Raw genomic sequence first — 288,358 nt, 5'->3', positions numbered from 1 at the left:
GTCACACTATGCAATATACAGATGATATATCATAGAATTGTACACTTGTAACCTATATAATTTATTAACCAATGTCATCCCAGTAAAGTTAATTTTTTTTAAAAAAAAGTTACTGCCATGGATTTAGGTTTGGGGTTTGGATTTTGAGGGGTAAGGGGGACAAAAGGATTTATAGGTCATTACAGGACTTTTCTTCCTCTGTTCCCCTCTGCTTTTAGCAGCATTTAGATCTTATGCTAACTCTCAAGATAAAAGTTATTCTACTGGAGGAAATAATAAAAAGAATGCTGGCTTACATGTGCATTTGAGTGACCAAGATCCTTTCATAACTCTTTTGTTCAATCCTCATGACACACCTATGGAATAGACAGGAAAAGGATTAAAATTCCTATTATATAGACGAGAAAAATGAGGTTCAAGAATGTGGTAAATATTACTCAAAACAGTATTGTTTGTCATCAAGAAATAAAAGCATCCCCCGTTTGTATTATTTTTATTTATTTATTTAGGTGCCTTAAATAAGACACACTTGGAGACTTTGCCTGGGGTGGAGTGTGCATGATGCAGTTTGCAGATATTTTATTAAGTTGTACACTTGAAACCTGTATGGTTCTGTGAACAAATGTCATCCCAATAAATTCAATTAATAAAAAATGGCAAAAATAAAATACATTTGAAGTCAAATGGGGAAATTTGAATATGTACTAGGAAGAGAAGGGAGAACTTCAGGCCTCTGCTGCGCCTAAAACCTCGGTACAATCAGTAGTTCTATATTAACAACACAGAGTTGGTGAAATCATGGTAAATGGTGATAACCTCCACTATCTGAGGGATTTTTAATCTCTATAGGAGGTGTTGGGTCTCCTTTAAAATCCAGAAAAGTGTGGCCCTGGCCGGTTGGCTCAGTGGTAGAGCGTCGGCCTGGCGTGCAGAAGTCCCAGGTTCAATTCCCGGCCAGGGCACACAGGAGAGGTGTCCATCTGCTTCTCCACCCCTCTCCCTCTCCTTCCTCTCTTTCTCTTCCCCTCCCACAGCGAGGCTCCATTGGAGCAAAGATGGCCCGGGCGCTGGGGATGGCTCCTTGGCCTCTGCCCCAGGCGCTAGAGTGGCTCTGGTCGCAACAGAGCGACGCCCCGGAGGGGCAGAGCATCGCCTCCTGATGGGCAGAGCGTCACCCCCTGGTGGGTGTGCCGGGTGGATCCTGGTCGGGCGCATGCGGGAGTCTGTCTGACTGTCTCTCCCCGTTTCCAGCTTCAGAAAAATACAAAAAAAAAAAAAATCCAGAAAAGTGTACACACAATTCCAGGTGGGGCAGTTGATAGAGCGTTGGACTGGGACACAGAGGACCCTGGTTTGAACCCGTAGGTTGCTGGCTTGAGCACGGGCTCACCAGCTTGAGCACAGGGTCACTGGCTTGAGCATAGGATCATAGACATGACCCTATGGTCACTGGCTTGAGCCCAAAGGTCTCCGGTTTGAAGTCCAAGGTTGCTGACTTGAGCAAGGGGTCACTCGGTCTGGTGGAACCCCCCTCCCCTGGTCAAGGCACATATGAGAAAGCAATCAGTGAACAACTAAAGTGCCTCAATGAAGAATTGATGCTTCTCATCTCTCTCCGTTGCTGCCTATCTGTCCCTCTCTCTGTCTCACTCTAAAAAAAAAAAAAAAAAAAGGATTCTTAGCCACCTTGAATGTAACTGAAGCAACTGGACACTAAAAATTAGGGGAAAAAAAGATGGAAGTTAAATATTTCTGGTTAATACTTAGAGTTAAAACAATGCCTTTCACAATAAATTATTCATCATAGTCTCAAGTGGTAAATTAAGGACAAGAGTCCATGATTCTTTACAAAGAAAAAGAAAGAAAACTAAGGATGCATTTATTTATTCAACAAACCTATACTGAGTCCCACTACACACTAGGCCTTGTTCCAGGAGCTGGAGACATACAAAGGACAAAACAGGCAAAGCGCCTGCCACATGGAACTTGCTTTCTTGTCTCGGTGGGGGAGGGAAACAATAAACAAGTAAACAACCAATTATACGATATAATGTTACATGGTAATAAACACCATAAAGAAAAATACTACAGGCCTGACCTGTGGAGGCACAGTGGATAAAGCGTCAACCTGGAAAAGCTGAGGTTGCTGGTTCAAAACCCTGGGCTTACCTGGTCAAGGCACATATGGGAGTTGATGCTTCCTGCTCCTCCCCCCCTTCTCTCTCTCTCTCTCTCTCTCTCTCTCTCTCTCTCTTCTCTATAATGAATAAATAAAATCTTAAAAAAAAAAAGAAAAGAAAAATACCACAGGAGAGAGAACAAGAGCGAGAACAATGGGGTGGGGGGGGGTTGTATGACAGAGGGCAGTTAGGAAGGCCATTCTGAGAAAGAGACCCTTGAACAGAGGCCAGAATGGAGTGAAGGAGCGAGCCATGCTAGAGTCTGGGGAAAGCATTTTTCAGGAAAACAGAAGAGAAACTGCTGAGGCCCAGAAGAGAGAATGTACCTTATGTGTTTGAGAAACAGCTAGGAATCCTCTGTGGCTCAAGGGAGGTGAAAAAGGGAGAAAGTGGTGGGAAGTCTGGGAAGTAACCTGGAGTCAAACCATCCATGTAAAGGCTCAGAGGCTCCAGGAGGGACTTTGAATTGTGCTCTCAGAGCAGTGGGAAGCTGCTGGAAGGTTTTCAGGAGGGCAGTAGGAGGATCTGACATTTTATAACAGTTCACTCTAGCTGCTTTATGAAAGAGACAGTAGAGCCGTGGGGGGATTCAAATAATTTAACAACCGGTTCTGTCCCCTAATGACCATTTTAAGTATAAAAAGAGTATACAGGCCCTGGTCGGTTGGCTCAGCGGTAGAGCGTTGGCCTGGCATGCAGGAGTCCCGGGTTCGATTCCTGGCCAGGGCACACAGGAGAAGCGCCCATCTGCTTCTCCATTCCTCCCCCTCTCCTTCCTCTCTGTCTCTCTCTTCCCCTCCTGCAGCCAAGGCTCCATTGGAGCAAAGATGGCCCGGGCGCTGAGGATGGCTCTGTGGCCTCTGCCTCAGGTGCTAGAATGGCTCTGGATGCAACAGAGCGACGTCCCAGAAGGGCAGAGCATCACTCCCTGGTGGGCATGCCGGGTGGATCCCGGTCGGGCGCATGCAGGAGTCTGTCTGACTGCCTCCCTGTTTCCAGCTTCGGAAAAATGCAAAAAAAAAAAAAAGAGTATACCAAAAGGTAGTTTATTATGTCATGCATTTAATAGTTAAATAAGAACAATAAAAGAAGTGCACAACACTAGATTATGTTATAAGAGTTTTAAACTATTAATGAAAAAATATTAAATAATACCTGACAAAAAATAATAAAACTATTATTTAAGATATTCTATATTGCTTCTTGATTGGTGTCCTTACTTGCAATTTTCCTCACCTGTGGACTGAATGAACATTACTGTGGGCTCTTAGAATATGCTTTGCACAGATGAACATTAAAAAAGAGTAAGGAATGTAAATTTGTGATTTCCACATTGGGCGGCTGCCCAGGCACCCACCTTAGAGAGAACCCTGAATACAAGTGCCATTTTAACAACCAGTTCACTGAACTCAATGCAAAAAAAAAAAATTAGGTTTCAGTTCAGCCGAACCAGTGCGAACTGGCTGAATCCCACCACTGCAGTAGAGTGTGAATGTAAAAGCAGAAAAGAGGAAAGAGAATGATTTTTTTCCATTTTCACATGGTAACCAGAGAATTTTGGTGGCCCCAGTGAAAAGAACAGAAATACAAAGATTATCAGGATCAAAATGCATCCTTCAGAACAGTTCATTCTGTCCAGTATGTCACCAACATCCAGCTGGTGGGTCCTAGAAACAAGATAGCAATCCCCCAACTAACGTTAGCTGTGATATTGTGATTTGCAATAAGAAACCTATATTTGGTCTTTGTTTCTGTTTCTGGTATACAGCTCCTTAGAACCATGGACTTTCCTAAGTGATGAGAGTGGCAACGGCGTCTTTTGTTATGTTAATGCAGTGACTTTTGGACTGCACCTAAGAAGAGGGGCTAGTTGCCAGGAGAACCAACCTTGTGATCAGAGGATTGGGACATTCAGTCTCACCCCCTGAGCTCTGGAGAGAAGAAAGAGCCAGGAGGTTGAATCAACCACTAATGCCAATGATTTAATCAGTCTAGCCTATATAATGAAGCCTCTATAAAAACCCAAAGGTCAGGGTTCAAAGAGCTTCCACATCGGTGATCACGTGGAGACTCAGGGAGGTGGCAAGCTCTGGGGACAACTTGGGAGCTTCACACACTTTCCCCAGACCGGGCCCTGTGCGTCAGTTCCATCTGGCTGTTCCTGAGTGATATCCTTTTACAATAAACTGGTAAGTAAAATGTTTCTTTGAGTTCTATGAGCCCCTGTTGAAAATTAATTGAATCTAAGGAGGGGGTCATAGGAACCTCTGATCTATAGCTGGTCTATCAAAAACCCAGGTAACAAACGGGACTTGTGTTTGGCATCTGAAGTGAGAGGGGTGGGGTGGCCAGTTCTTATAAGGCTGAGCCCTTAGCCTGTGTAACATGATGTTATCTCCAGGTAGATAGTGTTAGAATTGAGTTGAATTGTAGGATACCTAGCTAGTGTCTGAAAATTACTTGGTGGTGTGGAGAAACTGCCCCCTTCCCACTGGTTTTTAGAATTGGTACCAGAATAGTATTAGCTCTTTTCTTCTTTAATGCAAATACTTGCTTGTCTTGCCCTCAGTCTTCCCATTATAAGGTAGACACAGTAGCCAGGACACAGCAGTCTTAGACTTGGGATCAGAAAACCTGAATCCAGTCCTGGGTCTGACACTTAGCGGTATCTGAATAGATTAGAGAAAGCTACAGAGAGCCACCTCATCCAGGGTGGCTCTCAGGGTAGTTTGTATCTGCTGACTGATAGAAGAGGGATAAAAAGGCCTAGCTATTTTGGTCCAATATGCACCACTATGACAGGCAAACTCATTGCAACGCTGCCCACCCCCTCCCCACCCCAGGTTGCCGAAAACTTTGTCAGGCCTACACCATACTTCTTCCTGTGCTTTCCTTTCCTTAAAAAAGTGTTGACTCCCAACAAATTTCTTGCAGCCCAGTCTCTGTCTCAGCATCTGCTTCTGGAGAACCTGGACTGCACCAGGAGCGGTCTGACAGAGCAGGTTGTAAGACGGGGCTTGGAGCTGGATCACTCACTGCCCAGACTGGCAATAAGGACTCCATCATTGAAGCACAGATGATCACTGTCATTAACTTTCACCGGTGGTGAATCGAGATGGACCTGTGAAAGGGAATGCACCAGCAGGCCTAATAGAACAGACATTTGAAACGTACAAAAGCAATAGTAGCTATAAGGATAACAGTATTGAAGGGTGACTAAGCATCATTGATGTGTGAGAAAGATAGAGAATAGCCGCCTTAGAGTAAGAAGTAGGAAATTGAAAGCCATGTGTTAAAGACAGAGGGCCTCTTTGGTTGCATTCAAAGACGTTCTTGTCTCCTGCAGCTGGAGGGTAGAGAAAGACAAGGTCCAAGCCCACGTGTTATAAGAATGGCTAAACTTCAAAGATGATTAAAAGCCTAGCCAAGGAAACTCTGTTATGCTATGGTCAGTCTCTGTTTGGGAAACTAGGGACTCTGACTCATGGGATGGATGGAACATCTTGGCAGGCACCCCCAAAGATTTTGATTCCTAGATTTTTTCTGACCTTTTGAGGCTGCAGGTGTGGTCCATACCTCCATTAAGAAACAAACAATATTGTATCCTAGGACCTAAAGGACTTATGGATTGTTGTCCCCTATTATATCTTCATTAATTCACCAGTCTGGCACCTGCAGATTGAATCTATTAGAATGATTGTAGACTACTGCAAACTTAATCAAGCCATAGCCTAATCACAGCTGCCAGGACGGATGTGGTATCTTTGACAGAGGAGATTTAATATGGCCTCAGGAATAGAGACTAAAGAGGACCTGTCAATAGACATTGGTAGACATAGTGCTTCTCGTGGATACCCGTACCCAGCAATATCGGTAGTAAGCACAGAGGATGATGCAGTATAACTTCTGAGACAAGTCTTCACGTTTAAAGTGTAAACCAATAATATCCCACTTGGAATGGTAACCAAGCCAGCAGCTGAAGTCTGTTTCTTTCTCCAGTCTAGAAGATATCTTTGCATGGATCCAGCTTTACGCTTGACCTTTTTTTTTTTTTTTTTCTAGAAAGGCAGGGAGAGAGAGAGAGACGGGAACATCGAGCTGTCCCTGTAGGTGCCCTAACTGGGGAATCAAACTGGCAACCTTACACTTGGCCATTTTTAATATTATTTTCGTAAATATTCCTCTCTATATTCTACTTCTATTTGAATGTTGGTTGCCAAGTATGTCACCCTTGAATTTCTAGATAGCATTGCCGTGTCTGGCCAAATATGTACTTTCCCTGGAAAGCCATAATTCAGCAATGAAACTTGTGTGTATCACCTGCACAAACATTGTGTGGGTCATCTATATTTCAGAGAACAATCACTTTTTTAAATTACTATTCTTAAGCACTTTGAAAATATTGCTATGTGACCTGACCAGGTGGTGGCGCAGTGGATAGAACATCAAACTGGGATGCAGAAGACCCAGGTTCGAGACCCTGAGGTTTCCAGCTTGAGCCCAACTCATCTGGTTTGAGCAAAAGCTCACCAGCTTGGACCCAAAGTCGCTGGCTAGAGCAAGGGTTTACTCGGTCTGCTGAAGGCCCGCGGTCAAGGCACATTTGAGAAAGCAATCAATGAACAACTGAGGTGTTGCAACGCGCAACGAAAAATAACAATTGATGCTTCTCATCTCTCCGTTCCTGTCTGTCCCTGTCTATCCCTCTCTCTGACTCTCTCTCTGTCTCTGTAAAAAAAAAAAAAAGAAAGAAAGAAAAAGGAAAAAAAATATTGCTATGTGAATTATTATGAACCTCTTCAATGGTTGGGACAATGGCAATACAGAAATTTATTTTGATTTTTAAAATGTGTCTTTTTTATTCCAATTGATTTTGCCATTAACTTTGCAAATGTATTCTTTTCTATCTGAATCAGCAAAGGACCAGCAATAGTTTGAATTCACATGTAATTGATAACAATATATATTTGCAATTGCTCCCCAAGGTTATATCAACTCTCCCTCTTTTTGTGACAATATAGTCCAAAGAGATCTGAACCTTCTGAACATCCCACAGGACATTACATTGATCCATTTCACTGGTGATATTGTGTTGATTAAACTGAATGAGCAAGAAATAGCTAGTGCATCAGAGGTCTAGGTAAGATATATGTGCTCCAGAGGGTGAGAGAGACACCCTGTGAAAATTCAGGGCTGCCCAGAGCGACGCAATTTCAAGGGCTCCAATAGTAAGGAGTATGTCAGGGTATCTCTACAAAGGAAGACATTAATTATTGCATCTTGCATCTCCTACCATGAAGAAGGAAGCACAATGCCTGCTGGGCCTTTTTGGGTTCTAAAGACAGCACATTTAACACCTAAAGGTATTGCTTTTGCCCCTATACTGAGTGACACAAAAGGCTGCCAGCCTTGCATGAGGCCAAAGCAGAAAGAAGCTTTCATCAAATCCAAGTTATGGTGGAACCACCCTGCCACTGGGTTGAGATCTGCTCAGCCCTGTGGTGTCAGAGATACAGTATTAAGTTTACAGCAAGCCCCAGGGGAGAATCCCAGCATTGCCTCTGAGTTGGTCCTCCAATTGTGCCTTCAGGAGGCTGTTCAACACTCCCTCAGTGTGGCAGCTTCCGGCTGGCATGGTATATGTTGGAACAATGGTCTTGGATGCACTTCTACATCTTCTTTGCTACAGAGTCCTTGGACAATGCAAAAATTACATGGGAATTGAATAGTGTGCAAATCTCCCTGGAGTGATTCTGGCTGATGGTCAGAATGCAGGAAAAGGCACACTGAAACCCAGACTATGTGGTTATTTCTGGGAGAGAAGTGCAGGCCCTTCCAGGATAAAAGGGACTTTATATAGCCAACTTCTTCTCTAGTTTCTGCTGCCGGCAGTTGGACATTCATCAGTGGCAGTCTTGGCCTGTGGGAGTCAATAACACTTGTTCCTGGCATAGCCTACTCCCCTCTACCACGGCCATTTGATTCCTGTGTCTGTCATGCCAGCTGGGTTGACTGATGACAGGGGCTGGCTGTCAGTCAACTGGACAAGTCATTTTGTCTATCTGACAGTTTAGAGCCTATTTAGTAGACGTTCTCGGATAGAAGTTAACATCTGACGCAGTTCGTGCCCACTCCCTCATGAATATCTGCTTGCCCCTTCCCCAGACCTCTCTGTCAGCAACCTACCAATCTTTTTTTCCTACCGAGCCCCTGGCCAACTGACTGGGCCATTTGCCACTGCCCATGAGTTTGTATATATTCTAACATCAGGCTACTTCTCTTTCTACACAAAATGAATGTCCAAATGCACCATTCAAAGTTCTACCCACTGGGAGTGTTGGCGGTGGAGGAAACGAAATGGCACCAGGTGTCAGATCAGTGGAGGCAGACCGACCTTGATTCAACAAGCTGGGTACTTGACTTCTGGCTGGGAAAGAATTCAGATCCAGACTTAAACTATTAAAGACAGTTTATTCAGAAGGTCACAGAGGTAGAAGAAATGGGCTTTAGGAAACAAATCACAGCGGCAAAAGAAGAGGAGTTTAGGAGAGCGAAAGGCGCGGGGGTGGGGGTAAGGGACAGGAGTGCTCCCAGGAGGGAGAGTGCACTGAGTTCCCTATCCTGCAGACTTTAGAGGATGATGGTTTTAGGGAGGTCCCAGGGGAGGATCTCAGTAGCATAATCATTAGGTCTCCAGGTTTGTGTTTTCAGGGTCATGGACTCTACTAATTGGTCAGCACCAGGGCAGAGTTCCTTAATCAATGCAGCTGGTCCTGAGGTCAGCTGTGGCATCACTTGCCCGATTTTGCTGCTTTTTGGGGCCTGGAAATGAAACATAACTGAGGTCTAGCCTATCATCCCTGCTCTGCTCATGTCTGTCTAACCGTAGACCACAGGAGCACTTTGCCTTGCCATTGTTTTTCAAGGCTGCGTCTGAGGGGACTATAGAGAAGCTGTTTTGCATTTCCAGCTTGTGATTACATACAGGGTGAACCCACCTGCAAAGGAAACTCAAGCTTTTTTCTTCTTCTTTAGTTGCTCATACAGAATCCCCCAAACAGCCATGGGTATGAGTTGAGAAGGGGCACTGGGCACAGAGCTATGTACCATGAGGGCTCTGGGCTGCTGGTCATGCAGCTGACTTCTGTCTTCTGGTCCTGCTCATGCTCGGTCCTGGATGTAGCACCTTCATTTTATGACTGGGTTAATCTGCCTCAGTCTATAATGACAGATTTCACTGCATGGTCATTTGGTGACCACTGACAGTCAGAAGCTAGTCTAATATTTTAAAATTGATTTTTAGAGAGAGAGAGAAATATCAATTTGTTGTTCCACTTATTTATGCATTCATTGGTTGATTCTTTTTTCTTTTTTTCTTTTTTTCTTTTTTTTGTATTTTCTGAAGTTGGAAATGGGGAAGCAGTCAGACTCCTGCATGCGCCCAACCAGGATCCACCCGGCATGCCTACCAGGGGGTGATGCTCTACCCATCTGGGTCATTGCTTTGTTGCAACCAGAGCCATTCTAGCGCCTGAGGCAGAGGCCATGGAGCCATCCTCAGCACCCGGGCCAACTTTGCTCCAATGGAGCCTTGGCTGCGGGAGGGGAAGAGAGAGACAGACAGGAAGGAGAGGGGGAGGGGTGGAGAAGCAGATGGGCGCCTCTCCTGTGTGCCCTGGCCGGAATCAAACCCGAGACTCCTGCACGCCAGGCGACGCTCTACAACTGAGCCAACCGGCCAGGGCCCATTGATCGATTCTTTTATGTGCCCTGACTGGAGATCAAACGTACCACCTTGAAATATTGTGACGACACTCTAACCAACTGAACTACCTAGCCAGTGTGGCAGAAGTAGTTTTTAAAGGCATATAATTCTCTTCTGCAGATAGTATGGCCTTGCTCCCAATTCCCGAGGCCCTGAATTGTGAGTCTCCCCCTGGGGCTTCCACAATCCATCCAGCATTTTTCCCACTATTGATACCTCTAATACCATGGAGTCTGCAGGATCATGTGGCTCAAATGACAGGACTACTCATACCTCAGCCTGGACCGGCTGTGGAGGGTTTACTTGTACAAGGCCCCACACCAACCTGGCAGTCTTTCGTGTTACTCAGTATTATGAGTTGGAGCAGCTACCAAAACATTCATATCATTTCGATTTTTAATCCATTTTTTATAAACATGACAATAAAGGTGGTTGAAAGGTGAAGGATCCAGCAGAAGTACTCCGATTTGCATGTAGGGACCCAGTCAAAATAAGTAAAAACTAGAGAAAACAACCCCAAACCTTTTTTTCTGGAGGCATGCAAAAATCACACTTTCTAATTGATCAGCCAGGCATGAGAGTCCTACCTTGACAAGGTCAAAAGTGCATTCTGTTGTCCTCATGTCTTGATTTCAAATAGGCTCTTGTCAGATGTTAATACATTACATTTCTTAAACAGAGGAAGTGGCTAGGGAAAATTATTTTCTCAAAGGTTCAGAATAGTACAATGCTTCGCCATCCCCAACACACACACACACACACACACACACACGCACGCACACACACACACTATCTGAGTGTGTATCTGGCTGGTATGTATAAAGTTTTCATTGACTCCAGTCTAGCACAAGGGGCTAAGCAGTTAGATAGCATCCTCATTGTTCTACTATAAATAAAAGCCCTATACTTATTCATGATTATTTTAAGAGAATCCACTTTAGAAAGTGTTCAGAAATGTTTAAGCTTGGCTAGTACCATTTTTCTGTCCCATGTCCTTTAGTATAAGGCTCAAATTCATCAGATTATCACAAGATAAATAATTCTTCTGGCTATCATTTATCTCGGAACTCCAACATCGGCCCCAGATGGGGTTGCTGGGTTGGTCCCAGTTGAGGTGCATGTGGGAGTCTGCTTCACTATCTCCCCTCTTCTCACATAAATAAATAAGTGAATAAATAATTATGTGTCAAAAAATAAATAACATTATTAGTGTCTATATTAAGATTTAATTATTTTCATTGTTTTTTCATTTAAAAAGACTTTAAAAAAATACATTGTATTTTGCAAGTTTTGCAACTACATTTTAAAGGGAATTCGCCTCTAAGCATAGTCTTTTTTCTTCTTAATTGCACAATAAATGGAACTATGCAGAAGGAGGCATTGGTTTAAAAATACATGGCAATATAAAAGGCTTTTGTTTTCCCTTGCTTAGAGGAAACTCAATATAGTGTTTTCGCAAGGTTGGCAGGGGTGGCAAGGCAGAGAAAAGGAGGCCTCTTGCCCCAGTTTCAAGTCTTTGAAACTGAACTTGCATTCTAGGCCATCTACTATGTTTGGTGGTTAAGCCCTTGACTTAGAACATTTTACATAAATAGAGTGCCTTTTCAAAAAATATGCTTTTAATTTTTTTAAAAGGACTATTTTGTTATATGTATGAAAAATGAAAACAAGATGGAAGCAACTATTATCACAATGTGACATTAGGCTTGTGCCAAATTCTTCAAAGCCCATAACACAGTAGTCCTCAGCAATTGGCTGTGAGATCATTTTAAACCTGTCATTGCCAATGATACCATGAAAGAAAAATACAAAGTGAGTATTGTTATTTTGCTGCAGTCTCTATTAATAAATAGCATGCCAGTTGCCTCTTCAAATCTGGTTCATTGTCAAAGAACTCATCATCACCGGCAATTATGCCAATACACATTTATATATACAAGCACAAAAAAGCTAGGAAATCATAATAGTTAGGAAGAGCAAAATAGTTTAACTTTTTATAGATGATTTTTATTATAAACATTAAAATATATGTTATGTTTCAATAACAAACCTTTCATTTTAAAGCATCTCTAACATGATTTGCTTTAATACTAATTATGAAGCAAAGAAAAAAGTTTAAGAACCTCACACTGGAAACAATACAACACCCACAAACTCTAGTGATCAAAGATATTCTCTTTAAATATAAAACAAACACAACTTATTATTGCAGAGACAATGTCTTAGCTGTGGGTGTTATGGGACAAGCTTACTTTCTAGACCAAAATACACTCCCTAGTAAGAATGAAACAAACTGAACCAAACCAGCCAAGCAGGGCTGGTTCCCAGAAAACAATGGTTACCTACTTACTGTTCAGCTTCTGAAGCCCAGGGACAAACGAAACACCAAGCAAAAAAAAACAATTCCATTCTCTTTAAACTTACTACTCACACCACATGAACTGGCTACCCTCATCATTGCATTGGGTAGCTGTGTGGAAGAAAGTCCAGTTCTAGTACGAAGCCGTCATCCCCCTATGGAAAGTTGCCACAAGGATGATCCAGATTATATTTTCCTTTTTTTTTTTTTTTTTTTTTTTACAGGGACAGAGAGAGAGTCAGAGAGAGGGATAGATAGGGACAGATAGGAATGGAGAGAGAAGAGAAGCATCAATCATCAGTTTTTTGTTGCGACATCTTAGTTGTTTATTGATTGCTTTCTCATATGTGCCTTGACCGCGGGCCTTCAGCAGACTGAGTAACCCCTTGCTCAAGCCAGCGACCTTGGGTCCAAGCTGGTGAGCTTTTTGCTCAAGCCAGATGAGCCCACGCTCAAGCTGGCGACCTCGGGGTCTCAAACCTGGGTCCTCTGCATCCCAGTTCAACGCTCTATCTACTGTGCCACCGCCTGTTCAGGCCAGACTGTATTTTTCTTGAGAGCCACCTCCCACACATCATGCAGTGACCATGACCGTATTCTCCCAGACTGCTTCCTGTCTAGGTCCCATTGAAGATGGACGCTTATAGTGGCCATCTTTACAAGACCAAATATAATTTTCCTTGGTTGACTCCTGAGTCCCCTTGACAAGAAAGAGGACCCCGAGCACCTGTACTGCTGGGCTTGTCTACACCGTGAGGAGTGTGCAGGAATGAGGCTGCCCCAGAACCGCTGAGCCCACTGCAGCGTGGTGCCGGGCTAAGCAGCCCGATCCTTGGGCACTGATATTTTCCTCCCTGTTTTGGGGTTTAAAACTGTCTGTTCATTTTCTTAAATGGCAGGTATCCTACCCCACCCTCAATAAAATAAAATAAAAACATACTATGCATTGGGGAGATCAATAGGGCAACACTTTTACAAGAAAAAGAGGCTTGATGCGAGTAGCACTGTGAATGCTGGCATGACCAATTTCACTGAGTGTGCTCAGGGGTAAAATTTTAGCAGCAATTTTTTGCTATTTTTAACCTTCATAAATTAAACACCACTTTTAACAGAACAGTTGAACAGTAATGAGTGTAGCCCTATGTATGAATAACTGGTGTACAAATTGAAGGTGCTGGTTTAGTCCCAAGCTGACCATTCTGACATCAGCTCATGGCACATAAAAGTAACTGTCGTCACATTTGTAACCAGACATTTATTATTCTAAGCAGCGGGGTATTAGGAAACTATCCTTTCATCTTCGATCGCATTTTCAGGAACTCTGCAAGGGAAAAGCGGCAGGATGTGAGACTGCATCCCAGCCAGTGCATCCTGATGTCGGCCCATTTCCCCTGCACATTCCATATCCTCATGAACAGAGGGTGATGCCAAGTACATCTGCTCACCATTATTCGCCTTTTCCAGGAAACAAGACAGCAATGCCCAGCAGCATGTGTCAATTCTTGAGACTGTTTGCCTGCCCCATCCTCAGTTCCCAACAGGAGAAAACTCAAACGATCTTTTGACTTGACTATTTACCCATTCTGGAAAGGCACACCATCACTACATAAACTTTTACAAATAAATTAAATTAGGCCCTAGCTGGGTAGCTCAGTTGGTTAGAATGTCGTCCTGATATACCAAGGTTGCCGGTTCAATCCCCTGTCTGGTTACATACAATAATCAACCAATGAATGTATAAATAAATGGCACAACAAATCAATGTTTCTCTCTCTCTCTCTTTTACCTTTCTTTCTAATCAGATAAAAATAAAGTAAGATAAATTGACAAAAAAATAGAATAAATCAAAATATTGTGTCCACCAAATTGACATCCAATCCACTTTAAGAATTCTCTAAGCATGTTGTTGAAAACCAGTTCATTACCCTTAGGGTCTTTTCTTCCAACTGGCTACTTCTTCCTGTGAATACTTTTTGTGGTGCCTTTGTCATAAAGTTTCCAAAGCATCTTCTACATCCTCAACTTCTATAAACGTTACCACCACATGAGTGAAGAACAGCCAGTAGGGAAGAGAAACTTGCTGAAAGCTACTTAGAGTCAGTAACAATGGGCAAGGGAAATATGCCACATGAAAAACTGAATGACCTAGAATAAAATGAGCTATGTGGAACTTTGCCCTGGTGGGGTGAAAATTCTCAGCATATTAGGCAAGATAACAACAATTCCTCTTCTTTATTAGACAGCTTTGTTCTAAAATCCTATAAAGGATTGAATTACAAACCATCTAATTTCTACAGGCAAACTAGAAAAATGAACTCTTCCACTGTTAAATCTCTTAAAGATGTTTGCCTGAGGAAAAAAAAATTTGGAGACCCTGGATTCTCTCCTGTGACAGTGTGTTTTTCTAAAGCCCAACCCAGGTGCTTGCTTGAACATCTATGTCTTCTGTGTACCTAGATCTTAGACCCAGCTGTAACCACTGCTGCCAGTAGAGGAGTGAGGTAGCAGGATGGTAAGGAAGAAGTCTCCCCTTGGACACTGCATGCAGGAAAAGATGTCCAGCCCTCCTGCAAGCATCCCAGTTCATTCCTCAGGTTCCACCACAGAGCTCTCTGTTCAATACCAGGAGACTCGATGCAAGAAGAGTACCAGAAAAGCCATCTGCCAATAGGGTAAAAATTCAAAACTTTGAGGTTGATCGAGCAATGAGACTGTCACACCATCCAAAGGGCTTTTGATCTTGATGTGGGTCTCAGTCCAAGAGCCTCAAAGGATTCTTGGTGCCCATGTTCAAAACTGACATGGCATCCACTTGTGTAGCATGGAGGTTGTAACCAACTGTAGGTACACAATAAACTAGGAGTTTAAAAAAAGGAACTTAACCTAAATATGTGTCTTGTTGGTTTCCATTGCCCAGACTTCTGGGGCAGTACACCTACTTGATCTGGGGAAGCTAGAAGAGTGCATGTGGGGTAAGCCTTCAGGAAGCAATTCCAGATTCCACTGTGTGGCCAACACAAAGAGGGCCACGTACATGCCAAGGATCTTCTGAACCCATACAGAAATTCTCACTAGCTATGGAGGAGCCCCAATCCAATGGAACCACATAATGAAGAAAGGCTGAGATAAGGTTTGGGCTCCTCAAGTTCTGTTTCACTCAATATAAACCAGCCCCATCCCCCCACTCCCCAGTCAGCAGACTTGACAATGGGAAACTGGAAGCATAAAATGGTACAGTAATAGAAGTAACGACCAGGAAGAGGAGGCATCTGCTCCAATGATGTCACAGCTTTTGGCGGCCACGGCGGAATGGGACTGGTCAGGCAGTGGTGTGTCAGGAGTAATTATTGTAGAGGGTCAGGTATGAAGAGTGCCTTTCCGGAAACAGCACTATTCATAAGCAATATTCTGCAAAACTGATTGTCACCTTCTCACTTTGGTTTCTGGTAAGCTTGATTGTTTTTCTGAATTCTCTGGTAACCGGAGCCTTAAAACCACCTTTCCTGAGTAAGGAGTCTATTGTCTAGATCTTATACCAGTCACGTTCCTTAGCAACCTCAGATAAATACGTAGCTGCATGTTTGATGCCTTTTTCATTGTTGAATTCAATGTCAATCCCATGGACCCCTACCTCCCAGTCCAGGTGTTCACTGGCATCCTCAAAGTTAGTTAAGGAGGGAGACAGAGCAGGAAGTTTAGGCAGCTCCTCTCTGATGAGGGTTGGGTGGGGGTCGAGGCAGATCTGCTGTCTTTAAGTGCACTCCCTGGTTAACATGTATGCCTTGTGTCCTGAATAAAGATTTATGTCAGAGAAGGTCCCAATGCAGCCAGGAAACCAGTTGTCCTGCCTTGTCTTCCATGTCACAAGGCGTGGCTGGGGGTCATTGGTGAATCAAGCAAATTGTGGCTGAGGAAGCTATAGAGGTGACAGTAGAGAATGTCAAAGCAGTAGTAGCACATCTCTGTGGTCACCATCAGATTCTTGGTAGTGTTGGCAGTTCCACTGGGTTGTGGAAGAGGGCTCCGTGCTCCCAATATGGAATTCATTCATGTAATAGGAGAGTTTCCAGGTCCCAGAGTTAAATCCAACTACTTCTCCTGACCACTCCTGCCATCCACATGCCAACAGTTTTAAGAGGTCCTGAACTAGAACCAGGGGCATTTGTGGATGGTTCCCTTGAGTGTGCATTCCACTTCCAGATAACTTGGGCTCCTTAACCCCACACCAGCCTGTTGCCAGTTTGAGCTCAAGTGTAGCAACACAATGTTATTTTTCTATCCTGATTCAGTGCTCGAGGTCGGAAATGCTACAGAACCTTCTCTCCTGTTCCCTTTCATGCTCTGTCTTCTCCTGCTTCATAGAGCTATGTGCCTGGGTGGGGGCTCCCAGAGAAGCAAGCTGCAAGTGGCTGGACCCAGTGTCGTACACAGGGGAGGGCAGGGCAAGAAGTCCAGTTGCCTGCAGAAAGAATTGGAGGTATTTCTGGGGCAGCTGGAGAACTCAGTTGTGTCAGGACCAGTCTCTATTATCCCAGTAGCCCCTGGAGGCAGTGATATCATGGAAGAGGATTGGATGAAAGGAGTTCTGCAGTGGACTGCCAAAATGGTTTAATGAAAGTGAAAGGCAGAAGCCATGGGCAGAACTGAAAACACAAGGCTGGTGTGCTCACAAAGGAAAGTTTATTATAAAAATACCTGGGTGCAAGTGGGTTGAGACCAGCAAAGGGTGTCAGCCCCGAAGGACAGATAGGGTAGAGTTTATATAGATTAGTTAAGGGGCCTTGGGCAAAAGTGGCTGATGTTGCTGCATCTGCAGGTGCAAGATAGCTTACTCAGTTGGTGGCTGAGAGTGGCGCCACAGTTCCTCAAAATTGTTTGCACCTGACTCACTGTCCCTTATCAGCATCCAGCTGCAAGTGAGGTCTGAGCTGGGTTACTGACTAAGCAAGTCCTTCTTCCTCCTTCAGGCCTGCATTGTTCTTAAGATGGTGACTAAGTAGCTATTTTATCTATCAGGAAGAAAGAGAGAGAGAGAGAGAGAGAGAGAGAGAGAGAAGGAAGGGAGGGAGGGAGGGAGGGAGGGAGGGAGGGAGGGAGGGAGGGAGGGAGGGAGGAAAGAAAGAGAGAGAGAACAAGAGAGAAAGATAAAAAGGCACCTATTTCTTTGTATAGAACTAAATTTAGGTCATTGCACCTAAAGTTGTAGCATCACCCAAGTTATTCTGTAAAGTAACTGCACGTTCAGAAGCTAGTGCTGTGTCATTCACAGCTCTCTTTCCAAGGGAGGAGAATGAAAACATCATAGTTGAGAATTTAGTGATGCAAGATAAAACAGGTGACTTTTCTCTCACCTGACAAAGCTTTCGGGGGGCTCCTGCTCTCCAGCATCAGACAAGTCAGTGGGTCCACTGAGTGTCCCAACACACAACATTAGTATCTTATTAAAAACCTAGTAGAATTCACATGAATGGAGACCTTTCTTTTAAATGTGTGAAGACATTTAACATGGATGAATATGTAGGATTTCCTAGCAATCATCCTGAAAGCCACCATTCTTATGTGTATAATAATTTTTTAAAGCATATTGATATGGATCCTTAGAATGTTCACATCTTTTAATGGGAATGCTGCAGATTTGCAAACAGAATGTGAAGCACTTGAAAAGGAAATGAAAGAAGCTGGAGGAATAGATCAGTTTGTTGGAGGTAATGATCCTCGGAATAGGCACACAGGCATTCAGCCTGTACAGCGCAATGGTGGGAGTTGGTTAGTACGAACTGTTTCACTTTCCAGCAGCAGCCCTGAACTATTTTTGTGTATAATGAAGGAAACACTCTAGGACTAAGAGTTAAAACTGTGAACTCCTTAAAGATTTAATGTGTAGGCACCATAAACTTGTGGATCCTCTATACAGTATGATGGAAGGAAATTGAAGGAGATTGGAGCAAGATTCTGTTTAAATAAACAGAAAAATTTTATAAAAAGTAGATGAATTTTAGGGATTCATATGATGAAACATGGGGAATTTTTATGATTCATTTTTAAAGTTCCAAAATCTATATGTTAAGCACTCAATTTTTAGAATGTGTCTATTTTAATGTAGGGCTTAGGAGAAGTAGTAGGCTTTCACAACTGATCAGCTGGTTATAAATAAACATGTTATTTACAGATAAACTTTTATATATATCTAGCTTATAAAACAGCACAGAAATGATATTTGTCTGTGTAAAAAATTTAAAAAGTCACTTTAAAGGTGAAGATTCTGCACATCAAGTACCTTTCAAAACCTGACTCCAGTGGCATAATATACAAAGATTTATATTTTTAAATTATATGAAGACACTCCAAGCCTTTCAGGTATCAATCAACTATGCTGTGGACCTTAATTCTGGAATGATATCTTTATCTTTTCTCTACATTGTTTATAAGCTTTACTGCACGTAATTGCCTTAGTCATTTTTCTGCAGTAGCATCTGGACATCAAAAGCCTCAGTGTCTAGGCCTGACCTGGGGTGGCGCAGTGGATAAAGCATCGACCTGGTAATGCTGAGATCGCCGGTTCGAAACCCTGGGCTTGCCTGGTCAAGGCACATATGGGAGTTGATGCTTCCAGCTCCTCCCCCTTCTCTCTCTCTGTCTCTCTCTCTCTCTCTTCTCTAAAAATGAATAAATAAAATAAAAATAAACTTAAAAAAAAAGATGCTTAGACCTTTAAAAAAAAAGCCTCAGTGTCTATTGTTAGTAAAGAACTTTGAAGACTATAGTACCTAAAAGTATAGTTTATGTTCTTTTAAATTGTAAACATAATGCACTTTTTTGGTGTACCTTCTTCTTTAGCACTTTTTAAAGAAATGTGCTTTTATTTTTATTGAATGACTTGGATCCCTGCCATATATATATATCTAGCTATTATGAGCTTTATACTAATAGCACACTAAGAAATTCCTTTTGAAGAAAAATTTTATTATTAAGCTTTATAAATGATTAACCTTATTTCATATATATATATAAACATGTGTAAAAGGATATGATGTACTTAGAAAATAAATTACTGTAAACTATTTTGGGTTGTCATAGCAACTTGCATCTTAAATTGTAAATAGAAGTATATTTTTTTCTACCTTTAACTTAAATAAAGCTCATAATAAACAAATTGCTGGCTGGAAGATTTTTGTATGCTATATAGGATGATGTCGCTGAATGCCCAAAGCCATCCGCGTTCTTCATTGCTCTCTGGAAATGCTCCGCTCGGCCAGTAGAGGACACCATATGCATACTGGGCAGAGAGAGCCAGGACTTGTTATTAAGTACAAGGTTTCCTGCTCTAGGTTTCCTTTTCTTTGAAGGAATAATCCAGACAGTGTGGGGGTGAGTGATCAGGGTTGGGGATTGGTTGCCACATCACTTTCGTCAAACTCCAGCCTTTTTAATGATGCCCCTTATCATTTTGGCACCCAGAAGAGCCTGAGTTCAGCCTTGACCCAGTTGGAAATATACTATAATTATAATTGAGTGATGGTTTTTAGAGGCAAAATGGACAAAGAGTGAGAGTTGAGGAGAGCCTTTTGTGTTTGAGACAGTCCATGCAATAAAAATCAGACCAAGCCCGGGGATCAGGAGGCAATTTGGGGGGCTATAAATGTATTAATACTTTTTATTCTACCTTCTAAGCTCTTCCAGGCTGGGCTAATAAACAAATTAACAGAGACAGATTAACAGGAGAAAAGCAAAGTTTTAATGCATGCACATGGGAAATTCATATAGTCATGAACATTTTAAAGGCAGTGAGGCAACACTAGGTATATAAGACATTTTTGAACAAAAGAGAAAAGGGGGTGGATGGGTGCCTTAGACCAGTGGTCCCCAAACCCCGGGCCGTGGACTGGTACCGGTCCGTGGGCCAATTGATACTGGTCCACAGAGAAAGAATAAATAACTTACATTATTTCTGTTTTATTTATATTTAAGTCTGAACGATGTTTTATTTTTTTTAAATGACCAGATTCCCTCTGTTATATTCATCTAAGACTCACTCTTGACGCTTGTCTCGGTCACGTGATACATTTATCCGTCCCACCCTAAAGGCCGGTCCGTGAAAATATTTTCTGACATTAAACCGGTCTGTGGCCCAAAAAAGGTTGGGGACCACAGCCTTAGACTGCAGAAGTGAGAATGGGCGATTAGCAGGTGGTTGAAGGAGAGGGAAACAAAGGGGGCGGAAAATTCTTGCGGGACAACTCAGGAACAATAGGACACCTGGTATCTAATTAACAGGCTTGGAGTCTTCCTGCTTAAAGCCCTCTATTTTTTATACATGATTTAAATTAGACTAAGCAAACATCCTAAAGTTTCTTTTCTGAAGCAGGTATCTCTTTCTGAATCTGTTGGGCAGGAAAGGGGGAAGAGTCCAAGTTCCTTTCTGAGCCTTTTGTTTCTTATAAACAGCTTAACATCAATATCCCAAAAAACAGCAGCCAGAAGACAAAGCTTCGGTCCCTTCATCTAATTCTATCTCAGCTGTACCCAATTCCTCAGTAATTTTGTACAAACTAAGAGGGGGAACCAAGTTCCACATACATTTAGAAGCTTTGCTTTAGCTTTTGTTCTGCATGTTCAATTTAAGAATGATTCGTATTTCTTTCACTTTAATGTATAGTTATGAAAATGTATATTATTATTTAAATACTCATTAAAGATTTGGTTTGGAGAATACATTCATACTTTTATGCATAGTGTATTTAAAGATTTAACTTTTTTTTTTTTTTTTTTTTTTTTTTTTTTTTTTTTTTTGCATTTTTCTGAAGCTGGAAACAGGGAGAGACAGTCAGACAGACTCCCGCATGCGCCCGACCGGGATCCACCCGGCACGCCCACCATGGGGCGACACTCTGCCCACCAGGGGGCGATGCTCTGCCCCTCCTGGGCGTCGCCATGTTGCGACCAGAGCCACTCTAGCGCCTGAGGCAGAGGCCACAGAGCCATCCCCAGCGCCCGGGCCATCTTTGCTCCAATGGAGCCTTGGCTGCGGGAGGGGAAGAGAGAGACAGAGAGGAAGGCGCGGCGGAGGGGTGGAGAAGCAAATAGGCGCTTCTCCTGTGTGCCCTGGCCGGGAATCGAACCCGGGTCCTCCGCACGCTAGGCCGACGCTCTACTGCTGAGCCAACCGGCCAGGGCTAAAGATTTAACTTTTTAGTATTTAACAACGCAATGTTAACATATTTCAGATTCACCTAATTTTTAATGTAGCAAAGAACAGCAATGGCTGAGTTTATTGTAGAAATTTGCAAAATTTTGCGTATTTGATTCAATATTTCTTTGAGGCTCCCCTAAAAGCAGGCATTCAATGTCTCAAGATAAAAATGCCAAGCTTTCCAGAGGGAGAATTTTATATGGGAAAATTGAAATAACCCACATTGTTGAATTGTTTAAAATAGCAGGGGAAATTTACATGAATGGACAGACACATAATAAATGAACTTGTTTTGTAATAACAATATTTTATGATTGATGGCTGCAGTTGAAGTAGCTTTCTCTAGATCCTTAGTATAACCTGGAAATAAGAGAACCCTCTCATGTCCAGGTCCATCCCATTATCATGTCTCATAGGAAGACAAATCCTGCTCCAAAAAGTAGCTTAGTTGCATAGATCTTAACTCTGGGTTTTCTACAGAGGCAGCAAAAAAGGAACTGCATTGCATGACACAGAGCAAACCTTCTTTTTAAATTTTATTTACTGATTTCAGCCAGAGAAGAGAGGAAAGAGAGGCAGACAGACAGACAGACAGGGACATCAAGCCATTCCTGTATGTGCCCTGACTGGGGACCGAACTGGCAACCTCTGTTCTTTGGGCCAGTGCTCTAACCCAGCGGTTCTCAACCTGTGGGTCGCGACCCCGGCGGGGGTCGAATGACCAGAACACAGGGGTCGCCTAAAGCCATCGGAAATACCCCTGTGTTTTGGTCATTTGACCCCCGCCGGGGTCGCGACCCACAGGTTGAGAACGGCTGCTCTAACCAATCGAGCTGTTTGGCAAGGGCATGAGAGCAAACCTTCTTAAGCATCTTCCTTAGTGAACATCTACCTTCCCTTTCTCCGATGTCACCTGCTCTTCTTCAGTCATTTTCTTAAACCACCCATATTTCCAGTCTTCCTTCTCTGTTCTCTTGCTCATTTTCTTACTGTAAAGCTGGTTCCGAGGCCACACAGCTGCCCCACATTTCACCCTTTAGGGTTGCTCGCCTCACAACAGGTACATTACATACATTCCAAAAATGACAATTACAAAGGTGCCCTTCACAATGTCTCCCTGAGCACTCTGCCCAGGGAGTTAACTGGAGGCCCACCCCACAGTGCCAACAAGGCCACCCATCCTAGATGGGGGCCTATACAGTCCAGGGCCATGTCCATTGAAACCAAAAATGTCCTTGGTGCATCTCTACAACTGGGTAAGAGCAGCTTCCCAGAGCAGGAGGGCCTCCACAGGTGCCACCTCCACCCCCCACACCCCGTCAGGGTCTCTCATACTGTCCAAAGGCGGCATATCCATCCAAGAAGGGAGTCTGGTTGCAGTCCACAATAGACAGCCCAGATGTCTGTGCAAATCACCAAGGTAAAGGTCCATTACAGGCAACTAGGATCACAAAGTGCCTCAGGCCTTCCCCCTCGTCCCTGCTGTCATGGCAGCCCTGAAGACACTGCCCCAAGGAGGAGCGTGTGGCAACAGTGGCCAACCTCTCCACCTCTGCTCCAGAGAGTATGATGCCATCCATCCGTATGGCCCACAATTGCAGCAACCCTACCAGGGGCTCAGTAGGTACTCTTTGCTGCTGGGTTTTTACCTTCTGGATGACCTCTGGCCAAGCTCTGAGTGTGCGGACGGCATCTTCAGCCTGAGCCCCCTCATCCTCAGTAGAGGAGCTGGATATGCCTGCTCCTGCCAACTCACAGCCACTCCACCAGCATAGCTCCATCTTCAGCTCCTGTGGCTGCTGGCTGTCAGCCTGAAGTTGAACCCACAGTTATTTCTCCAACAACTGCCACTGCCAATGTTTAACCTCCAGGGCAAACTGCAACTCGCGAACCCATTCAGCCGCCATCTTTACCACTCACTCCAGTTCAAGCTGTTGCTGCTGCTGGGTTTGCAACTCATTCTGGAGCTCTCAACCTCAGGCCGCCTCTTGCACAGAGCTCCTGGTTTCCTCTTGTAGGGTTGCAAAAAATACCCAGCCCCTGGTCCCCAACAGGAGAGCCACTGGGAACAGCCACTCCTCCATTCTACCCTTCAAAGGTGTCGGTGGCTCCATACCAATCTGCTCCGAACCCTGCCCACTACACCAGATGTAATACTGGTAGCCAAGGCCAGGCAGGTTCACATTGGATTTGGGCAAATGGTAGAAAAACTGCAACACTGGAAAAGAGTTGGGCCATTATATTTAATAAAGTCTCACAATGGTAGACAAGCACAGAGGCAGGAGAAAACCTCTTCTCCTGAAGCAAGAATGGCCCCTCACAGGGGTGGCAGGCAACCCACTATCCACAATCCTCCATCTCTCTAGTGCAAGCACCCATAGCCTTATACAATGGTACCTTGACACAAGAGCACTTTAAGTTGCAAGTAATTTGAGAGACAGGCAGTCACTCGCAGGATTTTTTGCTTTAAATCACAGGTGGATATTTGAATCATGAGCTTCCGCCACCCTCCACTAGAGAGCCTACCGAACGTTCTGAAAGAGAGGAAGAAACAAATTTCCATAGAGAGGTTTTTGTTGAAATGGTCTCTAAGTCAAAGTGAGGAAAGTGTGGTGAAAAAGCCAAAAATCAGTGAAGAAAATGATGATGATTAAACAAAGTAAAAAAATAGCAATTAAGTTAAATTTTGCAATTAAATGTAGCATTAAGCATGCATTAGAGAGTAAGTTATGTTTAGCAATAGGGCACGAAATGAAAACCTCCTCCACCAGTCTCCTCCCCATCTGCCAGAAACTTCACTTGACCTTCAAGGTAAATACACTTCATAAACCAGTTTATTTCTTTATATTCACTCTTATTATGTGTTTGTGTGTGAATATATATATATATGTATTCATTATTTATAAAGTACATTTTCTTATTTAAAAGCATATAAAACAAAAAATTCATGTGGTTTTTGGGGGCCTTAATGGATTAATTGCATTCCCATTAATAAAATGGGGAAATTCGATTTGATACACCAGCAAATTGAGTCACAAGCTCAGCCATGAAACGAATTAAACTCGCATGTCAAGGTACCACTGTATAGGCCATACACATGTGGCGCTGCCACACACTCATGCACCAGTCAGGCAAAGTGCTTGCAGCTGGTAACCCCGCAAGCAAGCCTAACACAGCTGTCCCACACTCTTCTTGGGGAGTTCTCTGAGGTCACTGAAATTTGCTCTCTGACACTCCATTATGAAAATGTAAATTACTAAAAGGCAATTTGGCAGTGGATATTAAAACAACTAGACACTAGTCATGACTTTGACTCAACAATTTACTTTTAAGAACTTGCGTATAAAAACAATCAGAGTTAAGCCGAGGGGGGTTTATCATCCCGTTATTTAAAATAACAAAAAGTTAAGAGCACTTAAATACCCAACAACACAATAGGGCTATAAACAAGAAAATGGTATAGCACAGAATGGAATACTATGCAGCTGCTTAAAATATTGTTAAATAAGGTTTAATACTATGCAAAAAAAAGTTTATAATGTAGTTTAAGAAAAAAACACACATGTAGAATCAATATACATATGTTTTATAAGCTGTAAAGAATATATAACAAATCCTGGCCAAACAGCTTGGTTGGTTAGAGCATCGTCCCGAAGCACAGAGGTTGCCGGTTTGATCCCCGGTCAGGGCACATACAGGCACAGATTGATGTTCAGTCTCTCTTCCTCTCTCGCTAAAATCAATAAAAAAAAAAGACTATATAACAAAACTTCCTGGTGATTCCTCCAGAATGGCAATCTAATCAATAACATTTATTTTCTTCTCTGCATTTTTCTGTACGTTCTAAATTTTCTATAATAAACATTTAGTACTTTTGCTTGCTTTATTTATTTATTTATTTATTTATTTATTTATTTATTTGAAGCCAGGCCTTTCTTAGTTGACTGTCCAAATATGATAAGAATATGTATTTAAGAGAAAGTTTGCTGCATAATGAAGTTTTTGAAGAGAAAATTTGCAACAATATTGCACTTGCGTTCAGATCACACTTGCTGCTGCAGATGTGTACACGCCATTCGTCACCCTTGGCTCTGGAGCTCAGTTGTTTCTTTTCCTTCAGCAGCTTGCAATCCAAGGAGGAGTTCCTCAGTGGGCTGGCCCTGAGCCACCAAGCTGTCTAAAACCCTGTTAGAGGAGCAGAAAGGGCAATTCCCCACTAACAGGCAGATGGTGAAACATCCTCTTGGCTCTTGTAAATCAAGCCATATTGGTGCAGACACAGCTGAAAAAAAGGCAAGCAAGTTCTCCAGAGTCAGGCAAAAGGAGTCCTCTTTCAAGACACTGTTGTGCCATGCCAGCTGGCATTTCCTGCAATGCCCTCAGCCTGTTCAAGGGCAGATAATGGGCAACAAAGTAGAGGCCTTAAACTGGAGGCCTGGAGATGGGCTCTGAGCCCTGTACATGCACTGTCAGAAAGCAAAGCGTCCCATGTGACAACAAAGCGGAAAGAGATCTGGCTTGTGAATCAGGGGCCCTAGCTGCTAGTCATGTCTCTCTTTCTCCTCCTTGAATTTCAGTTCCTTCTTCTATAAAATAGTGGGGGACAGGGTAGATAGATTTAATGAGCTATAAAGTTGCTTCTAGCCTCCAAAACCTTTATGATGATTTATAGTGAAATTATACAATAAATATTCCATTCAATAAAAAAATATATTTAATTCCTAGTATACGTGGCAAGCAGGAGCCAAGGTATCAATAAAAACAAAAACAAAAAACACTTGCCTACTCTTGGATTCACAGTCCAAAGCACTGGCAAATTTCCCAGTTCTGATATGTATAATAGTTCACTATTCCATTTACTTAAGAGAATGTTTCTCACCGAGATTGAGTTTTCCCTGTTGCCAATAAAGCTTCTTATCCCATTGTCAGTAATCAGAGTTGTTTACTATGTCCTGGGAAGCACTTTAGATTTGGGGTAAAAACATGAGATGGTGTCAGTAATCAGAGTGTTTACTATGTCCTGGGAAGCACTTTAGATTTGGGGTAAAAACATAAGATGGAATCAGAAAGTTCCATCTGAGCTTCACCATTCGCTAATTAGATGATGTTGGAAAAATTACTTAAATTCTCTCAGTTTTGGTTTCCTCGTCGATAAAATGAGACTAAATACAGTACCTGCTTCCTAGAATAATTAAAGGAAGTAAATGGCCCAAAGTAAATCATTGTTCATTGTTGTTATTATAAAAAACATAAAAAATAATTTTAATATCAGTTTAAACAAAGCACAAAAAAATCTTAGAATTTTAAAGTAAAAGGGACCTTAGAAATAATCTATTTCATTTAGATCCTCTCATTTAACAGAAGGAAACCATGACTCAAAAAGGTTGAATATGGCCCTGGTACCTCAGAGCTATTTTATTTTCTTTATACATCCCAGGAATTGATTAGAAAATCAAATGTGCTTTTCTGAAAAGCTAAAAACTAACCTTCCTAATTTTATGTAGAAATTATTTCTATGGTTTCTATTATTTTGAATCTTCTGTTTGTTACTTTCTTAAATTTGACTGCTATTTCAGAAAGCCTTTCCAAAAAGAATCTGACATCTGGCTAAATAGCCCACTTGATCTCGCCCTAGCTCCTTTGCAAAATCCACTTGTGATTGTTCCAAGCAGACTCACATTTCCCTCACTGTGTGCACATGTCATGCAGCCTGCTTTCTCTCTCAGTTTTTCTAGCCACTTCTAACTAGTTAGGAAGAGTAATTTCAAGTTCAGACAAGCCAATTGTGTTTCATGGACTCCAATCAGACAAAATAAAAACCTTCCCTGGCCATGCAGCTGTGCCTTCCAAGCAGCAGGATGGAAGGAAAGGGAACTCACAGAGAGTGGAGAGTAACCAAGCACACTCACATTTATCCTGTGCTTTCCATGTGCCCGGGGACTCAATTAATCTTTATAATCACCCTATGAATTAGATGTTATGATCCCCATTACAGATGAAAAAGCAGAGGCTTCAGGAGCAAGTTGCCTGAAGTCACACAGCCAGAAAATGATGGAGTTGGAATTTGAACCTAGACCAGTATGTTTCCAAACTCTTTCCAGTAAATCAGCCATGCTTTCTCTCAACCATGATCTACATGACATTCAATTGATAGAGTACCTCCTAATGCAAATAAAATACAATAAAAAAGTAAAAGTAAGTTATTCTGCTCTGGCCAGATAGCTCAGTTGGTTAGGGCATCATCTTGATATGCCAAGAGTACAGGTTCAATCTCCAATGAGGACACATGCAAGAATCAACCAATGATTGATAAGTGGAACATAATAAATAAGCATAAATAAGTGGAACAACAAATCAATATCTATCTATCTATCTCTCCTTCTTTCTCTAAAATCAACAAATAAATTAACAAAAATAAAAGTAAAGATATTTTTAAAAATAAAATAAATTATTCCTACAAGATAGTGTATTCACGTTTGTAGAAAGAGATCCATTATGGAATTTATTAAAAGTGCATTGAATGTTTAGAAGTTGTTATCAAGTATTGCATTTCAACCATGAAGATTCATCCCAAGTACAGTAAGTAAGTGATGCTTCAGTCCTGACTAATAAGATTTTCCTGTATTGTGTATTACGATTCTTGTATCATAAGAAAAGAGAGAGAAATTTTACTTAACCAGTGAAGACGAAGAAAGTTCATACTGAGGATGTACATAGTACGTCACATTTTGACAATTATATAGAGTACATCTTAGGCCACCCTCTCGCTCACTATCCCAATATACATTTTATTGTGTAAAACTTTTCTCTAAATCCAATCTCCTTATAATTGATTGAGTCATTTTTCATGGCCTTTGTGAGGGTTCTTGTTCTTCACCTCCCTCCTCTGGCTTTTTTTTTCAAAGCATTTTTCCAGTCCACTTACAGTTTAGAACAGATGTAGATGCTGGCCTGCTCCCAAAATCTCACTGCTAAATCATGACTCCTCCATTCCCCTTGGACTGATGAATGCCAAAGTAGAAAATGACTTCAACCCACAGCAGAATCTGTGTCGCTGCCAATCCAATTTAAGCCCAAAGGAATCAATTCTATTTGCAGTACTCTTTTTTTTTTTCATGTTCAGTTCATGCCGAGAATGTATAACACATCACATTTGGACGATTTATAGAGTACATCTTAAGGCCTCTCTCCTGCCCACTGCCCAGACTTTGTCATTTGTCAATTCCCCAGCCTGGAAGAGCAGCAAAAAGAGCAAAGTCTTCAGAAATATCCGAGACAAGCAGATTAACAGGAACTCAATGAGAAAATAAAATGGGTCTTTAGGAAAGTAACTGCAAATCATATAAAATGTGAATAAACTTAGAGTATATGACCTAGAAGATTAATACAACATAACTCTGGGTTGCTCAAGTGCCCTAATGTCAGCTGAATCATTTTCCCATCAGTGATGAACACAGGAAACGATATTGTGTTGATAAAGAGCAGATGAGCAGGGGCAGGGCTGTCAGTAACTCAGCTCTTTATTACAACAGAAGTAGCCCAGAAAAACCCAGACTGGAAACCTGTAGCATTAAACTAAGAGCAGGAACACAAAGGAACCAAAACATACTGCTACAACCTTCAATTCCTGGAACGCCTGGGGAATATACACTATGGAAAGGCGTTGGTGAGGTGCAGTTGAACATTACTAGACTGAGGAAAGACTCCAAGTAGTATCCTGAGGGCAAATTTGGGGCATCAAAGAGCTTGTTTCTTTAGCTTATTTTTTTTCACTTGCTTCAATATGTTTAGACTCTTTGAATACAGACATTTCCCTCACACAGGCTTGTTTACCTCATTCATTCAAGTGTTCACCAAATATTTGTTGAGCTTCTACTAGGGACAGACACTGTCCTAGACACTGGAATCGAGTATTGAATAAGAAAGACAAGGTCCCTGATAACATGAAGCATTCAAGCCAGAGTTATATTTATGTCTCCAATAGGCATAATTTTAGGCATGCAATCTATTTCATCAGTGAAGAAAATATATTTCAAAGTGAATATGTTTTACTGCCAATGTCAAGATTTTTGTCCTCCAGTGTATCCCTTCTTCTTCTTCTTCTTTTTTAAGCCACAAAATATATTCTTTTGAATGGTAGTAAAAGCAAGCAATGAAAACTTGGAACTTTTAGAAAGGTCATTTATTGCTCTCAACTGTGCTCAGCTTGCCGTACCCTGAAAATCTCCATAGAATAAAAATGTAAGAATTCAAAGGGGACACACAATCACCAGTGGGGCTGACTTATATACTGCTCAAAAAATAACTTGATTGTGCCTAATCTGTGGTGGTCCAGTGGATAGAATAGAACATCAACCTGGAAAGCTGAGGTCATCAGTTTGAAACCCTGAAACTTGCCAGGTCGAGGTACGTGTGAGAAGCAACTACTGCAAGCTGATGCTTCCCACTCCTCCCCCCACCTTTCTCTCCATCTTTTCTCTAAAATCAATAAATGAAATCTTTAAAAAATAATTTTAAGCCTGACCAGGCAGTGGCGCAGTGGATAGAGCGTCGGACTGGGATGCAGAAGATCCAGGTTCAAGACCCCGAGGTTGGCCTGACCTGTGGTGGCGTAGTGGATAAAGCGTCAATCTGGAAACACTGAGGTTGCCGGTTCAAAACCCTGGCTTGCCTGGTCAAGGCACATATGGGAGTTAATGCTTCCAGCTCCTCCCCCTTCTCTCTCTCTCTCCGCCCCTCCTCTCTAAAAAGAATAAAAATAAAAAAAATAAAAAAAGACCCCGAGGTTGCCAGCTTAAGTGCGGTCTCATCTGGTTTGAGCAAAAGGTCACAGGCTTGAGCCCAAGGTCGCTGGCTCGAGCAAGGGTTTACTTGGTCTGCTGAAGGCTCGCAGTCAAGGCACATATGAGAAAGCAATCAATGAACAACTAAGGTGTTGCAAGGCGCAACGAAAAACTAATGATTGATGCTTCTCATCTCTCCATTCCTTTCTGTCTGTCTGTCTGTCCCAGTCTATCCCTCTCTCTGACTCTCTCTCTCTGTCTCTAAAAAAATAAAAATAAAAATAAATAAATAAATAAATAAATAAATAAATAAATAAATAATTTTAAAAAATTAAGTTGGGCCCATTAGAGTGTACAGATGATTGGTCTCCATATGCAAGAATTGTGTGCAATCATCTGTATAGTGTATAGATGATGAACCATCTTAACATGCAAAAATTGTGTGGCCCTGACTAGTTGGCTCAGTGGTAGAGCATCAGCCTGCGTGTGAAAGTTCCAGGTTCGATTCCTGGCCAGGGCACACAGGAGAAGTGCCCCTCTTCTTCTCCACCTCTCCCCCCTCTCCTTTCTCTCCATCTCTCTCTTCCCCTCCCGCAGCCAAGGCTCCACTGGAACAAAATTGGCCCAGGCGCTGAGGATGGCTCCATGGCTTCCACCTCAGGTGCTAGAATGGCTCTAGTTACAGTGGAGCAATGACCCAGATGGGCAGAGCATCACCCCCTGGTGGGCTTGCTGGGTGGATCCCAGTTGGGCACATGCGGGAGTCTGTCTCTCTGCCTCCCTGCTTCTCACTTCATAAAGATACAAAAAAAAAAAAGCAAAAATTATGTGTTCGATCCCCTGTCAGGACACATACAAGAAATAATCAATTTTTCTGTTCGTCTGTTTCTCTTCCTCTTTTTCTCAAATTAATAACTAAAATTTAAAAATATAATAATTTGCCTGACCAGGTGGTGGCACAGTAGATAGAGCATCGGACTGGGATGCGGAGGACCCAGGTTTGAGACCCAAAGGTCGCCAGCTTGAGAGCGGGCTCATCTGGTTTGAGCAGAGCTCACCAGCTTGGACCCAAGGTCGCTGGCTTGAGCAAGGGGTTACTCAGTCTGCTGTAGCCCCACGGTCAAGACACATATGAGAAAGCAATTAATGAACAACTAAGGTGTTGCAACGAAAAACTGATGATTGATGCTTCTCATCTCTCTCTGTTCCTGTCTGTCTGTCCCTATCTATCTCTATCTCTGACTCTCTCTCTGCCTCAAAAAAATATATATGTACATATTATATATATATAATAATTTATGAGTTTTGGAATATGAGCATGAAAAATTAAATGAAATGACAGGAGACCTAAGCAAATGGAGCAGGAAATAAAATGTAACTAAAGCAGAGCAGAATTTGCCCTCTCAAAATATGCTTCTTTGGCATAAGAATTATGTTGGGCTGATTATTTTTGAGAAGTTGCAGACATGGGAAAAGCTCAGAAAATGAAGTAGAAGCTGCTGTTTAGTGAGGGAATTTCCAAGGGAAATCTCCCTTTGTAAGGGCATCACCCTCTCTTTATCAGGAAAAAAAGAGTTAGTCTCTAAATCTCCAGAAATCATCATTTTGGAGAAGGCCCTTAAGTCTGCATCACAGCCTGACTCTTGCTTACCCTGATTTTTCTTGCAGCCTCCCGTAACTGCCCCCACCCCCTAAATATCTTTCTTTTGTCATTAGCTAACCATGGCATTGAAGGTGCTGGCTTGGACCATTTCAGGAAGGTACTCGGTTTTTCTGGGTATCTACCATGAATATAGGAGGTATACCTGTTACTCAAGTTCTTGAATTTTTATTTTCTTGTTAATCTGTCTTTTATTATGGGGGGGGTATAAAGGAAGAAAAGTAATTTTTCTTTGACCATTCTAGGTTCTTGCTTGAGACCTCCACCATAAATACCATCTTTAGCTAATGACAAAAAAAAAAAGAAAGAAAAAAAAAGATAGGGTGGTCATTATGGGAGGTTACCAGGAAACACATGGTAAATAAGGGCAAGGTTGCAATTCAGATTTAAATCACACCTTCTCCAATAATAAAGAACTTTTGGAGATTTAGAGCGTCACTCTCAAAAAATGGCCCTGGCCAGTTGGTTCATTGGATAGAGCCTCTGCCCGGTATGTGGACATCCCGGATTTGATACCCAGTCAGGGCACACATGAGAAGCGATCATTTGCTTCTCTTCCCCTCCCTCTCCACCTTCTCTCTCCCTTTTGCAGATAGTGGCTCAGTTGGTCCAAGTGTAGGCTTCAGGCTCTGAGGATAGCTCAGTTTTTTTGAGCATTGGCTCCAGACAGGGTTGCCAGGTGGATCTCGATCAAGGTGCATGCAGTAGTCTGTTTTACTATCTCCCTTCCTCTCACTTAAATTAAAAAAAAAAAAAAAATGGAACTTTCCCTGGTAATGGAAGGAGACAACTTGGGGGGAGACGACTTGGGATGGTGAATGGTGCAGTGTACAGATGATATATTATAATATGTTGTACCCTAAACCCATGTAAAGTTATTAACCAATGTCACTCCAATAAATTCACTTAAAAAAGTAAAGGATAAGCAAGGGAGATGTTGCACACAGTACTGGGGTCACTCCAGACTGAAAATCTGCCATCTTCCTTTGTAAAGCTTTCTACGCACCCAAGTCAGAACCTATGGCAGGCAGCACTTAGCTTGTTAAGGTAGGTTTAGGGACCACCTGAATCAGAATAACCTGGAACACTATTAAAATGCAGATGTCAGCCCTGGCTGGTTGGCTCAGTGGTAGAGCAGCGGCCCAGTGTGTGGAAATCCCAGGTTTGATTCCTGGTCAGGGCACACAAGAGAAGTGCCCATCTGCTTCTCCACCCTTCCCCCTCTCCTTTCTCTCTGTCTCTCTCTTCCCCTCCCACAGCCAAGGCTCCATTGGAGCTGAGAATAGCTCCATGGCCCCCAGCTAAGGTGCTAAGAAGAGCTTGGTTGCTGAGCAACAGAGCAACGCCCCAAGTGGGCAAGGCATTCTCCTTGGTGGGCCTGCTGGTTAGATCCTGCTCAGGGAGTATGAAGGAGTCTGTTTCTCTGCCTCCCATCCTCTCACTGAATATAACTAACTAACTAAATAAATAAATAAACGCAGACATCCAGGCCCTGCCCCCAGACATTTGATTCAGCATATTTAGAGTGAAACCCCAGAACCTGAATTTGGAAAGCACATCTCAGGTGGTTCTGGTGCAAGAGGTTCACAGACCACATTCAAAGAGTCAGGAGGCTGTCAGTGCACAAGACCCCTTGAACAGCATACAGGGTTTTGATGTATATATGCATTTTCCTGATAGTACTCATAGCTTATATTGGATAGTCAAAAGGCTCAGGACTTAAACAAAGTTTAAAAACCCAATTACAGGAAGATCCAATGTCAGAAAGAAGAGAAAGAGCAAGGTGGTCTGAGATCCAGCATGGTCATTAACTGGATCTCCATCCCCATCTCCAGACTGCCCTCCACTAGCACCCACACTTAGACTGAGATGCCTGTGTGTTCTTGCAGAAGCTCCAGGAGTAAAGGTGGAGGTTACTTCTGCCCAGGGACCCCTAATGGGAAGGGGGGCCTCATTTGAGATGGTGATAGTCATGAAATTCAGGTGAAAGCAGGAAGGGTAGGTAGTGGCCACAGTGGGAGATAGTGGTGACAATGAAGGCCAACGAAGATCACGTGATGACAGAGGAGAAGTGGGAGCCCATTACTATGGGTCCCACCATCACCCACAGTATGCTGGAGTGCTGCAAGGGGAAGGCTGTTTGAAGGGGGTCCCCAAGGGAGATATAGGGGACCCAAGTTGGTGTGCCCTTTGCCCCAGGGGGTTACCAGGAAAGCTTCCTTGACTCAGATTTGATTTGCTGGACTCACTCAACTTTGTTCTTTGGGATAAGTTATTAATAGTTTGAGCCTCATTACTGAAATGAGGATTAAAAGCATTCTTTTTTTTTTTTTAGAGGGAGAGAGAGAAAAGGAGAGAGGGACAGAGACAGACAGACAAAAAGGAAGAGAGATGTGAAGCATCAAATCATAGTTGCAGCACCTTAGTTGTTCATTGATTACTTTCTCATATGTGCTTTGATGGGGGGGGGGACTACAGCAGAGCAAGTAACCCCTTGCTCAAGCCAGTAATCCTGGGCTTCATGCTAGTGACCTTGGGGTAATGTCTATGATCCCAGGCTCAAGCCAGCAAACCCGTGCTCAAGCTGGTGAGCTGCGCTCAAGCTTGCAACCTCAGGGTTTCGAACCTGTGTCCTCTGAGTCCCAGACTGACATTTTATCCACTGTGCCACCACCTGACCAGGTTAAAAGCATTCTTGGAAAGATTTTAAAAAATGAAAATTTCCCTTATAAATGTAAATGCCTCTTACACAATAGTAACTTCTACTTGGTTTTCAGAGTTTCTCCTGTGTTTATTGTTTCATAAAAATAACCAGCTCAAGCTAATCCTCATTCCAAAGGCATGTTTTGTGGTGGCAAATTCTGCTCCAGAAGTCTTAGCGGAAGACATAGAAGAGTAGAGGGGAAATTATTTTTCCTCCCCTACTTAACTCTCTTATAAGGAATTTCCTATTACAGTGTACCCTTTTTATAGACGAGGAAACAGAGACTTCCAAGAGGTAAAGCGACTGGCTCTACCACACGGACTTAAAAGGAGGTCACTGGGTTGAAGGGAGCCAGATTTCAGCCCTTTATCAGTAAAGGCTACTTCCTCTTCATGGGGAAACAGTTTTAAAAAAATTAAGAAGAGTGGCCAGGAGCCAAACTTCAGCTGGGAACAACAGGAAGCAGCAGCAAATAGAGTGTCATTGTGGCCACTTCAAATGGCAAAAGATGACAAACCAGTATGGCCTGGAAAATAAAAATATCTATGAGCACAAGCATACAGAAATCGAGATTTCAGGCTTTGGGATGCAACAATGAATAAGAAATGGGGTGCTCGATTCTCCAAAAACTTTGAATTTCTTAAAGGAAACAAAGAACATTACATGAGAAAAGGGCACAGGAGTCAAAGTGAGAAACACAGTCAGCTCAAGGGAGTCAGCTGATTAATTTTGTCAAATAACACAGGCATTATCCAGGAAGGATTATATCCTGGGTATTGAAGTATAAATAGTTTCCCAGCTATACCAGTGGGTGAAGACCACAGCATTCCAATTTAGAAAAGAGCAGCTGCAAAGGTAATGAACTAAAATCATGGACTGTGGCTGAAACTTAAACATCAAGAAGGCAAAGCAGTAGGAGATGTGTCTGAAGAAGTAGATAACGGTTTTAGACAGTATTCTGAGGAAATCAGTGAAGTGTTTCTGTAGCCATGCAGAAACTCTATTTCTTTAACATAACCCTTTCTCCTTTCTGTCTGTCGGCTCCCTTTCTTAATCATTAAGCTCTTAAGACATCAGATTCTGGTTAGTATCAAACTTTCACAAGAACAAAGCCTCAAGTTTGTTGACCACAACCACAGAGTTTCAGGCAAGCTAAAGATAACATTTTTTAAAGTTAAATTTATTGGGATGACACAGGTTAACATAATTATACAGGTTTCAGGTGCCCAATTCCACAATAATCTTGTACATTGTAGTATATGTTCACCCCCAAGTCAAGTCTTTGTCCATCACCATTTATCTCCCCTACACCCTGTCCCTCCTCTTCCCTTCCCCCAGCAATCACCACACTGTTATCCACATCCATGAGTTTTGGGGGGTTTTGGTCCCTTTTTGCTCAATCCCTCTATCCCTCACCCAGCCCCACCCTGGGCAGCTGTCAGTCTGCTTTCTATGTATGAGTCTGTCTCTATTTTGCTTGTTAGTTCATTAGTTTTGTTCATTAGATTCCACATATGAGTGAAGTTAGATGAATAACATCTTAACTTCTGTTGTGTTTCAGCCCTTGTACAACCTGACCCTATGAACTACAAGCTCACAAAGCGAGACAGAACAACCCCTTGGCTGATATCTGTGATACAGTGATCAACCACTTTCTACCCTGGCCCTAACCAGTCAGTAGAGCCCATGACCCCAGCTCCTAAATTTAGCCACCACTATTAATGATATTTCCCTCTATGTAACCCATCCCCTGGGTGCCTTCAGGGAGCCAGGTCTTTGAGCACAAACTCACCTGTAACTCTAATCTTGGCACCATTTCCTCAACTAATAAAACCTACTTTCTTGGCTGCAAACTCCTGTTCATGTTTGATTGTGCTTTAATTCACTCAAGCAAATGCACCCCTTAATCTGGTAACATTTTCGTTTTGCTTAACTTCATTTTGACAATCATATATTTTTTTTAAAAATTATTTGTTGATTTTAGAGAGAGAGAGAGGAAGAGAGAGAGAGAGAAAGACGGAAACACTGATGTTTCTGTATGTGCCCTGACCATGGATCAAACCAGCAACCCCTGCATATTGAAATGATGCTCCACCCAACTGAGATATCTGACCAGGTGACAATCATTTCAAAGTTACAAAAAAGTTGCAACAATAAAAAGGAGTACAAAGAACACTTGAATATCATTCACCCATATTTACCTGTTAACATCTTATCTCATTTTCTTTATCATTTTCTCTCTCTCTGAAGAACAGGGAAGAAAAGTGGAATCTAGGTTTTGGGTCAGGGTGAATGAATGCTAGAGGCCTTGCTAACACAGAGTAATGGTAACAGCACAACAAAAATATGAATAATTTACATATATTTTATGCTCATTATGTGCTAGGCATTGTTCCAAATGCTTTTAGAGGCATTAACTCATTTAATCCTCACAACAACCCTATGAGGTTTGTCCTCTTATTTACATCATTTTACCTTCATCTTTACTTGAGGATAAAGATGAAGAAATTGGTTTCTGAGGTAGTAAAGAGAGTAGTCTTTCTAGAAGATTCCAAGTAAAAGAGAAAAGAAATGTCAGGACCATGGGTCAAAAACTTGTCTTCGAAATTTTGGAACATTTATCCATCATTCATTTTAGGAGATGGCTTGCTACTCTCTAAACCTTCAACCTTAGTTTAAATGCTGAAGATTACATTGATTTTATATTATGTGTGTAATGCCAGAAATTATACACATATTATATTAATATATGATGTTCACAAAAATTAGGGGATATTTTGTTACTTCATATTCATTTTGAAATAACCCCTACTTTTTGTGAGTAGTATAGTTTTAGCTCACAGAGAAAAAAATTAAACTAAAAATACTAAAAAGGAAGAGGTGCTTTTAACCAAGAATTTATTTCAAATTATATGAAGATTAGATATGAAAACAGCAAATCAACTTTATTTTTATATTAATATTCAAAATGGGTTTGAATCACAGAGATGGAAATCAGTATCTCCCAGGCTCCCCCTTGTGGTGTGATTTAGTGATTCCCAAATTTATCCAATAGACAACTTGCCTGGAGAACTTTTCAATACTGCTTCAGCAAATGATTAGAACAGGGTTGAAGATCTGTAATTTTATTTATTTGTTTGTTTATTTATTTATTTATTTAGTATTTTTCTGAGGTGAGAAGCAGGGAGGCAGACAGACTCCTGCATGCGCCTGACCGGGATCCACCCAGCATGCCCACCAGGGGGCAGTGCTCTGCCCACCTGGGCCGTTGCTCCAGTGCAACTGAAGCCATTCTGGCACCTGAGATGGAGGCCATGGAGCCATCCTCAGCCCCCAGGCTAACTTTGCTCCAATGGAGCCTTGGCTGTGGGAGGGGAAGAGAGAGACAGAGAGGAAGGAGAGGGTGAAGGGTGGAGAAGCAGATGGGTGCTTCTCCTGTGCGCCCTGGCTGAGACTCGAACCCAGGACTTCCACACGCCGGGCCTATGCTCTACTGCTGACCCAACCAGCCAGGGCCTGTATTTTTATTTTTTATTTTATTTTTTTCTTTTTATTGAATTTATTGGGGTAACACTGACTAACAAAATTATATAGGTTCCAGGTGCACAATTTTACAACACATCATTTGTACACTGTATTGTGTGTTCATCACAAGTCAGGAGTTCTGTATATTTAAAAGGCTCTCCAAAGTGATTCTGATGAGAGCCATCATAAATATCAACAACTTAACATTTCTTTAAAAAAATTAATTTTGTTGTTTACCTGAAACAATTTTCAAAACAAAATTTTTAGAACCAGAAACTTAAAAATGATTTTGTCCTGTTGTTTAATTGTAAAACAATTAAAGACTGTGAAGAAGCTAACACCAAAGATGTAAAATGGCTTGCTCAAGGCCCTGGCCAGTTGGCTCAGTGGTAGAGCGTCGGCCTGGCGTACAGAAGTCCCGGGTTCGATTCCCGGTCAGGGCACACAGGAGAAGTGCTGCTTCACCACCCCTCCCCCTCTCCTTCCTCTCTGTCTCTCTCTTCCCCTCCCGTAGCCAAGGCTCCATTGGAGCAAAGTTGGCCAGGGCACTGGGGATGGCTCTATGGCCTCTGCCTCAGGTGCTAGAATGGCTCTGGTTGCAACAGAGCAACGGCCCAGATGGGGGAACATCGCCCCCTGGTGGGCATGCCGGGTGGATTCCTGTTGGGCGCATGCAGAAATATGTCTGACTGCCGCCCCATTTCCAACTTCAGAAAAATACAAAAAAAAAAAAAAAAAGCCTTGCTCAAGAGAATGTAAATGGCATAACCCAGAACAGAACCTAACATCTTGTGGCTCTAAATTCAGCATGATTAATTGGAGCAATTCTGTCTAATTCAATCCATTTCCACATGTTTATCCTTCAATTTACCAACAATTCTGCATCATCGCCTCAATCCACACCACTTCTAAGGACAGCACACACAGGCAGAGTTGCTGACAGATATTCTTCAGAGAGACTTTTTCCTTTTTAACATTTGGTGTATCTTCAAGACTGACTATTTAGGAAAGCACCGGGAATTAAACAAGGTGAAATATTTCCTACAGGACAAGCCACTTGAACTAGAAGAGTCTCTTCTCTTCTCTAGGATTTGTCTGTGTCTGATATTGTTGGTGTGCTATAAGCAGGGAGCCCTCCTCACAAATATCAAAGTCTCACCTGTCATTCCACATTGAACTTTTACTTCTTTGGGGGTTGAAATTTGAAAGTGCAGCTGAAAATTCAGCTTCCTGGGAAAGGTAACAAGAAAAACTGCCTTCCAGTCTGCCCCAAGGGAAGGATTAGTTAGTTAATCTGCAGAGACAGAGACTGGGCTGTAGACAGAAGTGCTGAACAAGGACAGGAATTTGGAAAGTGGGAGAACCGACCTGACAGTTTGTCTGCCTTGCTATTTTGCAAGGTTTGATTCTGTGTATTCCCCAATATAATTACATTTCTGGAATTCCTAGGGTCTGTTCCCTCTGATCTCTCTCAGTGCCCACATCTACTTTTCCAAGTTCTGAGCTCATCTAAAACCTGACTCTTTCAAAAGTCAGACCAGCAGCCTGGGCATCCCCAGGGAACTAGTTAAAAATGCAGAACCTTGGGCCGCACCCCAGACCTACTGAAAAGGAATTGGCATTTTAATGAAATCCCCAAGTGATTCACACGCACATTAAGGTTTGAGAAAAACTGCTCTCAAAGAGAAATTGCAGAATCCTGTGGCTCTGAGAGAAACAAAAGGTGACCTAGGCCAGCTCAGTTTTCTTGACTGTATTAAAATTTAGGTTTTATGGAAAGTTTCCATGGTTCCCAGAAGCATAATTATGTTTTGCTAACATTGTAGAATATATAAATATTTTAAGCTTGGGACTACATTAGAACTCAGTGTCTCTCTTGCTTTATATTATACATTAACTTCACCTATGGTATGGCATTTTGTTTCTAAATGCAAACAAAGAGAATTAGTTAAAGCATTGTTTTTGTTTATTTTGATTTTTAAAAGATTTTTTTTACTGATTATTATTTTAAAGAAAGAAGAGAGAGAGAGAAAAGGAGTGAGGAGGAACAGGAAACATCAACTCATAGTAGTTCCTTCTCATAAGTGCTTTGACCAGTGTTGGGCAAGTGAGTTGTAAAATTTGTATTTTTTGAGTTTGCTCACTTTTATTGTTAAGAAATGGTGCTGGGCCGCCAAGTGTGTGCTTGCCCTCAGAGCAGGACGGTTGATTGCAAATTGCGGATTGCATTCCTGCTTGGAAGGGGCCATTGTTTTGCTAACGTTTGCTGGAGGACGGGTCTTTGAGGGCCCAGCCAGTTTCGCAGGGAAGCAAAGAAAATGCAGAGTGCTGAAGAAGAAGCCAGCTGGGCGGAGGAGTGTATGGGGAACCAGAGCTGAAGGGCTTTGCATGCTCTGCTGAGACTGGTGGGGCCTTTGATTCTAGGAAGAACCGGTGAAGAGTCTCCTGGTTGTGGAACCAGAGAATGTGTTAGGGCTTTGGGAGCCCCGAATGAAGGAAGTATTTTCCCTGTGTGTTTGCTCATAGGCCGGTGCGAGACTTTAATAAACGAAATGTTCCACCATTTCTTGGCTCCACTGTTTCTTTACCATTTGCCTGAATCCCGTGTGAACCTGCATGGCCATGACAGTGGTGGCCACTGGCCCTACAAGTAGGGAAACCCAGGGTTTCAAACTAGCAACCTCAGCATTTCAGGTCAATGCTTTATCCATTGTACCACCACAGGTCAGGCTGGGTTATTTTTTTGGTGTTTTTTTTTTTGTTTTGTTTTTGTTTTTTTTTTGATTGCTTTGAAAGAGAGAGGGAAGGGGGAGAGAGAGAAAGCATTTATTTGCTGTTCCACTTAGTTGTGCACTCATTGGTTGCTTCCCATATGTGCCCTGACCAGGGATTGAACCCATGATCTTGGTGCTTCCAATCTTGATGCTCTAACCAACTGAACCAACCAGGGCCCAAGCATTGTTCTTTGAAGTAGAAAACGTAAGACACCAACTGCTCTTAGCCTGTAATGACATATGTGGACTGCTGTGAATTACTTGGTTTTTTTGAATGCTAGTCACTATATCAGTAACATGTAGACACTATTCTTTGCCCTGTATGTCTCCCAACAGTAGCAAAAGAGTAGAAGAATTCCAGGTCTCTGAAAATAGCACTACTAATCGATGACTTAGTGGATCCAAACAAAATTATTGGAGCCACCATTTACTTTCAGGCTTATTTCAAAACCTTCCATTTCTTTTATCCTCACTGACCCCAATCTGGATCAAACCTCCTAACCTCATGACCCCTAGCTCTCCTATCCTTCAAATTATCCTTTACCTTGAAACTAGAGGGTTTTTTTTTTAATTTTTATTTATTATTTTATTTTTTTTCTTTTATTAATTTTTAGAGAGGAGAGATAGAGAGAGAGAGAAGGGGGAGGGAGGAGCAGGAAGCATCAACTCCCATATGTGCCTTGACCAGACAAGCCCAGGGTTTTGAACCTGCGACCTCAGCATTCCAGGTCGACATTTTATCCACTGTGCCACCACAGGTCAGGCAAGTTTTGTTTTTTTTTAAGGCACAATTTTGATCATAAAATTCCCCTTCCTAGAACTCTTTAATGGCTTTCAAGAGCCTCTAGGGAAAAGTTCTAAATACATGATTCATTCTGCCTTCAGATCTGGCCCCTGCCACCTCAACAACCTCTTCTCTTGCCACTCTCTAGCTATATCAGTTTTGTGGGGATTTTTTAAATAAAGAGGCGGGGGGGGGGGGACAGACAGGTAGGGAAAGAGATGAGAAGCATCAACTCATAGTTGTGGCACCTTAGTTGTTCATTGATTGCTTTCGCATATGTGCCTTTGACTGGGGGGTTGGGGGGCTACAGATGAGCCAGTGACCCCTTACTCAAGCCAGCAACCTTGTGCTTCAAGCCAGTGACCTTTGGGTTCAAGCCAGTGACCTTGGGTTTCAAGCCAGCAACCATGACATGATCCCACACTCATGCCAGTGGCCCCACACTGAAGCTGGGAAGCCTGTGCTCAAGCTGATGAGCCTGCACTCAAGCAGGCGACCTCGGGGTTTCGAACTTGGATCTTCAGAGCCTCAAGATAATGTTCTATCCACTGTGCTACCACCTGATCAGGCTAGTTATATCAGTTTTAAAAATCATTACTCACAGAACTTCATCAGGGAACACCTTAATATCTATCTCCCACTGTCCTTTTAACCTTTCATGTGACTGTCTCTTCTCTCATTCTTGGATGAAAATGCCAACAGTTTTAATGACTTTTGGGCTCCCCCTTTGGTAACAGAAAGTATTGTGGTCACTGTCAGTGTCCAGCATATTTACAATTCAAAATTTCAAAATATCTAGTCCCATATAACACCAAACTTGAAATAAAATTAAATTGTGCCCTCCCCATGCTAGAGCCTAATGTGTGCTAGACACATATGGAGGAAGGGGTATAATCTTTCTTTTCTTTTTCTACCCACATGGTAGCAGTGTAAACTTGTCCAATTTCTTTAGAAAACAACCTGTCATTATCAAGATGAACGTGTACAGGTGCATGCACCACGACTATTTACTTCTAGGTGGCATTTACCTCAAGCCCGTGCATTATGGGAGTCAACTCATTATTTCATTCAATAGACATTTGTTGAATGGTCACTATGCACCAGACATTTTGATGATAGACCTGTAGTTTCAACCGTACAAGTGAAAAATGACATCTTTTCTAACCTCAGGGGTAAGCCTAATAAAGAGATTCCTGACCCAAGCAGTGCATAACATAAGGATGGAGTTACAGGAACTTAGGCTGTGGGCATGTAAAATGTTTAATAAATAATGAAAATCTGACCCTTGGCGCCAGTATGGTACTTAAGACCATTCATACTCCCTGCCATCTGCTGAGTCATTGCTAAGCTGGGGAAACCTGAGTTCCTGAAGCTACCTGGAAGGCTGGTTATGTCATCTCTGGTTGAAATGGATCCCGAAATATATGTCATCTCCTGGGATGGTGGGAGTGGGGAGGCGAGAGGTTTTAACTCCTGGGGAAGTGAGATATTACTTTGTTCCAGTTTGCAAAAAAGACCTATTAGACTCCATTCCCAGAAACTGTCTCTTAAGTGACTTAAAGCAGGGTTAAGGAAACAATGCACATTTTCAATTGATTCTGTCTTTCTTTGAGAGGAGCTTCAAGTAGCCTAATAAATTTTTAAGTTCCCAAAGAGCTAGTTGCATTCAGAGTGACTCCAAAAAACACATTCTAATCTGGGATGTCACAGGCATCACTGCCATAAATCATCACAAACAAAATTGCTGCTTCGACTAATTGGGGACTGGATGAAAGGCTGTCCTCTTTGTCCTCTTCATCAGCCTCCTGCTTCTTCACCTTATTGTGTATCAGTTCCCAAAATTAGGGATATGAATCTGATCTATCCTTCTATTAATAATTCAGATGTTAGGTCATAGAAGTACCACAGGATTTCAGAGCTGGCAACTGGAGCTCAGAGTTCTTGCATGCATGTCAAGGTCACAATCTTAGTGGAGGGCTTGTGAAATGGCAGGATGCTGGCTTCCATTGTCAGCATTTTTGATTAAGTATGTAAGGGGCAGGCCTGAGAATTTGCATTTCTGGCAAGTTTTTAGATGTTATTAATGCTTTTGGTCTAAGGACTACAGTATGAAAACCACTTTCTTGCTTAATTGAAAGATAAGGTAAAGAGACCAACCTTCAAGCAGTCTAGTATTTTCTTCAAGGAAGATTTTCTATAAGATATAAATTTTATGCTGAAGTTATAGAATCCACAGTTTCCTCGTGAAAGGGGAGAATTTGCATTAGAGGTAGAGCTAAAATCATGAGCTTTGAGCCCTGGCAGGTTGGCTCAGTGGTAGAGCGTCGGCCTGGCGTGCAGAAGTCCCGGGTTCGATTTCCGGCCAGGGCACACAGGAGAAGCGCCCATCTGCTTCTCCACCCCTCCCCCTCTCCTTCTTCTCTGTCTCTCTCCTCCCCTCCCGCAGCTGAGGCTCCATTAGAGCGAAGATGGCCCGGGCACTGGGGATGGCTCCTTGGCCTCTGCCCCAGGCGCTAGAGTGGCTCTGGTTGTGGCAGAGCGACACCCCGGAGGGGCAGAGCATTGCCCCTGGTGGGCCTGCCGGGTGGATCCCGGTCGGGCGCATGCGGGAGTCTGTCTGGCTGTCTCTCCCCATTTCCAGCTTCAGAAAAATACAAAAAGAAAAAAAAAATCATGAGCTTTGAAATCAGACAGACCTGGGTAAGGGATCAGCTGGTCCAGTTTAGCGTTGTAACTTTGAACACATTACTTAGCTTATTTGAATCTCAGTTTCTTCATCTGTAAATTAAGAATTATTAGTTCAGGCCTGACCTGTGGTGGTGCAGTGGGATAAAGCGTCGACCTGGAATGCTGAGGTTGCCGGTTCGAAACCTTAGGCTTCCCTGGTCAAGGCACATATGGGAGTTGATGCTTCCTGCTCCTCCCCCTTCTCTCTCTCTCACTCCTCTCTCTCTAAAAAATCAATCAATAAAGAATTATTAGTTCTTCTAATAATTTGAGACTTCTGAAGAATAATCCAAGAACTATTTGACAGAGTTTTAGGACCATAAGCCATGAATAGGCATCTAATTTAATTTCTTCACTTTTCAGATGTGGAAAAAAATATATGGATGGAAAATGTTGTATACAAAATCTCATAGCACATGGCAGAAACAGGAACAGAATCCTGGTCTTTTCATGACTTTTGTTTTGCTTTTATTTTTTATTTTTATTCATTTTAATGGGGTGACATTAATCAATCAGGGTACATAGGTTCAGAGAACACATCTCCAGGTTATTTTGACATTTGATTATGTTGTATACCCATCACCCAAGGTCATATAGTCTTCCGTCACCTTCTATCTGGTTTTCTTTGTGCCCCTTCTCTCCCTCACACCCTTCCTTCCCTTAATTCTTCACATTGGATGACTATTTCCAAACCACACACCTCAAAACACTTTAATAGTGGAAGTCCATTCCTATGGCAAGATGAAGACTTATGATATGTATTTTAGAGAGCCATAGTAGCCAGATTCTGTCATTTAACCTACTTCTCAAAATACCATTTCTTATACAACATTACACATTACACTTGTACAGTGGAACACATAATATGGGAATAAAGAATTTATTCTGCTTACCCTTAACTACTGAAAGAAAACAAATAGCAAATCTCCCAAATTGATTTTCATTTTTCCTTACAGTGGATTTTCAAAAAGAGCCTTCCTGTGGCTTAATAGTGTTTTGCAAAAGTTGTGACTATTTATAGAATTCTTGTCTTTGCTGTTAAAAATAAGTTCTTTTGAAAAAGGAGAGTTTAGTAGATGAGAAATCAATTTCCAAATGAAGGAGGTAAAAATTTTAAAAGTATTAAGAAAATTATACTAAGCATTTAGAAGGGAAAAAAATGCAATCCAAAGGACACGACTCACTCAAGCTGTACTTGTTTGGGGCATATAGATAGTAGAGAGTTTTAGAGCTAGCTAAAATTCCTCATCTGATAGGCATGGACTCTGGGGGCAGTGATGCTGAGAGATTTGCTGAACTGAGCCAATGGCATTGGCAAAGCCCAGTTCAGTATTTTTGGCAGTGATCAGCTCATAATCATTTTCATTTTTGAAAATATTAATACTTTTCAAAATATTAATTAATATTTTAGTAAAACAGAAAAAAATAGGTCAGTGTTGTCGATTAAGAAACCAGCACACTGTCTGCCAGGTAGCTCAGTTGCTGACAGTGTCTTCCTGACACACCAAGGTTGTGGGTTTGATCTGGGTCAGGGCACATACAGGCATCAACCAATGAATACATAACTAAGTGGAACTACAAATTGATGTTTCTCCATCTCTCTCTCTCTCTTACTTTTTTCTCTTTCTCAAATCAATCAATTAAAAAATATTTTTTAATTGCAATGTGACCTACCTCAGATGATTTGGAGTTCATTTTAATAGACCTGAATCTCTGAAAATAAATTATTTGGAAGTACTGATATAAATGATGTATGAGTATCAATTGAATATTCAAGGATAATGGGTTTATGGAATACAAGAGAGTATTTCTTTTGAGATGCTGCAATACTGCTATTGTTAGGTTCAGAGCCCAGCTGATTGCTCATAGGGAGCCTTTGTGCACATTTGAAAGAGGCACTCCCTCTGAGTGATGCGGCTCTGTGGGTACATGGCTTGGCAGGCAGAGCCTGGGCTGGAGCTTAGCACCCTTCTGCCCCATTAGCTGGGTGCCTTTGTGAAATGCACAAACCACACTTCCTTAAGTGGCAGCCCCAATCGCTATTTGACATGTGTGCCAGCAGAAAGGATTTCAAGGCTTGAAGTGTTTGTGTTGGTTATTAGAGAGTGCATCTGAAATATATAAACATGGTAGTTCCTTCTCTTATCTCAATTCAGAAGTTATCCTTCAGGTATAGTTAGTTAAGCCCTAAATTGCCCTAAAAGCAGATGGAGCGCTCATGATAGAGAACAGAGGTCTTGTCTTAGCAGGTATGTTTCCTGAAGAAGCATTTCTGGTGTGGCCATATTTCCCAGACCAAGAGCAAACACCCCAACACGTGGGAAATTTAGATTTCTAACACCAGATCTGTCATATTTACCACCTGCTGCACTGATACCGGAAGTAGAGAACTGTGTTGTGTTTGGTGTGGAGTTAAAACCCTTTATATCCCCCTGGATGGACTGGAACTCAGGGGTGGTGGGTGTTACCAGTATAAAGTATATGGTCTTGAATGTCCGTTTTTCTTCCTGGAGCTGTTGCCTTATGGTACCATTGTAGTGAGAGCAGAAACACAGAAATTCAATACTGAGTTCCTGGTTGCAGGACAAAATGGAGTAGACATACATCTTCCTGTTTCTTGGCTAAGTATAGGTAAAGGCTTCGGACATTGTACAAGGGTGGGCAAAAGTAGGTTAATAATAATAATGTTAAATAATACAATATTTAATATATATATAATAATACAAAAATAAACTCTGTGTTTCATACACTTACAACTGTAAACTTACTTTTCCAATCCCTGTATATAGTACACACATAAAAACACTCTAAAAGGTAGAAAGAAGAGAGGCCTGCTAGTGATCTCAGGACCCAGGGAACAACATGGTGACATGGGCCTTCTTCTTGCCTTGTATGGCCCAGACTAGAAAGCCAACAGGCACAGACAAAGGGAGCCCCAAGAAAAGTCAGCTCACTCTAGCCATAGGACAAAGAAAGGAGTAATCTAGCAAAACAGATAACTTTTACAGAATGACTGCTCTACTCCAACCAAACAGAAAAGAATATGAATGGAGAACATAGATTAATTTTTTATTTTTTATTTTTTGCTCAGCTCTACCAAGGCAATCTTTTTTCCATCCCTCCTGGATGGTGTTAAGAAGCCTGAGTATGCCCTGGCTGGATAGTTCAGTTGATTAGAGCATTGTCCCAAAGTGCAGAGGTTACTGGTTCAATCTCAGGTCAGGACACATACAGATCAATGTTCCTGTCTCTCTCTTGCTCTCTATCCCCCTTACTCACTCTAAAAAAAAGGAAAATTAAAAAAAAAAAAAAAAGAGTATCTTAAAAAAAAAAAAAACCTGAGTAGTGATGGTTGGGACTTTTATTCCCACCTGGCAATAATTAGAGCACCTATCCTCTGGTTATCAGTAAAGACCACACTGGGAGACAGCACTTCCACCCCCACCCAGTGGTAATAAGGCCCCCTTTCCTGCCCAGTGGGTATCAAAGGGAGCTGAGTGGGAGGCTCAGACCTTGACCACATTCCAGCAATAACTAGGCTTCCCAGCCCTTGTAGTGTCCGCAGAGGTCTAGTGGGGAGCCTGAACTCCCACCCCCACCCAGCAATAATGAGATGTTCTTCTGCTTCTCAAAGTTCAATGGAGGCCAAATGGGGAACCTGGGTGTCCACAACATGTGACAGTAATACACCAGACATCACCAGCTTTCTTCCTCCACTGAGACAGTGCTAAAATAGATTTAATGTGACTCGGAATCTCATAACAGAATAGCAAAGATGTCCAAGACACAGCTGAAAATCCCTCATATCCAGAACCAGGAAAATCTCAACTTAAATGAGAAAAGATTACCAACAGATACTAAAACCAAGATTAGAAGCTGGAATTCTCAAACAGTGATTTTAAAGAAGTCATCATTAAAAACAAAATGCTTCAGCAAGGAATTTCAAATACACTTGAAACAAATTAAAAACCTCAACAAATAAGTAGAAAATATAAAGAACTAAATGAAAATTTTAGAGCTGAAAAAATGCAATAATGAAGATAAAAACTCAACTGGATTTATAGAATGGAGAAACCAGAGGAATAGATCACTGTTCACCAGAGTAACTAGTAACACAAGTGACACAAATCTGATATTCTTTTCACTACCCATTTAATTGCTCATCGAGCAACAGATGCCATCTCATTTTGAGTTCTTCACTGCTAATTAATGGGGGAAATATCACTTGATTTTATTTTAATCAAACTAACTTCTTTTGTTAAGTGACTTTTGATAAAGTCTTTCTCCAAATTCTGTTCAATATTTAATAGCTTTAGAGCCCTGGCGTGATAGTTCAGTTGGTTAAAGCATTGTCCCCAAGTACAGAAGTCACCGGTTTGATCCCGGGTCAGCACATATACAGGAATAGACTGATGCTCCTATCTTTCTCTGTCCCTCCCTTTCTCTCTCTAAAATGAATACAATAAATATTTAAAAATAATAGCTTTAGAGGCTGTACTTCTTGATTGCTTTTCCTTTTAACAAATATTTGTGTCTACTATGTGCCAGGTGCATAAATGATCCCTGCCCCTGAGGAGACTCAAAATTTTGGGAGAATATGGACATGCCATTTGTTGTATTTCTGGGCATATTGAATCTATTATAAATTTTAATCTTATATTCTTAGTAACCAGAGCTTTGGATATTTCTGATTGTTTGAACAATGCTCTTTGATTTTTTCCTCCCAAACCATTAGAAATCACTACTCATTTTGTAATCTGTTTATTTTTATTTTATTTTATTTTATTTTTTTGTATTTTTTCTGAAGCTGGAAATGGGGAGAGACAGTCAGACTCCCGCATGCGCCCGACCGGGATCCACCCGGCACGCCCACCAGGGGTGACGCTCTGCCCACCAGGGGGCGATGCTTTGCCCCTCTGGGGCATCACTCCGCCGTGACCAGAGCCACTCTAGCGCCTGGGGCAGAAGCCAAGGAGCCATCCCCAGCGCCTGGGCCATCTTTGCTCCAATGGCGCTTTGGCTGCGGGAGGGGAAGAGAGGGACAGAGAGGAAGGAGGGGGGGGGGGTGGAGAAGCAAATGGGCACTTCTCCTATGTGCCCTGGCCGGGAATCGAACCCGGGTCCCCCACACGCCAGGCCAACGCTCTACCGCTGAGCCAACTGGCCAGGGCCTGTAATCTGTTTAGTATCCAGAACACTTCTAAATGGTTTCAACCAGCTTGATAAAAAATTAAAAATGCCAAATAAATCCCTGACCTGTGGTGGCACAGTAGATACAGTGTTGACCTGGAATGCTGAGGTCGCAGGTTCAAAACCTTGGGCTTGCCTGGCCAAGGCACATATGGGAGTTGGTGCTTCCTGCTCTTCCCCCTGTTCTATCTCTTTCCTCTTTCTCTCTCTCTCTCTCTCTCCTCTCTCTCTAAAAGTGAATAAATAAAATCTAAAAAAAAAATCCAAAAAAATAAAAATAAAAATGCCAAATAAATCTTTGTACATATGGCCCTGGCCAGTTGGCTCAGTGGTAGAGTATTGGCCCAGTGTATAGAGGTCCCGGTTTTGATTCCCGATCAGGGCACACAAGAGAAGCACCCATCTGCTTCTCCACCCTTCCCTGTCTCCTTCCTCTCTATTTCTCTCTTCCCCTCCCGCAGCCAGGGCTCCATTGGAGCAAAGTTGGCCTGGGCGCTGAGGACAGCTCCATGGCATCTGTCTCCGGTGCTAAAATGGCTTCGACTGCAGTGGAGCGATGCCCCAGAGGAGCCGAGCATCGCCTCCTGGTGGGCACGCTGGGTGGATCTTGGTTGTGTGGATATGGGAGTCTGTCTGACTGCCTCCTCGCTTCTAACTTTGGGGGGGGGGTGGAGGCGGAAATCTTTGTACACATGTTGTAAAACCTCACTTCTTTAAGCCAGTCATAATGGCCCAACTAGAAACTGTCTGAGCAAGAACCTATCAATCTGCCTGACCTGTGGATAAAGCTTTGACCCAGAATGCTGAGGTTGCCAGTTTGAATCCCTGGGCTTGCCCAGTCAACGCACATACAGAAAGCAACTACAAATAGAAGCTTCCCACTTCTCACTCCACTTTCTCTTTCTTACTCTCTCCCTCCCCTCTCTCCAAAAATCAATAAAGAAAATCTAAAAGAAAAAAGAATCTATCAATCAGTTTTCCTTTCCTCCTCAATAGAGAATCAAAACTATGTTCTCTACTACATGTCTGTTTCTTCTCCTTTCCCTTATCCTCCTTCTGTCTTTTCTCTTCTCTCCTCGCTCTTGTCTAATCTAAATGAGTTTTGTTATTAGTATTCTCCAATGACTACCTCTTCCTATTCTTTTTTTTTTTTAACTTTAAAAAATTGATTGAGGCCCTTGGCTCAGTGGTGTGTGAATTGACCTGGTGTGTGAATGTTCTGAGTTAGATTCCAGTTAAGGGCACACAGGAGAAGCATTGTTCATCTGCTTCTCCACACCTCTCCCCCACTTTTCCTCTCCTACAGTCATGGTTCCATTGGAGCGAGTTGGCCTTGGGCCCTAAGGATGGCTCTGTGGCCTCGGCCTCAGGTGCTAAAAAATCGCTCTAGTTGCCAAGCAATGGAGCAACAGCCCCAGATGGGTGGAACATTGCCCTTTAGTGGGCTTGCAGGGTGGATCCCAGTCGGGCACATGTGGGAGTTTGTATCTGCCTCCACTCCTCTCATTACAATTAAAAAAAAAAAAAAAAAAAAAGGTTGATTGATTGACTTTAGAGAAAGAAGAAGGGGGAGAGAGAGAAACATTAATTTATTTTCCACTTATTTATGCATTCATTGGTTGATTCTTTAATGTGCCCTGACTGGGGATCAAACCCATAATTGTGGCATATTTGGAATGACACTAACCAACTGAGCTACCCAGCCATGGCCCTCTCCCCTTCCTGTCCCAAGAATTAAAAAAAAAAATTTTTTTAAACAATAATTTGATCACAAGAATTTCAAGAACAGGCTGTAATTCTCAGGGTGTATGCAAAAGTCTACTTTCCCCCCACAGATTTCACTACATTTTAAAGAGGACAACAAAATCTCAACACTCAACGATATGTTTATAATATCCATCCAATCCCAAAACAACTTTTAGTGCTGTTGGTTCAGTTGGTTTCTCGTCTTGTTCACAAGCGGTTAATCTGGGAGGGCTTTTTGTCCCATTCACAGGGTGACCTGAATCTGCTAAGGTTTGTGGCAAACACTTTGATTTGAATTTGATTTTGTTTTTGGCATCTTCTTCAGAATCTTTTCACTCTTTGAAGTTGTGTTTTAAAATGCTACGGCTTGGACATGGGTGTGTTTGAATTAAAAATAGGATGTAATCTAATGTCATATTTACCAGCAGAATTAAAGTTTGGCAATAGAAGAAAATGCATTCTCTCAGCACTGTGCCTACCACATGCTTCTCAGAACCACATTTTTGCCCCAGTAATTTAAATAAACACCTGGCTAGCCCCTCCCCACCATCACAGCTGTCTCAAAGCAGGCTGGACCTTGTTTAACCTCATAATGAATCAACAAATTTGCCAGTTATTTCCTGGTAGAAGAGATTGTTTTTCACAGTGAGATAATAAGCATGGATTATTTGGTGGTTACTTCCTATTTTTAATTTTCAAATTAAAATGATATAACAGCCTGGTAAAATGATCTATGGTTGACTTAAAAGAGAAAATTTTGAATGGGATTCAAATGAAGGTAAAGAGAGGGGAAGGAAAGGAAGAAAAGAAGAGATAAGGGGTAAAATTGAGAGGTTCAAGATGAAACACATGGCTTTTTATGTGTTTAAAGGAGAATGTGGAAAGAAAACAGCTATAGAGAGTAACATAGAAGCTAAGCCAAAATGTTATAGATACAAATTAAGTGTTGTAGGCCACAAAAATATGTTTTCTTAAATTCCGATTAAAAAGCATCAACAAATCCTACTTAACATGCGTTTGAAATAGCTAAATAATCCAAATCCAAACCAACACACTTGCAGGTGACATTTAGAAGCCCACCTGTGTGTTGGGCTCCTAACCCACCATTTTTTAGCACCTGAGGCCGAGGCCATGGAGCCATCCTCAGGGCCCAGGGCCAACTCGCTCCAATGGAACCATGGCTGTAGGAGGGGAAGTGGGGGGGGGGGGAGGTGTGGAGAAGCAGATGAACGCTTCTGTGTGCCCTTAGCTGAAATCTAACCTCCCATACTGTGTGTGAGCCTCATTCCTTTCGGCCTCCCCTGTAATCATGATCTAAACTAGGTTCTGCAGCTGCTTATCTTCATCATTAAAGGTGAGGAAATAATTTTGGGCAAAAGCTTATTTTTCAGATCTGCATTTTCTATGATGTCCTGTAGCATATGATGAACCAGACTGTTTTTTTGATACCTTCATGTGTGCCATTAGATGGTATGCACACATGTCACACATGGCAGCCTCCAGAGAAGTGAAGCATTAGGAAGGGAAATGGACAATCTGAGTTATATCTTTGTAGTTTTGATTTTCTTCACATTTTATTTCTTTTTTGTTAAACTCCTTGAACATAGTTACAAAAACAAAAATGCTTCAAACTCCTTATTAAGTAATTCTATCACTTCAGCCATTTGGAATCTGTCTATAATTTATCTCCTGGTTATAGGCCAGAATTTACTACTTTTTTGCATGTCTAGTCATTTTGGGATTGGATGGGTATTATAAACATATTGTCCAACGTTGAGATTTTGTTGTCCTCTTTAAAATGTAGTGAACTTTGTTGAGGAAAAAGTAGTGAAATTTGTTTTGGTGGGCAACTAACAGACTTGTAGATCACCTTGATTCCTCTGAGGCTTGGTTTAAAGCTTTGTTACAGTGGGTCTAGTTTTGCCTTTATTCTAGAGCCAACAAAGCACTACTGCTCACATGTGACCCTTCTCAGATCTCCTCTGATGGTCCCAAGTAGTCATATGGTCAAAGATATTTCTCTGACATGGGTGGATGGAATTTAAATGTCTCCAAGTCATGTGTGAACTCTTGAGTCTTTATTCTGTGCCCGGCCTGTGTAATTTCACCCTACTTAGCCAAAGAACTAAGGGGGCCTTTGTGCAAATTTCAGAAGTTCTTTCCCAGTACATGTTGCTTCTCTACAGTATTCTGCCCTGCAAATTCTAGCCACCCCAGCTTCACCACATTAGAAATGTCTATCTCTTCATCCTAGTAAAAGTAGCTAGCATAGGGCACTTGAGTTTCCTCTCCTGTTGTTGCAGTATAAAAAATGCATCCACGTAGGGTTGCTGGATTTAACAAATAAAAATCCCAATACAGCATTTTTATACATAATTCTAATAAAAATATTTACTATGTATCTGAATTTCAAATTTAACTACACATCCTGTATTTAACCTGGCAACCTTACTTCCAGGCTGAAAGCCAGGGAGATTGTGGGGCTCACTTCAACTGTTTCTTTCTCTTGGGAATCACAATCTTAAACATACTATGGTCCCAAAAGTATCTGAAAACAGTTGTTTCATATCTGTTGATGAGTTTTCTAGTTGTTGACAATGGGAGGGCAATTCTGTACCAGTGACTCTGCGGCCTAAAATGGAATGCCACAGTGCATCTTTGAAGCAAGCAGGTAGCCTGGCCAGTGGTGGTGCAGTGGGTAAAGCATTGACCTGGAATGCTGAGGTTGCCGGTTCAAAACCCCAGGCTTAAAAAACAAAACAAACAAACAAAAAAACCCCAGGCTTGCCTGGTCAAGGCACATATGAGAAGCAACCTCTATGATCTGATACTTTCCTCTCCCCCTCTACCTCTTTTCTCTCTCTTTCTCTTTCTCTCTCTCTTTAAAGTCAATAAATAAAATCTTTAAAAAAAAATAAAGCAAGCAGGCAAAGAAACAAATAGGACAGCTGATCTATATGGAATTGTTTGAGGGAATTATTAAGAAACAGTAAATAACTGTGCCATTTCCACTCATTTTGGAATATGTTACATAGAGATACCCATGTGAGAATGAGCTCAGTCATAGTTCAAGTCATCTGCCTTTCAAAGTTCATATTTGAAATCACCATTTCTTTTCTGTTTTATGGTCTCCACAGGCTTGAAATTTACCTCTGTTTTATCTGTTCTAGACAATGTCAGCCTATCTCTTTGGGAAGTCACAAGGATTCTGCAAGGTGAATTCCTGTCACTTCACACATCCTGCATTATAGAAAGAACATTCCAAGTATGCCCTATGCAGCCATCTTCATGCAAGAAGAGTTCATTTTGTTTATATAGATTATTACAATGATCCATGTTTCTTGGGAAGTTCAGAGAAAGTGTTCTTCAAACAATAGTTACGTAGCATAGTGGAAAGAACCTGTGCCTTGTGAGGATTAGAGAGCAACTAATATTTATTGAGTATTTACTATACGCCAAGTATTTCCATTCTGTGGTGTGCTAGAGCCAGCCTGTGCCAGCTCATACGGGTTTGTGAGAGGCAATTGTTAAATTTTTAGGAATCTTGCCAGACATTTTTTAAACTGCTGGAAGCTTAAAATTGACAGCAGGAGAAATAGTTGTACCATGGAAATCATTAAATGCTGCAAATCATGGCTTTTCCATCAGTTCCAAGAGCTGATTAACCAATTACTAGCACATCACTACAATCATATTTTAAATTTTATTTTATCTTCCAAACCACCCTGCATGGTATTTATTAGAAGGAAATGTCTGAAGATGGAAAAGAGCCCTGGAGGGATAGTTAGGTTGATTACAGCATTGTCCCAAAGCACAGAGGTTGTGGGTTCAAGCCCTGGTCAGGGCACATGCAGGAACAGATCAATGTTCCTGTCTCTCTTTCCCTTCCTCTCTTGCTAAAATCAATAAATACAAATTTAAAAAATAATAAGGATGGAAAACAGACTCATATTACATAAATGACATGTTCAGATTTTCCCACAGAACAAGATACAGAAAGCCAACTCTGTAACTCCATGTTCTTTCTACTTACATTGCCACACCTTTAAGCCAGGAGATGTTAGAGTTGTTGCCTTAACATTAACTGACTGTAACCTGGATCAATACCTTCCCATTCTGAATCACCATTTCTTTATCTGTAAAGTTAGAAGCACTGACTTGCTTAATATCCAAGGTCTTTTTAGGATGTAATTGCCTCTGTTGTCCACTAATTCTACCTCTGCCCTGCAATGGCAAAAACACTAATAATATGCTCCTACCAAGAGGTTGTTAGAACAATGAATTTGTACCACTATAGGCTTCTTGGGACATAAAGTTATGATACTTCCAGAGTTTCTTTGCTCAAATATCCACCATCTGGGAAATGTAATTTAAAAAATGAGTATAGCAGGTTTATTTATTGAAAAATTGACAAGACAAAAGTAATCCACTGTAAAATTAGCTATTTTGTTTTGCTCAGCCTTTGGTCCCAGAAGGACTAGCATCCTCTGGTCCCAGAAAGATAGCCAGATCTTTGTGTCTTTGATGGGTTCATCCCATCTACAATAAGGTAGATTTTTGTTTTCAAAGGATTCAGTTAAGAGATTAAAAATAAAGAATACTTCAAAGGTAGAAGAAAATAATTCAATTTTAAAAGCTGGACATATTCTGCCCTGGCCAGTTGGCTCAGTGGTAGTGTCAGACCGGTTTGTGGAAGCCCCAGGTTTGATTCCTGGTCAGGGCACCCAGGAGAAGTGCCCATCTGCTTCTCCACCCTTCTTCTTCTCCTTCCTGTCTATTTCTCTCTTCCCCTCCTGGTGCAGCTAAAGCTCCATTGGAGCAAAGTTGGCCCAGGGGGTGAGGATGGCTCCATGGCCTCCGCCTCAGGTGCTACAATGGCTCCAGCCCTAACGGAGCAACCCCCCCAGATAAGCAGAGTATCATTCCCTGGTGGGCATGCTGGGTGGATCCTGGTTGGGCGCATGCAGGAGTCTGTCTGACTGCCTCCCCACTTTTAACTTCAGAAAAAATACAAAAAAAAAAATATGGACATATTTTTAAACACCAGTGGAAATTGCAGTTTTGTAAGGTTCAGACCATTTATGGGTTGTTTATGGGGAACATTTGCCAATATGGACTAGGCACTAAGTGCCTTGACCTTAAGTCTCCAGCAAAGTTACTAATAATGGAGTACCAATAGAGTAGAACTTCTAGAACAACCACTAATCTTTTGTCTTTGTTTCAGTTTTTTTTTTGTTTGTTTTGTTTTGATGAGAGAGAGACACACACACACAGATATAGACAGGGACAGACAGGAAAAGAGAGCAATGAGAAGCATTAACTCATAGTTGCAACACCTTTGTTATTCACTGATTGCTTTATCATATATGCCTTGACTGGGGGGCTCCAGCTGAGCCAGTGACCCCTTGTTCAAGTCAGCGACCTTGGGCACAAGCTAGCGATCCACACTCAAGCCAGTAACCCTGCACTCAAGCTGGTGAGCCCGTGCTCAGGCTGGATGAGCCTGCACTCAAGCTGGTGACCTTGGAGTTTCGAAGCTGGGACCTCAGTATCCCAGGTCGATGCTCTATCCACTGTGCCACCACTTTGTCAGGCTGTTTTTAAATGTATTTATTGATTTTAGAGAGAGAGAAAGGGAGAGACACACAAACATCTACAGTGGTACCTTGAGATACGAACAGACCAACATATGAATTTTTTAAGATATGAGCTGCAACTTGGTCCATATTTTTGTTCAAGATCTGAGCGAAATTCCAAGATATGAGTCGTAATTCAGGAAGCTGCTGCTAGTTGGGGCGTTGGCGCACGGATCCAGTATTGGCAGTTTCATATACGAGTTGACTGACTTACGAGCTCAGTTACAGAACGAATTAAATTCGTATCTCAAGGTACCACTGTATCTGTTTCTGTGTGTTCCCTGACAGGTATCGAAACCACAACATTAGCACACCAGGACGACGCTCTCACCAATCTCTATCTGGCCAGTGCTAGAACAACCGCTTGTCTTTGAATGGATTCAGAAGTAATTTCTGAAGCCACCATCGATTGAGAACCGAGACCTCTTTATTTAGTTAAGAAAGAAGAGTTCTGAGATCAGCTGTTTTAGACCTCAGACCAGTGGTTTTCAAAGTGTGTGCCAGGGCGCAATGGTGCACCCTAGATTTCCAGGTGTGCCCTATGGTATTCCAGAGAAATATGTGCCTGCCTGTTGGGGACCAAAACACCAACAGGGTTTTTAGAGTTTAGATTTTTGGGGGACAGAGGTGTGGGGAATTGGCTGTAAACTGACAGTCTGCCCAACCCCCTACCTCACTTGCCTGATTAGGTTGCAAAAGGCTGTTAAGCTGTGGTGCTGGATTGTTTACACTATCCTCCATGTTCCCTGGAAAGACTGGAGGCAAGTTTCTTCTATCCTTTGTTTGGTATAAAGTTAAGATTTGCTAATGGACTCACTTTGTCTTATAAATAAAGCAAGATGTGGTTTTTGGGCACATTTTGTTCTTGTCAGCAGCAATTATAAGTCCCTCCCAACCCTGTCTTTTCTTAATTCCACACTGTTCCCACTTGGGACTTGGAATTACTAGCTGCGCTGGTTCACAGCATGTGTCCAGATATAAAAATAAACATAGTTACTCTGTTATACCATTTCATTATGGAAATACCTCTTTTTATTAACACATTATTATTATATTTATTATTAACACATCATTATTTTTAGATAAATACACCCAAATAAAATAGATAGATTTCTCAAAAAGAAGAATGATATTGAAGAATCTGATTCTAGAAATGAGCAAAAGTTAAGTGTAAATAGAATAGGACTTGAAGGCTTACAGACAGAATTTAATTTATAGCATTTTCCATCACTTTACACTGAACAATATGATTGGATTAGAAACCCATTCATGGAAGCTTAAGTGATTTTGGTTTAATATTAACAGAAGAAGAAGAACTGGCAGCTATATCCACTGATTGTGGATTGATGATTAAACATAGGGAATTGTCTCTTGAAGCCTTTTGGATTTCTATTAAAAAATATGGCAATATCTTTAAAAGTTTTGAACATTTTACTACAATTTTCAACATCCTATTTCTGTGAATTAGGATTTTCTACCCTCAACACAATTAAGAGTAAAAAGAGAGGAATTCTTCAATGATTGAGGAGGAAATGAGAGTTTATCTTTCAAATATATGCCCAAACATTGAAGAAATCACTAAGACATATCAGGCTTATGTTTCTCATAAACACAAGAATAAAAAAAACTTAACACATTCATGCCGGGACCTACCTGCCGAATTTACTAAATCTTACTAAAAATGTATCTATCTATATGAAAAGATAACTTTTTTGTCTTTTTAAATTTTTAACCCTTTTTTTATAAATTCTAAAAAACATAAAAAAATGTAACATAAAAATGTTTTTTAATGTCAGAATAAATTTAATTTTGTCATATTTATTTTAATTAACAAAAAAGCACACCTGGACTTTATATATTTTTCTTTAATATTTGACTTAATTATTATAACATATTTCTCAGAAATTTGTATATAGTGCACCTACAATTATTTGTAGGATTTTAAATGCGTCCCGACTTCAAAAAGTTTGAGAACCACTGCCTTAGACCAAGTTTAATCTGGTTGTCACGGAAAAATGTATATCTGTTATCTACAAATAGATATAATCTATGATATGCAAACATCATTGACAAAAAGATTCCATGATTATATCTGTATAGCAGAGAGGGGAAAAATTATCTTAAAGGCTGGCATCATAATATTTCTGAGGGAGTATTTCAGCTCACGTCTTCCAAGAAGCAGATAGAATTATACATTCAATAGATTTACTGGGGAGAAAGATGTGAACGATAAAGAGGGGTGAATGGGGATAGGACTAGGCAAGGAGAGTCTTCAGCTTATGAAAGGAGACCAGAGGAAAGAAAGAATTTGTAGACTGAGCCTCCAACTGTAGGACAGTTCTATGAAAGTCTGGCCAGGTCAGTAGGGAGTTACTGAGCAAAGTTCCATGTTAGGCAAGAATACTGGCCACCCTGGGAGTCTCACGGTGTCCAGTCGTTGCCTGCGACAGTGGAGACAAAGTTTGGCAGCTGGAGGCTGTTAGTTACCTATAATCCTGTAGCAGGTTCCCTTGAAGGCAGATTGAAGGGGTGCCCTTTCATTTCCACCATTTATTTATTTATTTACTTACTTACTTAAGAAAGGAAGGGAGAGAGAGAGACAGAAATATCAATTTGTTGTTCCACTTATTTATGTATTCATTGGTTGATTCTTATATGTGCCCGGTCCGGGAATTGAACCTGAAACCTTGGTATATTCAGGACAATGTTCTAACCAGCTGAGCTACTAAGCTAGGATCTTATGGACACTATTCTTTTAAAAATTAGGTATTTAGAAATATACCCTGACATCCTGCTTTGGGGTAGAAAGTTAAACCCTGAGACATGAGTCACTAGAAAAAAGAAGGCATGTAGCAGTGTGTTGGGAAAGAGGGGATGTAATCAAGGCAAAAAGGCAAGTTATGGCTGTGAGTAAACAAGATGCAAAATAAGGACCTCGTGCGTAGTAAAGAAAGACAATCATAGTTAATTAATTCTGTGGGAATAGGAGTTCAGAGCCAGGATTGTCACTAGAGAGCTTAATCTCCCAGGAATTCACAGAAACCTTGGGGAGAGCACTGGAAATTCCAGATTGTTGATGAGAGCATTGGATCAGTCTTGTCTAGCTCTGCTGGGGTCCATGAAGCTTGACAGCAGCTGCAAGGTCTTCATGTTTATAGCCACTGCCAACCCACATAAGTGTATGGAGATGTGGTAAGAATACAGAAGAGAAATTCCATTGTTTGCCAGGGTTTCTCTACTTTTTTGGTCCCTCTCGCTGTCTTCTAGGTAATTTCTGGTGTAATCTTGATAATCTTTCTTTGTTCCTTCTGTGTACCTTTGCTACAGCATATCATAGCTTCCATGGTCTATCACATAGAATCCTACTCTTTAGACTGAGTAGGAAAAAAATGCATAATCTATAACTGCTCTGTTTCTGTCTGTGCCCTGCTCAGAGATCAAATTGGTAACCTCAGCATATCAGGACAACATTCTAACCAACTGAGCTATCCAGCTAGGGCTACAAACAATTTTTTTGTTTTAAATCTAACTGATCTATTAATACTGCTCACATAACCAATCACCTGCCTCAGAACTGAAGTGCTTTCTTTCTTCACTTACTCAAATTTCAACTAGCGTCTTGAAGCTTTCCTCAATATATATATTTTTTAATTCAGTGAGAGGAGGGGAGGCAGACACAGACTCCTGCATGTGCCCCAACGAGGATCCACCCAGCAAGCCCACTAGGGGGTGATGCTCCACCCATCTGGGGCATTGCTCTATTGTTCAGCAACTGAGCTCTTCTTAGTGCCTGAGGTGGAGGCCATGGAGCCATCCTCAGCGCCTGGGGCCAACTCGCTCCCATTGAGCCATGGCTGCAGGATGGGGAGAGAGAGAGGTGGAGGGAGGGATGGAGAAGCAGGTGAATATTTCTCCTGTGTTCCCTGACTGGGAATTAAACCTAGGACCACATGCTGGGCCTACACTCTACCACTGGGCCAACTGGCCATAGCCTTTCCTCAATAATTACAACAATAATTTTGTATGATTTTCTATCTATCTATCAATCTATCTATCTATCTATCTATCTATCATCTTTCTAATTCCTCCATATTTATTATTTATTAGATCTTTGAGAAGACACAGTACAGTAGGCTGAACAGGTATTATGTTGCAACCACTTACAGGTGAGGACAATGAAGGTTAAACAAGATGGCATAAGTTATACAGTTAGTAAGATTTTTTTCTTTTTTTAGAATTTTAAGGATTGGGCCTGTGTGCACTCCAGTAGTCGAAGTGAGGGAATGTAAGTGAGGCGATAACAGCATTGGATTGGAAGCATCAATGGAAGATTTTAACACAGTTATCATACCAACTTCTCCTTAATAGTAATAACAATCATTAGAATTAAATATAGTATTGCAATTTTAAGAGCTCTTTCACATATACCATCTCATAGGATTATCAAATAGTCCTTTGATATAAGCTGTTTTGTGCAGATGGAAAGCCAGACAGATATAATAAGTAACTTGATCGATTATATTATATTGAACACTTAAGGATGAATAAATACTATCTTCTCCATGAATAGTTTTCATAAATTTAAATATACTTCTTTACTTATTCTGAGTTGATTATTCTAAATTCCAGTTCTTATTTTGGAAATTTACAGAGTTTTTTTTTCTTCTAATTTTTATTTATTGATTTTAGTGAGAGAAGAAAGGAGAGAGAAAGACAGACAGGAACAATAACCTGTTTCTGTACGTGCCCTGACCAAGGATCAACCGGCAACCTGTGCGCTTCGAGACGACACTCCAACTGAGCTATCTGGCCAGGGCTGCAGAGCTTCTCTGATGGGGCAGTCGTGGAAGTAGGAAAATTTAAGAAGAGTGGGTGATGGAGAACATTTTTGCATCCCAAAATAAAAGCTAAAACAGCATATTAGAACCTCATTAATAAAATATAAAAATAAACAAAAACAGATATCAGTTGATAAAATCCGAAAACATGAACCATGTACAGATAAAGTTTAAATCAAACATGTTAATATGCACATTTTGTCACATTAGGTAGCAAAAGAAATATTTTCGTCATTAAATATCTTCAATCAAAATGTTCTTTCTTCCCCTTTTCCCAAGTCCTGATGAGATGAGCTTATTTCAAATAAGTCACTAGGGAGAAGTATTGGGAGAGCTCCAGGGCAGCTGGCAGTGGGTTTTGTGCTTATCAGCTTGTGTTTCAGGGTAACCAAATAAAGGGTCACACTGCCTGGACAATCTTTTTAATGAGATTGTCCTTTCTAGGTTGAACTGCTGGGTTTTTTGTGTTTTTTTTTACAGAGACAGAGAGAAATTCAGAGAGAGGGACAGATAGGGACAGACAGACAGGAACAGAGAGAGATGAGAAGAATCAATCATTAGTTTTTCGTTTTGACACCTTAGTTGTTCATTGATTGCTTTCTCATATGTGCCTTGACCATGGGCCTTAGGCAGACCAAGTAACCCCTTGCTCGAGCCGAGCCAGCGACCTTGGATCCAAGCTGGTAAGCTTTGCTCAAACTAGATGAGCCCGCACTCAAGCTGGCGACCTTGGGGGTCTCAAACCTGGGTCCTTTGCATCCCAGTCTGACACTCTATCCACTGCGCCACCGCCTGGTCAGGCTGAACTGCTGTTTTAAAAAATACTTTCAAATGAAATAAAATGCTTTCATCTAAATCTGTTGATTCTTGAATAAAGGAAATGAGTGACCCTGTGGTCAACACCAGTGGTCCCCAACCTTTTTTGGGCCACGGACCAGTTTAATGTCAGAAAATATTTTCACGGACCAGCCTTTAGGGTGGGACGGATAAATGTATCATGTGACTGAGACAAGCATCAAGAGTGAGTCTTAGACGGATGTAACAGAGGAAATCTGGTCATTTAAAAAAATAAAACATTGTTCAGACTTAAATATAAATAAAATGGAAATAATGTAAGTTATTTATTCTTTCTCTGTGGACCGGTACTAAATGGCCCACAGACTGGTACCGGTCCACAGCCCGGGAGTTGGGGACCACTGGTCAACACAGTATAATAAAGTATAAAATACAGATTATGATAAGAACTTGGTCAAGGTATAGAGTATTTTGTGGGTCACTTATTCTTGTATCATTATAAGGGGAAATATAGTAAGAAATTAAAAGGTTTACTTTTTTTTTTTTTTTTTAATTTTTATTTTTTCATTTTTCTGAAGCTGGAAACAGGGAGAGACAGTCAGACAGACTCCCGCATGCGCCCGACCGGGATCCACCCGGCACGCCCACCAGGGGCGATGCTCTGCCCACCAGGGGGCGATGCTCTGCCCATCCTGGGCGTCGCCATGTTGCGACCAGAGCCACTCTAGCGCCTGAGGCAGAGGCCACAGAGCCATCCCCAGCGCCCGGGCCATCTTTGCTCCAGTGGAGCCTTGGCTGCGGGAGGGGAAGAGAGAGACAAAGTGCAGCGGAGGGGTGGAGAAGCAAATGGGCGCTTCTCCTGTGTGCCCTGGCCAGGAATCGAACCCGGGTCCTCCGCACGCTAGGCCGACGCTCTACCGCTGAGCCAACCGGCCAGGGCAAGGTTTACTTTTTTTTTAAGCAAGGGAGGGAGAAAGACAGAGAGAGGGACAGACAAGAAGGGAGAGAAATGAGAAGCATCAATACTTTGTCACGGCACTTTAGTTGTTCATTGATTGTTTTCTCATATGTGTCTTGACTGGGGGCCTACAGCAGAGTGAGTGACCCCTTGCTCAAGCCAGCGACCATGGATTATGTCTATGATCCCACATTCAAGCCAGTGACCCCACACTCAAGCTGGCGACCTCAGGGTTTTGAGCCTGAGTTCTCAGTATGGCAGGTCATCATCACTCTATCCACTGTGCCACCACCGCCTGGTTAGGCAAGGGTTTACATTTTTAAGTCTCTGTAAAAGATTGAATAAATCTTATTACCATGTTAGCAATTTATTAAGATTTAAAAGTTAAACATCAAACTTCTAACAAATTAAATTTGAATAATTAATTCTTACACACATATTTTTTACAGATATTTAAAATTTTATAGACTTTTTTTTTACAGATTTTTAAAATTTTACAGATTGTTTTTTTTTAATTTTTTAAAATTTTTATTTATTTATTTATTTATTTTATTTATTTATTCATTTTAGAGAGGAGAGAGAGGGGGAGAGAGAGAGAGAGAGCGACAGAGAGAGAGGAGAGAGAGACAGGGGGGAAGAGCTGGAAGCATCAACTCCCATGTGCCTTGACCAGGCAAGCCCAGGGTTTCGAACCGGCGACCTCAGCATTTCCAGGTTGACGCTTTATCCACTGCACCACCACAGGTCAGGCCTACAGATTGTTTTTAACAGGTTTTATTGTTGTTTAATTTACAGATTAAATCTTTCTAAACCATGGGATTTTCATTTTAGCTGTCCCAGGGTTGTCTGTCTTACCTTCAGCATTTCTAGTGTAACTCTCAAAACTGAGAGCACAAAAACAGTGTGTTTGGGGACAATAGTACACATTTGGAGCCAAACAAGAATGGGGCAGGAATGGACAGGACAAAAGGTTCATTTGCTATAGCTCCACTGGCTGTTGCCACCTTCCTGGTAGGCCCATCATTTTAAGGCTTAACACACAAGAATTTTTTGTTGCTTTAGATTCTACAAGTCATATGAAGATGGCTAAAGTAAGAAATAGGATATCTTTCACCACAGACTGAGAGTGTTCTCAGCAAATTTGTTAGTAAATTAACAGATTACCAAGAATAAAAGCTCCCTGAAAACGATCTAAAAGTAATTCAGCCCTGGTTGGATAGCTCAGTTGGTTAGATCATTGTCCCAAAGTGCAGAGGTTGCTAGTGCCATCCCCAGTCAGGGTCCACACAGGAACAGATCAATGTTCCTATCACTTTCTCCCTTCTTCTCTTGCTAAAATCTATCTATCTATCTATCTATCTATCTATCTATCTATCATCTATCTATCTTAGTAATTGATGGCCTGATCCTCTTAATTGCTAGACTTCGATCCATTGTTAGAACATAAACCACCCTTTACATTTTTATATTCCTTTAAGCACTGAATTTCCATTTGTATCTTTTTAATGGAACAGAGGGTCAGCATTCATACTCCCTCACCTTTTGTTCAAGGATTAACTGTGTAAGAGAAGAACATTTTTTTAAATTAAAAAAATTTAAATTTATTGATTTGAGAGACATTAATGTGTTGTTCTATTTATTTGTGCATTCATGTTATTACATCTTAATAAATTACTCGCACGATAAATTTTTTTTCTTAAATTTTGTTTATTCATTTTAGAGAGGTGGGGGGAGAGAGAAGGGCTGGGAGAGGAGCCAGAAGCATCAACTCCTGTATGTGTCTTGACCAGGCAAGCCCAAGGTTTCAAATCCATGACCTCAGTGTTCTAAGTCGACACTTTATCCACTGTGCCACCACAGGTCAGGAGATAGTAAGATTTATTTAATCTCTTATGGAGGACTTAAAAATGTAAACCCTTGCCTGAGGATTTCATTTAGGATTATCATTTAATCTTCCTAGTATACCTCCAAGGTCAACAGAATGAATATTATCCTTCTTTGGTAATAAAACAGTGGCTCCAAGAGATCAACTAGTATGTTTAAGTTTTCAAAAGCTACCTTCCTTCCATTCTGTCCTGTACTGTTTATTTTGCTATTTTCTTCTCTAATATAATACTTTAAAAAGGTAAAAGGAAAATATAGTCACAGCTTTGAATTCTAAAGCTATCCTATTGACTTAAAACTTGGAAATGAACAAAAATGAAATCTTACCTCTTTTGAACATTTTCTTCTCACACTGTATGAAGTCAGCTGTCAGCAAGGTTTCCGTTATCAAGGCAAGGGAGGATATGCAGACCACCCTTGAACAACAGAGACTTGAACTGCCCAGGCCTACTTAAACGCAATTTTTTTTTTCAATAAAGACAGCCGGCTCTTCATATCCCAAGTTTCGCATCTGCAGGTTCAACCAATCGCGGATAGAAGACAGAATCTTCGCATTCCCAACTATAAATTACAAACTGTGGTTAAATCTGTGCATGTGAAGGGGCAACTGTAGTTAAGTTTGGGGGAATCAAAATATATAAGAATTTTTAATGGAACAGAGGGTCAACACTCATACTCCCCTCACCTTTGGTTTAAAGGTCAACTGTGTAAGAGAAAATCATATTTGCTTGACCAGATGGTGGTGCAGTGGATAGAGCATTGGCCTGGGACGCACAGGACCCAGGTTTGAAACCCCAAGGTTGCCAGCTTGAGCAAGGAGTCAGTGGCTCTGCTGGAGCCCTCCAGTGGCATATGAGAAAGCAATCAGTGAGTAACTAAGGTGCCACAACAAAGAACTGATGCTTCTCATCTCTCCCTTCCTGTCTGTCTGTTCCTATCTGTCCCTCTCTTTGTCTCTGTCTCGCTAAAAAATAAAAGAGGTCCTGGCCGGTTGGCTCAGCGGTAGAGCGTCGGCCTGGCGTGCGGGGGACCCGGGTTTGATTCCCGGCCAGGGCACATAGGAGAAGCGCCCATTTGCTTCTCCCTCCCCCATCCCCTCCTTCCTCTTTGTCTCTCTCTTCCCCTCCCGCAGCCAAGGCTCCATTGGAGCAAAGATGGCCCGGGCACTGGGGATGGCTCCTTGGCCTCTGCCCCAGGCGCTAGAGTGGCTCTGGTCGCGGCAGAGCGACGCTCCGGAGGGGCAGAGCATCGCTCCCTGGTGGGCGTGCCGGGTGGATCCTGGTCGGGCGCATGCGGGAGTCTGTCTGACTGTCTCTCCCCATTTCCAGCTTCAGAAAAATACAAAAAAAAAAAAAAAAAAAGAGAAAAACACATTTTTTAATTTTAGTTAAAAAATTTAAAATTTATTTGAGAAAAACATCAATTTGTTTTTTGTTTTTAATTGTTACTCATTTTAGAGAGGAGAGAGAGAGAGAGAGAGAGAGTGAGAGAGAGAGAGAGAAAGGGGAGAGGGGCAGGAAGCATCAACTCCCATATGTGTCTTGACCAGACAAGTGCAGGGTTTCGAACTAGTGACCTCAGCATTCCAGGTCGATGCCTCATCCACTGCGCCATCACAGGTCAGGTGACATTAATTTGTTGTTCCACTATTTATGCATTCATTTGTTGATTCCTGTATGTACCCTGACTGGGAATTGAATTTGCAACCTTGGCATATCAGGACAGTACTCGTTTGCCCTTTAGAGATGTGTAATCTAACAGTACAGGGTAGCAGATGCCTTCTTTGAGGGCAGATCTGTAATGTGGAGGGCCTGTGTCTCTGGAGCTCTTACACTCTGCATGACAGTCTGTTTAGAGAATTACCTGGAACTGGCAGGATTAAAAGGGATAAAATCCTCTCTCCTTGTCTACATGTACACGCATAGTTAAGGCCATCTATGTGCCTCACCAAAAAATGAACCTGTCAGCCCTCTGATCTGGGTCTTAAAGGGTCCAGAACAATTACTGTGGAACTTAACAATCCTTGAGAAACCTATATGAAATTCCTTTTCAGAAGCAGGAGCCTGAGATATAGGAGTGAGCAAAGTAGATTTAAAGCTGTGTGTACACAAAACATGGTGTTTATTCTTGTATATTTTTCCATATAAACAACAGTAAACCTATTTTTGCCCACCACATATATGAGAAACTCGGTGTATGTATGATCAAGGCAGTACAAAACTAAGTCAGCAACGTGGGATAAACTAATTTTTGCAGCATAGACTTCAGAAAATCACACTGGGCCTCTTCACGAGTGCAAACAACAGTAGCAGTCAGATGACCAGGGGAGAATGATTGGACATGAGGGCGGGTGCCTTAGCAGACATCCTGGAGCTGGCAGTTGAGTTACACTTTAAGGATAAAAAAAAAAAATAAAGCTTGGGTCCCTGATCATAACCAGTTTCTGAATATCCTACCACCAGACTTCTTTTAGCTGAGGAAGAAAAAAATTCTTAAAAATAAATAAATAAAAAGATGGGAGGGGGACAGTACAGTCCAATAGGCTTTGAATAGATGACCTCTGGGGAACAATGGGGAGGATCCAAAGGACCGGTGCCGCCAATCTCAATTAGTTGATAGCTTTCTTTACGTGCCCATTTGTATTCTTTCTCATTACTTTTGTTTATTTCTTTTAGGCTCTGAAGTACAAAAATGCAAAGACCAATATGACCACAGTAAAGGCCTAAGTGGTGCTAAAGAGGTAATAAGACTAATTCTTAGTCATACTCCCACCATTGTAGCCATTTCCAGCTTTTCAAAACAGTTCCACTCTATTTACTCATATTCAAATAAACTATTAACCCAATCTTTTAAAAATGTTGTGCTCCAGGTATCTTGTGAATTGCAAATTATTCCTTAAGTGACAGGGTGTTCGCGTTGTTACCTTCACCTACTCAGTCTTTCTCCGGAATATGCATTTGTTTGGAAGAATGTATTAGTCCCAAAGCATATTGCATTCTTTCTCTTATTGAACCTGTTCCTTCATTTTCATGACCAATATAAATCCAATTCCATATTCCCTAATGTTTGCTGCTCAACTTTTTGTCTTCATGATTCTAAAAAGGACAATTTCGGATCCATCCTTTTGGTCAATGAGGGCTATGAAACAGGGCTAAGCTCAAGGACAACTAATGCCTACTCCAACTTCATGTGTTGTTTCTCAGATTGGTGATGTCACTTAGAAGCCACTATTTCAAAAGCAGCAAAAGTTGGAGGTATCATAGTGCTGTTTCTTGGAAATTCGTGATGTTTTTAAAAAAAGAAATATAGAAGCTAGCCAACTTATCTTACAAGAAATAGCAAATGAAGTTCTTCAGGGTAAAAGCAGGTGATCCCAGACAGTAATAGGAATCCATAAGAACAAAAGTGAAGGTAACTATAAATGAGTATTTTTTCTTAAACAGATTTAAAGAGCATTTTTAGGCCCTGGCCCATTGGCTCAGCGGTAGAGTATTGACCCAGCGTGTGGAAGTCCGGGGTTAGATTCCCAGTCAGGGCACACAGGAAAAGCGCCCATATGCTTCTCCACCCTTTCCGTCTCTCTCTTCCCTTCCCACAGCCAAGGCTCCATTGGAGCGCTGGGGATGGCTCCATGGCCTCTGCCTCAGGCGCTAGAATGGCTCCAGCCACAACGAAGCACTGCCCATATGGGTGGAGCATTGCCCCCTGGAGGGCATGCCAGTGGATCCTGGTGGGGCGCATGCAGGAGTCTGTCTGACTGCCTCCTCACTTCTAACTTTGGAAAAATAAAAAAAATAAAAAATAAAAAAGCATTTTTATAAAGTATGTTTGTCATATATTATTGGACATATATATATATATATAAAATATATAGAAATGTAATATATGTGTAATTGTTGGTCAAATAAGTGGGTAAAATACTATATATTTTTATGTTTGCTTGCTTATAGTTTGCATTGGGGGCTGGGCAGCACCGAGTATATGTTGTCTGTGAAATTGCAAATTACCTTCCTGCTTGGGAAGGGCCATTGTTTTGCTAATATTTGCTGAAGGAGAGGTTTTTCACAACAGAAAGTTTTTAAGAAAGAAGAGTGCTGAGGAAGAAGCCATGATAGCAGGGAAAGAGAAGTGTGCAGATGGAAAGCCAAAGGTGAGGGGCTTTGTGAGTTCGCTAAGACTGGTAAGGCCTTTGATTCTAGGAGAAACCCAAGAAGATTCTCCTGGCTGTGAAACCAGAGAATGTGCCAGTGGCTTTGGGAGCCTTGAATGGAAAGGGAAGTGTTCTCCCTGTGTGTTTGCTTGTTGGCCAGTGTGAGACTTTAATAAAGGAATGGCCCACCATATTTTGGCTCCTCTGTTTCTTTACCGAATCTAATGAAAACCTGCATGTGCATGGCCGCAACGGAGCAGCCACTGGCCTTACAGTAAAGTGTTTGCCAACAGCAGCATAAATGATGTGATTGTGAGCAAAGCTGTACTGGGCTGAGGAAATGACTCCAGACGGTAACCTGACAGTTATAACAATGCATTGTTGAGTTTTTAACACTAATAGTTGTAAAATGTAGGCCCTGCCTAGAAAATACCTTCATTAGATTAGGTACTCAATGAAACTAAGTTTTAGATAGTATATAATTCATTATACTCCTTGCCAAAACAAAAGAGAAGCCCCCCCGAAAAAACAAAACAAAACAAAACAACTCATCACCCAACTGTAAGAAATCTCCTTTTGGCTACTTCTATTTGCTGCTGACAGCCAGGCTAAAAATATGTTTGTTACTTCTTGGTCTATATTGGAATCCTATGATTTCAGGGGCCGGTATTAAAAAAAAACAGGTTTTTCCGTTCTTTTAAATAATTATAAAAAATAACAGCAACGTAGAAGATAACTTTTTATGTAAAAAGCTCAGTCCATAATTATACTACTTCAACAAAATAATTTTTCATTGTCCTTATTCCCTTCTGGCTTTATTCCATAAGCACTTACATTTTATTTTGTGGAAGTTTAACTATTATGTATTTTCATTTGGTATTACATTGGAAACTTTAGCAAGTTTTATTATCATTCTTTCATAGCATCACATGTATTCAGAGGTTTTCTTGTCTTTCCCACCTGCCCCTTCTATTTTTTTAAAGAGAATTTAATCTTCATATTTTAATGTTCTTTTTTAAAAATTGATTTTAGAGAGAGAAGAAGGTGGGGAGGGAGAGACAGAAACACCATGTTTCTGTACATGCCCTGACTGGGTATGTTATTGGCAACTTTTGCTTACAAGCAGCGCTCTAACCAACTGAGTTAACAGGCCAGGGCTGCCCACTCTATTTTGTAGGGGTGGACCTAGGAGGCTTGGAGCTCAGACTTCCAGACTCAAACCAAAACAAAAACCTAGAAAGAAAAAACCCACCAAAATCTTGAACTTTGGTGAAGTGATATAAAATGGTCTCTGGCTTTGACCAAAGTTTTAAACTTGTACAGTATTTACATAATTTGAAATTAAGTGTTTAAATACAAACACAAGTACCATCTAAAGATTTATAATGTAAAATGCTTATTAAAATTTTTGATTTAAGGTTTATAAATCCACCATAGTTTGCAGGTAATTTGGAAAATAGTATATTTAATATGCCGCCTTAAGCAGTAATTTTAGAGAAAAAAATTCAACTCTGTATGAATAGCTGAAAATTTTATTTTATCAGCAGATATAAAATAGCAGATTTTAAATACTATAGCACTCCCCATTTTTCTAATACAAGGATCTCATTTCTTAAAGCTAAAACCTTTTAATAGATGTTATTGTACTTTTCAAGTTCAGTACATGGCCTATAAGAGGAAATGGAGTAAAATAATTTCAAGTCTACCTGGCTTCTAGTGAAAAAACCAGTTTAATAGCTTTTAGCTCACTGACATAATAACTATACTTTACTTCCTGTTCTTTTTTTTTTTTTTTTTTTAACTGTAATGTCAAGTGGGTCATTTCCAGGCTAGAAGTATTTGGTTCCTTTCTTAGCATTACTCAGTTAACTACTCAGAGGCACAATCCATTTAGATACAGTCGACAAATGACTTCTCACTTCATTCTGCAAATTTAACTCCAAACAATTCCAAGTATCATATGAATAGTTCCCTTTTTGGTCACAGGACATTTGGGTGTACATTAATTACAGTGCAATATTGTACCACAGTATTTGAATATATTGCCTGTTTTAAACCAAAGCAATTAACTAAAAGCTTCATCCATTACCAATTAGAAGTAACTTCTCTGATAATTTATTCAATGTAATTGGTCATTCTTGGTATATTATATAATTTATAGTAATGTGATGTTGAAATAAACACCTGATTATTTGACTAGTTACCATCTTCAGTAGGTTTAATCCAACCAAATAGTTGTTACTCAGACTAGGAAAATGAATTAGTGTTATATATACAATTCATTAATTTTGTGAGAAATGTGCAAGGTACAATCTACCAATCTACTCTTCAATGAATAACCAGCTGTAAGGAGGAATCTAAGAGCCATTTAAATAAAATATGATGAACAAGATGGCAAAAAAGTTTATGCTGTATTATAGTTTAAAAGGATCATTGTTATATCAGTTCAGATAATTTTGATGAGGATAAGATAGTATAACCATTAAAAAATCACATTGTAAGATCTTTGAAGTCACTTTTGGGTTGGTTTCCTCACCTGTATAATGGATTAGGCTATATCATATTTAAAGTTTTAAGATTTGAGTTTACCTTTCCTGTTCTTCAAAAGTTGTTCAAGTTTTTGTCATATGGAATATCTAAATGTACTAGCATCCTATTCATATGACAATTGATGTCAGTCTACAATTTTAAAAATTCATTTTCATGTATCAATTTTATTTATTTATTAGGTTTCGAGGTAAAAACATCAATCTGTTTCTATATGTTCTGGGACCAAAGATGGAACCAGCAACCTCTGTGTCTCAGGATTATGCTAGTCTAACCAACTGAACTATCGAAGCAGGACTATCCAGCTTTTTTTAAATTTTTTTAATTTTATTTAGCAAGCTAACTTTAACACAATGACATTGATTAATAAGAGTAAATAGGTTTCAGGTAAACATTTCTACAGCATTTGAACTGTTGTGTTGTATACCCATCACCCAAAGTCAAATATTTTCTTTCATCTTTTATTTGCAAGCTTTCTTAAAAGTAAAGAACACCTGGCCCTGGCCGGTTGGCTCAGTGGTAGAGCATCGGCCTGGCATGCGGGGGACCTGGGTTCGATTCCCAGCCAGGGCACATAGGATAAGCGCCCATTTGCTTCTCCACCCCCCCCCCCCCTTCCTCTCTGTCTCTCTCTTCCCCTCCCGAAGCCAAGGCTCCATTGGAGCAAAGATGGCCCGGGCGCTGGGGATGGCTTCTTGGCCTCTGCCCCAGGCACTAGAGTGGCTCTGGTCGCCGCAGAGCATCGCCCCCTGGTGGGCGTGCCGGGTGGATCCCGGTCGGGCGCATGCGGGAGTCTGTCTGTCTCTCCCGTTTCCAGCTTCAGAAAAATACAAAAAAAAAAAAAAAGTAAAGAACACCTATATATGTATAAAAGTCATGAAGAGAAAAAAAATTACATTCTTAGGAGGGATATAGACTTAGTAAATTTGAGTAAGTTATAAGTCTGAGAAACTTTAAAGTTGATAAAATCAGTTTATTGGTCTTATTTTGCTTTTGTACGTGTAAGATACGGCAGGACTTACTTATATTTATTGACCATTTTTACAGGACTAGTGTGAAATCCAAATTATACTATGTTGATATGCACAAGAGCCAAATATCAAAATAAGCTTTCTGGGCCTACTCTAGCTAAGGTTAAAAAATAGTGTACGTCATTATATATGAGTGGGGTTGAGAGATTTTCCTATCACATTAGAGACTTAAGGTTATTAATCAATCATTTCCTTCTCTTCATTTCTAGTGGTCCAGGGATGTAACTTGCCAAGGTCACAGAGCTAATTAATGTCAGTAGAGGAATAAGCCCAGATCTTACTGCCAATTCTTCTATGTCATATTGTCGTCTAGATGTCACAGCGCAATCGAAGTTCTGAGTAGGTAGAAGATATCTGCCATTTTGCTTTTTTCTACTCAAAGTGTCTAAAAGAATTGTACATGCCTCTCAAATATTTGAAGACAGCTTTCTTTCCTTAGTCATATAATCCTTTAGTTACTTTTTGTGCTTGTTTATGGGACTCTTTCTATCTTGGTAAAACAGTCAAGGATTTTTTCTAATTTGTGAATATCCTTTCACTGAATACTGAGATGAAATCAATATCGCAGATGTGATAAAATTTTCAGCACCCTACGATCACATCAGTTTCTAAACAGTTGTCTTTCATGTGATTTCTAGTTAAACTAAAATATCCAGGTTTTGCCTGAAAACTCTTGACAGATGCAGTTTTATATTTCTATCAATGGCTTTCTTTTGTTTCTAGGACAGCAGTCAGGGTACATGATCATACATAATTGTGCCGCTAACTAGCTTGCCAGCCTCACACCATTCTTTCCATTTAATCTCTGGCCAATCTTATTTCAAATGCACCATCATTCTAGGCTTCCACTTGCTATTACCCTCAGCCAGGACTGTATAGCCTGAGCCACCTAAGTTTAGTCATTTCTTAGTCATCTTTCAAAGCTCAGTTCAAAACCTACTTCATGGGACTCTTCCTTGCCCTTCTCCAAACCCTCCCACTCTGAGGTGTACCTTTTACACCCTAAAAATCTCCTCCAGTCCTTGTCTATGAGGATTTGGCATAGGGTTATGTATAATTTAAACAAGCAATAAATATTTGTTAAATGAATACAGAATTAGTATGATCAAAATTGTTATTTTCCCAAGTAATCAAAGAAAACACTCAGCTAAACTCTGAGGTTTATGCTGTACAAAGAAGGAACTGTATAGGCTCCATGACAATCTTGAGAAGGAAAAACCTCTCCATAGGAAAGAAGTGATAAAATTTAGAAAATTATAGAACTGTTTTATTAAGATTAATAGTAACTTTTTTTCACTCTTTATAGAAGGTAGAGAGCATGGAAGAAGGCAAAACAAGCACAGCTGAGTGGTGTATTTGTTGTTTTACTGTTAATTTGACACATCTGAACCAAAGCATTCACAATACTTGATAAACTTTGAAGAGAATCATACACTATAGTCTTAGACATAACCACAGAACAAGCAGAACAATTAAAACTACATAAGGCCTTAAAATATATCCACAGTGTATATTATTTCAATATTCATTCATTTACAAATTAGACTACATACCATTTATTTAATTTTTATTTTTCTTTCATTTTTTAATTCAGGCATGATTCATTCAAGGAAAGGCAACTTTTTTTGTGTGTGAGCTTTCTTTTTTACTGCATTGGTTAATATAAAAGTTATGAATTAAATGTTTTCTTATTTCCTGCATTAGGAGTGAATCCATGAAATTCTCAGATAGTAATCTAAAACAACAGGTCCTATTCTTAAAAATAGCCAAAGTAAAAAAGGACCAAAGCCAGTCTGTTGTGGTCTGAAGAACATCCAATGGTCTTTCAGGCTGTCTTATAATGAAGAGTACTGAAATCTTAGGAGATTAGTCAAAATTTAAAACAACATTGCATACAAAAATCATTCTTGAAGATCTAAATGCCTTTTAAATAATGAAAATAAAAAATTTAAGCAGTTGCCTTACAGTACCAAACTTAAGAAATCAAAACTAGTTAAAATTCAGTGCTATTATGACTTTTAATTTACAAAGTAACTAGTTGGTAAATTAACAGATGGCATAAAAATTAAGACTTGCATCTTTTTTTTAACCCTTTAAAGGAGAAAATGTATGATAACCAGGGAATACAGAAAATTCAATGTATTTTACAATCAAATAACTGTGTATACCTCTATCCCTGTACAACAGGGTTTAGGTCATCTCTAGTGAACATGTATGTTTTCTTAGTATTCTACTGAGTACTTGAATTGTTTTAGATATACAGCTTTTTATTGAAAGAATATTACATTTGTATATCAGGATAAGATTTAGTACATTAAGATGTTTTAAAAATATTTATAAATTTGTTTCTCATATGCAAAAGCATTTGGCAATACTTTTACAGCATTTGATTTTATAGAATTAAAATTTCATACAGTACTCATCTTGAGGTTTAAAAAAAAAATTCACAGAAAAAATATAAATTACATAGCCTGACTGCATGATATTATTATTTCCAGTTATAGTTCTGGTAATTAAAACCTTCATTAAGTCTGTTAACAAATCATTACCTGTACATTTATGAAGGCAACTGACATGATTTGCAAACAAAACTTTCAGGTTTTGTTATTTACCAAAGAGTGCAGTTCAGCAAAAGAAAATCCGGTATGCAAATTTACAGAATATTTTACAAATTTACCAGTTCCTGTGACACAAACTGTTTCAACCTTTCAAGGTACTGTCCATAAAGTTCCACATCATTGTGACCTGCCCCTTCAACCCACAGAGGCTCCACAGGTCTTTGGCAACGCTCAAATAATGCGAGGCCATGTGAAAAATCAATGACTTCATCTTCAGTCCCATGAATTATTAATACTGGAGAAGTTATCTTAGAGATTTTGTCAATGCTGTAGGGAAAAGGAGGGGGTAAAGTCAATGAGTTAACTATGAATAGAAATGTAAAACAGTTTTTCTTGTGCTCTATCAGAGAGATAAGTTAAACATCAGAGTCTATCCAGAAGGCATGGTTGCCTTTTGGATTTCAAATACAATTCAAAAGTCACCTTTACATACTCTCTACCTTAAGATTATTTGAGAAAGTTAATTTCATGTACTTCTCTGTTTTGAAAATTTCTACAATGTTGATACTTAGCACAGAGAAACTTAGGTTGCAAGGAAAGCAGGAAACAAGGACCCTTTCAAGTATGTGCTAACTTCCTAACTCTGCATGCATATATGGAAGCATGCTTTTTTTGTTTCTTTTAGGGTATTAATTCATAAAAATAGAGCAAATATAAAAAACCAAAATTTTGGGGGGCTGAAAAGAAGATAGGAGAAAACACGGTTTTTAAGAGGATAGAAGGTAAAGTGAAGAACCAACCCAATTTATACCATGGAATACTGAGAAGGCTAGGAAATGATACAGGGATGAAAGTGAAGGTGGGTGATTAAAGTGATTGAAATCTTTAGAATTTGTTTGAAGAAACAGGTTAGGTTTATCTCCCCCACCATCCTTCCCTACTTTTTTTTGCATCAGGGTAACTGTTTTCCACCCAAAACTGAAGGGCTTATGGGCTAGAGATTTGCCAGGCAGTTTAGGACTGAGGTACCAGAGATGAAGCGAGCATGTACATACTGGCTGCTCTGAATCCCCTTTCTCTACTGGGCTTTCAAAATGCTGGTGCACAGGCCTTCATCCACCAAGGAGAGTTTTAGAAAGTCTTCTTTGGAGACTATCCACTTTAAAAGGAAAGATACTGCATATAAATACTGACATAGGTGAAGGGTTGGGGTAGGAATCCCCAACTCATTAGTTGACTAGGTGATTCTATAGTGAAGTTCATAGTCAACAACACCTATTAATCACCAATTCAGATCAGCACTTTAGTCCCTCTGTCTTACTAGGAACAGCAAACCAAGAAGTATCAGACATCAGAGGACAACACTTTACAGTAGCGATCAAAATCATCAGAATTAAAAAGGCAACTCAAAGGAGACAAACTACACAGAGAAGAAATCTTACAAATAACAGCTCTTAAAAAATTCTTAGAGAAGGCACTAATCATAAAATGAGGTTAGAATCATGAAAACTCTGAACATCATCAATGAAATTAATTATTCAAAGCTGCATTTGGTAAGTTAAGAGTGTTTGGGCATATTATTTGCTTCAGATGTTCAACAGTAAAGAAATTAGAACAATTTAATAAAAAGACATGTATAGTTTTTTTCTAAGTTAACTGTTAGTTCTATCCTCTGTGCTGGTGCAATAATGAAAAAGGGAGCTAGAAAGATAAGTTTCATGGCAATAATATTACCTCAAATACCTTCCTATCATCTGTGTCATTCAGTTAGAAGAAATATAATGCACATACCCTCCAATTTAGCATTATCTAAAACAAAACCAAAAACAAACCCAAATAAAAGTAAAAACCAAAATCTCCCTCTCACAGCCTGCTCTGGTGATAAGCTCACATGTTCTCATAAGTTTCCTTACAAAAGTGATCTCTTACTAGGTTAAAGATGAGAAAAATGTTTTTGAAATGACCCTTGCTGTTCTTCTAAAGAACTAAGTGATGACTTGGCCTTTGGCCCATCTGTCATTTGCAAGAAATATCTTTTGCATTGTTGCCAATGAGACAAAGAAAATAAAACTTACATTTGCCAGAGTCTCAATGCTTGAGCTGGTGGAACTACTGTACTGTCTTAAGAAGCACTAGAAGTTGCTCTCTTTTCAAATTTGTCTAACACCTCATGTTTGCAGACTTTGTGGCAATTCACTTTTGTTAATTAGATATCATTAGACATCATCCATCCATTTTTATGCACTGTCTCATTTTCCCTCTACAGTACTTGTTCCTTTCCTCCATATTGTTTCTCACTGAATGTCATCACCATCCATTAGCAGTTTAAGTCAGACACCTGGGAATCGTATTAAAGATTTTTTGTTTAGCATCTATCTGCCTGATAGTCTTATCAATTTGATTTCTTAAATCCATTGTTTTGTCTCTAATACTAGCGCCACTGTCTGGGTAAAAGGCCCTCAGCATGTTGTACCTGGATTACGATGTCTCAGTATTTCAGCTTCCTGACTGGTGACCTGCTATCACCTGCTTCACAAGTTAATTTTTCACAATTTCTATAAATATATCTAAAATAGAAGCTCACAGCTGAGTGAGTTCTATCAGGAATACCACAAGTGCTGAAATTCCCTAAAAAGTTTCTACAAATTCAAAAATTCTGAATATTGATACTTACTTTGGGAATGCATCAAAACAGTAGGTCTTCTTGGTGTCAGGAAAAGCAACTCGCATTCCCGAGGTCAAAGGAGAATGAAGAATAACAGCAGCACTCTCGTATCGAGCAGCAAGATCCACAGATGGTACTGTACCTATACTTTGGCCATATATAATCACATTTTCAGGGCGAATGCCATATCTACAAAATTCAGAAGTTAAAAAAAAATGAGTTAGACTAGGATGAAATGTTCAATCATTTCTAAGACCTTAATCTTAAATATTATTATCACTAATATACTAATGAATGATGTTTAATAGAAGTGTTTATCTTCCATTCAATGTAAGAAAAATTTTATTTCCCTAGACATCAAAAGTGGATCATTTTATTTTCTAAAGTTGGTCATAGTGATGAAAATGTGACATATAGCTTGAATATATGTATTGTTTTAGCCAAGAGCAAATTAATGTATTTCTTGAAATCAACTTGTACTTACCATAGAAATGGTGATTAAAAAGGTAAAGAGATGAATGACAATTCTAATGACATGATTTAATTATGAATAGACTTCATGCTAAAATCTCAAGAGTATTGCTTTACTTGCTTTAAAAATGCTTTAAGGCCCTGGCCGGTTGGCTCAGTGGTAGAGTGTAGGCCTGGCGTGCAGAAGTCCCGGGTTCGATTCCCGACCAGAGCACACAGGAGAAGTGTCCATCTGCTTCTCCACCCCTCCCCCTCTCCTTCCTCTCTGTCTCTCTCTTCCCCTCCTGCAGCCGAGGCTCCATTGGAGCAAAGATGGCCTGGGCGCTGGGGATGGCTCCTTGGCCTCTGCCCCAGGCGCTAGAGTGGCTCTGGTCGCAACAGAGCAACGCCCCGGAGGGGCAGAGCATTGCCCCCTGGTGGGCAGGCGCATGCGGGAGTCTGTCTGACTGTCTCTCCCTGTTTCTAGCTTCAGAAAAATACAAAAACAAAAAACAACCCCCCCCCCCACAAAAAATGCTTTAAATTCATAAACCATTACATAGTAATATTGGGTAAATACTATGTTCCAGTCATTGTTACTTGTCTATAGTATAATTGTCCCAATTTATAAACCACTGTAAGTATAAGTGACATGCTACAGGAGTTAATGAATGTGGGGTTAGTGGGTAGAGTGATACCAAATAAGCCTTTCTACTTTTAGAAGTCTCACAGTAGTCAAATGGCCCTTAGCCATTTGAATAGGTAATAAAAAGGTAATAGAGCTTTCCCAATTATCTAAGCATTTCAGGAAAGAACAAGACAAACTCTATGTGCTCCCTCTCCGGGCACAAGCTTATGTGAACTACCTAGACATGACATACTTTCCCATAGTTCCTTCCCCTCAGTCCTACTCAAGCATTTGGTTATGTCCCAGAGATTAGGCTCCATCTACTCCAGACTGATTCTAAAAGTAAACAAACTCAGAATAGTTTTCTTTACAACAGCCCTAGCTGTATATACTTTATAGAAATAAAAAATTTAGGAAAATGAACATCTGCAGCATTAGCATAACCCTTAAGGCTGCACAGTTGCTGTTAGCTGAGTAGCAGCATTGTTGGTGGCAACTATGGGTTTTAGGTTAAAGCTAGTAATGGGCAATGCTCCAGAGCAGCAGAGACAGCTGCCAATTTCACATCAGAGGACTCAGAGCAGTAACAATTTCAGAAGACAAGTTAGAAAGGACTTTAGAGACCATCTAATCTGGTTCAGCTGCTTACTGAGCAGATGTTCAAAGTCAGAATAAGTTAATGACAGAGACCTATAATTAGAACCTAGGTATCCTGACCCTCAGTCCAGTGTTTTTCCTATTACAACACAAAGATAATGATTTCAAAATTTGTGAGCGAAGGCTACATAGTGAATATTAGTTCCTTATTGTCTCTTGATAATCAGAAGTTCAGAAACTTGAGGTTAATATCAATTAAAATCCTAAAATAAAGACCATTCAAGAAATAATTACTTAAGCTCATTATTTATTTTTCCCCTACTGGTTACTTATGAAGCACTAGCAATGAAGACTACGTAATTTAACTTAGCATCCTTAAAAACCATACTAGTCCACCTGGCCTGTGGTGGAGCAGTAGATAAATCATCAATCTGAAATGTAGATGTTGCCAGTTCGAAACTCTGGCTTGCCTGGTCAAGGCACATACAATAAGCAACCAATGAACAACTAAAGTGAAGTAATAATCAGTTGATACTTTCTCGCTCCCCCTCTTCTGTAAACTCAATTAATAAAATCTTAAAAAAAAAATACTAGTCCACTGAAGTTATATTTTAAGAGAGTGAATTATGGTATGTAAATTATATCTCAATATATTTCTTATTAAAAAGTATATATTGCCTGACCAGGTGGTGGTGCAGTGGATAGAGCATCGGACTGGGATGCAGAAGACCCAGGTTCGAGACCCCGAGGTCGCTAGCTTGAACGTGGGCTCATCTGGTGTGAGCAAAAAAGAAAAAAGAAAAAAAAAAAGCTCATCAACTTGAGCAAGGGGTTACTCAGTCTGCTGAAGGCCCATGGTCAAGGCACATATGAGAAAGCAATCAATGAACAACTAAGGTGTTGCAACGAAAAACTGATGATTGATGCTTCTCATCTCTCTCCGTTCCTGTCTGTCCCTATTTATCCCTCTCTATGATCTCACTATGTCTCTGTTTTAAAAAAAAAAGTATATATTATGACACACTCAACCGGCTGACTCTGAAAGAGGGCACTCATTTTTGTTTGTTTGTTTGTAGGCTGAGGGGAATGACGTCAGTATACCAGAGGCAGATTTTGGTCATTAAAAGTGGTTTATAACTTTATGTATTTTTAACATTCTGCTCCTCCACTCAACCCTGACCTCCTTCCCTCTACTTACACTATTTACCATCTATTTTTTCTTATTCACCAGATAGATATCTTTTCATATTATTTCAATTGATATAAGGATCCCCTTTACAAAGAATTTTGCTATGAGATTTGAGTTTTATTACATTTCTTAGAGGGATAAATGATTCTAAAGACATTTCCCAAAAAAAGTTATGCCCACTAAGAATACTGAGGTAGTGCTTAACTGAAATTGTTCCTATTTAAACAATAAAATAGAAACAGTAAACTTTATGTTCTTTAGCTTCTATATAAAATACTGTGGAAGTCAAGCAGCTTGTCAATGTATAATATGAAGAATAAATATTATTAAGATACATACTTATTGTATACTAAATGGTGATAAAATACACAAAATAATATTATTTTTCAAGAAAATCTGTAAGTAACCTGGTGACTAGAAAAGATTAATACAATTTCTAGTTAAGAAATTACTTAAATAATTTATTATGTTACTTTTTTCCCCACTTGAGAGCCTCCCCAAATTTTGAATCCAGAATGAAAGTAAAATCTCAGTTTTATAGAATGAATACTTTAAAAATAGTTCCATTAAGATAGCTTTATATTATACTGTCTAGGAGATAGCAATATAAAACAATATAAACCTTGGATTAGGATTCTGACAAAAAGTAATCCAGCCTCCTTATACTGTTAATGATAGATCAGGTTCAATAAGTAATTAGCTAAATCACCATTTTCTCTCATTTTCGTGAAATGTCAGACCTCTGAATAAACATTTTTTTTTAATAATTTTTTTTTTAAAGATTTTATTTATTCATTATAGAGAGGGGAGAGAGAGAGAGAGAGAAGGGGGGAGGAGCTGGAAGCATCAACTCCCATATGTGCCTTGACCAGGCAAGCCCAGGATTTCGAACCGGTGACCTCAGCATTTCCAGGTCGACGCTTTATCCACTGCGCCACCACAGGTCAGGCTGAATAAACATTTTTAAAATATACTCTAATAAGCTCAATTGCAATTTTAACTCTTCTCAGGTATTTATTGGTAGATATAATCTTTATTTAGTACTTTAAGAGATGTGCTCTAAAAAAAAGCTTTTATTCTATTCTACTACTAGACAATTTTAGTTAATCAGACTAAGTGTGGAAAATAATTCCCAGTCACCATTTACCTTGTCCTAAGAGCAAGCCAAGCAGCTTCTATGTCTGCATAGAGGTTCTTCTCCGTTGGTTTTCCAGAACTTGCACCATATCCAGAATAATCATATGAGAATATATTACAGTTAATCCGTGATCCCAGTCCTATGTAAAAACTGCTCATCTGACCAAGATCGACAGCATTTCCATGTGAGAAGAGTAAGGTGTATTTGGCATTGGGTGAGCAACGCACAAACATACAGGCAATTCTGTTGCCTTTACTGGTTCTAGTCATGAAACACTCAATAGCATCTTTTTCTCTAGAAGAGTACTGCCAGTCAGCTCGCTCTGATAGGTGTAAAGTCCAGCGGCTCCCACTTTCATCACACATTAGTGTGTAAGTTGGATCAGGTGGCAAAAATGCTAATTTTGAAGCAATTTTCCCTGGACAAGGTGGACAGCAAAAGAGGCAACATAGCTCACTAAATGAAAGGTTATTCATCTTCTGAAAAAGAAAAGGAAAAACAAATATTTTAATTACTGAATGTGAATTCTGCATTCTCATACAATAGAAGGTTAAAACAAAGATACCAGTGATCATTATCTACTACTATTAGTCCAAGTATCTCCAAATACAACAGATTTTTAGGATATTTTTGGAAAAACTGTAAATCCTGGGACGAGGCAAATATTCCTGATAAGGAGAGCAATTCAAATACTATATGATATATTTCAGATAGTAGTGATTGTATCTTAAAATGTTTACCCAAAATATGAAAAATAACACAAAAGTAGAGGCAATCTACAAATAACACAGGAGGTATGAAACATCTTTAGTATAGTTTGTAATTTCTGTGAGTCTGAAAATTCTCAGAATCTCATGGAGAAGCTAGGGATTTAACATGATATAGTAAATATATTATATAATAGTGCTTATGAAGTATTTACTATTTGTCAGGTATTGTGCTAAGTGTTCTATGCATATTTCCATGATTAACCCTCAAAACAACCTCCAGTATGTTTGTATTTCACAATGTGGCCTCAGTGGTAGAGTCAGGATTTGACACCCAGCTTCACCACTGCCATCACTGAGCTACATTGTCAAAGGCTCAGAACACTATACCAGAACCTTATCATTTTAGCCATAGTGCCAGAAGTCCAAATAACCTATAAAACATTAAAATGTATGTACATATGTAATCACTACTCAGACTTGAAAAGGCTATATAATGAAGTACATTGTGGAAAAAGTAAAACTCGGTAAAGGTAAAATTTCCTAAATGGTTAGATGAGAAGAAACATAAAGGTTCATAGACAAAAAGAGGGATATGGAATCCCAGTTCCTAGCTGTGTGTCCTTGGGCAAAGTATTTATCTTTTGACTCTCATTGTCTTCCTAAGGGAGGCCAGGCCAATGCCTACACTGAACACAGGTTGTGAAGAACAAGTAGAATAATACAGTTTAGGTGTATAATACAGTAATGACCAGAGAGTTGGCTCAGAAATGGTCTACTTCCTCCTATGTCTTTTCATTAGTATTATAAAAATATCCACCTCATATTAACTCAGAAACAAAAATAAAGACTTGTTTGTCCTATCAGCATTTCCTTCTGTCTTGTCCTTTCTCAAATTCCTCTCTTCTGTTAGTAGTAACAGACCTTTGCTTAGTTCCAGGAAGATGGCATTCAAAACAAACACCTTCCAGAATGCTTATGGCACCTAATTTTCATCAAAAAGTCTAAATACAAGGATAGGAAAAAAATGCACATTATATCAAAAATAAGAAAGCATTTCAGGAGTGACTAAACAGGCGAGAATTATTTGGACAGAAAAGAATGCCCTTTTCACTTACTACTGAATCAAAATTTAGTCTGTATTGCTCAATACAAGTGTTTACTCCCTACTCTGAACTAAATAGGTAGAAAAAAGCAGAAATAGAACAGATAGAGAGAAACAAGGGCTAGAGTGACATAAAAGACTTTAAAAGATGAATAGAGGAAGGAGAAAAAAGTGTCTCTTGGACACTGGGGAACGATTTTACTTGTTATTTTATCTTTATGCCTTTTTAGCCTGAATATGTAAATCTTAGTCTCATTGAAACAAATTTATTATTCTGGTCAGGAAATAAAGGGCCTGGTGAAGAAAATAGAAGGGAAGGGAGTTCAAAAGATTAGTTCTAGAGAATGGGATGATCTGGAAACAAGTTGGGGTAGAAGATACATTGTAGCAATGCTACCTGTTTAGTAATCTGCCTACACTATTTCTTGCCCCCAATATTTTACATGCAATCAACTGCATATTAAAAGCCTGATTAATAAGTAAACTGTATATACATAACTAGACTATGTTCCTGTAATTTACCTCTTGAACATAAGGAATTTTATATACTATAAGAAAGTAACTTTTAAACAAACCTGGTAGTCTGAAATATATAATGCTTCAGAGATGCTTCTGGGATAAACACCAAAGATGAGAGAGCCTATGGGAGAAAAACTGCAGTGCTAGGGTCTAGTTTAATGAAAAGACAATGTAACCCACTACCACTGCCTCAAACCCAGATAACTGGTGTCCAGTTAGTAACAAAAACTTGCAAATTAGTGCCTTCCTACTAAAAGGCCTGGTACAGAAGAGCAGCAACATGGACTCACTTAAAAAGTTATTTTCTCCTTTCTATGTGAAAAATTTCACAAGAAAACTGTTAAGTAAAACAAATAATCAGAGCTGAGCAAGTTACTGAAAAAGTATTTTATTCTTTTTTTTTTTTTAAAGATTTGATTTATTTCAGAAAAAAACAAGAACTACATGATTCCATACATTGGTGGAACATAAAAACGAGACTAAGAGACATGGACAAGAGTGTGGTGGTTACCAGGGGTGGGGGGAGGGAGGACATGGGAGGGAGGGAGGAAGAGAGTTAGGGGGAGGGGGAGGGGCACAGAGAACTAGATAGAGGGTGGGGGAGGACAATCTGACTTTGGGCGAGGGGTATGCAACATAATTTAATGACAAAATAACCTAGACATGTTTTCTTTGAATATATGTACCCTGATTTATTAATGTCATCCCATTACCATTAATAAAAATTTATTAAAAAAAAAAAGATTTGATTTATTGATTTTTAGAGAGGACAGAGAGAAAGGTAGGGGGAGAAGCAGAAAGAACCAATTTGTACTAGCAAGTATTTTTTTCTTGTTAAAATATTTAAGAATCATTAAAATACCTTGTTAAATTTAGATCATTTTAAGTCCAATTTGTTTTATATAAAACTCATCTGAATAAAAATGTCATTTCTTGGCAACAAAATCTTAAAGAGACAAAGGTTTGAAAGGCTTCCACTACTAATAGCTAGCATTCACCGAGCACTTACTATCAGGCAGTATTTTAAATACTTTTCATATATTAGCTTATTTAATCCTTTCAACAACCCTCTGTCATAGGAACTATCATTTGAAGAAGCAGGAGCAGAGTACTTATGTAGCCTGTCAAAGGTCACATAGCTGGTCAGTCATGAAACTGGTATGTGGTAGACGTCAAATTTTTTGTGGAAAGAGCACTTAGACAAGACTGATTAAAAGAAAAGCAAAACACAAAATACTAAATGAAAAAGACCTACAGATAGTTAAAGAGTGACAAATTAAATAAGTGATGACGTGCACAAACTTATTTTTTAGCAAGAGAGAGAGAGAGAGAGAGAGAGAGGAAAAAATGAGAAGCATAGACTCATAGTTGTGACACCTTAGTTGTTCACTGATTCTTTCTCATATGTGCCTTGACCAGGGTGCTCTAGCTGAGCCAGCAACACCTTGCTCAAGCCAGAGACCTTGGGCTTCAAGCCAGTGACCATGGGATTATATCTATGATCTGATATTCAAGCCGGCAACCCTGTGCCCAAGCTGGCGACCCAGGGTTACGAACCTGGGACCTCTGTGTCCCAGTTCAACGCTCCATCGACTGTGTCAACACTGGTCAGGCCAAACTTCTTGAGTAATTAAAAGAAACCACAAACTCAACTAAAAATGGACAAAGGATCTGAATAGACATTTCTCCAAAGATATAAAAATGGCCAGTAAACACATGGAAAGATGTTCAACATGTTTAGGCATCAGAAAAACACAAATTAAAACTACAATATCACTTCTTACCCACTGGCATGGTATAATCAAAAAGATAGTATCAAGGGTTGACAATAATCTGAAGAAATTGTAACCTTTATACACTGTTGTGGGGAAGTAAAATGGGGCAATTTGGAAAACAGTCTGGCATTTCCTTAAAAACTTTAACACAGTTACCATTTGACCAAACAATTCCACTCCTAGGTATACATCTAAGAGAAATGAACACATATATCCAACAGAAAAACTTGTACATAAATGTTCAGAGTGCCATAATTCATAAGTCAAAATAATCACCAAATGTCCATCAATATGAATAAGTAAAGTATGTAATGCTCATACAATGAAATATCATTCAGCCATAAAAAGAACAAGCATTGATGCAAACTGTATGAATCCTAAAAACATTATGCCAAATGAAAGAAGTCAGTCACAAAAGACCATTTATTTTATGATTCTAGTCATATGCAAGGTCCAGAATAGGCAAATCTATACAGACAGACACAGATTAGGGGCTCTATGGCTATGGCAACTAAGATGGTTAGGGAACAATGGCTAAAGAGTATGGGGTTTCTTTTAGGGGTAAGGAAAACAATCTAAATTAATTTGGGTGGTGGTTGTACAATCTTGTTAACAATATACACATTAAAAACCACCAAAATGTGATTTTAAATGAATAGATTGTATGTGTCTCTATCTTAATAAAGCTGTTAGGGAAAAAAAAGATCTTTGGAAAGCTAAGGTTAACTTTGTAAGAGCAAAAGTAGCTGGGAATATTCCCTTTCAGGTTATTAAAGTCTACACAAAGACAAATTGGTGCTGGCACAGAAATTAATAGACCTAGTAACAAAAGACCTTACAAATAGACCTATGCATAAATGAGTATCTATGACATAACTAGTTTCTCAAAGCAGTAGGAAAGGATGGATCCTTGAGAAGATGGTTTGGGGAAAATTTACCAGATAGGCAAAAGTAGTTGGATCCTTACCTCTCAGTACGTAGAACATAAACTCCAGAGATATTATAGACCTATAAGGCAAAAGTAATACAACTAAAAAAAAAGAATCCACAAAAGATAAAACATCGGTAGATTAAGCTTCATTTAAATAGTGATCACTATGTGGTAAAAAATACTTTGGGGAAGATGATTTCTTCATCCCAAACTGTCAGAGGGTTAAAATTAGAATATAGGGAACTTCTGCAAAACCAAAAAAACCCCCAGGTAACTCAAAGAGAACAAATGGGCAAAAGATATGAATGGTCAATTTACAGAGCGATAAACAAGGCTAATAAGTATATGAAGAAAGTCACTCTCACCAACTGTCAAAGAAATGTTAAGAAATATCACTTCAACATTATAAGAAAAATAAAAACTCGAAAACTAAGTAGTATAAGTAGTGGTGACAATAGGGGAAAAGAAAAAAGAAGAACCTCTGTGAACTGCTGGGTAAGCCTTTTTTTTTTTTTTTAACTTACCACCCAAAATCCTACTCTTGGGTTATGTACTCCAAAGAAACACTTGAACACATGTTAAGGCAGTGGTTCTCAAACTTGTTGAAGTCTGGACACATTTAAAATCCCATAAATAATTGCAGGCACACTATATACAAATTTCTGAGAAATGTTATAGTTTCTGAGAAGTATGTTATAATAATTAAGTCATATATTAAAGAAAAAAATATAAAGTCCAAGTGTGCTTTTATATAGTAATTAAATGAAATACAACAAAATTAAATTTATTCTGACATTAAAAAACATTTTTATGTTACATTTTTTGAGTTATGCTTTTTAGAATTCATAAAAAAGAGGGGTTAAAAAAATAAAAAAACAACAAAAAAGTTATCTTTACACACACACACACATTCTTAGTAAGATTTGGTAAGTTTGGCAGGGCCAGTGTTAAGTTTTTTCATTCTTGTGTTTATGAGAGACATGAGCCTGATGTCTCCTAGTGATTTCTTCAATGTCTGGGCATATATTTGAAAGGCAAACTCTCATTTCCTTGTCAATACATTGAAGAATTCCTCTCTTTTTACTTTTAATTGTGTTGAGGGTAGAAAATCCTAATTCAGCCTGACCAGGTAGTGGCACAGTAGATAGAGCGTCGGACTGGGAGGCGGAGGACCCACGTTCGAGACCCCGAGGTCGCCAGCTTGAGCACCTACCAGCTTGAACCCAAGGTCACTGGCTCTAGCAGGGTTAAGGCCCACGGTTAAGGCACATATGAAAAATCAATCAATGAACAACTAAGGTGTTGTAACGCACAACGAAAACCTAATGATTGATGCTTCTCATCTCTCTCCGTTCTTATCTGTCTGTCCCTCTCTCTGACTCACTCCCTGTAAAAAATAAATAAATAAATAAATAAAATAAAAAAAAAAAAGAAAATCCTAATTCACAGAAATAGGATGTTGAAAACTGTAGTAAAATGTTCAAAGCTTTTTTGGATAATGCCACATATTCTTCTTTTATAGAAATCCAAAAGGCTTCAAGAGACAATTCCTTATGTTTAATCATCAATCCACAATCAGTGGATATAACTGCCAGTTCTTCTTCTTCTGTTAATGTTAAACCAAAATCACCTGAAGCTTCCATGAATGGGTTTCTAATCCAATCGGTATTGTTCAGTGTTAAGTGATGGAAAATGCTGTGAATTAAATTCTGCCCATTAGCCTTCAAAAGTCCTATTTTATTTACACATAACTTTTGCTCACTTCCAGAATCAGATTCTTCAATATCATGCTTCTTTTTGAGAAATCTATCCATTTTATTTGGGTGTATTTATCTAAAAATAACACAATGATGTGTTAATAATAAATATAATAATGATGTGTTAACAAAAAGAGAGGTATTTCCATAATGAAATGGTATAACAGAGTAACTATATTTATTTTTATATCTGGGCACATGCTGTGAACCAGCGCAGCTAGTAATTCTAGGTCCTGAGTGAGAACAGTGCAGAATTAAGAAAATACTGAGTCGTCGGGAGGGCCCTGTAATTGCTGCTTGCAAGAACAAAGTGCACTCAAAAACCACATCTTTCTTTATTTATAGGGAAAAGTGAGTCCATTAGCAAATCTTAACTTCATACCAAACAAAGGATAGGAGAAACTTGCCTCCTGTCTTTCCGGGGGAACACCGCAACTTAACAGCCTTTTGCAATCTAATCAGGCAAGTGAAGTGGTAGGTTGGGCAGACTGTCAGCTAACAGCCAATTCCCCACAACTCTGTCCCCCCAAAATCTAAACTCCAAAAACTCTGTTGGTGTTTTGGTCCCCAACAGGCACTTATTTCTCTGGAATACCATAGGGCGCACACTTGGAGAACCACTGCCTTAAGGTAACATGTACAAGGGGGCTACTCACTGCAGTATTATTTGTATCAGGTGTAGGAAGCAACATGAATTCCATCTTTTGGGAAATGAATGTAAATATGTTGGACGAAGATAATGGAATATTTTGCAGAGAAGTAGTGCTTTGATGGCTAAAACTTAAATATAACACTAGGTGAAAAAAAGCATAAAAAGATGTTACCATTAATGTAAATTAAAAACACATATAAATGTTATATATCTTCAGAACAAATATCTAAAGACATGCATATCTGAATGGATGTTTATAGAGGGGGAAAAGAAAAAGGAGGTTGCAGGGAAAAAAATTAAAATTAAGTACATATAAAATAGAAGGGCTCATATTCATCGATGATGACAATATGCCACAAATTAGTAGTTCCAGGTTCAAAATCCTATCTGCTTGCTTACCACTGGTCCCCTACTGCCAGAGTACCTGACACATACCAGGGTTTCTAATATTTTTTGAATGAGTTAATAAATTAATAAAATCAACATACCCTCCACATCTAAAAAGCTTCCTCAAAAGAAGAAAAAGTTTACCAAATCACATGTTAACAACAAAAAGGATTGCTAGGTACTAAAATCATTCAGTGCAGCAGAACAGGTTAGTCTTCCAGGGAGGAGGAGGAAATCTTGCCTCTTAAAAATCAGTTCACAAAATGAAAGGTCAACTCAATGTTAAACAGATGGCCCATTGTGAAAATTAAGGTTTTCCTTTTGGCAGAGGACTCAGAATTACTTCACTTATAGCAGGAGAATTTCCTAAAACTGTATGATATAATTTAAGAAACTGCTTCTCCTGGTAACTTTTCCTGCTCAATGACAAAGAAAAAAAGATGAACATCTGAGTTCTTTCTCAGCAAAACAGGAAGACTAGTGTTAAAAATGTCCCTAAATAGAATGACCTACTATATCTCCTTCCTCTCTTCTAGCAGAAAAAATTACCGAAATGACTCCTGTCAATTCCTGATGTAATAACAATTAACTGAAAAAAATCTCCCTTCAATCTCTTAATAGTTTCTTCGTAATGCAGATCGATTCATATTACTATCATATATTATTAGTACATCTACAAAGAACAACTAATTCTATTAGGGTTCAAAATTTTGTTGTAATAAATAGAACTAGTACTCAACAGTCTTTTAAAGTTTCAGAGAAAACATTTTAAAATACTTATCTTTTTTCTTTGTTTTGTGAGATATTTTGAACAACCATGCTATTTCAATTTAGAATATATTGATAGGTAGAATATGATAAGCCACTTACATTGTGATACATTAGATTTCTTGTTAAGAACTATATTCTAAAATCCAGATACATTATTTTCAACTTGATTTTATTCATAAATAAATCTTGAGAAATAATTTATATATTCTTTTCTGTAAAATGTATCATGTCACCCAGAGAATCTGTAACTACTTCCAGTTGGCTATAGGTCCATTTATTTAGAAATTAGGGTTCTAGAGTCCCAAATGATTCAGGAACACTTCCCACAGATTTTTTTTAAAGTTATAAAATAAGTATCTGATCACTTAAGGATAAAAAAGTAACTGAAAATAGGAGGAGTGCACAAAATGTAAAAATTGATCCATTTGCTACCATTAAAAAAAACCCCACACAAATCTAATTTTAATGCTTATTTTTGGTTATAAAAGCTTAAAGCCTGATGTTCTTAAGGTAAACTGACAGAAGAAACCAGAAAAAACAATTTAGAGCAGAGCCTCATACCAGAAATAGAAAAATGAGGTGGATGTTTAATTATTAACAGCAGGAAATACTAAAGATCAGAATGGACTAAAATCAGAAGCAACAGCAGAGAAGATACTCAATTATAAAAAAAGCACAAAAAGAAATCAGGTTTTGGGTCAGTTCTGTACAAGGGGCCAGGAGCCCAACACAGCCCAACAGACTGACCCAAAAGAAATCACCATACTACTACTATACAAAAGAGGTCAATTATATTAACAGCTCAGTAGCTTACGGAGTCTGTCAATACAAAATCAAGGAAAATAAACTCACTTCAGTATCCTTTGAGTGCCAAGCCAGTTAGGCACTGCTACATTAAGATCTAACATGTAATTTGTAGCAGCATTTACCAAAGTACATTGAGAAATAGGAACCGAATCTTGACTTGTGGTGGAGCAGTAGGTAGCACGCTGACCTGGAATGCTGAGCGTTCAAATCCCTAGACTTGCCCAGTTCAAATCCCTGGACTTGCCCAGTCAAGGCACATAGGGGAAGCAACTACTAAGAGTTGATGCTTTCTGTTCATCACCCACCCCGCCCTTCTCCCTCTGAAAATCAATAAAAAATATTTTAAAAAAAGTAGGAAGCATGAAAGCTATGATCTTTAGAAAGCCATATACATTAGATTTTTTAGTTCATACAGAGAAGCTGAATATTACACAGAAAAAAAGTTTGGTAATATACTTTTAAATCAAGATGGAGCATCCAAAACATTTAAAATAATCAAGATTTCTGGTAACACATTTTCTATCTTATTTGTGTTTGCATTATACAGAAATATAGCTTGTGAAACTCTTGTGTGTCTGAAGTAGTTGTATTTCTTTCCTCTTTCAGACCATTATAGGAATCGGCAGCAGAGGCACTCCATTGTCAGAGAGATCACAGGATATGACTGAGTGATTCTGCTAGGAAAATTCAGCTTGGAAGACACAGACTGCATTATCTGTGTTACATGGGAATGGAAATTTAAAAACTTACAGAAATTATGTCAGTTATATTTTTAGGCAGAGTACAATTTTTAAATACCACTGAGATTCTAGAGATATTAAGCAATCATTTACTAGAGATATCAAAATAATCTCAAACCCTAATGTTAGTTATAAATTTTCTTTTTTAGTTTTAAAAACATTATACAGGAAGGTTCATGTTAGGAAACTGGATCTAATACAATATTACAGAAGAGAAAATTAATGCTCACGAACCTGTAAGCTATACCAAGCAAACCAATTTGGATAAGAAGTCCTACATAGCCTAAGCTGTAGTGGTGCAGTGGAGAAGGTGTTAATCTGGAACACTGAGGTTACTGGTTTGAAACACCAGGCTTGATCAGTCAAGACACATATGAAAAGCAACTACTACAATGCTTCCTGTTTCTCCCTACCCACCACTTTCTCTCTTTACTCTCTCTAAAATCAGTAAATAAAATCTTAAAAGACAAAGAAGTCCTACATTGATCAATGTAGCCATTTCTATACTTATGTTTTCCCTCAGTTCTTTAATACTCACTGTACTAATACAGGAGCCATAACTACCGTATTTCCCCATGTGTAAGACACATCTTAATTTGGGGGCCCGAAATCTGAAAAAAAGACAAGTGTGAAAGTGGGAAATGCAAGTAGAAAACAACCACTGTATAAGATGCACCCAATTTTTAGACCCCAAATTTTTCGGAAAAAGTGTGTCTTATATATACATGGGGAAATACGGTACACATGACTTTTTAAATTTAAATTAGTATTACACATTCAGTTTCTCAGTCACTTAGTCACATATGACTAGTGGCTACCAAACTGCACAGTGCAGAATGAACATAGTGCTGAACTAGAACCTTTCAGCCTTGCAATCCAAGATCAGAGCTTCCATGCTTCATATCCATACTACCTTGAAATGTTGGAGCCTCACTGGCTTTCCCATCAAAGTACATACAGGCAATTTTTATGAATCTTCCTGTTAAACACTGTAAACCATATATAACTAAGTGAGATTACCTACACTATACTGTTTTAGAAAGATGTTATCTTGAAAAAAATATTTCAACAGCTAACCCAATTATAATGTAAAAGGTGTTTTATTAAAAATGAGCAATTCAAATCAATTAGGCTAGCTATACATTTTCATGCATGGTCAAAGGGATTCCTGTCCTTGAAAAGTTCCCTGAAGCTACAGTTGTAAGTAAACCATAAAAAATACAAAAACAATTGTGACTAATTAGTTAACTAATTTCTGAACTTAGCACATATAGTATTCCAAATACTTAACAATTCTGATGATCCACTTAATGCACTCACAAGTGAATCATGTCTTCCAAATTAAGCAGAAGGACAGGTTGTCAATTTTTGCATATGCTAATACAATAGATTCCTATCACAGTTTTTAGTGACTGGAAAGTGCTATTAGCTCAACATTCAGTCACACCTCTCTACATGTTGCTGAGCATAAACTAAAACATGGACACACATTTCCTCCTACCCCACCCAATCAGTTCTTGGCACTTCTATGGCAGTGTTTCCCAACCTTTTTTGTGCCATGCCCCACCTTAACCTTTCTAAAATTTTTATGTCCCCCCTATGTAACATACATAATTTTTAACATTAAAAAATTGATTTGTTCACTTAATAAACATAAGTGATAGGTTCTAGGAAGAAATCACTATGAAATTGTTAATAAAACACAGTAAAGTAAAATTTCAAAACATATAATGAAAAACATTTAAATTCCAAATAATTTTAATACAGATTTTTCTATATTAATTTATTATTTTAATTTAGTGTGATCCTTGCGCTTGATGCTTGCTGCACAGAGATTTTATATTAGGTTCCAATTTGGTTAGCTTTAGTCTCAAGTCTCCACGTTGTGTTATATCCAGCCGATTTCTTTTTTTTACCAGTAAATCATTTACAGCACTAAATCCACATTCAGTTAAAAATGAAGATGGAAATGGTAGCAATAGTTTTCTTGCACATTTGGTTGAATTTGGGTATTTGATTTCTGTTTCCTCACAAAGCCATGCTATCGCTCCTTTGATATTAAATAAAGCTTTAACTGACTCATCATTTGCAATTCTGCGAGTTCTTGATACTGCATATTTGATATATCAGACAAATCCACTAACATTGGCTGCATCATCCATGTTGGGAAATCAATTTGTTTTAAATCAGAAAATCTTTCTTTTAAATCAGCCGATAGAATATTCAAATGATTGACAACAAGTAAAGCGGTATCAGTTACTTCACATTTTTAGAGCCAATGAAACTGTTTAAAGTTTTCATTGTTAATATGTTTCTGACATAACTCAATATTGGTAATGAAACCAAATATCTTTGCTTTTGCATCGACAAGAGTTTTATTTGTTCCTTGAAGTTGCTTATTTAATATATTTAGTTTTTCAAAGATATCGGCTAAATAACTCACAAATGCTTTACCATCTATTGTTAAGATACTTCATTTTAGGTTTGTCGCCTAAAAAATCACTAAGAGTATCAAACAGTTCCATAAATCTTTTCAGTTTCCTTTAGATAGCTATCTTACTTCAGTATGAAGTAAAAGTTTCACATGGTCTTCATTTTGTTGTTCACAAAATAGCTTGAAAAGACGCTCACATTTGGCACTAGCTTTAATAGCATTAACACACTTTATTACTGTATGTAATACTTCATTCAGAACAGGCGAGATATTTTTAGTTACCAAGTTTTCCCTATGAATAACACAATGCACAAGAATCATTTCTGGATTTGCATCTTTCCTCAATTTTAAGCAGCCATTTTTCTTGCCCATCATATTGGGAGCACCATCTGCAGCACAAGATGTTATATTTTTCATTGGTATATCATTGACATCTAAGTAGTTTTTTAGCTTATTATATATACCCTTGGAGGTAGTGGTGTTTTCTAATCTTTTACAGAACATTTCTTCAGCAAAATGTCCTTTATCAATATATCTTACGTAAGTTATCAATACTGCCTCACTGTCTCTCAAAGTTGATTCATCCATTCGCAAGGAGAATTTTCTTGTTTTCAGCTTTTCAATAAGTTGTTTTTCAATATCCTCACTCATTTCGTCTATTCTTCTGCTAACAGAATTGTTACTGAGTGGCATAGCTTTTACATCTTTGTCATCTTTTTCAAGAACCGTTTTAAGAAATGCTGATATTGACGGTTTTATTAAATTCTCTCCCATAGTGTGATTTTCTCCAGTTTTAGTGATGAATAAAGAAATTTGATAACTAGCCTCAAGAACACGATTAGTTGAAGTATGAGCAGTAAATAGAGACTTTAATGTTCTTTTTTCAAAATTTTTCTTTAAAGTTTTAAAGTAACTCGAATCTGAATTAATATGAGCACTATGTTTCACCTTCAAATGTGCCTCAAGATGACCTCGTTTCATTGATTCGTTGGTCAAGCATTGCTGGCATAAAAGACAAAAAGGAATCTGCTCATCATGAACAGCAGCTTTGAACCCAAACTTTAAATATTCCTCCGAATATTGACGAGTTTTTTTCTTGCTTGCACCACTCATTTTACTATGGGCTATAATAAAAATAAGATCAATTAAAAACTAATATTAAAATATGTGTTAAAATATATTCAATGTGACAAAGTAAACGTATACTAAAAATTCATATTTATTTAAATGTATATAACACATTTACTACACTACCACCGCAAATCAAAAGGTATCTATATTTTTTCCACTTGACAAAATTTTCTGGAAAGTTATGCTTCTAAAATTAAAATTGTTGTGCATGCACTATTATAGCCCCAATAATATTTATAAAATATTATTGCTTTCTAGCCCCAATGCAAGAAGTACTTAACAAAGAGATTAATATTGATAAAAATAAAATCAAATACTTACCAATTATATCTATACAATATATATATGTATATTTATTAAGTCAACGAGCTTTTACAACAGTTTTGACTGACACTTATTTCAAATTAACACCAACTGAATGATGTGAAACACTACAGAAGTTGCGATGGGCCAATTAGGTGAGAATAACTGCGTTGTTTAGCGAGTTTTTAAAATGTCCGGGGTTCCCCGCGGCAGACGGCACACTCCGCGGTGAACCCAGGACGAAGTTTACTTGACGACGCCAATCACCCAGCTGATATTTTGGTCTCGTCAAACGAAATTATACTTAATAATTATTTACCGCAATTATTTAAGAATTGCATTTTTTGTTAAATTTGGCACTGATATCTAGCATTCCATTTAAATGGCCCGGGGCGAAAGAGTTAAAGTCGTGTTGAGTCCATTTTCAAATTGCCCCCTTGCCTGACCTGTGGTGGCGCAGTGGCTAAAGAGTCAACCTGGAAATGCTGAGGTTGCTGGTTCAAAACCCTGGGCTTGCCTGGTCAAGGCACATATGGGAGTTGATGCTTCCAGCTCCTCCCTCCTGTCTCTCTCTCTCTGTCTCTCCTCTCTAAAATGAATAAATAAAATAAGCATCAAATTGCCCTCTTAACTATCGAATTGCCCCCCTGTGGGGCGTGGGCCCCACGTTGGGAAACACCGTTCTATGGACTTTACAATACATGTTTATCCTCAAAGTTCACAGAAAAGTGTCATATTTTATTGGGAGAGACATTCCACAAATACACATTATTCCCTCCTTACTTTTAAGTATATCTGTTTCTGAGAAGCTTTTCAGTTGAACACTTGATCAATACATTTCACACCACATACAGTCATCCCTTTGTATATGAGGAGGACTGGTCTGAGGATCCTCAAGGATACCAAAATACGCAGATGTTTGTCTCATATAAAATAGCACATTTGCATATACCTTATGCATATCCTCCAACATACTTTAACTCTTCACTAGATTACCTCTAATACTTAATACAATATGAATGCCATGTAAATAGTTGTATTGTTTAGGAAATAATGATGAGGGGAAAAAGTCTGTTTGTATTCAGTACAGATGCAACTATCATTGGGTCTAACTGCCCTGTGCACATTAGCAATAACATCATTTTTTCAAATAATTTCAATCTCTGGTTAGTTGAATCCATGAATGCAGAACCCGTCCATAGCACAATATAATCTACTGGTTTTCAACCAGTGTGCAGAGGCATACTGGTGTGCCACAAGTTTTTTTTGGTTATTTTTTTTTTTCATTTTAGAGAGGAGGGAGGGAGGGAGGGAGAGAGAGAGAGAGAAAGAGAGAGAGAAAGAGAGGAAAGAGGAGCAGGAAGCATCATCTCCCATATATGCCTTGACCAGACAAGTGCAGGGCTCTGAACTGGCGACCTCAGTGTTCCCAGGTCAACGCTTTATCCACTGCGCCACCACAGGTCAGGCCACAAGTATTTTTAAAACATGTAATAACTATTTAGTCAGGGGCACTGACCTCTTTTCCCTTATAAAAAAAAAAAAAAAAATGACAACACCTGACCTATGGTGGCGCAGTGGATAAAGTGTCGACCTGGAATGCTGAGATTACCAGTTTGAAACCCTGGGCTTGCCTGGGCAAGGCAAATATAGAAACAACATACTAGAAACCGATGCTTCCTGTCTTTCTCCCATTCTCTCTCTCTCTTAAAAAAAAAATTAAAAATCAATAAATAAAATCTAAAAAAAAATAATGACAACAGCCAGTACAACAACAAACAGCTGGTATGAATAAATCAAAATTATACCTATTCTTTCTGTCTGATTGGTAAAATTAGGTTATGTGTACCATAACATAAAAATGTTGAAAATCACTGATATGATCTAATCAAAGTAGCCATAAATTTTGGAAAATTTACGGATTACTGATGATCATAAATGATATTTTTTCCCAAAAAGAGAGTTCTCACGTTACTGGTATCCTGGTATGACATTCTAAGAGTTATAAACAAGATTATAAAACCATTTATAGTCAACACTGTGTATAACCAATTATCCACTCAGCCATTCCTTATCAAGTAGCAAATAAAATAAGCTGGGTTATTTTTTAGATTTTTTTTTTTTTTTCATTTTTCTGAAGCTGGAAACAGGGAGAGACAGTCTGACAGACTCCCGCATGCGCCCGACCGGGATCCACCCGGCATGCCCACCAGGGGCGAAGCTCTGCCCACCAGGGGGCGATGCTCTGCCCACCCTGGGCGTCGCCATGTTGCGACCAGAGCCACTCTAGCGCCTGAGGCAGAGGCCACAGAGCCATCCCCAGCGCCCGGGCCATCTTTGCTCCAATGGAGCCTTGGCTGCGGGAGGGGAAGAGAGAGACAGAGAAGAAAGCGCGGCGGAGGGGTGGAGAAGCAAAATGGGCGCTTCTCCTGTGTGCCCTGGCCGGGAATCGAACCCGGGTCCTCCGCATGCTAGGCCGACGCTCTACCGCTGAGCCAATTAGCCAGGGCTATTTTTTAGATTTTATATATTCATTTTTAGAGAGACGAGAGAGAGAGAGAGAGAGAGAGAGAGAGAGAGAGAGAGAGAGAGAGAGAAAAGAAGCGGGGAGAAGCAGGAAACATCAACTCCCATATGTGTCTTGACCAGGCAAGCCCAGGGCTTTGAACTGGTGACCTCAGCATTCCAGGTCACAGCTTTATCCACTGCGCCACCACAGGTCAGGCAAAATAACCTGTTCTAATAGAATGAAAACTACCAAACAACAGCAAAGTTTTTCAGGCAATTGAAATTGCTATATAATAAATTGAAGCCAGTCAAAAGACAAATGTAAATAGCAATAACACTACTACATTCAAATAATTATTAAACAAGCTGCATTTTAAAGATTTGATATATTAGAAAAAATAACATTGAAATTACAAAAGTATTATTATACAAGACATGGTTTAAAAAGTTCCAGACCACAGAGGAAGTTCTAAAATAAAAAACAAGACTCCCCACTAGGATAAAATAAGGACTGGTCAGAAGTCAATTTTAGAATTCAACTCCCTAGATATTCTTTCTAACTCAGAAGGCTAGAGGTTTACATTGGAAGAACCTTGTCTGAGGAATCAGACTAATCTGAAAGAAAGATCCAAAGATACTACTGATATGAGAGGTTACATGGGAAGTTGGAGTAAAAGTATCATTGGGGAGCTATATCCTCTTTTATTTTTTATTTTATTTTTTTTACAGAAAGAGAGAGAAGGATAGATAAGGACAGACAAGAATGGAGATGAGAAGCATCAATCATTAGTTTTTCATTGCAACACCTTAGATCAGTGGTTCTCAACCTTTCTAATGCTGTGACCCCGCAATACAGTTCCTCATGTTGGGGTGACCCCAAACCAAAAAATAATTTTGGTGGCTACTTCATAACTGTAATATATGCATTATGTATTTTCCGATGGCTTTAGGCGACCCCTGTGTTTTGGTAGTTCGACCCCTGCCGGGGTCGCGACCAACAGGTTGAGAACCGCTGTTTTAGATGCTCATTGATTGCTTTCTCATATGTGACTTGAGCGTGGGGCTACAGTAGACTGAGTAACCCCTTGCTTGAGCCAGTGACCTTGGGTCCAAGCTGGTGAGCTTTGCTCAAACCAGATGAGCCTGTGCTCAAGCTGGCGACCTCGGGGTCTTGAACCTGGGTCCTCCGCATCCCAGTCCTACGCTCTATCCACTGTGCAACCGGCTGGTCAGGCACTATATCCTTTTAAAAGTGGGATGTCAACATGTAAGAAGTAGAAACAGAATATTATCTAAAGATATGGACGTAAACATCCAAAAAATCCTTCAAAATAGGATAATCAAGGAGATGGGCGCCTAGGCTTGTCAATTTTCATAACAAAGTTTGTAGAATCATTTGGCATATTTGTATGAATTTCATAAAAACAAAAATTAAAAAGTCTCTTCCTTAACCCTAACCCCAACCCAGTTCACTCTCAGAAGTTACAATTTTAGATCATTTGTTATTAGTTCTGGTGTTTAATATTGTATATATATTTATCTTCTGTTACCATAAGATTCCTCAATATAAAATATTTAGGTAATTTATCTTATGTTCTCTCTTTTCCGCTCATTCTACTTATTCTTTTAACTTTAAATATTACACTTGAATCTTCATTTCTCTGGCCATCAACTTAAGGAAGTTTCTACTGGTTCCCCATGTAACCATATATTGTTATTGTCAGTTGTACAATTATTTTCACATTTTTATTTCACTTACAGTTTGCGTTTTACTTATAGGTGGACCTATGAAATTTGGCAACAATAAAAAGCATTTACAATATCGTTCATTGCCATTCAAGCAGTGTGATAAAACCTAGAGAATTAGTTAAAATTTTATGTCACTGAATTCCAAGTTTTAAAAGTCTTAATGCTCAGATAACTGTTCAAATATAAGGCATATTTCAGTTTGCTATATTTTTGATTTCCTGAAGTCTTTAATTTTCTGGGTTTGTCTTTTTTTAATTTTCAGAAAATTCATAGGCTTTTATTATATTTAACATATTCCAATTTCTTATCCCTATAATTTGTGCAGAAGAATCGATGATGCTTTTGAAGATATTATCTCAGTGAGTTGTTTTGGTCTGAAATAATTATGCTTTAGGCCACGTCACAGTCCATCTGTCTGTTACCTAGGAATTCTTTTAATCACACACTTTTGTTTCTCAATCTCACATCTTAACCTTTTTGTGGGATTCTTGTTTGGCTCCAAGCACTTTGCCATGCCTCCTTTCTATGGGTTGGGGGAAATAAACCTCATTCATTCATTCATTTTTTGTGACAGAGACAGAGAGAGGGACATATAGGGACAGAGAGACAGGGAGAGATGAGAAGCCATTAGTTCTTCGTTGTGGCACTTTAGTTGTTCAATGACTGCTTTCTCATATGTGCCTTGATGGGGGAAGGGGGCTACACCAGAGTGAGTGACCCCTTGCTCAGGTCAGCGACCTTGGGCTTCAAGCCAGTGACCCTGTGCTCAAGCCAGTGAGCCCACATTCAAGTCGGTGACCTCGGGGTTTTGAACTTGGGTCCTCTGCATCTCAGTCCTATGCTCTATCTACTGTGCCACCACTTGGTCAGGCATATTTATTTTTATATTCACTTTCAGAAAGTTCATTTTTTTATTATATATTTTTAATAGGTTTTATTTATTGATTTTACAGAGAAAGAGGTGGGGGAACCAGAAGTTTCAACTCATAGTTGCTTCACTTTAGGTGTTTATTGATTGCTTGTCATCTGTGCCTTGACTGCACAAGCCCAGGGTTTCAAACAGGCGATCTCAGCAGTCCAAGTCAATGCTCTATCTGCTGTGCTGCCACAGGCCATGCTACCCCCCCCCCCTTTTTAAGCAAAAAATTCTTATTTGGATTTCACACCTATGGCAAACTAGACATGCTTCAGAATTATAAATTGTTTTTTAAAATTTCCTTCTCTAGCATCCAATGTTGATATCTAATGCCAATCTGATTGTTTAAGAGATAATCTCTCTCCCACAAAAAATTTACATAATTTTTCTTTATCATTAGCTCTGAAATTTTATGGAACTATATAGAAATGTTATTTGTATTGTTTTATATTACAGGACCTCTTGATCTAAAAATCCCCAGCACTTTTTTTAGCTCAGAATTTTCTTCTACTTGATTATTTCCTCTCTACCTTCTTTCCTGTTCTACCAGCAATTTCTATCATCTTTATACAGATAAACTTTTGTCTCCTTTCCCCTCAACTCTTTCAGCTGTATGTTGTATAGGGAATTTCTTCTAGTTTATCTTACAATCACTGCTTTAGTATTTTAGAGTGTAAAATCAATATTAACATTAAAATTGTTTGTTTTATGGGTATAATACCCTATCAAATCTCTCTTAGAATACCAATACCAATTTTTGTTGTTCCGCCTATATTAGATTTTCATGCTGTTGGATTACTTCTTCACTGACTGTTCATATTTATAGATAAAGAATGAAACTGAGTTCCCTTTATACTTCTGTAAGCTGAATAGGACTAAAGGAGGATTTCTAAGTATAGAGTACTTTAGTTGACAGGCAGTTTCAAGTCTCTCCGTCTCTCTTGAACACCTCTCTGCCTATGGAACAAACTAGTGTGTTCTTTCAATCTTCAATCGGAACAGAAGAAAGTTTACAAATATTAAAGAAAATGGCACAGTTTTAACTACTTGGTCCAGTGATACAATTAGGGATTATATCCAGTAAATTACTACAAGAGTAGAGTCCAGAAAACACAAAGCTAAAAATCAGAGACCTGACTTTTAGTTCTAGTTTTATAACTAAAAAGTTGGTGACATTAGCAAAGTCAATCCCTTTAAGCCTAGTTTTTCTGTTTTGTAAAATGAGAAGTTTGAATTAGATATAAAAGTTTCTTCTAGTTCTACAACTTTATGACTGATTGTTTTTGTTCTCATAAGCTTCAGCTTCAATCTTCCATAGCATGTAAAGGAATGAATTTACAATTTGAAAATTTTCAGATATTTTCAAAGTTCCCATCACTAAAAACAAAGCACCTAAACACATTAATTTATGTTTAGCAAGTTACAGTTAATGAGTTGTAATTATTTTTGGGGGGTTCGCAGGTGATGAGGTTGGGAAGGGGAGAGCAGGTGTTCCTGAAGATGTGAGAGATCACCATTTTTCACAGCTCTGCTTTCCAAAATGAGTGATTTCTCTATCTTCTGGCTACCGTGGGGAAAGAATGTTGTTTTAATTGTGGTAAAAGATATACAACATAAATTTATCACGGTAAGCATTTTTAAGTGTACAGTTCTGTGGCAAAGTACATTTACATTGTTGTGCAATCATCATCACCAGTATTCTCCAGAACATTTCAATCTCCTAAAGATGGAACTCTGTATTCATTAAGCAACCACTCCATGACTTCTTCTTCCCTTCTTTCCCCAGCCTCTAGCAACCATCATTCTCCTTTTCGTCTCTATAAATTTGACTATTCTAGACATCTCATGTAAGTGGAATCATACATTATTTGTTCTTTTGTGACTGGCTAATTTCACTTGGCATAATATTTTCAAGGTTCATAATGTTGTAGCATGTGTCAGAATTTTCTTCCTTTTAAAGGTAGCATAAGCCCTGGCCGGTGGCTCAGTGGATAGAGTGTTGGCCTAGTATACGAATGTCCTGGGTTCGATTCCCGGTCAGGGCATATAGGAGGAGCGACAATCTGCTTCTCCCCTTTCTCTCTTTTTCCCCTCCCACACCCAGTGGCACAATTGGTTCAATCATGGCCCAAGGTGCTAAGGATAGCTCCATTGGAGTATATCAGCCTCAGGCACTAAAAATAGCTTGGTACTTCAACATCAGCCTATGATGGGGTTGTCAGGTGGATCTTGGTTGGGTGCATATAGGAGTCTGCCTCACTATTCCCCCTCCTCTCACCTAAATAATAATAATAATAAGTGGCATAATATTTCAATGTGTATATATATGTGTGTGTGTGTGTATATATATATATATACACACACACACATATACATATACATATACTGTATTGTTTATCCATTAATCTATCGATGGAAATTTTCTGGCTCCTGTCAATAATGCTTCTATGAATAAATAAAGGGTGAACAAACTATCTGTTTGAGTTCCTGTTTTAATTTCTTTTTTATTTTTCTTGGAGGGGGGAAGATAACAGTGTTTTGAAAAGGCATAAAAATATTTTTAGTTTTATTGTAATATAGATTCACTTTGTTTGAATTGCATTTTACATCCCATTAATTAGAAACAAAATAAAGAGATGCTATTATCTAGCAACTTGTATATTTAAATAAAAAAACCCTGTTGACTAGTGGTGGCACAGTGCATCAAGTGTCAACTTGAAACAGTGAGGTCATGGGTTCAAAATCCTGAGTTAACAGCTTGAGCATGGGTTCACTGACAAGATCCCAAAGATCACAAGCTTGAGCAATGGGTCATTGGCTTGGCTTGAGTCCAAGGTCCTATCCCACTCCCTGCTCAAGGCACATAGGAGACCAATCAATCACAACTAAAGTGAAGCAGCTATAGAGTTGATGCTACTTACTCTCTCTCCCTTCCTGACTTTCTATCCCTCTTTCAAATTAATTAATTAGTTAATTAATTAATACTTCAAAGTAAATCTTATAACCCAAATTAAATACTTTAAGTTTAATGTGCTGAACAGGAAAACTATATGGCCAGTCAAGTACTCAGCATATTTAATTCCTAAAGTTAATTTCCAGTATGTACAAATTATTAAAAGGTATCTTCTAAAAGTGTTAAAAAATATATGAAGGGCCTAGGAAGTCCAGTTTTAAAAAAAGCTAGAGTGCTTGGGCTTCAAAAAATGTTTCCTCTTGCCCTGGCCAGTGGCTCAGTGGATAAAGCATCATCCTCGAACACATACAAGAAGCAACCAATGATTGTACAACTAAGTGGAACAATGAGTTAATGCTTCTCTATCTCTCTCCTCCCACCCCATTCCCCTCTCTCTCTCTCTCTCTCATCAATAGAAAAATAATTTTCTTAAAGTTCCCTCTTTAATGTATAGCACAGAGAAAAAAGTCAATAATGTAATGCTTTTGTATGGTGACAGATGGTCACCATGGTCACATTGTAAGGTATATAAATGTCAAATCACTATGTTGTACACTTAAAACTAATGTAAAATTGTATGTCAACTACACTTTAATAAAAGCAAATCTAAAAAGTTTCCTCTCTATTGCAGGAATCATCAACTGAACCACTTTGTAAATTATGAACTATTTACTAACCACAAGGATGTGTCTGTCCTTACTGTTTTGAACTATCTTTCACACACAGACATATCCTTCACTGGATATACTTAACATTCAAGCCAATGTTAGCTGATCTGAAGTTTGTAAAACAAACCAAACCAAACAGTATTAGCACTAACTTTAACTTTTGTCATTGAAGTCTCTAAATTTTCAGGTTTGAAATTTTGCTAAGTTATGAAAGCCAGGCTACTGTTTATCAAAATATACTTTTGTCACTAGCCTTATAGTAAAAACTTCATAAATATTAACCTTATTTCTTATAACCCTAATTAAATATCATTACCCCTCCCGATCCAATTTATGGTGAGAAAACATCCTAAATTTCTTAAGATCACAATGCTAGTCAATAGTGGAGTCAGACCTAATATTCAGCAGTTTGGGTCCAGAGCCCATGCTTTATTCAATGAGTTAGATAGTGGGGGCAATAAGAAAAAAATGTTTTGCTACAGTGTGAACATGAAGAGAGTATTATGAGTGCAGTGAGGAAAAAAAAATAAGGATAAAAGAACTTCCTATTTCATATACCAAAACAAATAAAAATATTTTAAAAATCAAAGATTGGATGAAAAAATAAAAATAAAGGTAGATGCTCAGAATGTGAGAAAAATTTATCTTTAGAAAGAGGAAGGAAATGGAGTCTTGGCTACCAGATGCCAAAAAAAAAAAAAAGGTAAAACCTGGACTGGCATCTATAAATTCTCAGCTTTGTTCTTTCCTCCTGAGATTCTTATGTCAATTTAAAAAGGCAACTTGTACTTGTTACATGGAAGAAAGTTGTATAATGGCCTTTAAATGTATAAAGATTCTAGGAAGTCCTTTAGATATAAGCTTTAATACAGTATTGTCAAATTCTATTTCATAAAACCTACCTGAAATAAGACTACCAAACTGCTCTCAAAAGTAGCATCAGTATGCAGCAACACCTATATAACCACCTCATGGGAATGTGTCATTTGGATCAACTATGATATCTTAATAATTTTAAGTGATACTCTTTTGTGATGTTGATGAGTAGCACTGGATCTAGAAATCAATTTTGGCAGAACTGAAATCTTATGAGTGTTAGTATTCCTGTGCAGTGAATGTATTTCTATTTATATCTTTTTAAAAATGCCATTTTCTAATTATTTGCTGATGCATAAAAATGCAATACATTTTCATGTACTGATTTAATATATAAAAATTTTGTAAATTCTTATCCTCTTAATACTGTCTTTTGCTTTACTGCAATGGCTGGAATTCCATATAATGAATAAGCTTCTGGTCCTTCAACGGTGAAACAATGACAGTATTCTTTTTAAGTATAACTTTTCTATAAGAATTTTTATGGAGCCTGACCTGTGGTGGCGCAGTGGATAAAGCGTCGGCCTGAAAATGCTGAGGTCGCCAGTTCGAAACCCTGGGCTTGCCTGGTCAAGGCACATATGGGAGTTGATGCTTCCAGCTTCTGTCTCTCCTCTCTCTCTCCCTCTCCTCTCTAAAATGAATAAATAAAAAAATAAAAAAAAAAAAATTTTTTTTTTAAAAAAAGAATTTTTATGGATATCTGTTTGAAATTAAGAAAGTTTCCTTTTTTCTAAGAGTTTTAATGGGATAAATTCCACAAAATCCACTTGGTATCCCCTTGGGATAATCTTAACTTGTTGATATGTATACTTTTTCACACATTGCTAGGCTCATTTTGCTAGTACTGTATTTTACACAGGATTTTTTATGTTCATGAGTGAGAATGGTCTTTAAATGTCCTCTTTCATACTTTTCCTGTCAGGTATTTATACTAAGTTATACTAACCTGATAAAATTAGTTGGGGAGCATTCTCTCTCTATGCTAAAGAAAAAATTAGTTATGTTTTCTTATAGCCAATAATTAGATTTACTACGATATACCCCTCCCCCTGCTATTCCAGATTCTGTGTTCTCTGTATTTTCTTGCCATTTTCCCCCTTAATTTTAACTTTTTAAAAAACCACTTCCCTAGTTTAACTGTTCCAATGAGGACAGAGAAATGAATGATACCTCACAAAACAACAGTGCCTACTGTACAGAAACTAATATAATGAGTCTTTAACTGATCAATGAGTGATATACAATAGACTTTTAGACTTTATCGATTTAGCATTCAGTATCAACTACTAAAGGACAAATGAAGAGGTCTGTCCCTGCAGAGTAATAATGGCACTACTACCCATCTCTGAGGACTGCTTTGAAAATTTAGTGAAATAAGACCTAAAACAAATCTGAAATTCAAGCTGAGAGGTTGTTTGTTCCAAGAATGAGTTAGACTCCAGCAAGCTACCATTACTGATAGGTAGTTGGTGGCTAAGTGCACAAGGATGATACATAGGAAATCTACCCTAGAGGTCTGAGAGGCACTTTGAGGAGCATCATGTTTTTGTGCTGCCTCCTTACTATCTTTTAGTGATGGGGTGCAGTAGAAATAATCAATTCCATTCTTTGGAAGTCCTATCCTCTATTTCCCCACCATGTCAACAGTGCATTTATTTTTAAGTTTCAGTGGTTGCCTTCAGTGAGATGTTCTTAGATCTGGAAGCCAAGAAGTTATAACCTCTCAAGAACTGACTAGACTAGTACAGTGGTTGACAAACTTATTGGTCAACAGAGCCAAATATCAACAGTACAACGACTGAAATTTCTTTTGAGAGCCAAATTTTTTAAACTTAAAGTATACAGGTAGGTATATTCCTTATCAAGGTAGCGACTGCACGTGGTATTTTGTGGAAGAGCCACACTCAAGGGGCCAAAGAGCCGAATGTGGTATGTGAGCTGCATTTTGCTGACCACTGGACTAGTACATAATGTCTAAGGCCTATACTCTCCTCAAACAGGTATACATAATGTCTCTCTGAGTAAAATGATCTGTTTTTACATCTTTCTTAAGATTCTTTTGCACTGGCAGTGTAGCTCAGTTGGTTAGAGCACGGTTACAATATACCAAGGTTGCAAGTCTGTCTCTGGTCAGGGCACATACAAGATAAAACCAATGAATGCATAAACATGTGGAACAGATCAATGTTTCTCTCTTTAAAACAAATTCAATAAGTAAATTTTTTAAAAATTTAAAAGATACTTCTGACTTGTGTGGAGTAACTCAGCTCTGCCAACCTTAATCAGTGACATTTTAGGAATTGTTTTGTTGCTGCTCCTTCTATCCTCTTACTAACTTTGACTAAATCTAAGGATGAGTGAAGGTTATAAGCCAATAAAGATCTGAGAGATAGAAGTACTACATTAGCTTTCTTTGTAAAGTCTGAGCAATTTGAAGAATATATCATGCCCTTTAGCTTCTATTATGCCACCTTGTCCATGTTCTAATGCTTAATGAGTTGTTTCTTACAAACAAACTCTACCCCAAAACAGTAATGTATCAGGATAACATGATGCAGCATTTATCGCTCTCAGCTCTGAAAACAGACAAATTCTTATCTGGATGGTTCTGAGCTAGGTACTATTTAATCAGATTCATGTAAAATCAATTATGCTATTAGCTTGGAATCAAATCTGAAATTTATCTTAGAAAGCAACAGCAGTTCTAAGGGGATGTATGGTTCTCTGACCCTTGAAACCACACGCAAAGTTTTTAGAAAAAAGGGTCCAAAATAGTTAATATTAGCGACAAATAAATAAAGGAGGTTCTTGAGTTAACATTTCTGTTCATATTCATTTTACGCTTCTCAAGTCTTACCGTATACCCAATCTAAAACAGTTGCAGTATCTTAATTTCTACAGAGGTATTTAGAAAACAAAAAGAATGCTTCCATTTTGTACCTATCTGATTTGTGGTCAAGATTTATATCTCCAATCAGCACTGAAGCATCTCGGTCACAAAAGGACTCAATCTGGATCTTAATTTACCTACATCCGATTCTGTAAATGCTCATTTTGTTTCAAACTTCACTTCTATTTAATTAATATTACACTCCTAATTTCTTTTTCCCTTCTGGCATTTTACAGAATCCAGATCACAATTCTGGTAGCAAACTTCTTATTCCTGGCCTGGGCTTATACCTTGACCGGGAGTAAGGATTATCCCTAACACTGTCCAACTACCCAGAGAAGGTTCCAGAAAACTTGGTCAAGACATCATATGTTTAAAAGAAAAATACCTTGAATCCTTATTGAAGGAAGACTTACAGATACTGGGGAATTTTTATCTGTGAATATAATGAGATGCTGGATTTTTGGTAAGGCTGCCAGCTTTTCTTGGTAGGAGATCTATAAAAAAGGTAGTAAGGTTATCATAATAATTTCAACTGAAGAAACAGGAGACACACATATTTCTCTTTTCCCAAAGCACACACTCACACACACCCTTTCCTTGGGGCATGGGGACTATCCTTCTTCCCAATCAATGTTTTTTAAAGGCAAATGTCAGGAAAATAAAAAGAGAGAGATAATAAATATACAGAAAATTGACCAACTCTATGTATGTTTCTGTTGGCAGAAAAAGGATCCATTTTCTGAGTTGAAGAACCTGAATTAGGATAGAAAATATCATGTATATCTCTTCTACCAGCCTTGGGGCCAATTATATAGAAAACTTTTCAGACAAAGGCTTATTAGGATGTTCACTGGTAGATTTCCAGGAAGTATAAAAAAATAAAAACCCTTTCAGCATCTCATAGGAAACACAAAATTGATAACCTAAAAAAAATTTTAGGTGCCAATTAATGCCAATAGACTAATAGGCCTTCTAACCTATAAGATTAACCCAAGAAAAACTACTGAACTCACCATTCCTTTAAGCTGCAGCTCCATGAATAAACTATAAAATTAATAACAGGTGGCTTAGAGGGGCTTCAACCACTCTATTTTAATTATTATCTTCTTGTAACTCTGTTCTACATGAGATATAGTTACCCAGCAATGAAGAAATTATTTCCTAAGTTATAAAACCAAGGCTGTAACAATATCAAGGGCTAGAGAAAAACATGTGCCCCTTGTCACAAGTGAGGAAAAAATGTCAACTATCATTTATTTAAAAAATCAGAAAAAAATATATAAAAGTTAAATCAATGACTACTGTCTAAATTTAGCAATGTAAAGGTCTGGTTCTCCCGGTTGTCCTCCAACCGCCTGCCAATTTCAATAACTAGCCTATGGTACAGTATGAAGAACCGCAGTCCATGAATTAGGAAGGCTGGATTCCAGTCCCTACTCCAATGCTAACTAGCTCCAAGCATTAGAGAAGCCACTTTTCCTTCCTGAACCTGTTTCCTTATCTCTAATACAACATTTGGGTTCAACAGCACTTGATTTACATTTTAGCATGTAAACACCTTAATTTTTAATATAAAGTAGCTAAAAACTAAAAATGTATCTAAATAGAATGGAAATAAAAAGTAATTTATTCCTTCCAAAATGTTCTTTGGATTCTTAGGTTTTCATTTCATTGAATGTATCCAGGCTCTAACCTTTCCCCTGCCATCTATATAATTTTTTCCTTGGTTCCTTTATATGTTACCTTGTACTTTGTCCTTTAGTTCAGAGATTCCTTTTTGAAAGAAAAGAAATTTCAACTGCCTCCTTTGTTATGAGGACATTCTGCCCAGCTGGAGAACACACTGAAAAGGGAAGTGGTTCAAATTTGCATACAAACACTAAATGTTAATTCTCAACAGGCTCTTCCACTAGAGCAGTTCTGAAAATTTAACCTCTTAAACATGTTTATTTAGTGAAGGTATACAATTCAAGTTATTTAAATTAAGACAGTTTTAGCCTATAGCTTATTTCAGGGGTCCCCAAACTTTTTACACAGGGAGCCAGTTCACTGTCCCTCAGACCATTAGAGGGCTGGACTATAAAAACAACTACGAACAAATCCTTATGCACACTGCACATACTTATTTTAAAGTAAAAAAACAAAACAAAACGAGAACAAATACAATATTTAAAATAAAGAACAAGTAAATTTAAGTCAACAAACTGACTGGTATTTCAATGGGAACTATGGGCCTGCTTTTGGCTAATGAGATGGTCAATGTGCTCCTCTCACTGACCACCAATGAAAGAGGTGCCCCTTTTGGAAGTGCGGTGAGGGCCGGATAAACGGCCTCAGGGGGCCACATGCAGCCCACGGGCCGTAGTTTGGGGACCCCTGGCTTATTTAATAAAGCAGTACAAACAAGTGGAACAGATACAAATTTGTTTAAGCATATAAGAAAAAAAACAAAGAAACAGCCATGACTGGTTGGCTCAGTGATAGAGTTAGGCCCTGAGTGTGGATGTCCTGGGTTTGATTCCAGGTCAGGGCACACAGGAAAAGTGCCTATCTGCTTCACCATCCTTCTCCCTCTCACTTCTCTTTCTCTCTCTTCCTGCAGCCAAGGCTAGATTACAGTGAGTTGGCCCCAGGCTCTGAGAATGGCTCCATGACCTCCACCTCAGGTGCTAAAAAATGGCTCTGGTTGCTACGGAGAAAGGGCCCTAGATGGGCAGAACATCACCCCCTAGTGGCCCTGCTGGGTGGGTCCTAGTCGGGGCACATGCAGGGATCTGTCTCTGCCTTCTCTCCATTTACTAAATTAAAAACAAACAAACAAATAAAACTATCAAAGATATTCAGAACAGATCAGACTGCAATTTCAACTGTTTCTATATATATTTTGCAAATAGTATTTTATTAATTATTGGGACAACAGACTTGCATAATCAGCAGCATATAAATGTAGTCCTCATATCTATCAATCTCTTCTTCACATACACATATATAAAACATTTTAGTAGGAATACGGAGGGAATTATGCATAATATAAGACTAATTTTCCTTAACAAGGATCATTACCTCTCTTGAAATAGATTGTGTAACAAGCTAGTCATTCTTAGCTAATATGGCTAGTTTGTCTATCAACAGTTTGACTATCTACACAAACTGCCATTTCCACCACTTCCTTTTTCTCTGGTTGCCAGCTTCCTCTCTCCTTGTTATACTCATCTGCAAGTCAAGGTTTGAAGAAATAACACAATAACAGACACTGTCAGTTGTACTCATTCCTAGACTCAATAAACCAACATTTTGCCAAGGTTTCTTAAAACACTGAAACTTTACCATTTGCGTAAGTACATGACAAGGACTAGAATAATTATTTCAAAGAAAGATGTAAATGCCTACAAAAATTAAAAACAAAACCAAACCATATTTAACAGATTAGGAGTCAGCTTTAATTCTTTAATATCTTGGGTAAATCACCTATTTAACTGCCGAGCCTGTTTCTTCATTTGAAAATGTAAGAGTGACTGACCTAAGTGTTTGGTAAAGTATTTTTTAATTCTAAATTTATGAGCTTTTTATAAAAAAAGAATGGTACTCAGTAATGTATAATAAGTGTATAATTTATTATCATTAAAATTAATGCTCTAGAGGATCTTTTCATCTTATGAAAAATTAAGTGTTAAATGTAATGGGGGATAGATTTGGAGTGTCAGAAATCGGAAAAAAAGTAGGTATGAATAATTAGGAAAGACTTTGCGAAGGAGTTAGAATTTTAGGGGTAGATATGATTTCCAAAGCAGAAGGAAAACCCTCCAGGCTAGGAGAGTATGTATGTAAAAGTATACAGTGAGCCCTGGCTGGCTCAGTGGTAGAGCATTGGCCTAGCATGTGGAAGTCCCAGGTTCAATTCCTGGCCAGATCACACAGGAGAAGCACCCATCTGTTTCTCTACCTTTCCCCCCTCCTTTCTCTCTCTCTCTCTCTCTCTCTCTTCCCCTCCAGTAGCCAAGGCTCCATTGGAGTGAAGTTGGCCCAGGCGCTGAGGACGGCTCCATGGCCTCCATCTCAGGCGCTAGAATGGCTCCAGTTGCAATTGAGCAACACCCCAGATGGGCAGAGCATCGCCCCCCTGGTGGGATTTCCCGGTGAATCCCAGTTGGAGGCATGTGGGAGTCTGTCTCTCTGCCTCCCTGCTTCTCACTTCAGAAAAATACACACCAAAAAAGTATACAGTGAGAAAGAACAAAAGGAAACAGTGCATGGTATAAAAGGGAAAATATTTGGAAAAGGGAAGAATTAGATAAATGAGAAATTTAAAAACAAAACTCCTTAAAGTATAGAAAACAACTGCTGTTCTTTATACATCGGTAGATAGAATGGTGCAGACATTTAGGGAATTGCATAAACCTCTGATGACTTGGATTTACATTAGACTTTGATAGTACTGATGATTTAAGTAGAGCACAGGAATTCAGCAACTCATGTGGCTTCTGAAATAACATTATGACTTGCTGGATGTGCAGTTATGTTTAAAACACTATTAAGAAAGTAGAAAATTAACAAATAAATGATGATCATTTTACATTGCAAAATGTATAAACCACATCCTTCACTTAAATATCAATACTTGACTACACTTAAAAGTGATTTTTTCCAATTTGGTAATATGTAACTTTATCTTTTAATTTTTATTAATTTTTAATTTATTGTGTTTACATGGATTCAAGTGTCCCACTGAATATAACTCCCTCACCTCCCACCCCTGTATCCCTTTTTACACCCTTTACCCATCTCTCCCTAACTCCCTCCCCCCTTCCTTCTAGGATCTGCTGTCCTGTTATCTGTATCTGGTATCTATATACAGTTTCACTAATCTCTTTACCTTCTCTGATCCCATCCCCTCTTCCCCCTTCCCTCTGACTGCTGTCTCACTTGTTCCTGTGACCCCACCTCTGATTCCATTCCTCAGTTCACTTTGTTCATTAGATTCCACATATATGTGAGATCATATGATATTTTTCTTTCTCTGCCTGGCTTATTTCACTTAGCATAATACTCTCCAGGCCCATCTATGCTGTCAAAAAAGGTAAGATTTCCTTCTTTTTTATAGCCATGTAGTATTCCATTATGTATATGTAGCACAGCCTTTTAAAGCACTCGTCCACTGACAGACACTTGGGCTGTTTCCAGATCTTGGCTATTGTAAACAAGGCTGCAATAAACATTGTGGTGCATATCTTCTTTTGAATCTGTGATTTGGTATTCTTAGGATATATTCCTAAAAGTGAGCTAGCTGGGTCAAAAGGCAGTTCAGTTCCATTTTTAATTTTGGAGGAGACCCCATACAGTTCTCCACAGTGGCTGCACCAGTCTGCATTCCCACCAGCAGTGCAGAAGGGTTCCCTTTTCTCCACATCCTCACCAGCACTTATTGTGTGTTGTTTTGTTAATGATCGCCATTCTGACAGGTGAGAAATGGTATCTCATTGTGGTTTTAATTTGCATTTTTCTGATGATTAGTGATGTTGAACATTTTTTCATATGTCTATTGGCCATTTGAATGTCCTCTTTGGAAAAGTGTCTATTCAGTTCTTTTTCCCATTTTTTAATTGGATTGTTTACCTTCTGGTATTGAATTTTAGAAATTCTTTATAAATTTTGGTTATTAATCCCTTACCAGATGTATTGGCGAATATGTTCTCCCATTGTGTGGGTTGTCTTTTTATTTTGTTCATGGTGTCTTTTGCTGTGCAAAAGCTGTTTACTGAGATACAGTCCCATTTGTTCATCTTGTCCTTTATTTCACTTGCCCGTGAAGATAAATCAGCAAAAATATTGTTATGAGAGATATCGGAGAGTTTACTGCCTATGTTTTCTTCCAAGATGTTTATGGTTTCATGACTTACATTTAAGTCTTTTATCCATTTTGAGTTTATTTTTGTGAATGGTGTAAGTTGGTGGTCGTTTCATTTTTTTGCATATACTTGTCCAATTTTCCCCAACATCATTTACTAAAGAGACTGTCTTTACTCCATTGTATGCTCTTACCTCCTTTGTCAAATATCATAGTGGAAAATTTCCCTAAATTGATGTTACTTTATTTAAAAACTGAATTTATTGGGGTGACATTGGTTAACAAAATTATACAGGTTTCAGGTGCCAAATTCTATACCACATCTTGATTTAGTGTAATATTTCAGTTACTAAAATTTTGTCTTATAGTCTTTTAAAGACACAAGCAATAAACAAGTAAATACTGTATGTAGACTCTTTTGTTGTCTTTTACAGACAAGTTCTAGAGTTGGTCTGAAAAGTATTTGGGTGAACCTGACAGAACAATACACTGACCCTGTATGCCAAGTAATACAACTGGAGAAGAGAAGGATGGAGGAAAGGCAAATCCTTGATACCTGATTTGAGAAGAATCTGAAAACTAGTTCTTGGTAGTCTACATGTCTAGTATATCTCTGATGTAAATATTTGTCTGGGATGAAGAAGAAAGCAAACACTAAAGATCATCCTTCCAAATGCCATCAATTGCATTACTAAATATTATCTTACATACCTACCACCTTAGGCATGAAATATTAAACTCATCTAAAACTTTTTGGCACTGCATACAATTTTCAACTTTTGAAAGTCTTGTATCACATTATACGTCTCCTTTTAATAAAATAAAAAAATAATAGAAACAACACCAACCAGCCTGGGAAACTGAGGTTCTGGCTATAACTCTATTTCAAATGAATTTTTAAGCCCTTCCTTATCTGCCTCGATTTTAATGTGAGAAGACTGAACTATAACATCTAGAGCTTTCTCCCAGCAAGAGTATTTTATTATATTAAATCTTCCCTCTACTCTATAATCTGCCTTGATTTTTGGGCACCTTATCCTACAGGGTGAGGTAAAAGTAGGTTTACAGTTTACAGTTATGAGTATGTGAAACAGTTTACAGTATTCCTGTATTATTTATTTGCATTACAACTGTAAACCTACTTACTACACCTGGTATATTCACATTATCTTTCTTTATACAACTAGATATGGCTCTCTAGCTCTCCTTGGCTTGACAGAAAGTAAAATCTTATTGTACATTCTATTAAAAATGGAGTCTAAAAAGACTCTTCTAAAGAAAAAATAAAATCCTGTGGGAGCATGACTTAGAACAAGTGAAAATAGTTTAGTAGGTAGTGTTCATTGACCAACTTCTATTAAGTCTAAATCCAAAAAAAAGTGCAATTGTGAAGTCATTCAATTTCTGTCATCTTTAATTATAACCAACATATGCAATTTTTTTTGATTTACTAATGTTACATTTTTCTACCCTTTTATAGTAGTCCCAGCTTTTACAAACAAAACGGACAACAGAAGGAACAACTCAAAATGTGTGAGTAAACAAAAAACAAAATTATTTTTGATAGCGTTAATTTCTTTCATACATATATTCTGATCTACAATTTCTTTTCTATGTAGCCTACAAGGAAGGTGATCTATTTAAAAACTCCTTGATGGCTTCTTTCTGTACTTGTAATAAAATCAAACTTCTCCAAATGTCCTTAAAGGCTTTGCATGATCTGGTCATTGCTTACCTCCAAACTTATTCCAACTCCCCGCCCCTCTTCCATCACCATAGTTGCAGTTGCCCTCACCATCGTTCAGTTTCTTGAAAGCATGAAAGCTGTTTCTACATCAGGGTCTGCACACTTGCTTTGCTCTTTCTCTACTATTCTCACTATTCCAGTCTCAAATACTACTTTTTCAGAAAGATCTTGTGAATTCCAAACCTGAACTAGATTATCCCTTTCCATAGTACCCAGTTATTTTCCTTTAATATACAGTAGTTGCACATTGTGATCCCTGCCACGTATTCACCTACCGGTTGTCTTCACCATTAGGTCAGTGACCATGAGTTTTCTTCAGCAGTCTATAGCAGCAACTGATCTAAAATAACCTAACTAAATGAAAGAGAAAAGAATGAAGAAAAACAGAACCTACATCTATACCTAAAGACTGGAGAGCCTATAAACTGAGATAATGCTAACTATAATCAAAATAGGTTTTGTTTTGTTGTTTTTAACCGAATTAACACTAATGTATACAATTTAAGTCTTGAGTCTTTCTGGAAACCATGCTAATTAACAAATTGTGGTTCTATTTACATTGTACTCTTCATTAAAATAACACCTTCTGATATACTCATAAAGTGGGTAAAAGTAGGTTTACAGTTTCTGTATGGGAAATAACCCAGTAATAAATAACAGTACAAGAATAAACTCTGGCCTGACCTGTGGTGGTGCAGTGGATAAAGCACTGATCTGGAACACTGAGGTTGCTGGATCAAAACCCTGGGCTTGCCTGGTCCAAGCATATATGGGAGTTGATGATTCCTGCTCCTCTCCCCTTCTCTCTCTCTCTTTGAAAAATGAATAAAATCTTAAACAAACAAACAAATTCTGTTTCACATTCTCAAAAATGTAAACCTATTTTTGCCCACTCTGTATAATCCCTGAGAGGCGATAAACAGACCACTAAGTTGAGGATAACTACAATTTACTAACTGGAAATATGTTTTATCTGGTTAATGCCAATTAACTGCAAACAGCAAATCAATTTCCCGACTAAAAAGTTGTAACACTATATTTTTTATATATTGTTATATCATGAGCATCCCTTGACAAGGCAAAAAAAATTTCCTCCCCCCCTCAAGCCAGATGAAGCCCGTGCTCAAGCTGGCGACCTCGGGGTCTCGAACCTGGGTCCTTCCGCATCCCAGTCCGACGCTCTATCCACTGCACCACCGCCTGGTCAGGCAAAAAATACATTTTTTAAGAGCTATTTAGAAGATGGGGAAAAAAAGGTTAATTAATTTGGGAGGCCATCTTAGAAAGCCTAACATATTGAAGAAATAATTTAGGTTTTGCACTGGCAAAACTGAACATTCTCTTACGTTTGAGAGTTTCTATTGGAATGAAATATGTATCCTTGAAGCATTTATTTTTTAAATTATTTGGGCATTTAAAATAAATGAGTGATTTGTTCCTTTAGTGCCAAGTGCACCATACTGCCCTAAAGTGATAAGTGATAAGGCACTAACAACACCACAGAAGCAACTGTTTTAAAAAGTACCTTGCTGCCCTGGCCTGACAGTTGGTTTGAAAAATCATTGCAATGCACAGTGGTTGCAGATTCGATCCTTAGTCAGGGCACATATAGGAACAGATTGGTGTTTCTCTCACTCTCTCTCAATCCCTTCCTCTCTAAAATCAATAAAAATAAAAAGTGCCTTGTTTTGCATTTAGTTGGGTTGACTAACTGTAACTGTTGAAGACCTCAAATGATGGAGCCGTATCCTAATTGAAACCTAAAATTAGACCACCCAGTGACTAGAATGGTCAGATGGCAAGAAACTAACTTCTTTCCACCTTTGCTGTTAGTTAGCATCAACTTTAGGGGATATTGTGAATACCATGCTAACCATTTCCATCGCCTTCAGGACTTAGGAAAGGACGATGTTGGCAACAATGGTGGCAGTAAGCAGTATTCCTTTCATTACTTTCCAATGCCATAACAGGCAGAAGCAGAACCTCAGATTTAAAGAAAAGAATAATATGGACCCAACCTCAGTTTTTCACCCTGGTAGAAACTCATGTGTTGATTGATGCACCACTATTATAGTTGACTGAACAATATTTACATTTCTATAAGCAAATAAGTTTCTGCATACAGGGTAATTATCCCCAACAGGGACAAGGTAGGGTAGTAAACAATGTTAGAAAACACTGTTAAAGCAACTTGATTGTTTTAATTAAGTGAGAGGCAGCGAGGCAGAGGCAGACTTCTACATGGGCCCAGACCAAATTGATGGATCCACTCAACAAGCCCCCTACCAGGCAATGCTCTGCCAATCTGGGCTGCTGCTCCCTGCTCTGCAAGTGCCTAATGTGAGTTTTCTTGAATCATTATTACAGCCATGGCTGAGGTAGGAGGAGGAGGGGATGGGGTGGAGAGAGGCAGATGATTGCTTCTCACTGTGTACCCTGACCAGAATCGAACCTGGGACTTCAACATGCTGGGCCTGACCTGTGGTGGCCCAGTGGATAAAATGTTGACCTGGAATGGAGGGGTCGCAGGTTTGAAACCCCAGGCTTACCGTATGGGAGTTGATGCTTCCTGATTCTTCCTCCTTCTCTCTCTACAAAATAAATAAATAATCTAAAAAAAAATACAGTTGATGTGCAATAGTATATTAGTTTGTTCTTTTACTTGGAACAGGCCAGTATGCATTTGATATTCTCTTTCCGGAGCTTATAAATCAATTAATATTAATCAAATCTTGATTGCCTTTTCATTCCCAAAAAGTGTCACGCCCTCCACACATAGTCTGGAGGGTTCCAAAGACTCTTCAGAGACCATGCCTAATCAGTTATTTTCTCTGTTGTTTCCTGCATCTTCAGCCTCTCCTGTTCTAGCTGGTTCGTCTCCTCTGTTCATAAACATATTCAAGATTCAAAAAATGGTGTGTGTATCTACATTCTAACTCTCTCTCCTGTTCTCCAGATTCGAACCTGCCATGATTCCCAATGAGCCCCAAATGAATTATGTTCTAACATCATCAAATTGTTAATACATTTAGGATTACTGATGAATGAATGACCTCTTATAATTTTTAGGTGCACTGAGTATGTTCCAGTCTTCAATTTACAAGATCACTTTATGACATTAAACACTATTGTCCCTTTTCTTCCTTCTTGAAACTAACCTCCAATATTTTCTATTGACTTCTTCAAAGGTTTTATTTACTTATTTACTTTTTGTCTTATCTCTCTTTTTAAAATACAGCAGTTATTTTTTTTTTTTCTTTTAAAGGTTACAAAGGATAAATGATTGCAATAACATTTTACCACCTGACTAACTGGTAAATCCTGATATTGATTTTAAAAGCTGCAAATCTTTTTTTTTTTGGACAAAGACAGAGTCAGAGAGAAGGACAGACAGGGACAGACTGACAGGAAGGAAGAAAGATGAGAAGAACCAATTCTTTGCTGCGGCATCTTAGTTGTTCATTGATTGCTTTTTCATATGTGCCTTAACTGGGGGCTACAGCAGAGCACATGACCCCTTCTCAAGCCAGTGACCCTGGGTTCAAGCCAGTGACCCCTCTATGCTCAAGATGGCAACCTCAGGGTTTCAAACCTGGGTTCTCTGTGTCCCAGTCTGACGCTCTACCCACTGCACCACCGCCTGGTCAGGCAAAGCTGCAAATCTATTATTCAAATATTTCTGATCATTTTTTAACTCACTCAAACCCAAAGCTTTAACTACCACTTTAGTAATCTTTGTCTTCTGTCTTTTCATCTCAATCACACCCATGGTTTTAACTACTATTCATACAATAATGATACCTAAATCTAAAAACTTTTAATCTTTAGCATAGACCTTTATGCTACAGACCTAAAAATCTGTTATTATTTCCCTACTTCCTCTCTTCATTCCTCTCATTTAAACAAGGCCTGTCTCCTATGTACCTCTGCATCCCCTCAGCCACCTCTTAGCTCAGCACTTTTCTCTTAATGTTATTAAATCTCTCACTGAATCCATCTCATTCGCCTCTGATCCACACACCACTGCTGCCAGGTGATGTCACTTTCCCATTTAAAATCTTTCAATGAACCGTATAAGGGCCTCTTGAATAAATCTAAATTCTTTACCATGCCACATGATTCCGTCACCCTCTCTGTTTCCTGGTCTCTACCATTTTTCTGAGCACTTCCCTATTCATTCATTCTATTGAATGTACTCAATAAGAAACCTTTTTTCTTGCTTCTATGCCTTTACACACAGTTCATATTTCTTTGCTAAGAATAACCCCCCCCACAATTTACCACTCTCCTACAAATAAATGAACACCTTTAATTTTTTTTTAAAGTTTCTGTTTAAGTTGTACTTCTTCCTCCAGAGTGGGAAAATCTAAACCACATTCACGCTGACCATATAAATAAATTCTTCAGCAAAACTTTTTTTGTATGTGCATATGCATGTATTTGCTCATGAACCAAATGTTTTCTTATGGAGACTAACAAAAAAATTGAAAGCCATTTTACCTTTGAGGATTGTATCAGAATGCTCTTAATGTATAATTTTTAAAAGTCCTCGCTGCTATTAACTTTATTGCTCTAAATTTTAATAAAAGTTACATTGTGGTCTGTTAAAAAAAAAATTGAACAAAATGTAACCTGCATTGTTTCAGAAACTAGCTTGCGAAACCAAGTTACTGATCAGTATTTTCTTGCTGATAATTGATTTGTAGAGAAAAATTTTTACATTTGGGGGAGGATGGCAAAGCAAGGGAGTGAAAAATTACCAGTACACCAAGCAGGGTATAAAAAGCAGAAACAGCCCTGGCCAGTTGGCTCAGTAGAGCGTCGGCCCAGCGTGTGGAAGTCCCAGGTTTGATTCTAGGCCAAGGCAAACAGGAAAGGCACCCATCTGCTTCTCCAACCTTCCCTCTCTCCTTTCTCTCTGTCTCTCTCTTCCTCTCATGCAGCCAGGGATCCACTGGAGCAAAGCTGGCCTGGGTGCTGAGGATGGCTCCATGGCTTCAGCCTCAGGCCCTAGAATGGCTCAGGCTGAGCATCATACCCTGGTGGGCATGCCAGGTGGATCCTGGTCAGGGGCATGCAGGAGTCTGTCTGACTGCCTCCCCACTTCTAACTTCAGAAAAATACAAAAAGAAAAAAAAAAAAAGGAAAAATAAAGCAGAAACAAAATAATCTAAGTTATGATCCGTGGATGGCATCTTTGGGAAAAGTATTATAGGAATTATTTAAGTTGATTTTAATTTTCAAAACACATTTAAGATCAATTTTCTAAATTCAGAAACCAAGTAAGTTTACTGAAATGGATAAACTAGTGATGTCTCTACTCCTGTTCCTGGAGACATTGGCTTTATTTCAGGTTGGCTGGGGGTAGAATGGAGAACTGCCTACAAAGTTAATGAAGTTATTCAACTCCTTTTTTATTCATCCTGACCTACAGCAAGCTTGTATTTATTTCCTTTACCCTATTTCTTTAACCCTGTGTGACTACATCCTAAAAATAAATCATATTTAAATACTCCAGGACAGCCATATGAAAAGAATTTTTTTAGCTCTATGTGTATTACCAATCCTAATATTACCTTCTTAGACACTGAGAAACTTCAGGAGGGAAACTGAAAATAAAGTCATTAACTAAAATATCATTTGTGTCTTAATTATTTTCCAATGGCCATGATCTAACAATACAACATAAGCCATATAATTTTGCTTTTATAATTTAGTGTTAGTTTTAGCAATATCGCAGGAAAATAAAAGGGGGAACAGAGTGAAAATATAGTCAAATGTAATCAGATTTAATACAAATTCTCCTTGACTTTATCACCTTATACTATTTAAAAGCTTTGATTCATTTATGCAATACGATACATATTCACTTACTCCATCACAGATGATGTGTGATTAGCGAGCTAATGCCAATAATAATTTGATATGGAGCTCTAACATAAAGACAGTCTATAAATACAAAACATTTTCTCAACACAAATCTGCAGATGATTTTCAAATAAAAACAGGTGTGAAGGTAGTTTACAAATGACTGTGTTAATGAATACATTACTACACTGGTTCTTCTCATTAATATTTCTGAATGAGCGGGATAAAAATTTATCAACCTAAGACACAGATTATTATACATTGTGATAAATGCTATGAAAATGTAGACTGCTACTTGAGAACTAGGTGGGGGTAGGAGGTAGATGCTTTCACTTATTATCTCCTTCACCTTAATGATAATTTTCTTAGCTTATCAACCTTTTACACAGGAGGAAATCAAAGCTTCAGGCTGTTAAGTCAATTAACTTGTCCAAGTTCACACAACTTATGTGGGAGAACCAGGAACACAGGTTTAACTTAAAGACTACATTCTGTTCAGTCTTCCATGATTTTACTAATGTTCTCTTCATGCATCGCTAATGCCCTCCCTGTACATCTCAGCTCCTTCTCCCCTTCCCAAAGAGACCTACCCTAACCACCCTATTTAGTTATTCCCCCTTTTCTCTACTTTTTCTTTAGAAGTATTTATCACTTTCTAACATGTTTTATTTATCTGTTGTGCCTACTGCCTATAGTCCTCTGCTAGACAGTAAGCTCTAGGAAGTTAGGGGTCTTTGCTTCCTTTTTTATGGATGTACTGCCCACTAAACCTAGAACAATGACTTATTCACAGTAGATAGGTCCATTTTTCCTCTCCCACTTTTCATCTTTATCTGTATTCAAGAACTTAGTAACCGTTCTTGCTTTTAATTCTTGGAAAAACAAAACAGGGCCCATATCTGAGCCAAGTTAACATTAAAATAATATTTAAATTTATTCTGAAGTTATTTTTTAAAAATATCAGGGTCATTAGTATCATTTTAAAAAATTCTAGCCAGAATAAAAAGTGATGAAAAGACATGTAAAATAAACTGTGTAATGTAGAAGATTCAAATGATGGATAGAAGATCAGTACTTAAGAATGCCTGCTCACTTTCTATGTTTTAGAGGCTGAATGTGAAGCAAAGATGAAACATGAAAATGAGAGTACTTTGAAGCAGTGTTTTTCAAACCTTAGGGATTTCAAAAGTCAGTTAAATTAAAAAGTTGGGATGACAGAGTTGCAAAATTTTTGCAACAAAAGGATATTACAGCTGAAATACAACCTACTACTATAATTTCATCAGAATAAATTAATATAAAAAACAATTTCAGTATAAGGGTTAGTCATTTTTATTGAGCAAATTTGGAATCACAAAAACCTCATTACATAAAAACAGTTCTATATAAATTTAAGATCTAAATATGGAAAAGTAAAACTTTTAAAAAGAAGCTGTAACAGAATCCATAACCTCAGAAGACTGCCTTTATAGAGAAAAACTACAATCATAAAAAAATTAATTTGACATTAAAATTAAGAACATTTACTCATCAAGAGGCAGCATATTTAATATGAAAAGGCAAGCTAAAGAATAGAAAGATATTTGTAAAGGCTACCAAGTATTGTTACCAGAATACAAAAAAAGCAGTTAGTAATCAGCAAGGTAAGCATTTCATTCATCATCAGCATCAAAACAAGTAAGCAATTCACTGACAAGGAACATGAATGGCTAAAAATAAATAAAGTATTCTCAATTGCAGGGCAAACTGGGGATATCCAAAGAAAAATACAATGAGGCATAATTTCATATTCCTCAGAATGAGGAAACTTAGTAAGTTTAAAGTATTTGGATGGTGGGAAAATAGACCTTCTCATTCAGTACTGAGACATACACAGTGGAGAGAAAACTGGTAGTTAAATATGATAATAAAGTTGAAGAAGCAGCACCTTCTTCAACCAGCAGTGTACTACTAGACTTATATCCCAGGGCAATCTTCCTTAATGTTGGCTTTTAGTTGATATAATGAAGAGGGAGCACTACTGAAAAGATGCCAAGGGTGCCAAGCACTCTTGCACATAGAAAGATAATGCTGCCCCATGTCCCATGTTTTGAACGTTCTGCTGGATACTCATTTAAGGTAACGGGGAGAAATAACAAGGTCAGATATTTATAAACAAGACTTAACACAAAATACATTTGTATTGTTTTAATATACATGAAGGTTTTAAAGAATCAATGCTGTTTAAATACCTCAATTTTGTTTTTGTTCAAACATTCAAACTTTACAGAAAATAGTTTATTTGAGAAATTCATTTATCATCAACAACAGTGACCACTACAGGTGTCTGAATAGCCAATCCAACACAACTGTTTTAACCTGCATTATTAGTAGCTGTTCTACTCATGGTGATACCACCCATTGGTGCAAAGTAGCTAACTACAATATTTCTTCTAGCAGTGCTTCTTAGACTTTAATATGCATACAAATCACCTAGGAATCTTGTTAAAATTCATATCTGAGTGAGTTAGTAGGTTAGGGCCTGAGCTCTGATTTCTAACAAGTTCCCAGAATTCTGATGTTCTTATCACACTTGGTAGCAAGATTTAGAGTGTGGTTGAGACCCAGCAATTACACAGCAAAATATATTACTTTGTTATAAATTACTTCTTATATTTTGGTAAGGGCATTTCTTTAAAATATGAATGTAGCCTGATCTATGCTGGCACAGTGGATAAAGCTGATGCTGCCGGTTCTAAACCACAGCTTGCCCAGTCAGGGCACTTACAAGAGACAACTGCTAGGAGTTGATGCTACCTGCTCCTTCCCCATCACCCCCCCCCCCAATCAATAAATAAATTGGTTGTTTTTTTTTTTAAGTAAAAAAAATAAATGAATGTGAGTTTATTATTATGAATTTCATTTAGGACACTACTGGGAAAGCTGCAAAATATTTCCATAAAAATGGGATATAGGGTCAAGAACCACTGCCCTTAGGGAAACACGTGCCTAAGTAAACAGAGAAGAATATTCCCTACAGTATTATTTAATAAGCAAACAATTGTAAACAACTAAAATGACCAACGGAAACTCAATATAGTCACAGAATGGAACACATACCATTTTGCAGTAAAAATAAAGAAACTAGAACTATTTGAAGAAATACAGATAAATCTTGGCAAATGGAGTGAAGAATGTAAACTACAAATATAAGCATACTTAAATAGTCTCAAAACAAAGAAAAACAATGTAGTGTTCATGGATATAAAGGTAGGTAGTAAAGTATAAATATGGATAGGAAGGATGCACATCAATTTTGGGTCAGTGACAGGGAACGGAGAAAAGGGCGCAGGATTTAAGAGGGGTATGTAAAATACCATGAAGAAGCTTCATTTTGTTCTGCAGTTTTTTGTTCCTTCAAATTGGTAATGGGTGCATAAATTTCCTTACATTGTATGTTGCCATACATTTCTATATTATTTCTAATTTCACATGAATAGTCAAAAACTGTTGGGTCTAGAAAGATGTTTGGAAAACAGTGCTCCAGAGCAAAGGATTTAGGACCAGATGTCAGAAAACTCAGCCTCAAGCCTCAACTCTGTGTCTTAAAAGTTGTGTAGCGTTAGGCAATTCAAATAATTAAGTTCTACATGCTTTATTTCATTTGTAAAAAAAAGTAACTGATTCTAAAGATACATCAACCTTAATATGAATGAAGAAACTACGAGTCTATCAATTCAATGGCATATAGATAGGTATTCTTGTTAATTGTTTCTTTTATGCTAATTCTTCACCAAAAAAAATTGAAATTCATAATACCAAAACAAGAGAACTAAAAAGTACTCTGATTAATTAAACAATCAATGTCACAATACCAGTGTAACTGCTGATTCTCATTAACCTTTCTGTAAAGTGAAAGCAGGCGGCCCAGTTTATTAGCCCTATATTACAGATGAAGAAACTTAACTCAGATATGGAATAGCTGGCTTGGAATTGCAGACCAATTCAGTGACAAAACTTGGAACAGACACATTGCCTAGTTCTTCCGCGTTCACTAAGCTACCAAAAACATTATTTTGTCATGATGCTTTCCAGTAATTTTGTCACAGAGATACCGAAAATTCTCTCAGATGACATCTGAGCAATGACATTTGAGCAAAAATCCTCAAGAAAACAAACCACTTATCTACTATATAGCATGCACAGCAAGGGACAAAATTAAAACTGCCTAGCCTGCTAAAAATCTAATCTCATCCTTGCCACTTAACCTTATTAACAGTAGAGTAGGAGAAAAAGAGAGGTCAAATATGGGAGAGGGTGCTATTCATTTCCTCCTGGATCACAAATAAAATAGCAATTGCTACACAACACAACAGGTATTTTATATGTCTTATTAGTGGAAACATGGCTATCTCCACTGTTCAAGTAACCCACCACCCTGCTCCCAAAATAAAATTTACCAATAAGCCAAGAGTTAGGCAGTCCAAAATTAGAACGCTGCAATTATGATAATTATCAAAACATTGGTAATTACTAGATATTAGACACCCAAGTGAGTTAACACTATAAACACATGAAGAGACAAACTATGGAGAAAAGTTCGCTTTAAGTCTCCTTGTTCATGTAAACAGAGGAATATCAGCACAACCTGTAACTGACTTTTTACTCAGACTCATTAGGTAATTTCAAATGGTGGCACAAGATCCAAAATTCAATTAATTAACTGAAGCCTTAAATAAAAAAATCAATGAATCATCTTCCGGAGCAAGTATTATACATTACAAAATGTATTAGACAAGAATATCTTTTCATAAACATCTAAAATTTAAAGGTCACCCTCTATGCATTCCGTTATTCATCCTTTTGCTTACCAAACCCACCACGTACTCATCGTTTTATAAAAAATTATGCCCTGGCACCGGCAGAAATTTCACCATGATCATCATGAACATCTTTTTTTTTTAAAGAAGCCGGGTTAAACTAAACCCTTCACAATACAATCCAACTTGACAAAAGTTTCGTTAGGAATTAAAAAAAAAATCCAAACATAAATTCCAAATTTCCAATTCAAAATCCTTGAGTTTGAAAATAGATAAGATTCGGGTTCACCCATCTAGAGAAAAAGAACCCTACGGCGCGACCGGAACAGGCAAATCACTAAGCACCCGGCAGATTCGATCTCAAATCGAGGCTGACACACGAGGACATTCAGGAGAAAGCTTTCGGAGCCGCCAATCTCAGTGAACCCGACCTCATCTCTCGGTCCACAGGGAGAGGAGCAAAGGAAGTGAAATGAGACCTTTCTCGGCAAGGAGGACCCAAGACCTTTTCCCCAGTCCGTCAGTCTGTCCTTCCCCTGCCCCCAGATTCTCGCAGCCTCGCCGACCACAGGGACCCTACTCTACCTTTCCCTGTTAGGGACCCAGTGAAAAATCCCCTCCAAAACGCAGACCCGATCGGGAGGGGCGTCCCCGCCTTCCCCCGGTGTCCAGAGGGATCCCGGTCTCCAACAACAAAGACGCCTCCCGGTCCCCTCCCCCTGCCCGGCCGCGTCCGCTCCCTCCCGCGCTGCGGCTCCCGGCCCAGCGCCCCCTCCCCACCGCGGCCGCAGCGCCCCAGCGCCCCCGGCCTCGCGCACCTGCACCTGAGGGGCCGCAGTCAAGGTGTCTGCCAGAAAGCGCTGGGCAAGGAGCCTCTGCCGACCCGCCGTCCGCCGCCAGCCGCGATACGAGATGCCGCCGCCGCCGCCGCCACGGGACTCTCCCGGCCTGCGGGCGGGCCGGCCAAGGAGGGACGAGGGCTGCTGTCCCGGGGGACGGGACGAGGAAAGACGGTAGCGCCCGAGAGGGCCCACTCGAGCTCCCCAGTCCCGCCTCCTCGCTCCGGCCCTGCTCCTCCACACCGGCTCGCGTTCTGCTGACTAACGGCCCCGGCGCGAGGCGCTGGAGCTGTCGCTGCCGCCGCCGGCTGCTCTCGGGCCTCAGGTCCCGAGTGGCCGTGGTCGCAACTGCCGCCGCCGCGCCGCCGCCACCACCACCGCCGCCCTTTCTGGCACTGGCACTGCAGACACCACCCAGACCCAGCCAGGTCTTTCTTCTCTTGAATCCTCCTTTCTGTGCTCCTTTTCAGCCTGCCAGCCGCTGGGCTCACCCTCGTGGCGGGAGGGAGGCTGGAAGGGAACTGAGGAGAACCCGCAGAGGACTTGCTAAGCTAGGAGTTTGGTCACTGACTGGATGAAGATGCCAAAGCTGACCCGGGCTCCAGCCTGCGAGCAGCCCGGGGGAGGGACGGAGCCCAGTTTAGCCACACTCCCACCAATCACAAGCCGCTCAGCGGAGTCGGGCTCCAGGAGAGGCTGAACTGAGACGGCAGGAGGCGGGGATTGCGGAAAAGAAGGGCCAATAGAATTAAAGTTTCCCCGCCCCTCCGCCTTGATGAACTGCCACGTTCGGACCAATGGGGGAATTCTCGCTTCGAAGAAAGCGGGATGGCTATGCAGGGTTTGAGAGACTGGTTGAAGAGGGAGGTAGAGTCTTGCCTGCGTGAGAGAGTCTTGAATAACTGTGGGACCGAGGGTGTACTTTGACCTCCGCGCGGGGTCACGTGGGTTGAGGGGGCGGGGCGGAAAAAGTAAAGTTTCTTCCGGGTCAGTGACAAAGGCGTATGCTTCTTGAGGTAGTTCCTGGCGTCTTGATATCTTCCTTGTCCAAGTTCATGGTGGTGGTGATTTCGGCGATGAGCTCCCAGAAAGGGAACGTGGCCCGTTCCAGGCCTCAGAGGCATCAGAATACGTTTAGCTTCAAAAATGACAAGTTTGATAAGAGTGTTCAGACCAAGGTAGGAACCTGCCTCTTGCACTAAATCTGACTCCAGGAAGGAATGGTTCAGTGGAGGGAAAAGAGATAATGAGAGGAGTTGGCGAGGGCAAGTGTGGACCGTAGTTTTGGCTGCAGTGCAACCCTTTCTAAAATGATGTTCCCACACCCTTTTTGTTGACCTGGATGTGTTGTCTCCTCATAAATGTATTTGGCAGTCAACATGTAACTAATTGCACAAAGAATGAATGGAACCTTCATCAAACTAAAAAGGCAAATAGGTAAATTGAGTTGTTGAATGCTACCATTTGGATCACATACTTGCAATAGGAAAACAAGGATTATGACATGGGAATCACTAAAATTTTGTATGAAGTTTATGCAGCAGTTATGTCTTTTTGAAAAACCCCAACCCCATGTGCTTATAGGGAGAATGTGAAGGACTAAGAGCTCATAGCCCTCCCAAAGCAACATAATGGGTGTATGTCTCTTTTGTAAAGGTTGTTTTGAGGATTAAATTGCTTAATTAATGTAAAGATGCTTGTTTTGCTTTTTATAAGTCATTTAATTTCTCTGAGCTTTACATTAATTTAAAATGAGAAAACTGGCGGGACTGTTGTGAAGCCAAACTAAATGATATATATAAAAGGTCTAGCTCATAATAAGTGTCCAACAACTGACTAATGCCACAACATTGAGAAATTAATGTTGAAAGCAAACTGTTTATGATAGCGTTTGGCATCATTTTGGGTAAGTTTGGGATTTAGAGAGGTGGGATGGAGGTAGAAATAAGATTAAATCTCTTCTAGTCATTTGGTACTAAAATAGTAAATATTACCTGTGGACCTGACTGGTGGTGGTGCAGTGGAGAAAGCTTTTTCTTTCCTCTTTCTGTCTTCACTACCTCTACAAATATTTAATGAGCACATTCCATGTACAAGGACCTGTGCTCAAGTGCATACAATGTTAAAAAGAGTTGAATTTGCCTTGAAGGAGCTTATAGTTTCTTGGTTCATTGGACAATAAGCAAGCAGAAAGACATATGGTTATAAATTATAATAAATTCTGATGAGAAAGACAAGAAGAGTAAAGAGGGATATTTTCAATCAGGTGCTCAGGGGACTTCTATCCCTTAGGTTCAGATTCAGAAAAAAAACTGAAGCAACATTTAGGAAGACTTTCCCAAATTTGTGTCTACTGTCAATAGATAAACCTGAGTGAAAGGCTGTGCTATTCCCAGTAGATGTCTGTCTGGTCCTGTATGCTTACTGTAAGTTTTGGCACAAGCATTTAATTCTGATTGTTTTTCATCAAATGATAAAAAGCAGATTTAATCTGTATTTAGCTACAGTGTACTTTACTGTACGTCTTGTGCTTATAAGTACAAGACTTCTTGAACTTGTACTTCTTGTGCTCACAGTTCTTCACAGACTTCTTATACTTTTCATGGTCCATTTTCTTGGTGTTATGTGACAGCTGTGTCATTGTGGTCTTAAATATTTTCATGAGTCTCAAGTTTAGTTACTAAGTTTTATTTTGTTTATCACTTTTATCATAAATTCCTATGCTTTCTTTAAATTGTGAGGAAGCCTCATTTGTTCATTGGTAGAAACACCAGGTGTTTTGATATTGGAGGTATGGACAAAAATAGCAAGAAATAGCTTGACCTGTGGTGGCACAGTGGATAAAGCATCAATCTGGAAATGCTGAGGTTGCTGGTTCAAAACCCTGGGCTTGCCTAGGTCAAGGCACATATGGGAGTTGATGCTTTCTGCTCCTACTCTCTTCTCTTCTCTCTCTCTCTCTCTCTCTCTCTCTCTCCCCACTCTTTAAAAAATGAATAAAGTCTTAAAAAATTAAAAAAAAACCCAAGAAATATTTTATTGAGGAAAGATCTTTAGATTGATTGTTCACCTGTCTAAGGGAGGACTAATAATGGGTTATATCTAGAGCTAATTTTTGAGCCAGCTAGATGCCACTATTTAAAGCCAGAAGCATCTGACCCTGTCTTCATTCCTATGCTTTGTATCAGAAAGCTATTTGATTCAGTGACATCTAACAGAAGAGTGATAAGAAATGCATGAGTCTCTGTAACTCCTTAAAGCAGTGGTCCCCAACCTTTTTTGGGCCACGGACCGGTTTAATGTCAGAAAATATTTTCACGGACTGACCTTTAGGGTGGGATGGATAAATGTATCACGTGACCGAGACAAGCATCAAGAGTGAGTCTTAGATGGATGTAACAGAGGGAATCTGGTCATTTTTTTAAAATAAAGCCGTTCAGTCTTAAATATAAATAAAACGGAAATAATGTAAATTATTATTCTTTTTCTGTGGACCGGTACCAAATGGCCCATGGACCGGTACTGGTCCGCGGCCCAGGGTTTGGGGACCACTGCCTTAAAGGATTGTAGTAACAGTTGACTACTTGTGCCGCTTCATTATTTTGTAGTTGTTCTGTTTGATAGTTACCCTTCACCTTCTCTGCCAAGCAGTTTGTCAGGACTTCACTGAAATTAGATGATGGATAATGACAGATGCTTTATTAGGAAATTTATATAGGTAAAGCACCTATTCCTAAACAGACAGAAATGGTAGCTGTTTTCATATACTTGAGTATTTTCTAGAAGATAGAAGCTTATTTTGTGCCATTCCAAGTGGTCAAACTTGGACCAAAGGGTTAAACTAACAGGTAGGTTTTAGTTTAATATAAGGGCGTTGTCTAATAGTGAGGAGTGTGCACCAGGATTTTTAAACTTCCCCTTCACTGCGGTTATTTGAAAGAGGCCTCTGTTACCTCTTGGGATTTAGAGAGGTTGGGTGGAGGTAGAACTAGGATTAAATCTCTTCTAGTCATTTGGTACTAAAATAGTAAATATTACCTTGTGGACCTGACTGGTGGTCCACAACTGGTGCAGTGGATAAAGCATCAACCCGAATGCTTAGGCCTCTGGCTTGAGACCCCAACGTCCCTGCTCTGAGCTTGGGCTCGTCAGTGTGGGGTTGCTGGCTTGAGCAAGGGGACACTGGCCGGTCAAGGCACATAGGAGAAGCTCAATGTACAACTAAAGTGGAAGCAACTACAAGTTGATGCTTTTCATCCTCACTATCCATTTCTCTCTCTCTCTCTCTCTCTCTCTCTCTCAAAACAAAAGACAGCTTTGTGGATCTCATTGAAAAGGCAGTGCTGTGTAATGAGAACACTGGACTAAGAAAAAAAGAGCCCCAGTTCTGTTACTTGTTTTGCTGTGTGATGTTAGGTAGTTTACCTGTAGCTTTCCATCTACAATACGGGATTAATACTATCTCTTGCCTTACTTTTCTCTCAAGATTGCTATGAGGATCATTACAAAAATATTTTTAAGAAATAGTCATATCAATATGAACTAAGCATAAAGCAAGTAATATAATTTATGTGGGCTAGCAGTTACTTAAAACCTAAAAAATTAATTTAAAAAAATGCATACTTGTTGAAGAATATTGAAATAATAGAGAAATGAATAAAGCATAAAGTGTAAGTACCGTTTCCCAGCTCTATTACTACTCTTCAGTATGGTGACTGTTAATTTGATATGTATGTTTTTTTTACATCTGTGCATGATATAGTACATATAGGGGTGGGCAAAGTAGGTTTACAGTTATTTGTATGGAAAATAATACAATAATTAATAATATAGGAGTAAACTTGTTTTGCGTACTCACAACTGTAAGCCTACTTTACCCACCCCTGTGTGTAATAAAATTTTTTTCTTTCTCATTTGGTAAAGTGGGTATGTCAAAACATAGAAATTAAGCTCATTTTTCTTAATGGCTATATAATATTCTACAAGTGTGGAGTAACTTATTTACTTTTCTGTTAATAAAGATTTTCACTATAACAAATAAAGCTGCAGTGAAATTCTTGTATTAACTGCATATTTGTTCCATATCTCTTATCAAACATTGTGCATCTACTTAGAGACATAGGATTGAAATAATATACAGTTGTGGCTTTAATTGAAGCTTACAGTTTGGTGGGCAAAATAATAGGCATTAATCAAATAATCTTTCAAGTATGTTAATACCAATGGTAGAAAGGGCTGTGAAGGGAAAGTATAGGGAACCTTGAGAGTATTTAACAGGAACACTTGGTTAAGTGTGGAGGGTTAAAAAGGCCTTCCTGAGATCTGAAGGATGGAGAGCATTTAACTAAATGGAATGGGAAGAGCATATGTCATCTCTGAAGGACCATCTCTAAAGGACACTGTTTATTCGTTATGTGTAATCAGCATTGCTTTTACTAGCAGTCCTAAAATGTTAGAACCCCAAGGATCGCATGATCTTGATAGAGCAGGAGTCAATTTTTTGGTCAAATTACTTTGGAAATACTATATACTAGATTTCATATTTATTTATTAAGGATTTGATTTATTGATTTTTAGATAGAGGAGAGAGAGAGAAAGAGGAGTAGGAAACATTTACTCGTAGTTGGAACTAATTTTGGGGCACATGCAGTTTTGGAAAACTCTTGTCTTTACGTTGAAATGGAAAAGGAAAAGGAAAGTCTGAGGCTTCACACTCTAGTTTTGGAACTAAAGGTTTGTTAATAATAGCTAATATTGGGAAATTAGAACTTAGAGGTAAATGATGTCCCCAAAGTTATGTAACTAGTACTTGGCTATCCACTGCTTAGGTGAGATCTGTGCTAGGAGACCTCAAATGACAAGTCAAAAAAGTCTTCTTTTCTATACGTGTTTAGTTGTCTTTTTTTTAAATATAATGTTTATTTATTGAGTTTAGAGAGAGGAAGGGAGAGAGGGAGAGACAGCAATCAATCTGCTCCTGTGTGTGCCCTGACCAGGATCGAACTGGCAACCTCTGCGCTTCTGGATGATATTCCAGCCAACTGAGCTATCCAATAAAGGCAGTTGTCATTTTTTGTGTGTTTGACAGAGACAAAGAGAGACAGAAAGAGGGACAAATAGGGACAGACAGGCAGGAAGGAGAGAGATGAGAACCATCAATTCTTTGTTGCAGCACCTTAGTTGTTCATTGATTGCTTTCTCATATGTGCGTTGACCAGGGGGCTACAGCAGAGCAAGTGATCCCTTGCTCATGCCAGCATCCTTGGGCTTCAAGCCAGTGCCCTTTGGCCTTAAGCCAGTGATCCTGGGGTCATGTCTATGATCCCATGCTTAAGCCAGTAACCCCATGCTCAAGCTGGTGAGCTCATGCTCAAGCTGGATGAACCCGTGCTCAGGTCGGCAACCTCGGGGTTTTGAACCTGGGTCCTCTGCATCCCAGGCTGACACTCTATCCCAGCGGTTCTCAACCTGTGGGTCGCGACCCCGGCGGGGTCTAACAACCAAAACATCGTTCGACCCCGCCGGGGTGCCGGGGTCGTAACCCACAGGTTGAGAACCACTGCTCTATCCACTGTGCCACCACCTGGTCAGGCTCATTTTTTTTTTAATACTTTATTTCTGTGCATAATAGAAGCAATGTGACACCAATTGGATTTATGTTAAATGTACGCTGTCCCCAATTGCCTTATTTAATTCAACATACTTTTCCCAATTGAAAGAGGGACTTAATTTCTGATGTACTGGGCCTTATGATATACATAAGAGTATTACTCCCAATAAAAGTCACTGTTGTGAATATTATGAAGTATTGCATTCACTATTATTTACCTCTTAGGTTCTTTCTTCCCTTTCACCCAAAATAATTGCATCCATGCTTGGTGTATTCCATATACAGTATCTACATTTTCAGAGTGCTTTCACTTGAAGCCAGTAAATCAGTTTTGCATGCTTCTTAATGTTAAGGCCTACTACAATATCATTGTTTTTTCTACTTCAATTATATATTTTAGACATGTAATATACAGTGAATGACAACTGAAATTAATTTATCTTGATTTGCTCTGTGTTGAGGAATAGTACTATACTCACTGTTGGGTTATGAAATTTTATAATTAACATTTATTTCTACATAAAGTTAAATACTACACTGTTAGAAATGGAGTATTCTCAGAATTTTTTATCTAGATAAGTGAGTTCACCAGAGAGCGAGAAAGTCATAATTTATATTAATTCTCTCCAGAATGGTTTATTTTCCATTTAGAGAAACAGTTGTAGGGTGTGGTGCAGTTGGACGAAGAACCACAGGGCTGAGAGTTGCCAGCTGCTGTGGCATTTGTTTTTTACGCCCTAGGACTCTTTCACACCTGCATAAGTGTTATTGTGAGGTCACCAGCAAGTGTATAGAGAATCCTACTGTCCTCAGAACAACCCTGCTGCCAACTAACTTGATCCTCAATTGTCCTTGCTCTTTTTCTCACCATTGGTTTTTGTGGAAGGAAGAAATGAAATAAAGGGGATAAAGGAAGAGCTAACATGCCTAAGATTCCTTTCTGCGATTTTCCTTATCTCTCCAGGCCAACAAGCACTTAATGTATTAAATAAATTAAGTAAACATTTCTTTTCTGAACTTGTCTGATGTGTGCACGGCCTTCTATGTGAAAGTGATTATCACTAGGATTTCTTAGTTGCTAACTAAAGCGGAAAAGGAGTTACTGGAAAAATACTGAACTGCTCTTATGAAGCTTATAAAAGGTGTTTGTTTATTTTGGTTTGGTTATTTTTCTTTAGTGTCCAAGATTCCCAGCTTGGCCATTACTACTTGGAAATTTTATTCTCATTTTTCTTTGCGCATATCCAACTTGATGTACTCTTCCAACCTTTCAGTGCCTCCACCCTATTTCTTTCTTCCCCTTTATAGAAAATCTCCTACTTCTTTACCTCCCATTTTTTTCTGTTGCTATCCAAATAATTTTTTTTTTAATACTTGATTTTAGAGAGAGAGAGAGAAGGGGAGAGACAGAAACATCATTCCTGTATGTGCCCTGACCGGAGACGGAACCTGCAACCTCTGCATTTCGGAATGACGCTTTGACCAAACAAGCTATCCAGGCAGGGCACCAAGTAGTAGTTGTACCTCTCATTTCATCAAAACCACTCTTGTCAAGGTTATTGATCTCTGTTTCCAAATCCTTGGTTAATAATGCTCAGTCTTCATCCCACTCTGTTTGCTCAGCAGCATTTGTCTCTCAGCCGTCCTTCTGAAATCATTTCTTTCAGCTCAGTCCTTGGTTTTAAGTACCATCTTTACACTAATACCTTTGAGCAGTGGTGGGGTTCAAATAATTTAACAACCGGTTCTCTGCCCTACTGACCGTTTTAAGTATTAAAAAATATACTGAAAGGTGGTTTTTTATTTCATGCGCTTAATACTTAAATAGGAACAATAAAAGAGGTACGCAAAACTAGATTTTTTTATGAGTTTTAAAATATTAATGAAAAGACATTAAATAATACCTGACAAAAAAATAAAAGTTATTTAACATATTTCCATATTGCTTCTTTTATTTATTTATTTGTTTAATTTTTTATTATTTATTTATTTTTTACAGAGACAGTGAGTCAGAGAGAGGGACAGACAGACAGGAACGGAGAGAGATGAGAAGCATCAATCATTAGTTTTTCACTGCGCATTGCAACGCCTTAGTTGTTCATTGATTGCTTTCTCAGATGTGCCTTGACCACGGGCCTTCAGCAGACTGAGTAACCCCTTGCTGGAGCCAGCAATTTTGGGTTCAAGCTGGTGGGCTTTTTGCTGAAACCAGATGAGCCTGCGCTCAAGCCGGCGACCTCGGGGTCTCGAACCCGGGTCCTCTGCATCCTGGTCCGACGCTCTATCCACTGCGCCACCGCCTGGTCAGGCCATATTGCTTCTTGATTGGCATCCTCACCTGTAGTTTTCTGTGCTTTTATCTGAGCATCATGGGCTGTGTGATTTATCCTTTACCATCCTTTCACTGTAGGAATTGGATCACATCCCTTAGAGGTAGGCTGATTAGACTGCTAGTCTCTGTGTTTGATATATTAGAAACAGTTAGGTGATTTCTCTTCTCTGAACATATTATGTTAATCTTTGAGAAACCTCTTTCCACTTCTGCTGAACTTAGAGCAATTGTTCTGACAGTATTTTTAGCTCTTTAAACACTTTCAGGAATTGCACAGTTTGTTTTCCATGAAATCTCAATAATAATATCAATTTGGTAATTAAAAACGTCATTAAATACGAGCAATTGTTCTTCAGCTGCTTTCCATGGAACTAGTACTTCTTCAGTATTCTAGTAATCTGACTCTAAAAAAATCGAGAAATTATAATTTATATCTATCTTAAAATTGGCTACAGCTTGCTTTTATATGTTCACAGTCCATTAGTTGCTTTTTCAAATTTCTTACGATGTTTTCTTAGTCTTTCCCGAGAAAGCCCGACAAATCAATGATTTTCTACAAATTTTATATTTTTGAAGGTTTCTGAAGTACTTAATTCACCAACTTCTTTTTAATATGAACCCTTTTCCTTTCCAAGCATTTGAAATACTTTACTAGATCTTATCATGAATTTGTTTAGTCTTTATTATATCTATATATATCTCTTGCTTGCAATGCATTTGAAAGAAGAGAAATTTTATTTAAAATATCATCATTGCCAAATCAGTTAAAAAAGATACAATTTCAAGATGGGCAGCTGTGCCTAAGTACTTTTTATTATTATTATTAAATGAGAGGAGGGGAGGTAGAGACAAAACTCCTGCATGTGCCCTGACTGGGATTGACCCGCCTACCAGGTGATACTCTGCCCATCTGAAGCTTTGCTCTATTGCTCAGCAATAGATATTTTTTGTGCCAGAGGCTGAAGCGATGGAGCCATCCACAGCACCTGGGGCCAACTCACTTCAATTGAGCCATGGTTGAGGGATAGAGAGAGAAGCAGATGGTCGCTTCTCCTATGTGCCCTGACTGGAAATTGAAGCAGGGACATCCACATGCTGAACTGACACTCTCCCACTGAGCCAATTGGCCAGAACCTCAGTACTTTTTCTGTGTCTGTGTGTGTGTACACATTTAGTTTTATTGTAACAAAGGAACTTATACACTTTGAACGTTTAAAACTGAGCATCTTGCCTTACCAGGTGGTGGCGCAGTGGATAGAGCATCGGACTGGGATGCAGAGGACCCAGGTTCGAGACCCCAAGGTCGCCAGCTTGAGTGTGGGTTCATCTGGTTTGAGCAGGAGCTTACCAGCTTGGACCCAAAGTTGCTGGCTCAAGCAAGGGGTTGCTCGGTCTGCTGAAGGCCTGTGGTCAAGGCACATATGAGAAAGCAATCACTGAACAACTAAGGTGTCACAACGAAAAATTGATGATTGATGCTTCTCATCTCTCTCCATTCCTGTCTGTCTATCCCTTTCTCTGACTCACTCTCTGTCTCTGTAAAAAATAAAAAAAAATTAAAAATTAAAAAAAAAAAAAAAGAAACTAGCCTGACCTGTGGTGGCGCAGTGGATAAAGCGTCGACCTGGACTGCTGAGGTCGCCGTTTGAAACCCTGGGCTTGCCCGGTCAAGGCACATATGGGAGTTGATGCTTTCTGCTCCTCCCCCACTTCTCTCTCTCTCTCCCTCTCTCCCTCTCTCTCTCTCCCCCCCATCTAAACTGAATAAATAAATAATTAAAAACAAACAAACAAACAAAAAAACTGATCATCTTTCCTTTCCAGTGAAACAAAACGAAAATTTAAAAATAAACAGGAACAAATTTACAATAGAGCAATGTCAATTCTGAATAAGATCCACAGGTTCTGCTGATTCTCAGGGCCTAAGTACTTTTTCCTTGAATAAAAATAATGATGTGGCACTGGATAAGCATGTCACACAGCTAGTGTTGAGCTTAAACTACAGGCAGCTCATCTTGGTCCCAAAACTCTACTAATCTTTATAATTTCAATTCCAAGTGTTTACGATATATTGGTAAGTTCAATTTGGTTCTTATTAAATTGATGAAAAATAGTATATATCTTATCAATAACTATTTTTAAATGATTTACTTGCTTTATTTCCTTTATCAAATCATCTAAAACAAGAGGAGGTGATGGTTTAAACAGTGCCATGTTATTATGTTTGGAAACTCTTTTGCTATCCTAGTACTCACTCCAGATTTTCTCCCAAGCACAACACTGGCACAATCAGAGAAAGATCCTATTAAATTTTTTTCTAGGTAGTTCTTAGTAAGCCCAACATTATTTAAATTTTCCATAACTGAAGAACATATTGTCTCTATCTTGTTTTTCCATTTCAACTAGCTCAATGAAAATTGTTGGTATGTAACTGAATCCTCAACTTTTAAGAAAAGTGTAATAACTGGTTTGCAAGATATCGTTGAAGCTTTGTCAATAAGACACTTTCAGATTATTTTCAATAATTTTAGTAAATATATTTTTAAATTTCCTTTGCAATGAAATCAATTACTTTCACAATTTTACTTGAATGTAGTCATATTCCCATATCTAGTCAATTTTTAATTTGCACTTCTAGCCTATCTTCTACATCTAAAAATGGTTTACATTCCTTTGCCAGGTTGTAAACTGTATTAAATACTCTACAATTAGTACTTAAATATGATATTTTTTATTCATTGTATCTGTTACTTTTGCTATTGAATCCTGCTCATATTTTTAAAGTTCTCTTTACAAATATTATGAGCTTTTGATGAAAAATTTTCTTTCATTTCTTTCCTTAGAGAAGCTTGTTGTACCTCTCCATTTTGCCCTGATGCCTCAATCTGAAAACATTTCCATTCTTTTGACACATGAACACTTTTCCCTTTTATGAAGTTATATTTTGCATAATACTCCCAACCTAACTTTTTGTTAGAAATTACCAGTCCTTCATATATTTCTTTAAAATTGTTATATTGTTGCACTGTCTAGCATTCAGGAAGACCATACAGTATTCAATTTTGGAGTTGTTTCTGTTTTTTGTCTCCCTCCCTCCCTCCCTCCCTTCCTTCTTTCTTTCTATTTTATTCAGTGAGAGGAGAGAAGGCAGAGAGACTCCCACATGAGCCCCCATTAGGATCCACCCTGAAAGCCCATTAGGGGGTGATGCTCTGCCCATCTGGGGCCCTTGCTCTGTTGCAATGGGAGCTATTTTTTTTAGCACCTCAGATGGAGACTATGGAGCCATCCTCATTGCCCAGGGGCCAACTTGCTTTAATCAAACCTTGGCTGCAGGAAGGGAAGAGAAGAGAGTGAGAGAGTGAGTGAGTGAGAGAGAGAGAGAGAAGTGAGGGGTGGGGTGGAGAAGCAGATGGGCACTTCTCCTGTGTGTCCTGACTGGGAGTCGAACCTGAGATATCCACGCTCTGCCACTGAGTCAACAGGCCAGGGCAAGTTGTTATTGTTTTTTATTTCAATAATTGATGTGCTGCTTTCTTCAAGTTGGAGTAGTTGTGCTTTTGACTGTTTTGTTCTATCCAAGGCCAGTTCTGATATAACAGATTCCTATTTTGGTTACTTATTGAAAAAAATCTGTCAAACTCTGTTGCCTTTTCATCCTTTGCTACTGCAGAAAAAATTTTAAATGTTTTATTTTAATATAATAATTTTTATTACTAGACATTAATTCTCTTTATCAAAGATTACAAGATATTGTAAAAAATATTATTGAAAAGTGAGTGCATCAATAACCAAGCAAAGACATGTAATAAAGAATGCAAAGTTTTATAACATATTACTGCAATCAGCAGAGGAAATTATAGAATCAAGAGTAGGGAATAATTAGAAATGAAAGAAAAAGGAAAAATTGTAAAGGATAAGCCAATAGCTGGGACAAGACAAAAATATCACAAAAATAAGGTGGTATTGCTCAAGTAGAAAAAATATCATGATTCAAACAATATATATAAACTACATCAGTATCAGTATTTAGAAATAAGGTATTTCAAGAATAAAGGACAACTATATAAGGCAGTGGTAGTCAACCTGGTCCCTACTGCCCACTAGTGGGCGGTAGTGGAGCAACCAAAGTATAAATGAAAAGATAGATTTAACTATAGTAAGTTGTTTTATAAAGATTTGTTCTGCCAAACTTAACGAATATCTGACATAAAGTACTTGGTAAGTAATTATTATTATATGCTTTAACTTTCTGTAACTCTGCTTTATAAATTTTATAAAGTTACTTTCCTACTTTATAAATCACCATTACTGTGGAACCAGTGGGCGGTTAGAAAATTTTACTACTTACAGAGATACAAAAGTGGGCGGTAGGGGCCCTGGCCGGTTGGCTCAGTGGTAGAGCGTCGGCCTGGCGTGTGGGGGTCCTGGGTTTGATTCCTGGCCAGGGCACACAGGAGAAGCACCCATCTGCTTCTCCACCCCTCCCCCTCTCCTTCCTCTCTGTCTCTCTCTTCCCCTCCCGCAGCCAAGGCTCCATTGGAGCAAAGTTGGCCTGGGCGCTGAGGATGACTCTGTGGCCTCTGCCTCAGGTGCTAGAATGGTTCTGGTTGCAGCAGAGCGATGCCCCTGGTGGCGTGCCAGGTGGATCCCGGTCGGGCGCATTCGGGAGTCTGTCTGACTGCCTCCCCATTTCCAACTTCAGAAAAATACAAAAAAAAAAAAAGTGGGCAGTAGGTATAAAAAGGTTGACTACCCCTGATATGATATAAGGGCACAAAAATATTTTTTTTCCAGAGCATGGAAAAAAATAGAAAAATAGAAAGTACCAACAATGGAAGTTACATGGCAACACATACATTGAATCACAATGGGAATTAAATTTAAATATAGGCAATAAAAGTACAAATTATTAAGACATTACATAGATAATAGCAAAGTAATAAATATTATAAAAGCTGCATAATGAAAAATTATATTTTCAGTTCATTATATTCTCTCATCCTCTTTATGGCACTAAAATAAGCATAGTTTCTTCTACAAAAACATTAAAAAACTTGCTTTCTGTTGTGACTTTAGGAGCATTGAAACACAGGGTCAAAGAGAGCAGGACACTCAACAAGATGATTACAAAGTGTATATGAAATTTAAGTCAGTGACCCTCCTCCTGTACAGTAATGTTGTTAGGTTAAGCGCTTCCATAACATCATCATAATGTACATCATAAGTAACATGGCCACTTTATAGGATACTGATTTTAAGAACTTTTGTTGTACTCTTTTGATGCTATTTTGTAGATTTTTGTAATATGGGTTTCAAAATTTGTTAAATTCCAAGGTAATTGAACCAAAGTATAATACAAGATTCTTAGCACATTAATGTTACAAAAATCCTTTGTGAACTGATAACCAAAACCTAACATTTTGGTGCTTTTGTTAACAATGCCTTGAATGTGCAGTGCATCTTTAGGACATTTCATCTCGACATTTATGGGACGTGTTTTGTTTGCAGCTAGTTTACCCAGTCTATGACCTGTAATCTCAGGTACATGGACCGAATTGATCTTAGAAAGCAAAGATTTTACTTGTTCAGTGTCCTCTGTTTGATGTAGTGATTCCTGAAAATTAAAAATTATTACATTGCTTGCTCTAAGATGTCTGTCTTCAAATTCTCAGGAGAACATTTTGTCCACATGTGATCATATCATAAACTTTTATAAACAAAGCACTGTGCTTATCGTGCTGATAACATCAGTCAGAACATACATTTTCTTCATTTTATCAATACTAAATGAAAATTTCTAGGCTAAATTCATAAATGGCATAGGCTATACAGATTAAATATAACTGAATAATGTGTATGACAAACCTGGCTGTCACAGGATAGTTATGAATATTCTTCGATGGCTTCTAAAATGGGCAATAACATAACCCTTGAAATCTATATTTCTATTGGTTCATTGTGTCCTAGCTTTCTATTGGTTCCACTGTTTGGGAAACACCAACACACTCCTAATATCTCGGGGGAATTTTGGGCATAACACAGAGCTGAAAGAAATGACAGGTTGTCACCCTTGGTTGTTTGACACTTTTTCTCTTTACGTTATATGTTTGTTTACTGAAGTAACAAACACAAGGAAATTAGAATGTAGTATTTCATCAGAGGTATAATGAGTTTTATTAAATGAATAAATAAACATTACAAGCATAGCTCTGTCTAGTTTTTTTTCACCTATGGATGGAATGAACATTACTACAGGAGCTTAGAATACGCTGTTGTGCAGCTGAACGTTAAAAAAGAGAAGCCTATAATATAGTGTGAAGTCAGGTATTGTAATGCCCCTAACTTCATTCTTTTTCCTAAGGATTGCTTTGGCTATTCAGGTTTTTAGTTTCATATAAATCTGATGATTTTTTGTTCCATTTCTTTAAAACATGTCATAGGAATTTTGATGGGAATTGCATTAAATTTATAAATTGCTTTGGATAATATGGCCATCTTGATTATATTTATTCTTCCTATCCAAGAACAAGGAATATTTTCCCATCTCATTGTATCTTTTTCGATTTCCCTTAACAATGCTTTGTAGTTTTCGTTATATAGGTCCTTTACATTCTTTGTTATGTTTATTCCTAGGTATTTTATTTTTTTTGTTGCAATCGTGAAGGGGATTATTTTTTTGAGTTTGTTTTCTACTATTTCATTGTTGGCATATAGAAAGGCTATGGACTTTTGTATATTAGTTTTGTATCCTGTGACCTTACTGTATTGGTTTATTGTTTCTAGTAATCTTTTTTGTGGAGTCTTTGGGGTTTTCGATGTATAGGATCATATCATCTGCAAAAAATTATACCTTTACTTCTTCTTTTCCGATATGGATGCCTTTTATTTCTTTCTCTTGTCTGATTGCTCTGGCCAGAACTTTTAGCACCACGTTAAATAAGAGTGGAGAGTGGACAACCTGTCTTGTTTCTGATTTAAGGTGGAAAGTCCTCAGTTTTATGCCATTTAATATGATGTTGGCTGATGGTTTATCATTTATGGCCTCTATCATGTTGAGATATTTTCCTTCTATACCCATTTTGTTGAGTGTCCTAAACATAAAGTTGTGTTGTATGTTATCGAATACCTTTTCTGCATCTATTGATAAGATCATGTGGTTTTTGTTCTTTGTTTTGTTGATATGGTGTATTATGTTAACCGTTTTATGTATGTTGAACCATCCTTGAGATTCTGGGAGTAATCCCACTTGATCATGATGTATTATTTTTTAAATATGTTGTTGTATTTGATTTGCCAGTATTTTGTTTAGTATTTTAGCATCTGTATTCATTAGAGATATTGGTCTGTAGTTTTCTTTTTTTGTGCTGTTTTTGCCAGGTTTTGGTGTGAGGTATATATGACCCAGCAATCCCTCTACTGGGTATATACCCCCAAAACTCAGAAACATTGATACGTAAAGACACATGTAGCCCCATGTTCATTGCAGCATTGTTCACAGTGGCCAAGACATGGAAACAACCAAAAAGCCCTTCAATAGATGACTGGATAAAGAAGATGTGGCACATATACACTATAGAATACTACTCAGCCATAAGAAATGATGACATCGGATCATTTACAACAAAATGGTGGGATCTTGATAACATTATACAGAGTGAAATAAGTATATCAGAAAAAACCAAGAACTACATGATTCCATACATTGGTGGGACATAAAAATGAGACTAAGAGACATGGACAAGAGTGTGGTGGTTACCAGGGATGGGGGGGAGGGGGGGCGTGGGAGAGAAGGGGGGAGGGTGACGGAGGACAATCTGACTTTGGGTGATGGGTATGCAACATAATTGAATGACAAGATAACCTGGACATGTTTTCTTTGAATATATGTACACTGATTTATTGATGTCACCCCATTAACATTAATAAAAATTTATTTATTAAAAAAAAAAGAGCCTGACCTGTGGTGTCGCAGTGGATAAAGTGTTGGCCTGTAATACTGAGGTCGCCAATTCAAAACCCTGGGCTCACCCAGTCAAGGCACATATGAGAAGCAACTATTATGAGTGAATTGATGATTCCCGCTTGTATCCCCTTTTTTTTCTCTGCCTCTCAAATCAATAATAAATAAATCTAAAAAATAAAAAAAAGTAAGGAATGTAAATTTATGATTTCTACATTGAGCGGCTGCCCAGGTGCCCACCTTAGAAAGAATCCTGATTATAAATGCCATTTTAACAACCAGTTCCCCAAACTCAACAAAAAATTTGTTATCAGTTTTGCTGAGTCGGCTTAATCCCACCACTGCCTTTGAGATCTGTAACTCAAGGCTACCTTGCTTCTGAACTGCAGTTAACTACCTACTTGACATCATTCTTGAGTATCTAAAAGGCATCTTAATACTGGCCTGTGGTGGCACAGTGGCTAGAGAGTTGAACTGGAATGTTGAGGTTGCTGGTTCGAAACCCTGGGCTTGCCCGTCAAGGCCATATAAGTATAAGCAACCAATGAACAACTAAAGTGAAGCAACTATGAATTGATACTTCTCGCTGCCCCTCACCACCATGTCTGGAAAAATCAATAAATAAAATTTAAAAAAAAAGAAAGCTATTCACAACCTATAATTTTTTTAGAGCATCTTAAGCTTAACATGGCAAAGAAAGAACTCTTCATTTTTCTCTCACAAACCTTTCCTCTAGTGTTCTCCAACTCTAACCAACTACACCATTTACCCAGTTTCTCAAAGGGAAAATATAAGAATCTCCCTTGATTCTTGGCCTTTTCTCACATTCTGTGTTTTATCATCAAAATAGAAGTTGCTATTTTAACTTTCGTAACTTCATTACTTTTTGTCATATTGTTTGTCTTATTTATAGCCCATCATGGAATATGACTTCTGTGAAGGCAAAGATTTTCTTTACATTTTCAAAACCTAGATAAGGAGTTAGTACATAGGAGCTTTATATAAGTAGTTGGTGATTGAGTAAAGTAAATAAATAATTATAACAGATGTCACAAAGGTCAGTACAACAATAATTCAGAAATAAAGGCACTGAGGGAATAATTGATATAGTATTATCCTCAAGGAGACAGTACAGTTTGGGGATGAAAGGGTTAAGGAGAAGTTGAACGGAATCAGATGAATGGGATAAAGTGCTGATGAGTTTGTAGGTTGTGGGTCAGGAAGTTAAAGGAGTTTAATTTGAAAACAAAACAAAATGAAAAGAATAAGGTATAATTGTTGCACTGGGGAATCTTTTGAAACTGAGTCTTCTCTTTTATTCATTTCTGAGGGAAAATTTTGTGACACATTGTAGTCTCCTCAGTAGTATTTGAACGAATGTATAAAAGTTATTTTATAAAAGAAAGAGAAAAGAGCCTTGGCCAGATAACTCAGTTGGTTAAAGCAGTGGTCCCCAACTCCCAGGCCGCGAATCGGTACTGGTCCACAGAGGAAGAATAAATAACTTACATTATTTCCGTTTATTTATATTTAAGTCTGAATGATGTTTTATTTTTAAAAAATGACCAGATTCCCTCTGGTCTAAAACTCACTCTTGACGCTTGTCTCGGTCACGTGATACATTTATCCGTCCCACCCTAAAGTCGGGTCCATGAAAATATTTTCTGACATTAAACCGGTCCGTGGCCCAAAAAAGTATGGGGACCACTGGGTTAGAGCATCATCCAGAAGTGCAGAGGTTGCTGGTCCGATCACTGGTCAGGGCACAGGCGGGAGTATATTCATGTTTCTGTCTCTCCCTTCCTCTCTCTCTCTCAAATCAATCAATCAATAAAAAAAATTTTTAAAAAGAGAAAAGGTCAGAAAAGGCTAAATGTCTGAAGGTTTTTTCCAAAACAAGATTATAAATAGTTATTTATGCTTATTTCCAAAATGAACATATTACCTTATATGATGGCAAAAGCATTAGACTGAAAGCTTCTCTTAGGTAATAGGCTCTCTGGTTAGAAGGGTGTGGTTGACTAAAACCTTTCTGCCAAAAAGGATAGCAGAATGGATTGCTTTTAAGCTGTGAATTAAATTTCCAGTATTGTCATTTTAGGTCATTATTCTTATAAGTAGGTGTAGTCTGTTTTATTTTCATTTTGGTAAAGTTTCTCTGAAGAATAAAAATATTTTGAAGTGTATGCATTAGATAGGAAAATTCCTTGTTAGTTGTCAGATTTCATATGTTTTTGGATTTTTGGCTAAAGGTATCAAGCTCTTGTTTAAGACGGTGGTAATATGGTATGGTAGAAAAACATTGATCTTGGAATCAAAATTTTTAGGTCAAATTCTCTGCTATTTACCGGCCATATGATCTTCAACAAATTTCTTAACCTGTCAGGGCCTTAGTGGGTTTAGCTGTATTGTTAAAAGTTAAGTAAGGTTCATGAAAATGCTTACATGGTATCTGGCATTAAGTAGTCTGTAAATGCTAGTTCAGGGGTCCCCAAACTACGGCCCGTGGGCCGCATGCGGCCCCCTGAGGCCATTTATCCAGCCCTGCTGCATTTCTGGAAGGGGCACCTCTTTCATTGGTGGTCAGTGAGAGGAGCACAGGATGCAGATGCAGTACTCCTGGAGTACTGTATGTGGCGGTGCCACAAAGCACAGCATTACTCACGTACAATACTACTTCCAGTGACGCGGGATGCACACGTCATGGCTCCGGAAGCACATCATATCACTTGTTACGGCTAGCAGTGACAAATATGGAACCGGACATTGACCATCTCATTAGCCAAAAGCAGGCCCATAGTTCCCATTGAAATACTGGTCAGTTTGTTGATTTAAATTTACTTGTTCTTTATTTTAAATATTGCATTTGTTCCCATTTTATTTTCTTACTTTAAAATAAGATATGTGCAGTGTGCATAGGGATTAGTTCATAGTTTTTTTTATAGTCCAGCCCTCCAACGGTCTGAGGGACAGTGAACTGGCCCCCTGTGTAAAAAGTTTGGGGACCTCTGTGCTAGTTCATTCCTTTATCTTTTTTTTTTTAATGTTATGTGAGCCTGACCTGTGGTGGTGCAGTGGATAAAGCGTTGACCTTGAATGCTGAGGTCGCCGGTTGAAAATCCTGGGCTTCCCTGATCAAGGCACTTATGGGAGTTGATACTTCCTGCTCTCCTCCCTTCCGCCCCCTACACTCTTCTCTCTAAAATGAATAAATTTTTAAAAATCTTAAGTGAGAGGAGAGGCGATAGATAGACTTTGGCATGCATCCCAACCGTGATCCACCTGGCAACCCATGTCTGGGGCTGATGCTCTGCCCATTTGGGGCCGATGTCTGCAACTGAGCTACTTTTAGTTCCTGAGGTGGAGGCTCCATGAAGCCAACCTCTGTGCCCCAGGCCAATGCATTCGAACCAATCAAACTATGGCTGTGGGAAGGGAAGAGAGAGAGAGAGAGTGAGAGAAGGGGTGGGGGGGAGAGAAGCAGATGGTTGCCTCTCCTGTGTGTCCTGACCAGTAATTGAACCCTGGACTTCCACATGCCAGGTTGACCAATCCTGATTACCACTGAGCCAATCAGCCAAGGCCTATTCCTTCATCTTAACTAAGATGTTCATCATGATCACATGCTACTCCTTCAGTTAATGACTTTCTTGATGAATCCTGTTGGAATGCATCTCTCCTTCCCTGTGGCATTTATTGCCCTCACCACACATATGGTGCATGTCATATTAATTATTAGTATATATGTCTTGGCTTCTTTCCCTCACATATATTTTATACATACATAAATATCATCTATCTCTTAGAGGACAGAGATTCAAGCATTTTTTAATTACTCATGGAGAGTAATAAGCACCTGTAGCAGCAGTTCTGTCCTGTGAATATGTAGGGTTGAAGGAATGGAAATCAGATAGTTCTTATTGCCTTTGTATAATAGATTACTGATCTATGTTAATTTGCCTTTCTTATTGAGTCCCAAGCACTGAGATGATAAAACCTTCATTTAGGAATTTTAGACTAGTACCTACTTCAAAAAGTGGGGGAAAAAAGGTAAATATGAAACATTTTCATTTGATAATCTTTTGTTGAATTATAACATACAAACACAGAGAAAAGTGCAAAAATCAAAATAGAATTCAGTGAATTTTCACAAAGTGGACCGTCATGGAACCAATATGCAGATCAAGAAAATGTCACTGGCTCTACCTAGTCCTACCACTCTCTTTCTCAAATATAACATTATCTTGATGAATATGAAGTATTTTAAAGTAATCTTAAAGGCACAGGTTTTGAGGGCAAAGGAAAAGCGATACAAGTTTTTCCTTTTCAGAAAAGATGTTAATCAATGTCAAGAAGCATCCTAATGCTTTATGTAATACTTATTTAACTGAAAGAAATTGTTTTGATTTGATTTCCCAACAGTGATTAATTTGGTACCTGTAGGATATTTGGCTTCTAAAAATATCAGGAGTAAATTTAACTTCCCCATAGCTTTGGAGCTGATTATTTCAACCTCAATCTTAATTGTCTTCCAATTAATCTGTTTATTCATGAGATTGAGTGACATTTTCAGAACTTTATGGTGGATATTTTCTTGGCTAGTTTATCAAATTTATTTCTTGTTGGAATATTTGGGTTTACAGTCTACATTCTAAAATTAATATAATCCAATTGTTTTGGGGGAGCTAAGTTGTATTTTTGTTTTTGTTTTGTTTTCCTTTTTGCTTGTTTTTGCCTTGACAGAATCTGTGCCATTAACAAGGAAGTATTGTTGTAGGTGATGGAGCTATGTATATATAATAATTTCCAGTAAATTTATTCTATCAGCTGTAGAATTCTAATGTAACTTTATATTAATCAGATCTGGTTTTGAAGGTCATTTGGTGATATAGACCATTTACAACATCATGGATATGAAATACCAAGCTAAACTAGTAATTATTTTAAATGTTTTTTTGTCCTCTGAAGATTTATATGTTACAAAATACTTAGCCTTCTCTTACCAGTGGCTGGCTTGTTTATTTTGAAATTACTTATGTCACTGAAGTCATCAATTTGAGTCATATATTTCACATCATGGTATATTTCAGGTCTACCGGAAAGTTCTGTCCGTATCTATCACAAGTTTCGACATGTAAGCACATGTTTATTTGGCGCATGTGTGCCACTCTATTTTTATCACTTAATGTATACATACTGACGTAGCAAATTAACTAAAACAAAGTTGATTCACATTAGTCTTATGTGTGAAGCCATAGTGTATACCCATGGCTACTGATAAAGTTCATTTACGCCACTGTATTTGATACGAATTTCAACAAGGAAGAAATGCTACAGAAGCATGTAGAAATTTATTGAAAGTGTTTGGTGAAGGTACAGTTTCTGATAGGACATGCAGAAGATGGTTCGAAAAATTTGAAACAGGTGATTTCGACCTTTCTGATAAGCCATGTTCTGGGCAACCATCTTTGATCGATGATTATGTTGTTAAGACCATGTTGGAGCAAGATCCTTTTCTGACAACATTGGAGATCGCAGAAAGGTTTAATTCAGCTCAGCAAACCATTTCAGACCATATTCGGAGATAGGATTGGTGTGGAAATATTCAAGATGGGTGCCACATGAATTAAGTCAGAAGAATTTGGATGATCGAGTCGTCATATGCACATCTCTGCTTGCTCGGAACAAAATCAAGCCCTTCTTGAACAGGATGATAACTGGGGATGAAAAGTGGATTACCTACGAAAACATCGTAAGGAAAAGGGCATACTGTGAACCTGGAAAACCTAGCCCTTCCACCTCTAAACCAAATTTGACTCTGAATAAGAGAATGTTGTGTATATGGGGGGACATTCGAGGACCAATACATTATGAGCTTTTAAAACCGAACGAAAAGCTCAATTAGGAGAAGTATTGTCAGCAACTGGATAATTTAAAGACAGCAGTCCAAGAAAAGAGGCCAGTGATGTTCAATAGGAAGAACATCATACTGCGTCATGATAATGCCAGGCCATGTGCTGCTTTGGGGACTCGTCAAAAAATTGCAGAACTAGGCTGGGAAATTCTGTTGCATCCACCATATTCTCTGGACTTAGCACCCTCTGACTATCACTTGTTTTTGTCCTTACAAAATTTTTTGAAAGGCAAAACATTGTATTTGTGAATGTTCTATATAACATTGTTAGCCTTTATCATAAGGCATTGTAGTAATTTGATATCATGTTTTCTGTAAATTGGAAAGATTAGAGGACATAATTCTCAATCAAGTTTTTAATAAAGTTAAAGTAGTCATGGAATAAATTATTATCAATCTATATTAAAATACTGTTGCTTTTACATATGATGCTGTTGCTTATTTTGGAATTATAGCAGTTCTTTGATACTCATATGATAATTTTCAGGTCAGCTATTCCTTGGTAAATTTAAATTAAGAAACTCCCTAGTTCACAGTGGCAATTAACTCTAATCTTAAGGCTTCTCTAAGGACACCTTTATTTATTTAAATTTTATTTAGAAAATTAAATTTAACGGGGTTACATTGATCAATAAAAGTTCATAGGTTTCACATGGCCAGGTGGTGACATTGGACTGGGATGCGGAGGACCAGGGTCGAAACCCTGAGGTTGCCGGCTTGAGCACAGATTCACCATGGTTGCTGGCTTGAGCCCAAGGTTGCTGACTTGAGCAAGGGGTCACTCACTGTGCTGTAGCCCGCCAATCAAGGCACATATGAGAAGGCAATTGATGAACAACTAAAGTGCCACAACAAAGAACTGATGGCTTCTCATCTCTCCTTTCCTGTCTGTCTGTCCCTATCTGTCTCTCTCTCTGTCTCTATGTCACACACACACACAAAAGTACATAGGTTTCAGGTAAACATTTTTTATAGCATTTGAACTCTTGATTATGTTGTATACCCATCACCCAAAGTCAAATCATTTCTGACACCATATATTTGTCCCTCTTTACTGCCTTCCACCCATTTCCTCCCCAATATTTCCCTGCCCCTGCTAACCACATCACTTTTATCTATGTCCACAAGTCTTAGTTTTATTATCCCACCTATGTGTAAAATGATAAAGTTCTTAGCTTTTTCTGATTTACTTATTTCACTAGTATAATGTTCTCAAGTTCCATCCATGTTGTTGTAAATGACAATATGTCATCATTTCTTATGGCTGAGTAGTATTCTATTGTATCTATGTACCACATCTTCTTTATCCAACCCTCTATCGAAGGACACTTTGGTTGTCTCCATGTCTTTTTTTTTTTTTTTTTTTTTTTTTTACCAAGTCAAATATTATTTATTTAGTGTGACAGGGCAAACAGTTGTGAAGGGAGTAAGCAGAGGACAGGTCGCTCCAGCCTTCTGCCCACAAGTTTCCATGTCTTGGTCACTGAATAATGCTGCAATGAGTATGGGGATGTGTGTATCATTATGTGTCAGTGTTTTTGAGTTATGGGGGTGGATACCCAGTAGAGGGATTGCTGGGTCATATGATAGTTCTATTCCTAATTTTTTGAGGAACCACCATGCTTTCATCCATAATGGCTGTAACAGTTTACATTCCCACCAACAGTGAATGAGGGTTTCTTTTTCTCCACAGCCTCTCCAACACTTGTTATTACCTGTCTTATTGATAATAGCCAGTCTGACAGGTGTGAAGTGGTATCTTATTGTAGTTTTGATTAACATTTCTCTAATGGATAGTGAATATGAGCATTTCATATACCTGTTGGCCATTTGTATGTCTTCTTAGGACACCTTTATTAAGGCATTCCTTTAGCCACTAAGAAAAATAAGTCAAATATTATGAAGGCTTCTAATTAAAAACAGCTGACTGAAAACATGCATTTATCTTTCTGTCTTCCCAAAATTTCAGTGAAATGATAGAAGAAAAAATACAACTATAATATTAGAAAACTGAACTAGTAGAAAAATACATTAAGTAAATTTAAGACATAAAATAGATAGGATTAGACTGACACAGCTGATCAGTTTATGAATATGTAATACCATACAGATGGAAGTCAAGATTCTTCAAGTAAAATTCTAGTATAATGCCAGTATCAGAATTAACAAGATCTGTACCAATCCTGTAGGTAGAGCACAGAGCGTATTCCTAGCAGCTGTGGCTGATGCAATGCTGTGAGAACACTCCAGCACCTGAAACCCTCCTAGGCACACCCAGGAGGGAGCTCGCCTACTGCCTACGGTAAGGAAGTAACTCAGCGCCAACCAGGCAGCTCCTTGACCTTTTCAGCCATTGGCTATGAAGGACACACTGTAACACCCCATGTGCTGAACCTGTGTATATAAGCTAGCTTACTTCCTGAATAAAGCGGATCTGCGTCACTGAACCTGGTCTCTGGAGTCGGGTCTCTGTGGCTCTGTCGTCCTCACCCTCGGTGGGCCTTGTCCACAAATCCTTTGCAATGACAGTTATCTAACAGTTGCTCTCAAGATAAAGTCAGAAGAAACAACTCTCTAAAGTGGGGAAATGCCCTCAATGATAAATACAGATCATTTTATAGCTGAACTCATTTTTAAAACAGTGGCAATTCTCTATTCTGCTTTAGTGCTTCATTTTATATTTAATACTGCTTATTCTATAACAGTACTATCCAGAAGTATTTTCTTTGATGATGGAAATATTGCATTTCATTGCTATATGGTTGCCACTAGCCACATGTACCAACTGAGCATGTGGCCCATGCAACTAAGGCACTGAATTTTAATTTTATTTGATTTATTTCAATTTAAATAGGCTTATGTGGATACTGGTTATCACACTGGGTTGTTCATGTTTAGGCTCTCACTTACAAATATTAACAGAGTGCTAAGAAGCACTAAACTTTTTAGGAAAACTGGAACCATGAGATATGTGACCGACTGGAAACCCTACCTCCCATGCCCATTTAACAGAGGTAATGTAAGACATAGAAGAGAACTTAAAAAGTGTAATTAATATCCATCCTTAATCATTCAAAAAACTTTCTATGTCCATAAAACAAGGATAGACTGCCATTAAAAAAAGAAGTCTGTGACAGTTCTTAAAAACTACAACTGTGGTTGTAGAAATGTAACGTAAACCTCTTGATAGGATGGCTGAAAAGCAGTACGGACAAGAATAGAGACTGAATAATTTGGGAGATCAAGCCAATTGATTCATCTAAAACCTAGTCTAAAGTCCACAGTGATGAAATGAAATTTGAGTTATAGAAGACTGGGCTAGGAAAGTCTAAAGAAAGTCTAGAAGGCAAGGAGGGCACGGAAGAAATGATGAGAGGAAAAGAAAAAAAAAAGCCCAGTTTCACAAAGTTGAAGAAAATCTTACGCTTGCAGATAGAAGGGTTCAAGACAAATGGTGAAATTTTGAACTCCAATGATAGAAATTCCTGCCAGCTTTTAGAGAGAGGGAAAAAAGAGGTTAGCCATAAAGCAACTATAATGTTGTAGACACCTGACTTCTCATCTCCTACTTATAAAAAATAGGGCAAGGTCTCCTCTCCAAAGTGCTGTGAAGCAGTGGTCCCCAACCCCCAGGCTGCAGACTGGTACTGGTCCACAGAGAAAGAATAAATAACTTACATTATTTTCGTTTTATTTATATTTAAGTCTGAACAATGTTTTATTTTTTAAAAATGACCAGATTCCCTCTGTTACATCCGTCTAAGACTCACTCTTGACGCTTGTCTCGTAAGTTCGACAATTATATTTAAAAATACCACAGTTTTTATGCCGGTCACATAATTTTACTTTTTGCATTTATCCGTGCCACCCTAAAGGCTGGTCCGTGAAAATATTTTCTGACATTAAACCAGTCCGTGGCCCAAAAAAGGTTGGGGACCACTGCTGTAAAGGAAGTATTTTTGACTTAGAATTCTTAACAGAGTTAAGCTATGACTCGGATATCGGGGCAAAAGAATCATTCAGACTAAAAGTTTGTTCAAAAAATATGTATATACAGGGGTGGGCAAAAGTAGGCTTACAGTTGTGAGTATGCGAAACAAGAGTTAAAGCTATTGTAGTAATCACAACCTGTATGTCTTTTTCCATACAACTCACTATAAACCTAGTTATGTCCACCCCTGTATTTAGAGATGTACTCCCGCATATAAGAAAATAAGTCGTATAAGAAACACTGGTGAATGAAGAACCTAGTAAATCTGAGTTAACTTTAAAAAATCATTGATAGCCTGACTAGGGGGTGATGCAGTGGATAGAGCATTGGACTGGGATGCAGAAGGACCCAGGTTCAAGACTCCGAGGTCGCCAGCTTGAGCGCGGGCTCAACCGGTTTGAGCAAAGCTCACCAGCTTGGACTCAAGGTCGCTGGCTCGAGCAAGGGGTTAGTTACTCTGTTTGCTGAAGGCCTGTGGTCAAGGCACATATGAGAAAGCAATCAATAAACAACTGAGGTGTTGCAACGAAAAACTGATTGATGCTTCTCATCTCTTTCCCTTTCCATTCCTGCTGTCTGTCTGTCCCTATCCTTCTCTGTGACTCTCTCTCTGTCTCTGTAAAAAAAAAAAAAAAAAAGAATCATTGATAATATGGTAGCAAAAGCTGATGCTGTTGTTATATGTGAATCATCAAATAGAATAGATACATTTTTTGGAAGACAAGATCTTTACTCACAGTTCCAGATTTCAGCCAAACCTGGGAATTAAAAATAAAAGCAAGCTAAAGATCCTGTCTTGTTGGAGTGCTGGAGAAGCCAAAGAGAAGAAAAATTAATATCATCATCAAAGTTTTAAAGTCTGAGTGCCTATTATACTGCTCAAAAAAATTAGGGGATATTTTATTGCTTTGTATTCATTTTGAGCAGATTTGCTTAGTATCTGTGGTAGGTAATACGGAGATGAAAATAAGACCTTGTTCTGGCCTTCATGCTGTTTATAGTCTAGCTGGGGAAGATAGGGCCAGTGTTCAAGAGGCAATAGTGAGCAAGTTAGTAATTTTACCTAGATCCTTTTATAAGGAAAAAAAGGCTTTTGATTTGAAATAGCTGAGTAAAGGATTTGAAATGTATTTTTAATTCAGTTAGTAAAGTAAAAAGTTGAACTGCAGTATCGCTCATACAATCAAGCATTAAAAACATGGAATTTCTCCTCTCTGTAGAAGCGGTTATCTAAATCATCTTACTCTTTCTCTATTATGAATTCATAGAGATTTCAGGAAAGGCTAAAACACAGTGACCTATGTGAGTGAATGTACACAATCTGTCTTGCTTCTGTGAATGAACCTGATTTCTAGTTTTAATATGTGACTGGAAGAGAGAGGTACAAGGAAATTATGAAGAAAGATGGTGGCTGTTTTCTAAATTAAGCTTGTGTATCACTTTAAACTTTGATTGGAAACCTTTTGACAACACACTTACCTAAGATTTAACAATGAGCTTTAAAAACATAAAATGCCTTTCCTATTCTGTGACACCTTTGCAAATTTGCCATAACGGGTAGATACATGACTCCCTTACTTTTTTCTGTTGGGTTGGGGCTGAATGAAAAGCTAGTTTGTGAGTCTGTAAGCCTGCTAATCACCCCTGAACCTGTGGGGACTCCCTCTCAATCCAAATACTTCTGAAAGTCCAGTTTGAAAAAGCCAGCCAGTTAATCTCTTATTTTAATCACCATTTAAACTCTAGCAAATATTGCTGGCTCTTCAAATTTACTTCATACCCATTACTTTCATCTCTCCAACTAGATTGTAAGCACTGCGAAAAAGAGACCATGTATCATAAATCTTCCAAATCCTTGAGCAGTGCCTAGTGTAGTGCTGAGTACATAGTAATTTATACCTTTCAAATTGTTACTATACACAGCAGAGAGATAACCATGATATGTGCTGCATTTAATTCCAATCCATGACACATTTTATAGTTTGACATGGAAGGAGTCCTAGGCATGGAGTCAGGAGTAGACTCCTGAGGCTCTTGGTGTGACTACTGAGTCACTCTCTCACCATAAGTAAGTTATATTAAGTCTACAAATTAGAATAAAAATAAATACCAGTATTACTTACTTTCCTTTACACAGAAATTATAGAATAAAATAAGAAGCATTAGAGAACAAAATCAGATTTTTAAATAATCTGTAGAAATAAAATGTAGTAATATTTTATTATAGATGATTTGCATTTGTCATTCAGAATAAACCTTAATTATATCCTTAGCTTTTTATAGTCTTGTCAAAAACATTTTTGGGCCCTGGCCGGGTGGCTCAGTTGGTTGGAGCATCTTTCCTGTTAAGTCAAGTTTGCAGGTTCATCCCCTATCAGGGCACATGCAGGAATCAACCAATGAGTGCATGGATGGGTGGAACAGCAAATGGATGTCTCTCTTTCTCCTTTCCTCTCTCTAAAATCAATAAATAAAACAAATTATTCTTTAAGATAAAAATATTTAGAAAAATGGTCTTTGTTTTTCTTTTAAGAATAAGAAAATGCTGTCGACTGAATTTAAATCACATGTGAATACTAAGTTAAATGAATCATAATGGCAGAAGCCTAATTTTTTTTTTCCTGATGTGACTTGACTCCTGAATCAGTTGTCAGCATACATAGGTTATTTATGACATTTTAATATGACCAAAACAAGGCAACTATCTTTGAAGAAGTTAACTAGCTTTGGTATGGTAATTATTCTTATATGCCTCCCCCCAATCGAGTAAGCAAAAGAACATTGAACAGGAAATGTAAACAACCAATCGAATGACTTGCAATACTGATTTATTTTAAAGGGTAAAACTATGCCCTGGCTGGATACCTTGGGTGGTTAGAGTGTCGCCTGATATGCAAAGGTTGCAGGGCACACGTAGAAAAAGATCTGTATTTCTATCTCTCTTCTTTCCTCTCTCTAAAATTAATAAATAAAATTTTAAAACTCAGAGTCAATTGGAAATTAAATTAAAATAGTTTTGCATTACCAGTAAATTTAAAAATAAAATTATTTTTATAAAAGGTAAAATCAGCCTGGCCTGTGGTGGCGCAGTGGATAAAGTGTCAACCTGGAACCCTGAGGTCGCCAGTTCAAAACCCTGGGCTTGCCTGGTCAAGGCACATATGGGAGTTGATGCTTCCTGCTCCTCCCCCTGCCCTTCTCTCTCTCTCTCTCTTTCTCTCTCTCTCTCTCCCCTCTATAAAAAATAAATAAATTAATTTAAAAAAAAGGTAAAATCATTTGGTTTGTGGAATTACCAATTATTATGCTTGAAAGAGTTAAATGCATAAATTCCTAAATAAGCTTTTAGGAGGAAATGAAAATATTATATATTTTTGTTTAACATTGTGAAGCAGTTGTCAGTCAGTAGTTTATCTCTTTTAAGATTACTAACTTGGGGCATACCATTAGGGTTAGACAAGATCTCAAAATGTGACTAACTTAATGAGTGCTAAGAAAAACATGCGTGTTGCCTCATCACAGTGCACAGTTGATGCTTGAGCTTTTGCATTCCGGTTGAATTGTACATCGTTAGCATATGTGGTTTACCACTTAGTTACTTACATTGTTCAAGTCTTCGTATATTGAAAAATCTCTGAGGAAAATGATAGAAAAGTAAATCCTCCTCTTTTAGAACATTGCTTAGCAAACATTTTTCTTTCCTAAATGAATTTTTCTTACTTTGGAATGTTGTCTTGTGCTTTTAAAACAAATAATGTATAATACTACCAAGGTTACTTTAGGAAAAGGCTGGCAGCTTTGGCCCTCTTTGCAAACAATGTACCAGTGTTAGAATTTAAGTTAAAACAAAGTATAAATTGAAACATGTACTCTGCAAAATTGTGGGCTGATTTTTTCTTTTAACGTTTAGAAAACCTTGAGAGCAGTAAGTAACACTTTGTACTTGTCATTTTAATAGAATACCCTAAACTAAAAGGCATCTTTTTATGGGTTCTGCCTCTGCTGCTCCTGATTAATTGTGTGACCTCAAGCAAATCTCTTAATTCTCTGAGCCTCAGGTTTCTCATCTGGAAAATGAAGATAATTATGCCTGCCCCTAGCCACAGGAATGTTCTAAGAATAGTAGCAGAGAAAATATTTATAAAGGATTAGGCATATAGTTTATAGATTTATGATAGTGCTCTGTGTAAAAAATTTGGGGTTTATTTTTATAATTATAACCAAAAGGACCTGTTTTGTATTAAACCATGTAAACGTCTCTTTCCTATGCATGCTTTTGTCTGCACACCTGGCCAAAGTACTGATGTGTCCCATGTATGTGAAATCAATCAAGAATATGAGTAAGCAAGAACATTGAACAGGAAATGTAAACAACCAAACAAGGAGTTAAAGACAAGTATAATAGAAGATGGCTTGAGCCAATAGAAACACATTATTTACCTCTATCTTCTTTAGTTTTAGTATAGATATCCTCTGTTGAGAGAGAATGTATTAGGATCTCTCTTCCTTGTCCTTCCCCAAGATACTTATTCTCTTGTTAACTAAGATATACTCTTGTCTATACCCTGTCCTTCCCCCAAGATACTTATTACTCTCCTGTTAATTAAGGTATATACTCTTATCTATATTTGATAAGAGCAACATGGGAATGTGAACAGTGGAGGCAGAAACAAAAGTTGAAAATAACTGATCTAGAAACTATCCAGATTTCCCAGAATGTTTCTAATTTTAGGTTTCCTAGGTAATTGAGATTTAGTCTGACATTTAATCTCAAAACTAAAGCAAGGTTAAAAACATAGGAAAGAGCGAAGAAGAAATAACTTTCCAACTTTCCATGTGTTTAGATTTGGCCCAAATTCTAGGAAAAGGAATAAAGGCCAGAAATTGCTAATATAAATTTCATTTTCCTTGACCATGAGGAAGTGAGAATAGAAAACAGATGGTTTCTATACAGTGTGTACCATGTCTGAATTAAGGGACTGTGGAATTACAGAGTGAGAAATTAAGGGAAGTTACATTTTGGGGTGATGTCTTTTGATATGAAATTTTAGAAAGGCTTCTTAAATTAGCATGCAAAAGTCAAATCTTCCCAAAGAAGTGATGCTCTCAGTGGTAAAACTAGAAATCAGACTGAGATTTAGTTTCTAAAATTGAGGCAATATGGAATAGGGCAGAATAATGGAATTTGGAGTCAAAGGGCTTGGTCTTCAGCCCTGGTTGTATATCTTTGTAGATGTATTATCATAGGCAAATTATTAAACTTGTCTGGATTCATTTCTTCATCTGTAAAAAAGGAATAATAGCCCTGCCCGGTTGGCTCAGCGGTAGAGCGTCAGCCTAGCGTGCGGAGGACCCGGGTTCGATTCCCGGCCAGGGCACACAGGAGAAGCGCCCATTTGCTTCTCCACCCCTCCGCCGTGCTTTCCTCTCTGTCTCTCTCTTCCCCTCCCGCAGCCAAGGCTCCATTGGAGCAAAGATGGCCCGGGCGCTGGGGATGGCTCTGTGGCCTCTGCCTCAGGCACTAGAGTGGCTCTGGTCGCAACATGGCGACGCCCCGGAGGGGCAGAGCATCGCCCCATAGTGGGCGTGCAGGGTGGATCCCAGTCGGGCGCATGCGGGAGTCTGTCTGACTGTCTCTCCCTGTTTCCAGCTTCAGAAAAATGAAAAAAAAAAAAAAAAAAAAAGGAATAATATTTATCTCTCATGGTAGTTGTGAAGAACTGATATAGTTAACTGAATATTAATTTTAAGCAGAAGATACTATATAAATATTTTAAACAATATTGAAAATTTATTGGATGCATACAGTTTGCCAAGATTGATATTCTTTTCTTTTTTTATAAATAAATTTTTATTAATTTTAATAGGATGACATCAATAAATCAGGGTACATATATTCAAAGAAAACATGTCCAGGTTATTTTGTCATTCCATTATGTTGCATACCCATCACCCAAAGTCAGAATGTCCTCCGTCACCTTCTATCTAGTTTTCTTTGTGCCCCTCCCCTCCCCCTTCCTCTCTCCCTCCTTTCCTCCCCCCCCCCCCCAACCACCACACTCTTGTCCATGTCTCTTAGTCTCGTTTTTATGTCCCACCAATGTATGGAATCATGCAGTTCTTGGTTTTTTCTGATTTACTTATTTCACTCCATATAATGTTATCAAGATTCCACCATTTTGTTGTAAATGATCTGATGTCATCATCATTTCTTATGGCTGAAGATTGATATTCTTGCTTTATATACTATATGTGGCAACAGGCACAGAGAAGTTTACCAAATGGAAGTGTGATTTGAAACTGGTGCCCCAATTCATACTGTTAACCATAATGCAATGCTCTGCAAACATCTTCATAGCTGCTTACTATGTAAACATTTTTTAAAAATAATTTTAATTTACAATTACAGTTGATGTATAGTATTATATTAACTTCAGATGTACAAGCAAGTGATTAGACATTTATTAATTTACAAAGTGTCACCCCCAATAAATCTGGTGCCCCATCTGACACCTTAAATAGCTATGTCTCCCAGTCTTGGTAAGATGACCTTATGCAGTAGGTGTTATGTAGGTCCCAGTAATGCACTTTCCCTGGTCACCCAAGGCAGGCGCCCTAGGTGCACATGCCTTGTTGAGCCTTGATTACTGTTGGCATGTCAGTGGGAGGGAGTGACCCAGGCTAATCTGCTGAGAACCAGCTGTGTGACTAATAGTGGATGAGCTGCTGTGCAGGTACCAACCCCATGGAGCAGAACTCGACTATATACATTTTATTTATTATTTCTCATGACAATAACCAATGGTATTTCAACTAAACTAATCATAACTTTCCTTCTAATGAAAAGTATGCCACCATCCTAATAATAGTACTCCCTGTATCAGAGATGAGGTAGGAAATGTATTCTTCTCTCTAGAAATGTCAGCTTGCAATAGCTGTCTCAGGTCATGGTTCTTAAATTTTGGTATGCTCAAGAATCATCTGGAAAGCTTGTATAAATTGCAGATTTCACTTGCCAGAAATTCTCAATTGGTAGATCTTGGGTTCAGTCTAGGAATCATTATTCTTTTTATTCTTTAAATAATTTTTTTCTTTTTTTTTTTTTTTTTTTTTTTTTTCATTTTTCTGAAGCTGGAAACAGGGAGAGACAGTCAGACAGACTCCCGCATGCGCCCGACCGGGATCCACCCGGCACGCCCACCAGGGGCGACGCTCTGCCCACCAGGGGGCGATGCTCTGCCCATCCTGGGCGTCGCCATGCCGCGACCAGAGCCACTCTAGCGCCTGAGGCAGAGGCCACAGAGCCATCCCCAGCGCCCGGGCCATCTCTGCTCCAATGGAGCCTTGGCTGCGGGAGGGGAAGAGAGAGACAGAGAGGAAAGCGTGGCGGAGGGGTGGAGAAGCAAATGGGCGCTTCTCCTGTGTGCCCTGGCCGGGAATCGAACCCGGGTCCTCCGCACGCTAGGCCGACGCTCTACCGCTGAGCCAACCGGCCAGGGCTCTTTAAATAATTTTAATTAAAATAAATTATTTATTGCCCTGGCTGGTGGCTCAATGGATAGAGCTTGGCCCAACATATGGACCTCCTAGGTTCAATTCTTAGTCGGGCACACAGGAGAAGTGACCATTTGCTTCTCTCCCCTTCTCTTTCCCCCTTCTCTCTCTCTTCCCCTCTCTCAGATAGTGGCTTGATTAGTTCAAGCATTGACCTGGGTGCTTAGGATAGCTTGGTTGGTCCCAGTGTCAACCTTCGGCATTAAGGATATCTTGGTTGATTCAAACATCGGACTCAGAAGGTGATAACTGGGTGGATCCTGGTTGGGGTGCATGCGGGAGTCTGTCTCACTATCTCCCCTCCTCTCATTTTAAAAAAAGTATTTATTAAATTTTATAGCAAGAGCAAAGGAAAGAGAAACATCAATTTGTTCTACTTATTTATGCATTCATTGGTTGATTTTTTTTTAAGATTTTATATATTGATTTTACAGAGGTGGTGGGTAGAACAAGAAATATCAACTCATGGTTGTTTCACTTTAATTGTTCATTGATTGCTTGTCATATGTGCCCTGACCAGGCAAGCCCAGGGTTTTGAACCAGCAACTTGAGCATTCCAGGTTGATGCTTTATCCACTTTACCACCACAGACCAGGTATTGGTTGATTCTTGTATGTGCCCCAAAGAGGGATTGAGCTCACAATGTTGGCATGTCAGGACAATGCTCTAACCATCTGAGCTGCCTGGTCAGGGCAGGAATCATCATTCCTAACAAGCCTCATAGGTGATTCTAACATGTATGGACCTCAAATCACACAAAAAAATCACCCTGGTAATTTCCTTCTCCTATACGTGATACCCAAATTGATACTCAAGTCTACATGACTAGCTTTTGAAGGATTATATTATTTTGATTTGTGCAATTAGGTTTATGTTGGGAAGGTAGGTGGGGGAGGGGCTGTTATCCTAAAAGCCTAACCTCTTGAGTTCTTTTTTTTTTAAATATTTTATTTATTGATTTTTTAGAGAGAGAGGAGTGAGAGAGAGAGATAGAGAGAGAAGGGGGAGGAGCAGGAAGCATCAACTCCCATATGTGCCTTGAGCAGGCAAGCCCAAGGTTTCGAACCGGCGACCTCAGTGTTCCAGGTCGACGCTTTATCCCACTGCACCACCACAGGTCAGGCCTTGAGTTCTTTTTTGCTCCAGAGCATTCCCCCATTCCTAACCACAGGTTCCTAAATTGTGGTCAGTGCAACAGAAGTTCCTGAGTTACAGAATCACAATCGCAGAGAATAGGGCCTGGAAATCTGATTTTTAATATCCTCTCCAGGTGGGTCTTAATGTGCACTGGAGTTTATGAGCTGGCTTTAATGTCACTTTTCCCAAGAGACTTGGCTTTGTCCCAACTTTATTCTAGTCATCTTTTCTTTAACCATTTACTGAATCTAGATAATTTCTTTATCTTTATTGTCTCCCCATGTCTGTGCCCATTTTTCTATCCTCACAGCCACAGCCAAATTTAATGTTTTAATATATCATTTCTAGATTACTATATCAACTTTCTTACTGATCTCTATACTTCCCTCTACTCCTGTCTTTTATTGCTGCTTGGGATCTTATCCAGTCAGATCCCTTTCTTGTTTAAGAGTCTAAATTACTTAGCTTGGCAAACAAGTTCTCTTATAAATTAGCTCATTCCTCCCCTTCTTCTCACACCCTGTTGTTCAACTGTTCCTTACTGTTTGCAGTTTCCTAAAAGGGTCATATACTTCTCCATGCTCCCATTAGGTCTTCCCTGGCACTGGCACTTGGACTTGGATAGGTAGAGAATGATCCTAAAGGTCCCTTTGTTTATCCCTGTGATAATTTCAGCACTGCATGTTTACTAGGACCTTCTCTCTCTCTCTCTCTCTCTCTCTCTCTCTCTCTCTTTGCTCTCTCTCTTTTTAAATGTATTCCTAAATCTAATATATGCCTGGACATAGTAGGTGATCAGAAATGAGGATCTGATATTAGGAAGTGGGAGGATATAAAGTAGAAGATAAAGTTGGGGATATTGTAGAAAAATTGATTTGTCAGTATTGGCAATTTGGTAAAATGAAAATGAAAAGTCAAAAGTGACCTGAGCCTACAAGAAGACTTTTTAAAGATAACATTTAGGACAAAGGAGAATCAGATTTTATTGCTATGATAGTGATTGCTATTTAGTATATGAATTTGAGGTGTTTCAAGGATTTTCTTGAGGAGGAAAATGGGTATCCCGCAGGACTTCTAGAGAGACATTAGGACTGCGGACAAAGTTTTGCATGTAATCCTCATTGAGCTCATTGCTGAGGCTATAGTTTACAGGTTCAACTGACGAAGAATTAAAATAGTGTGAATAGAAATGAGTACTGAACAGATGCTTAAATCAAAGAGACAGAGACAGAGAAGGAACAAATGAGTTGATGATTAAATATTGGGAAATGGATATTTTTAAGGAGTAAACACAGGGAGAAGTATTAGCAATGGCTCTTGAGAAGGAGCAAATGGAATTGGTGTTACATCTTACTTTGCCAGTCTTTTTTTAAGGAAAGACAAAAATATTCCTCGATAAAACCATTAACATTTTGGTCATTTACAGCAGTGTTATGAGGAAGAAACGGCTGACTTTCTATAGAACAGCTCTGACAATAAAGCTGTTTATCTCCATTTAGAGGAGTTGTTTTTGGGTTACTTATTTACTGAAAATGTCCTATAGTTAATAATGAAGATGGCTCAAAGATAATTGAAAGCACATTATCTTTTTTTTTCCACATTATCTTAAAATACTAAAGAACCATGTTTTGATTGTTGAAAGGCAAAATTTTCTTTGTCAGGAGATTGTTCCTTCCATGTCTCTTTAAAAAAATAAAAATATATTTTAACATTCATAATACAGTGGTACCTTGAGATACGAATTTAATTTGTTTTGTAACCGAGCTCGTAAGTCAGTCAACTCATATGTCAAACTGCCAATACTGGACCAGTGCGCCAATGTGCCAACTACCTGCAGCTTCCCAAATCACGACTCGTATCTCGGAATTCCACTCGGATCTCAAACAAAAATACGGACCGAGTCGCGCAGTTCGTATCTTAAAAAATTCGTATGTTGGTTCTGTTTGTATCTCAAGGTACCACTGGGTAGGTCCTTTTGAATGGTGCCTTTTAGAACAAAATGGAGATAATCAAAAATCCTCATATCTTAGTGCTCTGTTTTAACTAACCACACCTTTTAAAGATGTAATTAGTGTATCAATGCAGTGTTTTGGTTATAGACTCCTACAGAAATATTTGTTTGTTAAAATACACAGCACTAACTCATTTTAATTTTTCCTTAAAAATAAATGAGTGAAATAGCATACTTTTGAAAAAAAATTTTTCTTAATAGCTTTCCCTACTGTCAGAAAAAGATGTTGCAGGTGTGGCTCCATTTAAGTGTCTGTTATTCATTAAGTTTGCCAGTGAAAATCAGGCTAGTTTGCTTGGCTGGTAAAATAAATCAGTAAGTACTTTGGGTAGATTCTACATAAACCCTCCCTGTATAATTGCAACTGACAATAGCTCTACCCCCATGTTGAGAGAATAGCTCTCTGTTTGGGACGATCAGAACTCATTTTATATTCATCTTTGGGTGAAAATGCAGTTGTTTATTTTTGCAGATGTTGCTTGGTAAAGATTCCAGCAAGAGCAAAAAAATGGGAAAGGGAACCAAATATTATTTCTTCACTAGAAAAAGCTTAGGTTGTAAAAATATTGAAAGACAGGGTCATTTTGAGTATTTCTTGTATATATTTTTCCTTCTCTCAGTTTGATCTTGGAGGTTTATGGACTTATTAAGATAGAGTGAATGGGAGAAAGATGAACTAGACTTCAGGGAAGAAAATTATTTTAGCCTATAGTAGTAATATACCTCACCCGTAATGCCTTAGGTATCTTTTAATTAGAATTTTACATAGTAAAAATCAAATGTAGGTATCTTTTAACTAAAATTTTATATAAAATATCAAATATTGGTAATTCATATTATATATTTGATGAATGTATGTATATTTGTGTAATATCAAGTATTTTAGAAAGCTAGGATAATATTTTGCTTATAGGAGAATTATGCTTTTTTTGTGAAAAATTCTTATAAATATTGATAGCTAACCTCTAATTAGCTATATTGAACATTGAATTTCCTAAAAAGAAAGAAGCCTATGTAGTAACTTTGGTTTTATATTTTTCCTTAAATGACAATGAAACCAAATTTACTATTAGAACTCATGTCAAAAGTATTTCTGGACTGCCTGGAAGTAAATTTACTAAGTGTTCAAAATATATATATATTTCTGAGCTATTTATATGATTAGCTCTTTTTATGAAATAATAAAATACATAAAAATAGTAAGACTCAGTAACTTATCCAAAAAAGGTATTTCTTATATTGAGTATAGAATAGATATTCAAACAATTACTGTACTTCTTATTATGTTAAAAAAGAATTTATAGATTTGAATATTTAAGTCAATAGAAGTCAGTGTTGATGTTCTGGATTATACAGTAATGGTGTTCTATTTACAGTAAGTGTGATATTAAGTTGATTATAGCAAAAATGTTTTTTAATTCCTTTTTTGGAAAAAGAATGGCAAGTGTCCTTCTAGGTGTTTTTGGTTGGTTTGTTTTTTGTTTTGTTTTTTAATTTTAACTGCCTGGATAAAAAAGCTAAGGAAATTTTTATAGATAATGTTAAGAAATATTTGCCACTTCAATAACCAAATAATTGTACACTTGATTCAAGAAAGAAAGGGATTTTTTAAAGACTTTATTTATTGATTTTACAGAGGGGGTGGAGCCAGAAGTATCAACTCATAGTTGCTTCAGTTTAGTTGTTCATTGTTTGCTTGTTGTATGTGCCTTGACCAGGCAAGGCCAGGGTTTCAAACCGGAAACCTCAGTGTTCCAGGTAGACACTTTATTCACTGCACCACAAGAAGCCAGTCAAGAAAGGGACATTTATTCTTTACTATGAGTTTTTGCCTCTGATAAATTCCTGTTATTTTTACAGACTTGTTAAAATGGGACCAGAACTTTTTTTGTGCAAATATAATGTGATGAAAATTTGCAGGTTCATTAGTTAAAAATTGCTTGATGCTTATAACATAATACATTACATTTTTAAAATTGATTTTAGAGAGAGAGCAAGAGGGAGAGAGAGAAAGAAAATTGATTTACTGCTCTACCCAGTTGTGCATTCATTGGTTGCCTCTTTTTTTTTCTTTTTTTTTTTTTTAACAGAGACAGAGTGAGAGAGGGAGGGATAGATAAGGACAGACAGACAGGAATGGAGAGAGATGAGAAGCATCAATCATCAGTTTTTTGTTGCGACACCTTAGTTGTTCATTGATTGCTTTCTCATATGTGCCTTGACCGTGGACCTTCAGCAGACTGAGTAACCCCTTGCTCAAGCCAGTGACCTTGGGTCCAAGCTGGTGAGCTTTGCTCAAACCAGATGAGCCTGCGCTTAAGCTGGCGACTTCGGGGTCTCGAATCTGAGTCCTCCGCGTCCCAGTCCAACAGGGTAGTGGAGAGGACAGAGTTCAAACTTCACATAGAAATCTCTTTTGGCCCGACCAGGTGGTGGCGCAGTGGATAGAGCATCAGACTGGGACTAGAAGGACTCAGATTCGAAACCCTGAAACCCCAAGATCTCAGACTTGAGCGTGGGCTCATCCAGCATCTGGTTTGAACGCAGGCTCACCAGTTTGAGTGAGGTGTCGCTGGCTGGAGCATGGGATCATAGACATGGCCACATAGTACATATGTGGCTCTATTCACTGCGCTACTGCCTGGTCAGGCAATTGGTTGCCTCTTTAATGTGTGCTTACTCAGGATAGAACCTGTAGCCTTGGTGTATGGGGATGATGCTTTAACCAACTGAGCTACCCAGCCAGGGCTAACTAATATAATACATATTTTAAATTTTTTATTTCTTGATTTAAGGGGGAGAGAAAGAAACAGAAAAACATAAATTTGTTGTTTCACCTATTTATGCATTCATTGCTTTCTCCTTGTATGTGGAACCCTCAATCTTGGGCTATTAGGACAACACTTTAACCAACTGAACTACCAGGTTAGGGCTAAAATAGTACATATGTGCCTTGACGAGGAGGCGGGAGGCTATAGCAGAGTGAGTGACACCTTGCTCAAACTAATGACTTTGGGCTCAAGCCAGCAACCATGTGGCCATGTCTATGATCCCACGCTCCAGCCAGTGACACCTCACTCAAACTGGTGAGCCCGCATTCAAACCAGATGCTGGATGAGCCTGCGCTCAAGCCTGAGATCTAGGGGTTTCGGGGTTTCGGACCTGAGTCCTTCATGTCCCAGTCTGACGCTCTATCCACTGCGCCACCGCCTGGTCAGGCCAAAAGAGATTTCTATGTGAAGTTTGAACTCTGTCCTCTCCACTACCTTGTTCACATTTATCTACTTTAAAACTTGATTCCTAAGTGTTCTGTAGATATGATCGTACAAAGCTTAGATATAGCTATTAGAAATTGAACCCTATCAAGTTAGGATAAATATTTTTCTTAGTTTGTGACAATACTTTTAAACATTTAAAAATATGGATTTGAGCTTACTCTGCAAGATTTTTAATGTTCTAGTGTTCTCCTAAGATATATAAAGTCTTTGTTTCTGTTTTAAATCCTTTTAATCCATGCTCATGAACTTCTTTTTTAAAAAAATTTATTGATTGATTTTTAGAGCAAAATAGAGACAGACAGAAATGGCAATCTCATGTCAATCTCTTCCGGTATGTGCCCTGTCCAGGGATCGAACCCTCAACCTTTGTCTACTGGATGACACTAACCAACCTAGCTATCCTACCAGGGCTGCACATAAATTTTTTTAGCACATAAATTTTTTTAGATCCGAAAACCAGAGAAAGACATTATAAGAAGAAAAGCCAGAGTGACTATAGATCAATATGCTTCATTGGATTTAGGAATGCAGTGTTCACAGATTAGTCAGTATTGTTAAGATGTCAATTCCCCCGAATTTATTTATTATTTCAGTTTTATCCGAATCACAGTCATAGCAGGCTTTTTTTCCTCTTGTTGTTGAAATCAACAAAGTGATTCCAAAATATGATATATACAGAAAAACAAAGGAATCAGAATAGCTAAAACAATCTTGAAAAAGAACAGCGCTGGAAGCTGCACAGTACTGATTTCAAAACCTTAAAGCTACAGAAATGTAGACAAGGTGGTACTAGTAAAAGAATAGATGCATGGATTAATGTGATGGGATATTGTGTTTAGAAATAGACCCACACATAACTGAATTTTTGACAAAAATACAAATGTAATTCAGTGCTGCTGGAACCTGTACATGCATATATAATTGAAAAGGAAGAAAACCTGTGTATTTTGCACCATGTACAAAAATGAACTTGAGATGGATCATAGACTACATGTAAGACCTAAAATTACTGAACTTCCAGAAGAAAACATAGGTGAAAATTTTAATGATTCTTTAAAGACTTCTTAGATTTGAAAAAGAAGCTTGGTGTATAAAAGAGTTAATGGAAAATTTGTTTTTCATTGAAATTATTAAAAAGGTAGTTTCTTAGAAAAACACTGTTAAAGTAATGAAAATAACAGTACAGACTGGGATAATATATTTGCAAAGCACTTGCCAATTATGACTTGGTATCTAGAATACATAGTTAGCCGTCACATGTCAATAATAAGGAAAAGGACAACCCAGTTAAAAACTGGTCAAAAATTTTAAATAGACCCTTGATGATGGAAGAAGCACAATACAAGATGTTCAACATCATTAGTTATGAGGGACATTCAAATTAAAACCATAATAAGATAACACTACACATGTATTTGAATGGCTAAAATAAAAATATTTACCATTTCAAACACTGGAAATGATGCAGAAAAATGATCCTCATACATGGCTAGTGGGAATGTAAAATTGTACAGCCACTTTGAAAAACTATTAGTTTCATATAAAATTAAGCATAATATAATCGTATAACCCCAAAATACCATTTTTAGATATTGACCCAAGAGAAATAAACATCTGTCCACACAACATTGTTAAGATGTCAGTTCTTATATGCAAATAGTTATTAGCATCCCAAACTAGAAACAACTCAGAATGTCCTTCAAATGGTGAATGAATCAACATTCTACCACATCCATACAATGGAATACCATTCACCAATAGAAAGGAGAAAGGAAGGAGCTCCTCAAATAGTTATATACTTTATCATTCCATTTATATGACATTTTGGGAAAGGCAAGACTGTAGGATCAGGTTAAAAAAAATCAGTGTTGCCTGGGGAGTGGTCTAACCAGGCAGTGGCACAGTGGATAGAGTGTCAGACTAGGACACAGAAGACCCAGGTTTGAAACCCCGAGGTCGCCAGCTTGAGTGCCGGCTCACCAGCTTGAGCGTGGAGTCGCTGGCTTGAGTGTGGGATCATAAACATGACCCCATGGTCGCTGGCTTGAGCAAGGGGTCACTCAGTCTTCTGTAGCCCCCTAGTCAAGGTACACATGAGAAAGCAAACAAGCAACAACTAAGGTGCCATAACAAAAAATTGATGCGTCTCATCTCTCCCTTCTGGTCTGTCTGTCCCTCTCTCTGTCTCTCTCTCTCTCTCTGTCTCTTTCTCTGTTACAAAAAAAAAAAAAGAAAAGAGGTACTTCAAGCCTGGGGAGTATTGGTAGGTATTGACCACAAAGGGGCAAAGGGACTTACTAGAGTGCAGGAAGTAGTCTATTTTTTGGTTGTCAGATTCCTAGAACCATACAGCTTTCCTGTATAGAGATTATACCTCAAAACTGACTTTACTGGCAAACTTTAAAAAATTTTAAATTATTTTAGAAAGTATGATAAAGTTAACATTTAAAATGATTTATTCAGGCAAAAGATATTGGATGGATGCTAAAACCATTAAGTGCAGTGTTAATCGTGCTACAGTATATTGAAATGACCCTCATAGATTATTGCTAATCTTTATCATTTGAAGAGATCTGTGCAGTCACTACTTTAACCAAGTGATCGAATTTCTCATTGCTGACTAGGCAAGCACTGGACATATTATGCTTACTGACTTGAGTAATATGAAGTTCACAGCAGCAGTACGAATGAAGTTCTATGAAAAATACTAAACCTGGATCTAATCAAGACTTTAAGGTGACCATTTTTACAATGAAAAGGACAAAAATAAATTGAAGAAAACAATATTATAAATAAAAGAAACATTTTATTAATTGCAACAGTAATATACTATAATATGATAAATGTATAATAAAACATTTGTAATATATTGTAATTATGCTTACATGCCTATTAATTTTTAATAATAATTGTAAGAAAAAAGTACTCATTTAGATACAAATATGTCACATCACACGCAATGGATAGACTCTGCATTGATTGAATACGGACATTTACAGATTAGTCTTCCAACATCAAAAAGGAGGACATGTAGGAGGACACTTTTCGAGGGAGGGCGGAATTTACAAAAGAAGGACTGTTCTCCCTAAAGGAGGACAAGCTGGTCACCTTATTTAAACCTAACTTTCACTTTACAGAAATACAGGAGATAAGAGTTAAGTCATACCATTAGCAAACAATCAGACAAATCTAGAATGTGGGATATATATTTTTTTAATTTTTATTTATTTATTTTTTACAGAGACAGAGAGTGAGTCAGAGAGAGGGATAAACAGGGACAGACAGACAGGAATGGAGAGAGATGAGAAGCATCAATCATTAGTTTTTCATTGAGCATTGCAACACCTTAGTTGTTCATTTATTGCTTTCTCATATGTGCCTTGACCGCAGGCCTTCAGCAGACCGAGTAACCCCTTGCTGGAGCCAGCGACCTTGGGTTCAAGCTGGTGAGCTTTTTGCTCAAACCAGATGAGCCCACACTCAAGCTGGCGACCTCGGGGTCTTGAACCCTGGTCCTCTGCATCCCAGTCCGACACTCTATCCACTGCGCCACCGCCTGGTCAGGCTAGACTGTGGGATATTTTTGAAGACAGCTTGCCTGGTATTTTCATAAACAGTGTAATGGAGGGCCTTCTAGGTCAAAAGAGAGATAACAGTCAAACAGTAGTTGAATACTGATTAAGGGGGTAAGGGGAGGCAGGCACTTGAGGAAATATCGATGTAGACTAGCTACATTCAATAACATTGAAGTTATTTTTCATTTTTCTGAGGTGTGGTAACAGTATTGTGATTACATAGGAGGTAATACTTTTAAGATATAGATGTTTAAGAGGTGAAATGTCAGTATCTGCCACTTATTTTAAATGTACACACAAATAGGTAAAATATTAATAGTTGTCTCTAGACAGTATTTATATGGCTATGCATTAGTATTATTGTTTTAAATTTTCTGCATATTTGAAAATTTTCATAAAGAGGACATTGCATTTAGACTTAGTCACGTGCTAGTTATTTATGATGTCCTTATGATATGCAGTGCATTGCTATAGATGCTATGAGTATCAGGCAGCTGTACCTACATTGCACCCCTGAGGAAAACTTTTTTTTTTTTTTTGCTACGGTGTGTTTGACATTATATAACATGTACTTTGAGATCTGGGATAGAAGACAGCTTTGTGAAATATTTTGTATTGTAGGGATGTTTTTGAGACCATTGCTGTGCCTCACCAGTGGTGGCGCAGTGAATGAAGCATGGACCAAGATTGCTGAGGTCGCATCTTTGAAACCTTGGACTTGCCCAGTCAAGGCACATAAGGGACTTGATGCTTCGTGCTCCTCCCTCCTGCTCTCTCCTTTCTCCTCTCTAAAATGAATGAAAAAAAAAATTAGTAAAAGAACCATTGCTTACTGTATCGTATGGTGGGTATTCTTTTTGAGAAAGATGAAACTTTGGGTTTCAATAACAAGAGTTGTTCGGTTCTGAAAAACTGGGTTCTGGCATGTTACAGACACTGAATTAGGTAGGGCAGAGCTTATGTTTTACTGGCTGCTAGGGAGTTCAGAACTCACTCGTGGCCCATCTCTATCAAGTGCACTTCCCCGCAGCACTCCTGACTGCCTCGTAATTTTCCCTACCTACCCTCTTCACCTCCATCTGATACCTACATCTATTTTTGCTTATATCTATTTTCTAAGATACTTTATGCTCAATAATGTGCTAGCCATATTAAAAGGGTTTAAAATAATAGAGCTTATGATTTGAAAGTCACAACCTAAAAGATAATCATATAAGTTTTTGCTCCCAAATCCAGAGATATTTTATCCTCTAACCAAATTTAGAGTAAGGGACTATTACTAGAAAATTTGAAAATACATACATTTAAATATGATTAAATAAGGTTTAAAATATCCTATTTTGTGGGGAAGTTTAATGCAGGGAATTCCATGGAAATGTTTTGTTTTGTTTTTAATTATTTTTCTTTTTAAATCTTTTTTTATTTTTTATTTTATTTATTCATTTTAGAGAGGAGAGAGAAAGGAAGAGAGAGAGAGGAGAGAGAGACAGAGAGAGAAGGTGGGGAGGAGCTAGAAGCATCAACTCCCATATGTGCCTTGACCAGGCAAGCCCAGGGTTTCGAACCAGCGACCTCAGCATTTCCAGGTCGACGCTTTATCCACTGTGCCACCACAGGTCAGGCAGTTTTTAATTATTAATTTTAGCAAGAGAGGAAGTGGGAGAGAGACAGAGAAAAAGAAACATCGATCTGTTCCTGTGTGTGCTGTGAGTGGGAATGGCTTTTCAGCAGCAGTTAGAATTGGCATTTTCCTTAGAATTTTATATATTATATATATATATATATATTTTTTTTAAATAGCCATGTTTTTCTGCCATTTTTATTTTGTTTTTATTTTTAATTCTTTATTTATTCATTTTAGAGGAGAGAGAGAGAGAGGGAGAGGGAGAGAGAGAGAGAAGTGGGGGAGGAGCAGAAAGCATCAACTCCCATATGTGCCTTGACCAGGCAAGCCCAGGGTTTTGAACCGGCGACCTCAGCGTTCCAGGTCGACACTATCCACTGTGCCACCACAGGTCAGGCTAGAATTTTATATTTTAAACTTTTTTTTTTATTAATGTAGTAAAATATGTCAATTTTACTTTTAGCATTTCTGAAAGAACTATGATATACAAAAAAAGAGAGAATCATGATGTGCAAAATAATCCTAATGAAAGATAGTATTGCTTTTTTTTTTTTTTTTTTTTTTTTAGTGAGAGAGAGAGAGAGAGAGATGGACAGACAGGAAGGGAGAGGGATGGAGAAGCATCACATTTTTGTTGTGACACCTTAGTTGTTCATTGATTGCTTCTCATATGTGCCTTGACCAAGGGGAGCTCCAGCTGAGCCAGTGACCCCTTGCTCAAGCCAGCAACCTTGGGCTCAAGCCAGCAACCTTGGGGTCATAGCTATGAAGATTATATTACTCTTGAATGCTATTCAAATTCCTTTCCCTTCACAATAGTATCATTCTTCTGTTAAATGATACTCTATATTTTATAAAATAATTTTCATCATCAGCATGTTGATAGAGATGCTATATATATGAGTTAGTTTTCTACCTTCTTGGGAGTTGAAGTCTTTACCCAATTTCTTTTTGGGATGTTATATTACCAAAGATGCATTGTCTGACAGCAGAATATTTAAAGCAGGGATAACATTTACTATTAAATGTTATATGAATTACTGATGGCTAAGACATTTTTCTTTTTTTTTTTAATAATTTTTTTTTTTTTTTTTTTACAGAGACAGAGAGTCAGAGAGAGGGATAGACAGGGACAGACAGACAGGAACGGAGAGATGAGAAGCATCAATCATTAGTTTTTCGTTGCACATTGCGACACCTTAGTTGTTCATTGATTGCTTTCTCATACGTGCATTGACCGCGGGTCTTCAGCAGACCGAGTAACCCCTTGCTCTAGCCAGAGACCTTGGGTCCAAGCTAGTAAGCTTTTGCTCAAACCAGATGAGCCTGCGCTCAAGCCGGCGACCTCAGGGTCTCAGACCTGGGTCCTCGGCATCCCAGTCCAACGCTCTATCCACTGCATCACCACCTGGTCAGGCGGCTAAGGCATTTTAAAGATCTTATGTATATATTAAATAAGAGCGTCTTTTGAACTACCTTAAGTTTATTTTAACTTTTTTTGAAGTATTCACTTGATTAAGGTTTGCTTCTTTAACTAAGATTCTTAAGTTTAGTGGAATCTTCCACTGAAGGTCATTTTTCTTTAAAGATCCAGTGGTGGTGCAGTGAATTGAGTGTGCCTGGGAAGCTGAGGTCCCTGGTTCAAACCCCCCAGGTCAAGGGTATCTCCACACTGCCATTACTCTGACATCCTCAAAACCCAAATGTCTCTGACTAGAGCATGACTCATAGGCTTGAGCGTGGGGTTGCTGGTTTGAGCACAGACTCATCAGCATGATCCCAAAGGTTGCTTGAGGCCCAAAGTTGCTTTCTTGAAGCACCCCCTCCACCTCCTTACCCCCCACCAAGGCACTAATGACCCAGGAAGGCATTAATGAGAAGCAACAACAAACAACTATAATGAAGCAATGGCCAATTGAGTTGATGCTTCCCATCTCTCTTCTCCTCCCACCACACTCCTTTCTGTCTCTCTCTAAAAACAAAAAGATCTGAAAAGAAGCTTGTTAAATTAAATGATCTTTCAAGGCTTTTTTACTTACAAAACTAAGTTTTGGTTTTATACTTGGTCATGCTTAAATCTTAATCTTAATAACTTTAATATAAATATAAAGTATCCTTTAACACAAGGATGAGGCTATTGTGGGGGAAAAGGAATTTGAACACCATTTAAGAGTAACTAATATAATGTTTCATTAGAATTTTTTTGTACATCATAGTTCTTTCAGAAATGCTAAGAGTAAAACAATGCCATATTTTAGTAACCATTAATTCAAAAGAAGTAAGTCTAAAAAATAAAATTCTCAAGGAAAATTCCAATTCTAACTGCTGTTGAAAATCCATCCATGCCTGCCCAGGCAGTGGTACAGTAGATAGAGCATTGACCTGGGACACTGAGGACCCAGGTTCAAAACCTCGAGGTCACCGGTTTGAGCGGGGCCTCACCTAGTTTGAGCATGGGGTCACTGGCTTGAGCATGGAACTATAGACATGACCCATGGTTGCTGGCTTGAAGCTCAAAGTCATTGGCTTGAACCCAAGGTTACTGGCTTGAGCCCAAGGTCGCTGACTTGAGCAAGGGGTCACCGGCTCAACTGGAGCCCTCCAGTCAAGGCACATATGAGAAATAACCAACGAACAACTAAAGTGACACAACTATGAGTTGATGCCTCTGATCTCTCTCCCTTCCTGTCTGTCTCTCTCGGCCACACTTTCTCACTCTTTTGCTAAAAAAAAAAAAAAAAAAAAAAGGAAAAGAAAAAAATTCATCCATGGAATCTTCTACTGTGAGGGATATACTACAATTAACTGCCCTAACAGGGTAGTTAATAAATATTGCAGGTGTGAGTATGGTAGGATTGCCATGTTCTTTGCCCCAGGCAGAATGATTCCTAGAACTAAGATTTAGATTTTGTTGCTCACATCTCTGGAATTCACTTTTTCTTGTTAGCCAAAATACAGTAAACAAGGAGGACAGTTTTCTGTCTGCAACTATTTTTAAATGAAAGTACTATTCTCATTCTTACTTTAATTCATTTCTTAACACATAAAAATCGAGTTTAATTTTTAGTAGTATCTGTTAGTCATGTGAGCTTGGTACAGCACCTCCCTTTAACTGCTTCACACATCACTCACAGGGCAAGTTCCCACAAAGACCTGTTTTGTCCACCTAAAGAAAACAGTTTCAAAACTATGCACAGCTACAATCAAGATGAACTGGTCAGAAATTGGATACAGAAGCAAATAAGAAACCAAATGATGCTTCCTAGTTAACAAGCAGAGTGTTGTGTATAGTATGAGTATGATTGCAGGTAATGAAATGCTGTGCATTCTAAGAATACTCTTGATTAGAAAGTTTATATCATGTTCATATTGTAATCAAAGTCAAGACACTAGCTTTTTCCCTTTGCTAGAGTTTATGACAATATAAGTAATTCACTTAGAAAGATACTATAGGCAACAGAGGGCAGTGAGAACAAATGATGACATGTGAACTTTAGTTCTGGGTACTGTATTTCTTAGCAGGCCTTGCAGGCGATAGCTAAGTATCAAGGTTGATAAGAAGAGGAGTTGGATATCAGGCACAGACTTCCTTCTTTTGGGCAATAGTTAGCAGATCACAGTAAGAAGGAATTTAGTGGCACGCTGAATTTATTTTCCCAGGGACTCTCCGTCTAGGTGAGGAAGAAGGGAATCCTTATATAATATATAGTTCATAAGTAACAGAATTATGTCTTTCACACAGAGTTAAATTCAAACGTAATACATTCACAGCTTAATTTATGTTATTTGAAAACACCCTTGAAATATTTTCTCTGAATAAATGTAAAATTATTTTGTCTTCTTGTTTAGAACGTTAAAGAATAGCAAGCACTGTTGAGAAAGTTTTGTTTCAGCTGACTATTAAACGAGCTTTTAACTCAGTATCAAATAACCTTCAAAAAAATCTGCTTTTTTTATAATGCTTTTCTTTTTCCTCTTGAGAAGTGGAAAAAAAAAAGGAAACAAAAGCAAAGAAAAATTTAAATGTCCTTTACTCATTTTTCCAACAATAGGCAAAGACCAGGCTTCCATAGCAATTAAATGAGAGAACTCTCAAGGGTACTTAGTGAAAATACATAATCTAGTTGCTGAATCAAATGTGTATATTATAAAACATAAAACTATTATGGAGAATACATGACACATATAAAAAATTTTCATCCTCCTTAATTCCCTACACTTTTTCAGAAGAAAATTATAATAAAAATTGGTTTTCCCCCCTTGTAAAGCCCTTTTCCCACCACAGGTATTTACATGTATATATTTATTTTCTGTTTTGAAGAAACCAGATTAACAAGGTAACTTTTCTAAAACACTTTTTTTTACATGAGAATACAAAAGGATTAAGGTGAATAATTAAATGCCTTCTTGTTTGCAACTGCTTCTTCTCCCTGGCAACTCCTTTCTCAAGGTTCATAGGCTGACAGTTTAAGACTATCTGTAATTTCTAAGTCTGATTTCTCATTTCTCAGTGGTAAGATTTAAATTGTCAAAAGAGTAGTCTTAAAATATGAATTAGGTTTTCTTCCTTATTATTACATTTTACTGAGGTATAACTTACATACAGTAAAATGCACATATCTTAACTGGACAGTTTGAGGTTTAACGTATGTACACATCAGAATCAATGGTGAGGACTTTCTCAAAATTCTCCTGCCAGCAGGTTGAAAGGTTTTTTGCATGATTCTGAGCCATAAAAGGAGTTTAATCCTTTTGTGGCTCAGTTAAGAATCTTTGCTTTTGTAAAGAACCAAATTGAGTAATGTACATAAAAATACATATAATAAAGTGTTCACAGAGATGAAAGTTAGGTTACTATTTTTAAAATCTTAAATTTCTTGCATGTCTTTTTCATGGGGTTTGCAATGCTGACTCACAAATGAAATTCTCAAAGTGCTTTTCTGTTTGTTTTTAAGAAAATTAATGAAAAACTTCATGATGGAGTATGTCAGCGCTGCAAAGAAGTTCTTGAATGGCGTGTAAAATATAGCAAATACAAACTATTGTCAAAGCCTAAGAAATGGTGAGTTAAGTTTCTTCATTACCTTACAAATATCATATGTATCATAGTTTTTATTACTTATTTCAACAATTTTCAAAGTTGTATTCAAATAAGTATTAAAGTAAATAGAGAAAAAATTTCATCCTCCCATACAGAATTTTATCTTACCTGGACTCTTGCTCATAAAAAGTGGATTAAGAAAAAATAAAAACAAAATAAAAGCTGGGTTAAGGCAGAGGGGAGAATATTTGTTTTTATAAAAATCTGCCCCCATAGTAGCAATATTTCCTAAGGATCATCTTTACCAAGGGGGATCTTAAAACAGGCCTGTCTTTAAACAGTCCAAAAAGATTACTGAAAGGGCTTAGATGGATTATCATAAATAAATTGGTAGATTGATAATTTCTAATTTCATTCTTTTAAATATCTGGGTTTAAATGAAAAGATACTGGACTTTGTTTTTCATCCATCTGTCCTTCAACCCTTTTCTATAATTCTGGGGTTCTGTTTCATTATGTCCCCGTTATGTACATCTGGAATCTGGGACTGCTCCCTTATATCGTTTAGTTCAGCAGAATAAGAACCATATTGGAGGGTAATTGCTGCCTAAAAAAAAAAGTGATCATCTTAAATATAAAGCAAGCATTAATGTATGTGATGGTGTTTTCACATTATGAGTTTTAATTTGGTAGTCTATATAGTATCTATTTAGAACACAATTGTTCATTGTTACATTATTTTCCTTTTAACTTTTGAGTAGTGGCAACTTCCATAAATGTAGTCTCCCTTCATTGGAGGAAACTTTGCTTAAAGTTTGGAATGTTAGTCTAAAAAATAAATACAATATAATCTTTGCTGTTTATTTTATTTTTGTGACAGCAATAAAGGGAGACAGAGAGACACATAGGGACAGACAGATAGAAGCATCAATTCTTTGTTGTGGCACCTTAGTTGTTCATTGATTGCTTTCTCATATGTGCCTTGATGGGGGGAGGGGCTACAGCAGACCAAGTGACCCCTTGCTCAAGCCAGCGACCTTGGGCTCAAGCTGATGAGCCTTGCTCAAACCAAATGAGCTTGCACTCAAGCTGGCAACCTTGGGGTTTTGAACCTGGGTCCTCTGCATCTCAGTTTGATGCTATGTCCACTGTGCCACTGCCTGGTCAGGCTTTGCTGTTTATTTTCATTGAAAAATTATGTCAGATATTTTGCAAATCTATAAATCAAGCTAGAGCATAATTTTTTTCTTGAGAATATTTAACAGGTTTTTTTTGTTTTGTTTTTTTACAGTTTTGAACTCTTTTTTGGGGGGGGTGATTTATTTTTCCTAAGAGGCTTCTTTTTTTCTTTTTTTTTTATAGAGAGAGAGTCAGAGTGAGGGATAGACAGGGACAGACAGACAGGAAGGAAGAGATGAGAAGCATCAATCATTAGTTTTTCGTTGCGCATTTCGACACCTTTGTTGTTCATTGATTGCTTTCTCATATGTGCCTTGACCTCGGGACTTTAGCAGACTGAGTAACCCCTTGCTGGAGCCAGCGACCTCGGGTCCAAGCTGGTGAGCTTTTTGCTCAAACTAGATGAGTCTGCGCTCAAGCTGGCAACTTTGGGGTCTCAAACCTGGGTCCTCAGCATCCCAGTCTGACGCTCTATCCACTGCGCCACCGCCTAGTCAGGCAAGAGGCTTCTTTTTAATACTGAAAGTAAAAGCCTCTTGGAAGGATAGATTAACTTTAGCTGTTTATGATTTTTTTTTACACTTTCATAGAAGAATTTTTACTATTTATTATAGGTATAGTTGGCCCCCTTTAAAATATATATACAAGTTTCTCTCTGCTATTTTAAGTCTATTTCATGTGTTCTTTATCATTTCTCCCCAAAGGAAACATTTTGAAACAAAGCTGATTAGTTTTATGCTCACTGCCCAAATTTGCAGGAGGGAAAATTGGCAACTGTTTATATCCAATGCAAGATTTCCATGTATGAGTTAGTCTCTATTCTCTACCATCAAAATTAGTTGCTGGTTGTATAAATAAATCATGTAGTTGTGTTGGTCAAATAATTTTGTAAGTATGATATATAGGTTTGTTCACTTACAGTTTGCATTAGGTGTGGGGAACAGGCTGTAAGCAGGCAGGGTTGTTATACTCTAAGGCTTAGTTTTAAGACTAAGCATTTCCCACCCTAAGTGACTTTGTATCAGAGACTTCCTTGTTTGTATATTGGATTAAAGGCTTTGATTTCTACACTATAAAATTGGGCATACCTAGAGTTTGCTCTCTCTTGGTTCCTGAGATTAGTATTAGAGGAGAGAGCAGAGAAAGGAGAGCAGAGAAAGGCCACGTGGAGGAGAGGAGAAGCAGCCAAGATGGCAGAGTGCTGAAGGAGAAGCCAGTTTGTGCAGAGTTTGTGCAGAGAGAAGGAGATGGGGAACAGAGGTGAATAAGGCTGGTGAGGTAGAAAACTTTGATTCTAGGAAACTCGGGTAAGTCAGTGGCTTTGGGAGCCCTGAATGGAAAGAGAAGTGTTTTCCCACTGTGTGTGCTTCTTGCCTGCCAGGTGCAAGCTAGTATTAAAGCTAATGGCCCACCAGTTCTTGGCTCTGTTGTTTCATTACCATCTGTCTGAATGAAATGCACACCTGAGTGGGCCAGGCAGCTGTGATGGTGGCCATGGTTACTGGCTTTACATTTGGTGTAGTCTGTGGCAGGATTCGGAATTCGGATGGAGCCACCACCACCTTTGAGCAGTGGAGTAGAGTCCTGGCTGCTGTCATGGTTCCCCATGTCTGTCCTTTTGGAGACCGTAGGCTGGCTGACTTTTACAGCCATGCGTGAGGAAACCGAGAGCTCTGTGGAAGAGGCTGCCTGGGACCTGAAAAACTGAGCAGTGGAAGAAGCTGGAGCAACATGGGAGAAACAGATGCTGACCCTGGAGCTGGAGGAAGCGCTGGAGGAGGGGGCCAACCAGGTTTGCGAGATTTGCTTGGAAATGGAGCAGCTGCTGGAGAAGGAATCACAGGTTCATGAGTTGCAGCTTGCCCTGGACATTGTGGAGAGCCAGCAGTGGCAGGAGGCTAGGGCTGGGGTTGCAAGGTCTGCGGAGCAGAAGGCGATGGCAGCCCGGGGCTTGAGCCTGGCAGTGGGAGATGGTGTTTTCAGTTCCTCTTTGGAGGATGAGGAGAATTGGGCTGGAGTTGCAGTCTCCAGAAGATGAGAGCCCAGCAGCAAGGAGTACCTACTACACCCCTGGTAGGTCTGCGATTTTTGGGACATAGGGGTGGATGCCATCATGATCTCCAGAGTAGAGATGGAAATGCTAACTGTGATTGCCACGTGCTCCTCTTTGGGACAGTGTAAGACCTGCCAGGATGGCAGGGATGAGGGTGGTGACTGAGGCCCCATGTGCTTGGACTGATTCCTGGACTATGACTAGAGTGGGCACTGGCTACTTTGTTGGATGGACTTACAGATTTTGGGCAATGTGAAATACCCTGATGGAGGTGGGGGACGGCTTAGCTGGAGGCCATCCCCTACCCCAGGAAGCTTTTCCCATGGCTAGAAAGAAGTCCGAGGACATTTTTCATTTTTGGCAAAGTGCTCAGAGACTGGTGAAGTGTATCTTTGTAATTGTTGAAATTGTATGATGTGTCATGCTGTATGATGTGTCATGCTGTTGTAATTTGTGTAATGTGCCCAATATCCTTGTGCAGGTATACCTGTGCTTTAGATTGTTAAGTGAGCAAAAGGGGTGGAATGTTGGTCAAATAAGTTTGTAAATATGATATATAGATATTTTTCCCCACCGAGAAAGAAGGAAGGGGCCAGAGCCATGAAGTGTGGAATAATAAAAGGATTTATTGAATACAGAGCGCATCCCATCCGACGAGGTTCCCTAGCCCCAGGGACAGAGGCTAGGGGAATCACAAGGGGTGACCTGAGTGGGGGGTATTTAAAGGGTCCTTAGGGTGGTCGAGATAATATAACGTGGTGAAATCTCACTGGCTGACAGATATGTCACTCTTTTCCAAAGGGCTCCTGAGACGTTTCTTTTGGCGTGCTTGGTTGTGGGCGGTTGGTGGTTCTAGCCCAAGTTCTCGGGTCTGGGTTCCCCACGTGACCATCCCCCATTATCCACTGACCTTACATTCTGACCTTTTGTGTTAGATAGAATGGGGGCACCATTTATTTGTCTGGCTACTTCCTGCTGATTAGGGGCATCATGGGGAGGGGAGATTGGCCGGTTGTGGTTTTGAAGGGTGTCAGGAGGAACATCTGTGTGGTCATGAGTTGAGAAACTTCATGGATGCGGTCCTGTAAGGATTTTTTTTAAAAAGATGAGTAATAGGAGGATTTGCAGGGTCCAGCCTTTTTGTGAGCTGGAGATGGATGGAGTCCATTGGTTCTGACTGCCAGTGGTCCTGTAAGGAGGCAAGCTTGAGGCAAAACTGCATGTCAGGAGTGGTGTAAAAAGGGGAAAAGAAGGGGTTCCATCCATTCCCATAACCGAGACCTGTGAGGGAATTAGAGGTCCAGAGTGTGATGGCAAAACAGAGAAGGTAGCCCCCATGTCCGCAAGAAATGAGATAGACTTACCCGTTTTTGTAGCTTTACCCTGGGTTTTCGTGAGGCTGATGAGGGTCTCCAAGTCCAGAACATGAGTCCTAGGAGTCCGAGTGATGGGCCCACCTGGCTAGATTGGCCTTCCCATTCGGGCAGCTTGTCCTCCACGTAGAGACTTTGAGGAAAAGCCTGTTGCCCAAAGGGGCAGTTGCTCCACCAGTGACCGGGCTGGGCAGTTGCAGTTGCAGTTAGGGCAGGGCTTAGTGGGCACCTGCGGGCAGGGGCCCTGCCGAGACCAATGACCTGCTTGCCACACTTATAGCTGCTGGAGGGATTCCTCTTTGTGGCTTGGACTTGGGTTGGGCACTTCCTGTGCCTTGCCTCTGTTGCTCTGCCGGCCTCAGGGCTACCACAAGAGCCTGGGTTTGGAGTGTTACCTTCTGCTGCATGCGGGCCTGGCGAACAGCTTTGGCCTGTTTCTACTAGTTGGGACCATTAAAAACTTTAAATGCCATGTTCACAGGTCCAGGATAGGGATTCTGGGGTTGAGAATAAGGAGGGGGGGAGCTTGTGAGGAGCCCGGCACCCAGATCCTACCAGAAATGCTGGAGCTAGAGGCAGGACAGGGCCAGAACTTCCTGCAAACAGATTGGGGTTGGGCGTCTGCAAACTGGTGTAAGAGTTAATAATAGGTGGAGAATGGCCTGATGGAGGAGGAACTTAAGAACACAGTGGAGAAGGGAGGGGCCCCTGGCCAGCAGGGGAGGAGAAAGAGAGACTGGTAGTGGTGAATAAGAAACAGGATTTTGCGAAGGGAAGGGAGGGGGCTCTCGGAGGGAAGAGACCCAAGCAAAAGAGGTCCACAGAGGGACCAGAGAGTAATCCCGAGAGAGGGGTGGCCCCGGGGGTCAGACAGGAGGGGGAGAGAGTTGGGGATCCATGAAGAAGGAAAGATCAGGAGTAGAGGTTTTAGGTGAGGTTTCTCTGGCCAGAAAAAAGGCCTGCGCGGTGGGACAAGCAGCACAGAGATTAAGGTCGGGTGTGCGAATAATTAGAAGCCGTGAATGTAAGAGATCTCCAACCAGCTCCCAGCTTTTTTGGCAATAGTTAAATTGGTGAGGGTGTTAAAACCAAAAGTCCCTTCAGGAGGCTAATTCAGTGGGTTCTGTGGCCTGGCCACAGTGGAGAAGAAGAATAGTTTCTTCTTCTTTAGGGAGGGAGATTCCTGTGCCCCCACGGCTGCCCTCAGTCCTCAGAGTGGTCAGAATTGAGTATCAGCGTCCCAAAACTCAAGCTCTGGCCACGGATGGATAAGGTAAAGTGGATGTGCTCAGGACGTCTCCACAGGCACACACACACTTGGACGGAAAGACGTCCCTGATGTAGCTACGGTTTTGGGCAGGGAGTCTCTGTAGGAAGAACTCAAGGGTGACTGGAGGCAGGGGACTTACCGCACCGTGCGCCAAAGTGGGTGGAAGGTCGGAGATCCTGGTTCTTTCTTGGAGAGGAAGGGGAGAGGAGCAGTCCTTGCAAACTTCGAACTCCTCCCGGGTTTTCGGCACCAAAATGTAAGGTATTTTTTCTCGCTGAGAAAGAAGGAAGGGGCCAGAGCCACGAAGTGTGGAAAAATAAAAGGCTTTATTGAATACAGAGTGCATCCTGCCCGACGAGGTTCCCTAGCTTCGGGGACAGAGGCTAGGGGAGTCACAAGGGGTGACCCATGTGGGGGATATTTAAAGGGTCCCTAGGGTGGTTGAGTTAATATGATGTGGTGAAATCTCACTGGCTGAAGGAGGTGTCGCTCTTTTCCAAAGGGCTCCTGGGATGTTTCTTTTGGCGTGCTTGGTTGTGGGCAGTTCTAGCCCAAGTTCTCGGGTCTGGGTACCCCACGTGACCATCCCCCATTATCCACCGACCTTACAATAGGTTTGCTCACTTATAGTTTGCTTTGGGTGTGGAGGACAGGCTGTAAGCAGGCAGGGTTGTTATACCCTAAGGCTTAGTTTTAAGACTAAGCATTTCCCACCCTAAGTGACTTTGCATCAGAGACTTCCTTGTTTGAATATTGGATTAAAGGTTTTGATTTCTACACTATATAATGGGGCAGACCGGGAGCTTGCTCTCTCTTGGTTCCTGAGATTAGCATTAGAGGAGAAAGCAGAGAAAGGCCACATGGAGGAGAGGAGAAGCAACCAAGATGGTGGAGTGCTGAAGGAGAAGCCAGTTGGTGCAGAGAGAAGGAGATGGGAACAGAGGTGAATAAGGCTGGTGAGGTAGAAAACTTTGATTCTAGGAAACTCGGATAAGTCAGTGGCTTTGGGTACCCTGAATGGAAAGGGAAGTGTTTTCCCACTGTGTGTATTTCTTGCCTGCTGGGTGCAAGCTAGGATAAAGATGATGGCCCAGCAGTTCTTGGCTCCGTTGTTTCATTACCATCTGTCTGAATCAAATGAGAACCTGCATGGGCCAGGTGGCTGTGATGGTGGTCATGGCTACTGGCTTTACCACTTGTAATTGTTTTTAAAGTGATTTTAGAAAATGAGGGAGGGAGGGAAAAAGAAACAATGATTTGTTGTTCTGCTTATTTATACATTCATTGGTTGACTTTTGTAAGTGTCTTGATTGGGGATTGAACCCACAACCTTGGTCTATTGTGATGATGCTCAACTGAGCTACTGTATGGCCAGTGGTTGCAGCCTTCGTGGCCTTTCACATGCAGGTTGTCATTGAATTCAGGCAGACGGTAAAGAAACAATGGAGCCAAAAATGGTGGGCCATTCCTTGATTCTAGTGTCATACAGGCTGATGCACAAACACACAGTGAAAAGCCCTTCCCATTCACTTAGAGCAGGAGTCCCCAAACTTTTTACACATGAGGGCCAGTTCACTGTCCCTCAGACCATTGGAGGGCGGATTATAAAAAAACTATGAACAAATCTCTATGCATAGCGCACATATCTTATTTTAAAGTAAAAAAACAAAACGGGAACACATACAATATTTAAAATAAAGAACAAGTAAAATTAAATCAACAAACTGACCAGTACTTCAGTGGGGAACTATGCTCCTCTCACTGACTATCAATGAAAGAGGTGCCCCTTCTGAAAGTGTAGCAGGGGCTGGAAAAATGGCTTCAGGGGGCCGCATGCGACCTGTGGGCTGTAGTTTGGGGACCCCTGACTTAAAGCTTGCAAAGCTACTGACACATTCTCCAGTTCCATAACCAGGAGAATCTTCTCCAGTTTTTCCTATAATCAAAGGCCCAAGCAGTCTCAGTGAAGCTTGCAAAAGCCCTCACCTCTGCACAAACTCTGAAAACTGATTTCTCTCTCTTTCCCTACCATCTTGGCTTCTTTCTCTCCTTCTCCTTCTCTCCTTTTAAAACTTTTCTGGTGCTAGCAAAAACCTCTCCTCCAGCACACATTAGCAGAACAATGGCCATTCCCAAGCAGGAACATAATTTGCAATTTCACAGATCACATACCTGGCTCTGCCCAGCACCATTTTTAACACTAAAAGTGAGCAAATTCAAAAAACACAAATTTTACGAATTTATTTGCCCAACAGCTACCCATCCAGGGCCTAAAGCATGTAGTTTTAGTTAATACGCCTAAAATAAATGTATAGCTTTCTGAATATTTTCAGCAAGCCTTTCCATAAAGATATTTAGAGATCATCACATTCCATTTTTCTACCAGTAGTGTTATTTCCAAAAAGAATTTAAGTATAGGTAATAAATATTTACTTAGCTGTGCAGTTTTTTTTTGGGGGGGGGGTCCCTTTTTTTTATTATTAGTATTTTAAATTTATTGTGTTAACATGGATTCAAGTGTCCCACTCAGTATAACACCCTCACCCCACAAGAAGGTACCCCCCAATACACTCCCCTTGGCCCCCTCCTACTGGCTCCCTCTCACTTTTCACTCTGAGATTTGCTCTCCTGTTATCTGTATTGATGTGTTATGTATCTATAAATTCATTAATTCTTTCACCTTCTCTGATCCTGTACCCTCATCCCCCTTCCCTCTGACAGCTGTCCCTCCACTCCCCATGACCCCACCTCTGACTCCGTTCCATTCCTCAGTTCACCGTGTTCATTAGATTCTCACATATAAGTGAGATCATATGATATTTGTCTTTCTCTGCCTGGCTTATTTCACTTAGCACCCTGGTCGGCAAACTGTGGCTCATGAGCCACATGCAGGTCTTTGGCCCCTTGACTGTGGCTCTTCCACAAAATACCATGTGTGGGCACTACCTCTATAAGGAACGTACCTATCTATATAGATTAAGTTTAAAAAATTTGACTCTCAAAAGAAATTTCAGTCATTGTACTGTTGATATTTGGCTCTGTTAACTAATGAGTTTGCTGACCACTGACTTAGCATAATACTCTCCAGGTCCATACATGCCATCGCAAAAGATATGATTTCCTTTCTCACGGCCATGTAGTATTCCATTGTGTATATGTACCACCGCATTTTTATTCACTTCTCCACTGATGACTACCTCAGCTGTTTCTAGATCTTGGCTATTGTAAACAATGCTACGATAAACATGGGGGTGCATGCATATCTTCTTTTGAGTTAGCATTTTGTGATTCTTAGGATATATTCCTAAAAGTGAGATAACTAGATAAAAGGCAGTTTCATTTTTAATTTTTTGAGGGAACACCATACTGTTTCCACAGTGTCTGTACAAGTCTTCACTCCCACCAGCAGTTCAGCAGAGTTCCCTTTTCTCCACACTTTAAGCAGCACTTGTTGTGTGTTGATTTGTTGATGAGCGCCATTATGAGGGGTGTGAGGTGGTATCTCATGGTGGTTTTAATTTGCATTTCTTAAATGATTAGTGACATTGAACATTTTTTCATATGCTTATTGGCCATCTGTATGTCCACTTTGGAGAAGTGTCTATTTCAGTTCCTATGCTCATTTCTATTTATTTATTTATTTATTTATTTATTTATTTATTTATTTATTATTACAGAGACTGAGAGAGAGGGATAGATAGGAACAGACAGACAGGAATGGAGAGAGATGAGAAGCATCACTCATTAGTTTTTCATTGCAACACCTTAGTTGTTCATTGACTGCTTTCTCATATGTGCCTTGACCCTGGGACTACAGCAGACTGAGTAACCCCTTGCTGGAGCCAGCGACCTAGGGTCCAAGCTGGTGAGCTTTGCTCAAACCAGATGAGCCCGTGCTCAAGCTGGCAACCTTGGGGTCTCGAGCCTGGGACCTCCGCATCCCAGTCCGACGCTCTATCCATTATGCCACCGCCTGGTCAGGCTGCCCATTTTTTAAATTGGATTGTTTACCTTCTGGTGTTGTTTTAGAAGTTCTTTATAAATTTTGGTTATTAACCTCTTATCAGACGTATTGGCCAATATGTTCTCCCATTGTGTGGGTTGTCTTTTTATTTGCTAATGGTGTCTTTTGCTGTTCAAAAGCTTTTTGTGTGAATTAGTCTCATTTGTTTATTTTGTTCTTTATTTGACTTGCCCACGGAGGTATATCAGCAAAAATGTTGCTACAAAAGATATCGGAAAGTTTGCTGCCTATATTTTCTTCCAAGATTTTAATGGTTTTATGACTTACATTTAAGTGTTTTATCCATTTTGAGTTTGTTTTTGTGAATGGTATAAGTTGATGGTCTAGTTTCAGTTTTTTTACATGTACCTCTCCAATTTTCCCAAGACCATTTATTAAAGAGACTGTCTTTACTCTGCTCTATAATCTTGCCTCCTTTGTCAAATATCAATTGACCATAAGGCGTGGGTTTATTTCTGGGTTCTCTGTTTTGTTCTATTGATCTGTATGCCTGTTTGTGTGCAAATACTAAGCTGATTAGATTATAATGACATTGTAGTATAAGTTGATATCAGGAAGTGTGATACCTCCCACTTTGTTCTTCATTTTCAAAATTGCTGAGGCTACTCGGGTTCTTTTATGATTTGATATAAATTTTTAAATATTCTAGATCTGTGTAATATGCCATTGGTATTTTAATAGGAATTGTACTTAATCTATAGATTGCTTTGGCTAGTATAGACATTTTAATAATGTTAATTTTTCCTATCCATGAACATGGTAGATGCTTCCACATGTTTGTGTCTTTCTTGATTTATTTTTTAATGTCTTATAATTATCCAAGTAAAAGTCTTTTACCTCCTTGGTTAAATTTATTCCTAGGTACTTTATTTTTTGTTGTTACAATAATGAAGGGGATTGTTTCCTTAATTTCTCTTTCTGACAGTTTATTCTTGGTGTATAGAAATGTCACTGATGTTTTGGGAATATTAATCTTATATCCTGCCACCTTGTTGAATTCATTTATCAGTTCTAGTAGTTTTTTAACTGAGACCTCAAGGTTTTCACAGTAGTAGCATGTCATCAGCAAATAATAACAGTTTTACTCCTCCTTTTCCAATTTGGGTGCCTTTTATTTTTTTCTTCTTGTCTGATTGCTATTGCAACGACTTCCAGAACTATGTTGAATAAGAATGGTGAAAGGAATCAATCCTGTCTTATTCCTGATCTTAAGGGCATTGCTTTTAATTTTGCCCATTGAGTATGATATTGATTGTCGGTTTGTCATTTATGGTCTTTATTATGCTGAGGTATGTTCCCAGTATTCTCAGTTTGCTGAGAGTTTTGATCATAAACAGGTGCTGGATTTTATTAAATGCTTTTGTCTACATCTATTGATGTAATCATAATTTTTATACTTTATTTGGTTTATGTGATGAATCACATTTATTCATTTGCAAATATTGTACCAGTGTTACCTCTCTGGAATAAATCCCACTTGATCATGATGTGTGATTTTTTTAAGTATTGCTGAATCCAGTTTGCTACTATTTTATTGAGAATTTTAGCATCCATATTCATCAGGGATGTTGGCCTATAGTTTTCTTTCTTTGTAGTATCTTTATCTGGTTTTAGAATGAGGATAATGCTTCCCTCATAAAATGAGCTAAGAAGTCTTCCCTCTTGAATTTTCTGGAATAGCTTGAGAAAGACAGGTGTTAGTTCTTCTTTGAATGTTTGGTAAAACTTACCTTTCAAGCCATCCAGTCCAGGACTTTTGTTCGACGGGAGTTTTTTGATAACTGTTTCAATTTCATTTGTTGTAATCGGTCTGTTTAGGTTTTCTGATTCTTCCAGATTGAGTTTTGAAAGATTACATGTTTCTAAGAATTTATCCATTTAATCCTAGGTTGTCCAATATTTTGGCATATAGATCTTCATAGTATTTTCTTACAGTCATTTATATTTCTGTATTGTTAGTTGTAATTTCTCCACTTTCATTTCTAATTTTATTTATCTGGGTCCTCTCTAAATTTTCTTGATAGTCTGGTTAAAGGTTTGTCAATAATGTTTCCCTTTTTAAAGAAGCAGCCCTTGGTTTCATTAATCTTTTGTATTGTTTTTTTAGCCTCTATGTCATTTATTTTCACTCTGATTTTTATTATTTCTGTCCTTCTACTTTCCTCTGGGCTTTCTTTGTTGATCTTTTTTTTTTTTTTTTTGTATTTTTCTGAAGCTGGAAACGGGGAGAGACAGTCAGACAGACTCCCGCATGCGCCCAACCGGGATCCACCCGGCACGCCCACCAGGGGCAACGCTCTGCCCACCAGGGGGCGATGCTCTGCCCCTCTGGGGCGTCGCTCTGCCGCGACCAGAGCCACTCTAGTGCCTGGGGCAGAGGCCAAGGAGCCATCTCCAGCGCCCGGACCATCTTTGCTCCAATGGAGCCTTGGCTGCGGGAGGGGAAGAGAGAGACAGAGAGGAAGGAGGAGGGGGGTGGAGAAGCAAATGAGCGCTTCTCCTATGTGCCCTGGCCAGGAATCGAACCTGGTCCCCCGCACGCCAGGCCGATGCTCTACCGCTGAGCCAACCGGCCAGGGCCTCTTTGTTGGTCTTTATCTATTTTTTTTAGGTGCAGGGTTAGGTTGTTTATTCGATCTTTTTCTTGCTTCTAAAGGTATGCATGTAATGCTGTGAACTCCCCACTCAGGACTGCTTTTCCTGTGTGTCATAGATTTTGGATCGTTGTGTTTTCATTTTCATTTGTTTCAAGGACACTTTTTATTTCTTCCTTGATCTCTTGTTAACCTATTCATTTTTTAATAACATGCTATTAGCCTTCGAGTGTTTGAATGTTTTTCAGTTTTTCTATTATATTGTTTTCTAGTTTCATTCCATTGGGATCAGAGAAGATGTTTGATATGATTTCAATCTTCTTAAATTTATTGACAATTGACACTTGTTTTATGTTCTAACATGTGGTCTATCCTTGAAAATGTACCATGAGCACTTGAAAAGAATGTGTATTCTGCTACTTTGGGGTGAAATGTTCTAAAGATATGAAATCCAGTTGATCTATGTGTCATATAAGGCCACTATTTCTTTGTTAATTGTCTATCTGGAGGATCTATCCATTGATGTTAGTGGGGTATTAAAATCCCCTACTATTATATTACTGCTGTTAATCTCACTCTTTATATCCACCAAAATCTGCTTTCTACATTGCGGTGCTTCTCTATTAGGTGCATAAATATTTATAGTTGTTATATGGTTATATTCTCCAGTTGGATTGTTCCCTTTATTATTACGTAATGACCTTCTTTGTCCCTTTCTATAGCCTTTGTTTTAAAGGCTATTTTGTCAGATATAAATATTGCTACCCCAGCTTTTTTTTCATTTCTATTTGCACAAAATACTTTTTTCCATTCCTTCACTTTCCGTCTATGTGTTCTAAGGTGGGTATCTTGTAGAGAGCATATATATATACGTCTTGTTTTCTTATCCATTCATCTACCCTATGTCTTTTGATTGGAGCATTTAATCCATTTACATTTAAGGTAATTATTGACATCTGCTTATTTATTGCTATTTTATTCTTTAATTATAAAATCCTCTTTCTCTTTTTTTATTTTTATTTTTTTGGTATTTTTCTGAGGTTGGAAATGGAGGCAGTCATACAGACTCCCGCATGCGCCCGACCGGGATCTCCCTGGCACACCCACCAGGGGTCAATGTTCTGCCCATCTGGGGCATCGCTCTGTTGCAACCAGAGCCACTCTAATGCCTGAGGCAGAGGCCACAGAGCCATCCTCAGTGCCCGGGCCAACTTTTCTCCAATGGAGCCTTGACTGTGGAAGGGGAAGAGAGAGACAGAGAGGAAGGAGAGGAGGAGGGGTGGAGAAGCACATGGGCGCTTCTCCTGTGTGCCCTGGCCAGGAATCGAACCTGGGATTCCTGCACGCCAGGTCGATGCTCTACCACTGAGCCAACCGGCCAGGGATAAAATCCTCTTTCTCTTGATTTCTTTTTTCCTTTGTTCGTATTATAGCAGGCTCCTTAACATTTCTTGCAGAACTGGTTTGGTTGTAATGAATTCCTTGATTCTTTTTTGTCTTGGAAACTTTTTATTTCTCCTTCAATTTTAAACGATAGCCTTGCTAGATGAAATAATCTTAGTTGTAAGTTCTTGTGTTGCATCACTTTGAATATTTCTTGCCAATCCCTTCTGGCCAGAAGTGTTTCTATTGAGAAGTCAGATGTCATTTTTATGGGCTCCTCTGTAAGTAATTAATTGCTTTCCTCTTGCAACTTTTAGTATTCTTTCTTCGTCTCTTAACTTCCACATTTCAATTATGATATTATCTTGTTGTAGGCCTCCCTGTATTTCATTGAATACAGTTGATTCTTTCCTGGGTTCCTCTTTAATGGGACTGTGCTGCTGCTTGAACTTGTGTGACATTTTCCTTGATCAATTTAGGAAAATTTTCAGCTATGATTTCTTCAAACAAATTTTATATCCCTTGTTCTTTTTCTTCTCCTTTAGGCACCCCTAAGATGTAGATGTTGTTTTTCTTCATGTTACAGAGATCTCTTAGAGTTTTCTCAGTCTTTGCTGCTCCCAAAGCCACTGACTTATCTAAGTTTCCTAGAATCAAAGTTTTCTACCTCACCAGCCTTATTCACCTCTGTTTCCCATCTCCTTCTCCCTGCACAAAATCTGCACAAACTGGCTTCTTCAGTACTTCACCATCTTGGTTGCTTCCCCTCTTCTCCACGTGGCCTTTGTCTGCTCTCCTCTCTGCTCTCCTCCTAGAATGTTATCCATCTTCCCTGCTCTCTTCTAGCATGAGCTCCTCTGCCCCATTTTATAGTGTAGAAATCAAAACCTTTAATCCAATATACAAACAAGGAAGTCTCTGATACAAAGACACTTATCTGAGGCATAATGAGATTCCTCAGGAGAGTGCACCACCCACATCATGCAACAGTCAAGGATGTGGGGAAAAGCTTATTCTTAAAACTAAGCTGTAGGCTCATGATGGCGAACCTTTTTATAAAAACCGCCCACTTTTTTGGCCTGGCCTGTGGTGGCGCAGTGGGATAAAGCGTCGACCTAGAAATGCTGAGGTCGCCGGTTCGAAACCTTGGGCTTGCCTGGTCAAGGCACATATGGGAGTTGATGCTTCCTGCTCCTCCCCCTGCCCTTCTCTCTCTGTCTCTCTCTCTCACTCCTCTCTCTCTAAAAAAATCAATAAATAAAAAATAAAAAAATAAAAAAAAACAAACAAAAAACCCGCCCACTTTTGCAGTGCTGGTCAACCTGGTCCCTCCTGCCCACTAGTGGGCATTTTAGCTTTCATGGTGGGTGCTAGTGGAGCAACCAACAGCACTTAGGCTATAATGACCCTGCCTGCTTACAGCCTTTCCCCCACACCCAAACTATAAGCAAGCAAACATATAGTATTTAGAAACCTATTTGACCAACATTAGCTATATAATTTTAATTGATTATGATTATATCAAAGAAAGTTATTTAATAACCCTGCCTTTTCAATTATTTGCATTTTAATTTTTATCTTGTATATGTGCTGTATCCTCAGTGTTTATCTTCATTATGAGTATGCCAGTGTCTATACAATAGTATTATAAATTCATAGATGCTGTGATTTTCTGTAGAATTTCATTTAATTAAGACCATTCTTGAATATTCTGTTTGTGTCTGTGTGTGTGTCTATTACTGTGGTCTTAATATTGTTATTGTTCCAGAAGAATTTGCATACTTCAAATTCTGGAAGAACAAATCATTGTTCCAAGAGGAAACAAAGACCCAGTTTTTAAAAAAATATTAAAGGAAATGGTGTTAATAGCAAATTTTATATTTATTTCCTGAACGCATGTAACACATCAACCTTTAAGATTGGTTAGATGTGGACACATGGACCAAAGTCACTAACTCTGTCCCATCTTGGAGTCATTGAAGTTCTTGGAGTCAGGAAAGTTCGTAGTGATGTTGCCACTACCTAGGCCGTATAGTGAAACCAGAGGCCTTTGAGAGGACCTCAAGAGCTGCTAAGGTTATAAAGTAGCGTACCTTAATTCTGTGGGTTATGTAAGACACCAAGGCAGGATACAGAAGAAGTTTTAGGAGAAGATTTATTAATAAGCCAGCTACATATGACTTACATGGGATATAGCTAATCCAAATCATGCAGCCTAGAATATAGCTCTGAGGCTGGTTATATAGACATTATCACATACAGGTTGGGGAAGTGTTAGTCAAATAAGTTTGTAAATATGATATCTATGTTTGCTCGCTTATAGTTTGCATTGGGTGTGGGGACAGGCTGTAAGCAGGCAGGGTGGTTATATATAGCCTATGGCTTAGTTTTAAGACTAAGCTTTTCCCCACACCATTGACTGATTGCATGATGTGGTTTGGTGCACTCTCATGAGGAATCCCATTATGCCTCAGATAAGTGTCTTTGTATCAGGGACTTCTTTGTTTGTATATTGCATTAAAGGTTTTGATTTCTACACTATAAAGTGGGGCAGACTGGGAGCTTGTTCTCTCTTGGTTCCTGAGATTAGCATTAGAGGAGAGAGCGGAGAAAAGAGAGCAGAGAAAGGCCACGTGGAGGAGAGGAGAAGTATCCAAGGTGGTGGAGTGCTGAAGAAGCTAATTTGTGTAGAGTTTGTGCAGAGAGGAGATGGGAAACAGAGGTGAATAATGCTTGTGAGGTAGATACTCTAAGGTATTTTTCTCCACCAAGGAAGAAGGAAGGGGCATTGCCACGAAGTGTGGAACAGCAAAAGCTTTATTGAGTATAGCGCCTACTGCCCGACGATTTTCCCTGGTCCTGGGGGACAGAAGCCAGAGAAATCGCATGGGGTGACCCACGTGTGGGATATTTGAAGGGTCTCCATGGTGGTCGAGCTAATATGACGTGGTGAAATCTCATTGCCTGGCAGACAGTTGCTCTTTTCCAAGGACTCCTGGGAAGTTTCTTTTGGTGCTCATGGTTGTGGGTGGCTGCAGCCAAAGTTCCCGGGTCTGGGTTCCTCACGTGACTTTCCCTCATTGCTGACCACCTTACATTCTGATCTTTTGTGTTAATTAGGGGGGCTGCTTATTTGTCTGGCTACTTCCTGCTGATTAGGGGCATCGTGGGGAGGGGGAGATCGGCAGGTGGTGGCTTTGAGGGGTGTCAGGAGGAACATCTGTTTGGCTGTGAGTTGAGAAACTTTGTGGATGCAGTCCTGTAGGATTTTTTTAAAAATAAAGAGGAGTAATAGGGGGATCTGCAGGGTCCAGCCTTTTGGTGAGCCGGAGATGCACAGGGGCCAGCAAACTTGAGGCAAAGCTGTATGTCAGGAGTAGTGTATGAAGAGGAAAAGAAGGGGTCCCATCCACTCCCATAACCGAGACCTGTGAGGGAACTAGAGGTCCAGAGTGTGATGGCAAAACAGAGAAGGCAGCTCCCATGTCCAGAAGAAATGAGATGAACTTACCTGTTCCTGCAGCATTACCCTGGGTTCGGCGTGGTTGAGGATGATGGGGGTCTCCAAGTCAAGGCTGTGTTCTAGGAGTTCCAACCATGGGCCCATCTGGCTAGCTTGGCCTCCCATCTGAGTGGCATGTCCTCCACGTAGAGATGCTGAGGATGGGCTGCTGCCCAAAAAGGGCAATCACTCCACCAGTGTCCGGGCTGCTTGCATTTAGGGCAGGGCTCAGTGGGCAGCCACGGGCAGAGGCCCTGCCAGGACCAGTGACCCTGCTTGTCACACTTAGAGCAAGCTCCTGATGGGATTCCTCTTTACGGCCCAAACTTGGGTCGGGCACCTCCTGTGCCTTGCCCCTGTTGCTCTGCCGGCCTCAGGGCTTCCACAATAGCCTGGGTTTGGAGTGTTACCTTCTGCTGCATGTGGGCCTAGCGATTAGCGTTGGCCTTTTTCTACTATTTGGGACCATAAAAAATTTTAAATGCCATGTTCACAGGTCCCGGATAGGGTTTTGGGGGTTGAGAATAAGAGGAGGGGGGCTCGTAGGGAGCCTGGCACCCAGATCCGGCAGGAAACGCCGGAGCCAGAGGCAGGACAGGGCCAGAACTTCACGTAAGAAAATTGGGGTTGGGCATCCTGCAAACTGGTATAAGGGCCAGTGGCAGGCTGAGAATGGCCTGACAGAGAAGGGGCTTAAGAACACAGTGAAGAAGGGAGGGGCCCCTGGCCAGCAGGGGAGGAGAAAGAGAGACTGGTATTTGCAGATGAATTATGTGAAGGGAGAAGAGGGGGCTTTTGGAGGGAAGAGGCCCAAGTGAAAGAGGTCCACAGAGAGACCAGAGAGGAGTCCTGAGAGAAGGGCACACCCTGGGGTCAGGCAGGAAGGGGAGAGAGTTGGGGGTCGAGCAAAGGAGGAACGGTAAGGAGTGGACGGTTTAGATGAGGTTTCTCTGGCCAAAAAAGGGCCTGCACCATGTAGCATGCAGCACAGAGATTAGGATGGGAGTGCAAATAACTATAAGCCCTGAATGTAAGGGATCTCCAACCAGTTCCCACTTCTTTTGGCGATAGTTAAATTGGTGAGAGTGTTAAAACCGAAGTCCCTTCAGGAGGCTACCTGATTTGATTATCCAGTCGGTTCTGTGGCCTGGCTACAGCGGAGAAGAAGAACAGTTTCTTCTTCTTTAGGGAGGGAGAGATTTCAGATAATGTGGACAAGGCCCACTGGGGGTGAGGAGGAACGTGATGCAAGAGACCCGACTCCAGCGACCAGGTTCAGCGACGCAGATCCGCTTTATTCAGGAAGTAAGCTAGCTTATATACACAGGTTCAGCCTATAGGGTGTTACAGTGTGTCCTTCATAGCCAGTGGCTGAACAGATCAGGGAGCTGCGTGGTTGGCGCTGAGTCACTTTCTTATAGCAGGCGAGCTTCCTCCTGGGTATGCCTAGGAGGGTTTCAGGTGCTGGAGCGTTCTCACAGCATTGCATCAGTCACAGCTGCAAGGAATGCGTTCTGCACTCCACCTGCATTCCTCCTTCTCTTTTAATTAGGGCCAATTGGACTTGATGAATGACAGCTTGCTGTTTTGTCTCTACGGGCAGGGTAATGCTAGGGTGGGGAAAAGCAGCCAGAAGTGGGTGTCCACCTGTGTCTGGGAGTCAGCGGTCACTGTAGCACACACAAGCAAGAACAGAGCTCCAGGACATGGGGGCCCATCAGGGGCCATTCTCTTGGCCCATGCCGCCAAAGCATCCACCTCCCCCCAGGTGATGCGGTGCACATGACGGCTGCGAGGTCTTCTTCTGGAGCGCTGAGGACCTCCTCCCCTCAGGCGTAGTCGGTGTGGAGAAGACCAGGGCTGTGGCTTTGGATGGGTGAAGACTGAACCATTTAGTGCAGGCTTCTCAAACTCGCAGCCCGCGGGCCGCATGCGGCCCGCCAAACAATCTTGTGTGGCCCGCAGACTAATCCACGAAGTTCAAAATATTTTGGATAAAATTAAGTAAGCCTAGGGGCCTACTTGTATTTTTCATTTCTCTAGCATCCTAGCTAGATATTAGCTTAGTTAACAGCAGTTGTGATGCGAACTACAGTTTCTGGTCGTTTTGTGACACTGAGTAAACTGCATGTACGATTGTGCTTGTTGTACTGATTTTTTTTTGTTTTCAACTGCAGTGAGAAAAGTGTTGCGTAACAGTTGCCTTTTGTAGACCTAGTGCGGCCCACTGAACGGCTGTGATCTTGCTCTGCGGCCCACATGCTGAGTTGAGTTTGAGACCCCTGATTTAGTGGGTGCCCAGGAAACCCTGTCAGGCAATTTGGGGGGTTATTGGGATCCCAATTGGATGAAAAGCACAAGCATAACCTCTCCCTTGTGTTAGAAGAGGGTGTGATCACCGCCACTGTGCTGTGGCTGGGTCCTTCCAGCGTCATTTCAGAGAGAGGGGCAGGGGAAAGAAAGAATGAGAGGTAAAGAAAAATAGACAAGACAGACAGAAAGAAAAAAAGACACATGGGGGCTTATAGGCTGGCCCATGGGTCTGCAGCAGGAACACGTGTTGGAGTTAAAGCTGGGATAGAAAATGGCGTCTGAGAGGCTGGGGTGGGGCATTGGGCCCCGGCAGGGAATGCGGAAGTAGCGACTTCTGCTTTTTCCAGTGGCAGAGCTGATATGGCACAGTTAGCAATTCGGTTTGTTTCGTTTCTGCGTGCTCAGCCATGATTTTGTCAAACTCAGGGGCTAAACTACTTTTCTCCTCAGTGGAGGGGGGTGAATAGGGAGGTGGGTGTTCCTCTGAAAGAGGAGTAGCCTGTAGGACCTTAGGGACCAGTGGAGGGTCCCCAGCAGGAGCCCGGTCAAGCAGGCGTGCATTGCTAGCAGGGCAGGAATGAGCCCGAGAAGGAAGGTTTGTCTCCCATGTACTTCAACCGAAGGACACACCAGAAAATTCGAGCCCAAGTGTCTGGGTCCCAGAGGGACACGTCCTCAGTCCAGGGATTGAGACCCGAGAGAATCTCCTAGTAAGTGCAGAGATCCTTTACACAAACTTCAACTCACCTACTCTGCAATAAGGTGTGCAGGGCTCGAGCTTGCGGGGCTCGAGAGTGGGGGAGAAGGTTTCCCATTGCAGAGGGTCACTCACCCATCCATTGGATGCCAGTTAGGTTCCCTGTTCGGGTGCCATTATGTGGACAAGGCCAACCGGGGGTGAGGACGATGGAGATGCAAGAGACCCAACTCCCGGGACCAGGTTCAGTGATGCAGATTCACATTATTCAGGAAGTAAGCTAGCTTATATACACAGGTTCAGCCTATAGGGTGTTACAGCATGTCCTTCATAGCCAATGGCTGAAAAGATCAAGGAACTGCCTGGTTGGTGCTGAGTCACTTCCGTCTAGCGGGCGAGCTCCCTCTTGGGTGTGCCTAGGAGGGTTTCAGGTGCTGGAGTGTTCTCACAGCATTGCATCAGCCACAGCTGCTAGGAATGTGCTCTGTGCTCTAACTGCAGGATAAGGCAACTCCAGGAGTGTTTTTGGATTAGGCAGGGGTCCCCAAACTACAGTCCGCGGGGTGCATGCGGCCCCCTGAGGCCATTAATCCGGCCCCCGCTGCACTTCTGGAAGGGGCACCTCTTTCACTGGTGGTCAGTAAGACGCCGCAAAGCGCGGCATCACTCACGTATAGTACTACTTCTGGTGACGCGGGACACATGTGTCACGGCTCGGGAAGTACATCATATCACTTGTTACGGCTAGCAGTGACAAATATGGAACCGGACATTGACGATCTCATTAGCCAAAAGCAGGCCCATAGTTCCCATTGAAATACTGGTCAGTTTGATAATTTAAATTTACTTGTTCTTTATTTTAAGTACTGTATTTGTTCCCGTTTTGTTTTTTTACTTTAAAATAAGATATGTGCAGTGTGCATAGGGATTTGTTCATAGTTTTTTTTTATAGTCCGGCCTTCCAACGGTCTGAGGGACCTTGAACTGGCCCCCTGTGTAAAAAGTTTGGGGACCCATTGATTAGGTTTAGATTCCTGTACCCCCATGGCCACCCTCAGTCCTCAGAGTAGGCAGGGTTGAGAATTGGCGTCCTGCAACTCATGCTCTGGCCACTGGACAGGTAGGTAAAGTAGATTTGCTCGGGACGTCTCCACAGGCACACACGCACTTGGAATGGAAAGAGGTCCTTAACGCAACTGTGGTTTCAGACAGGGAGTCTCGGCGGAAAGAACTGAGGGGAGGCTGGAGGTAGGGGACTTACCGCACCATGTGCCAAAGTGGTTGGAAAGTTGAAGGTCCTGGCTCTTTCTCGGAGGGGAAGAGGAGAGGAGCGGTCCTTGCAGACTTCTGACTTGTCCCAGATTTCGGTACCAAATGTAAGGTATTTTCCCTGCCGAGGAAGAAGGAAGGGGCATAGCCACGAAGTGTGAAACAGCAAAAGCTTTATTGAGTACAGCGCATCCCGCCTGACGATGTTCCCTGGTCCTGGGGGACAGAGGCCAGGGAAGTTGCATGGAGTGACCTGCATGGGGAATATTTAAATGGTCCTCTAGGGTAGACGAGCTAATATGATGTGGTAAAATCTCACTGGCTGGCAGACAGTTGCTCTTTTCCAAGGACTCCTGGAAAGTTTCTTTTGGCACGCATGGTTGTGGGCGGCTCCAGCCAAAGTTCCCGGGTCTGGGTTCCTCGCATGACCTTCCCCCATTGCTGACCCCCTTACAGATACCTTTGGTTCTAGGAAACTTGGATAAGTCAGTGGCTTTGGGAGCTCTGAATGGAAAGGGAAGTGTTTTCCCATTGTGTGTAGTTTTTGGCTCCGTTGTTTCATTACCTTCTGTCCGAATCAAATGCGAACCTGCATGGACCAGGCAGCTGTGATGGTGGCCGCAGCTACTGGCTTTACAGGGAGTATGACACAATAGTTAATTACTAACAAGTTTGCAATATTTATTTATAGGATCTATTGAATGGAAAAAACATTAGTACATATTAAAACTTACAAGGTAACACAAGAGAAAAATGTCGTCTTACATATCAACACAGTGGCGAAAAATGTCGTTTTATATATCAAAAGACATTCCCAAATCTTCTAGTGTCTACCCCCCCATCCCTGTCACCACAGCGAAATGGTTAGCTTAGGATAAGGAGAGAGGCCAAATGAAAATACCCTTGACAACGTAACAGGCTAATCCCTGCTTGTTTAGTTTACAAGTTTTTATACATATAAAGGATTTCAAGAGGGATGATTATTAGAAAGCATATAAAATGTTACAGAATGCAGGTTTTCAAGCAAGGGGGAGTGGTCTCGTGACCCCTTTGTCTAGAAGTACATACATCAATCACAGGATTTCAGGATGGGAGGGGGCTTACATGATGTCAGAGGATAAGCGTTTGTAAATCGCCCATTAAGGAGAAAGAAAGGGGAGAGGAAAGGCCTACTCAAATCTTTCTTCAGTCTCTCGCATTCCTGGCTGGCTGTTTACCGTCTTCCTCACAGGTGTGGGGAAGGGAGGGGGTCCAAGTCTCCTTCCTCCTTTCATTCAAAACCTCCCCATTTACAATATAACAGCCCTTCCTAAGCAGGAATGGGATCGGCCATCTTGAGCTGGTGTAAATTACACACAAGTATAAAAATCATGTTTACAAAATCTCTCTGAACGCTTGGTCTAAATTATAAAATGCCTTTTAAGCCTCTTAGTAAAAGGTGTTTTTTTTTTTTTTTAATCTCAGTACATAGTATGTCCTTGTAAGCCAGGAAGCTCCCACATTCTTCTCCCTCCATTCTCCACAGAAAGGAGGGGGCAAGAAGCCTGACTTTTCCTCTTTAAAATGGTGTTGCCAATACTAACTTTTACAGTTCTTTAGCACCTATTACACTATTCCACATCACCCTGAGGCAGATGCGGTTAGCCATAGAATAGCTTATGATGAGTGCAAAATGGGGGAAATAAAATATAGTATAAGCACCAAAATACAAATAAAAAGACATTAAAGCCTGTAAAGCCAGTATCCATGGCCAGGGCCACTATCAGAGCAGCCGCCTGGCTCTTGCAGGTTCGCATTGGATTCAGACAGTCGGTAAAGAAACAACGGAGCCACAAACTGGTGGGCCATAGTCTTTAATTCTAGCTTGCACCCGGCGGGCAAGTAAAAATCACACACTGGGCGCCAAAACCCACTCACATTCAGTGCTCACAAAGCCACTGACTTATCCGAGTTTCCTAGAATCAAAGGTTTCTAGCTCACCAGACTTATTTTCCTCAGTTCCCCATCTCCTTCCTTATCCCAGATACAAACTCTGCACAAACTGGCATCTCACTCAGCACTCTGCCATCTTGGCTGCTTCTCCTGGCCACATGGCCTCTTTTTGCTCTCTGCTCTGCTCCCTCTGCTCTCTCATGCTAATCATCCCAGGAACCAAGAGGGCAAGCTCCCGCTCCATCCCCGTTTTATAGTGTAGAAATTCAAACCCTTAATCCAATATACAAAACAGGGAAGTCTCTAATACAAAGTCACTTCTCTGAGGCATGATTGGATTGTACCACCCCACATCAAAACGGGTGGGAGAGGCTTAATCCCAAAACCAAGCCCCAGGCTACAATGATCCTGCCTGCCCCCAACACACATTAATATCACCTGGGCAACGGCATCTTTAACAAAGTGAGCATAATACATTTTATCCGCCCAACAAAGCCTATAGGAAGACATCTAGGAATAAAGGAGTCTTAGGCAATGAGGAGCCACTGCACCACTTCACCCGCAGGTGTTGTAAAGTACCAAAAACTACAGAATTAATATTAATATTTTAAGAGGCTTGAAGAACATTTTATTAATTTGGGTTAAGGTATGCAGAGAAATTGTGAAAATAGTCTCTGTTCTGTGTGATTGGCATAACCAGGATGGCCCTTGGCATTGTATTGTAAATGTAAAGGGAAGGAAAACATGGATTCCCAGACACTCCACCACACCTGTGGGGAAAGGGGTGAATGGCTAGCCAGGTGCAGGAAGAGAAAAGCCAAAATAAACCTTTTCTTATAGCAACGAGCCACTTGTGGGTATTTGTCCCCACCGAAACTACCTCTCCTATGTGAATGCATGTGGTTAATGTGTGTGACTCTGGGCAGAGATGGCGGATAAACATTAGAGAATATAGGAATGCCTTTTAGTATGTAAAGAGACATCTTTCTACTGTTAAACCCAATCCGGACAGACCCTAAACATTGAAGACACGAACAAGGTCCGTCGATTACACACCAAAGCTTTATTGTCTAGCTTGGCCAAGCGGAGGCAACTCCCACAGAGGTCTGAGGGAGAGCGCGCTGGCCCTTTGTTCTACTTAGTTTTTATAGTTTTGTAAGTGGGAAGTACAGAAGCAAAAATTGCAGTTAGGAGCCCTTTACCACTATTGGTTATAGTCATATGTCCTTTAACATGATAGGACCACGTTCAATTTGCAAGCCATACATTATTTTGGAGAAAAGAAAATTTACAAGTCAACACAATGGCAGAAAGATATCTTTTTACATATTAAAAGGCATTCCCATATTATCTAGTGTTCATCTGCTATCTCTCTGTCCAGAGTCACACATGTTAACTACACGCATTTACATAGGAGAGGTAGTTTCGGTGGGGACAAATACCCACAAGTGGCTCATTGCTATGAGAAAAGGTTTCTTTTGGCTTTTCTCTCCCTGCACCTGGCTAGCCATTCACCCCTTTCCTCACAGGCATGGTGGAATGTCTGGGGACCCATGTTTTCCTCCCCTTTGCATTTACAATACAATGCCAAGGGCCATCCTAGTTATGCCAATCACACAGTACAGAGACTATTCTCACAATTTCTCTGCACACCTTAACCCAAATTAATAAAATGTTCTTCAAGCCTCCCAAAATATTAATATTAATTCTGTAGTTTTTGGTACCTTATAACACCTGCGGGTGAAGTGGCTCAGTGGCTCCTCACTACCATTGTGTTGACTTGTAAATTTTGTTTTCTCCAAAATGATGTATGGCTTGCAAATTGAACATGGTCCTATCATGTTAAAGACATGACTATAACCAATAGTGATAAAAGGCACCTAATTGCAATTTTTGCTTCTGTACTTCTCACTTGCAAAACTATAAAAACTAGGTAGAACAAAGGGCCAGTGCGTGCTCCCTCAGATTTCTGTTGGAGTTGCCGCTGCTTGGCCAAGCTAGACAGTAAAGTTTTGGTGTGTAATACACGGACTTTGTTCACGTCTTCAATGTTTCGGGTCCCTCCGGATTAGGCTTAACAGGCAATGCAAAGCAAATGATAGCTAATAAGAGACTAAGAAATCACTAGTCAAAAAAGGGCCCAAACATGTTACTGGCTTATAAAATAATGAATTTCAGATTACTCTGAACATGTGACACATTAGGCATTTTAGAAAGGCTCACTTTCAAACTCCAATCTAGGACTGAGAGTCTTGTGGAAAGTAAAACTTATTTATATTCACCTAGCTTTCTCTGCATATTAAGACTTGACCAGCATTGTAAGGAATTTAAATCCATTCATGAAAGATGCTGAGGGTAGTGAAGGGACCAAAATTCTGCCACTCAGAAGCTGCTTTTTTGGGATATTATTATTATTTTTTTAACACCAATTTTTTTTTCTTTGTATTTTTCTGAAGCTGGAAACAGGGACAGACAGTCAGACAGACTCACGCATGCGCAAGACCGGGATCCACTTGGCACGCCCACCAGGGGCGATGCTCTGCCCACCAGGGGGCGATGCTCTGCCCCTCCAGGGCATCGCTCTGTTGCGACAAGAGCCACTCTAGCGCCTGGGGCAGAGGCCAAGGAGCCATCCCCAGCGCCTGGGCCATCTTTGCTCCAATGGAGCCTCGGCTGCAGAAGGGGAAGAGAGAGACAGAGAGGAAGGAGAGGGGGAGGGGTGGAGAAGCAGATGGGCGCTTCTCCTGTGTGCCCTGGCCAGGAATCGAACCCAGGACTTCTGCATGCCAGGCCGACGCTCTACCACTGAGCCAACCGGCCAGGGCCTTAAGCCGTTTAATAAGAAACAAAAGACTCAGAAAAAACCCTTTGACCCTCCCCCTTTTCTTGCCCAAAGGATTCAGACTGAGAAACCTGCTTGAGAAGGACTCATCTGGCGATATTCCTTTTAGCCTCATTTGAGTTAAGTATGGTAAACAAGAGAACTTCAGGCAGGTGCCTGTTAGCTAGAGACCCACTGTGTCCCATTGTTTCTGAGTCACCAAACAGAATTTTCCTGCTAGGTGTGTTTTGTCCCCCTCAACTACATTCTCCCTCCTGAAATCTATTAACCTGTTTACCCCCTCACCTTTTCTCCTTTGTGCAAAAATGTCTTATCTACCAAATGTTGCTTCACTGTCTTTGGAATTATCATGGATTTATCATGTCTATGTGAATTCCCCATGTACGTACATTAAACTTTTATTTTTCTCCTGTTAATCTGTCTCTGTTGATTTGATTATTAGCCCAGCCAGAAGAATTTAGAAAGTGGGAGGAAAAGTATTTATATTTTTTAGAACCTACCCCACAGCAGCATAATTTGTTTTGAAATTTTAACTGCTTTGTTCAAGCTAATCACTTATAAATTAAATCTTTCCTTAGTTAGGATTTATACTTATTTATATACTGCTTTTTAAAAAATAACATTTATCTAGAGAAATAGATTTTATATTCAGGTACTGAAATGCCTAAACTGGTACCTAGAAACTTCTTATTCCTTGTATTTCGGGTAACTAAGCAATCTTTTTTCCTATTTACTTAGAAGTATGGTTGGTAAATGCCCAAATTTATGATAAAATCTCTAGCCTGTTTCTTTTCTTTTCCTACCCATAAGAGAAAAGTCCACCAATAATACAGTGTTAGCTAATGTTGAACGTGTCCACAGAAGTAGAAGAGAAAGGAGAAGCCAGTGTCAAAGAGCAACAGGCCACAAATATTGGGGTCTGAGCTTAGAGTTGGATCTATAAATCCTCTACATCAGTACTTCTTAACAGGAAAGGGGTATTTCGCCTCTCAGGGGGGCATTTGGGAATGTCTGGAGACATTTTTATGTTTGATTGTCATGACTAGAGGATCTGGGTGGGATGCTACTGGCATATTGTGTGTAGATTCTGGGGATGCTGGTAACTCTCCTATAATACACTGGAGAGCCCCACAACAAAGATACAGCCAACCCAACATGTCAATAGTGTCTTGATTGAGAAAACCATGCTGTGTACAAAATAGATGGATACTCACAGGGTTAAGCCACTGAAACGTCATATGTATTGTGGGGACTAAAAAAACATTAATGCTTTTCTTGCCAGCTTCTAAGTTTTTCTTTCTTTCTTTCTTTTTGTTTTTCTTTTTTTTTTTTTTTAGTTTGAGAAAGAGAGACAGACAGGAAGGGAGATAAGAAGCATCATCTTGTAGTTGTGGCACTTTAGTTGTTCATTGATTTGCTTTCTCATATGTGCCTTGACTGGGGTGGGGGTGTTTCCAGCTGAGCCAGTGACCCCTTGCTCAAGCCAGTGACCATGGGGTCATGTCTATGATCCCATGCTCAATCCGGCAACCCCATGCTCAAGCGGGCAACCTCAGAGTTTTGAACCTGGTTCCTCAGCATCCCAGGCTGACACTCGTATCTACTGCACCACCACCTAGTCAGGCCCAATTTCTTTTTTTTTTTTTTTTTAATATTTTTTTTTTTTAATATTTTATTTATTGATTTTTTAGAGAGAGAGGAGTGAGAGAGAGAGACAGAGAGAGAGAGAAAGGGGGAGGAGCAGGAAGCTTCGACTCCCATATGTGCCTTGACCAGGCAAGCCCAAGGTTTCGAACCGGCGACCTCAGTGTTCCAGGTCGACGCTTTATCCCACTGCACCACCACAGGTCAGGCTCAGGCCCAATTTCTAACTTTTTCTAGATTGGACTAATAAAATTAACAGATTAACAGGAGAAAATCAAGTTTTTAATACATGGGAAATTCGCAGTAATGAAAATTCCAGACAGTGAGGCAACATTGAGTATATAAGACACTTTTGGACAATGGAGAAAAGAGAGGGACCGTAGATGAAGTCTTAGATTTCAGGAGTGAGCGGTTTACAGGCAGTTGAGGAAGAAGAAACATAGCAGGCAGGAATATTCTTGCCAGGCAACCCAGAAACAATGGGGCACGACGGAGGAGGGTGTATCTAGCTAACAAGCTTGGAGTCTTCCTGAATAATGCGAGGGTGAAGACTCTTAACATGGTTAAGCCAAGGCTGTCTTCCAAAAGCAGGTTTCTGTCTGAATCTCTTGGGCAGGAAAGGGAGAGAGGGTCAAAGCTTCTCACTTAGTCTTTTGTTTCTTAATAAACAATTTAAAATCAATATCCCAAAAAGGCAGCTTCAGGGTGGTAAAACTTTGGTCCCTTTAATGTTTTTCAAACCTTTCAACTGTAGAATTTGTGAATAAAACAAAAGCTTACCCAGGAGTTTATTAAATACCACAAGCCAAAACAGAACTGTCCAGAATGAGAGAAGGGAGCCCAGACCTTAAATGCTATAAGAAGAATGTTATTGAAAGTAGATTTTATCCTAAAAATAATTCAAGTGAGGAAGGAAAGGGCTGGTGTAGTAACATGCCTTGGAACCAACATTGCTTATAGGGATATCTCACCTACTGGTTTCATAACACATGGGTGCTTTATGCCTAGCACACTGCTTTTCATTACATCTTTTCATTAAACAAAAGCTCTGCCCCTGAGGCCCTGGTCCTCATATCCAGGCATATGGCCCTTTCTCACTGATAATTTTTAAATCATTACCTCGTAGTTTTCATTCCCTGACTGCCCAGGCAGCCCTAATCTCTTCATACTTTATTGCATTAAATAAATTCTCTTCTATCTCATCCCTACTCAAATACCTGCACTGGTCTGGAATGTGTATAAATTAATGTTTTTTAAAAGGCTTGTTGCACATAAATGTTTTAAGGACTCTTAAGGGGAAGAGTTGGTTTCTAGCAGCAGGAGGGGAGCTTTGTCTCCAGTGAAGTTTTGCTTATATATATAAAATTATATATCTACTAGTGTGTGTGTGTGTGTGTGTGTGTGTGTCCGTACTGAGAGGGGTGTTTTGTGAGAAAACAAAAAATAATACTCTTTTGGGGAAAATGAGATAGAGGGGGATCAGATATTGCTAACCAGGTCATGCCACCCTGTGGCTCACTCTCCAACAATATGCTTGCTCCCTCTTAACGTCTAAGTGTTTTTTCCAGCCCAGTTACCCAAACTAACATCTTTAAGATAATCCTTCATAGATCAACCCTGTTCTTTTTAAAGTTATTTATCTATTTTTGTGGTGGTAAATAAGAACATAACATTTACCATCTTAACCATTTTTAAGTATATATAGTTTAGTAATGTTAAGTAGATTCACATTGTTGTGCAACAGATCTTTTCCAGGACTTTTCCATCTTGAAAGTTCAAAACTATACCCATTAAACAACAACCTTGTTCAATCCTGCTAGTTCTTGGTAACCACCATTCTACTTTCTGTTGCTATGAATTTCATTACTTTAAATACCTCATATAAATGAAATTATATTGTATTTGTCTTTCTGTGACTGGTTTATTTCACTAAGCATAATGTCTTAAAGGTTATTTCATGTAGTAGCATGTGACAGCATTCCCATCCTTTTTAAGGAAGAATAATATTTCTCTCTCTACCACATTTTGTTTCTCCATTCATCCACTAATGGACATTTGGGTTGCTTTCACTTATTGGCAATTGTGAATAGTACTACTGTGAACATTGTGCAGTTGTCTCAAGACCTTTATTTTTATTTTTCATATATATTCAAAGGTGGGATTGTGGAATCATTCAGTAATTCTATTTTTAAGTTTTTGAGGACTCTTTATACTTTTTCCATAGGTGACTGCACCATTCTACAGTTCCACCTACAGTGCACAAGGGTTCCATTTCTTCACATCCTTGCCAGCATTTGTTAACCCCCTTTTTTTCCAAAGGAAAAAAGTACTATACTCCTAAAATTCTGCTTAAAAAAGAGTACCTCTGCACTCATATTTCAAAGAAAGCACATTAATGTGCACAGAGCAGCAGATATATTCACCAGCTTGTGGTTATATTCATGGCAATACATACCTTGCACTTATTCTTTGACACTGGACTCCTTGTCCATCAATTGGCATTCATTGCTTCTTTTTTTAGGGCACAAGGTAAGACTGCAGAGGAATAATAAAATGAAAACAGGAGAGATAGATTTAGAAAAGTTATAAATTAAATGTAGAAGATGCTTGCTATAAACAATGTTTCCTCCAGAAAACAGGAGAGGAAGACACCAGGTGTGGAGGAGAAAATGATCAAGAATCTTCTGTTTACTTTATTAGACAATGCAGATAATCTCAAGCTGTCTCTGTGTGTTTTTTTTGGGGGGGGGTTCCACATAAATTGGCATTTGTTCATTCTTTTGCCCTTCATAGTTTTCCTTTTCTCTTGTTACATAATCTTGATGTGTGAACATTAGTGTTGTCTGTCAAAAAGAAGATTTTCTATCATCTTTGAATATACTATTTAAAGGTAAAAGTAGAGTTTTCATTACTGTCAATTGCTTACCTGTGTACAAAGTCTACTTTTTGAAATTAATATTGATTGATACAGCAGGCTTTGATTTAAAATGCCTGCCCTAAAATGTAATGATTTTGATTTTCTCTTTTCTAAACTACTGTTGGTTAGAGGTAAATTATTTTGTACTCTTAAGAATTATTCTAATCAAATCTACTATTGCAACAAGACAAGTTGGTCTGATCTTTTTAATTATTTTCATCATATCATTTGGGGACACAGGAAAGTGAATTTAATCAAAGTTCTTGGAATTTGAGGATATTGTTTCCTTAAGAGCATTTTCTAAGTTGCATATGATGTAATGTGTCAGTATAGTTTCAGAATCTTTCTATGCACAGATTACGTAGGGCCACTACAGGAAATGTGTTATGGAATTCTGTCAATGTTATGTTTCTATTAAATTATTTACACACCAAGGGTGGAGTTAGCACAGCTCACTGTTTATAGCACATAGTAATCACAGATGTGAGTATTACAAGTGGAGCTTAATTATGATAAAGGTTAAAGTGTCATAATAGGACCAGGAAGTGGTTGCAACACCAGAAACATGGCAGAGTAAAATAAGCCTTTTACTTCTAGCAATATGAGTTCTTTTCTCCATTGATATTCATTGTGTGTATTCCTGGTTCTCAAACTTTTGTTCTCAGGAGCCTTTTACACTCTTAAAAATGGAAGAGGACCCCAGAGCACTTGGTTTATGTGGGTTATATCTATCAATATTTGTATTCAATATGAAAACAGATATTTAAAAATAGTTATTTAATAAATACTAGAATATAAATAACATATGCCCATTATATGTTAACATTAATAACTTTTTATGAAAAAAAAAAACTTTTGACACAAAAGTATTAGTGAGACATGTGGCATTGTTTTAAACTTTTACAAACTTCTTTAGTATCTGGTTAGTGGAAGTGTTATTGAATAGAAAGAGTTTTCCACTTGGCACTAGCAGAGCCAAACACTAAACACCAAGAATTACAGAGGAGAAATAGTGGCTATTTTATTGATGAATATTACCACCCAGGAGAATGGGGAGCTAATACTCAAAACCCCAAACTCCTGTATGGCAGGTAGTTTACAGAGTATATAGGGCAAAATCGCAACGCACCCTGGGTGAGGGGTTTGGGTCATGCTGGAAGCCGATTGATTGGAGGGGAGGTAAGGGCAATGAATCATTCCTTCAGGTCTTGAGGACAGCTCTGAGGTCTGGCCCAGTGTCCTTCTACCTAGTTTCAGGGGAAAGTAGCCAAGGCAGCATTCCACTTTAGTGACAGGAGCCGAAACAAAACTTAGCTTAAGATATTATCTTTAGACTGCCAGAGGAACTGACCTCTGCAGCCTAGGGGGTTCCTGATTGGGGGGGGGGGGGAAGAGAAAGTGATAGGGGCTGGGAGAGAGAAAGGGGGAGATAAAATTGCTAAAGCTGGGATTTAAAGGTAAATTTAATCCAAGTTATAAGGATCCTTGATTTCAGAAGGAAAAAAAAGATTTTATTTTTCTGATAATTGTAGAAATTCATCTTTGATACACTAGCAGTGGCTTTACTTTACAGTCACCGCTAGCATTTGCACACAATGCAAGGGTCAGACAGTCCATCATGGGTTTATGGCCTGGCAGCTTCTTCTCTTTCTGCTGTGATGAAAGTCCTCCTGGGAACTTTTTTCCAAAACAATACTGTTTCATCACAGTTGAGCACTTGTTGGGGGATGTAGCCTTCCTTTGTGATAAGCGCAGCAAAATGTGCAATGTATTACTCAGCTGCGTTAACGTCAGCACTCGCAGCTTCACCATGCCTCACCACCGAGTGGATGCCAGATCTCTTCTTGAAATTTTCAAACCAGCCGTGACTTGCCTTAAACGTATCTTCTGCTGCCTCTTTTGAGGTTGATGGTTCTTTTGTTGTAAAGTGCCAAAAGCTACAGAATTAATATTAATATTTTAGGAAGTTTAAAGAACATTTTATTAATTTGTGCTAGGCTTGCAGAAAGATTTTGTAAGTGTGATTTCTATGCTTGAGTGATTAGCATCAAAACTTAGATGGCTGATGGCATTGTGTTGTAAATGCAGAAGAGGAAGGTGAATAGCTAGCCAGGTATAGGAAGAAAAAGATTAAATTAAAATCTTTTCTTATGCTGATGAGCCATTTACAGGCATCTGCCTGTAATGGAAACCACCCCTCCCCTCCTGAAAGCATGTAGTTAATATATGTATCTCTAAACAAAAGGTATAAACTTATGCCATGATGTCAGGTTTTCTCCCCTCCCCTGTGTAATTAGGAGTATATATATAAACAGCTCCTGAACTATTTTTGGGGTCTGTACAATTTGGGTCAGTTGCCCTGTGTCAGCCATATGCGGCCAGCATATTTAATAAATTTCCTCCTCCAATAAAACTTTTCAAAAACTTATTTGGACTACATGCCTCTACGAACACCCTTGGATTTGTGATTTTAGCTACTTTACAACACTTTCTTCTTCAAGTTGCCATAAATCAGGGGTCTCAAACTCGCGGGCCGCATGCGGCCCGCCAAACAATTTTGTGCGGCCCGCAGACTAATCCACGAAGTTCAAAATATTTTGGATAAAATTAAGTAAGCCTAGGTGCCTACTTGTATTTTTCATTTCTTTAGCATCCTAGCTAGATATTAGCTTAGTTAACAGCTGTTGTAATGTGAACTACAGTTTCTGGTCGTTTTGTGACACTGAGTAAACTGCATGTATGATTGTGCTTGTTGTACTGATTTTTTTTTGTTTTCAACTGCAGTGAGAAAAATGTTGCGTAACAGTTGCCTTTTGTAGACCTAGTGCAGCCCACTGAATGGCTGTGATCTTGCTCTGCGGCCCACATGCTGAGTTGAGTTTGAGACCCCTGCCATAAATAATACGTGCCTTTTCACATATTACAGTCTCCGTCACTGTATTTTCTACCAACTCTTTCTCTTTCACCCACATGAGCAGAAGCTTCTTCATTTCTTCATGGATATTTGTCCTTAATTGGGACAGAATTGTAGTTCTTTTGCTGGATTTGCACTTTTGATGGCATCCTTTTGTTTAAGGATGGTACAAATTGTAGATGTATTGCAATCGTACAGCCTTGCCGGTTCAATCACTTGTAAAACCACACTTATTTTTTTCTATTATTTCTTGCTTTACTTTTTCAACATCATTCTTTTCTTCTACTCACCATTGTCCTTTACTCTCACTTTCTTCAACCCCATGATAGCACACAAAAAAAAAGTTAGTAAAAAATGCAAAAATGATGCAAGAACAAGTACAGCGCACTAGATTTTACTTAATTCTGTGGGTAACACGTGAGAAAGAACCAGATGCTAGTGTTGTGCTGCCGATACTGGACCCATGCACCAATGTGCCAACTAGTGGCAGCTTCCCGAATCATGACTCGCATCTCATAATTTCACTCAGATCTATAACAAAAATATGGACCAAGTCGCAGCTTTTATCTTAAAAGTTCATATGTTGGTATGCTCGTATCTCAAGGTACCACTGTATACCAAGTCTCAATAAGTGGCAGTTTCCTAAAATGTAGAATCTGAAACTACATCAATGAACACTTTATATGCTGTTACACTAAATTGCTTTGTCTTGCACTTTGAATAGGTCTTTCTCTCATGGATGATTTTGTAACATCATGCATTTGCTCACTTGGAAATATTAGTTCATTGCGTTGAACAGATCTTCCAAATGTTGATGTTTTATTATACAATGTAAAAAGTCACGTTACTGCCACAACCATGTCATAAAAGTTTATGGGTTTTAAAATTTTTTCATTTATTAGCTGACTGTGGAGGTGCCACTGTCTTTGTTCATGCCTAACATGCCAACACTTTTAGTATCCATTATAAGAATAAACATACTCTGGCTGTTCGGCCCAGTGTGTGGAAGCCCCAAGTTTGATTCCAGTCAGGGCACACAGGAGAAGAGACCATCTGTTTCTCCACCCTTCCCTCTTCCCCTTTTCTCTCTCCCCTCCCTTCCTCTCTCACAGCAATGGCTCGAATTGTTCAAGCAAGTTGGCCCCATGGCCTCACCTCAGGTGCTAAAATAGCTCGGTTGCCAAGCAATAGAGCAACGCCCCCTAGTGGGCTTGCCAGGTGGACCCAGGTCGGGTGCTTGTGGGGGTCTGTCTCTCTGCCTCCACATCTCCCACTTAATAAAAAAAAAAAGTGAAACTCAAAGAAGTTAAAGTGATTTTCAAAGATTATATAGAAAGGACAGTCATAGCTGGGCTAGAATCTGGGTCTTTGGTTTCCTAAATCCGTGCCATTTTCAAAATGTTTTCTAGTATTTATAGAAGTCCATTGAAAGTTCACATTTTGACTCTGATTTTCATTCTTAAATATGTAGTGGAAGTTTTTATTTTTATTTATTTATTTATTTTAAAATTTATTTATTTATTTATTTTAGAGAGGAGGGGGGAGATATATAGAGAGAGATAGAAGGAAGGGGGAGGAGCAGGAAGCATCAACTCCCATATGTGCCTTGACCAGGCAAGCCAGGGTTTTGAACCGGCAACTTCAGTGTTTCCAGGTTGACACTTTATCCACTGCGCCACCATAGGTCAGGCTGTAGTGGAAGTTTTTAAACTTTTACTTTCTCTTTTGTGTTTTTCATTGTGAAAAGGTAAATAATTTTTGCTTTTAAAATACATTTTTAAAAAGTGTATGACTGTCTCCTTTGTTACTAAACAGTTTATAAGAATGACCAGTGTTTTTATTTGACCACTGTTTTTAGTAAAATAATTATTTGTGTATATTTATGGTCAAGATTATTTGATTATTCCTCGGGATTGTATTCTGTAGAGAAATGAAAGAAGGCAAAATCAGCATTATTTTAATATCTGAAGGACTCTTGGTTGACAATGTACTCAGTTTTCAAAATAGAACCAAATTCCAAGGGAAATTAGGTAAAATTTACATTTATATGATTTCAAAGTTTTTCCTTTGCATTTTTGTAAGAAAAAACAAGAGTGATTAAATAACTTACAGTTATTTTAAAGATATTTAGTATATCTCACAAATTTTATGATAACTTGGAATGAATCTCTTATTAAAATAATTTCTAAAGCATTTAATGCTTAAATCAAGATTCTATGTCTAGGCAAATTATGATAGTGGTAAAAAAAATCTAGAAACTTAATTACTTTCAGACCTTCTCTCATTTTACTTCCAGTGAGTAAGTAAAGCATGGATTAAGAGTTTTGAAAGAGAAGGCACACAGAGGTCCCACTTGTGTGACAGAAACTGGAAGGTTGTAAACATCTAAAAATTTATAAAATTTACATTTATACAGAGGGAAGATGTCATTATCTCTTTATAAAAAGGTATATTTATATTCACAGTGTTGCTAACCTAATATAACCTACTTGGTTTTCAGAATTAATTTAAATTTGAAAAGAGTATAATCTCTTTCTGCAATAGAATTCCTTCTCTTCTCCAAATTGACCCTTAAGGTCTCAACCAGCAGTGGGAACACTGGCAAGCCCCCACATCTAGAAAGTATTCCTTTGATCTGGTCACGGGTTTTCAAGCTGTAGTGTGCATAAGAATGTCTTGAAGAGTTGGTTTAACAGATTCTTGGGACCCATCCTCAAGATTCTGATTATGTAAAGAATGGCTGTAGCCATTAATCAGCATTTTAATAAGATGTGCAGGTGACTGAGTCAGTCTTTTGAGTCACTTGTTTTGGGGATTAATTGGGTTAGAGAATGTGTGATCTTTTGACTTCAGATTCCCAAACTGGAGATCCCATTTTTAAGTCTATTTACATGTCAATTTTACCATTGACAGTGCTGTAAACAGTTCTATCCCTGAATTAGCAATTTGAACACTTACAGATTGGTTACTCTAGGACTCCCTGGTATGAAACAACATGTATACATAAATGAAAACTATTCTAATTTTCTTGAAGCCTCAGATGAACCTAACCAAGATAGACTTTCTTTAAAATTATTTTAAAATTTTAAAAAATTAAAGGAAAACAACACTGAAAATTTTCCTAATCCAAACTTATTTTTCCACCCACTGGACCACTGATTCACCAGTTGGCGGACATTTAGGTTTTTCTAGTTTGGGTGGTTATGAATTACACTGCCATAAACATTTGTATACAGGTTTTGTGTGAACATATGCTTTCATTGTTCATAAGTAAATATTTAGCAATGAGACTACTGTGTTGTATGTTAAGGGTATGTTTATAGGAAACTGTCAAACCATTTTCCAGAGTGGCTGTACCATTTGTATTCTCACCAGTGTTTTATGAGAGTTCTAGGTATTTTAGCCTGACATGAACTGTATCTCATTGTGATTTAAATTTGCATATCTCTGATTGCAAAAAACAATGAGCACATTTTTTCATGTGCTCATTTTGCATCCCTATTTCTTCTTTGGGGAAGTTTATCTTTAACTCATGTTTTCTTTGAGTTATTTTGTTTAATTATTCCTGAGTTTTGAAGGTTTTTTATATAAACCTTTTATCAGATAATGTGTTTTACAAGTATATTCTGCTTTTATATATCAGTCTATGACTCATTTCCTGTTCATTTTATGGTTCTCTAATTGTTCCAGCATTATTTGTTGAAAAAGTCTATTCTTTCTTCATTGAATTCCCTTTGTACTATGTTGGAAATCAATTGTTATATGTATGGGTTTATTTTGGGGTTATATTCTGTCATACTGATCTGTCTGTTCTTTCACCAATACCATTCTACCCTGATTACTGTGGCTTTATGGTAATTCTTAAAATCCAGTCAGAGACTCTTCCAACTTTGTTTTTCTTTATGAAAATTGTTTTGACTGTTATAGTTTCTTTGTTTTTTGTCTTATAACTTAGAATCAGCATGCCAGTATTTACAGAAAATCATTGGTCATTGCTACAACATAGACATAGTTACTGATTTTCTCTGATTTTCTGTTTTCCAATTCATTGATTTCTGTTCATATCAGTATATCTTGTTTCCTTTTGTTTGCTTTGAGTTTAATTTACTTTTTCTAATTTCTTAAGATGGGAGTTTAGATAGTTTTTCCTGTTTAATATGAACATGTAATTATATATATTTCCCAAGAACATTTTTTAGCTCCATTCCACTAATTTTGATGATGTGTTTTCATTGTAATTCAATCAAAATATTTTCCTTGTGACTTCCTTTTTTTTGACCTGTAGATTCTTTAGAAATGTTCTGTTTAATTTAAGGATATTTGGAAATTTTGCAGATACTTTTCTGTTACTAATTTCTAGTTCATTTCACTATGGTAAGAGAACATATATACTTCATGTAAATTTTCAGGTTTTTTTATTTTTAAATTTGTTGAAGTTGTTTTTATGGCTTATATATGGTCTGTCTTAGAGAATGTGTCATGTGTAATTGAAAAGAATATATTGCTCTTGTTGGGTGGAGGGTTCTATAAATGTCTGTTTGCTTGATAATCTTCTGTCAACCAGATGTTCTATATCTTTAATGATTTTTTTTTTTTTTTTTTACACAGAGACAGAGAATCAGAGAGAGGGATAGATAGGGACAGACAGACAGGAATGGAGAGAGATGAGAAGCATCAATCATTAGTTTTTTGTTGTGACACCTTAGTTGTTCATTGATTGCTTTCTCATATGTACCTTGACCGTGGGCCTTCAGCAGACCAGAGTAACCCCTTGTTCAAGCCAGCAACCTTGGGTCCAAGCTAGTGAGCTTTGCTCAAACCAGATGAGCCCGCGCTCATGCTGGCAACCTCGGGGTCTCGAACCTGGGTCCTCCACATCCCAGTCCGACACTCTGTTCACTGCACCACCACCCGGTCAGGCTTTAATGATTTTTTTTTAAATCTATTTGTTTCATTAGTTACAGAGAGAGAAGTGTTAAAGTCCTAGTTGTAATTGTGAATGTTTATCTCTCTTTTTATTTCAATAGTTTTTCCTCATTTCTTTTAACACTGTTGTTGGGTGCGTAAACATTTAGGATTATTGCGGCTTTTTTTGAAAATTGATTCCTTTATTATGTTAATATACTTTTTGATTAGTGTTCCCATGTTTTTTTCTTGTTCTACTTTTAACTATATATTTAGTTTAAAGTGGTTATTTTTATATCTTTTACTCCATGTTTTTCTTATTGCTAACATTTGCATTTGAATTTTTATAAACAACTTTATTGAGATTTAATTTGCATACTGTATAGTTCATCCCATTTGAAATACATGATTCAGTGGCTTTTTAGTACCTCATGGAGTTGTGCACCAATCACAACAATCAATTTTTGAACATTTTCAATACGTCAGAAAGAAACCCATGCTCATAGCAATCTCCATTTTACCCCAAACATCTCCCACCCCTTGCTTTTTGTCCCTATAGATTTACTGATTTGGGACATTTCCTATAAAGAGAAACATGTAATATATAGTCTTTGTGACTAGCTTTTTCATTTAACATAATTTTTTCAAGTACACTGTAACATTTATCTGTACTTAATTATTTTTATTACTAAATAATATTCCATTGTATAGCTGTACTTTTTATTTATCCATTCATCAATTGATGGACATTTGAACTTTTTCCACATTTTTGACTATTGTAAATAATGTTACCATGAACATTGTATGTACAACTTTTTGTGTGCATATACATTTTCAGTTCTCTTGGGTATATTTTAAAAATGAGATTTCTGGGTTATTTGGTAAGTCTATATTTAAACTTTGGAGGAACTGCCAAATTATTTTTTTAAATGACAATACCTCTTTTAGTTCTCATCAGCAATACAGGATTTCAGTTTCTCTACATCCATACCAACTTGTTATTGCCCTTCTTTTACTTTATTTTTTTAAACTTATATTATTGATTTTAGAGAGAAGAAGGGAGAGAGAGTAGAGACAGAGACATCAATCTGTTCCCATATGTGCCCTGCCTCGGTATCCAACCATCAACCATTGCATATTGGGATGATGCTCTAACCACTGAGCTATTTGTCCTGGGCTCTTTTTACATTCTTTATAATGTCTTTTGATGAACAAAAGTTTAAAATTTTTTAAATTGAAGTATCATTAACATATAAGTTTTAGATGTACAGCATAATTACTATTTTCATACATTGTGAAATGATATGTTCGGTAAACATCCATCAACATACCTAGTACTAAAAAAAAATTTTTTTGGCCCTGGCTGGTTGGCTCAGTGGTAGAGTGTTGGCCAGTGTATGGAAGTTCCGGGTTCAATTTCTGGTCAGGGCACACAGGAGAAGCAACCATCTGCTTCTCCACTGCCCCTCCCAAACTCTATTTCTCTCTCTCTCTTCCCCTCCTGTAGCCATGGCTCAAATGATTTGAGCAAAGTTTGCCTGAGCACTGAGGATGGCTTCATGGCCTCATCTCAGGTGCTAAAATAGCTTGGTTGCTGAGCAACAAAGCAGTGGGTAGAGCAGCAGAGCATCTCCTGGCAGGAGGTATGCTGGGTGGATCCTGGTCGGGACTCATGAGAGTCTGTCTCTATCTCCCTGCCCCTCATTTAATAAAAAAAGAAAATTTTTTTCTTGTGATGAGAACTTCTAAGATCTTAGCCACTTTTGAATATGCAATATAGTATTATTAACTATAGTTCCCATAGTTAATAGCAACTAAAAATAGTTCCTCAAAGAACTAGTGAAAGAAAGAAAGTTCAAAGAAAGAAGGAATTGACATAGATCAGAGTACAAATAAATAAAATAGAAACTAAAAAGACAGAAAAATTAAGAAGAGCTGGTTATTTAAAAACATAAAATTAACAAATCTGGCTAAGAAAAAAGAGAGGACTCAAATAAAATCAAGAATGAAAGGGATATTACAACTGATGCCACAGAAATACAAAGAATCACAAGAGACTACTATGAATAATTGTACACCAACAAATTTGACAACCTAGAAGAAATGGATAAATTCTTAGAAACATACAGCCTACTAAGACAAGACATTCAAAGAACAATTAATACCAACCTTTTTCAACTTTTCCAAAAAATAGAAGAGGAGAGACCACTTCCAAATTCATTGGACAAGGCCAGCATCACTGATACTAAAACTAGAAAAGAATGCCACTAGAAAAGAAAATTACAGGCCAGCCCTGGCTAGATAGCTCTGTTGATTAGAGCATTGTCCCAAAGCACAGAAGTTGAGGGTTCCATTCCCAGTCAGGACACATACAGAAACAGATAAATGTTTCTGTCTCTCTCTTTATCTTTCTGTCTCTAAAAATCAATAAATAAGTTTAAAAAATTAAGAAGAAGAAAAAAATTACAGGCCAATATTTCTGATGCAGACATGCATCAGAATGCAGACATGCTCAATAAACTATTAGCAAACCAAATTAAACAGTACATTAAAAGGATCATACAACATAATCAAGTGGAATTTAATCCAGGGATACAAGGATAATTCATCATCTACAAACCATTATGATATGTCACATTAAGAGAATGAAAGATAAAAATAATATGATCATCTTAATACATGTAGAAAAAGTACTTGACAAAATCCAGTGTCCATATGTTATTTTAAAAAATTCTCAAAATAGTAAATATAAAGAGAAAGTACCTCAACATATAAATGCCACATATAACAAGCCTATAGCTAACATTATATTCAACAGTAGAAAGCCAAAAGCTTCTTTTCTAAGATCAGAACAAGACAAGGATGCCTACTCTTCCCACTTTTACTCAAAATAGTATTATAAGTCCTAGCCAGAGTAATTAGGCAAGAAAAAGAAATAAAAGGCATCCAAGTTGGAAAGGAAGACATAAAACTCACTATTTGCAGATTACTTTTTTAAGGCTTTAAGAAAGTAGTTAAGTCTCAAGTAGTATTATTTTGTCTCTGTAAACTGTTCTCTAGAAATACTTTATAATTAATCTAAAGTTATATATAATAATATCTACCTGAGATTGAACCCTAGGAGTTCTGATATTTAGGCTTATCACCTATTTAGCTGCACTTCCTCATTTTATCAAATAAATCTTAGGTAATTGGTAAAAATTAATGTTTGATTTTATTTTTCACTTTTAGTGTTAAATGTTTACAAAAGACAGTGAAGGATTCTTATTACATAATGTGTAGACCATGTGCCTGTGAACTTGAAGTTTGTGCAAAATGTGGAAAGAAAGAAGACATTGTTATTCCGTGAGTATTTCTTTTATGTTTGGGTTTTACTCTTTTTGTAATTGGTAAGTGAATTTTATTTAAGGAAATGTCCAGTTGCTTAGAGATTCTTAAGTTGCAATATATCAAATTAATATAGATGTTTTCTACCTAACAGGAAAAAGTCTAAATTTATCATTACCGTAAAAGTGAAACATTATATTTTTAGGAAATTAAAATATAATATTTATCTATGAAGTTCACATTCATTACAAAATAAGTTCCTTATTATGTAACTACTTTTCTTTAATGGACATCATGCATTAATTTCTTTGCACCTACTTTAGTGACAGCAATATTATAATTTGTTGGATTTTGAGTTAAATTAGTCTTCAAGGATCTTTATACTTATTTTATTAGACTTCTGTTATTTAGGAAATATATTGTAAATTCTTTTCAGCCTACAGAGTTAAATAGTGAAAGCCTGAGAAATAAAGAAAAGTTTTATTTCTTTCATCATTAGGTTTAATAAAGAACCAGAAAAGACAGAAAACATAGAAAATAATCTACATTCCAACTGTGGAAGAAGCTGCAGAAGAAATGAAGAAGAAAGTGATGATTTCAATTTTGATATTGATTTAGATGACACAGAAGAAGATGACAAATAGATTAATATATTAAAAGTTGATATAAAAACATGAAATTATGAACAACTTTGAGGGGTTTATAAAAAACTATGTATCCTAGTGAAGAATTTTTATAACCTATAGAAAATGGCAGCATTTATACATGGACAATATGATTGTGTATGATATTGGAATAATTATAAAACTTTTATCCAGAGTTTTCTTACAATAAATTTTAAAAGTAGCATATGCTAGAATATCTTCCAGAATTAGTATTATGATATCATAATACAGTTCATGGAATTATTTAGAAGAATATACTACCTAATATCAAAGTAAAAAAGGTTCAGAATCAATGGTTGTGTAAGAACTATTTTGTAGAAAAATGAGATGACATTACTATTGCTAGCCTCAAAAATTGGTTCTAGGCCTGACCTGTGGTGGCACAGTGGATAAAGTGTCGACCTGGAAATGCTGAGGTCGCCCGTTCGAAACCCTGGGCTTGCCTGGTCAAGGCACATATGGGAGTTGATGCTTCCAGCTCCTCCCCACCTTCTCTCTCTGTCTCTCTCTCCTCTCTCTCCCTCTCTATCTCTCTCTCTCCCTTTCTCTCTCCTCTCTAAAATGAATAATAATAAAAAAAATTGGTTCTAGGTATGTACCTTTTGAGAAAAATTTATCTCAAGTAAATGACCCGCGTAACAAAAACCCCTTAATGTTTGGTTGCTTTATAAAGCAAAAAGTTTATTTTTTTAATAGTAATATTAAACAAGGGTATAGCCATTTTTTTTGTATTTTTATATACATCATCACTTTCGTACCTTTCTTCTTTTGCATACTATACATACAGAAAAATGCATAAAATATATATATAGTTTAAGAAATAATTATAAACTCATGTATCTATCACCCTGATTAAGAAACTAGTCCTAAATATTTTAAAGTAGCTATCTGATTTTTGAACTCTTTTCTCTTTTTATTTTGAAAATCTCAAATCTAAAGAAAAATAGCAAAATAATACAATGAACCTTTATATACTTCTAACTGGATTTATATTTTTTAATAATTTGCTATATTTTCTTTGTATCTGAATAGGTGAATATAGATACATATTTGCTGAACCATTTGAAAATAAGTGGCAGGCATTGGTTTTGAACAGACATATTATGCACGTAATTTTCTATCTCTTCTTTATTTTATTATTATGAAATGTGTGAGATTAGTCCAGGTTGTTGCAAGAGCTCTGATTAGTTCATTTTACATTACTATGTTTTATTCTATTGTATTTACATACCACAATTTATTTATACTCTACTGTTAAGGAACATTTGAGTTATCTCAGCTTTTTCCTATTAGAAACACTGCCGCTGTGAGCACTGTTATATGTGTTTTTGGTACACGTCTCGTTTGTTGGTACACATTTTGTATGTATGAATCTAGCAGTGGTTGAGGGCATCAGGTCTGTGTGTGTTCAGTATTACAATACAATGCCATGCTGATTTTCCAGAAGGATTGTTATCTCCCTTCCCCACGGCAATGCATTAGAATTCCAGTGCTTTGCGTCATTTCCAACACTTGGTGTCAGACTTTTTAATTTGTCAATTAGACATGTGTCGCACATATTTCTTTGCTTTATTAATTTTTCCCTAATTACTAAGTTTGAGCTTCTTTTAATATTTTGACAGGTTTGGGATATTAGGTAATATTAAGGAATTGTTTTGGTGAAGTATGTGTAAGTGAAGGATAATAATGTTATTTAAGAAATGTAGCCCTGGCCGGATAGCTAGGTCCAGAGGGTTGCTGGTTTGATGCCTGTTCAGGGCAGATACAGGAATAGATCAATGTTTCTGTCTCTCTCTCTCTTTCTCTTCCTCTCTCTCTAAAATCAATAAATGAATTTGAAAAGTTGCATACTAAATACGTAAGGGTGTAATGTCAATTTACTTTAAAATATTTCAACCTAAAATAATTAAGACACATAACATTACAGTGGCATCAAAAATATGTTAACCAAGAATAAATTTTAAAAATACTCAAGAATTCTGTTAACAAAACTATAAAATCTTATCAAGAATTAAAGAAAATAGCCCTGGCCGGTTGGTTCAGTGGTAGAGCATTGGCCCGGTATGTGGAATTCCTGGGTTTGATTCCCAGTCAGGGCATATAGAGTGCCCATCTGCTTCTCCACCCCACCCCCTTTTCTCCCCTCCCTATCTCTCTCTTCCTCTCCCGTAGCCAAGGCTCCATGGCAGCAAAGTTGGCCTGGGTGCTTAGGATGGCTCCAGCAGCAATGGAGCAATGCCACAAATGGGCCAAGCATCACCCCCTGGTGGGCATGCCGGGTGGATCCCAGTCAGGCACATGTGGGAGTCTGTCTGACCGCCTCCTTGCTTCTATCTTCAGAAAAATAAAAAAATAAAAAAATTTTAAAAAGAGAGAGAGAGAGAATTAAATAAAATAGAGACAAAAATAGAAAATGATTTTTAAAAAGTGGAGGGAGATACCATGTTCATTATGTGGAAGTCTCAGTAGTCTGAGTTTACGTTCTTACCAAAAGTTTCTTTCCAATTTGTATGGCTTGCCTGTTTGCATATAGGTTTATTTCCTGGACAATAGAACTTTTGTGGTTAAAGAGACAACTAAATTATTATTAGGCATAAATAAGTTATTTCCCACCTGAATAAATTATAACTCCTCAGATTACCAGAAGGGGAATTTAACAGAGAGCATCACCCCGTGACATCTGCTGATAATCTGCAGTTCATTCTTTTGAGCTAAGCAAGGTTGTTTTGTTTTAACAGACTTAAATTTAATTGTTATATTTAGTTAATTTTTATTTCTTTAGGAATATTATCTTTTCTAAACTAAAAAGTTTTTTTTTTTTTAAATTGAAACCCAGCATGGATCTAAATCCTGCCTTGGTCACTTAGTAGCTGTAGGACTTGCTACAAATTAATCTTTCTGTTCCTTGGCTTCCATAAGGTTGATAGAAGGATTAAATGTGTTAATTTGTAAAATGCTTAGAACCTGTAAGAGCACTACACAATTATATTGATACTTTGAGTGTGTGTGTGTGTGTGTATAAATTCATTAGTAATAAACATCAACTTGGTTGTTTGCCTATATTCTGCAAAAGAACATATTGATATATATATAATGCAGAATGTTTATATATGAATCCTGTTAGTTGCAGATCCATGCTTGCTGTCTTGTTCCAGAGTGTTTTTTATTTTAACTACTGCCCTATAGTACTACTATATCATATGTCAAAAGCATTTCTATAGGTAAATAGAGAAAGCTATATTATATGGAGAATGACATGAACAAGTTATTTGGTGACTATAAAGCCTTGGAATAATAATGTTAATAATATAATAATAGCTAGAATTTATTCATTTAACAAATAATCTTTTTTTTTAATGATTTTATTTATTCATTTTAGAGAGAATGGAGAAGGGGGGTGGAGCATGGAGAAGGGGGGTGGAGCAAGAAGCATCAACTCCCATATGTGCCTTGACCAGCAAGCCCAGGGTTTTGAACTAGTGACCTCAGAGTTCTAGGTCAGCTCTTTATCCACTGTACCACCACAGGTCAGGCCTAACAAATTATCTTTGAGCACCTATGTGTGCAAAGCACTGTTCAAGAAACTTAGGATACATCAACCAATGAGACAAAGATACCTATCTTTCAGAGATAACCTTTCAGTGGGAGGAGACAGATAATAAGCAGTAAACATAATTAAGTTATATATTAGAAGGTGAAAAGTGCTATGAGAAAAAGTAAGGCATGATATGGTGAATGGAAGTTTAAGGGCATGGATGGGGTGGAAGGGAGGTTGTACAAATGAGTGGGAAGTAGGCTATCATTTTTAAATAAGGTGTCTGGGGAGACATGTTGGGGAGTAGTGCTCCCAGCCAGAGAAACAGCCACTACAAGTCTTCTAAAGCAAGATTGTGCCAGGCGAGTTTAAGGAACTGCAACGAAGGGAGTGACTAAATTGATTAAGAGATAGTAAGATCACATGCCTTTATGATTTTTTTTAATCTTTGGTTTTCATGCATTTGACAATGACTTCTAAGGAGTGAATTTCTTATTTATGCTAGCTAAGGTTTTCTAGGCTCCCCTGATCTTTGGTCAGTGTCCTTAAACAGACTTGGAAAATGGTTGGCCATTATTTCTTCAAATACAGCTCTTTCTTATTCTTGCTTCCTAGCGCTCCAACTACATTTACTATAGGGCCTTTTTTCACTCTGTCCTGTCTTTTTCATTCTTTCTTTCTTTCTGGGCTTCAATTTTTGTTTTCTATTAGCCTTCTTTGCACTTATTAATTCTATCTCTGAGATAATAGGATTAATGTGTTCAGTCTGCTTTTAAATCTAATACATTTTTTTATTTCAGATACTGAATTTTATAGTTCTAAAATGTCCACTTGATTCTTTTTTAATAGATTTTAATGGCCCTGGCTGGAGAGTTGGTTGGTTAGAGCATCATCCAGATACACAGGGTTGCTGGTTCAATCCCCAGCCAGGACATATATGAGAACAGACTGATGTTTCCATCTCTCTGTGTCTCTCTCTTCCTCTTTCCTAAATATCAATAAATGAAACTTTTAAAAAAAGATTTTAAAGCCCTGGCTGGTTGGCTTAGCGGCAGAGCATCAGCCCAGTGTGTGGAAGTCCTGGGTTTGATTCCTAGTCAGGGAACACAGGAGAAGTGCCCATCTGCTTCTCCACCCCTCCCCCTCTCCTTCCTCTCTGTCTCTCTCTTCCCCTCCCACAGCCAAGGCTCCATTGGAGCTAAGTTGGCCCAGGCGCTGAGGATGGCTTCATGGCCTCTGCCTCAGGTGCTAGAATGGCTCTGATTGCGGCAGAGCAATGCCCCAGAGGGGCCAAGCATCGCCCCCTGGTAGGCATGCCAGTTGGATCCCGGTTGGGCGCATGTGGGAGTCTGTCTGTTTGCCCCCCCCCCCAGCTTCTCACTCTCACTTTGGAAAAATACAAAAAAAGAAAAAAAAAGATTTTAATTCTGTTAAAACAGTGCATGCTACCTATCTTGTCCATCTTTTTTCTTTTTCTTTGATGTTAATTACAGATTTTGAAGTTTTTGCTCATTTATGTTTGCTTATAATTGATTATTTTTTGATTATTGGTTACTATCCTTTGGTTTGCATATCTAATAATTTTATTTTATGCTAGAAATTGTAGATGATACATTATAGAGGCTTTCTCTAAAAGTAAATTACTGTAGATCGCCTTGATCCTGTCAAAAATTGGGCTTAAGATTTGTTAGAGGTGATCTATTTCAGTTCTAGAATCCTCATTTCTGTCTCTTGCTCCTTGAGTGCTGCCGTTATTTATCCCTAGGAATGTGTTTTCTGGGGTCTGAATGCCAAGGCTGTTCACCAGGGCATCAGCACTCTGGGTAAGCCCAAACTCTAGCCCTGTGTAACCTTTGAAATCTGCCTAGCTCTGAGCCTTTCGGCAGCTGTTCTCTGCTAGGACTCCTGGAGTTGTGCCCTGCATGTGTGCAGCTTTGGAGACGGAGGAATGACCAGAGTAGAAGGAAAAGCAAGAAAGGGTGACCTGGAAGGCCAGGGGCACATGTATTGAGTGCTTAATATATCCTGGCACTCTGCTAAACTAAGCCCTTTACATGATAAACTCATTCAGTGTTCATTATGACTTTGTGCAGTGATAACTATTATTATTTACATTTACAGATGAGAAACAGGTGAAATAATTTGGCCAGAACCTATATGATCATCTGATCCCAGAACTTGTCTGCTTATTAGGTTTAATGTGCATAAAAATATGTGAGTTGCTGACTGGATAACTCCACTATTTATTCCAGGAGTGCTGTCAGGCCCTCTGTCATACCTTCATTTCCATTAATTTAGACGATTTAGAGCCTCTCTCTCTCTCTCTCTTTTCTGAAGACCTGTTGGGTCCCAGGAATCATTGGAGAATGCTCAGGTTTTTAGCTGTGGATGATGCAACTGAATTCAATTTGTTTTTTTTACTCTTCTGTCGTGACTGTTGATCTCCTCATATAAATCGTAACACCTGTAATCTTTCTAATTAGGTGATGCCACTTTATTATGAGACCTACTTGCAGAGTGGAAGAGATGCAGGTGTTTATACAATTCTGGAAGTATCTGTAGCTGTATTGGGAAAGTAGTGTAGTGATCATCTCCCATACAGCAATAATCATTAGGGGAGGAAAATCAAAGTTACTGCAAGTACTTGGTACTTATATATATATATTTTTTATCATATAAGGTAAACAACAATGTTTTGAGTATTCTTTATACGGTATTTCAGGTAACTAACCAGAGGCTCAGAGGATTTATAACTTGCCAAAGTAAAAAAGGTAAATGAATACGAGATTCAAACCAAGTCTTTGTGGCTCCAAAGCCTGTATTATATCTTTCAACCACATTTATACAAAACTACAAATATTTTATGTTTCTAAATGTGTTTTGCTTAAGTGAAATTTGTAACATTATTAACTAGAACACATCTCTATCTTTTCCTTATGTCTTTTCTAGTTTTTTCCTTTCCTTGTAACATTAGTCCTGTACTGAATGATTGCCCGGTTCAAAAGTTACATTTTAAAATAAATGATTATAGAAATCCTGTATATAACTGTGGCACAGATTTTTGTCACCCATTATATTCAGATTTGTTAGTATTACTGAATGTTGTAATTCCATTTTCCACAACTTTTACTGGAGCCCTTATGAAGTCTAGGGAGTGTGTTGGGATTACTGAGCTCTACTAAGGAATCCCACAATTTTGTCAGTTATTATACATACGGAAAAAATTATGAATTCTCAATTCTCATATGTAAGACTTCTTAAGGAAATGAAGCACCAGGCTTTCAAAAGATATTACTACATAAAATTTCACATGAAGTTGCACCTTTTATTTTTATATACCTTACATTTTTTTATAATCTTAAAAATGTGGGTTTTTTTAAATGAAATAATTTAAATTACCATATAGTTGGTACTTGGTATTACTGTAGAAGGTTTTCAAGAATAGGTATAAAAATACGAATTGTACTAAGTGTTAAGAAGTTGACTAAGTGATACAATGGTTCACCAAAATTTGGTTTAGGAGTTTCTGAAACCTCCAGAAAAATTAATTTGAAGTATATAAATTAACTTTTTCGTTTTATACATTGTCCATTGATGGACCTCACAGATATGATAAGCAAGAATCCACACACAAGAGGTTATATACTTTATGATCTCATTTATACAAACTACAAAAATTATCAAAACTAATTTGTGGTGCTAGGTGTAGGAACAGTGGTTACCTTGAGGGTGCAACTGACCCGAAAGGGGCATGAGGGAACCGTCTGGGTCCTGGAATCAACCGTATCTGGAGCTAGGTGGTGGTTCCACAAGTGTCTAGAAATATAAGGTTTAAGACTTAGGATTTGTTTACATTATTGTATGTAAATTTTACCTGAGTTCAAAAGTAATTAATTAAAAAAATTAATAGCATACCATTGTGAAACCCATGCCCTGAGATAAAGCAATGTAAACCTTGACTTGAGGAAGAGTGGGAGATGAGAGCACTCCGGGAAACTGGGAGGCACATCTGTTTGAATCCTAACCTGCCTCTTCCTAGTCGTGTGACCCTGGCTCAGTGTCCTTACCTATGTGAGGTTACCTGTGGGTGCCTTACCTATCTGTAAAATGAGGACAGTGATTTCTTTTTTTTTTTTTAGATTTTTATTTATTCATTTTTTTTATTAGAGAGAGAAAGAGGAAAAAGATAGAACAGGGGGAGGAGCAGGAAGCATCAACTCCCATATGTGCCTTGACCAGACAAGCCTGGGGTTTTGAACTGGCGACCTCAGCGTTCCAGGTCGATGCTTTATCCACTGCACCACCACAGGTCAGGGTGAGGACAGTGATTTCGATAGTATAAGATTGCTCTGAGTATTAAATATAGTATCCTCGCAGCTCCTGGCTCATAGTAGGGGCTCCATTTATGCTCTTTATTTTCTTTCATCTGTAAGAAGTTTGTTTTTTTTTTACCATTATAAAGAAAAATTATGGTACCATGAGGAACAGCATTCTGAACTACTGATAGAGGAAATGCATTGGCCCTGGGAAAATGGTCAGGTAAGGAAGGACGGTCCCCTACAGGATAAAACTGATGTCCCTTAGCAGAGGATATTACAGCATGTCCACAAAGACAGGAAACATAAGATAAACTGACTTTTAAACTCTTTGCACATTAAATAGTACACACAGTATGTTTTCTGCTGAAGTACTCTAAATTTAAAGCAGTAGGTCCCATTGTTATTCTGGGAAAATATTTCATACACTAAGAGTGTCTAGACTATTTGGGGACACAGAGAGAATACTGTACTTATACTTCACCCAAAAGCATACTGAGCATACTACTTGGAAGTGCAACTGAAGAGTTACACACTGTTTTAAAATAGATTTCTCCTGTGTTTGTCGCCTCACAACACTTGTGACTGTCAGCTGAGCAAGGCAGGTGCAGTGTGAGTGGCTGGCTGTCATGGACAGGGACAAAAACAAGGCTTCCTGAAACAAACGTATTTCTTGGAAATAACTTTGGACTCCATTTCTTGGCAATGGGAATAGTACATTTCAGATTCTATTAACTGATTGATTTATATGTGGGAAGTCCTCACTTGGTAGTTCTGGAAATACTTAAATGATGTGCCACAGTCTGTAAAGTTGAGAGAATATCCTACAGAAAATGAAAATCCCAGAGGAAGGAAGCCACATGGGAGCATGCTATCTGGCTCGGGATGGCCACGATCACTTAATATAAGGTTTGTACTGTAGAATTGTGACCCAATTGATTCTAATTGAAATCGGTCCAATGGGATAGGTTGCAGCCAAAACAGGAATCCACAAAACTCCATTAAATGCTTGGATAAGCATCCGAGCAGTCAACCTTTCTGTATTTTTTCAGTCATTTCAGTCATACGACTTCCCCTTTTCTACAATCCACTGGTCAAGCACATTTTGCCCACGCAGGGGACATGCCTGGAGTCCAAAAGTCAATCATGTTTTTCCCAGCTGAAAACTGACTGCAGAGATGACTAAACACACTATGGAACTGAATGTAAAGTAATAATTTTGCTTTTTTTGTTTGTTTAGTGTTGAATTAGGAAAAAGATTTTGAGGGAGTTTCAGTTCAGGGACAGCTGACCTCACCAGTTTACATGTGCACTCTGTATCATCAACAGACTGAATAAATAACACGTCTTGCATATGCAGCTACCAATTTTATATGCAATAGATGTGATTATTAAATGCAAATCCAATTAAAATTATTACAGTTCACAGTATTCTTGAAATTATGTATTTCCTCAATTTATACTGAAGTCCATTGAAATCAAGTATGCAGGATTGTCACTGTTTTTGCTGTTAAAAAGGAATGTTGGGCCTGACCTGTGGTGGCGCAGTGGGATAAAGCGTCGACCTGGAACACTGAGGTTGCCGGTTCAAAACCTTGGGCTTGCCTAGTCAAGGCACATATGGGAGTTGATGCTTCCTGCTCCTCCCCCTTCTCTCTCTCTCTCTCTCTCCCCTCCCACTCTCTAAAAATCAATAAATAAAATATTAAAAAAAAAAAAAAGGACTGTTGGGCTGGGAGTGGTTGGGAACCACGATAAAAATAGCCTTCATTGTGCTATATTGTTAAATTCTATAAAAGTATTTCCACAATGTAGTGGTAATTCCGTCTTGAAACTTTTTAAATTCTGAGGTGTAATTTATACACCATAAAACCCATTTTAAATGTACAATTTTATGATTTGGTAAATTTACAACGTTGTGCAATTATCATCACAATCCAGTTTTAGGACATTCCTGTCATCTCGAAAAAGATCTGTCACGCTCAGTTTTAGTCACTCTCCATTCCCACCCCCAGCCCCAAGCAACTAATTTTTCCTTGTCTACAAAATTGCTTTTTATGAACCTTTTATATAAATGAAACCATAAAATATATAGTCATTAAATTTGGCTTTTTTCATTGGACATGACATTTTTGAGCTACACCCATGTTGTACATGTATCAGCAGTTCATTAATTAGTCTCCTTTTGTTGTCTTTTTTTTTTTTTTGCTGATTAGTATTCCATGGTATGGACATGCTAATCTGATTTACCCACTCAAATTTTAATTGTTTCTACTTTGTGGCTATTATGAATCATGCTGTTGTGACCCTTTGCATATGAAATCTTTGGACTTGTTTTTATTTTTCTCGGGTATATATACCTAAGAGTAAGACTGCTAGATCATATGGTAATTTTATGTTTAGTTTTTTAGGAAATGACCAAACTGTTTTCCAAAGTGGCTGCAATATTTTACAATCCTACCATTATGTATGAGGCTTCCACCCTGAGGAGGTTCCATATCCTCCACCAACGCTTGTAGCTGTCAGTTCGTGTTGATTATGCCATTCCACGGTTGTCCACTCTCACCGTGGTTTTAATTTATACATCCCTAGTGACTAATAATGGTGACTCAGCGTCTTTTCATGAGATTATCAGCCAATAGTATATCTTCTTTCATAAATTATCTGTTCAGATATCTTGCCTGTTTTTAAATTGGGTTGTTTTATTATTGAGTTCTGAGTTCTTTATGTATTGTATATTCTATTCACAAGTCCTTTTATATAGTATATCTGTAACTTGGAAAGATTTTTTCTTCTAGTCTGTGGCTTGTTTTATTTATATGTATGTAATAGTATATGATAAGCATGTCTCAATTTAAAAATATTACCCTTTATTGCCTGACCTGTGGTGGTGCAGTGGATAAGCATCAATCTAGGAAGCCTAAGGTCCAAGGTTTGAAACCTCGAGGTTGCCAACTCACTTGCCGGCTTGAGCAAGGGGTTGCTGCTTTGAGTGCTGGATCATCAACATGATGCTAAGGCATCGTTCTCAAAGTGTGTGCCAGGTTGCACTGGTGTGCCCTAGAAGATTTCCAGGTGCACCCTATGGTATTCCAGAGAAATATGTGCCTGTTGGGGACCAAAAAACCAACAGGGTTTTTGGAGTTTAGATTTTGGGGGGATAGAGGTTTGGGGAATTGGCTCTAAGCTGACAGTCTGCCCAACCCTCCACCTCACTTGCCTGATTAGGTTGCAAAAGGCTGTTAAGCTGTGGTGCTGGATTGTTTACACTACCCCCATGTTCCCTGGAAAGACTGGAGGCAAGTTTCTTCTATCCTTTGTTTGGTGTAAAGTTAAGATGATATGTATGGGGGGGGGATTCTGCATTCAACACAATTAAGAGTAAAAAGAGAGGAATTCTTCAATGTATTGACGAGGAAATGAGAATTTGCCTTTCAAATATATGTCCAAACATTGAAGAAATAGCTAGGACACATCAGGCTCATGTTTCTCATAAACACAAGAATGAAAAAACTTAACACATTTGCACCAGGACCTGCCAAATTTACTAAATCTTACTAAGAATGTGTGTGTGTGTGTGTGTATAAAGATAACTTTTTTGTCATTTTTTATATTTTTATCCCCTCTTTCTTACGTATTCTAAAAAAGTATCATAAAAATGGTTTTTAATGTCAAGATAAGTTTAATTTTGTTGTATACAATATTTATTTCATTTAATTACCATAAAAGCATGCTTGGACTTTTTATTTTTTTAATATTTGACTTAATTATTATATTTCTCAGAAATTTGTATATAGTGTGTCTACAATTATTTGTAGGATTTTAAATGCACCCCAACTTCAGAAAGTTTGAGAACCACTGTCCTAAGGTCACTGGCTTGGCTTGAGGCGCCCTCCATCAAGGCACGCACGAGGAGCAATCAAGGAGTAACTAAAGTGAAGCAACTACGAGTTAATGTTTCTCACTCTCCCCTTCCTCCCTCTCTCAAAAATTAATAAAAAATAGTTTTAAAATACTACTCTTAACATTAAAAAATTAGGAGTATGGAGACATACTAATCTCTTTTGTAGCCATGGAGGCTTGTAGTCCTGAAGCCTGGCAACCATCCACTGCCCCTCCCAGCTACACATGGCATCACCTGTGAAACTGCAGAGCCACATGCGTGTGCACTTTTGTTTGAACAGAGTTTTGGACTTGGAAGACGTGGAGAGCAGGTAATCCAGCACATAGCCTCAAGAGGTAAGTTAGTGTTATTTTAAGTGAGGAAATTTTGTTTTCTTCTGTAATGGATATACGGTGTCCAGTATGACTCTGGGGAAGAACTGGCCTTCGTTACCTATAAGTCAAAGTGGGATCCCAGTAATGGCATAGATGTGTACATTTGTGTGTTTCTCTGTTTTTATAAATAAATAAACATGATTGGAGGAAGTGGTTCAATTAGGGACTTCATGAAGGAAAGACTAAATGGACTTTCAGTAATGAAATCTGTATTTATGGCAAATGGTAAAAGTCAAAATATGGATTCTCATGGTTATATTACCACTGTAGTTGGAAGAATCATTTTGGTCCATTTTAGATCCTCTTTTTTGGTGTTTTTTTCCCCAAGTTCTTTTTTTTTTTACTTCTGGACTGGATACTTCTTGCTCCACAACAGAAAGTCCTTAGGTCTTTACTATTCCCTTTTAAAAATGAGTCTGTATCAGTCATTTTCTGTATAAACATTTTTTATATCTTCTAGGCAAATGTCCTGCACCTGCAGTCTGTGGCCGGTGCAGTTTCTTTTCTACCTTCGCTTTCTCTTCTACGTGGTAGAATGGAAATCCTGAGCTAAAGATATTTTCTCGTCCCTGGCCGGTTGGCTCAGTGGTAGAGCGTCGGCCTGGCGTGCAGAAGTTCGGGGTTCGATTCCCGGCCAGGGCACACAGGAGAAGCGCCCATCTGCTTCTCCACCCCCGCCCCCCCTCCTTCCTCTCTGTCTCTCTCTTCCCCTCCCACAGCCGAGGCTCCATTGGAGCAAAGATGGCCCGGGTGCTGGGGATGGCTCCTTGGCCTCTGCCCCAGGCACTAGAGTGGCTCTGGTTGCAACAGAGCGACGCCCCGGAAGGGGCAGAGCATCAACCCCTGGTGGGCAGAGCGTCGCCCCCTGGTGGGCGTGCCGGGTGGATCCCAGTCGAGTGCATGCGGGATTCTGTCTATCTCTCCCCGTTTCCAGCTTCAGAAAAATACAAAAAATATATATATATTTTCTCCACTTTGTAAAAGTGTGGACACTGAAAATCACTGTATAATGTCATTAACTACCCCCCCCCCCCGCCAAAAAAAAACCCTCATCAACCAAGGTTCATGATTATTCGATAAAGATCTGATACAATATTGGGCAGTGGTCCCAGACCTGGGTTCCATTGAAATCACTTGTGTTGTGTATTTAAAATACAGACCGTTTATCCCCATAGGCAAAACTCTTCAACCATGTTGATACCAAGTAGTTCAGGGTGACACTCAGGCAGGTCAAGGTCCAAGCTGTCAGTGCATTGTCATTACAGCATGCTTAGCACAGCTGGGAGGATGGGCTCACGGCCCTAGAGATGCTTAGGCACAGGGTTGTCTGAACCTCAGGTTTGGACCATAATGGGCAGGGACAAACTGGCCATGTTTGGAAAAATGCAATTATGTAGGGAAAATGTGGGTGTGAGGTTTAGAAGTTATAGGGAAATATAGCAAAACAGACTAACTCTTGTCCCGGGAGAGAGCTGTGGAAGAAACAAACACTGGGCCTCCTGAAAGTGGGACTTGTGACCACTTGGCCCATTTGGTCTGCAGCAGCCCAGCCTTCCACAGGCGGCTGAAGGAGAGGGGACCGGGGAGCTGGAGAGCAGACACGCCCTTCCTGAGCAGGGGCCGCCTCGGGCTGCCAGAGGGCGCTCATCGCCTCCTTTCCCGCCCCTCCTGCCCTTCACAAGTCCTGGTTCTAGTGTGCATGATCATCTCGCTTTCTCAGGACGCATACGTTTTTGCAAATAAGCTTATAAAAAAAGTTACCCTCACCCACACCTTTAATACCTTTACCTTTTTTTCTGTGTGTGATAAGTGGTCTCTGTTGTAGCAAAGCTTCGGATGACATAACAGAGATCTCCAGTTTTGTCTCAGATGAAAGGGAAAGTGATTGTGAGGCTTCATTCTAATTATAACTTTGTCACTAACTGGCTCCGTGACTCTAGCAAATCACTTGGACCTGCTGGGCCTGCAGGTTCTCCTTGTTTAAAATAACAGAGTTGGCCTACGCCAGTGGTTCTTGTCCTGTGGTGCCTGGACTATCAGCATCAGCATTACCTCAGAAGTTGTTAGAAATGCAAAATCTTGGGCCCCACCCCAGATCTACGGAAGAACACACTCCGGTGGGCCCAGCAATCTGGATTCGAACAAGTCCTCTGCGGGGTCTAGTATTTGGTAAAAATTGGAGAACCAGTAGTCTAGAGAACTAACCAGTAGTCTAGATTAGTTCTCAGCTTCGGCCGAAAGATAAACTCCTTTTATATACTACGGATCTTGGGCCCTATCTGCCAAAAATTCTGATTAAATGATTTCTGGTGCGGCCTGGGCATTGTTATTGGCTCTAATGGGCATCTAGGAACTGTCTGATACCTATGACAACTGGAAGTCACTGTTCTCAATGTCAATGCTCTCATTCAGACCTGCAGGCTTGTTAGACCTCTAGGTGTTGCTACAATAGAGAAGGAAAAGCATTTTCAAAACTTTGCTGCTGGATACACAGAGGAGGAAAATGTATTTCTTTTTTTTTTCTTCCTTTTTTTTTTTAAGTGAGAGGAGGGGAGATAGTGAGGCAGACTCCTGCATGCACACTGACTGAGATCCACCTGGTAAGCCCCATCTGGGGCTGATACTCAAGTATTAACCTATGTTTAGCACCTGAGGCTGACACACTAGGACCAACCAAGTATTCTCAGCATCCAGGGACAATGCTTGAGCCACTGGATGTGGGAGAGGAAGAAGAAGAGAAGGGGGAGGGGGAGAGAAGCAGATGGTCACTTCTGTGTCCTTTGACCATGAATCAAACCTAGGATGTCTACATGCCAAACTGATGCTCTACCACTAAGCCAACTAGCCAGGGCCATAAAATGTATTTCTTAACATCTGATACATTACTCAGCAATTTACATCAGAATACAATTTTTTAAATATTTATTTGCAATTTATTCAATATTATTAAAAGGAATTAAATGGCCCTCAATGATAGAATGAATAAATTTATCGTTTGTATATACAATAGAATACTCCTCAGCAATAAAAAATAAACTAGTGAATACCAGAGACAATGCTGAATCTCACAATTTAATGCTGAGTCAAAAAACAACAACAACAAAAAAGTTGGACACAATAGAAATACTGTATAATTCTATTTATGTATTTATTTTTGAAAGGCCAGAAGAATGTTATTTTCTTTATTATTTTTTTTAATTTTTAACTGAGCCAACCAGCCAGGGCCTTATTTATTCATTAGAGAGAGAGAGAAAGAGAGAGGGAGGAGCAGGAAGCATCAACTCCCATAAGGGCCTTGACCAGTCAAGCCCAGGGTTTTGAACTGGCAACCTCAGCATTCCAGTTCAATGCTTTCATCCACTGCGCCACCACAGGTCAGGCCTGTATAATTCTATTTAAATGAAAATGAAAAAACAGGCAAGGCTCTGACCAGCTGGCTCAGCGGTAGAGCATTGGCCTGGCGTGTGGAAGTTCCAGGTTTGATTCCCGGTCAAGGCACACAGGAGAAGCGCCCATCTGCTTCTCCACCCTTCCCCCTGTCCTTTATCTCTCTCTTCCCCTCCTGCAGCCAAGGCTCCATTGGAGCAAAGTTGGCCTGGGTGCTGAGGATGGCTCCATGGCCTCTGCTTCAGGTGCTAGAATGGCTCTGATTGCAACAGAGCAACGCCCCAGCTGGGCAGAGTATCTCCCCCTAGTGGGCAGGCCTGGTGGTTCCCGATCAGGCACATGAGGGAGTCTCTCTCTCTGCCTCCCTGCTTCTCACTTCAGAAAAATAGAAAATATAAATAAATAAATAAATAACACAGGCAAAATTAATCTAGTATGTTGATAGAAGTCAGAAAAGAGGTTACCCTTGGAATAGATTAGTAACAACTAAAATTGAGCACGGAGGAACCTTCCAGAGTGCTGGAAATGTCCTACTTCTTGATCTAATAGTAGATATACAGTGTGTCCGTAAAGTCATGGTGCAATTTTGACCAGTCACAGGAAAGCAACAAAAGACGATAGAAATGTGAAATCTGCACCAAATAAAAGGAAAACTCTCCCAGTTTCATACCTATTCAGTGCAGTTTGATGTGGGCTCACGCACAGATTTTCTAGGGCTCCTTAGGTAGCTATCCCGTATAGCCTCTACAGACTCGTCACTGACTGATGGCCTACCAGAACGGGGTTTCTCCACCAAACTGCCAGTTTCCTTCAACTGCTTATCCCATCGAGTAATGTTATTCCTATGTGGTGGCATTCGTTATAAACGCGCCGATATTCACGTTGCACTTTGGTCATGGATTCAAATTTAGCAAGCCACAGAACACACTGAACTTTCCTCTGTACCATCCACATCTCGACTGTCATGCCCATGGGCTGCTCCGCTGTATACACGGTGTTATGTCATCTTCTGTGCATGCGCACATGCTGCCACATCATCCTACAAAAACTGGGAGGGTTTTCCTTTTATTTGGTGCAGATTTCACATTTCTATCATCTTTTGTTGCTTTCCTGTGACCGGTCAAAAGTGCACCATGACTTTACGGACACACTGTATATGTATATACACATGAACATATACATACAAATACACTACCCACGTAAATATTGAGCTGTATCTTAAGATTTGTGCATTTTTCATATATGTTATTTCTCAATAATAAAATCTTAGAATAATTAAAATATAACCCTCAAGGGGGGTAATTAGCACACCAGCCTACTATCACTGAGATTATTTTATTTGTGCCATCTGTGGTCACCAAAGATGAACATAGCACTTTGGTTTTATGTTGATATTAAAGTTAAAATGTATATATCCATCTATATGACCCCAAACTCAGAAAGAAATGGTATGGTCCCTTGTTTGTCTTGAATGTTTCCCTGTGTCCAGGGCACACACTCTGTAGCAGTGCTCTCGAGTGATTGATTCTCTCACAGCAACCTTCTGCTGTCTCTTTGCTATTCTTCAGATCTTGTAATAGACTGTAAGACATAAAACTGCCTGTTTTTTATTATCTACAGAAAAAGACCTCGGTACCTCTTTTGTCAGTGATAGAAGGTTAAAAGCATCTTATCAAGTCAAGATGAGATAGGAATTCATTTGTAGGAGAAAGAAACAAATCCTTGCAAAATTGTACTAAGCCATTGATTGTCAAAACAAGGCATATTATTAGGAGGGTGTCAGGGAAGAAAAATGTGTTGAGGAAATGAAAAATCAGTCACTTTGCAGAATGCACAAAAACCCATTGGAAAGAGAGCCTTATCATAATATAGATGGGAAATGGCCATCCATTACTCAGCGATTATTTTAAAGCCACACACTGAGTGATCTGATTTCATCTTAAGCCCTGCTAATCAGAAGCAGGAGCTGGACTGGCTGACGCCTACCTATGAAATCACTCAAGGAGAGCTGAAATCATTGTTCAGCTGGCACTATATTAAATGCTGTCAGTTTTACCTGATCTGGTCATTTTGAACTATTCTCTGTCTGCCTCATTATGTTCCAAGCACTTTGATGTCCTTTTATTGGAATTGGATAGAACACATATATTTCTTTATCATGCTTTCTAACTTGGCCTATGGATGTAATGGATAGCTCTGAACATTTGAAGTACATTCCTTTATTTACTCATGACAAACTATCCCAGGTGCTAGGGAAGGATCCGTGGAAGCAGACATTCTGTGCTCCAAGGGGTCTATAATCTACTTGAGGGGACTGAAACACACAAAAGTTAATTTTTAAAAATCATAGTATGTCTTCTGTTTGTTCCTAGATTCACTTTCCATCTCATTGCACCCTGGGAGGCTGACCTGATGCATTACATTCATGAATGTCCTTGTCCTCTGACTTCCAATCGGACTCATTCAGTGGGAATTCCCGAAAGAAAAGTCCAGGTTATTCCCCGGGCTCCCTTCCCCTGAGGTCAACATTGGCAGGCTGGATGAAAGCTGAGATGGACTGGTTCTTTACATACAGACGTCTCTGTTTTCCAGTTCTGGAAGGACATTCTCATTGTGATGCCATGTTGTTCTTAGCTTCAGGGTACTGTTCCATGCTGCGTGGATTCCCTAAACCCTACTCACATCTTGTAAATAGTCCCTTTTTAAAACTCTCTTTAAACAAACCGATTTTATTGTGTCATCTGTTTCTTTTTGGGATCCTGACTGACTGACATAAAAATTGCTATCACACATTGCCCGACGAAATAGATAAATCAGAATGGGATTCTGGATTTGGCTGAGCCATCTCTTTGAAGAGCATAGAGATAAATTATTTGCCAATGGGAAATAGGACACAGCATCCCTGGTATATGGCAGCATCATGGTGATTCAGATTATTACTGTGTGGGCATGAGATGAAGTACAGGAGGAGGCAAGGCCTGGGGAGATCAGGTGGCTGTGGTATTGTCATGATGGTGCTAATAAAGAGTAGCTAGGTCACAGAGCCACTTGGATTTCAATGGCAGTCCTGGAGAATGTACAAAGGATAAAGAAGAAATGAAACTGAATTTCCAATTGTAAGTGGATAATCAGAAAGCCTGTGTGGCAGCTTTTGAAGGATAAAAAGCATCTCCTATAGTCACAGAGCAGATAACACAGTGGTTACAATTACAGGAAGGGTCAAGTGAAAATTGCAACTCCCTCTTCCAGATAGTAAGCCAGAAGAGATGCCCCATCCCTAGGGGAATTTCAGAGGTTGTGTCGTCATCATCAAGCACTTGAGAAAGCCAGTGGTGTGATTCTATCACATCCCCATTCAACTTGTTTGTTTGGCTAGTGTAAAAGTCAGCTGGGTTATGGAGATGATTATATATTACTGCAAATTAAACAGATGGTAATGCTCATCATAATCATGAACAGAATGCAGTATCATTGCTCGAACAAATCAGTACAGCCCTACATATCTATTTATGGCTATTTATCTGGCAAATGTTCTCTTTTATTTTTTTATTCTTATTAATAAAAATCAGAAGCATTTTGAATTCAATTATCTTTTCATGGAAAGCCAACAATATACCTTTATGGATATGTGAACTCTGCTCTCTGTTATAAAACAGTCCACAGGGACTTCGATCACCTTGATAGTCTGCTTAGCATCAGTCTAATCCAAGACAAAGATGATTAGTTCTAATGCTAATTGGAGCTGGGGAACAGGAAGGAGCAAGTATCCTAAATGCCTTAGTGAATTACATTTTATGGCAGAAGGTGGGGAGAAAGGCTGTGAAAGTGCAGGGCCTGCCACATGGGTGACGTTCTGAGGGGTGCAGCAGCCGGGCCCATGTCTCTAAAGTGAGAAGCCAGTTGCTGCACTTTGCAGTGACCGCCACAAAAAGGCACAGTGTCTGTTGGGCCTCTGGATTTTGGAAACAGCATATGCCACATTTGAGCATGCTGTTCCCACCCATTTTACTGGTCAGCTGTGAAGCTGGCAGTTTTAAGTGGGACTCAGAGCAAGGAGGTGTTCTGAAGCAGGTGCGGGCTGTGGTGCAGGTTGCCCTGCCACTTGAGCCTCACAACCCAGCAGACCCAGTGATACCCAAAATGTCTGTGACCAGCACAATGTCTTATGGAACCTCCGGCCATCTCCAGCAGAGACTCAGGGGCTGCTGGCAACGATTACCATTTGAAAGCAGCTCTGGCTTGCTCCTGTGGCCTGATAGGGCCTGGAAGCCTTGCCATGGGCCATCATCTATCTGTGCGACCCAAACAACCGGCATGAGTGGGCAGCTCCACTAAACCGTAAAACTGTGTCCGTGCAGCAGCACTTCATTATAAATGGAAAAGGGGTATGTGTGACCTGTTCTATGCAGATCCAAGAGTCAAGTGAACTGCCAAGCAGGTGGCTCAACCTTTACATCGCCTGGTCCCCTGTTTCACTGTCCTCCTCACCTCATCCACATGTCTTCATGGGACTACTTCTGTGACCTCTTTTTATTTATTTATTTATTTTTTTACATTTACTTATTGATTTTAGTGAGAGAGAGACACACACAGGAACATTGATCTGTTTCTGTCTGTGCCCTGAGTGGGGATTGAACCTGCAACCTCTGTGCTTCGGGATGATGCTCCAACCAACCGAGTTATCCAGCCAGGGCATCAATGACCTCTTGATGGAGGAGTATGGGCGTGGTTTACTAAAGGATCTAATATGCTGGCATCTGTAGTATACCTTTATTCAGGACTGATCCTGAAAGAGCATGGTGAAAGGAAGACCTTCCTGTGGGCAGAACTTTAGAATTATAATGATGAGAGCAGTCACATTTTTAAGCCCCTAAACTCCAAAATAGAAAGTAAATTTGGGCCCTAGCCAGTTGGCTCAGTGGCAGTGCATCAGCCTGTCATGTGGAAGTCCTGAATTTGATTCCCGGTCAGGGCACACAGAAGAAATGATCATCTGCTTCTCTACCCCTCCCCCTCTTCCTTCTCTCTATCTCTTCCCCTCCTACAACCATGGCTCGGTTGGAGCAAGTTGGCTTGGTCACTGAGGATGGCTCCATGGCCTAGCCTCAGGCACTAGAATAGCTCAGTTGCTCCCCAGATGGGTAGAGCATCGCCTAGTAGGGGGCTTGCCGGGTGGAACCCGGTTGGGGCTTGTGTGGGAGTCTGTCGCTCTGCTTCCCCGCTTCTCACTTAAGGAAGAAAAAAAAGTAAATTTGGTCCCATAGACTGTGGATCTTAGTGAACAATAGGACTGACTTACACATGAGGCAGGAAGCACAGTGCCTACGACTGACAGTACCTTCAGGAACCCACAAATATGTTTGAATTTTATCTTAAAATGTGAAAAAATGATATATAAAATAAATCCAGTTCGGATTATATTCATCTGTATGACCATGAAGTTATAAAATATATGTAAAAAATGTTTTTGATGGAAGAAGGAGCCCACAAAAGCAGAAGTGCCTAGGGTCAACAAAAATCATAATGTGGCCTTGCATAGAAGTAAGGAGGATTTAGGAGTGACTTCAAATTTTGGCAACAAAAGGTTAAATTAAAAGCCTAAGTATGTCATTGACTGAACTGGTGAAATCAGGAAAAGCTGGTTTAGGGGAAATACTGCTGCTTTGCTGAGTTGGAGGCTGTAGCAGAAACTCTGGTATGAAGCGATAAGGGTTTTGATCAGGGTGGTGGCTTTTGGAAGAGGAGAGTGTCTTTCAGTTGGTGTCTAATTGGACTGGGAAGAGAGGGTTGAAACTGGGAAACCGCTTCAAGAATTTCCCATTTCACCACCTGCTGGATGATCGAGGCTTCCTCTTAGTACCATGACAGGAAGAAAGGGGTTGAGAGGTGGTTCTTATCAAAGGCTGTCCTGGGTCATAGCCTCCCATACCATTAACTCTAGCCTCTTTTGTGTTTCCTCTATCCCTCCACACTCCCTGCATTCCTGTGTATTTAGGTAGATTCCAGTGGTGGGATTCAGCTGTTTGCACCAGTTCAGCACAACAGATACCTAATGTTTTGTTGAGTTCAGCAAACTGGTTGTTAAAATGGCACTTGTAGTCAGGGCGCCTGGGCAGCTACTCAATGTGGAAATCACAAATTTACATTCTTTACTCTTTTTTAATGTTCTTCTGTGCAACAGCATATTTTAAATGCCTATAGTAATATTCATTCCATCCATAGGTGAAAAAAATTGCAAGTGAGGTTGCCAATCTAGAAGCATTATGGAAATATCTTAAATGACAGTTTTATTGGTTTTTTTGGTCAGGTATTATTTAATATGTTTTCATTAATATTTTAAAACTCTAATAACATAATCTAGTTTTGTGTACCTTTTTTAATTGTTGTTATTTAAGTATTAAATGCATGAAATAATAAACTACCTTTCAGACCTGTAGTGGTACAGTGGATAAAGCATCGAAATAATAAACTACCTTTCAGACCTGTAGTGGTACAGTGGATAAAGCATCAACCTGGAACACTGAGGTCTCCTGTTCAAAACCCTGGGTTTGTCTGGTAAAGGCACATATGCGAATTGATGCTTCCTGCTCCTCCCCCCCTTCTCTCTTTTTCTTTCTTTCTTCTCTCCAAAATCAATAAATAAAATTTTTAAAATTAAAAAAAAATAAACAACCTTCAAGTATATAATTTTTTTTATACTTAAAACAGTCATTAGGACAGAGAAACAGTTGTTAAATTATTTGAATCCCTCTACTTTAAATTATAGTATCATTTTCAAAGTATTTGACCTTAAGAATAATGTGTGGATCACAAAGTCATAATAATATTAGCAATCACAATTTTTACCTGTGGAACATTTTACAGATGAGTAGTGTTTTCTAGTTCAGTGTCTATAAGGTGTAACATCCCAAAGAGGTAGGAGAGACAGATGCTGTGACTTCCCAGCCTACAGATGGAAGAGCTTGTCAGAGGTCTCTTTGGTAGAACTGGGATCAATGGTCATATCCCATGACTGCAATTCTCTTTCAACTCCACCCTAACAGGCAGCTTGGATTTAGTTTAAAGGAAGGGAAAGTTTTCACCACTCTGCAGGTTTCAATTCAATTTTAAAATACTAAAACATCTTGCCTCACTAGTGGTGGCACAGTGGATTGACACTGAGGGTGGGATCATCAACATGACCCCATGGTCTCTGGCTTGAGCCCAAAGGTTGCTTGGCTTGAAGCTTAAGATCGCTGGCTTGAGTGAGGGATCACTGGTTTGGCTTGTCAAGGCACATATGAAAAGCAATTAATGAACAACTAAAATGTAAAGCCAGTAGCCACAGCCACCATCACAGCAGCCTGGCCCATGCAGGTTCTCATAGGATTTGGACAGACGGTAATGAAACAATGGAGCCAAGAACTGGTGGGCCATTAGCTTTAATCCTAGCTTGCACCGAGTGGGCAAGTAATACACACAGTGGGAAAACACTTCCCTTTCCATTCAGGGCTCCCAAAGCTACTGACTTATCCGAGTTTCCTAGAATCAAAGGTTTCTACCTCACCAGTCTTATTCATCTCTGTTCCCCATCTCCTTCTCTTTGCACAAACTGCACAAACTGGCTTCTCCCTCAGCACTCCACCATCATGGCTGCTTCTCCTCTTCTCCACATGGCCTTCTTCTGCTCTCCTCCAGCATGGGCTCCTCCTACAACGTAATCCCTCTTCCCCCAGAACAATGTGATCTCTCTTCCTTTTAAAACCTTTTGGCACAAAAGCCCTCCCCCAACACACATTAGTACAATCCCACCCATCCCAAGCAAGAAGGGCAATTAATACTATCACCTGGGCGATGGGCTTCCACGTGGGCAGCACCATCTTTAACGAAGTGAGCATAATATATTTTATCTGCCCAACATAAAACAAGTGATGCAACTATGAGCTAATGCTTCTCATCTCTCTTCCTTCCTGCCCTAAATAAATAAATAAATAAATAAATAAATAAAATGCCAAAACTTCTGTATGGGCACACTTGATCTCCCCTGTTCTTTCATCTTGGAGATACTTCTCAAACCCTGATAAAAGCCTTTGTTTCTAGTACATACTTAGCTTGGACATATTTTCTTGACATAGCCTTGGAACAACTATGTATCTTCTCCCCCTTCTTAATTCTTTCTGTTCTCTCTGTCCCTATTTCCTCTTATTTGTTCCTGCACTCTGTACTTCCTCTCTTCTCTCTCCCTTTCTTCTTTTATCCACTTCTCCTCTCGCCCCTTCTTTCTTTTCCTCTTCTTCCATCCTTCTTATGTTTATATCTTGACATCATCATTCTGTCTCCTATATTTGCATCTAAATATCTATAATGCCATCAAATAGCCTTGTTGTATTTCCTTAATATCATACTTACAAAAGAAACTTGCATCTCCAAAGTAAACAATCCAGTTAGAAAATGGGCGAAGGACATGAAGAGACAGACATTTCACTGAAGGAGGTATAGGGATTGCAAATAAAAACATGAAAGACCTTCAGCATCATTAGCCACTAGGGAAATGCAAATGAAAACCACAATGTGATATCACTATACATCTATTATAGTAGATAAAATAAAAAGTAGGGACAATACCAAATGCTGGCAAGGGTAAGGAGCTCTCATATATTTCTGGTGGGATGGCCAAATGATCCTTTGACATTTTCTTAAAGTACTAACTGCACACTTAGCATATGACTTGTAGATACAGTGCTGGGCACTTCTTTCAGAGAAATGACAATTCATGCTCCCACAACCATTTTTATATTAATGGGTAGAAGTTTCATTAGTAATAGCCTCAAACTGTAATCAGAATGCCCCTTGATAAGTGAATGACTAAACAAGCTGTAATGCATTGCTACCATGAAATACTACTCAGTAATAAAAGGAAACAAACTATTGATATACACAACAACGTGGATCAAAGGGCACTGTAGTAAGCGAAAAGCCACTCTTAAAATGCCATGTATTGTATAATTCCATGGATAGGGCATTCTTAAAATAACAAAATTATAGAGATGGAAAACAGATTAATAATTGCCAGAGCTTAGGGAATTTGGTGGGGAGGGGGTGGGTATAACTGTAAAAGAGTAGTGCAAGGGAGATCTTTGTGTTGTTGAACTAATTTTTTATTCTGACTGCAGTGGGGTTACATGAGTCTACATATGCAATATAATGGCATAGCACTGTGCACACACATTGTCCCAAGGGCAGTTTCCTAATTTTGATATTGTACTATAGTTACAGAAGATGTAACCATTGGGAAGACTGGATGAAAGCTACAGGAGTGCTGTACTTTCTTTTAGCAAGTTGCTGTGAATCTATATTTTAAAATAAAAGTTAAAACATATATTAACAACTTAAAATATGCAATAGTTGCGATTCAGAAATCAAAATGTGTAGCAGAGTACAATGAAATACTTTGCATTTTATCCTTAAATCTATCAGCTCAATATCTACACCAGTCAAAAACCAAGCATGAAATATTGTAGTTGGCACGCTCAAGTGGAATAGCTGAGGAAATTTCAATGGAAGGACAACTTACAAAGTTTTGTGCATGGTTCAGGAAAACCAAATAAGCGTACCAAAGATTGCAAAAACAGGGCAGTGGGGGAACCATGTGGTTGCTAGGGCTCAAGGTACAAAAGAAGGGACCAGTTGCTGGAACTAGAGCATTTTACGAGAGTGCAGCCCACCCATAGATATGGCTGGAAAATAAACAGCCTCCATCATATTTCTGCCCTCTGGTCTCCTGTTTCATCCCCCATTTGCTAAATCCAACCTGCTGTAAGAGCTTCAGCCAGAAAGCATATTACTCAGCCTGCTGGGAAAAGCTGAAGACTGGGGCTGGAGGAACAACATCTAGAATACTCAGCACAGTATTTTTTTTGTGTGTATTTTTCTGAAGTTGGAAACAGGGAGGCAGTCAGACAGACTCCCGCATGTGCCTGACCGGGATCCACCCGGCATGCCCACCAGGGGGCAATGCTCTGCCCATCTGGGGCATCACTCTGTCGCAACCAGAGCCATTCTAGCGCCTGAGGCAGGGGCCACGGAGCCATCCTCAGCATCCGGGCCAACTTTGCTCCAATGGAGCCTTGGCTGTGGGAGGGAAAGAGAGAGAGACAGAGAGGAAGGAGAGGGGGAAGAGTGGAGAGCAGATGGGCGCCTCTCCTGTGTGCCCTGGCCAGGAATCGAACCTGGGACTTCTGCATGCCAGGCTGACGCTCTACCACTGAGCCAATTGGCCAGGGCATCAGCACAGTATTATTATTATTTTTTCCCCCCACAAAGGTAGATTCTTATTTTTTTTCCCTTTTATATGCAGAGAGTAACATGCACACCATTCTGCAAAATGCTCTCCTCCCCTTACTATTATCTTACTACTGAGATACTCTTTAAAAGACTTTTTTTTTTAGCCTGACCAGGCACTTGTGCAGTGCATAGAGCTTCGGTCTGGGACGCAGAGGATCCAGGTTCAAAATCCAGAGGCCGCAGCTTGAGCCCGGGCTCATCCAACTTGAGCGTGGGGTCACTGGCTTGAGCGTGGGATAATAGACATGACTCCATGGTCACTGGCTTGAGCCCAAAGGTCTCTGGCTTTCTTACTGCTTATTCTTTTGTCTACCTTCCCTAATAGTTATTAAGATGTGTATTTGGACTATGCAAAAACTTATTAAATGAAAAAAATTATTAAACATAAAGGAAAATATTGATAAATTGGGCTACAATATATTAGAAAATTTTGTTTATACTAAGACACCATTAAGAAAGTAAAAAGACAAGCCACAAGATAAGAAATTTGTAATGCTTACGCCTGAATATAAAAGGAATACAAATAAAATATTAATAAAAATAACCCACCAACATAAAAATGGACAAAAGATTTGAATAGTTATTACACAAAAGAAGGTTTCAAAATGGCAACAAACATCAACATATGCTCATTAGCCTTCAGGGAAATTCACATTAAAACCACAATAACAATTGCCGGTATAAGTAAAGTGAAGAAGACAGGATGATGGTGTGGATATACAGCAAGTAGAACTCTCATCTGTTGGTTGTAGGCATGTGAGCTATTTGCAAATATGTATGACAGTGTCTTCTAAAGCTGAACACCATATACCTATGGCCCAGAATTCCTCTCCTGAGTATGTATAAGCACAAATATGGACCTAAAGGAGATATGCAAGAATGTCCAACAGAAATAAGTAAATAAATAGTGATATATTCATACAGTGAAATATTGTGTAGCAATGAAATATTCTCCTGTTATTTAAAAATGGATGAATCTCACAGTAAAATGTTAAGTGAAAGAAACCAGACAGAAAGTTTATAAATGGAATGATTGTAAAATGTTCAGAAACAGGCAAAACTAATCCATTTGATTATAAGTGAGGACAGTAGTTACCTGTGGGCAATTAGGAGGGGCAAGGCAGGTGCTTCTGGGATTGTTTTTTCTTGATTATGGTGGTTGTTACATGCATTTTATTTTGTGATAACCCACAAAACTGTACACTTGTGATCCATATTCTTTGTCTTATGTTATACTTCAGTTAAAATACATTAAAAAGACGATGATTGACTTTTTTTCAAGGATCCACTTGGTACCTGAAAACAAGTCCCATCTGTGAGTCACTGTCAGTAAAATTCTGGCTGCTCCACTGTAACCCTCTCTACTTGTCTTCTCCAGCATGCCTTAGTTCCAAAACTTTCCAGTCAGGATTTACACACCAGTTCCTGGCTCCCCCAAATCCAGTAGCCAAAATTCTGCTTCTTCAAGTTCTCTTGAAACACTTCACCCCCGACACACCAGCCTTGTTTAGGTTGGAGTAGGACCAGCACCTCTTCCTAGCGAATGAGAAGTATACAAAGATCTGATGACACTTCCCACTTTGAATGTAACTCCAAAGTCGCTGTTTTCTTATATTTTATTGCTTTTCCCTTTGAACTTGAGGCAAATGATCCTTTTTCCCCCCTCAGAATAAGGTTAAAATTTTCTCAATAAGCAAACTATTTTTCTTTCTTTCTTTCTTTCTTTCTTTCTTTCTTTCTTTCTTTCTTTCTTTCTTTCTTTCTTTCTTTCTTTCTTTCTTTCTTTTTTTTTTCAGCTTGATACAGTGGTTCTCTTTTGTGATAGAATAGTCCATAGATATTGTGGTGTTGTCTTCTGTTTATTGTTCCCTGAAAAATTATATCTTTCCAACCCTGAAATCTAGCAGCAGAAAAGAGGGCTGCCCTGTCTCCTCGCGCATGAAGTTCTTGTGCACTTCTTCCCCCTGAGGGGCCACTATTCTGAATTCATGTTCTACTGGTCTTATGGACTTCTTTATAGTTTTCTCATATGTCCTTGTATCCCTAAACTACACACATGTATGTAATATATATTATTGCTTCATAGAAATGGTATAATATTGCATACATCTTTCTATAACTTACTATTTTTACTCTGGTTCATTCCTTTTCCCTGCTGTTAGAGTACTCCATTTTTATGAAACTTTTATTAACCTACTGAATTTCTTTAACCCAATAACATTTTTGCCTTAACTTGTTTTGCAAACATTACTGTAGCTACAGGAGCTTTTATTTTTGGTTAGTTGTGTAGCCAGTAACCGTGGGCACCATCCATGTGGCAGCACCATCTTTAATAAAGTGAGCATAATATATCTTATCTGCCCAACGTTAATGTTTGTCCATATATACATGTATCTACTTTCCAATTCCTTACTTTCAGTTTTCCTATGTCTTAAGTTTTAGGGTTTTTTTCTTCCATCACAGCTGCCTGGCCAACGCAGGTTCTCATTAAATTCGGGCAGACGGTAAAAAAGCAACAGAGCTGAAAACTGGTGGTCTATTGCCCTTTATTCTAGCTCGCACCAGCAAGCGAGTAAAAACACACAGTGGGCTCCAAAACCCACTCATTCCAAAGCTACTGACTGACTCATCAGAGTTTTCCTAGAATCAAAGACTTCTACCTCACTAGTCTTATTCACTTCTGTTCCCCATTTCCTTCTCCTCCACAAACTGGCTTCTCCTTCCCCCATTCCGCCATTTTGTCTGCCTCTTCCACATGGCCTCCCTGACCTGCCTCCATGGGCTCTTCCTAGAACAATGTGATCTCCCTCCAAATGGCCTTCTAGCTCCTCCTTTTAAAACTTTTTGGCGTGAAAGCCCTCCCCCAATGCACATTAGCATAACCATGCCCCTTCCCAAGCAAGAAGGCAATTAATATTATCACCTAGGTGAAACCCATTCACGTGGGCAGCACCATCTTTAATAAAGTGAGCATAATATATCTTATCTGCCCAACATTAATGTTTGTCCATATATACATGTATCTACTTTCCAATTCTTTACTTTCAGTTTTCCTATGTCTAAGTTTTAGGGTTTTTTCTTCCATTTAGGATATGACTAGACTTAAGAATTTCCAGTCTGACAGTTGCAGTCTTTTAACTGGTAATTGGATTTATTTACTTTTTATGTGTGATTCCTGATGTATTCAAATTTATTTCTAACTTATCTTTTTGCTTTCTTTTGCTTTTTCTATAGTCTCTCTTTTGTCTGTATTACTTTCTCCTGAGTTTCTTTATTTTTAACTTGACTCTTATTTTCTTCTGTTTTGAAATTTATATACTCATTTCTTTTTATTCAGTGAATAGTCTTAAATATTTTTTCAAATGATCAGATATGTGAAGAAAATATAATATCTTTCTACTCAAAATATGGTTCATGAACCAGTAGCATTAGGCATCACTGGAGAGCTTATTAGAAATGAAGACTCCCAGGTCTTATCCCAGACCTACTGAATCAGAATCTGCATTTTAATAACACCCCCAGTTGATTCATGTGCATATTAAATGTGAGAAGCACTAGTTTAATAAATACATATCTCCTTTGTTTAACAAATGTTAACATTTTGCTATAAAACTAAACTGCAGAAAACCATGTCATTTATATTCAAAATAGTTTAATAGGGATCTCTTAAAAATAAAGACATTTCTACAGATTCATAAAACCATTATCACCCTGGCTGGATAGTTCAGTTGGTTAGAAAATCATTCTGAAATGCAGAGGTTGTTGGTTCAATCCCCAGTCAGGGCACCTACAGAAACAGATTGATTTCTCTCTCTCTCTCTCTCTCTCTCTCTCTCTCTCTCTCTCTCTCTCTCCCTTCTATCTCTAAAATCAATCAACAAATTAAAAAACCATTATCACACTTAACATTAACTATTATTCACTAATGTCAATACCCAATTAGTGTTAAAAGTTCTCCATTGGTTTTCAAAATAGCTTTTACAGTTGGCATAGTGTATACTAGGATACAATCTTGGTTTATTCATAGCTTTTTTGGTCATTATGTTTCTTGTCTCTTACACTTCTTTGAATCTAAGCTGCTCCCTTTCTGTCTGCCCCACACATAGCTTTTCTTTTTATTACATTGTCTAGTTAGAAAGACCAGATTGACTGTCTTATAGAATGTCCCCATTTCTGGGTTTGTCTGACTGCTTCCTTGTTGTATTGTTTAACTGGTTCTTTTTAGCCCCTGTATTTTCTGTAACCTAGAAGTGAAAACGAAAGTCCTGATTAGAGTCAGGTTAAATATTTTTGGCAAGAATGCATTGTAGACAATGTTGTTTACTTCCCATTACATCAGTCAGGAAGCACATAATGTCTCATTCCATTTAATAATCATGTGAATATTCATCACTGGTTCTGATGGGGTAAGCCTGAAGCCTTCATTGTCATGTTTGGTTTTTCCTCTTGTGACTCACAAATAACCTGTGGGGTGAAGCCTTACTACTTTGCAAATATTCTGTTTCCCATCAGCTTTTCACATGGTTTTAACATTCCTTGGTTATATATATATATTTTTTTCTATTAGAAGCTACAAAATGATGATTTTCTAATTCTTTGTTCTTTTTACATGTATTGGCTGGGATTCTTTGATAAAGAAGAGCTTTCTTCCTTCTTCCTCTTTTTTTTTTAAGGACTTAATGTTTTGATTTTAGAGAGAGAAGAGAGAGAGAAAAGGGGGAAGAGAGGAGCAGGAAGTAGTAGTAACTGCTTCTCCTATATGCCTTGAATGGCAAGCCCAGGATTTTGAACCAGCAACCTCAGCATTCCAGGTTGACGCTCTATCCACTGCGCAACCACAGGTGGAAGAACTTTTTTTTTGACTAGGGCTATCGGGTTACCCTTTTTATTTTTCTTAAAAAACAAACATTATTTATTTATTAAAATTTTTATTTATTGATTTTTATGGAGAGGAAGAGAGACAGACACACACACATACACAGAGAAATATCAATTTGTTGTTCTATTCATTCATGCCCTCATTGGTTGATCCTTGTATGTGCCCTGACTGGGGATCAAACCCACAACCTCAGCCTGTTGGGATTATGTTTTAAACAGCTGAGCTACCCCACAAGGGCCTTATTTTAATTTTTTTGAAATTTTTACATTAAAAAAAATTTTAAATCAATTTCTATTTTCCAATTATATATTATTTTCACAGGTGTCACAGGTGTATAACCCAGTGACTAGACATTATATAGCTTACTAAATGATCATTCTGATGTCTTATACCCATCTGACACCATACATAATTATTATAATGTTATTGACTATATTCCGTATGCTGTACTTTACATCCCTATGACTAGTCTGTAACAAACAATCTGTACTTCTTAATCTCTTCCCCTTTATCACCCATCTTGCAAATCCTCCTCTTACTATTAATTGCAGTTATTACTTTAAAGACAGTATGAAGGTTTAACTATTTCTTTTTAACCCTTACAATGGCTTTCTATTATTTTTTTTAAGTGAGAGGAGGGAAGATAGAGATACAGACTTCCGCATGTGCCTCAACTGGGATCCACCTGGCAACACTTCTCTGGGGCCAATGCTTGAATCAACCAAGATATCCTCAGTGCCTAAGGCCAACACCTGGACCAACTGAGCCATCCTCAGAGCCGGGGCGACCACTCCAGCCAACTGAGCCACTGACTGTGAGGGGAGGGAGAAAGGGAGGAGGGAAAAGAAACAAATGGTCACTTCTTATGTGTTCGACTGGGGATTGAACCTGGGATGTCCATAAGTAGGTTTGACTTTCTATCCACTGAGCCAACTGGCCAGAGCCAACTCTTAAAATCTTAATGTCCATACTTTTTTTTTTTGGTATTTTTCTGAAGTGATAAATGAGGCAGAGAGACAGACCCCTGCATGCGCCCCACCGGGATCCACCCGGCATGCCCACCAGGGGGCAATGCTTGGCCCCTATAGGGCATTCCTCCACTGCAATCGGAGCCATTCTAGCACCTGAGGTGAATGGAGGCCATAAAGCCATCCTCAGTACCCGGGCCAACTTTACTCTGATGGAGCCTTGGCTGCAGGAGGGGAAGAGAGAGATAGAGAGAAGGGAGAAAGGGAAGGCTGGAGAAGCAGATGGGCACTTCTTCTGTGTGCCCTGGCTGGGAATCAAACCCGGGACTTCCACACAGTGGGCCAATGCTCTACCACTGAGCCAACCAGCCAGGGTTTAATATACATACTTAACCAAGTCAAAGTCAATCAATATCTCTACTCTCTTACTTGCAAATTCAGAATCTTGGAATCTTCTTCCACACTATTTTTGTCAGGGTTTTAATTCTATCTTCTTTCCCACACCCCAAATTAGACTTTCTCATGACTGATTTTTACAGTTGGCCTCTATCTTTTTATATTTGTCAGCATGTTAGCCAATTCCTTTATCCCTTCCCCCTATTTCTTTTTATCTCCTGTGATCATTTGCCATCTTTAGGAATGTCTTTTAACGTTTCTCTAGTGAGAAGCCTTTGGTGGTAAACAATCTTAGTTTTTGTTATTTCAAGAAGGAAAATAATTTTACTGAATATGGTATGTGGTTCTAGGTGGATGCTTATTATGCCTTCATCCTCCTGGTTCATTGTGAAGTGCTGGTCTCCAGCCTGCCACTCAGTCCTGTGACTTTCTTTTGTAGCTTCTCTTTTCTGCCTCCTATTTTGTGGTTGTTACAATGCGTTTATTTTGCTGAAGTACATTCTACAGTGGTTTATTTAAAAAAGGTATGTGAGGTAAATTTTTAGAGCCCTTGCATGTCTCCAAATGTCTTTATTCTACCCTCACATGTGATTTGTAGTTTGATACAAAATTTGGCAAGCACGATTCCTTAAATATTTTGAATTGTCCTAACACATTTCAGTGTTGTTTTTGAGAAGAAAATATTCTTTTGATTGCCCATTCTTCTTTTTATTCTCTGAAAGTGGTTAGCATCTTTGCTTTGTTCCTCCAGAATTGTATTGTGATACCCTGAAGTGTAGGCCTTTTATATTTATTTCAATCAGGCAGTTGAGCTCTTTCAAGTTGGAGACTTATGTTCTTCCATTCTGGATTTTTTAAAATATTAGTTCTTTGATAATTTTGTTCTCTTCCATTTTATTGATTTACTTTTTCTGGAACTACTATTAGTCATTTGCTAGATATTGTTGATTTCTCCTCTTGGTCTATTATCTTTTATCTCTTATTTTCATCTCTGTCTTTTATAATTCTACATTCTGAAAGATTTACTTAATTTTTATACTCCAACACTTCTATTAAATTTTTAATTTTGTTCATCATATTCTGAGTTTGCAAGAACTTTTTTTACAATTCATTCATTATCCTTTTTCATACCACCCTGTTCAGTTGTTGTTGTTTTTTTACAGGGACAGAGAGTGAGTCAGAGAGAGGGATAGATAGGGACAGACAGACAAGAACGGAGAGAGATGAGAAACATCAATCATCAGCTTTTCATTGCAACACCTTAGTTGTTCATTAATTGCTTTCTCATATGTGCCTTGACCACGGGCCTTCAGCAGACCAAGTAACCCCTTGCTCGAGAAAGAGACCTTGGGTCCAAGCCGGTGAGCTTTTTTTTTTTGCTCAAGCCAGATGAGCCTGCACTCAAGCTGGCGACCTTGAGGTCTCGAACCTGGGTCCTCCGCACACCAATCCGACGCTCTATCCACTGCGCCACCGCCTGGTCAGGCCCTGTTTAGTTTTTATGGATAAAATATCTTCTCCTGTCTCACTGAAAATAATGACAGTGTTAAAAACTGTATTATTCTACTTTGTACATTATAGTTGTGTCTTCTGGGTTCCTTTTAGTGTGTTTGTTTTGGACTCCTATTTTTCCTACTTGAAGCTTCAATAAAAGTCTGGCTATAACAAAACATTCTATGAAAGGAGATTTAGAGGAAATTAAAGGATAAAGAGGATGCTTTGGCTGCTCTTGTTTTAGAACTAAGCAGCTAATTTTTTACTGTCATCTTTCTCTCAACTTTACATATTATTGTCTTTGTAGGAAAAAAACCCAAGTAAACTTGATTTTTTTTAACATAGAATAAGACTGTTTTCTATGAGTAACTTAATTGAGGCATAACTTGTGTGGGATTTTTAATAGTATTGACTATAGGACATATATTTCTTTGTTTTAAGTATTGAATGCTAACATTTGGCCATACATACTTTAAGAACACTAGATCATTAGTTAGGAAGACTGGGTACTACTTCCTGGTTCTCGCTGTTCAACATTGGTATATCACTTTCCTTCTGTGAACCTCAATTTCCTCGTGTATAAAATAATATCTGTTTCCCTCACTGGGCCATTATGGGGACCAAATATAACAAACCATTTGTCTTTACTTATAAATCATCAGTTTAAAAGTTCTTAAATCCCTCTGTTCCACAAAGATCTGCAAGTGTGACACTTGCTCACCAAGGTGTTATTCTTTCAGAGAAGATGAACTTTTTTTGGCTAAGGGTTGGCAAAAAGCTGCTACCTTTTAATTTCTTTGTTTTTGTTTTTCTTATCTGGTTTAGTTTCAATTGTTTGAATCTGGATGACAACCCTAAAGCCATAGTGCATTTTATTCAGTCTCTGAATGGTTTTCTAAACACAAACATGGCTACATGACGTTGATGTCACTAATTTAATGTCAGAAAAATTACTTTAGTCCTTTAATCACCTTGGATGGATAAGACAGGTGGTCACTGAAAGTATAAAGGTATAATCCACGAGTGACTAAGGCTAAAAGCAATCCTCCTCAGAACTAGGTCAAGCAGTTTATTTAGAGCTTGGGTGGTGACTCAGCACGTAGAGGCCTGGACTTCCAGGTTGAGGGGCCTATGAGGTGGTTTTGGAGTGTGTGTGTAGCTTGGTAGGCAGAGTGATTCATTCTTCCAGAAGAGTCTGCATCTTTGTCTCTATGTCTTTCTTGTTTTTTTATTTGTGATTTTGTTTTTAACTATCTTAAGCCTTATGATCACATAATTTATATTTCTTTTCTCATATACTTTAATCCATCTAGTGAGTTGGCAAAAGCACCATTGCTAATCATGTATATAGTGATTCTACAGTTGTGTTTTTATTTTAAGTATTTTTTTAGATTTTATTTATTTATTTTTAGAGAGAGAGAAAAAGAGAGAGAGAGAGAGAGAGAGAGAGAAGGGAGGGAAGAGCAGGAAGTATCAACTCCCATATGTGCCTTGACCAGGCAAACCCAGGGTTTTGAACTGGTGACATCAGCATTCCAGGTTGATGCTTTATCCACTGTGCCACCAAAGGTCAGGCTATTTTAGGTTTTAAAAAAAATTATTTATTGATTTTAGAGAGAGAGGAAAGGAGGAAGGGGGAGAGATAGAGAGAAACATCAATCTATTTCTGTACGTGCCCTGATTGGGGATCAAATCCTCTGCCAACCATTCTATCTGGCCATGGCTACAGTTGTGTTTTTATTTTTTTAATTTAAATTTTAATTTTTTATGACAGAGAGAGAGAGAGAGACAGAGAGAGGGACACATGGGGTAGACAGACAGGAAAGGAGAGAGATGAGGAACATCAAGTCTTCGTCGCAGCCCCTTAGTCGTCGTTCACTGATTGCTTTCTCATATGTGCCTTGACTGGGGGGGGGGCGGCTACAGCAGAGTAAGTGACCCCTTGCTCAAGACAGCAAACTAGGGCCAAGCCAGCGACCACGCTCAAGCCATATGAGCCTGTGCTCAAGCCAGTGACCTTGGGGTTTTGAACCTGGGTCCTCTGCATCCTAGTCTGACGCTCTATCTACTGCGCCACCGCCTGGTCAGGCTACCTTTGTGCTTTTAAATAGCTGTTCAAGACAATCTTAAATTATAACTTAGTCTGACTTAAAGAATTTACAAGCAGAGTTGTTTTTTCTTTTAAGATTTTACTTATTCATTTGGAGGGGGGAGAGGAAGAGAGAAAGAGAGACAGAGAGAGAAGGGAGAGAAGCAGGAAGCATCAACTCTTATATGTGCCTTGACTAGGCAAGCCCGGGGTTTTGATCTGGCAACCTCAGCATTCCAGGTTGACGCTTTATCCACTGCGCCACCACAGGTCAGGCTCAAGCAGAGTTTGCTACTATATCTTGTCATGCTGAATTTTAAAAACATCTGATCCTATAGATCATTTATAAAATGTGAGGTGTTAAATATTCTTTATTTGATATTATACATAAACCATACTAAAATGCCCTTATTATTATTATTATTATTATTGATTTGAGAGAAAGAGAGAGAGAATGGAGAGAGACGAGAAGCATCAACTAGTAGTGGCTTCACTTTAACTGTTCATTGATTGCTTTTCTAATGGTTTTTTTTTTAATTTTTTTAAATTTTATTTATTCATTTTTAGAGAGGAGAGAGAGAGAGAGAGAGAGAGAGAGAGAGAGAGAAGGAGGGAGGAGGAGCTGGAAGCATCAACTCCCATATGTGCCTTGACCAGGGAAGCCCAGGGTTTCGAACCAGCGACCTCAGCATTTCCAGGTCGATGCTTTATCCACTGCGCCACCACGGGTCAGGCATTGATTGCTTTTCATATGTGCCTTGACAGGGTGGAGGGCTGAGGGGTAGCTCAAACCAGTGACCTTGGGCTTCAAGCCAGCAACCTTTTGGCTCAAGCCAGTGGCCTTGGAGTCATGTCAATGATTTCATGCTAAAGCCAGTGACCTCGCACTCAAGTTGGTGAGCCCACGCTCAAGGTTTCAAATGGGTGACCTCAGTGTTTCGGGTCTATGCTTTACCCATTGCACCACCACTGGTCAGGCTAAAATGCCTCTTGTTAAGTAAAAAGCAACAATTTAGATACAGGCAATTTTAATTAAATTGGCATAGTTAGAACCAAAAAGGTTAAATGAACACTGCCAGCTTAATTTAAGTCCTTGATCAGAAGTTGAAACACAAGCGAGTCTTGCTGTTCTGAGAGAGAGTGAAGGGATTTCCTCAGTATTTAAATATATTAATTTAACTGTTTATGTAAATCTAAATATAAAACCAATTTCCTACAGGGTTTGAGATGACATTCACCAGCTCTGTGAAAAGTTGAGCATTACAAATCAAGCCCAGTGACATTTTTAGCCTGACCTGTGGGGACAAAATGGACAGAACATCAACCTGGAACGCTGAGGTTGCTGGTTCAAAGGCCCAGGCTTGCCTGGTCAAGGCACATATGAGAAGCAATGAGTTGATGCTTCACCCACCCCACCCCCACTTTTCTCTTTCTCCCTCTCTCACCTCTCTCTAAAAATCAACAAATAAAATTTAAAAATAGATAATCGATTATATGTTTAGAAGGGGAAATCTTACAGTACTTGTTGAACTAAAATTACCATCAAAGTTCAAAAAGCTGAAAGATTCATCTGACCACAAGCCAATCTAATTTAAATCAGGACTGCCCAAAAGAAATGTTCTCTACTCAGCCGTGAGCACACTATGAAATGTATAGATGATGTATTGTAGATCTGTACACTTGAAACCTATATCATTTTATTGACCAATGTAACCTCAATAAATTTAATCATAAAAAGAACTCCTAGAAAAACAACAAAAGAAATGTTCTATCAACCATTCATTTCATGATCTGAATGCTGGCGTATGAGGTTAATTTAAATATGATACGCACTTAAAAATTTATGAAACATTTCTGTTTTGTAATGAATCAGGCAGTGGCCAACTATTACTCATTAGCAGCTTTTTTTGTTTATTTATTCATTTTTAGAGAGGGAGAGAGAGAGACAGAGAGGAAGAGAGAGGAGAGAGAGACAGAGAGAGAGAGAGAGAAGTGGGGAGGAGCTGGAAGCATCAACTCCCATATGTGCCTTGACCAGGCAAGCCCAGGGTTTCAAACCGGTGACCTCAGCATTTCCAGGTCGATGCTTTATCCACTGCGCCACCACAGGTCAGGCTCATTAGCAGCTTTTCTGAGATAAGCTATCAAGTCTGCCCTTTCTACACTCTTCTGAATGCCAGCAAAGATCATTTTATTCTAGGGATGTATTCTTCGGATTCTCCAATTATTCCATCAGTGTAGCCTCTCCCCAGGTGATGCCTTTTTCTTGTGGGCATCTGTGTAAGAGAATCTAGGGGTTTGAACTGTCTGTAGCCCAAAAAGATCATGGAGCTTTGGCACAGACTTGTGCTTGTCTACCCTTTGTGCAGTATGGCACTGGGCACACTTTTGAACAAAAATCTTCTTGATCTTCTCAACATCACACATTTAAAAATTATTTTTATTTTTTTATTTTTTACAGAGACAGAGAGAGAGTCAGAGAGAGGGATAGACAGGGACAGAAAGGAATAGAGAGATGAGAAGCATCAATCATTTTCGTTGCGCGTTGCAACACCTTAGTTGTTCATTGATTGCTTTCTCATATGTGCCTTGACCGTGAGGCTACAGCAGACCGAGTAACCCCTTGCTCGAGCCATCGACCTTGGGCTCAAGCTGGTGAGCTTTTTGCTCAAACCAGATGAGCTCTCACTCAAGCTGGCGACCTCGGGGTTTTGAACCTGGGTCTTCCGCATCTCAGTCCAACGCTCTATCCACTGCGCCACGTCCTGGTCAGGCTAAAAAAAATTTTTTTTAAATTCATTTTAGGAGAGAGAGAGAGAGAGAGAGAGAGAGAGAGAGAGAGAAAGAAAGAAAAGGGGGAGGAGCAGGAAGTATCAACTCCCTTATGTGCCTCGACCAGGCAAACGCAGGGTTTCAAACCGGCAACCTTAGCATTCCAGGTCGATGCTTTACCCACTGCACCACCACAGGACAGGCAAACATCACCCATTTTTAAATTGTTCTTTTGCTGAGTGTGAGACAGAGGTTCCCACTAGCGAGCTGGATGTCTTGCTGTCTCTCTCTTGGTCTACCTTCCTCTCATTCATTTGCTCTAGCTCTCACACTCTGTATAACTCTTGTTCTTTCTCTCAGGCCTGCTTTGCCTCCTATTTCTTCCCAACATATCCTTTTACATCTTTTAAAATTTTTATTTATGGAATTTATTGAGGCGACATTAGTTCATAAAATTCTATAGGTTTTAGGTTTACAGTTCTATAATACATCATACCTTTGAAGTCTTGTGTGAGCCCTTTGCCCGAGACAGGACCGTGCCGGGGAGGGAAGAGGACTGGTGTGCCCATGGTGAGACAGGACCGTGCCGGGGAGGGAAGAGGACTGGTGTGCCCATGGTTGCTGCTGGGGGAGGCTCATCTGCACCCCTTCTCTTACTCTCCCACTCCCTGTTCTGTCCGCTATTTGTAACCCAATGATGTCCACAGAGAAGCTTAAATGGAGGTTTAGATGTTCAGGTTATCTTCTCTCTTCACTCCTCATTTCCTTCTACTCCTGCTGCAGTCTGTGTATTGAAAACCTAGGTCTTCAGAAATATTTCTGTGTGAGAAAATGTGAGGGAGATTTCCTGGTCCTCTATCTGAAGGGGCACACAACAACAGGAAATAGGTAAAAATATCTAGCCACCTGTGCACCTGAAACTAATATGATACCGAATGTCAACTGTAATTGAAAAAGATTATAATATTGAAAATAAATAAATAAATAATCACAACCATAGAAGGTGTTTAAACACATACACAAAAGGGAAGATAGTGGGGAACTTTTATTTTAATTCCTCAGAGGATCATAGATGGTATTGAAGGGTAACTAGTCATTGATTAGCTTTTTTTTTTCCTGAAGCTGGAAACGGGGAGAGACAGTCAGACAGACTCCCGCATGCGCCCGACCGGGATCCACCCGACACTCTGCCCACCAGGGGGCGATGCTCTGCCCCTCCGGGGCATCGCTCTGTTGCGACCAGAGCCACTCTAGCGCCTGGGGCAGAGGCCAAGGAGCCATCCCCAGCACCTGGGCCATTTTGCTCCAATGGAGCCTCGGTTGCGGGAGGGGAAGAGAGAGACAGAGAGGAAGGAGAGGGGGAGGGGTGGAGAAGCAGATGGGCGCTTCTCCTGTGTGCCCTGGCCGGGAATCGAACCCGGGACTTCTGCACACCAGGCCGACGCTCTACCACTGAGCCAACTGGCCAGGGCCCATTGATTAGCTTTAAGGGGAGATTTTATGTCTATTTTTTTTTTCAAAGGCAACCCATAGTTATGACAAACCAAGACACTGAAATAAATGCAAGGCCAGCAATTTTAAGCAGAGGTTCCTAAAAGAATGGATCCAAAGAAGACATAGTGTAGAGCTGAGGAACAATAAATCCGTATTTGTTGAACCTGTAAACTACCTGGAAAGCTCTGGCAATGTTAAGACCTTTGGATAAATATAGCTGGACAAGAACAAATGAGTAATACTGGTAAAGTAGATTGTGCTTCTATGCATAAAGAGATATTATAAGCCATAACTCAGTTTACTTCACGCATTTATGAGGTACACACCAGGGACAAAGAGAGAGCTACAAAATAAATAAGACACTATCCTGTTAAAGAAATTAAGACTTCCTGCTATTTTATATGTATTTCACCCATTCAGATTATACAGTTCTGCTGTTGTATTCTGTGTGCTGTTCTTACTGGTAAGCCATGAGGTAAAACTTATTCTTTGTATAGGGCGTGTGCCTCTTCCTGGGAAAGACCGGACAGATCTCAAATCAGAAAGCCAGAACTCAGAGGGCTCTCAGAACATCAAGGTTCCAGGTTTGATTTCTGAACAGGGCACATACAAGAATCAACCAATGAATACGTAAATAAGTGGCGCAACAAACTGATATTTTTTCCTCTCTCCCTCTATTCTACTTTCTCTAAAATCAATATATATATAATCTCCACAAGATATAAACCGCATTACATAGTTGGATCTAGCTCTGTTTTTGTTTGTTTGGTTGGTAGTTACTTGTTTGTTTTCTGCTTGAGCTTTTAGTAAGGTCTCCTTTCAAGGTTCTGACCTTGTTTCACGTGTGTTTTGAAAAAAAAGAAAAGCAAAGAAAAGGGTTTTTAGCCTTTATGACTAGTGGTTCTTGAAGTGTGGTCTCTAGGACCAGCAGTATCAGGATTTACCTGGAAATTCATTAGTAATGCAAATTTTTAGGTCCCACCTCAGGAACTCTGGGGGTGGGGGCCCAGCGATGTGTTCACAAGCCTTCAGGGGGATTCTGAGGCTGGCTTACTTTTGAGAACTACTAAGTGACCCCGAGAATTGAAGGGGGAACAGCACCCTCTGGAGGTCATATGATCACAGACACCACGGAAAAGGAGCTAAATCCAGGGATCATCTGTCCCTTCACACACAGAGGGACGCTAGATTGATATAATTAAGGGATATTGCTTTCCTCTATCTAATAGTCTAGGCTCTCAAGGCAAGTAAATATGGGTGAATTCTGAAATGAGGTTCTATTTACTTTGTCCATCCCTGGTCTTCATACCATTTCCTTAGTCTAAGACAAGGGGCACCTCTTTCATTGGTGGTCTGTGAGAGGAGCACATTGACCATCTCATTAGCCAAAAGCAGGCCCATAGTTCCCATTGAAATACTGGTCAGTTTGTTGATTTAAATTTACTTGTTCTTAATTTTAAATATTGTATTTGTTCCCGTTTTTTATTTTAAAATAAGATATGTGCAGTGTGCATAGGGATTTGTTCATAGTTTTTTTTGATAGTCCGGCCCTCCAATGGTCTGAGGGACAGTGAACCGGCCCCCTGTGTAAAAAGTGTGGGGACCCCTGGTCTAAGACCTTCAGCGCTTCTCTATTAAACAGCGCTCTGTCTTCAACGCTGCTGCAGTGGGTTTCGTTCTGTTCTCAGTCTCTTGCTAACTTCTTCCCCACCATGAAAGATGTCGTTTCCTTTTTTCTGTGCTCATATAACTCACGCGCGTCGTTTTACAACTGTGGGCCCTCTCTAGCCTGAGCTCCTTGAGGACAAGGGCCACAGTCTATCCCTTTCTACCCCAGTATTTCTCATAGTGCTTAGTTAACAGTATGTGATTGGAGAGTGGTTTTGGAATAAATCTAACTGTGGCCTAGTTATGTAGAACTAGTTGCTGTCTGTGGAACTCCTTAACTCCGTCTTCCTCATGCAGTTCCTTTCAATGTAAAATGTCCTTTCACATCCCACATCCATCTCTAGCCTCTCAAAGTCCTGCTCATCCTTTAACATTTGCTCATAGTAGCTGCTCAGTGAACACGTGGGAGTGAACTGCAGAGTGTGGAATGTGCCCTAGATCAGGCAGAGTCATTAGCAGGCAAGTTTATTACTAAGTCAGACTGTTTCAGAGATACAGTGCATCCATGCTAAAAGTAGCACAAATAATAACAATAACATTAATCTATAGTATTAGTAGGTGATACTCATTGAGCTCTTATGTGTCAAGTCTTGCCCTAAGACTTTTGCATATATTATTTTATTAATTCTTAAGTTAACTTATGAGAAAGGTATTATTTGTAAAATAATAAATGAGGAAAGAGAAGCCCAAGGTCATACAGCTATAGTCATAGCCAAGATTAAAGCCCAGGTCTCGTCAACTCCAAAGTCGATGAGCTTAACCTGAAGCTCAATAGATCACCGACAATGCATATAGATCTTAAAGACCTTGGCGATGGAGAATCATAAATCTAAACAGACTAGCACAAAACCTGGACTCCTGTGCCATTCAATGAATAAATTATTATTTATTGAACACCTACTGTGGGACAGGCATTGTTCTAGAAATGAGAAGATATAGGGGATGAATAACAGGAAAGTTCTCTGTTCTCAAGGAATTTACTTTCCAGGGTGAGAAGCTCTGTGAGCCCATAACATTTGGGTCAAGCGCTGAATGACTAGAAGGAGTAGGCATATGAAGATTTGGGAAGAATCTGCTCCAGAGTAAAGAAAGTGCAAAAGGCCCTGAGGCTAGGAAAACTGGGGAGGAACCACAACCACAAACCAATGAGTGGAACTGACCCTGGGTCAAGTTTTCCAGGCATAGGTTCTATAAGAGTAAGGACCAAAACCAGATTGTGACTGGCCCAGAACCTGAAGGCAAGCACAGAGTCAACTGCACTCTATAGGAAAAGGGACTGAGTTGAAAGCAGATTCTGCTACTGCTTTCAATAGTACACTATTCTCAGTACCTGAAAATGAATCCAACTTACAGATGATTTTGGGACATCAGCAAGCATCATTATTCAATAATACCATCAACACCAATTTAAAAAATCAGTAAAGTGTGAACATAGTGTGGGAAGGACCTTCTCTTCACAGGCATCATACTGACTGGGTTCTGCATGCCAGATGTCTCCCAACTTTGTTGCCTTTTCAGAGTAATTTTATAAGAATCAAACCACATTCTCACTAATGCTCCAATTAAAGTGGCAGGATCCAATGGACAGTAAGTTCTCACTTAACATTGTTGCTAGGTTCTTGGAAACTGCTACTTTAAGTGAAACAACATACTGTATAATAAAACCAATTTGCCCATAGGCTAATTGATATAGATGAGTTAAGTTCCTAAGGCATATGTCTGGTAACAGAAACATCACCAAGCTTCTAAATAAAGACCCCAAACATTTCTGATATCAAACACTAAAATAAATGTGTGCTATACATACATTTAAGAATGATTAAGAAGATCAAGGAAGCTAATTCTTTCCCTACGCACTTATTCTAATTCTGGGTTTTGGCAGCTGGAACTTTTCCTGGCAGCTCAGGACACAAGGCGAACGCCCCCAGACAGAACGCCCTTCACTCACACCCGCACCCACACTCACTCCGATCAGAACAATCTAGGCATGCCCGTTCACCTCACGTGCACATCTTTGTGATGTGGGGGGAACTGGAGTACCCGAAGAACACCCATGCAGCCTGGGAGAGCATACCAACTCTACAGTGGTAAATTAGACTCGTATTTCAAACAGACTGGTGTTTTCCTTCTGGGGCAGAGCATTCCCACAAAGGCCCAGAGCATGCTGCTGTGTGAATTCCAAATCCAGTCTATGACTTCGTTTGCTCCTTTCTCCTTGACCGCATATTTAATGTCCTCTTTATGGTCCCTGCTGGGTCTGGCTTTCCTCTTGGTGATTGTTGCTTTTATGTAGGTGCTGTGAGGAGCTCCCTCCCTTATTTGGGGCTCACAGCACTTTTCTCTGCAGAAGGATGCCCTACACCAGGGGTCGGGAACCTATGGCTCGCGAGCCAGATGTGGCTCTTTTGATGGCTGCATCTGGTTTACAGACAAATCTTTAATAAAAAAAAATAATAACGTTAAAAATATAAAACATTCTCATGTATTACAATCCATTCATTTCCTACCGCTCATGTTCATGGTTGCAGGTGGCTGGAGCCAATCACAGCTGTCCTCCGGGACAACACCAAATTTTTATTGGATAATGCGTAACATACACGGGTCATTGTATGGCTCTTGCGGATTTACATTTTAAAATATGTGGCGTTCATGGCTCTCTCAGCCAAAAAGGTTCCCGACCCCTGCCCTACACCATGCTGCTCACCTGCTTTTGTCTGCACTGATACTCCTTTCAGAGCGCCCCGAGAAAGAGGGCGTCTGGCATACGCAGAGCTGCTCTGCTCTCTAGGCCCCAGCTCTAGCAGAGTGGCCACAGCCAGTCACTGCCATCCAGCCTCCAGGGCCCCTGGATCCTTACACTTTTGTGGAGCATGTCAATTTGTGCACAAATATTGAAGGAGCATCTCCCCTTGGCCAGGTGCTGTCTAGACACTGAAGGGACACCAACCAGACATGGTCCTTGTCCTTGGAGCAAATTGTTAAACAAATAAGTGAACAAAATGATGTCAGATGATGATAAGTGCAAAAGGATGATATGTGATGGAGAGCAAATGGGAAGGCACCTCTTAGACTAAGCGGGTGGGGGATCCTCCTGGAAGATGGATATTTGAACAGAGAGACACAGACCAGTCTTGAAAAGATCTGGAGGAAGAACATGATGAGCAGGTACACACAAGGGCAAAGTTGCTGAGCCATGAGTACCCGTGGTGTGTCTGACTAATAGAAAGAAGTCAATGTCCTTAAGCAAAAGGAGAGGCAGGGAGGGGTGAGGTCTGTCAAGCAAAGGTCATGATATGCAGTTTAGATTTTTGTTCTAAGGACAAAGGAGAGCTAGCAAACAGGTGAGTGATCTGATATGATTTATACATATATAGCGTATATTACTTATCTCATTTAATCCTCTCAGCATATAGTGATGAAATTGGTACTTAAAGACAGAGAAAGAAGTGATATGGGGGATACAAAGTTCACCCAGCAAGGGCTGAGCAGAGCCTGAAACATGGATGTCCACACTCCCAAGTCTAGCATGGTTCTCGGGGCACTAGCTGAGTTCAAAGTAAGATTAACGGCAGGCATGGGTGTGGTATTTAACTTGCCCATATTCTAAGTACGTGATTAAAGAATCTGGGAATGGGGGTGTCCTGGAGAGATACATTTCTTTTTCTTTTTTAAGAATAGATTTTTAGGGAGAGGAGGGAGAGAGAGAGAGAGAAAGAAAGAAAGAAAGGAAAGGGTGGGGAAGAGCAGGAAGCATCAATTTGTAGTGGTTGCTCCCTATATGTGCCTTGACCAGGCAAGCATGGGGTTTGAAACCAACAACCTCAGCATTCTAGGTCCATGCTCTATCCACTGTGCCACCACAGGTCAAGCAGTTTTTTTTTTTTTTCATTTAAATGAGAGGAGGGGAGGTAGACATACTCCTGCATATGCCCTGACTGGAATCCACCTGGTGACCCCCATCTGGGGCCGATGCTCACATTGAGCTAATTTTAGTGCCTGAAGCTTCATGAAGCCATCCTCAGGTCCCAGGCTGATGCACTTGAATCAGTTAAGCCATGGCTGCAGGAAGGGAAGGAGGGGGGAAGGGGAGGGGAGGAGAGGCAGATGGTCTCTTCTCCTGTGTGCCCTGATGGGAAATCGAACCCAGGAGTTCCACAAGCTGGGTTAACACTTTACCAGCAAGCCCACCAGCCAGGGCAAGGCAGGCAGGTTTTTAATGAACTGGTATATGCAGCAGGGGATTAACTAGCTTTGGAACAGGTTAAAGAATACTGGAGGACAGAAGAATGAATTCTGGAAGAGCCTGACCTTAGGATTTTAAGAGATAATACACTGTTCATGAAAATTAAGGGATAATTTATAGCTTCATATTCATTTTGAAATATCCTCTAATTTTTGTGAGCAGTGTAGTTATATGCAATGGCTCAGTCTATGGAGCACTTAATATGTGCCAGACACTGTTCTAAATGCTTTACACACACACACACACACACACACACACACACACACACACACACACACACCAGTTTTTTATTTTTTTAATGAAAAAATTTTAAATTTATTGATTTTAGAGAGAAGAGAAGGTAGAGAGAGAGAGAGAGAGAGAGAGAGAGAGAGTCAAAGAGAGAGAGAGAGAAACATTGATCCGTTCCTGTGTGGGCCTTGACATATGATGGAACCAGCAACCTCTGTGCGTTGGGACAATGCTCTAATCATCTGAGCTATCCAGCCCGGGCAAAACCAGTTTTTGAAAGAACATTACAGGAGGGGGAAAAGGCAGGGACAAAGTTCCTGAGATAGTAATAAACTTGGCACGCTGATGACTCAGCCCTGAAAAGCCATTATTAGCCTCCTCGTTTGGTATTAATAATTTCCTCCAGGTTGCTTATTCAACCCCAGATGTACCTGAGGCCTAAATCCATGCTCATTGTTTTGTATTTTGCTCTCTCTTAGGACCCTTTTCTTAAACTGGACTGACTAGTAGGCCTTTACCAATCCGATGTGCAATGCTGAAACCCGAGGTCAACAGCATTTCAGATGTTCTTGTTATTAATCCAGTAAAATGCTTAAAGTGAGAAAAAGTAGCCCCAGAGTCATGCTGAGAGGAGCGTTATAGGATTTAAGGGGCAGGATGTTGTTAAATGCCATGACCAAGAATGTGGCTTCAAAGCCAAAAGCCACAATTTTCCCATAATGAAGAGCTAGATAAAGTGGCAATTATTACAGGACTGGGAAGATGCATGAATGATTTCAGGGGAACCCCAGCCTACATCCACTGCAACAGATCTGCTAGCCAGTTTTTTTTTAAATGTTTTCTCAATGACTTGATTCATTCAATAGTTACTGCCTTTCACATCTCCCAAGAGGCAGGCACATGGGGACTTTGGTTTTAGCTAAGACAATTCCATGGTCGTGGATGTATACAAATTCCTACATCCTTATTTCTTTGAATATTTTTCATATTCCTCATTATTCTTAATGATTTATGATTATTTTCTAGCAGTTAATTTCTCAAATATATTATTAAATGCAATTGTGTATGTGTTTGTGTTTGATGTTAAAGGGACTAATTTTGTTATATATCTTTTTTATTCAAATACCAGTCTAATCACTCACGGTCTAAGAACATTCAAATAATAAACCAAAAGGAACAGATGTTAAAGATTGGTCTTCAAAAGTTATAACCATGCCTGACCTGTGGTGGCGCAGTGGATAAAGTGTCAACCTGGAAACGCTGAGGTTGCCGGTTCAAAACCCTGGGCTTGCCTAGTCAAGGCACATATGGGAGTTGATGCTTCCTGCTCCTCCCCCCTTCTCTCTCTCTCTCTCTCTCTCTCTCCTCTCTATAATGAATAAAAAAAAAAAAAAAGTTATAGCCATGATGCCACACTTGCCTATGACCTTGTGGACATAAAAGCACATCCACACCTTCGTGGCCACCAAGCCTTTCAGCAGAGTTTCCTGAGCTGTGAGGTGTTTGAACCTACCATTTTGAGCACTACTGACTATTTTTTTCAAGCTCTGAATAGCTGTAGGGGCCTCAGCGAGAGTTGGAGGAACCAGCTCAATCTTGGCATAGTGACACAATGTGGCTACGCAAGGCTTTGAGTGAGAGTCACCGCATCATTTGCCAGGCGGGGGCCTCCCCTGCAGGGTTATGGGCAAATTGGCCATAGTTCTACAGTGGAAATTCTGAGGCCTGGAACAGCCAGCTGAATGTCACTGAAGGGACTATTTATAATGACCATTGTATGCCCACGGTATATCTTTACTATAGCATTTAATAACCATGAAATTTGTGTTGGAACAACCTTCTGAAGTTCAGTGCCAAGATAATTGACATTTTAAACAATAAAGTTAAGATCTATGGACCTATTGTAATCATAGTTAAATTGGCATCTATATTTAATATTGTTAAAAATTCACTTAAAGTTTCTACTGCCTATTTTTCTAGGGCTTTCTAGCTCATGAAAAGAGCTGAAACAAAAGCTTTAGAATGTCTGTGTATTCAATGGGTAGTATTGCCTTGAATAAATTGTGACAAAACTCCAAAACTTTATGATTATTATCTATAAGCCTGTGATTATGAGGGTCTTTTGGGTTGAAGAAAAAATTTATGTCCAGGGGTCTCAGAATTCATGAAGTTATACTGTTGCTATAGATTGTTACTTTATATTCAAAGGTTAGCCTGCCAATGGCCGCTTAAAACTGACGGAAGTTCAGGGCCCCAGGAGTACTTCTCAGTCACTGCAGGATGGAAGTCAGTGAACACATGCCCCAGCCTTCCACCCTTCAGCTGGACAAATCTGCTTTTCTGAAGGCATCAGAGAAATCAAGATGGAAGTGACTTTGACAGTGCATGCTTGTGTGGGCTTATCTTTCTCTCCTGATTCCCTTCTTCCTCTCCCTTTCTCCTTCTTCCTGGAATCACCTCACAAATAAACAACCTGCACTCAGGTCCTGTCTCAAGTTCTGCTTTAAGGTAGAATCAAAATGAAAACACTTGGTACCAGAACTAACCCTAGAAAACAGACCATTCGAATAGGTTCCTGGATGTGTCTTACTCACTGATGAGATAGCTGATGGTAAGGGGATGCAGTTAACCCTTTGCATGTTGTAGCCTCACGTGGTGAAGGCTGTTAGTGTGGTGGGTTGGGATGAGGTATAAGTGAAAGGGGAAGCATTGAGTTGTTCAGAAGCTCCGCACCTAAATGGGATGTGGCAGTGGTTGTTGTAAAGATGATGGAGTTGGCTGGATGTCTGCCTTGGAAATCTTTGAAGGAAAAGAACAGATGCAGGTCAGCCAATGACTAACTTAAGACAAGCTGTAAAAGCCAGAGGCTTTCTTGGCAGCATAGAAAGAGAGTCTTGTCTCCTGAAACTGTAGGGAAGCCTGTGCGAAAATCAGGTCAAAGATTTAATAGGGTGGCAAAACTGCCAATGGCCCTTGAATACACAGCCTTCACCATCTCCTGCATTCAAGTGAGAGCTCCAGGTTGAAGTCATTTGCATGGATGTATCGAAGAATCTGGAACCCCTCCTTATATTCCTCTGAATGTTCCTGGCTGGCACTTCTCCTTGCTAAAGAAGAGAGAGCCTCCCCGGGAGACCACCTCACCTGAGGTGTCTGTGTTACAAGGTATTAGTTCTCAAATCTGACATTCCTATGCCCACCCCCGTCCAGCTCATTACCTTCAGACCAATCACAGGAGTCAGGTTTCAGCATAACCCAAGAGCAGAGGGTTAATACTAGTTATGGCAGAAATAGGCATTCCCTAAAATAATTACAGGGCATGAGTAAGGCATAGTGTACAAAACCAGGGGAGTATGTGCAGGGAGGCATTCTGAGAGTATTAGGATGGGAGAGACGGTTGAGGAGCAGAATATAAAGCTGGAGAGGGGACAGTGAAGTGACATTGGGACATTCTTCCATGAATTGGGATTAAAGATCCTGGCAAAGGGACACACAGCTAGTCTCAAGATGCTGCTGGAATGGCTCCTTGAAGCTTGAATATGATGATGATTTTTAGCAAATGAAGTGGAGATGCCAGAACTGACATGAAAGCATGTGGAGGAAGGATCAGAATGCTTAGAGAGGTGGGCGTGCTAGCATAGACTTATTACATTAGACCAGAGAAGCCACCTGCAGATTAGATTCTAACAAAGAGCCCCCAAAGCACTTCTTTCATTAAAGTGATGAGGAATGCACTGGTGAGGGTCAACAGACTCATTGAAAGCTTAGTGGTGGTGGTCCTTGTTGGCTGGGACTGGTAATAGTAGGTGCTATTGCAAAATTAATCTCCAGAATGTCAATGGGGACAGAAAGTTTTCAAAATAATAGAGACCAGTGGCCACACTTAAGAATCAGATACAAGGTAGACATAATTATCATAATTAATAGCAAGGCTAAAGTGTCAGGCACAGCCCCTGACCTGCAGGGGTCTATAGTGATAGTGTTCTTAGGGGTGAGATGGACAAGTAGCCAACCAGGGGGATGCTCAACTTGTATAACCAGAAACAATTAAGAATTAGTGAACAAAAGGCTGATATTAGTCTCCAATATATATAACCTCTGCCCCAGTTTTCATATTTGAGTAGTTCTTAGAACCCAAGCCCATCACTTGAATGTGGATAGGTCCCTGGAGGTAGGCTTCTGCAAGTCACTAGAAGGTATATGCAACATACATTCATACAGTTCTTCCCCTAATAGGGGAAGTTTCTGTGTGAAACAGGGTTTGAGCTCAAAATCTTAAAGGAACCTTATATATCTCTGTTCAATTCAACTGTGTGACATTTTCAAAACTAGCTGGATTGTTGCAACAAAAGTGGACTATCAGCTTTATTTATAGCTGCTGCACTATATGTGGTATCTTTAGTGTTGCAGATCTGGCTTGGCATATGGTTATTGGTCTGGAGACTGTTTTTTTTCAACTCTGTAAGTAAAGATAATCAATAGGTCACATTAATGTGGAAAAGAGCAATGCACATTCAGTGACTAGGACCAAGGCTATGTTGACCCTCCTGATTTCTCAAATAGAATAGTCTCCAAGGATCTTGATTATTTTGACATTTTGCAGCATGACATGCTGGTTGGCTTATCTCATTGATATTGTGTTAATTGGAGGTAGTGAACAGAATGTAGCAAATAGTATGGCTACTTTAGACATATGTGGCCCAAAGGATGGATGAAAGTGAAAAAGGTTCAGGGGCTTCCATCTTGGTGAAGATGCTAGTGGTCCAATTGTTTGCGGTGAACTCAGCCATCCCCTTTAAGGAGAAAATCAAATTATAGCACCTTGTACCCTTGACACTAAGAAAGAGGCTCAGTGCTTATGGGCCTCTTTGGATTTTGGACACAGCCAGTTTTGAGTAGAGACCAGGGCAGGCAGGGACTTTACAGCAGGTTTGGGATGCATTGCAATCTGCCCTGAAGTCTGTGCTAAATGACTCAGCAGACCCAGTGATGCTGCAGATGTCCAAGGTGGAAAGGATGTTGTTTTGTCTTTGATAAACTCTGTTAGGAGACTCATAGCACAGACTCATAGGGTTCTGGGCATGCCTTCTGTAGCAGAAAACCACTCACTACAGGGAGAAAAGTTCCATGAAGCCTACTATGCCATTGTCAACACTGAGCACCTGACCATGGGATATCAAGTGACTGTGAAAATAGAGTTGCTCACTATGGGCTGGGCATTGTTCTGATCACTGGGAACTGCCACAACCCATTGGGTGATAAAAAAAAATGGTTTATAAGGACCTGCCTGGCTGGTGATAGATCAGTGGATAGAGCATCAACCTGAGTGCTGAAGACCCAGGTTCAAAACCTGACGTCACCAGCTTGAGCTCACCAGCTTGAGCACAGGCACATCAGCTTGAGCATGGGGTTGGCAGCTTGAGCGTGGGATCATACATGATCCCACAGTAGCTGGCTTGAGTTCAAAAGTCACTGGCTTGAAGCCCAAGGTCGCTGACTTGAATCAAGGTCACTGGCTTGAGCAAGGGGTCACTGGCTTGGCTGGAGCCCCCCACTCAGGGCACATATGAGAAGCAATATCAATGAACAGCTAAAGTGCTTCAACAATGAGTTGATGCTTCTCATCTCTCTCCTTCCCTGTGTGTCTGTCTGTTTGTCTCTATCTCTCAGTTAAAAAAAAAAGAAAAAAGAAAAAAATCAGACCCACGCAAGTCCAGAAGGTGGCACTAGTGCCTCTTTCTTAATTCATGCACATAACATCACAGCAGCTTCCAGATGATCCGATGGTGGCATTGTTGCTTCTGGTTCACAGGTGGGTCTGATCAGTATATTGTAGGAAAAAGAAAAATGACTGTTGTCATGTCATAGTCATTCAAGTCACTTTGACCCTCAAGGACAGAGTGAGGGGAAATCTTTTCAGTGGACAAAGCTGCCATAGTTCACTTTGTAAGGGAAGAAAAGTGGCCAGAAACACAGGCTTCAGGGCAGGGAGAAATGGTGTGGTTAGTTGGTCAGGGGCATGAAACTAGCAAGACTAGAAAATTAGAGACATATGTGCATAGAAGTAGGCACAGTGTGAGAGAGCTTCCATTCCAGAGGAGCTGCTCAGTAACCAGGTGGACAAGATGACTTACCCAGTGAACATCAGCCAATCTCTCTCCCTGGCCACCCAAGGCTTCAGCAGTGGGCCTATAAGTACTGTTAGGGATGGAGACTTGTCTCTCACCAAGCATGACCTACTAGTTACTGGCTACTACTAATGCCAAATGTCCAACATGTTAGTGTCAAGAAGTGACATTGAACCCTCTGCTGAGGGCATCGGCCAGCTGTTTGGTGGCAGTTGATTACATCAGACCTCTTCCTCCTTGGAGATGGCAATTCAGATTATATGCCAATTTACCTCTGGGAATTTATTTTATTTGAGCACAGATATAATACTTTTGAGGTTAAAAGCATAAAGAGGATATATCAACCCCTTTGAGGTATTTCTGGTTTAAATATAATTAGCAAACCATTTACACTAATTTCCTTTGGTTCTTACAAATATGAGAGAGGACAGTGAGATATTATTCTCCATGGGAAGAGACTTTTAAAAGCTTCAAATGATTTTATTTATTATTTTATTTTATTTTATTTTTTCATTTTTCTGAAGCTGGAAACAGGGAGAGACTCCCGCATGCGCCCGACTGGGATCCACCCGGCACGCCCACCATGGGGCGAAGCTCTGCCCACCAGGGGGCGATGCTCTGCCCATCCTGGGCGTCGCCATGTTGCGACCAGAGCCACTCTAGCGCCTGAGGCAGAGGCCACAGAGCCATCCCCAGCGCCCGGGCCATCCTTGCTCCAATGGAGCCTTGGCTGCGGGAGGGGAAGAGAGAGACAGAGAGGAAAGCGCGGCAGAGGGGTGGAGAAGCAAATGGGCACTTCTCCTGTGTGCCCTGGCCGGGAATCGAACCCGGGTCCTCCGCACGCTAGGCCGACGCTCTACCGCTGAGCCAACCGGCCAGGGCCTTAAAATGATTTTAAATGGCTTCTCTATGATAAGTCCCAGTCCTAACTTATCTCTCAGGTTCTCTCGCATATTGACACCCCCTCTAAATACAGTGTGTCCGTAAAGTCATGGTGCACTTTTGACCGGTCACAGGAAAGCAACAAAAGACGATAGAAATGTGAAATCTGCACCAAATAAAAGGAAAACCCTCCCAGTTTCTGTAGGATGATGTGGCAGCATGTGCACATGCGCAGAAGATGATGTAACATCGTGTATACAGCAGAGCAGCCCATGGCCATGCCAGTCGAGATGTGGATGGTACAGAGGAAAGTTCAGTGTGTTCTGTAGCTCGCTAAATTCGAATCCATGACCAAAGTGCAACGTGAATATCGGCGCATTTATAACGAAGCGCCACCACATAGGAATAACATTACTCGGTGGGATAAGCAGTTGAAGGAACCTGGCAGTTTGGTGGAGAAACCCGTTTTGGTAGGCCATCAGTCAGTGATGAGTCTGTAGAGGCTGAACGGGATAGCTACCTAAGGAACCCTAAAAAATCTGTGCATGAGCCCACATCAAACTGCACTGAATAGGTATGAAACTGGGAGAGTTTTCCTTTTTTTTGGTGCAGATTTCCCATTTCTATCATCTTTTGTTGCTTTCTTGTGACTGGTCAAAAGTGCACCATGACTTTACCGACACACTGTATATACCATTGCTCTCTTCCACAAGAATATGGGTATAATAAGAGTTTGCTTTGTCTTAAAAAGGATTCTGACATTTGAACCATCTATATAGTAATATTAATTAAAGCAACCACTGACTGAGGACTTACTGCTTGCTAGTTGCTGGTCTAGGTATTTTTCATAAGGTATTATTCTATTTGCTTTTCAGAACAACTGCACAGGGTGAAAATTAGAATCATGACGTTGTCAATGAGGACACCAAGGATCAGAGAAGTAAGTAGCTTGCCCACAACTGATCAGTAGTGCACAGAGGATAGAATCCGACTGTGGTTATCAACAATGTGGACAAGATTCTTACCTGATTTTTGAACTTCAGAGGTACATAATCCACTGGGTCAATTGAATTACTTTCCCTTCTTTTTTGCATCTTATATTTTTACATTGTCTCCCTTGGTCAGACTTTAAACCATCTCCACAGGCACTGTTACAGGTTTTGATTCTTTTACTTTCCAGAGACCATTTACCATATGTTTTGATAACTCAAGGCTGTTGCTTCTGCATAACTTGGTGCTGGACACTGTGACCTAAAGAGATAATAAAGTAGAGCATCCTGGCTTGATGGGTCCGGAAAGAGGAGTGCAGGGTAGCCAGTAGGCTAGATCACTGAGTGCAGTTACTACTTATTGCCACTAGATGGCAGAGGCATTCAGGACAGCGTCCCAAGGAAGCTAAGGGTGGCGCTGAGGGCATGGCTACAGGTGAGATTTCCCAGAGACCTGAGAGCCAAACGCAAAGGGTTTGTTAACATCAGGGAGGACGAGTTATTTAGACAAATATAATTCAAAAAAAGTAGAAGATAGGATTTGCTGGTGAGTTTTAAACAGGCTCACTTTGGTTCTGACAGAAGTTTATGCCAGATAAACAAAATCTAGAAGATTATGTGCCTGTGTGTGTGTTTTGGAGGTGGGGGTACTTGAAAAAGATAGTGTCAAAGAAGCAAGGTGGAGAAACTACCAGATGGGTATGATCACAGGGTAGGAAGCAGAAGAAGTGATCGGTATTTCAGGATGAGGTATGCAATGGAGTTATGATGAGATTCTTGAAGGGAGCTCTTCATTTTTTTTTTTTTTAAACACTATGGACCCATTTGACAGGCTGGTGAAATTTGTGGATCCTGTGGTAGATTATATTTTATAAAAATGGTCTCAGCCGTATTTTGGGTATCTTCTTTTTTCAGAAACTTAGTATTTCCCATCAAGAAGTGGTGCTTCAATATCCTCCCCACAAACCTGGGTGGGACTTTGTACCTGCCTCAACTAACAGTCCAGTGGAAGCGATATGTGTGACTTTTGAAGATAAGTACTAAAAGTCAGGATAGCATCTGCCTGGCCTTCTCTCTCTTGGGACTCTGAGCTGCCCCTAAGAAGTCAGGCTACCTTGAAGCCGCTGTGTTAGAGACACCACGTGGGAAGATGATGCAGAGATGGAGATGCTGGGTGAGCCCCGCCACTTCCAGCCCCCAGCGAGACACAGAAATGGAGGATTCAACTCCAGCCGTCCTCTGACTCTAATTTCATGAGCCTAATTCCAGGTAAGAATTGCCTAATGTAGCCTAGTCAGCCCTAGAACCAAGAGAGATAATAATTAAATGATGGTCGTTTAGGCTTTCCTTGTTTCATAAATTATTCACTATTATATCTTCATCACCTCCCTTATACATGATATGTGAGAATTGCTCAATAAATATATATTTTAAAAATTTTGATTTTAGAGAAAGAGAAAAAAACCCCCACATTGATTTGTTGTTCCACCTATCCACGCATTCATTGGTTCACTCTTGTATGTGCTCAGACTGGGGATTGAACCTGCAAACTTGGTGTATTGGGATGATGCTCCAACCAACTGAGTTACCTGCCCAGGGCACTCAGTGAATATTTATTGAATGAATGGTTCAAATTTCTACTGTCATTAACCACCTCTCCTTTCTCTATCTTTCCTCTCCATAATCAAAGCTGTGATTCGGCCTGGCCATTAACGATTTTGTCCCAGGTCTCTGAAATTTACAGTGTATCAAATATGTAAATGATTGTGCAATTAATTCAACAGCACTTGCACATAGTATCACTAAGCTTAATGTCTAGTTAGCAAGAATAATTTGTTAAAATAGGGAGCTACCAGATGGCAAGTATCATCAATAACACCTCATATGTGAGCCAGGAGATGAATCACAAAGTTAATTTGAGGGCACGTTTTATGATTGCCCTGGCACCAAAATTGCTAGTTACAACTCTGCCTGGAAGTTTCATTCTACACGATAATTTCTGATGGCAGATCTATTAACTTTATTCAGTATGTGTGGGGATGAGAAGGCAGAACACATACTCACACTAATACGTTATGGGAAGGATAGATGGGAGCATCAGGATTTGAGGTTCGGCCAAAAGAGGTTACACCTAACTTACCTGTGGTGATCTACAGAGATTAAGGAAAAATGCAAGTTAGGAGAAATGTGTCCACCAACAGGTACAGCCACCTCTAATGTCTTCGCCTGTAGAATTTTGCAGCCATGTGGGTCAGCTACTAGGAGAGAAAATGTGAACTACCCTGGACAGACAGTGCCGAGATGGCCCCAGATCTCCCGAAAGCTATGGGTGTTTTACCATGCCTTCAACATTGTACATCGGCCTGCAGTGTTAGCTATAAAGGTATTAGCACATGAAGTTCCTTAGTGCAGAAAATAAAAAATTAAGAAGATGGCTCCCTGTTTCTGTAGGCTGTTTTCAGGGTTTCAGACTTTTCTCCATCGTTATCTGAATATTTCTTTCTTTCTGAAGTCCTTGGCCAGACTCAGAGTTGCTCATGAAGCTTAGGGCTCAGTCATCAGCCATCCCGTTTCCTTCTGTTTCTTTGCCTGCGTTTCTTCCAAGGACCCCCCTGTCTCATTTATCAGAGAACTGAAGCCTATATTAAGGGGTCAGGGTCGCACCATCCCACAGCTTCTTGCCCACCCATGTGGTTCTTCTAATGGTTGGCACTGGTGGTGGAGTGACGCTCACATGGTATACCAGCAGAACTTCCCACTCTGCTACCCATCAGCTATGGGGGCTTAGTGATACTTGCTAACTAGACATTAAGCTTTGTGATACTTCTCCAGTAGAATGGGGAAGCACAATGGTCATATCAGTTATAGAGTATGCGCTCTCCACAACTTCAGGAAACGCTGTACCAAGTCCTAGCAGGCAAAACATTCCATCCCTCCTTTGCTAACAGAATCAGTTTAGTCTCTTTCCTGCCACATCCTCCAGATGCTTCCATTAATTGACTGCAAAGAGCTGTCTTTTTAAAATGAATTATGGGGTATGAAACCACTAAAGTTTCTATTCCAGTTGCAGAAAAAAAAAGTGTAATCAACAAAGAAGCCAATGTGATATTCAGGAGATCAAGGCAGGTCCCCAGATACACTAGGCTTTCAGTCTGCTGTCTTGTAGATAAATATCAAATATCACTTTATCTTTAGATGTGAGGGAGAGGAAAATAATAAACTTGTTAGCCAAAGAAATCTTGAATGGATAAGGGCTTGAATGGGAGGTGTAAGTTAATCAGATACATGTCTGTAGGCCATCCATGTGTTTCTAGGGAAACTGTGACTGAGAAGTCATTATAATGCAAGTAAGACAATATGACACAGGTGTCTCTTTGAAGTCAGATTCTGTGTAAACCCAGTGTTGAATGTGTCAAGCTGGGGGGGCGGAGGTGGGCAAGGGAAAGTAAATGCCTCACCATCCTATCCCTTGCATGATCAAGCATTTTTGTTTCCCATGGCTGCAATAACATACCGCCATGTTAAAAAAAAAAAAAGCAAATTTTTGTGTAACTATATATACTGATGGATGTTAACTAGACTTACTGTGAAAATCATTTCATAATATATACAAAGATCAAATAATCATATTGTACATGTGAAACTAATATAATATTCTATGTTAATTCTATCTAAATTTAAAAAAAGACCGAATCTATTATCTTACCATTCTGGATGTTATACACACAAAAGCCTAAAATGTGTCTGCAACGCTGAATGTTTTTCTAGAGGCTCTAGGGGCGACTTTTCCAGCTTCTAGAGGTTTTCCACATTCCTTTGCTTGTAAACCCTTCTCCTGTATCTTCAAAGCCGACCACTTAGCATCTTCAAATCCCTTTGACTCTCTGCTTCTCTCTTTTAAAAAAATATTTAGTGAATGATTTTAAAGAGTGAGAAAGGGAGAGAGACAGCAAGACAGAAACATTGATCTGTTTCTTTCTTTCTTTTTCTTTTTTTATTAATTTTTAGAGAGGAGAGAGAATGAGAGAGACAGAGAGAGAGAAGGGGGAGGAGCAGGAAGCATCAACTCCCATATGTGCCTTGACCAGGCAAGCCCAGGGTTTTGAACCGGCAACCTCAGCATTCCAGGTTGACGCTTTATCCACTGCGCCACCACAGGTCAGGCACATTGATCTGTTTCTGTATATGTCCTGACCAGGGATCAAACCCACAACCTTTGCTTATGGGGGTGATGCTCTAACCCAGTGGTCCCCAACCTTTTTTGAGCCATGGAATGGTTTAATGTCAGAAAATATTTTTACAGACCGGCCTTTAGGGTGGGATGGATAAATGTATCGCGTGACAGAGACAAGCATCAAGAGTGAGTCTTAGACGGATGTAACAGAGGGAATCTGGTCATTTTTTAAAAATAAAACATCATTCAGACTTAAATATAAATAAAATGGAAATAATGTAAGTTATTTATTCTTTCTCTGCGGACCGGTACCAAATGGCTCACGGACCGATACTGGTCTGCAACCTGGGGGTTGGGGACCACTGCTCTAACCAACTGAGCTATCTAGCCAGGGATATTTCCCTCTTGTAAAACTTGTGGTTACATTGGGCCCACTAGAGTAACTCAGGATAATCTCCTAATCTCAAAATCCTTAATTTAAGCACATCTGCAGAATGCCTTGTGGGGTAACTTATTTATAGCCTCCAGGTATTAGAACATGAACATCTTTAAAGGACCATTATTCAGCCTACCACATCAAGGATGTGAAAGATTTTTTTGTGCCCATAGTAACTTTTAGGTGAGATTGGCATAAACAAAAACTGCTTCAGGGCTGGTCCCTGTTCTACCAGCTTGCTTATCCCCTTTCATTTTTCTACATTATACAGAGCAAAGTGAGCATTAAGAATAACAGTCAGAGCCTATTTTATGGATTGTATTCAGCACCAAGTTTTATTTTTAAATCTAAGAAAACAGCAGCAAAGAGATGTCAGTCAATGTCGAGTCATAGACGTTAGAATTTGAAGGAATCTGTGAGATCATGTGATCTAATTCTTTTCATTTTATATGTGAGGAGAATGAGGTGAAGAGAGACCAAAGTCAACAAGTAGTTACTGATGCATAAAATTAGCTCCTGCTTCCTAATTCTCTTATCCTGTCACTGGCAATGCAAACTGAATTTGGGAAGCTCTATGGGATTAGTCGCTGCTGATCTGATCCTGTTAAATTTTTCCCCATGATATTGGGTAAATAAGGTTATATTTAAAAAATAAGGAAAATAAAAATAAACTCTTTATGAAGTTCACTGATTTTGGGTAACCACTGTTTACCAATGTTGTTGATACATAAAGTGATGGAATAGTGGCAAATGGATTTAAATTTCAGGTTGAAAAAACATTTTTCTTAGTGAGTTTAGAAAAAATGATCTAAGAATTACAGTTGAAATGAGTGTGAAGAAAAATGTGTAATTTCCATGGGCTTTTAAAAAAAATATGTGTGTTTTTCTTTAAAATTTATAGAAAAGTACTTGTGAGGAACTGGGTTTGAGAATTCTCTGAGAAAAAGACAATAAAAAAGGTTTCACTGAGATTTATTATTTACCATTTGAATTTCCCAAACTCCTAAAAATACAAAGAAAAACAAACCAACTTTAAATTTTACATAGGCATTGAATGAGAATAATTAAATATATGGCAGGTTAAAATACATGAAGTACAGTTCAAAAAATTTTAAATTCCTTGTGGGTGGGAACCTATTCTTCGATTTACCATAAACTAAATAGCTTAATCTGCCAAAATTAGATAAACCAACGTATTTAGGTGTGGTTCAGGTATGAAAATCCAGAACTTGGACAAATCCTAATGCAGATGTAAGAAATAAGCGTCAACCTTTGTATTAAGCCCTCTGCTATTTGGGGTCATAGTTCTCTCTGGTCTGGTTTACTGATTTATGCCTTATTTTTTATATGGTATTTGTCAAATCAGTTTCTTCTATACCATAAATTACCCCAAGAGAACAAGGAAGTTTCCTTGGAAACCAAATGAACACTTTCAGGTCATTTGGTGTCTTGTGATACAGTTAATTTGTAACTATACTATGAACTATGGAAATATTTTGAAAAATTCATAAACTAGAGATGATGTATGTAGTTTGACTCAGAGAATCACTCGCATTTCTACTTTTTTTGTAGACCTGAAATCATCAGAAGGATAATTAAGGAGAAAGAGGAGAGGAGAGCGATGCTGTTGAAAAGGATGCTTCTGAGATGAGTTAGAGTTGGTGATGAGAATTTGGGCACCTCGAAAGCCAAAATCAATTTCAGAACATAACTCCTTCTAGCCTGCAAAGGTCTGAGGTTTCTGTAGCAGGCTGATGGATGGTAGCCATTCTCTTGCAATGACCAGGTCAGGCTTTTTGATTGACTAATTAGCCAAGCAATTTGAATAAGGGCCACTGGCTCAGAGATTGCACAAAGTATAATTGCAGCAGAAAGTGGTCTCAATTGTATGCTTCGCCATACTTCTCCTGCCGCACTCCTCTTGACTGTCTGTGCAGTCCATAACTGAATACCAGTCAACTCCACCTGAGGGAAACAAAGAAGCAAAGGCAGAGAAACCCCTTGGGAGGTGCAACTTACCTTGCCTCAGAGAGTAGTTAAAAAAAACAAAAAACAAAAACAAAGCCAAAGTCTAGGTTTATCAAGATGCAATCATTTTACCGTTAAGAACTCTCATGGAGGCCTGACCTGTGGTGGCGCAGTGGATAAAGCGTCGACCTGGAAATACTGAGGTCGCCGGTTCGAAACCCTGGGCTTGCCTGGTCAAGGCACATATGGGAGTTGATGCTTCCAGCTCCTCCCCCCCTTCTCTCTCTCTGTCTCTCCTCTCTCCCTCTCCCTCTGTCTCTCCTCTCCTCTCTAAAATGAATAAATTTAAAAAAAAATTAAAAAAAAAAGGAGACTATTAAAAAAAAAAGAACTCTCATGGAGAAGTATTCCAGTTAGGTGCCTTGCAATATAAAAACTTTGGAATTTTAAAACAAACTAGCTTTCAAATTCAGGTGACAAAAGCCATGCAATTGCCATTGATTATGTAAAATTTTTGAATTCTTAATGTCATTCCCCAGTTTAACCCAGGTCATGAATTATAATTCATGAAGAGCTTCATCCTCACAAGGATCATTTAGAAGTTTATTTCTCAGAAAGGAGGTGTGTCCTTGACCTCACTTAATCCCCCTCCCCCTGAATTATAGAAGTAATGTATGTTCACTGTAGAAAATGTGAAAAATATACAAACGTGAAAAGTAAGTGACAGTAGGGTCCAACGGAAGCTGAGTTGTTATAACCATAGCAGGAGAGCAGTTTCCCAAATGCAGCAAGTGCATGATGGTTGAAAACTTGAGCAAACATAGTCTCTCAACTCGGGGTGATTTTGCTCTCCCACTCCCAAGACAGTAGATAATGCTGAGACATGTTTGTTGTTTTAACTTGGGAAGATATTACTGGCATACAATAGGTAGAGGTCAGAGTTGTGCTAAATAAATAGCCTACAATACACCAGATGCCCTCTATCACAAAGAATTATCCTGCCAGTGTCAATAGTAGCAAAGATGAGAAACCTGTTGATAAAACTATTGTAAGGGTTAATTCTAGTTCTATTTGTTTTACATCACTGTGACACGGCAACATTTCCCACTCAGGAAACTGCTCTTTCCACAACACTGTAGTCATTCTAGGTCCTTGACCCACCAAGAATCAGTGTCAATATTGTGCTATAGAAACCTCCAGGTTCTTTCTTATGTGCGGAGTCCTTTAATATCTGTTTTGATGTTAAGCTGACTAGATGACTGTCCACACTCAGGAAGAGAAGACGGGTGGTTCTGAGAGGCCTTGGCACCTTTCTCCTTCAAATGAAGGGGCCCTGACTTGCAAAGGTTTAAGTCACAGGGAACTAGTGGCTTAGAGAGGGTACCTAAGCTAGACAGGTTGAACAAAGCTCAAATAGTCTTCTTAATCTCCAAACCCCAGCAGATATGACCCCCAAATTCTATTCCTTTTCCCAACCAACTTGGATCTCTTCTAATTTTATTCACCTCTTCTAATTTCATAGAGAAGTTGAGAGTTTTGCTTTATAGAGATTTTTATTCATAAGTGGTATACTATACATTTTTTTTGCAACTTTTTTCTACTCAACAATGTTTTAGAGATTTTCCCATGTTAACAAAGGAATCTTGTTTATTCTATGTTGTCTAGCTTTTCATGGTGTGAATATATCATAGTTTTAAATAATACCTATAGACAAACATTTAGTTTATTTCCATTACTTTGCTATTAACTATAAAGTTTCAGTAATAACCTTGATACATGCCTTTCTGTATTACATGTAACCATTTCTGTACAGTAGATACCAAGAAATAGACTTGCTTTGTAGCAGGCTGTACTTATTTAAAATCTTAATGAGGTTGCCTAAAATGCTAAACCAATCTAAACTGTCATTGGAAATGTATGGGAGTTTCCATTTCTCCACACTGTCACTAAACTTTGATATTATAAGACATTTGTAATTTTTACTAATCGAATGAGTTAAAAATGTATTATTTCTGTAACTTGTATTTGTTTGACATTTACTGATGAGTTGAGCAGCTTTTTATGTTTAAGGTCAGGTCATTGATAATGCCTTTGAAGAAAGGCTTACATTTTATTTAACAAGTTGAAAAACTTTCTGATTGTTGATCTTTTAAAAAGTTGTTTGGGGAAATTCTTTATTCTGGATAGGTAGTAATATTTTTTATGTGATTTACATTTCAAATATTTTCATTCAATTTACTCCATACTTTTGCATCTAGGGTGTTAAAGAAGCCTCATCTCTTTCAAGCCTAAAATATGTTCTTTAGTATTTTCTTCTAATGTTTTATTTGAATGTTGACATTTAGCTCTTTAATATATGCAGACAAAGCTGGTTTCGCAGGCATACAACCTGTGCAGTTGCATAGAGCTTGCTTAGAAGGGCCAACAAATTATGTACTAATTTTTGGTGATGATGTGAATGATGTGAGTGAGGCAGTATACAGATTCATTAGGAATGTGTGTTCAGAAGTCAAAGTACTTGTATTTGAATCTTGGCTCTGACATTCATTCGTGGTGTAACATCAAGCACATTTTTTAACCTTTCTATTCCTCAGACTTCTTAGGTTTAAAAAAATGGGGATAGTGACAAGACCCAGATCATATCATTGTTTTGTTTTGTTGGTGTAATATAATCCAGGTAAAGTCCTTAGTACAAGATCTGGCATGTAGTAAATGCTCAATGAATGTGCTAATTTTGAAGTGTTTTGGTTTTTTTTTTCTTTCAGTTGTCTAGACTTACTTACCTTGAGAGTGGACCTCTTTTATACAGGACTGACCAGCTTTTGGTTTGCAGGTTCCAAAGTCTAAAAGACATCCATGGAAGGGGAGTGAAAGGTTGCATGATCGACAAAGCACATCGCCGGCATCTCCAAGCACAGGAGAGAAAATATAAGGGGGAAATAAAGCTGAAAACCAGAGAGAGGAAGAAAAGGGGGAGGATCGAAAAGAAAGTGAATTTCAGCTTTAAAAAGTAAGCAATATTTTAAAAATTTGATTTCACATATACTACATTCATGAATTGGAAGTACTCTAAACTGATATTAATTAGAAATGAGGCCAGGTGGCCTAGACAACTTAGTCATTCAGTTCCTCAGTGCCTAATTAAGTCAAATCAAAGTTATTTAGCTAGAAAACTTAATGTCAGCCATATAGACCCTATTAAACCTTCATTTCAATGTCTAAAGTGGCACAATGTACATAGTAAATTCTCTGTGAATATTTATACTTGATTCATGTTCATATATTGGTTATTTTCAGTACTCAAATTCAGTGGCTCAAAAATGTTATTCATTTTGGTTACATAGAAATAGTCCAGAAATTCTTGAACTTAGTAAACATAGATAAGAATGAATGACATTATCTAGAAGATGTTTCCAAATTTGATCGTGCATTAGATTTCCTTAAGCAGTTAAAATAAACACAGATTCTCAGAGGACACTCCTTCCCTCTAGTTAGAATCTGTATGAGGTGGGGCCCAGGAATCTTCATTTCAGACATCCAGAAATGGCAGAAGGCATGTGGTTTAGATATAGATAACAGGACCAATTTTTGAGAACCACTGGTTCTACTGAATTCAGGCATCTCTGTTATGATAACTCCTGAAGGTAGCCTTGGTTAGTGATGGAGAGCTCATCACTGTAAAAACAGCTCAGATTATTAGAAGAGTCTTCTGAAATGCAGCTAAAATATGTCTTGATGTGCATAGTTCTTATCTTTTAATATTTGAAAACCATTGCCACGTCACCCTAGTCATTGATAACAAGAAGAGTTTACTAGACATTTTGTGCAATGTATTTTATATCATCCTCTGTCATTTTGGGGACTAGAAGAGATCACTTTTAGTAGAAAACAACCTGGCTGATGAGGCTTATTAACCTCTCTTGATTATTCTCCCAGTTTCAACCTCATCTAAAGACACTGGACATTCACATTGGTTTTCTAAATCAGCGTGACAGACTTTCAATCCATAATCAAGTACCAATCAACACATATTTTTAAAGAACTAAACTTATGCCAATTGTTTACATGCATTAGTCCAGTTATTTCCCATAATAAACATGAAGACCGTACTCCACTTATATTGTAATTCTTCAATTTCTTAGACAATTTTTCCTCTTTTTCATTTCTTCTTTCTTAATAACTTACCATCTAAGAGGCAGAATAGGACAAAAACACCACCGAAGACAATTCTTCTCATTCTTAGGCTTTTAGTCAAAGACGATGAAAGGAAAGCTATGTCCCACCATTACATTTTTTCTGGGGAAGTAATAATGTTACACATTTATGTTAGCTGTTATGAAAAAGAAAAATGGCTGCCTAAGTTTCATTTATTTCATTAATAAAGTATAGATAAATTTCCTCTGTGAAGGAGGAAAAATAAGCTACTTGTCTTTGTCAATAATTCACCAAAAACCTTCTCCTTGTTCCAATGAACATTTTAAGTTTAAATGTCCTCCCATTATCAAATGCCATCCTCTCCCCTGTTTTACTGAATGGGAATTGTTTTATACAAAAATATGAAGGGAGATAAATGATGCCTCTAGATTGATATTCTGTTAAAAATCTTTTTAGCTATTAACCAAAAAGAAAGTATTTATACTTTTTTATAAACTAATGCTTTCATTGCAAATGATTATATTTATATAAAAAGCATTATATGATAGTGGTAGTTAATGCTTATTAAAATAAAGAGAAGGAAATTTTCAGATTGGTTAAAATATAACATTTCAATTATTATATTTATGCCTTACCTGCCTTCATCATGAGGTATTGTGGGAATATTCTAGGTCTCAAGTTGTTTAAAGGATAGCAACAAGTAAAATTTCTGATGTAATGAAGTCCGTTTTTACTGAAATCAACAAAGCAAGTGTCTGATCCACCAGATTCCAAACGGTTTAAACGGTAAAAATTGCCCTACTGAAAAATTTTCATTTGAACACTCTGATCTATGTGGAACTTAATTGGCCTAGTCATGAAATTAACATAAGACTGAGTCAACCAATAGTTAAACTGATTAACCGTAAATTTGGCTAAAGGTTGCTATACTCACTATGCTGCAGATTAATTAGATCACAGTACATTGCCCTGTGGGTATACTATCTGTTCATTGTATAAAGTACTTGGTCTTGATTATTAAAACATACATTTACAGCAGAACTTGGTACAGTCAGAAAGCAATTTGATTTTTAAAAATAATGTTTATTTCTAAATTAATATATATTGCCAAATTAATATGTTCTCTTTGAAATGAATTAAAATACTAAGAATATTAAAATCTCTGACCATATATTCTGCCAAACCCAGTGTCTTTCCAAAGGTAACCCATATTGTCAATATGTTGGATATCCTTTTTATTGTGTATGTTTTCATAATACACTTGTAACTTGGAAAAATGTGTAATATTGCTTTTTGTTTTATTTTTGCAAAAATAGTACTCTACATATTATTTTCCCTCTTGTTTAAAAAATACATTGAGAACCTATGTCAGTTTTTAAGAGTAATGATTATTTTTCATTGCTATATAATATTTTGGTATGGATTATACCATTGTGGTTTTAATTTGCATTTCTTCTGTGATTAATGATGTAGAGCATCTTTTCATGTGCCTGTTGGCAATCAGTATGTCTTCTTTGGAAAAATGTCTATTTACGTCTTCTGTCCATTTTTAAATTAGATTTTTTTTGTTTTGCTATTGAGTTATCT

General features: G+C 39.3%; 3 protein-coding genes and 2 pseudogenes across 8 annotated transcripts; 1 reads left to right on the top strand and 4 right to left on the bottom strand.

The window, feature by feature from the left end:
- Positions 1-15,698: 15,698 nt before the first annotated feature.
- Positions 15,699-16,351, bottom strand: LOC136322227 (AMMECR1-like protein pseudogene; annotated as a pseudogene).
- A 58,228-nt stretch (positions 16,352-74,579) lies between these two features.
- ABHD17B (abhydrolase domain containing 17B, depalmitoylase) lies at positions 74,580-128,939 on the bottom strand. Of its 6 annotated transcripts, none has more exons than XM_066257095.1 (5): positions 128,120-128,939; positions 87,525-87,565; positions 82,461-82,930; positions 78,459-78,638; positions 74,580-76,111 (listed from the first exon to the last, which is right to left on the bottom strand). In XM_066257095.1, exons 3-5 carry the CDS (start codon positions 82,925-82,927, stop codon positions 75,892-75,894), a joined length of 867 nt encoding a protein of 288 aa, XP_066113192.1. In that variant the 5' UTR covers positions 82,928-82,930; positions 87,525-87,565; positions 128,120-128,939; the 3' UTR covers positions 74,580-75,891. The 6 variants fall into 6 exon arrangements, with proteins under 6 accessions (XP_066113192.1, XP_066113189.1, XP_066113194.1 ...); XM_066257092.1 differs by having other exon boundaries at positions 128,114-128,937; XM_066257097.1 differs by lacking the exon at positions 128,120-128,939 and adding an exon at positions 106,636-106,746.
- A 194-nt stretch (positions 128,940-129,133) lies between these two features.
- C2H9orf85 (chromosome 2 C9orf85 homolog) lies at positions 129,134-231,338 on the top strand. The gene is made up of 5 exons (XM_066257102.1): positions 129,134-129,312; positions 179,079-179,185; positions 221,206-221,319; positions 221,801-222,331; positions 222,558-231,338. The coding sequence occupies exons 1-4, from the start codon at positions 129,139-129,141 to the stop codon at positions 221,943-221,945; spliced, it is 540 nt and encodes a 179-aa protein (XP_066113199.1). The 5' UTR covers positions 129,134-129,138; the 3' UTR covers positions 221,946-222,331; positions 222,558-231,338.
- Positions 231,339-259,719: 28,381 nt separating this feature from the next.
- Positions 259,720-260,058, bottom strand: LOC136322226 (cytochrome c-like; annotated as a pseudogene).
- Positions 260,059-281,623: 21,565 nt separating this feature from the next.
- On the bottom strand, positions 281,624-287,541 carry C2H9orf57 (chromosome 2 C9orf57 homolog). Its single transcript, XM_066254725.1, has 4 exons — positions 287,407-287,541; positions 286,802-286,912; positions 285,400-285,459; positions 281,624-282,613 (listed from the first exon to the last, which is right to left on the bottom strand). Exons 2-4 carry the CDS (start codon positions 286,851-286,853, stop codon positions 282,489-282,491), a joined length of 237 nt encoding a protein of 78 aa, XP_066110822.1. The 5' UTR covers positions 286,854-286,912; positions 287,407-287,541; the 3' UTR covers positions 281,624-282,488.
- Positions 287,542-288,358: the final 817 nt, after the last annotated feature.

This window comes from Saccopteryx bilineata, chromosome 2, assembly GCF_036850765.1.
Source record: "Saccopteryx bilineata isolate mSacBil1 chromosome 2, mSacBil1_pri_phased_curated, whole genome shotgun sequence".
Classification (NCBI taxonomy): domain Eukaryota; kingdom Metazoa; phylum Chordata; class Mammalia; order Chiroptera; family Emballonuridae; genus Saccopteryx; species Saccopteryx bilineata.
This window is presented reverse-complemented; position numbering and strand designations above follow the sequence as displayed.

What these genes read in the sequence shown, in the direction of transcription:
- C2H9orf85 (XM_066257102.1), top strand. Translation starts at nt 129,139, where the DNA reads ATGCTTCTTGAGGTAGTTCCTGGCGTCTTGATATCTTCCTTGTCCAAG. An exon ending in TTGTCAAAGCCTAAGAAATG is followed by an intron (nt 179,186 to 221,205) that starts GTGAGTTAAGTT and finishes TTTCACTTTTAG; the next exon opens with TGTTAAATGTTTACAAAAGA. An exon ending in AAAGAAGACATTGTTATTCC is followed by an intron (nt 221,320 to 221,800) that starts GTGAGTATTTCT and finishes TTTCATCATTAG; the next exon opens with GTTTAATAAAGAACCAGAAA.
- ABHD17B (XM_066257095.1), bottom strand. Translation starts at nt 82,927, where the DNA reads ATGAATAACCTTTCATTTAGTGAGCTATGTTGCCTCTTTTGCTGTCCA. An exon ending in TGGCTTGCTCTTAGGACAAG is followed by an intron (nt 78,639 to 82,460) that starts GTAAATGGTGAC and finishes TGAATTTTGTAG; the next exon opens with ATATGGCATTCGCCCTGAAA. An exon ending in TGTTTTGATGCATTCCCAAA is followed by an intron (nt 76,112 to 78,458) that starts GTAAGTATCAAT and finishes TTTTCCCTACAG; the next exon opens with CATTGACAAAATCTCTAAGA.
- C2H9orf57 (XM_066254725.1), bottom strand. Translation starts at nt 286,853, where the DNA reads ATGAGAAGAATTGTCTTCGGTGGTGTTTTTGTCCTATTCTGCCTCTTA. An exon ending in CCTATTCTGCCTCTTAGATG is followed by an intron (nt 285,460 to 286,801) that starts GTAAGTTATTAA and finishes GATGTCTTTTAG; the next exon opens with ACTTTGGAACCTGCAAACCA. An exon ending in AAAAGAGGTCCACTCTCAAG is followed by an intron (nt 282,614 to 285,399) that starts GTAAGTAAGTCT and finishes TGTTTCCCTCAG; the next exon opens with GTGGAGTTGACTGGTATTCA.